The sequence below is a fragment of the Pseudophryne corroboree genome, chromosome 11 (assembly GCF_028390025.1).
Source record: "Pseudophryne corroboree isolate aPseCor3 chromosome 11, aPseCor3.hap2, whole genome shotgun sequence".
Lineage (NCBI taxonomy): Eukaryota > Metazoa > Chordata > Amphibia > Anura > Myobatrachidae > Pseudophryne > Pseudophryne corroboree.
Window position 1 is genome coordinate 108,345,128 of NC_086454.1, and position 256,386 is coordinate 108,601,513.

A 256,386-nucleotide genomic window follows, 5' to 3' on the forward strand; every position below is an offset into this window, starting at 1 on the left:
AATGTCTCTATATGGTTGGCAGAACAACCGGTACTAATAGAGACCTTTCAGATTAAAGGGACAATGGCCCTCATTCCGAGTTGATCGCTCGCTAGCTACTTTTAGCAGCCGTGCAAACGCATAGTCGCCGCCCACGGGGGAGTGTATTTTCGCTTTGCAGAAGTGCAAACGCCTGTGTAGCCGAGCGGCAGCAAACACATTTTGTGCAGAGCAAGACCAGCCCTGTAGTTACTTATTCTGTGCGATGATTGCTGCGACGAATGACACGGTAATGACATCAGATACCTGCCCAGCCACGCCTGCATTTTTCCAAACACTCCCAGAAAACGGTCAGTTGCCACCCAGAAACTCCCATTTCCTGTCAATCTCCCTGCGTTCGCCAGTGCGACTGAAAGCGTTGCTAGAACCTGTGCAAAACCACGATGCTCTTTGTACCCGTACGCCGCACGTGCGTATTGCGGTGCATGCGCAGTTTTGCAGTTTTTTTAAATGATCGCTACACAGCAAAAGGCAGCTAGCGATCAACTCGGAGTGAGGGCCAATGTCCTTCTATACACTGATGCTGGCCATTTGACGGATGCACTGTAGATCCATCCATCCAGTACTCAGATGCTGCACAGGCTAAACATGCAGCCTGCTGGGTTCTGGGTCTGTCAGTACCATACATATTACAATATACTGTATGTTGTTGAATATATTACCAGTTATTTTGTACAATTTTGGAATTTGTGTAGCATTTTGAAATGTCCCCAATTGCTTCCATGTTTGAGGAGTTTTTATTACTTGATTTATTAGAATCTGCAAATGATTGTAGTGCACTAGAAGAAACATGAATTATTATGAAGAAATTGAAACTCCTGCACTTTTAAATACATTTTACCAGGGGAGCATTAAGAGAGAAGGAAGCCCTTGTGTAATCTCCATCCATGCCCCACCCTCTCTAGACGGCAGCTCAGTAGACCCTGAGCACTAGGGTCACCAGGGGACTATAGCGCTGTACACTGTCTAGTACGCATGAACAGGTCTCCAGAGAAATGGTGCAGTGTCCATTTTCTCTGTGATTTTCCTACTGCGCATCGGCGAAATGGCAGTATGGCCCCCCATTTTCCTGTTAATTTGTGCAGCGCCGCTGCTGCCGACATTGGTATTCCAGAAAAGTAAGTGCGATGTGGGCCCCCCTGGATCCAGGGGTCTTTGTGCACCGCACACCTTGCACCCATTACAGATCCGCCACTGTGTGTTACACACCTGCCAGTGCTCAAGGCTCTGTGCCATCAAGAGACTTTAATGGGCTGGTTCTGAGTTGCACATTACAGTGAACACTTCAGCGTCTTTTGGCCTTCCCCTGGTGTACAAATGTGCATCTGATTATGTGTCAGCAACTCACTAGGCACATCTTTAGAGGCAGCCCTATATCACACCATCGAAACTTGCTAGGCACAGATTCTCCGTCCGAGTATGCCCTCCAATGTGATATAGGACCACCAAAAGTGGGAGCATTGGAAGGTATGGAGTGGCATGCATCTTAGTCACATCTCAGTTGCGACTTAGCAGGTGTTACTGGGAATTCTCATGTAGGCTGTGTTCCGTGGGCATGTAGACAGAACTGGGGGCTATTCAGATGTGAGCATATGCAGAGAGCCATCTGTTTTCAGGCCAATCTTTTATTCTACATCCACAAGTGGATGGATAGGGGCTGTGCAGCAGCATAGATGTGTGTAGCTCTGCATATGGGCAAATATCCGCTTCTTTCTGTACGCGTGGCGCAGATGCAATTACAGGCGACTTATGTGCAACTCTGATTCAGCCCCCGGTGCTCAAACACTAAACAAGAATTTGTGTTGCAGGAAATATATTTAAGGGAGTTCCAAGAGATTAGGGAAGCAGTGCTGCTATGGGTGCCTGAAGAACCTCCTCACCTACACAAGATGAACTGATCTTTTCACATGTACCAGTGGAAGGGATTGGCCATTACTTTCTCGTGTATGCCCTTTTCCACCCTGAAAACACATTTATACAGTAGGTGCACAAGCCTATGTGTAATGAAGATATGAAATTGAATAGATAAAACACATGAAATACAGTTCCAGTATCCCATTGCTTTTAGACATACTGAGCATTACTGTAGCATTATAGAGGCCATTCATAGACCGGTCAGTATTCTGTGTAAATGTTTCTAGGCATATCCGGTGCATGTTGCACATTAATAGGCATAACGTATTTTGTAAGCATTTACTGCATGCACATCCCTTGAATATTGGAATCCCAGCATGGTCTTGATAACAACACAGCAGGATTTCATTGCACACTGCATGATTATTTTAGATGCTTCTCTGAATTATACTCAGTCTGGGAACACGTATATAACACGGTAACAATTTTCTTTTCATTAAAAAAAACAAGAAATCTGTTAAAGATGAAAGCTACCTGGTTTGGAATCGATCCCACCCCCTTTAATTCAATGGTTGTATTGTTCATCCTCAACCCTATAGCCAAACGTGAGGAGCATTTTTCCTGTCAGCATCTCTCATGCCACTACCACAGCTCACACCTCAAAGAGGCAAATCGCTTTCCAAGGCGTGTGTGTGGCTAGACTTCTGGTTTTGCAAGCTGTTTGAACTTGGACAATGTGACGGATGACTAGAAATATATTGTGAGTGTAAATATTTGCAATGTGTGTGCATAATGCACATATATATGTATAGAAAGTTACAAAAATAGACTACACGTCACAGCTAGCTCAGCAGCGTGTTCTGGGGATTAACACCGTAATGGAAATAACTCGAGATTTCTACTGGGGCATAGATGTTCCCAAAAATTGTAAAAAATGTGTTTGTGTATGGGGTGGGGGGTTAGTGATCACGTATGAACAGAAACAGGTGCTTTATGAGAGTACGTAATTTCTTTAGATGTTTCACCTTAGTAAGTACAACTGACTTACACAATGTCGCTAGAGCAGGCTTTGGAGATTCTGGTTTCAGTCTGGCAGGGAATGCTGGAACTAGTAGTAGTTCGCAACAGTTGGAGATCCACAGATGCCTACAGCATTGTGAGAAGGGTTTGAAGCTGAAATAAGGTAGGATTGGAATCCTCATGACCTTCCCCGCACAATTGTTATATCTAAGCACATGCCAATCTTCCACTCACTGCAAGTTGTTCCAACCAAAGATACAGATGACTGACAGGAAGTGTGTAGGGAAAACAGACACTGGGATCCCGTGATGCCAAAATAACACCCAATTTAATAGTTGAGTCCATAGGAAACTAATTTTGACACATTTTATAAATATTGAACCAAAATCCAGTCACATCACAACAGAATAGAAAACATTGCGCTAGATAGTTCTGATTTATACATGTTTCGGGTGAGTTATTTTGAGAGTTCAGAGGTGCAGCATAGCCAGTTGCCATCAGGCTGACGGGCGGTGTAAGATACCTGATTGCAGGTGTGTGGACGACCACTCAAAGGGATGTATTTACTAAGTGGCGGTTTGGTGGAGAAAAAACTTTTTTTTGTGGTTTTCCCTTTAGGTTTGCAAACCCCATTTCTCTGACGTCCTAGTGGATGCTGGGAACTCCGTAAGGACCATGGGGAATAGATGGGCTCCGCAGGAGACTGGGCACTCTAAAAGAAAGATTAGGTACTATCTGGTGTGCACTGGCTCCTCCCTCTATGCCCCTCCTCCAGACCTCAGTTAGAATCTGTGCCCGGCTCGAGCTGGTTGCACACTAGGGGCTCTCCTGAGCTCCTAGTAAAGAAAGTATTTATTAGGTTTTTTATTTTCAGTGAGATCTGCTGGCAACAGACTCACTGCTACGAGGAACTTAGGGGAGAGAAGCGAACCTACCTGCTTGCGGCTAGCTTGGGCTTCTAGGCTACTGGACACCATTAGCTCCAGAGGGATCGAACACAGGCCCAGCCTTGGTCGTCCGGTCCCGGAGCCGCGCCGCCGTCCCCCTTGCAGAGCCAGAAGACGGAAGATTCCGAGGAGAAAATCGGCGGCTGAAGACTCCGGTCTTCATTAAGGTAGCGCACAGCACTGCAGCTGTGCGCCATTGCTCCCCATGCACACCACATACTCCGGTCACTGATGGGTGCAGGGCGCCTGGGGGGGGGGGGGGGTGCCCTGGGCTGCAATTAGAGTACCTTAACATGGCAAAAAAAACATAATATAGTCTAATAAACTATATATGTGTAAAAATCCCCTGCCATAATATTAATAAAAGAGCGGGATAAGCCCGCCGAGAAGTGGGCGGGGCTATCTCCCTCAGCACACTGGCGCCATATTCTCTTCACAGTTCCGCTGGAAGACAGCTCCCCAGGCTCTCCCCTGCAGTTTCCAGGCTCAAAGGGTTAAAAAGAGAGGGGGGGCACTAAATTTAGGCGCAAACTATACATGTTAAGCAGCTATAGGGAAAAATCACTTTCTGTAATAGTGTAAATCCCTAATTATATAGCGCTGTGGTGTGTGCTGGCATACTCTCTCTCTGTCTCCCCAAAGGACTTTGTGGGGTCCTGTCCTCAGTCAGAGCATTCCCTGTGTGTGTGCGGTGTGTCGGTACGGCTGTGTCGACATGTTTGATGAGGAGGCTTATGTGGAGGCAGAGCAGGTGCCGATAAATGTGATGTCACCCCCTGCGGGGTCGACACCAGTGTGGATGGATATGTGGAAGGTATTAACCGACAGTGTCAACTCCTTACATAAAAGGTTTGATGACATAACAGCTGTGGGACAGCCGGCTTCTCAGCCTGTGCCTGCCCAGGCGTCTCAAAGGCCATCAGGGGCTCAAAAACGCCCGCTACCTCAGATGGCAGACACAGATGTCGACACGGAGTCTATCTCCAGTGTCGACGACGACGAGACAAATGTACATTCCACTAAGGCTATCCGTTGCATGATTACGGCAATGAAAAATGTGTTGCACATTTCTTACATTAACCCAGGTACCACTAAAAAGGGTATTATGTTTGGGGAGAAAAAGCAACCAGTGGTTTTTCCCCCTTCAGATGAGTTAAATGAAGTGTGTGAAGAAGCGTGGGGTTCCCCAGATAAGAAACTAGTGATTTCTAAAAAGTTACTAATGGCGTACCCTTTCCCGCCAGAGGACAGGGTACGTTGGGAGACATCCCCGAGGGTGGATAAAGCGCTCACACGCTTGTCAAAAAAGGTGGCACTACCGTCTCAGTATACGGCCGCCTTAAAGGAGCCTGCGGATAGAAAGCAAGAGGCTATCCTGAAGTCTGTGTATACACACTCAGGTACTATACTAAGACCTGCTATTGCTTCAGCATGGATGTGCAGTGCTGCAGCAGCGTGGTCTGATTCCCTGTCTGATAATATTGATTCCCTTGACAGGGACACTATATTGCTAACCATAGAGCATATTAAAGACGTAGTCTTATACATGAGAGATGCACAGAGGGATATTTGCCGGCTGGCATCTAGAATAAATGCAATGTCCATTTCTGCCAGGAGAGTATTATGGACTCGGCAGTGGACAGGTGATGCGGATTCTAAAAGGCACATGGAGGTTTTGCCTTACAAGGGTGAGGAATTGTTTGGGGATGGTCTCTCGGACCTCGTTTCCACAGCGACAGCTGGGAAGTCGACAATTTTACCCCAGGTTCCCTCACAGCCAAAGAAAGCACCGTATTATCAGGTACAGTCCTTTCGGCCCCAGAAAGGCAAGCGGGTTAAAGGCGCGTCCTTTCTGCCCAGAGGCAGGGGTAGAGGGAAAAAGCTGCACCATACAGCCAGTTCCCAAGAACAAAAATCCTCCCCTGCTTCCACTAAATCCACCGCATGACGCTGGGGCTCCACTGGTGGAGCCAGGTGCGGTGGGGGCCCGTCTCCGGAACTTCAGCGACCGGTGGGTTCGCTCACGGGTGAATCCCTGGGTTCTACAAGTGGTATCTCAGGGATACAAGCTGGAATTCGAGACGTCTCCCCCTCGCCGTTACCTCAAATCAGCCTTGCTAGCTACTCCCCCGGACAGGGAGGTAGTGCTGGCGGCAATTCACAAGCTGTTCCTCCAGCAGGTGATAATAAAAGTTCCCCTCCTTCAACAGAGACGGGGTTACTATTCCACAATGTTTGTGGTACCAAAACCAGACGGTTCGGTGAGACCCATTCTAAATTTAAAATCCTTGAACACTTATATAAGAAGGTTCAAGTTCAAATGTAATCGCTCAGGGCGGTTATTGCAAGCCTGGAAGAAGGGGATTACATGGTATCACTGGACATCAAGGATGCGTACCTGCATGTCCCCATTTACCCTCCTCACCAGGTGTACCTCCGTTTTGTGGTACAAGACTGCCATTACCAATTCCAGACGTTGCCGTTTGGTCTGTCCACAGCACCGAGGGTATTTACCAAGGTAATGGCCGAAATGAGGATACTCCTTCGAAAGAAGGGAGTTATAATTATCCCATACTTGGACGATCTCCTTATAAAGGCGAGGTCCAGGGAGCAGTTGTTGGTCGGAGTAGCACTATCTCAGGAAGTGCTTCAACAGCACGGCTGGATTCTGAATATTCCAAAGTCGCAGCTGGTTCCTACGACGCGTCTGCTGTTCCTGGGTATGGTTCTGGACACAGAACAGAAGAAGGTGTTTCTCCCGGAGGAGAAGGCCAAGGAGTTGTCATCTCTGGTCAGAGACCTCCTGAAACCAAAACAGGTGTCGGTGCATCACTGCACGCGAGTCCTGGGAAAGATGGTAGCTTCTTACGAGGCAATTCCATTCGGCAGGTTCCATGCAAGGATCTTTCAGTGGGATCTGTTAGACAGGTGGTCCGGATCGCATCTTCAGATGCATCGGCTGATCACCCTGTCCCCGAGGGCCAGGGTGTCTCTGCTGTGGTGGCTGCAGAGTGCTCATCTTCTAGAGGGCCGCAGATTTGGCATACAGGACTGGGTCCTGGTGACCACGGATGCAAGCCTCCGAGGTTGGGGGGCAGTCACTCAGGGAAGAAACTTCCAGGGACAATGGTCGAGTCAGGAGGCTTCCCTACACAAGACCCCTGCTTCAAAACCAGCCGGTGCTGATTCAGTCAGACAACATCACGGCGGTCGCCCATGTAAATCGACAGGGCGGCACAAGAAGCAGGATGGCGATGGCAGAAGCCACAAGGATTCTCCGATGGGCGGAAAATCACGTGATAGCACTGTCAGCAGTGTTCATTCCGGGAGTGGACAACTGGGAAGCAGACTTCCTCAGCAGGCACGACCTCCACCCGGGAGAGTGGGGACTTCATCCAGAAGTCTTCCAACTGATTGTAAACCGTTGGGAAACGCCACAGGTGGACATGATGGCGTCCCGCCTAAACAAAAAGCTAGAAAGATATTGCGCCAGGTCAAGAGACCCTCAGGCGATAGCTGTGGACGCTCTAGTGACACCGTGGGGGTACCAGTCGGTTTATGTGTTCCCTCCTCTTCCTCTCATACCAAAGGTGCTGAGGATAATAAGAAAGAGAGGAGTGAGAACTATACTCATCGTTCCGGATTGGCCAAGAAGGACTTGGTACCCGGAACTGCAAGAAATGATCTCAGGGGATCCTTGGCCTCTGCCTCTCAGACAGGACCTGCTACAGCAGGGGCCCTGTCTGTTCCAAGATTTACCACGGCTGCGTTTGACGGCATGGCGGTTGAACGCCGGATCCTGATGGAAAAGGGCATGCCGGTTGAAGTCATTCCTACGCTGATAAAAGCTAGGAAAGATGTGACAGCAAAGCATTATCACCGCATATGGCGAAAATATGTTGCTTGGTGTGAGGCTATGAAGGCCCCCACAGAAGAATTTCAGCTGGGTCGTTTTCTGCACTTCCTACAGTCAGGAGTGACTATGGGCCTAAAATTGGGTTCCCTTAAAGTCCAGATTTCGGCCCTGTCTATTTTCTTTCAAAAAGAACTGGCTTCACTGCCTGAAGTTCAGACGTTGTTAAGGGAGTGCTGCATTTTCAGCCCCCTTTTGTGCCCCCAGTGGCACCTTGGGATCTCAACGTTGTGTTGGATTTCCTAAATTCATATTGGTTTGAGCCACTTCAGACCGTGGAATTAAAATATCTCACGTGGAAAGTGGTCATGCTTTTGGCCTTGGCTTCGGCTAGGCGGGTGTCAGAATTGGCGGCTTTGTCCTGTAAAAGCCCCTATCTGATCTTCTATATGGACAGAGCAGAATTGAGGACGCGTCCCCAATTCCTCCCTAAGGTGGTATCAGCGTTTCATTTGAACCAACCTATTGTGGTGCCTGCGGCTACTCGGGACTTGGAGGCCTCCAAGTTGCTGGACGTAGTCCGGGCCCTGAAAATCTATGTTTCCAGGACGGCTAGAGTCAGAAAAACTGACTCGCTGTTTATCCTGCTTGCACCCAACAAGCTGGGTGCTCCTGCTTCTAAGCAGACTATTGCTCGCTGGATCTGCTCCACGATTCAACTTGCACATTCTGCGGCTGGACTGCCGCATCCTAAATCAGTAAAGGCCCATTCCACAAGGAAGGGGGCTCTTCTTGGGCGGCTGCCCGCGGGGTCTCTGCTTTACAACTTTGCCGAGCTGCTACTTGGTCGGGATCAAACACGTTTGCAAAATTCTACAAGTTTGATACCCTGGCTAAGGAGGACCTTGAGTTTGCTCATTCGGTGCTGCAGAGTCATCCGCACTCTCCCGCCCGTTTGGGAGCTTTGGTATAATCCCCATGGTCCTTACGGAGTTCCCAGCATCCACTAGGACGTCAGAGAAAATAAGAATTTACTCACCGGTAATTCTATTTCTCGTAGTCCGTAGTGGATGCTGGGCGCCCATCCCAAGTGCGGATTGTCTGCAATACTTGTATATAGTTATTGCCTAACTAAAGGGTTATTGTTATGAGCCATCTGTTCGTGAGGCTCAGTTGTTATTCATACTGTTAACTGGGTATAGTATCACGAGTTGTACGGTGTGATTGGTGTGGCTGGTATGAGTCTTACCCGGGATTCCAAATCCTTTCCTTATTGTGTCAGCTCTTCCGGGCACAGTTTCCCTAACTGAGGTCTGGAGGAGGGGCATAGAGGGAGGAGCCAGTGCACACCAGATAGTACCTAATCTTTCTTTTAGAGTGCCGTGTCTCCTGCGGAGCCCGTCTATTCCCCATGGTCCTTACGGAGTTCCCAGCATCCACTACGGACTACGAGAAATAGAATTACCAGTGAGTAAATTCTTATTTGCTAATGCCCAATCGCTGTGTAAACAGCAGTTTAGACAATGACGCTAAACACTAGAAGATATTTTACAAATCACCAGAAAACCATTCTGTCGCACATAACGAAAAGCTGGCTCGAAGTGCGTTTACATCCAAAAACCTGAGTTTTTACTACATGTGTGAAAGAGAAGTGTAGCCAGGAGGTGGTGTAGGGAAGTGACCGCTTCCCCTGCTGAAAACTTGATACAGGTTGAGTATCCCTTATCCAAAATTCTTGGGACCAGAGGTATTTTGGATATGGGATTTTTCCGTATTTTGGAATAATTGCATACCATAATGAGATATCATGGTGATAGGACCTAAGTCTAAGCACACAATTCATTTATGTTTCATATACACCTTATACACACAGCCTGAAGGTCATTTTAGCCAATATTTTTATAACTTTGTGCATTAAACAAAGTGTGTGTACATTCACACAGTTCATTTATGTTTCATATACACCTTATACACACAGCCTGAAGGTCATTTAATACAATATTTTTAATAACTTTGTGTATTAAACAAAGTTTGTGTACATTGAGCCATAAAAAAACAAAAGTTTCACTATCTCACTCAAAAAAAGTCAGTATTTCGGAATATTACATATTTCAGAATATTTGGATATGGGATACTCAACCAGTATAAGCAGCACCTGTGATGCAATAAGAGGTCCCTTGTAGCACATCCATACTATATATCTGTAGTCCCCATAACACACTTTAATATAAGTTATAGATGTGTTATATTGTATAGTATCTGTTATATTAAATGGGAAATTTTGTTTCAAGGAAAAAATACTACAGAGAAATGGGATGTATTAAAATCACTGCTAGTTAAAAATACTCTCAAATTTATTCCCACGAGCAGCAAAAAAAACAGGAATAAAAATCCCAAACCAATGTGGCTTAACAAAAAGATAAAAGAATTTATGGGCAAGTAAAGGCGAGCATTTAAAAAATACAAATCTGACGGGAATGTGGAGTCATTTCAGCACTATAAGGACTGTAACAAAATATGCAAAAAAGAAATAAGAGCGGCTAAAGTAGAAACTGAAAAACTAGTAGCAAAGGAAAGCAAAGCGAATCCCAAAAAATTCTTTAAATACCTCAACAGCAAGAGATTAAAGAAGGAGCATATAGGCCCTTTAAAAGACAAGTTGGGGGTCTTAATCAAAAATTATAATGACAGTGTGGACAAACTAAATGAGTTTTTTTCTCAACAGTATTTACAAGAGAGGACCAAATTCAGGGACTAACACGCAATCTCAATAATGATAATGTCCCACTGATAAGTGCTTATTTAAGTGAGGAGGTAGTCTGTGACCGATTAAAAAATTGAAAGATTAATAAGTCACCAGGTCCCGATGGAATTCACCCAAGGGTTCTAATGGAGCTTCACTCTGAACTTTCAAGACTGCTATTTTTGATCTTTAAAGATTCAGTTATATCAGGTATGGCTCCCAAAGACTGGTGTACAGCGTAAGTAGTGCCTATATTCAAAAAGGGAAGTAAAGCTGAACCGGGTAATTGTAGACCAGTTAGTCTTACATCTATAGTGGGGAAAGTATTGGAAGGTATTCTAAGGGATAGTATTCAGAAGTTCCTTGAAGCCAATAAGGTAATTTAAAGGAATCAACGTGGATTTGTGAAGGACAGATCATGTCAAACCAACTTGGCTTTTATGAAACCGTAAGTGTGAACCTTGATCAGGGGAAGGAGTTGGATGTAATCTCTTTAGACTTTGCCAAAGTTTTCGACACAGTACCACATATGCGACTTCTCTATAAGCTACAAGAAATAGGGCTAGGGAGCACAATATGCACTTGGGTCAAAAATTGGTTAGATAATAGGAGCAGCACGTTGTGGTTAATGGATCATTTTCAAATTAGACTAAAGTGTTGTGCCACAATGGTCTGTACTAGGACCACTATTGTTCAACATTTTCATTAATGACCTAACAGCAGGTCTAGAGAGCATGGTGTAAATTTTTGCAGACGATATCAAATTGTGTAAGGTTATAAATACGGAGGAGGATGTTGAGTCTCTTTAGAATGACTTAGTCTCTTTAGAATGACTTAGTTAAACTAGAAGCATGGAGAATGCGCTTCAATACAGACAAGTGTAAGGTAATGCACTGTGGTCGCAAGAACAAAAATAAAACCTACATACTAAAGGGGGTAATATTAGGGAATTCTGTGCTGGAAAAGGACTTAGGTGTTCACATAGATAGCAAACTAAGCAGCAGTACCCAAAGTAGGATTGCAGCAAAGAACGCTAATAAGATATTAGCATGCATAAAACGGGGAATTGATAAAAGGGACGAGAGTGTTCTACTCCCATTATACAAATCACTAGTGAGGCCACATCTTGAATACTGTGTACAATTTTGGGCACCATACTCCAAAAAGGATATCCTGGAGCTAGAAAAGGTTCAGAGGTGGGCGACCAAACTAATTAAGGTCATGGAGACACTGGAATACGAGGAAAGGCTTGCAAGGTTAGGTATGTTTACACTGGAAAAGAGAAGACTAAGGGGACATGATCAACATCTACAAATATATAAAGGGACAATACACAGAGCTTGCGCGGGACCTGTTTTTGGCAAGATCAGCACAGATTACACAGATTACTAGCTTAGATTAGAGGAGAGGAGATTCCGCACAATGCGGCGTAAAGGTTTTTTGACACTAAGGACCATACGTTTTTGGAATTCCCTGCCTGAGGGAGTTGTAATGACGGACTCTGTCAACACCTTTAGGAATGGGTTAGTTAAATTCCTAATGGATAAGGATATCCAGGGTTATGGTGCATAGTCACGCACTATAGTTACTATAAAAAGAGGACTAAAACACAACGGCTGACGTCAGCATCAGACAAAATTTAGACCAAAATAATCCTGCATAGGAGACCACAAATAGGTTGAACTCGATGGACAATTTGTCTTTTTTCAACCTTAGAAACTATGTTACTATATTTGGAATATGTTGTCTATTTGGTTATACTGTGTTCAGTGTGTGTGTAATTGTCTTTTATTATGGTTAAAGAATGCTATTGTAATCTTAAACTGGCTACACACTAGAAGATATGTCATCCGATCCTGTGGATCGGACCGACATATCGGTCACATTGTCTAGTGTGATCCTGCTATGTCGCTACGCTAATGTTGCGTGCTCCCGCAGGTTGCCACACAGTTGGATCCATAGCATTGTCCAAAATATCTTTGTATGCTGAAGCATTAAGATTGCCCTTCACTGGAGATAAGGGGCCTAGCCCAAACCCTAAAAAACAGCCCCACACCATTATCCCTCCCCCATCAAACTTCACAGCTGGCATAATGCAGTCCAGCACATAACGTTCTCCCGGCATCCGCCAAACCCAGACTCACCCATCTGACTGCCAAACAGAGAAGCGTGATTCGTCACTCCACAAAACATGTTTCCACTGCTCCAGTACAGTGTCGGTGTGCTTTACACCACTCCATCCGACGCTTGGCATTGGATTTGGTGATGTGACGCTTGCATGCAAGTTCGGAACTCTTTAGCTATGGAATCAGCAGAGTGTCAGCGACTTTTACGCACCATCCACCTAAGCAGTCGTTGACCCCACTCTGTGATTTTACGTGGTCTTCCACTTTGTGGCTGAGTTGCTGTTATTCTTAAACACTTCTTCCTTCTAATAATATCACTTACCGTTGGCTGTGGAATATCCAGCAGAGATGAAATTTCGCAAATAGTCTTATTGCAAAGGTGGCATCTTATCGTAATACCAAAAAGCAGCAGCTCCAATAATCCAAAATGCAGCACAATCTTGGAAAAATCACTTTTTAAACATATAATATTGTTTTTGCTTTCTTAAGACTGTTGTCTACACATAGCACTTAAACAAATTTTTCTCAGGTATTCTCTCACATAATAAAGCACATTGAATAGAAGTGTACAGCCCTTTAAAAATCCATGCAGGGACTTGCAGTCAGTGGCTGTTTATCATGGAGGAAGGGATGCGCAAACGCTTCTGTGCAGTGGGTCACAGCAGGCAAAGAGGTGGTTTTTTTGAAAGGAGTCCTCTTATTTTCCCACCATACAATGTGATGGAAGAAGCCACCAGGGAAATAACATTTGCTTACAACAATTATACAAGCAGCAGGCTTTAATTGCTACCACAGCAGACGAAAACAGTTTTCCTTTGAAGCAGCATCCACAAGAAATAGGACAGAACATGGAATCATCCCACAATCACACTGTACTGTATATGTAATATTTGTATGCTCCTCTCTGGAGTCTGGACGCATCTGCCCATGTAAATTATTGAAAGTGACCATGAAAAAAGTGTTTCTAAAATCTCACATCAAATTGTAATAGGAAGAGAAAATAGAAGTCAATTATACACTGCTCAAAAAAATAAAGGGAACACTAAAATAACACATCCTAGATCTGAATGAATGAAATATTATTATTAAATACTTTGTTCTTTACATAGTTGAATGTGCTGACAACAAAATCACACAAAAATTATCAATGGAAATCAAATTTATTAACCCATGGAGGTCTGGATCTGGAGTCACCCTCAAAATTAAAGTGGAAAAACACACTACAGGCTGATCCAACTTTGATGTAATGTCCTTAAAACAAGTCAAAATGAGGCTCAGTAGTGTGTGTGGCCTCCACGTGCCTGTATGACCTCCCTACAACCCACACAAGTGGCTCAGGTAGTGCAGCTCATCCAGGATGGCACATCAATGCGAGCTGTGGCAAGAAGGTTTGCCGTGTCTGTCAGCGTAGTGTCCAGAGCATGGAGGCGCTACCAGGAGACAGGCCAGTACATCAGGAGACGTGGAGGAGGCCGTAGGAGGGCAACAACCCAGCAGCAGGACCGCTACCTCCGCTTTTGTGCAAGGAGGAACAGGAGGAGCACTGCCAGAGCCCTGCAAAATGACCTCCAGCAAGCCACAAATGTGCATGTGTCTACTCAAACGATCAGAAACAGACTCCATGAGGGTGGTATGAGGGCCCAACACCCACAGGTGGGGGTTTTGCTTACAGCCCAACACCGTGCAGGATGTTTAGCATTTGCCAGAGAACATCAAGATTGACAAATTCGCCACTGGCGCCCTGTGCTCTTCACAGATGAAAGCAGGTTCTCACTGAGCACATGTGACAGAGTCTGGAGACGCCAAGGAGAACGTTCTGCTGCCTGCAACATCCTCCAGCATGACCGGTTTGGCAGTGGGTCAGTAATGGTGTGGGGTGGCATTTCTTTGGGGGGCCGCACAGCCCTCCATGTGCTTGCCAGAGGTAGCCTGACTGCCATTAGGTACCGAGATGAGATCCTCAGACCCCTTGTGAGACCATATGCTGGTGCGGTTGGCCCTGGGTTCCTCCTAATGCAAGACAATGGCTGGAGTGTGTCAGCAGCTCCTGCAAGACGAAGGCATTGATGCTATGGACTGGCCCGCCCGTTCCCCAGACCTGAATCCAATTGAGCACATCTGGGACATCATGTCTCGCTCCATCCACCAATGCCACGTTGCACCACAGACTGTCCAGGAGTTGGCGGATGCTTTAGTCCAGGTCTGGGAGGAGATCCCTCAGGAGACCATCCGCCACCTCATCAGGAGCATGCCCAGGCATTGTAGAGAGGTCATACAGGCACGAGGAGGCCACAGACACTACTGAGCCTCATTTTGACTTGGTTTAAGGACATCACATCAAAGTTGGATCAGCCTGTAGTGTGTTTTTCCACTTTAATTTTGAGGGTGACTCCAAATCCAGACCTCCATGGGTTAATAAATTTGATTTCCATTGATAATTTTTGTGTGATTTTGTTGTCAGCACATTCAACTATGTAAAGAACAAAGTATTTAATAAGAATATTTCATTCAATTAGATCTAGGATGTGTTATATTAGTGTTCCCTTTATTTTTTTGAGCAGTGTATATAGCGCCACCACATTATGTAGCCCTGTACAGAGCATCACACACACTTTTTCTCTCTCTCTCTCTCTCTGTCTCTCTCTTTTTCTCAATCCAGGGTCCATTTTAGTCAGCACCTATTACTTACCAGTATGTTTTTGTTTGTGTGGGAGGATACCAGAACACACTGAGAACATACAAACTCCACACAGATGAGGTAATATATAATTTCTAATTGTTTTACAGATAACTGTTTTTCCAAACATTTCTACATGTTCCTAAGCTTTTACCCACAACCTTCCCTCGCAGCCTAAACCTACCCCCCCGCCCCCCCAACCCTCCCCCACAGCACACGGCATACTTCTCTGGCAGCTCGGCAGTCCCTCAATCGGGATGACAGCAATTGTGATCCTATTTGGGATGCCTGTGCCGGCATTCTGATCCATGTCGAGATTCCGGCATGTGTACAGTATTTGGACAGCCGGGATCCCGGCCGTTGGTATCCTGACCGTATCCCGTTGAAACCTTTTTCTTATTAATTAACTAGTTCAACACAGGTGACTGAAATCATAAATTGAGGGAGAAGTCCAGGATCAGAGCATTTTCTACCTGATGGATGAGATCATGTTGGAGGGTCTGGTATTGATATCAAAAGCAAGAGCGCATCATCTGCACCAATTTTATGGAATGTACTTGTGTCCAATCAGAGGGAGGGGGAGGAGAGCAGAAGCATATTTAGTATCAGGCTGCCCAAAGGCACATAATTATTGGCCACTGCCCCCTATCATGTCACTGTAGGCTCACCCCCTTTATGATGAAGCCAGTCCGTTGACTTCCAGACACACACACACACACACACACACACACACACACACACACACACACACACACACACACACACACACACACACACACACACACACACACACCCTCTCAAATTTCTCAGCACAATTCTCCAACCACGATTCTTGCCAGATGCACGTTAAAAAATTAAAAACATATGGCCAGTATCCTAATGGGGCTCTGTGACGGCGGGAATGGGGGGATCTGCTGTGCCGCCCACAGAAAGTGGCGCCCATAGGCAGGTGCCTCAAATGCTTAGTGGGACATCCACCACTAGGATGGGGGAGCGCTAATGCTCTTTCATGTGCACAAAACGATGGCTTTGTGCCCAATTAGCAAAGGCACTGTGGGCCTGATTCAGAGATGGATGCAGAAGCACGCGCAGCAATGTCTATTGGTGGTCGCCTGTGCGCGGCTTTTGCAAATGGAGCTACAAACGCCTTCCCTTCTGTACATTAGGGATGGCCATTGGTATGTTTTCCATCGATGGTTGCCATAGATGAAAAACTTGGCAAAATCGATCGATGATAACTATTTATACTATAATGTATCATCAAATGGTTCTTACCATCAACGTTTTACGTATGCACAGAAAATACTGCGGCTTATGCACAGCGGCTTACTGACGCTGCTCTGCCAGACTCTGGAGTAGTCAAGACAGAGGACTCCGCTGCTGCTTGTTGGGATCCTGCTCTTGTACGCTCAGATTCATAGCTGCCCAGACCCGTCCACTTCCTGGCAGACCCGACACCATCACACCATCACGCTCCCTCCTCCGAGCTGCACTGGTTTTCTGAGACTGACAATCAAGGTGGCGGCGTGGTCGATTGGCTGGTGGGTGAGTGAGCAGCAGCACAGCAGCCAGCCAGCCAGCCAGTTTTGTGCCTACATTTCTCAGAATCCACGCTCACAGTAGTCTATAGTGGAGGATCAAGGGAAATGTAGTTGGATAAGTGCCAGAGGGCTGTTGGTTGTCGTGGACCTGCCTGCCGCGGTGTGCATCTGTATTACAACTCCACACTGGGTCTACAACCATCAGAGAAGTTCTGTGCAGCAGCACTCAATAAAAGTAAAAAAACAACAACTACAAAAAAAACCATCAGGCCCATATCTACCATCGATGCCAGTAAACCATCTGGTTCTACCCTGTCTATGACAAAAATATTCTACATTGGGCATAGGCCATTGATGATTTCAAATCGTCGATAGTTGATGGCCATTCATACTGTACATCCGTTCTGCCAAGTATGCAAGGACTGCGATGCTCACTTTCAGCATCTGCACACGCAGCTCTATGGCAGATGTAGTTTCTCTGTCTGACTATGGCCTCCTATGTCTGCGTGTGCGTGTCTGTGTACTCAGCCGCTTTCACTAATACCCCTTTCACACCGCACAAATAACCCGGCATATTGCCCGGTCGACACGGGTCGGCGTGCGGTGTGAAAGGGGCATAGCCGAAATCCCGGGTCGCCTGACCCGGCAATTCAACCCGGGTATATAGCAGTGTTATACCCGGGTTGAATACCGGGTCAGTGGCTGCGTAAATGGGCTCCCGGGTCGATGCGACCCGGGACCCGTTTACTAGATAGGGAGAGGCGGCGCGGAGATGATCTCATCACCCAGCGTCGCCGGCGGCTCCAACCCCCCCCCACTGCTATGGCAACCCGCCCGGCATATTGCCGGGTCGGGAAAGCATGCAGCAGCTGCCAATGCCGGATCCCACCCGGGAAGGACCAGTTTCCAATTCCCGGGTGGGATCCGGCATTGGCAGTGTGAAAGGGGTATAATAGGACCACAACACTACCATAATGCCCATTAAACACACCATTATTGTGTGCTTGTCTAGTCACCACCCAGAAACGCCCATCACTTTTCCACAGCATGTTGTATACCATTTATCTCAATAACAACAGCGCCATTGTGTGTACGCTCTGTATAACGTATGCGCTGTAGAAGTGTTTAGGATTTTTAGTTCCAAGCATCGCTCATGTATGGCTCACAGTAAGGCCCTGTATGAGGAGACTACACCAAGGACACTTTATGCTTTCATCTGTAAGTCTCCAACGTAAAGAGGTGAACATATTACCCTCTTTATAACATTACTGAGCTATTAAATGTTGCCGCTGCATATAGCACCACTGAACTCTGTAACTGACCATTGTAAGCCTGAGTGTGTGAGGTTACATGCCTATGTGCAAAGATGTCAGCAACATACAGCAGATGAAAGCTGTTGCATTTAGGGGCCTAATTATTAAGGTACTAGCTGTTTTACCCGTTCTTTGCACGGGAGTTTCTGATTTTCACGGGTTGGTAGATCTATAGAGATGTAAATTTAAGACGTCTTCATGTAAGTATATATTAATCCATGGTTCTTGGTGTTACCCGAGGAGCACCCGCAGCAGATACGGTAAAAAGTGACAGGACCATTTTTGTAGTTTATTACATTCTACACACTGGAGGGGCAATCCAAATTTTGAACCGATCTTGTCTGTTTGGCCATTATCGTTCACGCAACCCAAGCTACGCATCGGTAATGACGTTGTCATGTTGTCAACCCCTTTTCATCCCTGTATGGAAGACTTATTAAAATTCTAATTACGTAATTTTCCTATTTCCCAACTGAAGAATACCTCCGTTACATTTCAGCTTCCTGACACATCGGGAAGTAAGAGAATTAGTGATGAGTCAGTGAGTGAGGGGTTCCGCTTATATAATATATATATATATATATATATATATATATATATAAATACACACATATATATATCGCCCACGTGGAAATCTTAACACAATATGACTATTTTCATTGCGCCCATCTTCAAGTTTAAGTTCACTACCCAACCCCTAAAAGAATTAGCATGGCGATCCATAGCCTATATGTTAACAGACAGTCTAAGGAAAATCTAAATTTTCAACATGTGATCAGCTTAGCGACTCGGAAAACTAGGGATTTTACACTAATGTCGGTCATGTTGGACATTTTGTTTTCACCACTTCCCCCCTCCCCCTCACTGATGGGGGCTGAGTTTGGACCTAAACAGCACCGGGAGTGTCACTATTAATCTCAGCGACCCAGAAAACTATGGAATTTTACATGTGTAATACCCTGAAGCTATTGCACCATGGAGATCCCCTTGTGATTTTTTTTTTTTTGTTTACATTGTGGAACTACAAGTCCCAGAGTAGATTGTGGGCTGAACTTTATGTGACCCTGTCAGCTTGGGACAGGGATTTTGCCGCCAATTCTCTGGTCCTGTCACTTCTTACCCAGCAACATAAAAAGTCTGGGAAACATGTCCCCAGCTGATTGGGTCCCCTGGGTTGTAGGGCAGAGTGACCAGGAGGTAGTCTGTTGCTGGGGCCCCGGGAGCCAGTCATCATAGAGGAGAGGGGAGGTGGAGGAGCACCAGGACCCTTAAAAGAAGCCTCACAGCACAGGAGAGAGAGACCCTGGAGGATGGGAAAGTGTACCTGGGGAAGTGGAGCCATGTAGTATCCGGGAGCCTGAAGTGAGGAGCCTCTGCTCAAGTGAGCCTGTTGCCCAGCTCAGCCGCCACCGGGATTTGACGTGATGACCTGCCTGGGGAAGAAGAGGAGCCGCCTGCCACGCCATGGAGATCGTCGGCGCTGAAGACGACTGGAGACCCTGCTGCAGAGGGGAAGAGCTGGCCGCGTCAGGGCCAGTGGGGATGGAGTGCGGAGAAGAGCCGCCGCTGCTGAGAGACTGGAGCGCTGGGCCGGAGGAACCGCAGCCCGTCCAGCAGAGCAGTGATGACATCCGTCCCCTGGATTCCAAGGAGCGGCAGATGAGAAGCGCGCAGGCACCGCGAAGGACGACCCCGGGAAGAAGACCCCAGCGAGGACCCCTGGCGGCTGGAGTACGGCGAGGACCCGAGAAGACCCCAGCGTAGAGATGACGGCGCGGACCGGAGTCTGCTGCACAAGAGGAGTGAAGACCCGGAGACGGCGCGGCGGCAGCTGAAGAGGAGTAGACCGGACCGGAGACTGAGGAGGGAGACTCCAGACAGCCACGCTGAAGATGCGGAGGATCGGAGGTGGCAGAAGCGCCGCAGCGATGGGTGAGAACTTGCAAACAACCCTTCCGCTGCCAGAAACTCTGCCCCTGTTGTGCCCTCCGCTGCAAAAACTCTGCAAGCCCCACACCCTAAGTTAAATTCAGGGGGAGGCTCCCCTAAGTACCCCTGTGTCCCTTTATTTAACCCCTTCCGCTGCCAGGACTCTGCAATGTGGGAGCAATTTACTGTATTCCAGGGGGAGAGGCTCCCCACTAGTGCTGTGCCCCGCATATTTGTTTTGTAATGTTAATGCATTTGTCCGCTATTAGGGAATGCTGGTACTGTTAGTTCATTTTATGCAAGCTCCGCCCAGCAGTGTGAAAGCTAATGTTAATACATTTATCTGCTATTAAGGAATGCTGGTACTGATAGTTCTTTTTATGCAAGCTCCGCCCAGCAGTATGAAAGCTAATGTTAATGCATTTATTTGCTATTAAGGAATGCTGGTACTGATAGTTCTTTTATTGCAAGCTCCGCCCAGCAGTGTGAAAGCTAATGTTAATGCATTTATCTGCTATTAAGGAATGCTGGTACTGATAGTTCTTTTTATGCAAGCTCCGCCCAGCAGTGTGAAAGCTAATGTTAATGCATTTGTCTGCTATTAAGGAATGCTGGTACTGATAGTTCTTTTTTTATGCAAGCTCCGCCCAGCAGTGTGAAAGCTAATGTAAATGCATTTATCTGCTATTAAGGAATGCTGGTACTGATAGTTCTTTTATTGCAAGTTCCGCCCAGCAGTGTGAAAGCTAATGTTAATGCATTTATCTGCTATTAAGGAATGCTGGTACTGATAGTTCTTTTTATGCAAGCTCCGCCCAGCAGTGTGAAAGCTAATGTTAATGTATTTATCTGCTATTAAGGAATGCTGGTACTGATAGTTCTTTTTTATGCAAGCTCCGCCCAGCAGTGTGAAAGCTAATGTTAATGCATTTATCCGCTACTAAGGAACGCTGGTTACCTGAGACTGTTGTTTACAAGCCATAACCAGCCTGCTTTAATTGTGCACAAGTTACCTGCTTACCTGCTACTTGTATTGATAACGCTGGTTACCTGAGACTGTCGTTTAATAGCCATAACCAGCCTGCTTTAATCGTGCACAAGTTCCTGCTTACCTGCTACCTGCATTGCTGACGCTGGTTACCTGAGACTGTTGTTTAGTAACCATAACCAGCCTGCTTTAATTGTGCACAAGTTACCTGCTTACCTGTTACCTGTATTGCTGACGCTGGTTACCTGAGATTGTCGTTTAATAGCCATAACCAGCCTGCTTTAATCGTGCACAAGTTCCTGCTTACCTGCTACCTGTATTGCTGACGCTGGTTACCTGAGACTGTCGTTTAATAGCCATAACCAGCCTGCTTTAATCGTGCACAAGTTCCTGCTTACCTGCTACCTGTATTGCTGACGCTGGTTACCTGAGACTGTCGTTTAATAGCCATAACCAGCCTGCTTTAATCGTGCACAAGTTCCTGCTTACCTGCTACCTGTATTGCCGACGCTGGTTACCTGAGACCGTCGTTTAATAGCCATAACCAGCCTGCTTGAATCGTGCACAAGTTCCTGCTTACCTGCTACCTGTATTACTGACGCTGGTCACCTGAGACTGTTATCCAGAAGCTATAACCAGTTTGCTTTATTTGTGCACAAGTTACCTGCTTACCTGCTACTTGTATTGCTAACGCTGGTTACCTGAGACTGTCGTTTAATAGCCATAACCAGCCTGCTTTAATCGTGCACAAGTTCCTGCTTACCTGCTACCTGTATTGCTGACGCTGGTTACCTGAGACTGTTATTTAGAAGCCATAACCAGCCTGCTTCAATTGTGCACCAGTTACTTGCTTGCCTGCTACCTGTGTTGCTAGCGCTGGTTACTTGAGACTGTTGTTTAGAAGCCATAACCAGCCTGTTTCAATTGTGCGCCAGTTTCCTGTTTACCTGCCACTTGTAAATTTTGTTAGGATAATAAAATGGAGTTGGATACTATATTATGTTTGTGTTGTCATTGTGTCTGAGAGGTAAAGCAGGTCTGCCGCTCTGATCACCCGAACCTGATTCACACTAGCACCCCACAATTTAGTTCAAGTTTTCGGCACCGTAAATGTCATGTGTTTGTTTGTGGGTGGACATTACACATGTCACCCCCCTTCCCACGCCCACCCCTAGGGGTGCTAAGGGTGTCTTACCCATACTTGCCGATATTTCAAATCTCCTCTCCGGAAGATGCCCGGAGAGGAGAAGCAGGTGGGCGGTGATGAGGGAGGAGCCAAGCTGATTGCATCAGTAGGCCCTGCCTACCCACCGGGGAAAAAAGTCTGTGATTGGGCAAAATTTGTGCAGGGGCGAGGCTAAAATGACGCGATTAGCATATAATTGCATCATTAGGCTCCGCCCCTCCACCAGGTCCGTGATTTTGCCGTGTTATTCTCCCTATTCTGCCCACTTCACTGGGAAGTGGGCAGACACCTAACTGGTAAGTATAGTATCCATAATTCCTTCCGAAAATCGGGTGACCCTCCCAGCCCCCCGGAAGAGCAGGCAAGTCTCCCGATTACAGGGGTCCCCCCCCTGCCCGGCTGCCCACTTAGCGAGTGAAGTGGGCGGTCCGGGCAGGCGATGACGCGATTCTTGTTGAATCGCGTCATGCAAGCCACGCCCCCACTGTATAATGCCGGTAATTGCGGCATTACACAGTGGGGGGCGTGGCTTGCATGATGCGATCCAGCAACCACGCCCCCGCCCCTCCTCTGGCCCGCCTCCGCCCCACCCCCGTGCCGCCTCCGGCCCGCCCCCTCCTCACATCAGCTCACTGCCCGCCCCCCTGCTGAGCCAACTGGCTGCTCTCTCCCGGAGAGAGCAGCCCAAAAGTCGGCAACTATGATGTAAATAATAAGAATTTACTCACCGGTAATTCTATTTCTCGTAGTCCGTAGTGGATGCTGGGTACTCCGTAAGGACCATGGGGTATAGACAGGCCCCGCAGGAGACTGGGCACTCTTAAAAGAAAGATTAGGTACTATATCTGGTGTGCACTGGCTCCTCCCTCTATGCCCCTCCTCCAGACCTCAGTTAGGGAAACTGTGCCCGGAAGAGCTGACATTACTAGGAAAGGATTTGGAATCCAGGGTAAGACTCATACCAGCCACACCAATCACACCGTACAACTCGTGATAACTATACCCAGTTAACAGTATGAACAATAACTGAGCCACTCTCAACAGATGGCTCAAGCAATAACTATATACATGTATTGCAGAGAGTCCGCACTTGGGACGGGCTCCCAGCATCCACTACGGACTACGAGAAATAGAATTACCGGTGAGTAAATTCTTATTTTCTCTGACGTCCTAGTGGATGCTGGGTACTCCGTAAGGACCATGGGGATTATACCAAAGCTCCCAAACGGGCGGGAGAGTGCGGATGACTCTGCAGCACCGAATGAGCAAACTCAAGGTCCTCCTCAGCCAGGGTATCAAACTTGTAGAATTTTGCAAAAGTGTTTAAACCCGACCAAGTAGCAGCTCGGCAAAGTTGTAAAGCCGAGACCCCTCAGGCAGCCGCCCAAGAAGAGCCCACCTTCCTCGCGGAATGGGCTTTTACTAATTTAGGATGCGGCAGTCCAGCCGCAGAATGTGCGAGCTGAATCGTGCTACAGATCCAGCGAGCAATAGTCTGCTTTGAAGCAGGAGCACCCAGCTTGTTGGGTGCATGCAGGATAAATAGCGAGTCAGTTTTTCTGACTCTAGCCGTCCTGGAAACATAAAGTTTCAGGGCCCGGACTACGTCCAGCAACTTGGAATCCTCCAAGTCCCTAGTAGCCGCAGGCACCACAATAGGTTGGTTCAAATGAAACGATACCACCTTAGGGAGAAATTGGGGACGAGTCCTCCATTCTGCCCTTTCCATATGGAAGATCAGATATGGGCTTTTACATGACAAAGCCGCCAATTCTGACACACGCCTAGTCCAAGCTAAGGCCAAAAGCATGACCACTTTCCACGTGAGATATTTTAGCTCCACGGTCTTAAGTGGCTCAAACCAGTGGGATTTTAGGAATCCAACACACGTTAAGATCCCAAGGTGCCACTGGAGGCACAAAAGGGGCTGAATATGCAGCACCCCTGTAACAACGTCCGAACTTCAGGCAGTGAAGCCAGTTCTTTTTGAGAGAAAAAAGGGATAGGGCCGAATTCTTGGCCTTTATGGATCCTAATTTTAGGCCCATAGTCACTCCTGAATGTAGGAAGTGCAGGAATCGACCCCCCTGGAATTCCTCTGTAGGGCCTTCCCGGCCACACACCAAGCAACCTATTTTCGCCATATACAGTGAAAAAGTCTTGCTGTCACGTCTTTCCTAGCCTTTATCAGCGTAGGAATAACTGCATCCGGAATGCCCTTTTCCGCTAGGATCCGGCGTTCAACCGCCATGCCGTCCAACGCAGCCGCGGTAAGTCTTGGATCAGACAGGGTCCCTGTTGCAACATGTCCTGACTGAGAGGCAGAGGCCATGGGTCCTCTGAGAGCATTTCTTGCAGTTCCGGGTACCGAGTCCTTCTTGGCCAATCCGGAGCAAAGAATATTGTTCACACTCCTCCGTTTATTACAATTCTCAGCCCTTGGGTCTGAGAGGAAGGAATATATAGACCGACTGGAACACCCACGGTGTTACTAGTGCGACCACAGCTATCGCCTGAGAGTCCCTTGACCCAGCGTAAAACCTTTTTTATCTTTTTATTGAGGTGGGACGCCATGTAGTCCACCTGAGGCAGTTTCCATCAATTTGCAAAACTGCGTAAAGACTTCCTGATGAAGTCACCACTTTCCCGGGTGGAGGTCGTGTCCACTCCCGGAATGAACACTGCTGACAGTGCGCTTACTTGATTTTCCGCCCAGCGAAGAATTCTGGTGGCTTCTACCCTCGCCACCCTGCTCCTTGTGCCGCCCTGGCGGTTTACATGAGCCCCTGCGGTCTGACTGGATCAGAATTGGTTGGTCGCGAAGCAGGAACTCCGCTTGACTTAGGGCGTTGTATATGGCCCTTAGTTCCAGGATATTGATGTGAAGGCAAGTCTGTTGGCTTGACCACAAACCTTGGAATTTACTTCCCTGTGTAACTGCCCCCCACCCTCGGAGGCTTGCATCCGTGGTCACCAGGACCCAGTCCTGAATGCCGAATCTGCGGCCCTCGAGAAGGTGAGCACTCCGCAGCCACCACAGGAGAGACACCCTGGCCCTGGGGGATAGGGTGATTAACCGATGCATCTGAAGATGTGATCCGGACCTCTTGTCCAGTAAGTTCCATTGTCCTTGCATGGAACCAGCCGAAGGGGATGGCCTCGTATGATGCCATCATCCTTCCCAGGACTCGAGTGCAGTGATGCACTGACACCTGTTTTGGTTTTCAATGGATTCCTGACCAGTGTCATGAGCTCCTGAGCTCTCTCTGTCGGGAAATAAACCCTCTTCTGGTCTGTGTCTAGGATCATGCCTAGGCGAGGCAGATGAGCTGTAGGAACCAACTGCGACTTCGGAATATATAGAATCCAGTCCTGTTGCCGTTTCACTTCCAGAGAAGGTGATACGCTGTCCAGCAACTGCTCTCTTGATCTCGCTTTTATGAGGAGATCATCCAAGTATGTGATAATAGTGACACCTTGATTCCGCAGGAGCACCATCATATCCGCCATTACCTTGGTGAAATTGGTAATGACAATCCCGTACCGCAATTCTGAGGTACGCCTGATGAGGTGGATAAATGGGGACACGAAGGTATGCATCCCTTATGTCCAGATTCATTTCAGGCTTGCAATGACCGCTCTTAGCAATTCCATCTTGAACCTGAACCTTTTCAGGTATATGTTCAGGGATTTTAATACAATATGGGTCTAACCGAACCGTCTGGTTTCGGGATTATAACATGGTCGAATAATAACACCCTCTTGTTGAAGGAGGGGACCCTTGACCACCACCTGTTGAAGATACAATTTACGAATTGCAGTTAACACTGGCTCCCTCTCTTGGGGGGAAGCCCGCCGGGTCCTCGGTGAGGGGGCATCTTCTCACAGTCCAGCCTGTATCCCTGCGATACAATTTCTATTGCCCAGGGATCTAACAGGGAGTGAATCCACTTGTGGCTGAACTTACGAAGGCGTGTCCCCACCGGGCCTAGCTCCGCCGGTGGAGCCCCAGCGACATGCGGTGGATTTTTGTAGAGGCCGGGGAGGACTTCTGTTCCTGGGGACTAGCTGTGTTGTACAGCTTCTTTCCTCTGCCCCCGGCTCTGACAAGAAAGGACGCACCTCAGACTTTCTTGTTTCTTTATTCGAAAAGCTGCATTTAATAATGTCGTGCTTTCCTAGGCTGTGCAGGAATATAAGGCAAAATATCAGAATCACCAGCTATAGCTGTGGAGACCAGGCCCGAGAACCTTTCTCCACACAATCCTCAGCCTTCCATATGCCTTTTAAGTCGGCATCATCTGTCCAATGTATATTCTACAGGACACGTCAAGCAGAAATCGACATAGCTTTTGTCTCTAGGACCCAGTATACTCATGTCCCTTTGGGCATGCTTTATAATTATATATCTATCACTTAAGACAGCATCTTAAAATATTTATATGCATACTAGGGTCTAAATCTCTGCTGATAAGGTACCTGTCCACGCTGCCACAGCGCTATAAACCCATGCCGACACAATCGCCGGTCTGGGTAGTATACTAGAATGTGCACACTATCTGCAGGATCCCTGAGAATAGCTAGTGCAAACAGGACACCCAAGGGGAAGATTCTCAACACATCCTGGCCCTGGTGGGGAAAGGATACAGCCAGAGAATTCTCTTGTGGGAAGCTGCCGTCTCTTGTCTGGAGATTCCCGCTCTTTTTTCCTCATGAGAGGAGGGAAATTTACCTCAGCATTCTTCCCCTTAACATGTGTACTCTCGTGTCAGGGACAGATGAGTCATCAGTGATATGCAAATCATCTTTTATTCCAATAATCATATATTGAATATCTTTTAGCCCTCTTGGCTCTAACTTTGCATTATCGTAGTCGACAGTGGAGTTAAACTCCGTGTCGATACTTTGTTATTTTGGATAGTGAACATAGAGAGACTCTGAAGGACTCTGTGACATAGGGACAGACCAGGGTAGATTTCCTTTCTGTTCCCTAACCTTTTGTGCAATAATTTTACCTCAGCACTTACACATATCCAAACAGGTGTCGGCGTTGTCGACGGAGACACCCTCCCACACACATATCCGCTCTATCACCTCCTTAGAGGAGCCTTTTACCTCAGGCATGTCGACACACGCGTACCGACACACCACACACACAGGGGATGCTCTATTTGAAGACAGTTCCCCCACAAGGCCCTTTGGAGAGACAGAGAGAGAGTATGCCAGCACACACCACAGCGCTATATAATACAGGGATGTACACTATACTGAGTGATTTTTCCCCTATAGCAGCTTATATACACAGTTTTGCGCTTAAATTTATGTGTCCCCCCTCTCTTTTTTACCCTTTGTGTACCAGGATACTGCAGGGGAGAGCCTGGGGAGCTTCCTTCCAGCTGAGCTGTGAAGAGAAAATGGCGCCGGTGTGCTGAGGAAGAAGGCCCGGCCCCCTCAGCGGCGGGCTTCTGTCCTTTTATGTACTTTAATGGCGGGGGTTAATGCACATATACAGTTTATCAGACTGTATTATGTGCTTTTCGCCAAGTAAGGTAATCTAATTGCTGCCCAGGGCGCCCCCCCCCCAGCGCCCTGCACCCATCAGTGACCGGAGTGTGTGGTGTGCTAAGGGAGCAATGGCGCACAGCTGCAGTGCTGTGCGCTACCTTAATGAAGACCGGAGTCTTCAGCCGCCGATTTTTTACTTCTCTTCGTTCTTCTGGCTCTGCAAGGGGGACGGCGGCGCGGCTCCGGGACCGGACGACCGAGGACTGGGCCTGTGTTCAATCCCTCTGGAGCTAATGGTGTCCAGTAGCCTTAGAAGCCCAAGCTAGCTGCAAGCAGGTAGGTTCGCTTCTCTCCCCTCAGTCCCACGTAGCAGTGAGTCTGTTGCCAGCAGATCTCACTGAAAATAAAAAACCTAACAAATACTTTCTTTTCTAGGAAGCTCAGGAGAGCCCCTAGGGTGCATCCAGCTCTGGCCGGGCACAGATACTAACTGAGGTCTGGAGGAGGGGCATAGAGGGAGGAGCCAGTGCACACCAGATATAGTACCTAATCTTTCTTTTAAGAGTGCCCAGTCTCCTGCGGGGCCCGTCTATACCCCATGGTCCTCACGGAGTACCCAGCATCCACTAGGACGTCAGAGAAACATACCTGCACTGTGTATTCAATGTATAATTCTACAAGTGTGTCATACAAGAAGCCTGAGAACTGTAATAGATCAGCATTTGCATTTCCTTACCAAATAACAACTTTATGTTTTACAGCCTTGTCCAGCCATAAAATATGTTAATAAATAGATTGCTGCCGCTTGCCTCCTGGTATCATGAGATAGATAATATCTTTTACTGTAGATGGAAAGTGACAAGCCAATGTATATTGTTTACCGATATATAATCCCTCAGAAATCTGACGTGGAGAAAGATTAACTGTTTTACTGCCAAACCTTTAATCTATCTATATATATTAAAATGGACGTGGGTGTGTGTATGTTCCAGCATAACTCTGGAATGCCTGGAGCAATTTACACCAAACTTGGTACACATATGACTTACAATCTGGAAACAAATACTGTGGGGGTAATACACCGCTAGCACCCCTAAGGGTGGGGGTGGGGGTGGGAAGGGGGTGACATGTAAATAGTCATAGTTTTCGGGGTCGCGGAGATGAATACCGTTTCAGTCCAAGTTCAGCCCCCATCAGCATGGGGGGTGAGAAGGGGTGAAATATAAAATCTCTCTCTCTCTCTCTCTCTCTCTATATATATATTTCAGATATAAGTACTTAACCACCCTATTTCCAGTCAGGAGAGAATAGTGTCTCAATTATCAGAGGTTAACCTGTCACTTGAACTAAACAGTGCTGAACCCATACCTCCCAACTTTCTTTACTTGTGGAGCGGGACACTCGCGCGGCTTCGCCGCGCGTGCCCCCGAAAAGGGGCATGGCCTATGAAAAGGGGGCGTGGCTTTGCGGGAGGACCCGTGATCGCGAGCCACGCCCCCATTTTAGTCACTGAGGGAGCATGCCCAGCGCTCTGTGAGCCGCTGGCATGCCCCCTCTCCCTCTGACTCCACTGAATAGACGCTGTGCGCATGCGCACAGCGTCTATTCACCACTGCTCTGCTAAGCAGGGCAGCGAGAGACAGAGCCTCCCAACTGCCCCCCCCCCACCGCGGGACACTGTGGCCCGCGGGTGGGACAGCGGGACAGTCCCCAAAAACCGGGACTGTCCCGCGAAATCGGGACAGTTGGGAGGTATGGCTGAACCTGTCAGAGAGCAAGAGGAGGAAAGGAGAGATACATATTTTGACTCTTAAATCCATTAAAGGAAAGCTTGATAGTCAGCAACTGCTTGTCTGCTGTGTAAAGTCTACTGACAGATCTCCGGTGACCTTATGTTGTGCACAATCTTTACCTTTTTACCTCAAAGGAGGAGCCCTCAGGTGAGTGAGAAGCTAAGCAAGGAGACCTAGGGCCCTTTGGAATAGAGTCAGCCTATCCCTGCAAACCTTACATATTTATCATGCAGCGGGCGGAGCTTGGCCTGTCGTCACAGCATTTACAGCACTGAGCAGGGCAGCATCAGAGGCGGGACAGGGCAGAGGAGGCGGATTATTCTCCTCAGCGCCAGCCTTTAGACAGCATCAATCTGAGGAAGGCCCGCCCAGAGGTGCGGTCTGACAAAGATTGGCAGCGGCGGGCAGAGCATGTCCTGTTGTAAATCTAATTAGTTTACTAGGAAAAACTCCAGATGAAAGTTATACGCACGGAAATACTTGTTCCGTAGCAAAGCACAGGTATTCAGCTAGTTGTTTCATAAAACTCTGGTTACTGCATTCAGAATTTAAATGAGAAAAACAGAGGGTGGGTAATTTGTCTGATAGCTGGGATTTGGTGAAAGACACACACTTGAGCCTAATTCAGACCTGGACGCTAATGCGGCCACATCGCAATTTGCAAAACATTGACAAACTGCGCATGTGTTGCAGCCGCAGGATGCGTCCGCAACATGATTGATAGCAGCGGGCAGTGGATTGGTGGCGACAAAGCATTTTTGCAGGCGCGGCGTGCTGAACAGGGTTGAGCCGGGAGCGATTTGGGGGCGGCTGCATGACGCAGCCTCTCTGATTAAAAAAAAGAGGCGGCAGGCCACCTGACAGCGCAGCCAGGCTACGCTGGCAGGGATCAACCTTAATTTGATGCGTCCGCAATTAAATTATGGAAGCTTCATGTGGCGGCGCCACACATGCTGGGCAGCCTCATGAGATGGAGGAGATGGACGCAGATCTTTCTGTACAAATAGAATTTTGGTACACACTTACAGTAGCGCTCCGTAAAATAACAATATCATAAATGATATAAATAATAAGTTCTCTTGTAATTCTAGAGAGGTTTCATTTCTCAAGAGGTCTAGTGTTGATGAGGTATTTTCCAGCCGTCTCCGTCAGTTCAAATCGTGGAAGAAAAGAAGGGGGGGACAAGAAAGAAAAAAACCTCAGTTTCTATATCCTACACATTTGGATATGAATGTATAAAAGAATGAATCCTCAATCTTCCTCCTTATGGGTGGTGTATGTTTCTTAAAGTTCTTATGGGGTCACCCTTGTGACAAAACAGTCAATTATGTGCTCACAATGTTCTTACACAGAGCATAGGAGAAAATTCTTATAAAGGTTTCTTTTCCCGTCACAATTAGTCGTACAGAAAATGGGGGAATGCTCACATGTATGCTTACATCAGATTGAATGTGGATAAACACATCAAGGTTTCTTTTATCGATCCTCCCTGATTCCTTCAGATAGTTCCTCGTGATTTCCCCAGTGGGGCCACAGAAAGTAAAGCAGAAGGAAGTGGTTAATAGAAGGATTTCTTAAAAAGGTATTCACCTGTTAAGGGTACCCTTAGTTAGCAGGGTAGTGATGCAAAGGAAAGTATGTATGGGACCACCCGTACAGTGAAGTCGGATAGAAAAGGCAGCTTACATGGAGGCTTACATGTAAACAAATATTGAATCACACATAAAGGTATCTTTTTTTCAAGGGTTCAAATCTCACATGGGATAATCTGAAATGCTCACTTTATCCGCTTACATCAACAGGGATGGTTCAAGCTCATAAAGGTTTCTTTTCCCAGTACCAGATGGGTTCAGATGGTACCATAAAAAATGTACTGGAATCCACGTGATAAAAACAGTTCTTTACATTTATTCCAGAAAATAAAAAGTACAAATACCACAATAAAAATACAATAAAAATACGAAAGACCTCTGGGTTTAGATGCCAGATGGAATCGCTGGCCAAAGGGGAGAAAAAAAGTTCCCGGGTTTCTCACCACTACTGGTCAGCGGGGTATCAGTCCCAAAGGTCAATCCTGGTATCCTATCAGCTCCTCACCAACGCGTTTCGACCTGATGTGTGGTCTTTTTCAAGGTGTATAAAAAAAGACCACACATCAGGTCGAAACGCGTTGGTGAGGAGCTGATAGGATACCAGGATTGACCTTTGGGACTGATACCCCGCTGACCAGTAGTGGTGAGAAACCCAGGAACTTTTTTTCTCCCCTTTGGCCAGCGATTCCATCTGGCATCTAAACCCAGAGGTCTTTCGTATTTTTATTGTATTTTTATTGTGGTATTTGTACTTTTTATTTTCTGGAATAAATGTAAAGAACTGTTTTTATCACGTGGATTCCAGTACATTTTTTATGGTACCATCTGAACCCATCTGGTACTGGGAAAAGAAACCTTTATGAGCTTGAACCATCCCTGTTGATGTAAGCGGATAAAGTGAGCATTTCAGATTATCCCATGTGAGATTTGAACCCTTGAAAAAAAGATACCTTTATGTGTGATTCAATATTTGTTTACATGTAAGCCTCCATGTAAGCTGCCTTTTCTATCCGACTTCACTGTACGGGTGGTCCCATACATACTTTCCTTTGCATCACTACCCTGCTAACTAAGGGTACCCTTAACAGGTGAATACCTTTTTAAGAAATCCTTCTATTAACCACTTCCTTCTGCTTTACTTTCTGTGGCCCCACTGGGGAAATCACGAGGAACTATCTGAAGGAATCAGGGAGGATCGATAAAAGAAACCTTGATGTGTTTATCCACATTCAATCTGATGTAAGCATACATGTGAGCATTCCCCCATTTTCTGTACGACTAATTGTGACGGGAAAAGAAACCTTTATAAGAATTTTCTCCTATGCTCTGTGTAAGAACATTGTGAGCACATAATTGACTGTTTTGTCACAAGGGTGACCCCATAAGAACTTTAAGAAACATACACCACCCATAAGGAGGAAGATTGAGGATTCATTCTTTTATACATTCATATCCAAATGTGTAGGATATAGAAACTGAGGTTTTTTTCTTTCTTGTCCCCCCCTTCTTTTCTTCCACGATTTGAACTGACGGAGACGGCTGGAAAATACCTCATCAACACTAGACCTCTTGAGAAATGAAACCTCTCTAGAATTACAAGAGAACTTATTATTTATATCATTTATGATATTGTTATTTTACGGAGCGCTACTGTAAGTGTGTACCAAAATTCTATTTGTACGTGTAACCTTTGGGGTGTATTTGGTGATATCCTCCTGTCCACACTAACTATAGCTGCACCTAGAGCGCAGGGACTTTCTCTAAACTCCACTTTTTCTAGCAGATCTTTCTGTGTATGCAGCTATTTGCGTCCATCTCTGAATAACCCCCTTTATCTGCCCAGACAGGAAACATTTCTAGTGGAAAATATTTTTGTTACATTTAATATTTTATACAGTATACTTTTATTTATAATCTCTAATAAGGACTGAGGATATGGGGTCTCCACTCCCAAACAGAGGTAGGTAGTATGGCCATCTAAATCCAATACCCATGCAGATTCTGGAATATCCAGTTAGTTTCTGGGAATAGTTTTAGCATATCCCAGCAACAGGAGCACCCCCCCCCCCAAGCCCAGCACAGACTGCATAATTTTGACTTGCCGATTAAAAGGTACTGTTTTATTGATGAGCATACATGAAGACCTGCAGCCCATGCACACAGGACATTTTCCTCAGGCACAAGTCTGAATCAGGCAGCTATGGTTTTGAGAAGCATATATTAATAAAACAGGATTTTTTGATCGCCTGGCTGCTTTCCACCAGGTTTTAAAAGTGAAATGTGCCTATAATAATACATTTATTTCACTCCCCTATGGTTACCAGATGTGCCATATACAGTAACACCATTCTGATGAAAGCGGTGAAGTCTCAGAAGAAAATCTCCTGCAGCTCACCTGCGGCCCCAGTTGGTGCTGTAGTACAATGGGGGTAATTCCAAGTTGATCGCAGCAGGATTTTTGATAGCAACTGGGCAAAACCATGTGCACTGCAGGGGAGGCAGATATAACATGTGCAGAGAGTTAGATTTGGGTGTGGTGTGTTCAATCTGCAATCTAATTTGCAGTGTAAAAATAAAGCAGCCAGTATTTACCCTGCACAGAAACAATATAACCCACCCAAATCTAACTCTCTCTGCACATGTTATATCTGCCTCCCCTGCAGTGCACATGGTTTTGCCCAACTGATAACAAAAATCCTGCTGCGATCAACTCAGAATTAGCCCCCAATGTGCATAAAGTAAAGGTTTTATTAGTAAGTTACATGATCAAATCAGTACAGTCTTCTGGCAGTCACTCTGAGAACTGCAGGTGTTTCCCCTCAACACCGCTTCAGGGCGACCGGATACCTAACAAGCTGTGTGGCAGCCAGTGGTTCTGGAAGTTATTTTAATTAAGCTCTATGGCTACTGCCAGCATGGAATGTTAGTTCTCCATTTCATTCCCAGTCTGCCATTTCAGTAGCAGCCCCCCCCCCAACCAAGTCCTGACGTTCTAGGCTGCAGCCTAATTAGCCTTTTGATTGATCAGACACTGGGGCTGCTATGTTTACATCAGAATTAAGACTAATGGGGCCCATACATCAGAAACTAATTACGGCATTTCCTCATTCTGCCAGTGGTTCTGGGGATCGGCAAAATCCAACATGTTGGACAATCTCGATTTACTTATTCTGACCCAGAAATTATTGGAATCGGCAAGTCTGGGATTTTTAACGTGGTATTTTGACGATCCTCTTAGAAATCAACAAACATCCAAACAATTGGTGAATTGGAGCACTGATCTGATCGGTATTGGAGATCGGAGGTGCATTATACATGCTTTATGAATGTACAGCAAAAGCTCTCACCTACTCTCATGAGAGTTTACAATACCAAATTCTAAAGCAGCGACTCCTATACACAGCAATTATTGCAGATAAAGCTATGAATGAAACACTGCAGATCAACCAGAAAATGTTTACACTGGGTTCTGCAGTAATAGTCATAATTCATTAGATCAGTGGTTCCCAAACTGTGTGCCATGGCACCCTGGGGTGCCTCGAGACACTTGCAGGGGTGCCTCGGGTTAATAGTCCAGGAACAATTCAAATTATTTCTAGTCAATTATTTCTGGTCAGTGTAATAGGCAAAACCAGTGCTGGTGGCAAGGGCGTAGCTACCATAGGTGCAGGCAGTGCAGCTGCTATGGGGCCCAGTGCTGAGAGGGGCCCACCTTCCCTGTCAAAGTACATGTATTATATAAATTTTTTGCCATTGAGCAGTATGTAGGGGTCCTTACAAACTTTTTCCTTGTGGCCTGCAATATTTATAGGTATGCCCCTGGACCTGCTCATTGCAGTGTGGTCAGTGGCGTAACTAGAAATTTTCCTCCCCCAAGCCAAAAAATCCTTCGGCGCACCCCCCCCCCCCCCCCCCCCATACCCCCCATAATTGGCATCAGCAAAGGGATAAATATGTGCGCGCCGTAGGCGCGCGCCGCCAAAAAGGGGGTGTGGCTTTGCGTAAAGGGGCGTGGTATTGCAGGAAAAGACTACCTTATACCCCAGTTTTGCAACCTGCACGCCCATACGTTAGCCACCACATGAAAGAAAAATAATCCTGATTCATGCCCCTTACATTATTTGTCATTTTTCCTCCTTATAGTAATGCCCAGTATACATTATTCCACATACTGCAATGGCCCTTAGACATTATGCCACACACAACAATGCACATGACACAATATGCACACACTGTAATGCCCCAGACACATTTTGCCACACACCGTAATGCCTGTGACACATTATGACAGGAATCGCAATGCCCGTTATACATTATGCTACACACTGCAATGCCCCTGATACATTATAGCACATACAATGTCTGTGACACAGTATGACACACACCACAATGATCCTGAGACATTATACCACATACCACAATGCCCGTGATATAGTATACAACACACCGTAATGCCCGACACATTATGACACACACCGCAATGTCCGTGATACATTATGCCACACACCGTAATGCCCATTACACATTAAGTTCTACAGTAAGGCTTCTAATTACTTTTAAATTACCTGCTCGTTGCCAGGGGTTTCATGCTCTTGGTCCCATGCATGGTGCCAGGGGTTTTCATGCTCAGGGTGTCATGCTCGTTGCCAGGGGTTTCATGCACTGGGTGTCATGCTCGTTGCCAGGGGTTTCATACACTGGGTGTCATGCTCGTTGCTAGGGGGTAGTGCTTGTTGCTAGTGCCGTGCTCCCAGTGCCACATATGCCCCCAGTGCCAGATAGTCCCCCACAGTGCCAGGTATATGCCCCCAGTGCCAGGTACATGCCCCCAGTGCCAAATATACCCCTCCCCCAGTGCCACATATGCCCCCTCAGTGCCTGCTACCCCCAGTGCCAAATATTCCTCCACAGTGCCACATATGCCCCCTCAGTGCCTGCTCCCCCACAGTGCCAGGTATATGCCCCCAGTGCCAGATCTTCCCCCACAGTGCCAGGTATATGCCCCCAGTGCCAGATCTTCCCCCACAGTGCCAGGTATAGGCCCCCAGTGCCAGGTATATGCCCCCAGTGCCAGATCTTCCCCCACAGTGCCAGGTATATGCCCCCAGTGCCAGGTATATGCCCCCAGTGCCAGATCTTCCCCCACAGTGCCACATATGCCCCCTCAGTGCCTGCTCCCCCCAGTGCCAAATATTCCCCCACAGTGCCAGGTATATGCCCCCAGTGCCAGATATTCCCCCACAGTGCCAAGTATATGCCCCCAGTGCCAGGTATATGCCCCCAGTGCCAGGTATATGCCCCCAGTGCCAGATCTTCCCCCACAGTGCCAGGTATATGCCCCCAGTGCCAGGTATATGCCCACAGTGCCAGGTATATGCCCCCAGTGCCAGATCTACCCCCACAGTGCCAGGTATATGCCCCCAGTGCCAGGTATATGCCCCAGTGCCAGATCTTCCCCCACAGTGCCAGGTATATGCCCCCAGTGCCAGGTATATGCCCCCAGTGCCAGATCTCCCCCCCAGTGCCAGGTATATGCCCCCAGTGCCAGGTATATGCCCCCAGTGCCAGATCTACCCCCACAGTGCCAGGTATATGCCCCCAGTGCCAGGTATATGCCCCCAGTGCCAGATCTTCCCCCACAGTGCCAGGTATATGCCCCCAGTGCCAGGTATATGCCCCCAGTGCCAGATCTACCCCCACAGTGCCAGGTATATGCCCCCCAGTGCCAGGTATATGCCCCCAGTGCCAGTTCTTCCCCCACAGTGCCAGGTATATGCCCCCAGTGCCAGGTATATGCCCACAGTGCCAGGTATATGCCCACAGTGCCAGGTATATGCCCCCAGTGCCAGGTATATGCCCCCAGTGCCAGATCTACCCCCACAGTGCCAGGTATATGCCCCCAGTGCCAGATCTTCCCCCACAGTGCCAGGTATATGCCCCCAGTGCCAGGTATATGCCCCCAGTGCCAGGTATATGCCCCCACAGTGCCAGGTATATGCCCCCACAGTGCCAGGTATATGCCCCCAGTGCCAGGTATATGCCCCCAGTGCCAGATCTTCCCCCACAGTGCCAGGTATATGCCCCCAGTGCCAGGTATATGCCCCCAGTGCCAGATCTACCCCCACAGTGCCAGGTATATGCCCCCAGTGCCAGGTATATGCCCCCAGTGCCAGATCTTCCCCCACAGTGCCAGGTACATGCCCCCAGTGCCAGGTATATGCGCCCAGTGCCTGCTCTCCCATCCCCCCCCCCCCCCCCGCACCTTTGTGTTGGAGGGACACTGAGCGCATAGCGCGTCTCTCCTGTGTCCCTCCTGGCTCTCCCCCGGCAAGTCTAATAAAGGAAGTGCCGGTTCGTGAGCCAATCAGAGCTCACGAACGGCACTTAGACCGGCCGGCGGAGAGCCAGGAGGGACATAGGAGAGACGCGCTATGCGCTCCGTGTCCTTCCAAGTCCTTACAGCAGGGAGGGAGACCGCAGATTGACATGCGGACGCTCGTCCGCATGTCAATCTGTGCAAAGTCAGTGGCGCCCCCGCAGCCCCTCGCCCCCAAGCCACCGCGAGGACTGCGGGGGCAGTAGTTACGCCACTGAGTGTGGTATAAAATTAACTGGAGGGCATTTCAATGTTATATAATATGAACCGGGGCACTGTAATGATGCACAAGATGAACAGCGAGCACTATATATAATAATGTAAATTGGGGGTACTGTGTGGCATAATGTGTATTGGCAGCTCTGAAATGTGACATAGGGTGAACTTAAGCACTACTGCGATTCATAAAACTAGTGCACTACTATGCGGCATAACATTAAAAAAGGCTCTACTATGGTTCAGAAAATGAACTAGGGCACTGTTATATGGCATAAAATTAACAACTGCTGCAGAGAAGTATCTCTCTAGAACAGGGACGTGCAGTCAGGGGAGGCAGTGCCTCCCCTGTGATTAATTATTAAAAGAATACATAGAAGACACTTACGACACATATTCTATGTCATAAGTATCTTCCTTATGTAATGCCATATTTTTTGTGTGTGTGAAATTACTTTGGGAGGCACTGTTAGCAGTGCCTCCCATACAGAATAGGAACAGGGAGAGAGCGGGGGGCGGAGCCTAGCACTGGGCTGTAAAAGCCCATTGAAAAACAGTGGCAAAGCGGCACTGAAAAAAGTGCCTCGCTGACAGGGACACCACCCCCATGTCAGCGAGGCAGCTGTGATTGGACTGCGGATCCAGCACTGGATCCGCTGTCCAATCACCAAGACGCGGCGGGAGGCAGAAGTTGGGACGGGAGCAGCAGCAGTGGTGGGTCTGCAGTGACTGCTGCTCTCCCCTGTCATGCTCCGCCGGCTCCGTCCCCTCCTCCCGCACACAAGCACCAGACGTCTCTCCTGTGGGCGGCTGACACCTGCCAGAGTCTGGCGGCTCCGTCCTCCCCTTCCGCTGACTGCCACTTGTCCTCTGTGGCTGTGCGGCTCTCCCAGTCCTTCTCCGGCAGCTCCGTCCCCTCCTCCCGCACACAGGCACCAGACGTCTCTCCTGTGGGCGGCTGACACCTGCCAGTGTCCGGCGGCTCCGTCCTCCCCTCCTGCTGACAGCCACTTATCCTCTGTGCGGCTCTCTCCGGCTGCTCCGTCCGCACACAACAGCAGGCAGGTTTTTTTTTTGTTGGTCGGTCTCTCTCTCTCCCTCCCTCTCTCTCCCTCTTTCTCTCTCTTCCCCCTCTCTCTCTCTCCCTCTTTCTCTCTCCCCCCTCTCTCTCTCTCTCCCCCTCCCTCTCTCTCCCTCCCCTTTCCCCCCCTCCTGTGGATTGAAGCATTTATGTGTAACTTACTTATTTTCCAGGTATTGGATTCTACTGGACAAGTGGACGTGACCGGCGTGGGATGTAGGTAAGTAATCTCTCTCTTTTTTACAGGTCCCCCTATTGGATTCTACTGGACAAGTGGACGTGACCGGCGTGGGATGTAAGTATGTGTGAGTGTGTACGTGTGTCATAATAAAATTTTACTTTCATGGTGTATGTGTTGTGTTTTTATTTGTATATTTTTGTTGTTGTAGAACTACAGGTACCAGCGGACCCATTATTTCCCCGCATGCTGGTACTTGAGGTTCTCCAAGTACCAGCAAGCGGGGGAGGCTTGCTGGCCCTTGTAGTTCCACAACAAAAAACAATATTCTTTTTTTTACACACATGGCTATCAGCCCGGCACCCACCGCCCAGGGGTGCTGGGGACAGCCTCGGGCTTCACCCCTGGCACTTGGGTGTCTGGAGGGGGGGGACCCCTTGATTTAAGGGGTCCCCACTCCAGGGAACCCCGGCTAGGAGTGACTAGTTGGGGGGGTAATGCCACGGCCGCAGGGACCTACATAAATGTGTCCCCCGGCTGTGGCATTATGTCCCTGGCTAGTGGAGCCCGGTGCTGGTTTTAAAAATACAGGGGACCCCTACATCTTTTGTACCCCATATTTTTGGAACCAGGACCGGACTAAGAGCCCGGTGCTGGTTGTCTAAATACGGGGAACCCCTGTCCAATTTTTCCCCCAGTATTTAAACAACCAGGACTGGCTCAAAGAGCTCGAGGCTGGTTATACTTAGGAGGGGGGACATCACGCATTTTTTTTTTTACATCAAGTTACTGGAAGCCCTGGACAACAAAATTGCATTCATGTCCTCCTCCCACTCCCTTCCCAGTCCCAAACACTAATTTTTATATTTTTATGATGAGCAGGCAGGCAGCGGGCATTGGCGGCATCGGACTGAGATGCAAATTAGTGGTGGAGGGCTGGGTCAGTTGATGGTGGCCGAGTTTGTAAGCCATTGGCGGTGGCAGTGGGCAACGGCTCAGAGGCAGTAGCGGGCATTGGCTCGGTAGCAGTAGGGGTCATCGCCAGGATTAGGCGGACATTATGGTAGTGCCTCACCAGCCACTGACCTCACCGCACGCCACTGCTCTAGAAGCATTGGGATGGGGCCCCTTCAAAATGTTGCTATGGGGCCCACAAATTTCTGGCTACACCCCTGGCTGGTGGCTGTCAATCATAACATATGTGGACAAACAGAAGCAAATCTTGTCCCTCACCACACAACAGAACCTAAAGATGACATATAAACACAATTTACCTAAGTTAATATTTAATTTACACATTTCTGAATAAGATACTTTTGGCCTAGGGGTGGCATGAAAAAATTCTGATGCTCTAGGGCACCGTGATTCACAAAAGTTTGAGAATCTATGCATTAGATATATAAAATGTTCTGTGTCACATACACTAATTGGAGTATATACTGAACATTGTCGGTAATTATGTCAACGTGTACTGCAGTATATACTGTACATTTTGGTAATTATGTCGACGTGTACTGTATGTCAACAGAGTACACATCAACATGCACAATTTTGACTTGTAACATAACGACACTGCCATAATGTCAACATATTCACAATGTCAATATAGGTCAACATTTTGGATGTCGATATCATAACATTATTCCATATTGCATACCCTCCAACTGTACCTTTTTAATAGGTACAGTACCTTTTTTTTATGGTCTGTACCGATTTTTGGCTCTCCAAACTTCCATTGAAAGTATAGAAAAAGGGGCGTGGTCACATCCCCTTTACCCGTGACCACGCCCCCTTTTCTAATTTGTACCGATTTTTATGTGTAAAATGTTGGAGGTATGATACTGGTGTTGACATTATGGATGTTGAAATAGTAAATATCAACTTTACGACTGCATCCCCACTACTTACCTTTTTTTTATTATTATTATTATTATTATTATTATTATTATCATCATCATCATTATCAAGACCCATTGTTCAGTACATTGCTTCACTGAGTAAATATACAGTGTGTGCATGTACATAGGGGGGTCATTCCGAGTTGATCGCTAGCTAAAAATCTGCATTTCTGTGCATGCGTATGCACCGCAATGCGCACGCGCAACGTACGGGTACAAAGGCTTTTGTGGTTTTGCACAGGTTCTAGCGACGTTTTCATTTGCACTTGCGGCCGCAGGAAGATTGACAGGAAAGGGGCATTTCTGGGTGTCAACTGACCGTTTTCAGGGAGTGCTTAGAAAAACACAGGCGTGCCAGGGAAAACGCAGGCATGGCTGGGCGAACGCTGTGCGGGTGTGTGACGTCAAAACCCAACCCTCCAAGTTAGAATCAACGCACAGAAAGAGTAAGTACAGGGCTGGTCTTGTTTTGCACAAAATGTTTTTGCAGGTGCTCTGTTGCACAGGCGTTCACACTTCTGCAAAGCAAAAATACACTCCCCGGTGGGCGGCGACAATGCGTTTGCACGGCTGCTAAAAACTGCTAGCGATCGATCAACTCGAATGACCACCATAGTACGTGTGTGTGTGTGTGTATAGATAGATATAGATATCCCTGAATGCAATCACAGAGAGAGATTAAAAATAACCTCTTTTATTTATAGTAACTTTACTTTTTATGTTGGTTAGGGGCAGGCAGTGGGGAGATAATTTTCCGCAGTATCAGAACCCCCATGAGACCCCTTGCACTTGTTACAGTGTTGCTCTGCAGCAGGAAGATAATGTATCAGTGTATGTAGCATGTGTACTGGGAGTGAGAGCTGTACATGCTGTACATGTTTGCTGTATAGGTGTATACACTGCAGCTGGTGACGGGTTACAGGTGAGCTGCTGCTGCTGGGAGGGGACGCCCATTGTTGCACTGTGGATCTGGGAGAGTCCTCCTGTCACCTGCTGATCTGCATCACACAACGCTGCCACCTCCACTCTCTGCCCCAGGCACACTGGGCGGAGGAGAGGCAGGAATCACGGAAGTCAGTTCTCTCACACTCACCTGAGCAGGGAAGCTGGATTCTCACAGGGCTGGGGGGAGATCTCCCACACTCCACATACTGGAGACCACCTGAGTAACTTTTTTAAAAGTTTGATTAGAACCCAGGCTGTGTGCTCAGTTCAGACTCTGCCCATACAAGGTTCTGCCAGCAGTGCCCACACAAGGATCTGCCAACAGTGGGGCTCAACTTTCCCATGGCTAATGAAGGGCAGATGTAATTGTACCAGCACTTGTGAAGGACCCTCCACACCCCAGCCATGCAGGAGGAGGCAGGTAACACAGAGAGGGTGCAGGACTGATACCAAGTTGTGAAAGGGACTTTCCTCAAGAACTGCAGGACATACAGGACACCTGGGGACAGTGACACGGCAAGATGCAGGTAAGAGCTGATACAACATTTATGTTTGTCATGACAACCTGGTGGTGAAACTGGACTTTATACTTTCTAAAAAAGTGAAGCTGCTATTTATTATAATTTATCACTTGATCAATGGCAAAGTCGAATGTTTACTTGAAGGCTGCGTTATCACCTAGTATCTACATTCCTTTACTCGCCTCCTTCATCTCCTCCCCCCCAGCCTTGGGGACTGCTCCATTCGGAAACTTTGTGTTTGCAGAGATTGCAGTTTCCTAATGCCATCCCTTCCCCTCTCACAACCCTCTCCGCAAATACTTGCCAACTTTTCTCTGGCTCCCTCCCGGAGGTCACCGGGTAATAGAGCTATTGTTACACAATTGCGTCTTTGGGTCCCCAGACCAGCCACTTATTTGGGGAATCATGTCAGCCGCAAGGACAGGAGAGCGCCCCAAAATTCCAGGATGGTAATGCTGGGTACCCACTGTGCCAACGGATCCGGCAGACTAGATGGGTCCAGTGGTTTTTATCTGCTGTCAAGTGCTATGTTTCTATGTCGGGCCATTCATCACAACTAGGCGGGCATTTGAATTTGGGTTCCTGCCGCCAGTATATGGGACGGTCGCGGGGCAGCTGTACACACAGCCAGACAATAATAAGATTTTACTCACCGGTAAATCTATTTCTCGTAGTCCGTAGTGGATGCTGGGAACTCCTTAAGGACCATGGGGAATAGACGGGCTCCGCAGGAGACTGGGCACTCTAAAAGAAAGATTAGGTACTATCTGGTGTGCACTGGCTCCTCCCTCTATGCCCCTCCTCCAGACCTCAGTTAGGATACTGTGCCCGGAAGAGCTGACACAATAAGGAAGGATTTTGAATCCCGGGTAAGACTCATACCAGCCACACCAATCACACCGTATAACTCGTGATACTATACCCAGTTAACAGTATGAAATATAACTGAGCCTCTCAACAGATGGCTCAACAATAACCCTTTAGTTAGGCAATAACTATATACAAGTATTGCAGACAATCCGCACTTGGGATGGGCGCCCAGCATCCACTACGGACTACGAGAAATAGATTTACCGGTGAGTAAAATCTTATTTTCTCTGACGTCCTAGTGGATGCTGGGAACTCCGTAAGGACCATGGGGATTATACCAAAGCTCCCAAACGGGCGGGAGAGTGCGGATGACTCTGCAGCACCGAATGAGAGAACTCAAGGTCCTCCTCAGCCAGGGAATCAAATTTGTAGAATTTAGCAAACGTGATTGCCCCTGACCAAGTTGCAGCTCGGCAAAGTTGTAAAGCCGAGACCCCTCGGGCAGCCGCCCAAGATGAGCCCACTTTCCTCGTGGAATGGGCTGTTACTGATTTAGGATGCGGCAATCCAGCCGCAGAATGCTCCAGCTGAATTGTGCTACAAATTCAGCGAGCAATAGTCTGCTTAGAAGCAGGAGCACCTATTTTGTTGGGTGCCTACAGGATAAAAAACGAGTCAGTTTTCCCGACTCCAGCCGTCCTGGAAATATAAATTTTTAAGGCCCTGACTACATCCAGTAACTTGGAATCTTCCAAGTCCCTAGTAGCCGCAGGCACTACAATAGGTTGGTTCAAGTGAAAAGCTGATACCACCTTAGGGAGAAACTGGGGACGAGTCCTCAATTCTGCCCTATCCATATGGAAAATCAGATAAGGGCTTTTACATGACAAAGCCGCCAATTCTGACACACGCCTGGCCGAAGCCAAGGCCAATAACATGACCACTTTCCACGTGAGATATTTCAAATCCACAGTTTTAAGTGGCTCAAACCAATGTGATTTTAAGAAACTCAACACCACGTTAAGATCCCAAGGTGCCACAGAAGGCACAAAAAAAGGGGCTGAATATGTAGCACTCCCTTTACAAATGTCTGAACTCAAGGCAGTGAAGCCAGTTCTTTCTGGAAGAAAATCGACAGAGCCGAAATCTGGACCTTAATGGAACCCAATTTTAGGCCCATAGTCACTCCTGACTGTAGGAAGTGCAGAAAACGACCCAGCTGAAATTCCTCTGTTGGGGCCTTCCTGGCCTCACACCATGCAACATATTTTCGCCAAATACGGTGATAATGGTTTGCGGTTACTTCTTTCCTGGCTTTTATCAGCGTAGGAATGACTTCCTCCGGAATGCCCTTTTGCTTTAGGATCCGGAATTCAACCGCCATGCCGTCCAACGCAGCCGCGGTAAGTCTTGGAACAGACAGGGCCCCTGCTGTAGCAGATCCTGTCTGAGCGGTAGAGGCCATGGGTCCTCTGATATTATTTCTTGAAGTTCTGGGTACCAAGCTCTTCTTGGCCCATCCGGAACCACGAGTATCGTTCTTACTCCTCGTTTTCTTATTATTCTCAGTACCTTTGGTATGAGAGGCAGAGGAGGAAATATATAAACCGACTGGTACACCCACGGTGTCACTAGAGCGTCCACAGCTATTGCCTGAGGGTCCCTTGACCTGGCGCAATATCTAGTTTTTTGTTTAGGTGGGACGCCATCATGTCCACCTGTGGCCTTTCCCAACGGTTTACCAACAGTTGGAAGACTTCTGGATGAAGTCCCCACTCTCCCGGGTGTCGGTCGTGTCTGCTGAGGAAGTCTGCTTCCCAGTTGTCCACTCCCGGAATGAACACTGCTGACAGTGCTAAGACGTGATCTTCCGCCCATCGGAGAATCCTTGTGGCTTCTGCCATCGCCATCCTGCTTCTTGTGCCGCCCTGTCGGTTTACATGGGCGACAGCCGTGATGTTGTCTGATTGGATCAGTACCGGCTGGTTTTGAAGCAGAGGCCTTGCCAGACTTAGGGCATTGTAAACGGCCCTCAGTTCCAGAATATTTATGTGTAGGGACGACTCCTGACTTGACCAAAGTCCTTGGAAATTTCTTCCCTGTGTGACTGCCCCCCAGCCTCGAAGGCTGGCATCCGTGGTTACCAGGACCCAGTCCTGTATGCCGAATCTGCGGCCCTCTTGAAGATGAGCACTCTGCAGCCACCACAGTAGAGATACCCTGGTCCTTGGAGACAGGGTTATCAGCCGATGCATCTGAAGATGCGATTCCGACCACTTGTCCAAGAGGTCCCACTGAAAGGTTCTTGCATGGAACCTGCCGAATGGAATTTTGCTTCGTAAGAAGCTACCATTTTTCCCAGGACTCGTGTGCAGTGATGCACCGATACCTGTTTTGGTTTCAGGAGGTCTCTGACTAGAGATGACAGCTCCTTGGCTTTCTCCTGCGGGAGAAACACTTTTTTTCTGTTCTGTGTCCAGAACCATCCCCAGGAACAGCAGGCGTGTGGTAGGAACCAGCTGTGACTTTGGAATGTATAGAATCCATCTGTTATGAGCCACGGCTGTGGCTCATTCCTGTTTTGCAGTTTTGTTCTGTATTTCATGTTATACTTCTGTTTATGTTCCCCGTGGGTGTCATGGGGTGCTCGGAGCTCACCCTTAAGGAGGGGATACTGTTATGAACCACAGGTAGTGGTTCATTCCTATTTTATGTTTATAAAGTTGTCTTGCATGCCAGGATTTCCTGTTGCTCTGTTTTAGAATACTCTTGTCTGCTGCCGCTGGTGAGTCTGTGTAATTGCAGCTTGTTCCCTTGTGTTCAGCCTCACCTGGCTGCTAATTGCATCTGGTCAGTTTGGAATCATGCAACAAGGCAGCTGCATGGGATTATTAATTAGGCCTCTCTGTTATATGCTGGCTGTTTGCAATTCACAGATGCTGGTGATATTCCTGGGTTTTCAGTCTGCTTGAGTTCTGAGCTTGGTTCCTGCTAGTTCCTGAGCTTCCTGTGTCGATTCCTGTGTCGATTCCTGTGTCAGTCCCTGTGTCGATTCCTATGTCTGATCCCGTGTCCTACCGTGAGGCGTTCCTGTCCTGAGGTCCAGTACCTTTGCCTGTGCAAGTTTCTGGCTTCATGGTGTCCACCGGTCTGTCGTTTGGGATTCTGCCTGTCCTCCAGTTCTGAGAGTCTGTGTCAGCAGCATTGGGAGTTCCTGTCCGTTTGCCAGTATTCGTACCGGTTCCGTGAGTAGCGGCACGGCCGCGTCCGTTGGCTTAGGCCGCTGTATTCCCTTATTATTTCTGTCACTGGTGTTTTGCAGAGGGTTCTGCTTATGCTGTCACCGCCGGTACACAAAAGTATTGTCGGCGTGTGGTCAGCATTTCCTTTGTTGTTCTTTTCCTTTGGCGGCAATCCGCACATACTTTGGCTTTAGGTTTGTTAGTAGCCCCTGGCCTTGTTGTTTAGTCAGAGGGCCCCTTGTTATCACCCTGTCTCGGTTCACTCTTTGTCTCTCATTAAGACCTGAGGGGGCATCGAAGTTGGGCAGACGTAATCCGCCCTTCAAACGCGGCTGCCATGGGCTCAAGCAACCATAGTCTCGCAAGAGTGTACTGACAGCACGGGTGAGACAACGGAGATAGGGCGCCAGGGGCTATTCCCTTTCCATTCCCCTTTCCCAGCATTCTGTCCTGGTGCTCTGGACTCGCTTCATAACATCTCCCTTGTTCTGAGCACCAGGAACCTAACATTATCACCAGCCCTACCACAAAAAAGAAATAAAACTTTTTTTTTTCTTTTTTGGCCCAGTCCAGTGTCTAGTCTAGAATCCAGTCCTGTCTAGATTTCAGTGTGTTAGAATCCAGTCCGGTGTTAGAATCCAGTCCGGTGTTAGAATCCAGTCCGGTGTTAGAATCCAGCCTTGTCTAGAATCCGGTGTTTAGAATCCAGTCCGGTGTTTAGAATCCAGTCCGGTGTTTAGAATCCAGTCCGGTGTTTAAAAAAAAAAGTCTTGTTTTGTTTAGCAAAATTTAGTCTTGCCTTGCCTTGCCTTGCCTTGCCTTGTCTTGTCCTGTCTAGTTTTAAATCCTCCTATGTCTACTATGCAAGCCCTGCAGGCATCTCTCTGTATTCAGTGCTTTGAGACCAGAGCGACTAGAAGTTTTGCAGCAATCCCTAAAGCAACTGCAAAACCTTCTGACTAAAATCTTGCTCATTTTGCCAGAAGTCGTTGAGAGTACATCTATCTCTAAAGAGACTCTTGTTCACAGTATGGTGACAAGAGAATCCTCTGGTTTAATTGAAGAGAAAAGGTTTAAAAGTTTTCTGCGGCCCAGGCTCTCAGAAGAGGAGCGTCTGCGTCGCAGAAACTTAAACTTATGCCTATATTGTGGGGGTTTAGGCCACTATCTGCAGACCTGTGAGTTGCGCAAGCCAAAGTGTGGTGACGAGTCTTGCCCTCTGGCCAAGTTGAGTCAGGATACAAGACCTACTCCTGTCTCTACTGTGGCAGAGGTACTTGTCACACAACCCACACTAAAAAGCTCTCTGTCCTATAATTGGGGTCCTTGGGCAAGGGAGCCCCATTATAGATTCAGGAATCAAAAGAGAATGTTTTTCTCCTCTCTTGAGGTTCCTGTGGAAGCGGAGTTGCAAGCCCCTGGAGTGGTGCCCGTAGCCCAGGGTCCTGGAGTGGTGCCCGTAGCCCAGGGTCCTGGAGTGGTGCCCGTAGCCCAGGGTCCTGGAGTGGTGCCCGTAGCCCAGGGTCCTGGAGTGGTGCCCGTAGCCCAGGTTCTTGGTGCGGTACCCGATGCCCAGGTTCTTGGTGCGGTACCCGATGCCCAGAGTGCTGGAGCGGTACCCGATGCCCAGAGTGCTGGAGCGGTACCCGATGCCCAGAGTGCTGGAGCGGTACCCGATGCCCAGAGTGCTGGAGCGGTACCCGATGCCCAGAGTGCTGGAGCGGTACCCGATGCCCTAGCTTATAGAGGGACATCAAATATTATAGTTCAGGTGTCCATACCGGAAGGGGTCTCAGAAGCTGTCACCCCAGGTAGGGACTTGAAAAGCGCAACCCAAGAAAGGGTCTCTAAAACCATAGTTCTTGAAGGGAACTCGAGAAGCAAAACCCCAGAAGGGATCTTTGAAGTAATATCCCTAAGTGGGGTCTCGAGAGACGCAGCCCCAAAGAAGGGTCTAGAAGTCGCTTCCCCAGGAAAGAACTTAAGAAGCATAGCATTAGTGGAGGATCTGAACGTTATTGCTTCAGCAAAAGTCCCGGAAGTCATAGTCCCGGGAGAACTTTCGATAATTATCGACTCAGAGAGGGAGGCCGATGGCCCGATCCCAGTCAGGGACGCCAACGGCCCGGTCCCAGTAAAAGAATCCGAGGTGCTGGCCCCAGCGGGGTTCCTGGAGGCCACTGCCCCAGCGGGGTTCCCGGAGGCCACTGCCCCAGCGGGGTTCCCGGAGGCCACTGCCCCGGCGGGGTTCCCAGAGGCCACTGCCCCGGCGGGGTTCCCGGAAGTCACTGCCCCGGGTGGGGTTCAGAAAGTCACTGCCCCGGGTGGGGTTCAGAAAGTCACTGCCCCGGGTGGGGTTCAGAAAGTCACTGCCCCGGGTGGGGTTCAGAAAGTCACTGCCCCGGGTGGGGTTCAGAAAGTCTCAGCCCCGGGTGGGGTTCAGAGAGTCTCAGCCTCGAGTAAGGTCAATAGTGACCAGGTCCTAGCAAAGCACTCCAGTCAGTCAGATGAGAAGGAAACAGATCCTGACTCTGATATCTCAACATCCATAACCTTTGATGGGGACTTCGCCCAATTTCTGGCGCTTTTCAAACACTATTACACTATTATGTTGTCTAGACCATTTCTGGGCATCACTTCAGAAAACCTTGGGCTCTATCTGATTTATTCTTTTAGAGGAGAGCCTTCTGAGTGGGCAACCAGCCTAATGAAAGCTGAAGATCCCATTCTTCAGGATCCCCTAGCATTCTGTGATGCAATTGTTAAAAGATACGGTTCCAAAGAAATTGGTTCAGGTTCCTCTAAGTCACCCGTCTTGTCTGCTGAGAGTCCACCAAATACTGTAAACTCTGCACAAGAGTCCCAGCCCGTTGTTTTGACTGCAGGATGTGCTTTTTTGACTTCTTCTTCTAATAATAGTACTTTACCAGAAAGTTCAGCTCCCAAGGGTAAGAGACCTGTCTCTGATTTGAACGCAGCCTTGCTGGGTGGTACCATCAGTTCAGACAATGTTTGGGGAATTACCTTGGTCAGACCTAAAGAGCTTTGTAAAAAGAAGAAGAAGAAAAATAAATAATTTTTGACTCTTGCCTTGATAAAAAAAAAAAAAAAAAGAATTTTTTTTTTCCTTGTCTTGTGTCCAGTGGCCACCATCAAGGGGAGGGCACTGTTACAAGTTGTTGCTACAACTTGTTTTTTGTTTTCTTGTCTGTTAGACCACTGTGTCAGGTTTTTTTTTTTTTTTGTATCCCTTGTTCTGGATAGTCTGAATTTTGGGGTCTTTTGACCCCTCCTCAAGGGGGGGGGGTAATGTTATGAGCCACGGCTGTGGCTCATTCCTGTTTTGCAGTTTTGTTCTGTATTTCATGTTATACTTCTGTTTATGTTCCCCGTGGGTGTCATGGGGTGCTCGGAGCTCACCCTTAAGGAGGGGATACTGTTATGAACCACAGGTAGTGGTTCATTCCTATTTTATGTTTATAAAGTTGTCTTGCATGCCAGGATTTCCTGTTGCTCTGTTTTAGAATACTCTTGTCTGCTGCCGCTGGTGAGTCTGTGTAATTGCAGCTTGTTCCCTTGTGTTCAGCCTCACCTGGCTGCTAATTGCATCTGGTCAGTTTGGAATCATGCAACAAGGCAGCTGCATGGGATTATTAATTAGGCCTCTCTGTTATATGCTGGCTGTTTGCAATTCACAGATGCTGGTGATATTCCTGGGTTTTCAGTCTGCTTGAGTTCTGAGCTTGGTTCCTGCTAGTTCCTGAGCTTCCTGTGTCGATTCCTGTGTCAGTCCCTGTGTCGATTCCTATGTCTGATCCCGTGTCCTACCGTGAGGCGTTCCTGTCCTGAGGTCCAGTACCTTTGCCTGTGCAAGTTTCTGGCTTCATGGTGTCCACCGGTCTGTCGTTTGGGATTCTGCCTGTCCTCCAGTTCTGAGAGTCTGTGTCAGCAGCATTGGGAGTTCCTGTCCGTTTGCCAGTATTCGTACCGGTTCCGTGAGTAGCGGCACGGCCGCGTCCGTTGGCTTAGGCCGCTGTATTCCCTTATTATTTCTGTCACTGGTGTTTTGCAGAGGGTTCTGCTTATGCTGTCACCGCCGGTACACAAAAGTATTGTCGGCGTGTGGTCAGCATTTCCTTTGTTGTTCTTTTCCTTTGGCGGCAATCCGCACATACTTTGGCTTTAGGTTTGTTAGTAGCCTTTGGCCTTGTTGTTTAGTCAGAGGGCCCCTTGTTATCACCCTGTCTCGGTTCACTCTTTGTCTCTCATTAAGACCTGAGGGGGCATCGAAGTTGGGCAGACGTAATCCGCCCTTCAAACGCGGCTGCCATGGGCTCAAGCAACCATAGTCTCGCAAGAGTGTACTGACAGCACGGGTGAGACAACGGAGATAGGGCGCCAGGGGCTATTCCCTTTCCATTCCCCTTTCCCAGCATTCCGTCCTGGTGCTCTGGATTCGCTTCATAACATCTCCCTTGTTCTGAGCACCAGGAACCTAACACCATCCATGCTGTTGTAGCACTTCCCGAGATAGTGCTACTCCGACCAACAACTGCTCCATGGACCTCGCCTTTATAAGGAGATCGTCCAAGTACGGGATGATTAAAAACTCCCTTTTTTCGAAGGAGTATCATCATTTCTGCCATTACCTTGGTAAAGACCCTCAGTGCCGTGGACAGTCCAAACGGCAGTGTTTGGAATTGGTAATGGCAATCCTGTACCACAATCTGAGGTACTCCTGGTGAGGATGGTAAATGGGGACATGTAGGTAAGCATCCTTGATGTCCAGGGATACCATGTAATCCCCCTCCTCCAGGCTTGCAATAACCGCCCTGAGCGATTCCATCTTGAACTTGAATTTTTTTATGTATGTGTTCAAGGACTTCAAATTTAAAATGGGTCTCACCGAACCGTCCGGTTTCGGTACCACAAACAGTGTGGAATAGTAACCCCGTCCTTGTTGAAGTAGGGGCACCTTGACTATCACCTGCTGGGAATACAGCTTGTGAATTGCCTCTAGCATAGCCTCCCTGCCTGAGGGAGTTGTCGGCAAGGCAGATTTGAGGAAACGGCGGGGGGGAGACGCCTCGAATTCCAACCTGTACCCCTGAGATACTACTTGAAGGATCCAGGGATCCACCTGTGAGCGAGCCCACTGATCACTGAAATTTTTGAGGCGGCCCCCCACCGTACCTGGCTACGCCTGTGGAGCCCCCGCGTCATGCGGTGGACTCAGAGGAAGCGGGGGAAGAATTTTGATTCTGGGAACTGGCTGACTGGTGCAGCTTTTTCCCTCTTCCCTCGTCTCTGTGCAGAAAGGAAGCGCCTTTGACCCGCTTGCTTTTCTGAAGCCGAAAGGACTGTACCTGATAATACAGTGCTTTCTTAGGCTGTGAGGAAACCTGAGGTAAAATTTCTTCTTCCCAGCTGTTGCTGTGGATACGAGGTCCCAGAGACCATCCCCAAACAATTCCTCACCCTTATAAGGCTCTATGTGCCTTTTAAAGTCAGCATCACCTGTCCAGTGTCGGGTCTCTAATACCCTCCTGACAGAATGGCCATTGCATTAATTCTGGATGCCAGCCGGCAAAATATCCCTCTGTGCATCCCTCATATATAAGACGACGACTTATGTTCGCAAAAAAGTATCCCTGTTTGACAGGGTTACAGACCATGCTGCAGCAGCACTATCTGCAGGTCTCAGTCTAGTACCTGAGTGTGTAAATACAGACTTCAGGATAGCCTCCTGCTTTTTATCAGCAGGTACCTTCAAAGTGGCCGTATCCTAAGACGGCAGTGCCACCTTTTTTGACAAACGTGTGAGCGCCTTATCCACCCTAGGGGATATCTCCCAGCGTAACTTATCCTCTGGCGGGAAAAGGTACGCCATCAGTAACTTTTTAGAAATTACCAGTTTCTTATCGGGGGAACCCACGCTTTTTCACACTTCATTCACTCATTTGATGGGGGAACAAAACACTGCCTGCTTTTTCTCCCCAAGCATAAAACCCTTTTTTAGTGGTACTTGGGTTAATGTCAGAAATGTGTAACACATTTTTTATTGCCGGGATCATGTAACGGATGTTCCTAGTGGATTGTGTATATGTCTCAAACTCGTCGACACTGGAGTCAAACTCCGTGTCGACATCTGTGTCTGCCATCTGAGGGAGCGGGCGTTTTTGAGCCCCTGATGGCCTTTGAGACGCCTGGGCAGGCGCGGGCTGAGAAGCCGGCTGTCCCATAGCTGTTACGTCATCCAGCCTTTTATGTAAGGAGTTGACACTGTCGGTTAATACCTTCCACCTATCCATCCACTCTGGTGTCGGCCCACAGGGGGCGACATCCCATTTATCGGCATCTGCTCCGCCTCCACATAAGCCTCCTCATCAAACATGTCGACACAGCCGTACCGACACACCGCACACACACAGGGAATGCTCTGACTGAGGACAGGACCCCACACAGCACTTTGGGGAGACAGAGAGAGAGTATGCCAGCACACACCAGAGCGCTATATAATGTAGGGATAAACACTATCACTGAGTGAATTTTCCCCAATAGCTGCTTGTATAAACAATATTGCGCCTAAATTTAGTGCCCCCCCTCTCTTTTTAACCCTTTGAGCCTGAAAACTACAGGGGAGAGCCTGGGGAGCTGTCTTCCAGCTACACTGTGAAGAGAAAATGGCGCCAGTGTGCCGAGGGAGATAGCTCCGCCCCTTTTTCGCAGACTTTTCTCCCGCTTTTTTATGGATTCTAGCAGGGGTAATTATCACATATATAGCCTCTGGGGCTATATATTGTGATTATTTTGCCAGCCAAGGTGTTTTTATTGCTGCTCAGGGCGCCCCCCCCCCCCCCCCCCAGCGCCCTGCACCCTCAGTGACCGGAGTGTGAAGTGTGTATGAGGAGCAATGGCGCACAGCTGCAGTGCTGTGCGCTACCTTGGTGAAGACTGAAGTCTTCTGCCGCCGATTTTCCGGACCATCTTCATGCTTCTGGCTCTGTAAGGGGGACGGCGGCGCGGCTCCGGGAACGAACACCAAGGACGGGTCCTGCGGTCGATCCCTCTGGAGCTAATGGTGTCCAGTAGCCTAAGAAGCCCAAGCTAGCTGCAAGCAGGTAGGTTCGCTTCTTCTCCCCTTAGTCCCTCGTTGCAGTGAGCCTGTTGCCAGCAGGTCTCACTGTAAAATAAAAAACCTAACATATACTTTCTTTCTAGGAGCTCAGGAGAGCCCCTAGTGTGCATCCAGCTCGGCCGGGCACAGAAATCTAACTGAGGTCTGGAGGAGGGGCATAGAGGGAGGAGCCAGTGCACACCAGATAGTACCTAATCTTTCTTTTAGAGTGCCCAGTCTCCTGCGGAGCCCGTCTATTCCCCATGGTCCTTACGGAGTTCCCAGCATCCACTAGGACGTCAGAGAAATACCTGTGCTGCAGTGCCAACCTCCTATGTCTGTGAACGACGCTGTTTACAGACATATCAGGTGTACACACCCACTGATCCACTACAGATATATTGTTCATCGCTTGAACGAAGGATATATCTTTCTAGTGTGTACCCAACTCAAGCAAGTATGCCTACAAAGCCATTTTAACCACAGAATCACCTGCCACCTCCATAATAGTAATAGATCCCAGTGGTAAAGCAACCACCCCCACCTCAAGTGTCAGTGGGCCCACCTGGTGTATTGGCCCCCACATCCCCATGTGTCACTTTAAATACTGGTGTATATTTTTGTTGGGATGTAGTTATGTGACCGACGGTTACATTACCTCCCCCTACATGCCGCCCGTTCACAATTCCGACGGTCAGCATGCCAACCAAAAGGCACTATTCCGAGTCCACGACAGCCATAGCCCACAGCGTAGCAAACCCGCAAGGGGCTTCTTACGCTCGACCCCTTCCCCCGGTATGCTGACTGGCGGTCTCTTGACCGCCGGTCATGCAATAAATACCCTTTTTAACATATCCCCACACTCCTCTGGGCATGGCAAAAACTATTTTTGTGGGCTATAACCCGCCTACCAACCCAGAGCCAAAGATGCTCACATTAACACCCCAACCCATGCCATACTCCCATCCCCTCACCTTATTGCAGAGTGCAGTGGAGCATGCTGCAGCACCACTCGCGGAGATCAGTATATTGGGGACTTTTTCTTTACAACACATGCACCCCAGAGTGCACGGCATTCTGGGGCACAATCTAGGAAGTGATGTTGACGGTCACAGACTGTGACATGTGGGGGATATTCCGTTCTGTACACGTGTATTTTCTTGATAAAAGACGGGAGATGGAGCGTGATGTCATGGACGCCTGGGACCATATCAGCTAAAGCCCAGCTGGCTACGGTCACGTCTCATGAAACCGTGTCAGATAAGTGGCTAATGTGGAGAACTTGGAGCGTTTGTAAGTTCAGTATTACAGAATCAGAGGCATCCAGAAAATAGTTACAAATACCCCTCCACAGCATCACACAGCCACAGTTTTTGGCTAGGGCTGTGAGATGAAGCATGGGACCCTGGGAAATGGACAGCATAGAGCAACCCAGGAAGCTCTAGTCAATGGCATCCAGGGTAAGGAGAGTTTCTAACCCTACCTGGAAGTGCTACTTTAAATTGCAGCGATTACCAATCTGTGTGGCAGAGTGTATTGAGCAATTAAGCAACAAACTAATTAGAGACAATCATTTTTCTACATATATTGGTACAGCTTTATGTAACGTATACTGCACATAATAAACACTCCCATTGGCATCATTCATGTGCATTAAATAATTGCCACGTCTAATGCAGATACAGTGATATAATGTTATCGAGTGACAGCTATCAATAAAAAATTGTACCTTGAGATCTAGTTTACACAAACTCATTGTAAGCTTTTGACAAACTAATACCCCTTTTACACCGACAGCTTTGAACACGGGTTATTTCACATGAGCATGCATAACCCGTGTTGCTGTGCGGTGTAAAAGGGCCCAGTTGGAATAATTCGGGTCGGGTTACCCGGTGTTCCAACTCGGGTAGCTTGTAGGGTTGAACACGGGTTCAACGCGTCTCGCTGTGCTGTGTAAACGGGAAGCCGGGTCAATGCGACCCCGTTTCCCGTTCACTCAGTGTGGATGGGTGGCGCTTAGAGATCATGGGGGTCATTCTGAGTTGATCGCTCGCTAGCAGTTTTTAGCAGCCGTGCAAACGCATAGTTGCCGCCCACTGAGGAGTGTATTTTCGCTTTGCAGAAGTGCGAACGCCTGTGCAGCAGTGCGCCTGCAAACACATTTTGTGCAAAACAAGACTAGCCCTGTAGTTACTTATCCTGTGCGTTGATTGCTGCGACGAGTGACACGGTAATGACGTCAGATACCCGCCCAGCAAACGGCCGGCCACGCCTGCATTTTTCCTACCATTCCCAGAAAATGGTCAGTTGACACCCAGAAACACCCTCTTCTTGTCAATCTCCTTGCAATCGGCTGTGCGACTGAAAGCGCTGCTAGAACCTGTGCAAAACCAGGATGCTCTTTGTACTCGTACGTTGTCCGTGTGCGTTGCGGTGCATATGCATGTGCAGATTAGCCGTTTTTGTTCACTGATCGCTATGCAGCGAACAACAGCAGCTAGCGATCAACTCGAAATGACCCCCCATGTGCAATATGTTGGGTTGGAAACAGCGGTGGCGAGGGGCCTGAGGTGGGTCCTGGCCGGGAAGCACCCATGTCAGGCTCTTGGGTGCAACCAGCCTCATTTGGTATAAAATGCTTATTAATCAAACAGAGCTTAGAAACTACTTTATGGCAAACACTCGGCATGTGCTACTGTCGTATGTCGAGGAAGGACTAAGGGGTCTATTCATGAAGCAGTGAAAAGGGTGGAGAAGTGAACCAGTGGAGAAGTTGGCTATGGCAACCAATCAGCATTGAAGTAACATTTATAATTTGCATACTATATAACTGTACAGAGCTGCTGATTGGTTGCCATGGGTAACTTTTCCACAGGCTCAATTCTCCACTCTTGTCACTGCTTCATGAATAGACCCCTAAGACCCAATAGCTTATTCTTCTATCTTGCAGTATGTTTCATGTCTCCTGTTATCTACAGGCACCAGGATAAACCCTATACCAGTGGTTTCCAAATGTTCTTGAATCACGTCACCCTAGAATATCAGCATCTGCTTCACGGCACCCCTACGATAAAAGGGTTGTTTTTTTTCATATAAATTTGGAAGAAAATATAAAATGAAGTAAAGTGCCTACCTGACATTATATAAATAGGCCATGCAAAGCTTTCTTGTATGAGACACACCCAATTATAAAGCTTTCCAATATGATGTATCTAATGGATTTCTAGATAAATTAAACCATATAATACAAACCATAGGCCTTCCTTACATTGTGACATTGCTTGCTACCATTAGCAGAAAAATAGCCACATATGAATGACTGTAGTGCTCCTCATCTCCATCACCTATTGTTTCCACACTTTTAAATAAGGAGACACTGAATTGATGCCATACCACATGTTTACTCAGTTTGGGCAAGAAATCACATGCAGAAATCCTGGCATGCATAAGTTGCAAAGGTGAGCACAGTTGTAAGTCCAAACAGCCAAATGTAGAAGGGTGTGGTATAGTAGGTCGACAGTTAGACGGTCGACCCCAAAAAGGTCGATATGAAAAAGGTTGACATAGAAATGGTCGACACATGAAAAAGGTCGACATGCACATGCCAAAAATAGAGCGTGGCCACAGAATAGTACCAATTCACATTCCACCGCACAGTAGTGTCTGTCAGTTACATTACACCATGCAGTAGTACCCTTTATACACATTACGCCAGGCAGAGCTCATTATACAACACAGTAAAAATAAAAACACATGAAAAAAAAATCCTGATTCATGCCCTTTACATTTTTTTGTCATTATTCCTCCTTATAGTAATGCCCCTTACACATTATGCCACACACAGTAACGCCCATTACACATTATGGCACACACCTTAATACCCATTACACATTATGCCACACACAGTAACACATACAGTATTACACATTATGCCACACACAATAATGCCCATTACACATTATTCCACACACCTTAATGCCCATTACACATAATGTCACATGCCGTAATGCCCATTACACATTATGTCACACAAATGTGACCAAGAGCCCGTATTTGTGCTTCGTTTTTTTTTTTACTTCAATATGTGCTAACACCCGTCTGCCGGGTTTCTGGTGTGGAGGGCGTTACCCTATAGAAGCATATGGGCTTCTTTCCGCGTCCATGCTGTTGATGCTGTAGATCACTCCCAGCATCCCTCGTGGCTGCTGTGTCACCCTGCGCGTGCACAGAGGGACTCCGGGGCCAAAACCCGGAAGTGCGGCCATTGCAAAGGACAGCTCTTTATCGAGGAGAGCTGTCGTTTGCGATACTAATCACTAAGCCCAGGATTCTTAGGTTCTAACCTATTCTCTAACCCTTACCTATTACACTCAAAATTTCAGTTTCATTTCTGCTGATTAAAGTGATATGCAGCATTCCTATATTCTGTGTGTGATTACGGCTCTATCTGCACCCAAAATGAAACGTTACATTGTTTTCCATAAAAACACTGTAGCATAGCATTTTGTATGTAAATCACACAAAGAATATTGGCATATTGCATTTCATTTTAATCAGCAGAAGCTGTCCGTGCGTAATTTTGCATTACTTTGCGTCTAAGACGCATTTTTGCGGGGGGAAAACGCAAAAAGACGCTCGGCACTACTAAGTCACACGGTACTCACGCATTACATATAATGCAATTTGTAGTGCATGGAGCAGATATGTAAGCTGTATACAGATGTGTCCTGTTTCAGCCTTGCTGCATAGCATATGTAGCATCCACAATCCCTTTGCTTCTATGGGAAATCAGTGGCTGCAAATGGATCACAGCCTCCCGCGTGCATAGCACATCATGGGAGTTAATGCTGCAGGATTATAATAAAGGCACAGTGTTTAAAATGGGTTGGTTACGGGATGTCAGCGGTTAGAATACCAACTCTGGTATCCCGACTTCCATTAAAATTTTTAAAACCTATAAAATCCTAAAGCATGGATTGAAATATATATATATATATATATTTTTTTTTTTTAAATCCTAAAAATCCTGGTCCTACTAATCACATATGTTAGTATACATGCAATTAGTATCAATACGTTAAGTGGTGGGATGTACCACAAAGGTTTGCTTCTATACATCACTTGTCTGATGTGTGCTGTGCTGCTTCTATACATCACTTATCTGGTGTGTGCTGTGCTGCTTCTATACATCACTTATCTGGTGTGTGCTGTGCTGCTTCTATATATCACTTATCTGATGTGCACTGTGCTGCTTCTGTAAATCACTTATCTGATGTGCGCTGTGCTACTTCTATACAGTACATCACTTATCTGATGTGCACTGTGCTTCTTCTATAAATCACTTATCTGATGTGCGCTGTGCTACTTCTATATATCACTTATCTGATGTGCGCTGTGCTGCTTCTATAAATCACTTATCTGATGTGCACTGTGCTGCTTCTGTAAATCACTTATCTGATGTGCGCTGTGCTACTTCTATACAGGTACATCACTTATCTGACATGCGCTGTGCTACCTGTATACATCACTTATCTGATGTGTGCTATGCTGCTTCTATACATCACTTATCTGACATGCGCTGTGCTACCTCTATACATCACTTATCTGATGTGTGCTATGCTACTTCTATACATCACTTATCTGATGTGCACTGTACTGCTTCTATAAATCACTTATCTGATGTGCACTGTGCTACTTCTATACAGGTACATCACTTATCTGATGTGCACTGTGCTACTTCTATACAGTACATCACTTATCTGATGTGCACTGTGCTTCTTCTATAAATCACTTATCTGATGTGTGCTGTGCTACTTCTATACATCACTTATCTGATGTGCGCTGTGCTGCTTCTATAAATTACTTATCTGATGTGCGCTGTGCTACTTCTATACATCAGTTATCTGGTGTGTGCTGTGCTGCTTCTATATATCACTTATCTGATGTGCGCTGTGCTACTTCTATACAGGTACATCACTTATCTGATGTGCACTGTGCTACTTCTATACATTACTTCTCTGATGTGCGCTGTGCTACTTTTATACATTACTTATCTGACATGCGCTGTGCTACCTGTATACATCACTTATCTGATGTGTGCTATGCTACTTCTATACATCACTTATCTGATGTGCACTGTACTGCTTCTATAAATCACTTATCTGATGTGCGCTGTGCTACTTCTATACAGGTACATCACTTATCTGATGTGCACTGTGCTACTTCTATACATCACTTATCTGATGTGCGCTGTGCTACTTCTATACATCACTTCTCTGATGTGCACTGTGCTACTTCTATACATCACTTATCTGACATGCGCTGTGCTACTTCTATACATCACTTATCTGACATGCGCTGTGCTACTTCTCTACAGGTACATCACTTATCTGACATGCACTGTGCTACTTCTATACATCACTTAACTGATGTGCGCTGTGCTACTTCTATACATCACTTATCTGATGTGCGCTGTGCTACATTTATACATCACTTATCTTATGTGCACTGTGCTACTTCTATACATCACTTATCTGATGTGCGCTGTGCTACTTCTATACATCACTTATCTGATGTGCGCTGTGCTTCTATATATCACTTATCTGACATGCGCTGTGCTACTTTTATACATCACTTAACTGATGTGCACTGTGCTACTTCTGTACATCACTTATCTGATGTGTGCTGTGCTACTTCTATACATCACTTATCTGATGTTCATTGTGCTACTTCTATACATCACTTATCTGATGTGCGCTGTGCTACTTCTATACATCACTTATCTGGTGTGTGCTGTGCTACTTCTATACATCACTTATCTGGTGTGTGCTGTGCTACTTCTATATATCACTTATCTGATGTGCACTGTGCTACTTCTATACAGTACATCACTTATCTGATGTGTGCTATGCTGCTTCTATACATCACTTATCTGACATGCGCTGTGCTACCTCTATATATCACTTATCTGATGTGTGCTATGCTACTTCTATACATCACTTATGTGATGTGCACTGTACTGCTTCTACAAATCACTTATCTGATGTGCGCTGTGCTACTTCTATACAGGTACATCACTTATCTGATGTGCACTGTGCTACTTCTATACATCACTTATCTGACATGCGCTGTGCTACTTCTATACATCACTTATCTGACATGCGCTGTGCTACTTCTCTACAGGTACATCATTTATCTGATGTTCATTTTTCTACTTCTATACATCACTTAACTGATGTGCGCTGTGCTACTTCTATACATCACTTATCTGATGTGCACTGTGCTTCTTATATACATCACTTATTTGACGTGCGCTGTGCTACTTCTATACATCACTTATCTTATGTGCGCTGTGCTACTTCTATACATCACTTAACTGATGTGCATTGTGCTACTTCTATACATCACTTAACTGATGTGCGCTGTGCTACTTCTATACATCACTTATCTGATGTGCATTGTGCTTCTATACATCATTTATCTGACGTGCGCTGTGCTACTTCTATACATCACTTATCTGATGTGCGCTGTGCTTCTATATATCACTTATCTGACATGCGCTGTGCTACTTTTATACATCACTTAACTGATGTGCACTGTGCTACTTCTGTACATCACTTATCTGATGTGTGCTGTGCTACTTCTATACATCACTTATCTGATGTTCATTGTGCTACTTCTATACATCACTTATCTGATGTGCGCTGTGCTACTTCTATACATCACTTATCTGGTGTGTGCTGTGCTACTTCTATATATCACTTATCTGATGTGCACTGTGCTACTTCTATACAGTACATCACTTATCTGATGTGCACTGTGCTTCTTCTATAAATCACTTATCTGATGTGCGCTGTGCTACTTCTATACATCACTTATCTGATGTGCACTGTGCTGCTTCTGTAAATCACTTATATGATGTGCGCTGTGCTACTTCTATACATCACTTATCTGATATGCACTGTGCTACTTCTATACAGGTACATCACTTATCTTATGTGCACTGTGCTACTTCTATACAGTACATCACTTATCTGATGTGCACTGTGCTTCTTCTATAAATCACTTATCTGATATGTGCTGTGCTACTTCTATACATCACTTATCTGATGTGCGCTGTGCTGCTTCTATAAATTACTTATCTGATGTGCGCTGTGCTACTTCTATACATCACTTATCTGGTGTGTGCTGTGCTGCTTCTATACATTACTTCTGTGATGTGCGCTGTGCTACTTCTATACATCACTTATCTGACATGCGCTGTGCTACCTGTATACATCACTTATCTGATGTGTGCTATGCTGCTTCTATACATCACTTATCTGACATGCGCTGTGCTACCTCTATATATCACTTATCTGATGTGTGCTATGCTACTTCTATACATCACTTATCTGATGTGCACTGTACTGCTTCTACAAATCACTTATCTGATGTGCGCTGTGCTACTTCTATACAGGTACATCACTTATCTGATGTGCACTGTGCTACTTCTATACATCACTTATCTGACATGCGCTGTGCTACTTCTATACATCACTTATCTGACATGCGCTGTGCTACTTCTCTACAGGTACATCATTTATCTGATGTTCATTTTTCTACTTCTATACATCACTTAACTGATGTGCGCTGTGCTACTTCTATACATCACTTATCTGATGTGCACTGTGCTTCTTATATACATCACTTATTTGACGTGCGCTGTGCTACTTCTATACATCACTTATCTTATGTGCGCTGTGCTACTTCTATACATCACTTAACTGATGTGCATTGTGCTACTTCTATACATCACTTATCTGATGTGCGCTGTGCTACTTCTATATATCACTTACTGTATCTGATGTGCATTGTGCTACTTCTATGTGGTCTACCAACCTGGTGGAAAATTAGAATGAAATAGAGAACATTACACATGAGAGGTCTAGCTGGTAATTTCATAAAAAATGCGGGTCCTTTTTCTGTGTGAAACGGTCAACCCGGGTTGAAATTCACAGGACTTCGACCCTGGAATTTAACAGGGTCGGACACACGGGAATTTCAACCTTGGTTGACCCTTTCACACAGACAAAATAGTCGTGTTGATCCACAAATTACCAGGTCGAAATTCTCAACCCGGTAAATTGCTTTGTTTTCTGTCTGAAAGTTATATTAGTGAACCACACTCTTAGTATAACAGTGTTTAAAGTTTAAAATGTAAGGTAGAAGTGCAGTGTATTAGGCAAGGCCAATGACCATCAGTGGTTGGCAGTGTTTTGTTTTTTCTCCCATCTATGGCACCCCCAATGTCAAGGGAACATCGGCGGCACATGTGCAAACCATCAATGGTTTTCTAACCATAGTTTAAAACCTTCAGTTGTCCATAGTACAGCTGTTGATTGACATCACTAAAGTATACCGTAAAAATTGCCATTTTCATGCTATACTATTTAAAAATAAATAAAAAATAAAATAAAATCATGTTGGATATGTTTTGCATAGATGTTCTGATCTAATTCAGTTATTAAAAAAAAAAATCTGAGTTTTTAAAATAAGAATTTACTCACCGGTGATTCTATTTCTCGTAGTCCGTAGTGGATGCTGGGCACTCCGTAAGGACCATGGGGAATAGACGGGCTCCGCAGGAGACTAAGCACTCTAAAAAGAAAGATTAGGTACTATATCTAGTGTGCACTGGCTCCTCCCTCTATGCCCCTCCTCCAGACCTCAGTTAGGGAAACTGTGCCCGGAAGAGCTGACATTACTAGGAAAGGATTTGGAATCCAGGGTAAGACTCATACCAGCCACACCAATCACACCGTACAACTTGTGATAACTATACCCAGTTAACAGTATGAACAACAACTGAGCCTCATTTAACAGATGGCTCATAACAATAACCCTATAGTTAAGCAATAACTATATACATGTATTGCAGAAAGTCCGCACTTGGGACGGGCTCCCAGCATCCACTACAGACTACGAGAAATAGAATTACCGGTGAGTAAATTCTTATTTTCTCTGACGTCCTAGTGGATGCTGGGTACTCCGTAAGGACCATGGGGATTATACCAAAGCTCCCAAACGGGCGGGAGAGTGCGGATGACTCTGCAGCACCGAATGAGCAAACTCAAGGTCCTCCTCAGCCAGGGTATCAAACTTGTAGAATTTTGCAAAAGTGTTTGATCCCGACCAAGTAGCAGCTCGGCAAAGTTGTAAAGCCGAGACCCCTCGGGCAGCCGCCCAAGAAGAGCCCACCTTCCTCGTGGAATGGGCTTTTACTGATTTAGGATGCGGCAGTCCAGCCGCAGAATGTGCAAGTTGAATCGTGCTACAGATCCAGCGAGCAATAGTCTGCTTTGAAGCAGGAGCACCCAGCTTGTTGGGTGCATGCAGGATAAACAGCGAGTCAGTTTTTCTGACTCTAGCCGTCCTGGAAACATAGTTTTTCAGGGCCCGGACTACGTCCAGCAACTTGGAATCCTCCAAGTCCAGAGTAGCCGCAGGCACCACAATAGGTTGGTTCAAATGAAACGCTGATACCACCTTTGGGAGAAATTGGGGACGAGTCCTCAATTCTGCCCTGTCCATATGGAAAATCAGATATGGGCTTTTACAGGACAAAGCCGCCAATTCTGACACACGCCTAGCTGAGGCCAAGGCCAACAGCATGACTACCTTCCACGTGAGATACTTCAACTCCACAGTCTGAAGTGGCTCAAACCAATGTGATTAGGAAATCCAACACTACGTTGAGATCCCAAGGTGCTACTGGAGGCACAAAAGAGGGCTGAATATGCAGCACTCCCTTAACAAACGTCTGAACTTCAGGCAGTGAAGCCAGTTCTTTTTGAAAGAAAATAGACAGGGCCGAAATCTGGACTTTAATGGATCCCAATTTTAGGCCCATAGTCACTCCTGACTGTAGGAAGTGTAGAAATCGACCCAGCTGAAATTCCTCTGTTGGGGCCTTCCTGGCCTCACACCAAGCAACATATTTTCGCCATATGCGGTGATAATGTTTTGCTGTCACATCCTTCCTAGCTTTTATCAGCGTAGGAATGACTTCAACTGGAATGCCCTTTTCCATTAGGATCCGGCGTTCAACCGCCATGCCGTCAAACGCAGCCGCGGTAAGTCTTGGAACAGACAGGGCCCCTGCTGTAGCAGGTCCTGTCGGAGCGGCAGAGGCCAAGGGTCCTCTGAGATCATTTCTTGTAGTTCCGGGTACCAAGTTCTTCTTGGCCAATCCGGAACGATGAGTATAGTTCTTACTCCTCTCTTTCTTAATATCCTCAGTACCTTTAGTATGAGAGGAAGAGGAGGGAACACATAAACCGACTGGTACACCCACGGTGTCACTAGAGCGTCCACAGCTATCGCCTGAGGGTCCCTTGACCTGGCGCAATATCTTTTTAGCTTTTTGTTGAGGCGGGACGCCATCATGTCCACCTGTGGCCTTTCCCAACGATTTACAATCAGCTGGAAGACTTCTGGATGAAGTCCCCACTCTCCCGGGTGGAGGTCGTGCCTGCTGAGGAAGTCTGCTTCCCAGTTGTCCACTCCCGGAATGAACACCGCTGACAGTGCTAGCACGTGATTCTCCGCCCATCGGAGAATCCTTGTGGCTTCTGCCATCGCCATCCTGCTTCTTGTGCCCCCTGTCGGTTTACATGGGTGACCGCCGTGATGTTGTCTGACTGAATCAGTACCGGTTGGTTTTGAAGCAGGGGTTCTGCTTGACTTAGGGCATTGTAAATGGCCCTTAGTTCCAGAATATTTATGTGTAGGGAAGTCTCCTGACTCGACCACTGTCCTTGGAAGTTTCTTCCCTGTGTGACTGCCCCCCAACCTCGGAGGCTTGCATCCGTGGTCACCAGGACCCAGTCCTGAATGCCGAATCTGCGGCCCTCGAGAGATGAGCACTCTGCAGCCACCACAGCAGAGACACCCTGGCCCTCGGGGACAGGGTGATCAACCGATGCATCTGAAGATGCGATCCGGACCACTTGTCTAACAGATCCCACTGAAAGATCCTTGCATGGAACCTGCCGAAGGGAATTGCTTCGTAAGAAGCTACCATCTTTCCCAGGACTCACGTGCAGTGATGCACCGACACCTGTTTTGGTTTCAGGAGGTCTCTGACCAGAGATGACAATTCCTGGGCCTTCTCCTCCGGGAGAAACACCTTCTGTTCTGTGTCCAGAATCATGCCCAAGAACAGCAGACGCGTCGTAGGAATCAGCTGCGACTTTGGGATATTCAGAATCCAGCCGTGCTGTTGTAGCACTTCCCGAGATAGTGCTACTCCGACTAACAACTGCTCCTTGGACCTTGCCTTTATAAGGAGATCGTCCAAGTACGGGATAATTATAACTCCCTTCTTTCGAAGGAGTATCATCATTTCGGCCATTACCTTGGTAAATACCCTCGGTGTCGTGGACAGACCAAACGGCAACGTCTGGAATTGGTAATGACAGTCCTGTACCACAAACCTGAGGTACTCCTGGTGAGGTGGGTAAATGGGGACATGTAGGTAAGCATCCTTGATGTCCAGTGACACCATAAAATCCCCCTCTTCCAGGCTTGCAATAACCGCCCTGAGCGATTCCATTTTGAACTTGAACTTCCTTATATAAGTGTTCAAGGATTTCAAATTTAGAATGGGTCTCACCGAACCGTCTGGTTTCGGTACCACAAACATTGTGGAATAGTAACCCCGTCCCTGTTGAAGGAGGGGAACTTTGATTATCACCTGCTGAAGGTACAGCTTGTGAATTGCCGCCAGTACTACCTCCCTTTCCTTGGGAGCAGCTGGCAAGGCTGATTTGAGGTAACGGCGAGGGGGAGAAGCCTCGAACTCCAGCTTGTATCCCTGAGATACCACTTGTAGCGAACCCACTGGTCGCTGAAGTTCCGGAGACGCGCCCCCACCGCACCTGGCTCCACCTGTGGAGCCCCAGCGTCATGCGGTGGACTTAGTGGAAGCAGGGGAGGATTTTTGTTCCTGGGAACTGGCTGTCTGGTGCAGCTGTTTCCCTCTACCCCTGCCTCTGGGCAGAAAGGACGCGCCTCTGACCCGCTTGCCTTTCTGAGGCCGAAAGGACTGTACTTGATAATACGGTGCTTTCTTAGGCTGTGAGGGAACCTGAGGTAAAAAAGTCGACTTCCCAGCTGTTGCTGTGGATACGAGGTCCGAGAGACCGTCCCCAAACAATTCCTCACCTTTATAAGGCAAAACCTCCATGTGCCTTTTAGAATCAGCATCACCTGTCCACTGCCGAGTCCATAATACTCTCCTGGCAGAAATGGACATTGCATTAATTCTAGATGCCAGCCGGCAAATGTCCCTCTGTGCATCCCTCATATATAAGACTACGTCTTTAATATGCTCTATGGTTAGCAAAATAGTATCCCTGTCAAGGGAATCAATGTTATCTGACAGGGTATCAGACCAAGCAGCTGCAGCACTACACATCCATGCTGAAGAAATTGCAGGTCTCAGTATAGTACCTGAGTGTGTATACACAGACTTCAGGATAGCCTCCTGCTTTCTATCTGCAGGCTCCTTTAAGGCGGCCGTATCCTGAGACGGCAGTGCCACCTTTTTTGATAAGCGTGTGAGCGCCTTGTCCACCCTAGGGGATGTTTCCCAACGCAACCTGTCAGTTGGCGGGAAAGGGTACGTCATTAGTAACCTCTTAGAAATCACTAATTTCTTATCTGGGGAACACCACGCTTCTTCACACAATTCATTTAACTCATCAGATGGGGGAAAAGTCACTGGCTGCTTTTTCTTCCCAAACATAATACCCTTTTTAGTGGTAACCGGGTTAATGTCAGAAATGTTTCATTGCCGTAATCATGCATCGGATGGCCCTTGTGGACTGTACATTTGTCTCATCCTCGTCTACACTGGAGTCAGACTCCGTGTCGACATCTGTGTCTGCCATCTGAGGTAGCGGGCGTTTTTGAGCCCCTGATGGCCTCTGAGACGCCTGGGCAGGCGCGGGCTGAGATGCCGGCTGTCCCAAAGCTGTTACGTCATCGAACCTTTTATGCACGGAGTTGACACTGTCGGTTAATACCTTCCACATATCCATCCACTCTGGTGTCGGCCCCGCAGGGGGCGACATCACACTTATCGGCTCCTGCTCCGCCTCCACGTAAGCGTCCTCATCAAACATGTCGACACAGCCGTACCGACACACCGCACACACACACAGGGAATGCTCTGACTGAGGACAGGACCCCACAAAGTCCTTTGGGGAGACAGAGAGAGAGTATGCCAGCACACACCAGAGCGCTATATAACAGAGGGATGTACACTAACACAAAGTGAATTTTCCCCCAATAGCTGCTTATATCACCTTTTTGCGCCTAAATTTATGTGCCCTTCCCCCTCTCTTTTTTACCCTTCTCGTAGTGTATACTGCAGGGGAGAGCCTGGGGAGCGTCCTTCCAGCGGAGCTGTGAAGAGAAAATGGCGCCGGTGTGCTGAGGGAGAGAGCCCCGCCCCCTCCGCGGCGGGCTTCTCCCGCTTTTTTAATAATATTAATGGCGGGGGATTAGGCACATATACAGTTTATAACTGTATTATGTGCACATTTGCCAAGAAGGTATACATATTGCAGCCCAGGGCGCCCCCACCAGTGACCGGAGCGTGTGGTGTGCTGTGGGAGCAATGGCGCACAGCTGCAGTGCTGTGCGCTACCTTATTGAAGACCGGAGTCTTCAGCCGACGATTTTCTCCTGGTTCTTCCATCTTCTGGCTCTGCAAGGGGGACGGCGGCGCTGCTCCGGGAACGGACGATCGAGGTCGGGCCCTGTGTTCGATCCCTCTGGAGCTAATGGTGTCCAGTAGCCTTAGAAGCACAAGCTAGCTGCAAGCAGGTAGGTTTGCTTCTCTCCCCTCAGTCCCTCGTAGCAGTGAGTCTGTTGCCAGCAGATCTCACTGAAAATAAAAAACCTAACAAATACTTTCTTTTTTAGTAAGCTCAGGAGAGCCCACTAGGTGCATCCAGCTCTGGCCGGGCACAGATTCTAACTGAGGTCTGGAGGAGGGGCATAGAGGGAGGAGCCAGTGCACACCAGATATAGTACCTAATCTTTCTTTTAAGAGTGCCCAGTCTCCTGCGGAGCCCGTCTATTCCCCATGGTCCTTACGGAGTACCCAGCATCCACTAGGACGTCAGAGAAAACATATTTGCAGTTAAGTGGTTGTATTTAGCGGACAATCTTTTCTATTCCAGAGGCATCTAGTTCTCCAGTGAGTATGTTTACCTTACAGATGAGTGATTGTATAATCACAGGTGTGTTACCTGCGTCCCAGGTGTGATCGATGCATCTGATCAAGCCATAGGTTAAATAGTACTAATGGGGCTGATACAAAGGTGAATGTACTTCTGTTTGTGTGTTTTAGCAAGTTGTGTGCATACCTCCCAACTGATAAAGCTAATTATTTATCTTATAACATTCACTATATATTGGTAAGAGACTCAGTAAGCAATGGGCGTACGGGGTACCGTAATGGTACGCACTTAGCGTAGCAGACGCTAGGCCGTGGTCGAGACGCACGAGCGGCACGTTCGCTCACGGCTTACGCTGGGTATCGAGCACGCTATAGGCGGCCCGAGCACCGTAATGCTACGCTACTAGCGTAGCGGACGCTGTGTCCATGAGAGGAACACGAGCGGCGCAGACGCTCACAGGATGACACACAGTAAACCTTGTATGCAACACAATGAAAGGCTAAGCCTATACTGTAAACCTTGGTCTTGTAATGTTAACACAATGTAACGCTGATTAACCTCTATTATATAAAAGCTGCTTGAGCGATTGAGACGCTCAGAAACCCTCTATACTAGCTAGTGAAACACAGACACCTTGCTGAGGTTTCAACACCTTTACTAACGAGATTTAGCTATGTAAAAAGGGGAAAACAGTTAACAGCTTATACACTACAGCACTAACATAAAACACCTAAACAGAATAACTGAAAATATACAATATACAACAGCGTCTTAATCCTAAACAATAACAGTGAGAGAGAGAGTATGGCAAATACAGACAGAGAATAAGTTGGTTACAGAGAACTTACACACGTGGGGAATGATCGCTAGCGCAGTCCTGGAACCAGCTCTCTAGTTAGTCAATGATGAAAACTTTTGTGGAGAGAAGACTGAGCTGGCCCAGGCTGGCTGTTCTTATATACACTACATACAGTACACTACAAAGGGCCCTACAATCTCATTGTTCATTGGACACAGGAATCTGTCTTCACATTATAACAAAAGGTCATAGGTTGATTCGAACAGGTGGGCTGTGACTATTTCAAACTGCTCAGGTGGGAGGGAATCTGAGGTTTACCGCCGCATGGATAATGAACTGCAAATAATGTCCATAAACTTCTTATAAACATAACTATACGCAGGAGCGATTAATCTCTTTCAAACCAACACCGGAATGTTACTAATAATATACTCTTCCGTTGCATACTAAACACCACTGCTCAAAACCTGTCTGACCCTTCGTATCATGTAAAGAGGGATCTCTCTGTCCATGAACCAGTTACACTAAACAAACTTACTGATATTATTAAGGGGACCATAACCTATAAAATACACTATTTAGATTAACTATGTAACGATAGAGTCGCCCGCCAGACGCACACAAACTCTACCGTAAATGCGCATACCACGCGCCTGAGCGCACGACCGTGGAGGTGCCGTCCCGCAACTGCGAATATGCGCACGCACGCGAGAGAATGTGCACGTGCAGCGGGCAAGCGCATGGGGTTAGTACAAGGCATCATAGGTCGCTATATTTTTCGACTTTGACACAACATAACCCTCTCCAGGAGGGACACAATGCTCTGCTCCTGGACTTCCCTCTTAATTTATGATTGCCATCACCTGTGCTGAAACACCTTTCTTATCCGTTCACCTGTTCAAAACAGGTGCTGGCAATCACAAATTAAGAGAAAAGTCCAGAAGCAGAGTATTTTGTCCCTCCTGGAAAGGGTCATGTTGGGAGGTATGTGTGTGCATCTCACACTTACCTTCCATTCCGGAAGCTAACTTTCTATTTTTAGACTAGTACCCCGCAGTCCTGGAAGGGTATATGGCTCTCCCGCATTCCGTCCGCACCTGCCAGCTTCCTACTGAAGCGGGCAGGATGAGGATAAATGCACAGAACATACAGCGACAGCGCAAAGGGGTGGGGCTAAAGTCCCACCCATACCTGTGGACACGTGAATCGTGGGCGTTTCCCATCTTGAGGGTGGGGCCTGTGACCTGAGAGTCCGGCCCCACCCCCCGAAGTGAGATGCTGTGTCTGCTGTCCGTACTTCTCTCAAAGATGGGGAAAAAAAGTAGGTAAGTATGGAGCATCTTCACATATAAGGCTGAAGATACATAGGGTGGGATGTATTAACTTTGAGATGTATATCCCGCCACACATTGCATCTCGCCAGCGTTACCCTCCACATCGGAGCCCCAACGTCAGGGATTTAGTACATTAGAAAATGCTATAAAAACCCTGGATATTATTTTTTTTTACCGCATTTCTGCTTTAGTACATCTTACCATTAGGATACTATTTATCAAATATTATCTGAAGGATATTCCCCAAAAAACAGCTGCTTTCAGGATATACCCGCAAATATTAAGTATCTCCTTAATATTACTCAAATCTACCTATCCTCCCCTGATTTGTCCCTATCTGTACTGGGCCGTGTCACTGAATGCCTATCTGCCATCTCATCTTGGATGACATCTCGCCACCTCAAACTTAATATTTCAAAGACAGATTTATATCGTGTTCAGACTGACAATGGCGGGGTTGCACCCGGGACTCGTGCACGAGACCTTCCCAGGTGCAACCCACTTGAGACCCCGTTCAGACTGGCGGCCCCGACACGGCAATATGCCGCGTCGATGACGTCACCGGGTCACATGCGGGGGCGGTGCTTGGAGATCAGATGATCTACAAGCACCGCCAGCTCCAATAGTGTTGAAGTGTCCCGGGTCGCATCGACCCGGGAACACTTAACACCGTTCACATTTGCGCCTGACCCGATATTGACCCGGGAATAACCCTTCTTTATTCCCGGGTTGAAATACCGGGTCAGACCACCCGGGAATTAGTCAGGACCCCATTTCACACTGCACATAAACCCGGATTACTGCGGGTTCACGTGCAATAACCCGGATATTTCAAGGCAGTGTGAACGTGGTATAAATTATATTTCCACCGGCCAATAGTAGGTACCAACCTGATATCTCTATCACTGTTGAAAACTCGACAATCTGCCCTACCCCACAAGCTCGCTGCCTAGGTGTCATCCTTGACTCTGATCTGTCCTTTGTTCCCCACATTCAATCTGTCTAAAAATCATGTTACATGCATCTAAAAAACATATCAAAAATACGACCATACCTTACACAAGACACTGCTAAAACTCTAATCCATGCTCTCATTATCTCCCGCATTGATTATTGCAATAGTCTCCTAACTGGTCTTCCCAAAACGAGATTCTCACCACTACAATCTATTCTGAATGCAGCTGTGAGGCTAATCTTCCTCGCTAGACATTCATCGTCTGCAGATCCACTCTGTCAGTCCCTCCATTGGTTACCTGTATTCTACCGTATTCAATATAAAATACTTTTACTCACACACAAGGCCATTAACCAAACTACACCAACGTACATCACTTTGCTTATCTCAAAATATCTCCCAACCCGACCTCTTCGCTCTTCACAAGATCTGCGTCTCTCATCCACACTCATTACTCGCTCCCACTCACGATTGCAGGACTTTCATCGGGCTGCACCCACTCTGTGGAATGCCCTACCATGTACAATAAGACTCTCCTCTAGTCTCCAAACCTTCAAGCGTTCCCTGAAAACTCACCTCTTCAGGCAAGTGTATCAAATTCCAGAACCGCCCACATAACTTTCATAAACCTTCCCATCAAATTGCATCCACTCTGCACAGTCCATACATATCCTTACATCAGTATCGGAACTACCGCCGGTGCAAGCTGTGCCTTGCACTGGGGCCCTCCACTGTCAAGGGGCCCAAAGCAGCGCGGCAAGTAATGAGTCAAACTGACTCTAACATGCCGCTGTGTGCTGCGGGCCACCGCTGCCTGCAGCCACCCGCCGAGGAGATGAGCGCAGCGGCCGGGTGGGCTGGGGGGGCTCTAAGAAGGAGGAGGGAGGGGGACTCCGGGGCCGCAGCAGCGCAATGTAATTGGTGGACGCGCTACTGTAGCTGTCCCTCTCCTTCACCATAGGCTGTTCTCCGCCGCTTCCCTCATCACAGCGGCGGAGAACAGCCTATGGTGAAGGAGAGGGACAGCAGCAGCACCGCCGCCCGCAACACGCAGCCACCCGCCGAGGAGATGAGCGCAGCGGCCGGGAGGGGGGGCGTCAGGAGGAAGAGGGAGGGAGACTCCGGAGCCGCAGCAGCGCAATGTAATTGGTGGAGGCGCTGCTGCAGCTGTCCCTCTCCTTCACCATAGGCTGTTCTCCGCCGCTTTCCTCATCACAGCGGCGGAGAACAGCCTATGGTGAAGGCAATGTCGGACTGGGGCATGAAGGGCCCGCCTGGGGGAATGCAGTGATAGGGGCCATACTTAGGGGTGTGGTCAGCCTACAAAAGGTGTGTGACCAGCCTCCACAGAGGCTTGAAAATAAGATTTTACTCACCGGTAAATCTATTTCTCGTAGTCCATAGTGGATGCTGGGAACTCCGTAAGGACCATGGGGAATAGACGGGCTCCGCAGGAGACTGGGCACTCTAAAAGAAAGATTAGGTACTATCTGGTGTGCACTGGCTCCTCCCTCTATGCCCCTCCTCCAGACCTCAGTTAGGATACTGTGCCCGGAAGAGCTGACACAATAAGGAAGGATTTTGAATCCCGGGTAAGACTCATACCAGCCACACCAATCACACCGTATAACTCGTGATACTATACCCAGTTAACAGTATGAAATATAACTGAGCCTCTCAACAGATGGCTCAACAATAACCCTTTAGTTAGGCAATAACTATATACAAGTATTGCAGACAATCCGCACTTGGGATGGGCGCCCAGCATCCACTACGGACTACGAGAAATAGATTTACCGGTAAGTAAAATCTTATTTTCTCTGACGTCCTAGTGGATGCTGGGAACTCCGTAAGGACCATGGGGATTATACCAAAGCTCCCAAACGGGTGGGAGAGTGCGGATGACTCTGCAGCACCGAATGAGAGAACTCAAGGTCCTCCTCAGCCAGGGTATCAAATTTGTAGAATTTAGCAAACGTGTTTGCCCCTGACCAAGTTGCAGCTCGGCAAAGTTGTAAAGCCGAGACCCCTCGGGCAGCCGCCCAAGATGAGCCCACTTTCCTCGTGGAATGGGCTGTTACTGATTTAGGATGCGGCAATCCAGCCGCAGATTGCTCCAGCTGAATTGTGCTACAAATTCAGCGAGCAATAGTCTGCTTAGAAGCAGGAGCACCTATTTTGTTGGGTGCCTACAGGATAAAAAACGAGTCAGTTTTCCTGACTCCAGCCGTCCTGGAAATATACATTTTTAAGGCCCTGACTACGTCCAGTAACTTGGAATCTTTCAAGTCCCTAGTAGCCGCAGGCACTACAATAGGTTGGTTCAAGTGAAAAGCTGATACCACCTTAGGGAGAAACTGGGGACGAGTCCTCAATTCTGCCCTATCCATATGGAAAATCAGATAAGGGCTTTTACATGACAAAGCCGCCAATTCTGACACACGCCTGGCCGAAGCCAAGGCCAATAACATGACCACTTTCCACGTGAGATATTTCAAATCCACAGTTTTAAGTGGCTTAAACCAATGTGATTTTAAGAAACTCAACACCACGTTGAGATCCCAAGGTGCCACAGAAGGCACAAAAAAAGGGGCTGAATATGTAGCACTCCCTTTACAAATGTCTGAACTCCAGGCAGTGAAGCCAGTTCTTTCTGGTAGAAAATCGACAGAGCCGAAATCTGGACCTTAATGGAACCCAATTTTAGGCCCATAGTCACTCCTGACTGTAGGAAGTGCAGAAAACGACCCAGCTGAAATTCCTCTGTTGGGGCCTTCCTGGCCTCACACCACGCAACATATTTTCGCCAAATACGGTGATAATGGTTTGCGGTTACTTCTTTCCTGGCTTTTATCAGCGTAGGAATGACTTCCTCCGGAATGCCCTTTTGCTTTAGGATCCGGAATTCAACCGCCATGCCGTCCAACGCAGCCGCGGTAAGTCTTGGAACAGACAGGGCCCCTGCTGTAGCAGATCCTGTCTGAGCGGTAGAGGCCATGGGTCCTCTGATATTATTTCTTGAAGTTCTGGGTACCAAGCTCTTCTTGGCCCATCCGGAACCACGAGTATCGTTCTTACTCCTCGTTTTCTTATTATTCTCAGTACCTTTGGTATGAGAGGCAGAGGAGGGAATATATAAACCGACTGGTACACCCACGGTGTCACTAGAGCGTCCACAGCTATTGCCTGAGGGTCCCTTGACCTGGCGCAATATCTAGTTTTTTGTTTAGGCGGGACGCCATCATGTCCACCTGTGGCCTTTCCCAACGGTTTACCAACAGTTGGAAGACTTCTGGATGAAGTCCCCACTCTCCCGGGTGTCGGTCGTGTCTGCTGAGGAAGTCTGCTTCCCAGTTGTCCACTCCCGGAATGAACACTGCTGACAGTGCTAAGACGTGATCTTCCGCCCATCGGAGAATCCTTGTGGCTTCTGCCATCGCCATCCTGCTTCTTGTGCCGCCCTGTCGGTTTACATGGGCGACTGCCGTGATGTTGTCTGATTGGATCAGTACCGGCTGGTTTTGAAGCAGAGGCCTTGCCAGACTTAGGGCATTGTAAATGGCCCTCAGTTCCAGAACATTTATGTGTAGGGACGACTCCTGACTTGACCAAAGTCCTTGGAAATTTCTTCCCTGTGTGACTGCCCCCCAGCCTCGAAGGCTGGCATCCGTGGTTACCAGGACCCAGTCCTGTATGCCGAATCTGCGGCCCTCTTGAAGATGAGCACTCTGCAGCCACCACAGTAGAGATACCCTGGTCCTTGGAGACAGGGTTATCAGCCGATGCATCTGAAGATGCGATTTCGTCCACTTGTCCAAGAGGTCCCACTGAAAGGTTCTTGCATGGAACCTGCCGAATGGAATTTTGCTTCGTAAGAAGCTACCATTTTTCCCAAGACTCGTGTGCAGTGATGCACCGATACCTGTTTTGGTTTCAGGAGGTCTCTGACTAGAGATGACAGCTCCTTGGCTTTCTCCTGCGGGAGAAACACTTTTTTTCTGTTCTGTGTCCAGAACCATCCCCAGGAACAGCAGGCGTGTGGTAGGAACCAGCTGTGACTTTGGAATGTATAGAATCCATCCGTGCTGTTGTAGCACTTCCCGAGATAGTGCTACTCCGACCAACAACTGCTCCATGGACCTCGCCTTTATAAGGAGATCGTCCAAGTACGGGATAATTAAAAACTCCCTTTTTTCGAAGGAGTATCATCATTTCTGCCATTACGTTGGTAAAGACCCTCGGTGCCGTGGACAGTCCAAACGGCAGTGTTTGGAATTGGTAATGGCAATCCTGTACCACAATCTGAGGTACTCCTGGTGAGGATGGTAAATGGGGACATGTAGGTAAGCATCCTTGATGTCCAGGGATACCATGTAATCCCCCTCCTCCAGGCTTGCAATAACCGCCCTGAGCGATTCCATCTTGAACTTGAATTTTTTTATGTATGTGTTCAAGGACTTCAAATTTAAAATGGGTCTCACCGAACCGTCCGGTTTCGGTACCACAAACAGTGTGGAATAGTAACCCCGTCCTTGTTGAAGTAGGGGCACCTTGACTATCACCTGCTGGGAATACAGCTTGTGAATTGCCTCTAGCACAGCCTCCCTGCCTGAGGGAGTTGTCGGCAAGGCAGATTTGAGGAAACGGCGGGGGGAGACGCCTCGAATTCCAACCTGTACCCCTGAGATACTACTTGAAGGATTCAGGGATCCACCTGTGAGCGAGCCCACTGATCGCTGAAATTTTTGAGGCGGCCCCCCACCGTACCTGGCTACGCCTGTGGAGCCCCCGCGTCATGCGGTGGACTCAGAGGAAGCGGGGGAAGAATTTTGATTCTGGGAACTGGCTGACTAGTGCAGCTTTTTCCCTCTTCCCTCGTCTCTGTGCAGAAAGGAAGCGCCTTTGACCCGCTTGCTTTTCTGAAGCCGAAAGGACTGTACCTGATAATACAGTGCTTTCTTAGGCTGTGAGGAAACCTGAGGTAAAATTTCTTCTTCCCAGCTGTTGCTGTGGATACGAGGTCCCAGAGACCATCCCCAAACAATTCCTCACCCTTATAAGGCTCTATGTGCCTTTTAAAGTCAGCATCACCTGTCCAGTGTCGGGTCTCTAATAACCTCCTGACAGAATGGCCATTGCATTAATTCTGGATGCCAGCCGGCAAAATATCCCTCTGTGCATCCCTCATATATAAGACGACGACTTATGTTCGCAAAAAAGTATCCCTGTTTGACAGGGTTACAGACCATGCTGCAGCAGCACTATCTGCAGGTCTCAGTCTAGTACCTGAGTGTGTAAATACAGACTTCAGGATAGCCTCCTGCTTTTTATCAGCAGGTACCTTCAAAGTGGCCGTATCCTAAGACGGCAGTGCCACCTTTTTTGACAAACGTGTGAGCGCCTTATCCACCCTAGGGGATATCTCCCAGCGTAACTTATCCTCTGGCGGGAAAAGGTACGCCATCAGTAACTTTTTAGAAATTACCAGTTTCTTATCGGGGGAACCCACGCTTTTTCACACTTCATTCACTCATTTGATGGGGGAACAAAACACTGCCTGCTTTTTCTCCCCAAACATAAAACCCTTTTTTAGTGGTACTTGGGTTAATGTCAGAAATGTGTAACACATTTTTTATTGCCGGGATCATGTAACGGATGTTCCTAGTGGATTGTGTATATGTCTCAAACTCGTCGACACTGGAGTCAAACTCCGTGTCGACATCTGTGTCTGCCATCTGAGGGAGCGGGCGTTTTTGAGCCCCTGATGGCCTTTGAGACGCCTGGGCAGGCGCGGGCTGAGAAGCCGGCTGTCCCATAGCTGTTACGTCATCCAGCCTTTTATGTAAGGAGTTGACACTGTCGGTTAATACCTTCCACCTATCCATCCACTCTGGTGTCGGCCCACAGGGGGCGACATCCCATTTATCGGCATCTGCTCCGCCTCCACATAAGCCTCCTCATCAAACATGTCGACACAGCCGTACCGACACACCGCACACACACAGGGAATGCTCTGACTGAGGACAGGACCCCACACAGCACTTTGGGGAGACAGAGAGAGAGTATGCCAGCACACACCAGAGCGCTATATAATGTAGGGATAAACACTATCACTGAGTGAATTTTCCCCAATAGCTGCTTGTATAAACAATATTGCGCCTAAATTTAGTGCCCCCCCTCTCTTTTTAACCCTTTGAGCCTGAAAACTACAGGGGAGAGCCTGGGGAGCTGTCTTCCAGCTACACTGTGAAGAGAAAATGGCGCCAGTGTGCCGAGGGAGATAGCTCCGCCCCTTTTTCGCGGACTTTTCTCCCGCTTTTTTATGGATTCTGGCAGGGGTAATTATCACATATATAGCCTCTGGGGCTATATATTGTGATTATTTTGCCAGCCAAGGTGTTCTTATTGCTGCCCAGGGCGCCCCCCCCCCAGCGCCCTGCACCCTCAGTGACCGGAGTGTGAAGTGTGTATGAGGAGCAATGGCGCACAGCTGCAGTGCTGTGCGCTACCTTGGTGAAGACTGAAGTCTTCTGCCGCCGATTTTCCGGACCATCTTCATGCTTCTGGCTCTGTAAGGGGGACGGCGGCGCGGCTCCGGGAACGAACACCAAGGACGGGTCCTGCGGTCGATCCCTCTGGAGCTAATGGTGTCCAGTAGCCTAAGAAGCCCAAGCTAGCTGCAAGCAGGTAGGTTCGCTTCTTCTCCCCTTAGTCCCTCGTTGCAGTGAGCCTGTTGCCAGCAGGTCTCACTGTAAAATAAAAAACCTAACATATACTTTCTTTCTAGGAGCTCAGGAGAGCCCCTAGTGTGCATCCAGCTCGGCCGGGCACAGAAATCTAACTGAGGTCTGGAGGAGGGGCATAGAGGGAGGAGCCAGTGCACACCAGATAGTACCTAATCTTTCTTTTAGAGTGCCCAGTCTCCTGCGGAGCCCGTCTATTCCCCATGGTCCTTACGGAATTCCCAGCATCCACTAGGACGTCAGAGAAATACACAATAGACTTGTGCAGTGTAATGCAAAATATCTGCCATGTATAATACAAGTGCACAGTCTGCAACCTGATCCCTAGAGGAAGGAGTGGGCCCCCAGGCGGTGGGGCCCACCGGTGGTTTCCCGTATACCCCTGTGGGCCAGTCCGACCCTGGGTGAAGGAGAGGGACAGCAGCAGCGGCGCCTACACCAATTACACTGCGCTGCTGCGGCTCCCGAGTCCCCCTCCCTCCTCTTTCTTCTCCCCTGCCTGGGATCATCATCTGCCATCAAGCTGCACCGAGGAGCCTGAGCCAGCGGAGACAGTAAGTATAATATATTCTTTCTTTCTTCTATATATTCTGTCTGTCTGCCGTAATGTGTAAAAAGTAGAGATGAGCGGGTTCGGTTTCTCTGAATCCGAACTTCACGTTTTTTTACACGGGTCCGAGCGACTCGGATCTTCCCGCCTTGCTCGGTTAACCCGAGCGCGCCCGAACGTCATCATCACGCTGTCGGATTCTCGCGAGGCTCGGATTCTATCGCGAGACTCGGATTCTATATAAGGAGCCGCGCGTCGCGGCCATTTTCACACGTGCATTGAGATTGATAGGGAGAGGACGTGGCTGGCGTCCTCTCCGTTTAGAAATTAAAATAGATAGGAGAGTGAGACACTTCATTTACTTACTGGAGCTTAGGAGGAGTTATACTAGTGACTGATGACCAGTGACCTGACCCACCAGTGCAGTTTTATAATTTATTATTATTTAATAATCCGTTCTGTTCTTGTTCTCTGCCTGAAAAAAACGATACACAGTGACTCAGTCACACTCACATACCATATCTGTGCTCAGCCCAGTGTGCTGCATCATCTATGTATAATATCTGACTGTGCTCACACAGCTTAATTGTGGGGGAGACTGGGGAGCAGTTATAGGTTATAGCAGGAGCCAGGAGTACATATTAAACAGTGCACACTTTTGCTGCCAGAGTGCCACTGCCAGTGTGACTGACCACTGACCACTGTGACCAGTGACCTGACCACACTGACCACCAGTATAGTATATTGTGATTGAATGTCTGCCTGAAAAAGTACACTCGTCGTGTGACTTGTGTGGTGTTTTTTTATTCTATAAAAATTAAAAAACTCATTCTGCTGACAGACAGTGTCCACTCCAGCAGGTCCGTCATTATATAATATATACCTGTCCGGCTGCAGTAGTGATATATATATATTTTTTATATCATTATTTATCATCCAGTCTACTAGCAGCAGACACAGTACGGTAGTTCACGGCTGTAGCTACCTCTGTGTCGGCACTCGGCAGTCCATCCATAATTGTATACCACCTGTCAGATTGTGTTTGGGCTGTGTCCCCGGAGGGGGCGCTAGTGGGTCAGTGGAGGTAGATGGGAGAAAACGAGGAGGCTGGATAACGTTCCTGCGCATGAGCGCAATGGTATTTTATTTGGCAGATGATATAATACAGAATGGTAGCAGAAACAATAATAACAGATGAATAAAGTCAATCACTCAGTATGATAACTGAAAGTCTATGGCAATGGATGACAGATGACTTGAGAAAATAATATCCGGTAATATATAAACAGAAGAACAAGTGTTTGTGAAATGGTTCTGGTTTGGAAACCAGTGCAGGTTTTAAAACAGGAAACTTAGGCAGCAAGGTGGAAATGGCAAACCTGAGCAGAGGCAGGAGTCTGACTTCACAGTGCAGGTGATGAGGCACTGGCAGCAGCAAGCTGTATCACAGGTGGAGGAATGAAACACACCTGGAGTCAGTCTTCAACTGCAGGCTGAAGCACACAAGGTGGTGATGAGTGTGAAGCCTTGTTTGCAGGTTGCAGGTATTGCTGGGCCTTGAAGTTCCACGGAGCTGTGCAGAGTAACCAGGAGTACAAGTTCTTAACCAGAGAACCAGGAACACAGGAGGAACAGGAACAGATCCTTTCACATGGGTCGCTGGAGTGACACAAAGTCCAGGATGCCTGCAGACTGATCCTGCAGTCTCTTATGTACCCCATGGTGCACAGGGATTGGGTGAGTGAAGGAAAGTGGGTGCGGCCAAGCACCGGATTGGCCGCAGTATACTGGCTGTTTGCAGACTGTCATGGCGGCGCCCACGCCGCGGCCTAGCGGGGACGCGGCGCGCTACACGCCCGCTGTCTCAGGAGTATTCCCAGGCCCTTGATGATGTCCCATGGCAGGGGCATAGGTGACAGGTGACCGCAGGGAGCCAGGACGGAGTCCGCAGCGGCGGACGGATGTCAGCCTGGTAAGTCGATTCCTGACAGTACCCCCTCCTTTAGGGGTGGACACCGAACACCCACGTGGCTTGGAGGGATGAGTGCTGTGGAAGACACGGACCAACCTAGGAGCATGGACATCGGACGAATTCACCCAACTTCTCTCCTCTGGGCCATAACCGGACCAATCGACCAGGTACTGGAGACGTCCATACCGGCAACGGGAGTCCAGAATTTTGTTGATCTCGAATTCCACGCCCCGCTGAGTTCGAACCTTGGGACCTACTGGAAGAGTATTCTGAAAGCGGTTTAGGACTAGAGGTCTGAGGAGAGAAACATGAAAAGCGTTAGGTATACGAAGGGAAGATGGTAACTTCAATTTGTAGGCCACTGGGTTGATGACTCTTTCGACAGGGTAAGGACCAATGAAGCGTGGTGCAAACTTCATGGATGGGACCCTGAGACGGAGGTTACGGGTTGATAGCCAAACCTTGTCCCCAGGTTTCAAATGAGGAACCGCACGTCTCTTGCGGTCGGCAAAGAACTTGTACCGACTGGAGGCCTTTTTGAGAGAAACGTGAATTTTTCTCCAAATAGATGAAAACTGAGTCAGAGCAGTAGTGGCAGCAGGAACATCCATATGAGGGAGTTCTTGGAAATCAGGTACACGGGGATGTTGCCCATATACTGCAAAGAATGGTGTCGTTTCAGTAGCAGTATGGTATCGAAAGTTGTGGGCAAACTCGGCCCATGGGAGCAGATCGAACCAGTCATCCTGGGAAGATGAAACATATAATCTTAAAAAAGTCTCAAGTTCTTGATTAACCCTCTCTGTCTGCCCATTCGTCTGAGGATGGTATGATGACGAAAACTTCAGTTTGACCTGCATGGCAGAACAGAGGGCCCTCCAAAACCTCGCTACAAACTGTACCCCCCGGTCAGATATTATTTCTGAGGGTAAACCATGTAAGCGGAAAATCTCCCGTAGGAAGATTTGGGCAAGTTTCGGGGCAGAAGGGAGACCCTGGAGAGGAACAAAATGAGCCATCTTGGTGAATCTGTCCACTACAACCCAAATGGTATTATGTCCTTGAGAAGGAGGAAGGTCGGTGATAAAATCCATGGACAGGTGTGACCAGGGACGACTAGGGACAGACAATGGTTGTAACTGACCTGCTGGAGACTGACGAGGAGTCTTGTGCTGCACACATTTAGGACAGGATGCCACGAAATCCTGGATGTCCATTTTCATCTTTGGCCACCAATATGTCGCAGAAAGGAACTTGAAGGTCTTCAGGACACCAGGATGACCAGTGAACTTGGATTGATGGGCCCAAGATAGCAACTTGGGACGGAGTTCTGGGGAAACAAAAGTCTTACCAGGAGGAGGAGCTGGGGAGACTTGAGATGCAGCGAAAACCACGGGACTCAGGATGGAATGTGGCACTGAGTCAGATGTTCCTTCTTCAGATTCCATGGATCGGGATAACGCGTCGGCTTTCACATTCTGCGAACCTGGGCGGAAATGAAGCTTGAAATTAAAACGTGAGAAAAACATAGCCCACCTGGACTGGCGAGGGTTAAGGCACTGAGCTGCCTTTAAATATAGCAGGTTTTTATGATCCGTGTAGATGTTAAACGGATGTTTGGCCCCTTCTAGGAGATATCTCCATTCCTCGAGAGCCAGCTTGATCGCCAGTAGTTCTTGATCTCCCACGGAGTAGTTAGCTTCTGCAGGAAGAAACTTGCGAGAATAAAATCCACAAGGGTGGACTTTCCCATCGGATCCCTTCTGGGAGAGAACAGCTCCAACCCCAACTGTAGAGGCATCTACCTCCAACTCGAACGGTCTGTTGACATCTGGCTGAGACAGCACTGGAGCAGACATAAAGGCTAGCTTGATCTTCTGGAAGGCTGCCAAGGCTTCTTCTGACCAGTTGGAATGGTCTGCCCCTTTCCGAGTCAGGTTGGTAATAGGAGCGATGAGAGTGGAGAATCCTCGAATAAATTTTCTATAGTAGTTGGCGAAACCCAGGAACCGCTGGATAGACTTGAGAGAATTTGGAATGGACCAATTGGCAATAGCTTCCAATTTTGTCGGGTCCATCTGAAGATCCGATCCGGAAATTATATAACCCAGGAAGGGTATAGAGGGAACTTCAAAGGTGCATTTAGATAGTTTCCCGTAGAGCCGGTTCTCACGAAGACGTCGGAGAACTTCACAGACTTGTAGACGATGAGATGGAAGGTCTTGGGAGAAGATAAGGATATCATCTAAGTAAACAACGAGGTACTTATACAGGACATCACGAAAGATTTCGTTCACAAAGTGTTGGAACACTGCTGGAGCATTACTCAACCCAAATGGCATTACCAGGTATTCATAATGGCCATCTCGAGTGTTGAAAGCTGTCTTCCACTCGTCACCACTCCGGATTCTGATGAGATTATAGGCACCGCGGAGATCTAACTTGGTGAAGATGCGGGCTCCTTTAACTCTGTCAAATAATTCGGTAATGAGTGGTAATGGATAACTATTCTTGATGGTAATGTCATTGAGACCCCGATAGTCAATGCATGGACGCAGTCCTCCATCCTTCTTTTTAACAAAGAAGAAACCTGCACCAGCGGGTGATGATGACGGACGGATGAATCCCTTCTGAAGATTCTCTCTGATGTAATCACTCATCGCCTCAGTTTCAGGAACAGACAACGGGTAGGTGCGCCCCCTAGGTGGCTTCTTGCCAGGAAGGAGATCGATGGGACAATCCCATTCCCTATGGGGCGGCAGGATATCAGCAGCCTTTTCACAGAAGACGTCTGAGAAGTCTTGATAAGCTGCTGGGAGACTTGACTGTGTCTTTACTTCGGTAGACTTTATGGGACACACTTGGGCTAAACAGGATTGATGACAATGTGAACCCCATGAGGTAAGCTGCAACGTTGACCAGTCAAACTGTGGATTATGTAGCTGGAGCCAGGGCATGCCCAAGACAATCTCCTGGGTGGCTTGAGGGATGACCAGGAACTTAATCAGTTCAGAATGGAGAAATCCAACTCCCAGAACCACTGGGGCAGTTTGATGAGAAATGTTCCCCTTGGAGATTCGACTACCATCCACAGCAGTAATGTAAACTGGACAAGAAAGTTCACAGGTAGATAGGCAAAATGTATTTACCGCAGCTTGGGTGATAAAGTTTCCTGCAGCACCGCAGTCCACTAATGCTGACGCAGACTGGAGCCCAACTGAAGTCTCTAGCGTCACTGGAAGGATGAGGTCTTGTTGAGAAGGAGCTTGACTGAAAGATCCTAACTTGACTCCTCCCTTACAAGTCAGGATCTGGCGTTTCCCGAACGCACCGTGCAGGAGTTAATCTGATGGCCCGCAGCAGCACAGTATAGGCAGAGTCTCTCACGTATTCTTCTTGCCCGCTCTTCAGGAGTTAGGCGGGACCTATTTATCTGCATAGGCTCGTCAGAAGAGGGAGACTGGAACTGTACAGAAGGTATGAACCTTGATCTGCGTGGCTCACTCCGAGCGCGTTCATTATTGCGTTCGCGGATGCGAGAGTCCAACTTAATGCACAGGGAGATCAAATCAGACAGTTGAACAGGAATGTCACGGGTCGCCAGTTCATCCTTGATCCGATCCGAGAGTCCGTGCCAGAAAGCTGCTACCAGAGCTTGGTTGTTCCACTGAATCTCTGCAGCCAACGTCTGGAACTGGATGACATATTGTCCCATGCTTCGGGTACCTTGACGAAGTTGGATCAGGTCTGCCGAAGCTGATGTTGCACGACCAGGCTCGTCAAAGATCCGTCTGAAGGTTGACACGAAGTCTGTGTAGTTGTTAATCAGAGGGTCAGCACGTTCCCACAGAGGAGACACCCAACTCAGAGCAGATCCAGAGAGTAAGGAGATGATGTAGGCAACCTTGGATCTTGGCGTGGGGAAATTATGTGGCAATAACTCAAACTGTATTTCACATTGGTTGAGAAACCCGCGACATAACTTTGGACTGCCATCATACTTGCTCGGCACGGGCAGGTGCAGACGTGACACTGGAGCTGATGCAGTCGGCATAGAAGAACTCACAGCACTGGCAGGTGCTGGAGTAACAGGAACAGTAGGAGAGAGTACACTAGGCAGGGATTGCTGTAGTGTATCTAATCGGGAGGACATCCCTTGCAGGAATTGAAGCATCTGCTGCTGCGCAACCTCTTGACCATCCAGACGGGAGACCAGATTTTGCAAGGCCTCTGACCCCACACTCCGTCCACCATCCGAGTCCATCGATCCTGGACTTACTGTCAGATTGTGTTTGGGCTGTGTCCCCGGAGGGGGCGCTAGTGGGTCAGTGGAGGTAGATGGGAGAAAACGAGGAGGCTGGATAACGTTCCTGCGCATGAGCGCAATGGTATTTTATTTGGCAGATGATATAATACAGAATGGTAGCAGAAACAATAATAACAGATGAATAAAGTCAATCACTCAGTATGATAACTGAAAGTCTATGGCAATGGATGACAGATGACTTGAGAAAATAATATCCGGTAATATATAAACAGAAGAACAAGTGTTTGTGAAATGGTTCTGGTTTGGAAACCAGTGCAGGTTTTAAAACAGGAAACTTAGGCAGCAAGGTGGAAATGGCAAACCTGAGCAGAGGCAGGAGTCTGACTTCACAGTGCAGGTGATGAGGCACTGGCAGCAGCAAGCTGTATCACAGGTGGAGGAATGAAACACACCTGGAGTCAGTCTTCAACTGCAGGCTGAAGCACACAAGGTGGTGATGAGTGTGAAGCCTTGTTTGCAGGTTGCAGGTATTGCTGGGCCTTGAAGTTCCACGGAGCTGTGCAGAGTAACCAGGAGTACAAGTTCTTAACCAGAGAACCAGGAACACAGGAGGAACAGGAACAGATCCTTTCACATGGGTCGCTGGAGTGACACAAAGTCCAGGATGCCTGCAGACTGATCCTGCAGTCTCTTATGTACCCCATGGTGCACAGGGATTGGGTGAGTGAAGGAAAGTGGGTGCGGCCAAGCACCGGATTGGCCGCAGTATACTGGCTGTTTGCAGACTGTCATGGCGGCGCCCACGCCGCGGCCTAGCGGGGACGCGGCGCGCTACACGCCCGCTGTCTCAGGAGTATTCCCAGGCCCTTGATGATGTCCCATGGCAGGGGCATAGGTGACAGGTGACCGCAGGGAGCCAGGACGGAGTCCGCAGCGGCGGACGGATGTCAGCCTGGTAAGTCGATTCCTGACACCACCTACCCGTGTTTTTTTTTTTCTTTCTTCTTTATACATACTACATCTCATTATCATCCAGTCTATATTAGCAGCAGACACAGTACAGTACGGTAGTCCACGGCTGTAGCTACCTCTGTGTCGGCACTCGGCAGTCCATCCATAATTGTATACCACCTACCCGTGTTTTTTTTTTCTTTCTTCTTTATACATACTACATCTCATTATCAACCAGTCTATATTAGCAGCAGACACAGTACGGTAGTTCACGGCTGTAGCTACCTCTGTGTCGGCACTCGGCAGTCCATCCATAATTGTATACCACCTACCCGTGGTTTTTTTTTTCTTTCTTCTTTATACATACATACTACATCTCATTATCATCCAGTCTATATTAGCAGCAGACACAGTACAGTACGGTAGTCCACGGCTGTAGCTACCTCTGTGTCGGCACTCGGCAGTCCATCCATAATTGTATACCACCTACCCGTGGTTTTTTTTTTCTTTCTTCTTTATACATACTACATCTCATTATCATCCAGTCTATATTAGCAGCAGACACAGTACAGTACGGTAGTCCACGGCTGTAGCTACCTCTGTGTCGGCACTCGGCAGTCCATCCATAATTGTATACCACCTACCCGTGGTTTTTTTTTTTTCTTCTTTATACATACTACATCTCATTATCAACCAGTCTATATTAGCAGCAGACACAGTACAGTACGGTAGTCCACGGCTGTAGCTACCTCTGTGTCGGCACTCGGCAGTCCATCCATAATTGTATACCACCTACCCGTGGTTTTTTTTTTCTTTCTTCAGTTTATACATACTACATCTCATTATCATCCAGTCTATATTAGCAGCAGACACAGTACAGTACGGTAGTCCACGGCTGTAGCTACCTCTGTGTCGGCACTCGGCAGTCCATCCATAATTGTATACCACCTACCCGTGGTTTTTTTTTTCTTTCTTCTTTATACATACTACATCTCATTATCATCCAGTCTATATTAGCAGCAGACACAGTACAGTACGGTAGTCCACGGCTGTAGCTACCTCTGTGTCGGCACTCGGCAGTCCATCCATAATTGTATACCACCTACCCGTGGTTTTGTTTTTCTTTCTTCTTTATACATACTACATCTCATTATCAACCAGTCTATATTAGCAGCAGACACAGTACAGTACGGTAGTCCACGGCTGTAGCTACCTCTGTGTCGGCACTCAGCAGTCCATCCATAATTGTATACCACCTACCCGTGTTTTTTTTTTTCCTTTCTTCTTTATACATACTACATCTCATTATCAACCAGTCTATATTAGCAGCAGACACAGTACGGTAGTTCACGGCTGTAGCTACCTCTGTGTTGGCACTCGGCAGTCCATCCATAATTGTATACCACCTACCCGTGGTTTTTTTTTTCTTTCTTCTTTATACATACATACTACATCTCATTATCATCCAGTCTATATTAGCAGCAGACACAGTACAGTACGGTAGTCCACGGCTGTAGCTACCTCTGTGTCGGCACTCGGCAGTCCATCCATAATTGTATACCACCTACCCGTGGTTTTTTTTTTCTTTCTTCTTTATACATACTACATCTCATTATCATCCAGTCTATATTAGCAGCAGACACAGTACAGTACGGTAGTCCACAGCTGTAGCTACCTCTGTGTCGGCACTCGGCAGTCCATCCATAATTGTATACCACCTACCCGTGGTTTTTTTTTTCTTTCTTCTTTATACATACTACATCTCATTATCAACCAGTCTATATTAGCAGCAGACACAGTACAGTACGGTAGTCCACGGCTGTAGCTACCTCTGTGTCGGCACTCGGCAGTCCATCCATAATTGTATACCACCTACCCGTGGTTTTTTTTTTCTTTCTTCTTTATACATACTACATCTCATTATCAACCAGTCTATATTAGCAGCAGACACAGTACAGTACGGTAGTCCACGGCTGTAGCTACCTCTGTGTCGGCACTCGGCAGTCCATCCATAAGTATACTAGTATCCATCCATCTCCATTGTTTACCTGAGGTGCCTTTTAGTTGTGCCTATTAAAATATGGAGAACAAAAATGTTGAGGTTCCAAAATTAGGGAAAGATCAAGATCCACTTCGACCTCATGCTGAAGCTGCTGCCACTAGTCATGGCCGAGACGATGAAATGCCAGCAACGTCGTCTGCCAAGGCCGATGCCCAATGTCATAGTACAGAGCATGTCAAATCCAAAACACCAAATATCAGTAAAAAAAGGACTCCAAAACCTAAAATAAAATTGTCGGAGGAGAAGCGTAAACTTGCCAATATGCCATTTACCACACGGAGTGGCAAGGAACGGCTGAGGCCCTGGCCTATGTTCATGGCTAGTGGTTCAGCTTCACATGAGGATGGAAGCACTCAGCCTCTCGCTAGAAAACTGAAAAGACTCAAGCTGGCAAAAGCACCGCAAAGAACTGTGCGTTCTTCGAAATCCCAAATCCACAAGGAGAGTCCAATTGTGTCGGTGGCGATGCCTGACCTTCCCAACACTGGACGTGAAGAGCATGCGCCTTCCACCATTTGCACGCCCCCTGCAAGTGCTGGAAGGAGCACCCGCAGTCCAGTTCCTGATAGTCAGATTGAAGATGTCAGTGTTGAAGTACACCAGGATGAGGAGGATATGGGTGTTGCTGGCGCTGGGGAGGAAATTGACCAGGAGGATTCTGATGGTGAGGTGGTTTGTTTAAGTCAGGCACCCGGGGAGACACCTGTTGTCCGTGGGAGGAATATGGCCGTTGACATGCCTGGTGAAAATACCAAAAAAATCAGCTCTTCAGTGTGGAGGTATTTCAACAGAAAAGCGGACAACAGGTGTCAAGCCGTGTGTTGCCTTTGTCAAGCTGTAATAAGTAGGGGTAAGGACGTTAACCACCTCGGAACATCCTCCCTTATACGTCACCTGCAGCGCATTCATAATAAGTCAGTGACAAGTTCAAAAACTTTGGGCGACAGCGGAAGCAGTCCACTGACCAGTAAATCCCTTCCTCTTGTAACCAAGCTCACGCAAACCACCCCACCAACTCCCTCAGTGTCAATTTCCTCCTTCCCCAGGAATGCCAATAATCCTGCAGGCCATGTCACTGGCAATTCTGACGAGTCCTCTCCTGCCTGGGATTCCTCCGATGCATCCTTGCGTGTAACGCCTACTGCTGCTGGGGCTGCTGTTGTTGCTGCTGGGAGTCGATGGTCATCCCAGAGGGGAAGTCGTAAGCCCACTTGTACTACTTCCAGTAAGCAATTGACTGTCCAACAGTCCTTTGCGAGGAAGATGAAATATCACAGCAGTCATCCTGCTGCAAAGCGGATAACTGAGGCCTTGACAACTATGTTGGTGTTAGACGTGCGTCCGGTATCCGCCGTTAGTTCACAGGGAACTAGACAATTTATTGAGGCAGTGTGCCCCCGTTACCAAATACCATCTAGGTTCCACTTCTCTAGGCAGGCGATACCGAGAATGTACACGGACGTCAGAAAAAGACTCACCAGTGTCCTAAAAATGCAGTTGTACCCAATGTCCACTTAACCACGGACATGTGGACAAGTGGAGCAGGGCAGGGTCAGGACTATATGACTGTGACAGCCTACTGGGTAGATGTATGGACTCCCGCCGCAAGAACAGCAGCGGCGGCACCAGTAGCAGCATCTCGCAAACGCCAACTCTTTCCTAGGCAGGCTACGCTTTGTATCACCGCTTTCCAGAATACGCACACAGCTGAAAACCTCTTACGGCAACTGAGGAAGATCATCGCGGAATGGCTTACCCCAATTGGACTCTCCTGTGGATTTGTGGCATCGGACAACGCCAGCAATATTGTGTGTGCATTAAATATGGGCAAATTCCAGCACGTCCCATGTTTTGCACATACCTTGAATTTGGTGGTGCAGAATTTTTTAAAAAACGACAGGGGCGTGCAAGAGATGCTGTCGGTGGCCAGAAGAATTGCGGGACACTTTCGGCGTACAGGCACCACGTACAGAAGACTGGAGCACCACCAAAAACTACTGAACCTGCCCTGCCATCATCTGAAGCAAGAAGTGGTAACGAGGTGGAATTCAACCCTCTATATGCTTCAGAGGTTGGAGGAGCAGCAAAAGGCCATTCAAGCCTATACAATTGAGCACGATATAGGAGGTGGAATGCACCTGTCTCAAGTGCAGTGGAGAATGATTTCAACGTTGTGCAAGGTTCTGATGCCCTTTGAACTTGCCACACGTGAAGTCAGTTCAGACACTGCCAGCCTGAGTCAGGTCATTCCCCTCATCAGGCTTTTGCAGAAGAAGCTGGAGACATTGAAGGAGGAGCTAACACGGAGCGATTCCGCTAGGCATGTGGGACTTGTGGATGGAGCCCTTAATTCGCTTAACAAGGATTCACGGGTGGTCAATCTGTTGAAATCAGAGCACTACATTTTGGCCACCGTGCTCGATCCTAGATTTAAAGCCTACCTTGGATCTCTCTTTCCGGCAGACACAAGTCTGCTGGGGTTGAAAGACCTGCTGGTGAGAAAATTGTCAAGTCAAGCGGAACGCGACCTGTCAACATCTCCTCCTTCACATTCTCCCGCAACTGGGGGTGCGAGGAAAAGGCTCAGAATTCCGAGCCCACCCGCTGGCGGTGATGCAGGGCAGTCTGGAGCGACTGCTGATGCTGACATCTGGTCCGGACTGAAGGACCTGACAACGATTACAGACATGTCGTCTACTGTCACTGCATATGATTCTCTCACCATTGAAAGAATGGTGGAGGATTATATGAGTGACCGCATCCAAGTAGGCACGTCACACAGTCCGTACTTATACTGGCAGGAAAAAGAGGCAATTTGGAGGCCCTTGCACAAACTGGCTTTATTCTACCTAAGTTGCCCTCCCACAAGTGTGTACTCCGAAAGAGTGTTTAGTGCCGCCGCTCACCTTGTCAGCAATCGGCGTACGAGGTTACATCCAGAAAATGTGGAGAAGATGATGTTCATTAAAATGAATTATAATCAATTCCTCCGTGGAGACATTGACCAGCAGCAATTGCCTCCACAAAGTACACAGGGAGCTGAGATGGTGGATTCCAGTGGGGACGAATTGATAATCTGTGAGGAGGGGGATGTACACGGTGATATATCGGAGGATGATGATGAGGTGGACATCTTGCCTCTGTAGAGCCAGTTTGTGCAAGGAGAGATTAATTGCTTCTTTTTTGGTGGGGGTCCAAACCAACCCATCATTTCAGTCACAGTCGTGTGGCAGACCCTGTCACTGAAATGATGGGTTGGTTAAAGTGTGCATGTCCTGTTTATACAACATAAGGGTGGGTGGGAGGGCCCAAGGACAATTCCATCTTGCACCTCTTTTTTCTTTAATTTTTCTTTGCGTCATGTGCTGTTTGGGGAGGGTTTTTTGGAAGGGACATCCTGCGTGACACTGCAGTGCCACTCCTAGATGGGCCCGGTGTTTGTGTCGGCCACTAGGGTCGCTTATCTTACTCACACAGCTACCTCATTGCGCCTCTTTTTTTCTTTGCGTCATGTGCTGTTTGGGGAGGGTTTTTTGGAAGGGACATCCTGCGTGACACTGCAGTGACACTCCTAGATGGGCCCGGTGTTTGTGTCGGCCACGAGGGTCGCTTATCTTACTCACACAGCTACCTCATTGCGCCTCTTTTTTTCTTTGCGTCATGTGCTGTTTGGGGAGGGTTTTTTGGAAGGGACATCCTGCGTGACACTGCAGTGCCACTCCTAGATGGGCCCGGTGTTTGTGTCGGCCACTAGGGTCGCTTATCTTACTCACACAGCTACCTCATTGCGCCTCTTTTTTTCTTTGCGTCATGTGCTGTTTGGGGAGGGTTTTTTGGAAGGGACATCCTGCGTGACACTGCAGTGACACTCCTAGATGGGCCCGGTGTTTGTGTCGGCCACTAGGGTCGCTTATCTTACTCACACAGCTACCTCATTGCGCCTCTTTTTTTCTTTGCGTCATGTGCTGTTTGGGGAGGGTTTTTTGGAAGGGACATCCTGCGTGACACTGCAGTGACACTCCTAGATGGGCCCGGTGTTTGTGTCGGCCACTAGGGTCGCTTATCTTACTCACACAGCTACCTCATTGCGCCTCTTTTTTTCTTTGCATCATGTGCTGTTTGGGGAGGGTTTTTTGGAAGGGACATCCTGCGTGACACTGCAGTGCCACTCCTAGATGGGCCCGGTGTTTGTGTCGGCCACTAGGGTCGCTTAGCTTAGTCATCCAGCGACCTAGGTGCAAATTTTAGGACTAAAAATAATATTGTGAGGTGTGAGGTATTCAGAATAGACTGAAAATGAGTGGAAATTATGGTTTTTGAGGTTAATAATACTTTGGGATCAAAATGACCCCCAAATTCTATGATTTAAGCTGTTTTTTAGTGTTTTTTTAAAAAAACACCCGAATCCAAAACACACCCGAATCCGACAAAAAAAATTCGGTGAGGTTTTGCCAAAACGCGGTCGAACCCAAAACACGGCCGCGGAACCGAACCCAAAACCAAAACACAAAACCCGAAAAATTTCCGGCGCTCATCTCTAGTAAAAAGGGGGATGCTGTCTGCAGTAATGTGTAAAAAGGGGACGCTGTCTGCCGTAATATGTAAAAAAGGGGACGCTGTCTGCCGTAATGTGTAAAAATGGAGACTAGGGAAGCCAATCCCGGGCCATTTTTTCAATCCCGGGTATCGGGATTGAAAAATGGCCAATCCCGGGATACCCGGGATTTGCTTTTACCTAGGTGTCCGCCCCCTCACCCCGCCCCGCACATATAACTCTCCATATACCGGGAGCGGGCGGGAGGGGAACATCCTGTGAACGCTGCTGGCGGCTCCCACCAGTAGCTGACAGCGCAGCGTGACCTCTCACTCAACGCTGATCCCTCAATTGGATTGGAGCTTAAATCCCGGGATCCCGCCGATCCCGATCCCGGGATTGGCCACCATAAGGGGGACGCTGTCTACCGTAATGTGTAAAAAAGGGGACACTGTCTGCCGTAATGTGTAAAAAGGGGACGCTGTCTGCCATAATGTGTAAAAAGGGGGATGCTGTCTGCCGTAATGTGTAAAAAAGGGGACGCTGTCTACCGTAATGTGTAAAAAGGGGGCGCTGTCTGCCGTAATGTGTAAAAGGGGGACGCTGTCTGCCGTAATGTGTAAAAAAGGGGATGCTGTCTGCCGTAATGTGTAAAAAGGGGGACGCTGTCTGCCGTAGTGTGTAAAAAGGGGGACGCTGTCTGCCGTAATGTATAAAAAAGGGGACAATGTCTGCCATAATATGTAAAAAGGGGACACTGTCTGCCGTAATGTGTTAAAGGTGGACGCTGTCTGCCTTAATGTGTAAAAAGGGGAATCTGTCCGCCATAAGGTGTAAAAGGGGCTCTACCTGGTGTAGTGGTGCTACTGTGCGGCGTAATTTGAATAATGGAGACTACTGTGCACCGTTATATGAATTGGTATTATTTTGTGGCCACTCCCCTTCCCCACGATGCCACGCCCCTATATTTTTTGTGCGTGCCATAGGCGCGCACTGTCCCTATTTTACATGGAGGGGGGGGGGGTCTCCGATGCCGTTTCTTGCACACAGTGCTAAAATGTCTAGTCACGGCACTGTTGCTAGGTATCCATTTCCCTGGCCCTGAGCAGGTCCCCCTCACCAGATCCTCTCCAGGGGTGAGGGGGTGGACTTGGATGGGATGAGTGGGGGAAGGGGGACCAAAGCATTTTGTCGCACCTGAGCCCACCGCTCGCTAGTTCCGCCACTGCCTCACACGTCTTCTAATCCTTCATCTCGACCCCGGTTCATCATTGCTGTGTGACCATATCATACAGCCCACCAAGAACCTTTGCAATCTGGTGGACAACTATGCAATAGATAGCACCTATCCTTGTGTATCCATACCTATTTCCCTATAGATTGTAAGCTTGCGTGCAGTGCCTTCCTATCTCTATGACTGTTTGTTATTACCCAGTTTTGCTATATCATTGTTTTGTTATATCATTGTTATTTCCAATTGTAAAGCGCAACGGAATTTGTTGCGCTATATAAGAAACTGTTAATAAATAAATAAATAATCTCCTGAATGTACTACAGAAGGATCGCTGCAGTTACCTCTGACAGCAGCTGCAGCCCTCATAGGTTTCACTTTCTATGGGGGCTGCAAAGCTGTCAGATTTACATTTAGTGATGTGCACCGGACATTTTTCGGGTTTTGTGTTTTGGTTTTGGATTCGGTTCCGCGGCCATGTTTTGGATTCGGACGCGTTTTGGCAAAACCTCCCTGAAAAATTTTTGTCGGATTCGGTTGTGTTTTGGATTCGTTTTTTTTTTTTTACAAGAACCCTTCAAAAACAGCTTAAATCATAGAATTTGGGGGTCATTTTGATCCCATAGTATTATTAACCTCAATAACCATAATTTCCACTCATTTGCAGTCTATTCTGAACACCTCACACCTCACAATATTATTTTTAGTCCTAAAATTTGCACCGAGGTCGCTGGATGACTAAGCTAAGCGACACAAGTGGCCGACACAATCACATGGCCCATCTAGGAGTGGCACTGCAGTGTCAGGCAGGATGGCACTTCAAAAAAATAGTCCCCAAACAGCACATGATGCAAAGAAAAATGAAAGAAAAAAGAGGTGCAAGATGGAATTGTCCTTGGGCCCTCCCACCCACCCTTATGTTGTATAAACAGTACATGCACACTTTAACAAACCCATCATTTCAGCCACAGGGTCTGCCACACGACTGTGACTGAAATGACTGGTTGGTTTGGGCCCCCACCAAAAAAGAAGCAATCAATCTCTCCTTGCACAAACTGGCTCTACAGAGGCAAGATGTCCACCTCCTCCTCATCGTCCGATTCCTCGCCCCTTTCACTGTGTACATCCCCCTCCTCACAGATTATTAATTCGTCCCCACTGGAATCCACCATCTCAGGTCCCCGTGTACTTTCTGGAGGCAATTGCTGGTGAATGTCTCCACGCAGGAATTGATTATAATTCATTTTTATGAACATCATCTTCTCCACATTTTCTGGAAGTAACCTCGTACGCCGATTGCTGACAAGGTGAGCGGCTGCACTAAACACTCTTTCGGAGTACACACTGGAGGGGGGGCAACTTATGTAAAATAAAGCCAGTTTCTGCCAGGGCCTCCAAATTGCCTCTTTTTCGTGCCAGTATACGTATGGACTGTCTGACGTGCCTACTTGGATGCGGTCACTCATATAATCCTCCACCATTCTTTCAATGGTGACAGAATCATATGCAGTGACAGTAGACGACATGTCAGTAATCATTGGCAGGTCCTTCAATCCGGACCAGATGTCAGCACTCGCTCCAGACTGCCCTGCATCACCGCCAGCGGGTGGGCTCGGAATTCTTAGCCTTTTCCTCGCACCCCCAGTTGTGGGAGAATGTGAAGGAGGAGCTGTTGACGGGTCACGTTCCGCTTGACTTGACAATTTTCTCACCAGCAGGTCTTTGAACCTCTGCAGACTTGTGTCTGCCGGAAAGAGAGATACAACGTACGTTTCAAATCTAGGATCGCGCATGGTGGCCAAAATGTAGTGCTCTGATTTCAACAGATTGTCCACCCGTGAATCCTGGTTAAGCGAATTAAGGGCTCCATCCACAAGTCCCACATGCCTAGCGGAATCGCTCTGTTTTAGCTCCTCCTTCAATGTCTCCAGCTTCTTCTGCAAAAGCCTGATGAGGGGAATGACCTGACTCAGGCTGGCAGTGTCTGAACTGACTTCACGTGTGGCAAGTTCAAAGGGTTGCAGAACCTTGCACAACGTTGAAATCATTCTCCACTGCGCTTGAGTCAGGTGCATTCCCCCTCCTTTGCCTATATCGTAGGCAGATGTATAGGCTTGAATGGCCTTTTGCTGCTCCTCCATCCTCTGAAGCATATAGAGGGTTGAATTCCACCTTGTTACCACCTCTTGCTTCAGATGATGGCAGGGCAGGTTCAGGACTGTTTGCTGGTGCTCCAGTCTTCGGCACGCGGTGGCTGAATGCCAAAAGTGGCCCGCAATTCTTCGGGCCACCGACAGCATCTCTTGCACGCCCCTGTAATTTTTTAAATAATTCTGCACCACCAAATTCAATGTATGTGCAAAACATGGGACGTGCTGGAATTTTCCCAGATGTAATGCACGCACAATATTGGTGGCGTTGTCCGATGTCACAAATCCCCAGGAGAGTCCAATTGGGGTAAGCCATTCTGCGATGATGTTCCTCAGTTTCTGTAAGAGGTTGTCAGCTGTGTGCCTCTTCTGGAAAGCGGTGATACAAAGCGTAGCCTGCCTAGGAACGAGTTGGCGTTTGCGAGATGCTGCTACTGGTGCCGCCGCTGCTGTTCTTGCTGCAGGAGGCAATACATCTACCCAGTGGGCTGTCACAGTCATATAGTCCTGAGTCTGCCCTGCTCCACTTGTCCACATGTCCGTGGTTAAGTGGACATTGGGTACAACTGCATTTTTTAGGACACCGGTGACTCTTTTTCTGACGTCTGTGTACATTTTCGGTATCGCCTGCCTAGAGAAATGGAACCTAGATGGTATTTGGTACCGGGGACACAGTACCTCAATCAAGTCTCTAGTTGCCTGTGAATTAACGGTGGATACCGGACACACGTTTCTCACCGCCCAGGCTGCCAAGGCCTGAGTTATCCGCTTTGCAGCAGGATGACTGCTGTGATATTTCATCTTCCTCACAAAGGACTGTTGGACAGTCAATTGCTTACTGGAAGTAGTACAAGTCGTCTTCCGACTTCCCTTCTGGGATGACGATCGACTCCCAGCAGCAACAACAGCAGCGCCAGCAGCAGTAGGCGTTACACTCAAGGATGCATCGGAGGAATCCCAGGCAGGAGAGGACTCGTCAGACTTGCCAGTGACATGGCCTGCAGGACTATTGGCTTTCCTGTGTAAGGTGGAAATTGACACTGAGGGAGTTGGTGGTGTGGTTTGCAGGAGCTTGGTTACAAGAGGAAGGGATTTAGTGGTCAGTGGACTGCTTCCGCTGTCATCCAAAGTTTTTGAACTTGTCACTGACTTCTGATGAATGCGGTCCAGGTGACGTATAAGGGAGGATGTTCCTAGGTGGTTAACGTCCTTACCCCTACTTATTACAGCTTGACAAAGGCGACACACGGCTAGACACCAGTTGTCCGCATTTCTGTTGAAATAATTCCACACCGAAAAGGTGAATTTTTTTGTATTTTGACCAGGCATGTCAATGGCCATATTCGTCCCACGGACAACAGGTGTCTCCCCGGGTGCCTGACTTAAACAAACCACCTCACCATCAGAATCCTCCTTGTCAATTTCCTCCCCAGCGCCAGCAACACCCATATCCTCATCCTGGTGTACTTCAACAGTGACATCTTCAATTTGACTATCAGGAACTGGACTGCGGGTGCTCCTTCCAGCAATTGCAGGGGACGTGCAAATGGTGGAAGGCGCAACCTCTTCCCGTCCAGTGTTGGGAAGGTCAGGCATCGCAACCGACACAATTGGACTCTCCTTGAGGATTTGTGATTTAGAAGAACGCACAGTTCTTTGCTGTGCTTTTGCCATCTTAACTCTTTTAAGTTTTCTAGCAGGAGGATGACTGCTTCCATCCTCAGGTGAAGCTGAACCACTAGCCTTGAACATAGGCCAGGGCCTCAGCCGTTCCTTGCCACTCCATGTCGTAAATTGCACATTGGCAAGTTTACGCTTCTCCTCAGACGATTTTGATTTAGATTTTTGGGTCATTTTACTGAGCTTTATTTTTTTGTATTTTACATGCTCTCTACATTGTGCATCGGCCTTGGTAGACGATGTTGATGGCATTTCATCGTCTCAGCCATGACTAGTGGCAGCAGCTTCAGCACGAGGTGGAAATGGATCTTGATCTTTCCCTATTTTACCCTCCACATTTTTGTTCTCCATTTTTTAATGTGTGGAATTATATGCCAGTAATAGATCAACGTATAATACTGGTTTTCACTGGTCAGCAAAACTCTGCACTGTACTCCTCCTATATAATATACTGGTGGTCCCCAGTCCCCACAATAAAGCAGTGTGAGCACAGATATATGCAGCACACTGAGCACAGATATGGAGCGTTTTTCAGGCAGAGAACGTATAATACTGGTGGTCACTGGTCAGCAAAACTCTGCACTGTACTCCTCCTATATAATATACTGGTGGTCCCCAGTCCCCACAATAAAGCAGTGTGAGCACAGATATATGCAGCACACTGAGCACAGATATGGAGCGTTTTTCAGGCAGAGAACGTATAATACTGGTGGTCACTGGTCAGCAAAACTCTGCACTGTACTCCTCCTATATAATATACTGGTGGTCCCCAGTCCCCACAATAAAGCAGTGTGAGCACAGATATATGCAGCACACTGAGCACAGATATGGAGCGTTTTTCAGGCAGAGAACGTATAATACTGGTGGTCACTGGTCAGCAAAACTCTGCACTGTACTCCTCCTATAATACTGCTGGTCCCCAGAATAAAGATATTTGCAGCCCCCTGAAACAAAGTGAGAGGACGCCAGCCACGTCCTTTCACTATCATTTCCAATGCACAAGTGAAAAATGGCGGCGATGCGCAGCTCCTTATATAGAATCCGAATCTCACGAGAATCCGACAGCGGGATGATGACGTTCGGGCACACTCGGGTTAACCGAGCAAGGCGGGAGGATCCGAGTCGCTCGGACCCGTGGAAAAAAAGGTGAAGTTCGGGCGGGTTCGGATCCCGAGGATTCGAACCCGCTCATCACTAATTTACATACCACTCTGGACTTTTCTCTAAATTAATGATTGCCGGCACCTGTGTTGAACAGGTTAATGGATAAGAAAGGTGTTTCAGCACAGGTGATGGCAATCATAGATTAAGAGCAGTGCCGTTTCTTGCGGCGGGCGAGCCGTGCAACCGCACGGGGCGCCCGCCGTGGCACTTCTTTCTTCAGCACTTTGAATCCCCCCTCCCCTTTTCTCCCGAGTGCCCCGCTCGGGGGGCGGGGTTTTCGCAGAATGACGCGTTTGCGTCGTGACATCACAACGCAATCGCGTCATTCCGCGAAACCCCGTCCCCTGAGCTGGGCACTCGGGAGGAGGGAGAAGGGGGAGCCAAGCCGGCCGGCGCCGCGCAGTAGATGGAGAGGCGCTGAAGAGCGGGAAGAACCGCTTCAAATGTAAGTCAGCCCCTCTCCCTCTCTCTCCCTCCCTCCCCCCTCCCCACCACCTGCCGTACTGTGTAAAATGGGGACACCTGTCTGCCGGAATGTGTAAAATGGGGACACTTGCCTGCCATAATATGTAAAATGGGGACTCTTGCCTGCCAGAATGTGTAAAATGGGGACGCAGTCTGCAGTAATGTGTAAAATGGGGACTCTTGCCTTGCATATTGTGTAAAATGGGCACACCTGTCTGCCGTAATGTGTAAAATGGGGACTCTTGCCTGCTGTAAAGTGTAAAATGGGGACTCTTGCCTGCCGTAATGTGGAAAATGGGGACTCTTGCCTGCCGTAATGTGTAAAATGGGAACACTTGCCTGCCGGAAGTGTAAAATGGGGACACGTGCCTGCCGCAATGTGTAAAATGGGGACACTTGCCTGCAGTACTGTGTAAAATGGGGGCACGTGCCTGCCGCAATGTGTAAAAGGGGGACACTTTCCTGCCGCAATGTGTAAAATGGGGACACTTGCCTGCCGTACTGTGTAAAATGGGGGCAGGTGCCTGCCGCAATGTGTAAAATGGGGACACTTGCCTGTTGTACTGTGTAAAATGGGGACACTTGCCTACCGTGCTGTGTAAAATGGGGACACTTGCCTGCCGTGCTGTGTAAAATGGGGTCGCGTGCCTGCTGTAATGTGTAAAATGAGGACTTTTTTTTTTTTTAATTATCCTGTGGTGGACGTGATGAGGTCAGATGAGGCCACGCCCATCTTAAGAAAACCACGACCATTTTAACGAGGCTACGCCCCCTTTTCCTCTTTATATCTATGGGGGGGGGGGGCATTTTTAAATCACGCACTGGGAGCCAAATTGGCTAGAAACGGCCCTGACTAAGAGGGAAGTCCAGGAGCAGAGCATTCTGTCCCTCCTGGAGAGGGTCATGTTGGGAGGTATGGATTTACCAAGCTCCAGAAAGTGTAATTAGGAGAGATTATCCAGCCTGCCATTAGTTGTTTACCAGTGGCAAACGCAGGATTTTGAAAGGGGGGTTTCCAAATAATTGGATACAGACCAATGAAAAAAGTCTAACCAGATTAAGCACAGGCACCACGACCGGGATCAGTATGAAATACCTACGATCAAGATCCCATCGGTCAAAATACTGACAACATTTGACCGATGGCCATAATACAGACAAGGGCAAAATTCCGACATGGTAAAAATCACGACATTTAAAAGTCGACACAAGTTTTTCATTGTTTTTTTGGTATGTCGCCATAGGTCGACAACACCGTATAAGCGTACCTCGTCCTCTCGCATGGCTTGGCTTCGGGCATGGTGCCTCGCTGTGCTTGGCACACTATTATATTCCCCCTGCAGGTCCACTGGGATGGGAAAGTATGAACAAGTCGGTTTCAATGAAAAAATCATGAAAAACTGACGATTTTTTGACCTGTTGACATTTTAATTGTCGGTATTTTGACTTTGGAAGTATTTTAACCTTGTCTGTATTTTATTTTGACCATAGGTCAATGGTCGTCGGTATTTTGACCATCAGGATTTTGATTGGAGGTAAATTGACTACATCCCCCACGACCTCTCCCCCATATATAAACAGCACACGGGCACCATGATCATCCCCCCTCCCTCGACTGGGAGCACAGGCACTACCACGTATTCAGTATGAGATATCGACGCTTGGGATCCCGGTGGTCAGAAGACCAACGCAGGGATCCTGAAATTTGCAGTACCTACAGGGGTGAGTTGGGGCTGTTGTTCCCTCTCCCCTACCCCCTAACCCTCCCTTCCCAAAGCCTAACCCTAACCTCCCCTCCCCACAGCCTTAACCTAACCCGCCACCCCCCTACCCTCTCCCAGTTGGAACCCTAAGGAAGGCGCTATAGTTACCTAGGTCGGGATTCCGTTGTTGGTATCCTTACCATTTCGGGATTCCTGTGACGGCATTCTGACGGGTGTTGGGATTCCGACAGCAGGTAAATTAACCGCATCCCAATCCCACTATTACCATCCCTTACCCCACACACATAGATAACAGCACAGAGGCACCATGATCATTTCTTGTCGTCGTCCCCCCTCGAGACTGGCAGCACAGGGTTGTGTCTATGTTGCCTTCGTGCTAAGGACCTGGACGTGACAAAACGAGAGGGCAGGAGAGCACTTCCGCCCTTACAGCATCTAAATGTCTCCTTCGTTCTCTGATCGTTTGGGGCAAATTTATTTCTCTATGCAGCATTGGACCCTCGCGGGCTCGCTTTGCTCGCCACGCATCGGGCTCGGTGTCTCGCTTTGCTCGCCACACTTTACTATTCCAAATAGATTGTGACATGGAACCAGGGGGTTATGGGAAAGGTCCTTAGCGCGAAGAGAATCTAGACGCTACCGGCAGCACAGGCACTACGACCATCCCTTCCCCCCACACATAGACAACAGCACACAGGCACTATAATCATTCCGCACCTCCCTGCACTCATGCAATGAGAGCATAATTTATTATTGATCACAAGTGCCTGCTCCGCCACTGCCGCCCCTCACCTGCGTCCCCACACTTATGCTGGTCGGTGAGAGCATAAGATGAGAGCTGCTTGGCGTCCACCCGCCCCCGGCATAGTCACGCACAATTATCACCTCGCTGCTCTGGAGTCGACTGGGTTAGTGCCGTGGGCTGGCGGGAGTGAACACACGGAAGACTGCACCGCTATGTGCCTTACCTCTCAGCCTGGGAGGAGCTGCTCCCCCTGCATGCAGCAGCCAGCCTCGTCTCAGTGCGTATGAGGCAGCTGCTGCAGACGCGCAGTGTCACACTTGCTTCTGAGGCTCAGGCAGAGATGTAATGTATTAAAAAAATAGGTATATATCGGTAAACTGCTGCGCGATATATCGCCTGGCAGGGGGGGGGGTTCTAGGTACTTGGAAACCCCCCTGCGTGTGCGTATGGTTTGCTGACACTATACATTGAAGCTGTTTACTCCGACAGGTCTGCAGTACACACTGGGTCTGATTCATTAAGGATTGCAAATGCTTAGCAATGCAAATGGAGGAGGTGCCTACCACCTCCTGCCTGCATTTGCGATGCGATCGCCTATTAGATGGTCGATGCAAAGCTCCACCATCGGGAAACTGCACATAGGATCGCTTTAGTGAATCCAGACCATTGACAGTACTCTATTGTCCCCAATGGTACTTCGTGAGCTACTGTACATTACAGCTTCTCATAGTTTCTTTGATGTTTTGTATTTTATGTTAAAGGGAGGGGGAAAAAATCCCAAACATTTAGTAAAAAAGCAAAAAACTTTATGACAGAAATACATTATCTATAGCACGGTCTGTTTTGTGCCTTACAGTGCAGGTACCTGTTGTACAGACAGGGGTGCCACAAGGTTTTTAGGTTGGGGGGGGCACAGATGTAATTTAATTTTGGCAACCCTAAATAGCTGAATGTCACCCTTTCGGTGGCAGCTGTACAAACCTGCCACACCACCTACCTGAGACACTGTATATACAGTATATATATATATATATATATGTATTTATTTATTTTTATATACAGTATATACGTGTATATTTATATATATATATATATATACAATACTATATATTATTGATTTATGGAATCATATTTATAAATGATATTAATATTTAATATATGATTATTAATATATTGATATATTTTTTAATTAATATGCATTTATCACATATATCTGCAAATATATTGTCAGGCTTACAATCTAAGTGGCTGATAAATATATGCAGTCGTAATACATATGATTTATGAAATTATGAAGTTCTGATTCCTAAAAGAGTTCAGATTTGAGATTACCGCTCTTATCATCTGATTGTTTATTTACAGGCAAAATCAAATCATACAGAATAAGATATATATAGTGGTGACATATATACTAATACTATTTATGTTTATACTTCCTTAATTTATAGCACATAAAACATGAAACACTTAGACAATTACTTATAGGCCTTACACATTAGTCCAGTGGTTCTCAAACTCGGTCCTCAGGACCCCACACAGTGCATGTTTTGCAGGTAACCGAGTAAGTGCACAGGTGTATTAATTACTCACTGACACATTTTAAAAGGTCCACAGGTGGAGCTAATTATGTTACTTTTGATTCTGTGAGGAGACCTGCAAAACATGCACTGTGTGGGGTCCTGAGGACCGAGTTTGAGAACCTGTGCATTAGTCGATATCACTGAAAGATACGAACGATCTTGTTTATTAATGAACAAGATATTGTTCATATCTTTCAGTGTGTAGGCACCAACGATGAACAATGAGCGGCCCCGCGTTCGTTCATCGTTGGTGCCGGGTTGCTTATACATGCAGGCCAATATGGACAATCTCACCCATATTAGCATGCATTGCTATGGGGTCGGGTGACGGGTGAGTGAAGAAGCTTCACTCCCCCCGCGCGCCGCTGGGTCGCCCGTATCAGCCGTCGGACACCTCGGCGGCATATTGCCTACTGTGTAGGGCCCTTAACATAAAGTTTATACATAGTTACCATCCTAAGATTATTTCTTGTGTGAACATTGCTCATTCCTCCTCCTGCACCAGGCTTCCTTCTAGCCCTCTGTCTTTTAGCTTACTTCATCTTCTGATCTCCCCTCCTCCTGACTTCTTTCTCTCTCTAATACTGACTGAACTCATGTATATACCGTATACCTATAACTTAGCATTTTGCTGGTGTATTCTCATAGTGTTTTCATTGTAATAGCTAATTATAGGTTTGCCATTTACATTCCAAGGTGTCATAAAACAAACATTGAACTAAGCTGGCTTGTCCTGCTCAAGAACACATGGTGTCATAAAACGTGTGGTGCCCACCTTACCTCAAGCATGGAGAGTGTTGTAAAATTCAGACTCTTTTCATCCAAAGTTCTGTTGTGTTGACAAGTTTTGCTTGAAGTGGTTTAGACCATGTTTTATTAATAAATGTGATCTCTTTTTGTAGTAGCTAATGTAATCTACTGTTTATGACCCATGATCTGACCTACTGTATAACTAGACTATTGACCAGCTAGTTTTATAATTGCCAAAGGTTTTGCAAATCTTGATTCTGATCTTAGTGTACACCTGTGGATTCCAGTGCCCATTTAATTGTAAACGCATTCTGCGTTATACTGTGACCTCTCTAGCCTCAGTCATGGCTAGAGCAGTATAAACCTGTTCCCTACACAATGTAGTCTAATGGGCCCTACACACTCGGCGACTGGCCGATGCGGCCGTCGGACGACCCGGCGGCTGGGGGGTAGGGGTGACGGGGGGAGTGAAGTTTCTCCACTCCCTCCCCCCCCCCTCCGTCACCCGGCTCCATAGCCCTGCATGCTAATATGGACAAGATTGAACGAGCCAGCACCAATGATGAACGAGCGCGGGGCAGTGCATCGTTCATCGTTGGTGCCTACACACTGAAAGATATGAACTGTAAAGGCTCATACACACTGGGCAATTTTGAGCTGAAAGCAGCTCACTTTTGGTGTCTTGAGCGGCTTTCAGCTCAAAGCCGCCCAGTGTGTATGCACAAGCGATGAGCGGTGAGCGCTGATGCGCGATCCCACTTCATCGCCGGTGGCCGCCGTTCATCTACTGGTATTACCAGTAGATGAACGGCGGGGTGAGCGGCTTTCCATAGCGTCCTGCTATGGAAAGCCGTTCACCCCTGCTGACATCGCTGGGCAGGGGGGAAAAGCGCTCAGTGTGTATGCGCCTTAACTAGTTCATTAATTAACAAGATCGTTCATATCTTTTAGTGAAATCTTTGAGTGTGTAGGGCCCTTTACAGCAACAAGAGTACACATCTATATGCACACATGTACACATCATTATTTCCTAAATCATCGAAACATTTACCTGATACGTTCAAACCTATTTCGTATGATAAAATATAAACACTATACTATTCACCAAGGTAAAAATCACCTTTTACCATTAATGATATTTTCATCCAGACAATATTTCTTTAATCTCAATATTCCTGAATTATATATTATGTGAACAGTTACCTATCTGGCAACAATATATATATATATATTGTACATACCTCCCAACTGTCCCGATTTTCAAGGGACAGTCCATTTCTTTGGGACTGTCCCGCTGGCCCGCGGTGGGAGGGGACAGTTGGGAGGCTCTGTCTCTGCTCTGCTAAGCACAGTTGTCTATTCACGGAGACAAGTGACAGAGAATGGGGGTGTGGCTCGCGATCGTGGCATTAGCATGAATCCATGCCCCTTATATGAGGCCAGGCCCCCTTTTCCAGGCAGGCATGGCTTAGCCGCGCCCAGTGTCAAACTGGGGCATGAAGGGCCCACCGGGGGAAATGCGGTGGTAGGGGCCATGCTTAGGGGCGTAGCTAACAATTAGAGAGCATGGTCAGGGCCACTTGATAAACATATAAAAATCTCAAAAAAAAATTTTTCACGTTGTCATTATGGGGTATTGTGGGGGTAATTCCAAGTTGATCACAGCAGGATTTTTTTTAGCAGTTGGGCAAAACCATGTGCACTGCAGGGGAAACAGATATAACATGTGCAGAAAGAGTTAGATTTGGGTCGGTTATTTTGTTTCTGTGCAGGGTAAATACTGGCTGCTTTATTTTTACACTGCAAATTAGATTGCAGATTGAACACACCCCACCCAAATCTAACTCTCTCTGCACATGTTAAATCTGCCTCCCCTGCAGTGTACATGGTTTTGCCCAACTGCAAACAAAAATCCTGCTGCGATCAACTTGGAATTACCCCCTGTGTAGAATTTTGAGGGAAAAAATGAATTTATTCCATTTTTAAATAAGGCTGTAACATAAAATGTGGAAAAAGTCCTGTACATTTATAGTAAAGCTGACTGATCTTATAACTGTATATGTTTCAGGAACCGCTGAGGACACCATGGTGGGAAAGTTTGCTACAGTTGGACCCTATGATAAATGCAGCAAGTATGACGGTAATGTTTTAGTTGGTTTATACTTATCATGAAAGGATGTTTTATTTATGTATATATTCACTGGAACAGGTCAGTTATATACCTTTACAGTTTGTGGAAATTTTGTACACTTACATTGATTTATTTTAATAACATTTCATTATTATTTTCTATATATTAATAGCAGAAGGACGACTATTATGCTTGACATATTTCTATGATGCCGTTGTCTGAGTAAAGTACATCATATACCAAATGAAATGTCTTGGTCTATAGATGTGCATAAAATATTGTCATTATAATTGGTTGCTTAGTTTTGGAATTATGTGGCAAAACATCCGTTTGCCATTTACAATGCATCACCACTGTGCTCTGGAAAATGTGACAGTTGGTGAACTCTTCCTGTGCACCTGCTGGGTGACCTGGAACATGTGACCTGCTGAGAGGTCTGGAAACTGTGAGAGGTATTTGCAGCCATCCACTCACTGAGCAGGGATTTTTCGAAAAGGGGTAAAATGTTCCGCCCAGCAAACCTTTGTCAGGTTGAAACCGGTCATACCAGCTAGTTGTTATTATTATTATTATTATTATTATTATTAGTAGTATCCTTTAGTTCTTTGGCACTACACGGCATTTGCAGTGTCTTTACAGACTGCATAGACAGAGACAGTAGTAAGTTGTAACAAATAAATGAAAAAGTCACTTACATTACAAAATATTGCAGGATATGGTTTATAAACATTTCTGCAGTAGCATTATAAACCTCAAATAAGCAGCAGGGTGGCAGAACTCATGAGGGAAGAGGGCCCCGCTCAACAGAGCTTGCAATCTAAAGTATTAAAGAAATCCTAATAAGATAACAGTTGTTACCAGGGGTTAAAGTTAACTAATCTGCAAGAGAGCTTTTTACAGTTACACTTTCTTAGTGGGCAGTTTGTTTGGCATACCTATACATCTGCTTGATAATGCAGCTAACTATGTTGCAGCAGCACAATGGATAGCGGCAGTGGCGTGAGAACGTTTTTAAGTGGGGGAGGCCAAGATATAATTTCAGTTTGGCGCCCCTAAATGTCGCCCCCTCTGTGTTATACCTCATAACAAAAATCGAGAGAGACATGGCGAGAGAGAGAGACATGGGCCAATATGTACTAAGAATTCGAGTTTGTCCGATTTGTTGTTTTTTTTCTAAGTCCCAATCCGGGAATTCACTAAGCACCAATCTCGGCAGTGTTTGGACTATTCGTAATGGTTTGATTTGCAAAGTTCCGAAATACGAATGAATAAACCATCGGTCAAACACGGCTGTTATTTCATACAATACGGGCATTCACTATTCATTCGTATTTGGGTGTTAGTTTCTGAGTGCTCAAGTGCGGGTCTATTTTTTTTCGATTCGTTAAAAAAAGCAGCAAAAAAATAGACCTGCTTTTTCCTGTTGAGTTTGGATAACCATGCACGGATCAGTGAGATCTGTGCATGGTTATCTATGGGAAAGGGTCTGTTTAGTGTAAAAACTGAAAAAAAAAATTGCGTGGGGTCTCCCCTCCTAAGCATAACCAGCCTCTGGCTCTTTGAGCCGGTCCTGGTTGAAAAAATATGGGGGAAAAAATGCGTAGGGGTCCCCCGTATTTTTGAAACCAGCACCGGGCTCCACTAGCCATGTACATAATGCCACAGCCGGGGGACACTTTTATACTGGTCCCTGCGGCCCTGGCATTACATACCCAACTAGTCACCCCTGGCCGGGGTACCCTAGAGGAGTGAGAACCCCTTAAATCAAGGGGTCCCCCCCCTCCAGCCACCCGAGGGCCAGGGGTGAAGCCCGAGGCTGTCCCCCCCCATCCAAGGGCGGCGGATGGGGGGCTGATAGCCTTTTGAAAAAATGTGAATATTGTTTTTAGTAGCAGTACTACAAGTCCCAGCAAGCCTCCCCCGCAAGCTGGTACTTGGAGAACCACAAGTACCAGCATGCGGTGGAAAACCGGGCCCGCTGGTACCTGTAGTACTACTACTAAAAAAATACCCCCAAAAAAACAGGACACACACACCGTGAAAGTATAAGTTTATTACATACATGCACACCTCCATACATACATACTTACCTATGTTCCCACGAGGCTCGGTCCTCTTCTCCATGTAGAATCCTTGGGGTACCTGTGAAAAAAATTATACTCACATAATCCAGTGTAGAATCAGACCTTTGTATAATCCACGTACTTGGCAAAATAATAAAACGGAAACCCGACCACGCACTTTGCGGTCAGCGGTTGACCGAAAGTAACCTCACCGCTGACCGCAAAGTTCCCACCATTGGCAACAATGGAGCGCATAGGCTGAAGGGCTGAAGGGACCCTCTTTGACAGGAGTCAGGGGGGGTCCTGGCAGTCGGGGAAAGGGGTCCCATGTGTAAACATGGGACCCCTTTCAGTGCGTGGTAGGGTTTCCGTTTTATTATTTTGCCAAGTACGTGGATTATACAAAGGTCTGATTCTACACTGGATTATGTGAGTATAATTTTTTTCACAGGTACCCCAAGGATTCTACATGGAGAAGAGGACCGAGCCTCGTGGGAACATAGGTAAGTATGTATGTATGGAGGTGTGCATGTATGTAATAAACTTATACTTTCACAGTGTGTGTGTCCTGTTTTTTGGGGGGTATTTTTTTAGTAGTAGTACTACTACAGGTACCAGCGGGCCCGGTTTTCCACCGCATGCTGGTACTTGTGGTTCTCCAAGTACCAGCTTGCGGGGGAGGCTTGCTGGGACTTGTAGTACTGCTACTAAAAACAATATTCACATTTTTTCAAAAGGCTATCAGCACCCCATCCGCCGCCCTTGGATGGGGGGGACAGCCTCGGGCTTCACCCCTGGCCCTTGGGTGGCTGGAGGGGGGGGACCCCTTGATTTAAGGGGTTCCCACTCCTCCAGGGTACCCCGGCCAGGGGTGACTAGTTGGGTATGTAATGCCAGGGCCGCAGGGACCAGTATAAAAGTGTGCCCCGGCTGTGGCATTATGTACCTGGCTAGTGGAGCCCGGTGCTGGTTTCAAAAATACGGGGGACCCCTACGCTTTTTGTCCCCCGTATTTTTGGAACCAGGCGCAGAGCCCGGTGCTGGTTGATTAAATATGGGGGAACCCCTGTCATTTTTCCCCCCATATTTTTTCAACCAGGACCGGCTCAAAGAGCCCGAGGCTGGTTGTGCTTAGGAGGGGGGACTCCATGCAATTTTTTTCAGATTTTTTAAGACTTTAAACAACGTTTTAAGGTACACAATGAAGCCCTGCACGGATCTCACAGATCCAGCCGGGATTCCTTGTGTTTTGTCAGGCAGTGTTTTACTCATCACTCCCGTAAAACACTGCCTGATATTACGAATCACATCGACATCGGAAAAAACGATTGTGCAAAACTCGGCAGCTTAGTGAATGATCGTATCAGGATTCAAAAAGTTGCAGTAAAATGCACCCGATACCATTCGAGTTCAAACACCCTTCAAAACGGCAAAAACACGAATCTTTGTAAATATACCCCATGGTGAGAGAGAGAGACCTGGAGAGGGACACATGGAGAGAGAGATGGGGAGAGAGAGACCTTGAGAGAGAGAGAGAGAGAGAGAGGTATATCATCATCAGCAGAATGTGTGCCCAGGAGAGCAGTTACCTGGAGGTCTCCGGGAGGAGGTTGCATTGTCTTTCTGGCCAGGCAGCGGTTCTCTGGCGGGTTCCTAGGCCATCACTCACATGTAGGCAGTAGTCTAGCAAAAATTTGGTGGCCGTGGGGGAAAAGGGGGAGGTAGGAGGGAGGAGGGGAGGATAGGCAGTGACAAGGCGGCTGATGCAGGATGGTGTAAGGCAGGGTAATACTAGAACTTTGTGGTTCCTATAGAAAAATTTTGACAGGGCCACCCCTACCCCCCGCCATTGTCACTTCAATGCTCCTTAGGGGAGCAGGAGAGAGTGAGAAAGACAAAGCGGGTATCAGGGGTAGAGAGAAATAGCGAGGGGTGCGAGAAATAGAGGGAGGTCAGGGAGAGAGAGAGAGGGTTTCATGGAAAATGAGGGAATAAGCAAAAGATAGGAGCGAGAGAGAGAGGGTGTAAAGGCGGGTATACACAAGGGGAAATGCCGCCATTGAACGATATAGCGTTCAATGATATAGTGTGTACGCACTGATCGTTGTCGTTCAACGATAAGGATCAGTGACTTCACTGCCGCATTCCAGAACATGCGGCACAGTCCAACATTGACGGGTTCAGCTACCATATAATGCTGTTATCAATAATATTAGCAGCTCTTCTCTCTCCCTGGGCACATTTACCAGCTTCCCTCCTTGGGCACAGTTACCACCTCCCCACCCTCCCTCCCTTCCTGGGCACAGTTACCAGCTTCCATCCCTCCCTCCCTGTGCACAGTTACTAGCTCCCCTCCTTCCATCCCTCTCTCCCTGGGCATAGTTACCAGCTCCCCTCCCTGGGCACAGCTCCTCTCCCTCCCTGGGCACATTTACCAGCTCCCATCCTTCGCTCCCACCCTGGACACAGTTACCAGCTCCCCTCCCGCCCTCCCTGGGCACATTTAGCAGTTCCCATCCCTCGTTCACTGGGCACAGTTACCAGCTCCCTTCCCTGGGCACATTTACCAGCTCTCATCCCTCGCTCCCACCCTGTGCACAGTTACCAGCTCCCCTCCCTCCCTCCCTCCCTCCCAGGGCACATTTACCAGTTCCCCTCCCTGCTTCCCTGGGCACAGTTACCAGCTCCTCTCCCTCCCTGGGCACAGTTACCAGCTCCCCTCATTCCCTCCCTGGGCACAGTTACCAGGTCCCCTCCCTCCTTCCCTGTGCACAGTTACCAGCTCCCCTCTCTCCATGGGCACAGTTACCACCTCCCCTCCCTCCCTACCTGGGCACATTTACCAGCTCCCCTCCCTCTCTCCCTGGGCACATTTACCAGCTCCCCTCCCTCCCTCCCTCCCTGGGCACATTTACCAGCTCCCCTCCCTCCCTTCCTGGGTACAGTTACCACCTCCCCTCCCTCCCTCCCTGGGCACATTTACCAGCTCCCCTCCCATCCACCATCCCTGGGCTCAGCTACCAGCTCCCCTCCCTCCGTCCCTCCCAGGACAGACTTACCAGTTTACCTCCATCCTTCCCTGGGCACAGTTACCAGCTCCCCTCCCTCCCTCCCTCCCTGGGCACAGTTACCAGCTTCCCTCCCTCTCTCATTCCTTCCCTGGGCACAGTTACCAGCTCCCCTCCCTCCCTCCCTGGGCACAGTTACCAGCTCCCGTCCCTCCCTCCTTCCTTCCCTGGGCACAGTTACCAGCTGCCCTCCCTCCCTCCATCCTTCCCTGGGCACAGTTACCAGCTCCCCTCCCTCCCTCCCTGGGCACAGTTACCAGCTTCCCTCCCTCTCTCATTCCTTCCCTGGGCACAGTTACCAGCTCCCCTCCCTCCCTGGGCACAGTTACCAGCTCCCGTCCCTCCCTCCTTCCTTCCTGGGCACAGTTACCAGCTCCCCTCCTTCCTTCCCTGGGCACAGTTACCAGCTCCCGTCCCTCCCTCCTTCCCTTGTCACAGTTACCAGCTCCCCTCCCTCCCTCCCTCCCTCCCTGGGCACAGTTACCAGTTCCCGTCCCTCCCTCCTTCCTTCCCTGGGCACAGGTTCCAGCTCCCCTCCCTCCCTGGGCACAGTTACCAGCTCCCCTCCCTCCCTCCTTCCTTCCCTGGGCACAGTTACCAGCTCCCCTCCCTCCATCCCTGGGCACATTTACCAGCTCCCCTCCCTCCATCCCTTGGCACAGCTACCAGCTCCCTTCCCTCCCTCCTCCCCTGTGCACAGTTACCAGCTCCCGTCCCTCCTTCCATTGGCACACTTTTTAGGGCCTTTTTGGATTCGGAATCCATTCTGGAGTGAGGAGGAAAGGACTAACTAGATGACAAACAGTAAATTGGCAAACGTCAGACCAACATTTTTTTAATACTGGAGCATTGTCAGAGACAGTGAAATAGGTCAGCAATAGGAGCCTTACACTTATGGCAACTATGGTCCTTTGACAAACCAATATAAAAGTGTGTTTTGGGAGACAAATTGTGGAATAGGTTGTAGAACATTTCTGTGTTAGTTATTGCGGAGATAGTACGGGAAGAGTTGGCCAGAGACCGTAGTAACGTGTCAATCGTTATATATGAGGGAAGTGGTCGGGCCACTTCATTATGCCCCCGGATGTTTTAGAATAATCTAATGGGCAATGTAACAAGTTGTAATGTATATTGAGATGGCTTTTCAAGATGGAAGCGGATGTTGCAGCAGTAGGTCCAAAGGGTTAGACAAGTCCACCGGCGTTAACCAGTGGGCAATGCAGCTAGCATAATGTTGAGCCTGTGAAAATGCCAGGTTATGTACATAGAACTGCAAAAGAGAGCGGTGTCGGTGGATCTGTCCAAGACATGAGCAACATTGCGAATCCCCTCTGAATGCCAGACGGTAAAGGGGTGAGCCGTCGCCCCACTCTGAAAGTCCAGATTTAGTAACAGGGGCAAAAATAGAGATGTATAAGGATTCACATTAAATCTTTTATGGCTTATCTGAATTTTAATATATGGCTTACTTGAATTTTAATATATGTTCTGAAAACACTCCCAGCAAGTTAAAGAGCAGCGTCCAATGTCTTTAGAGCCCACAGGCAGATCCAGCAAAGCAGCACAGAATCTAAACGTGTTTCGTTCCAGTGCATATATGTAAGAGGTGAATTACACAGAATAGTAGGTACAGGTAAGTAAAAGCGCTAAAAAGACAGTCTTACTTCCCTTCAATGATGGAAGTTTCCTTGTGGAGATTTGATCACTTCTATGCCAAATAGTTGAAGATTTTTCTCAAGACTCAGATCATGTCAATATGGAAACAGAACAAAAACAAGACATATCATGGTGTAGTATGTCTATATTCAGTCCAAGGTGTAAAGATAAAGGGCCTAATTCAGACCTGATCGCAGCAGGAAATTTATTAGCAGTTGGGCAAAACCATGTGCACTGCAGGGGGGGCAGATATAACATGTGCAGAGAGAGTTAGATTTGGGTGGGGTGTGTTCAAACTGAAATCTAAATTGCAGTGTAAAAATGATGCAGCCAGTATTTACCCTACACAGAAACAATATAACCCACCCAAATCTAAATCTCTCTGCACGTTATATCTGCCCCCCCTGCAGTGCACATGGTTTTGCCCAACTGCTAACAAATTTGGTGCTGCGATCAACTCTGAATTACCCCCAAAGTCCCTGGATGGTGTTTTCTATCTATTCTCTATAGTAGGCTGGTGTGTTGATAGAAGACCCCTCACCATCTCATGTCATAAAATGAGTGATAGCGTACCATACTCACATGATGGCTATAGGGGATATGCGTATAAGTGTTTCTTTGGTATTCTAAACAACAGAGGCGTACCCAAACTCACATTCGATGATGTTAGACACTGTATCAGGGTAAGGTATCTGTAACTATGAATGCAGGATAGGCGTAGCCCACTCACAGCAGGATTGAAACGCGTTGGTAGACAACAGAAAGGAGCATTTCTTTGTAAGCACATCAATATAGAAACTTATTTTGACCACTAAGAAGACTGGTGATTAAGAAGTCCGGACGCCCTGCATCAGGTTTATTACATCGCTGCTGTTGGTGTGTATCCTATGCTCTCTTATATATATTTTTTTATAATTTAGTAATCATTTTTTAATAATCTTTTTACTTTCCCATTTTTTATTCCATGTATTGTTGCATTATTTGGATTTTTAAAAATAAAGTGTACTTACCATTTTTCTGACGAACACTTTCATGAAAAACTTTTTTGGAGCCTGATATCTCCACTAGTTGGGAACAGGCTAAAGATACCTTTATAAGCAATTGACAACACACCTAATTGTGAGTAGGGCACGCCTATCCTGCATTCACAGTACAGATACCTTACCCTGATACGGTTTTGGGAATTAAAGATACCTTGATAGACAGAGTCTAACGTCACAGAGTGTGAGTTGGGGTACGCCTATCTACTTTGGAGTCACTACTCAGATTGAAAGATACCTTTATGTGTACATTTAACCTTTCCACCTTGTGAGCTTGGGACGCCTTTATTGTTTAGAGTACCTATTTAGCCATCATGTGAGTATGGTATGCTATCACTGATTTCATGACGTGAGATGGTGAGGGGTCTTCTGTCAACTCACCAGCCTTCTATAGAGAATAGATAGAAAACACCATCCAGGGACTTTGGGGGTCATTCCGAGTTGATCGCTCACTAGCTACTTTTTGCAACCGTGCAAACGCTGCCCGCAGGGGAGTGTATATTTGCTGTGCAAGTGTGCGATCGCATGTGCAGCCGTGCGGTGCAAAAATAGTTTGTGCAGTTTCTGAGTAGCTCAGAACTTACTCAGCCCTTGCGATCACTTCAGCCTGTCCGGGCCCGGAATTGACACCCGCCCTGAAAACGCCTGGACACGCCTGCGTTTTTCCAAACACTCCCAGAAAACGGTCAGTTGACACCCACAAATGCCTTCTTCCTGTCAATCTCCTTGCGATCTGCTGTGCGAATGGATTCTTCATTAAATCCATCTCACAGCAACGATCCGCTTTGTACCCACACGTCACGCCTGCGCATTGTGGTGTATATGCATGCGCAGTAGTGACCTGATCGCTGCGCTGTGAAAAACGGCAGCGTGCAGTCAGGTCGGAATGACCCCCTTTATCTTTACACCATGGACTGATTATAGACATACTACACCATGATATGTTTTGTTTTTTGTTGTGTTTCCATATTGACGTGATCTGAGCCTTGAGGAACATCTTGAACTATTTGGAGTAGATATGATCAAATCTCCACAAGGAAACTTCCATCATTGAAGGGAGGTAAGACTGTCTTTTCAACGCTTTTACTTACCTGTACCTACTATTCTGTGTTTTGTATATTTCTTGAAGCCCAGTAAAGCTTCTTCCGTGGGTACTGAAGTTTTAGCTGCTTTTAGTCTGATATTCTGTAATTTTTCCATATTATGTAAGAGGTGTATGGAAGTGGTTATAATCCTGTTCTATTCAGGGCCAGGAATTGAAATGGGACTATGTGCTGGTGTGTCAGAGCAGCTCTATTGACAGTAAGGAGGAGGAGACGAGGCGGAAGTATATCTCTGAACTGGAAATGAAGCACTTCAAGATAAAGGTGTGGACTTCACCATGATTTAAAACAGCAGCTACATCACTGTGAAAAGTGTTCTGTTGGGTATATAATGAACTATTTGGCCAATTGTTGAAGGGAAGTAGTACTGTTTGACATCCTCACCCACAGTGAAGATTCAGGCCTTCATTCTCTGATCTCGTGGGTTATACTAGATATCCATCATATACTAGATATCCATCATATAAATACCTTTGATTGTATACGACTATTATGTAATGTAAGCAACGTGTTAGTGCCCTCCAGCCTCCCCATAACCCCAAATGGATGTTCTGTCTCACAGAAAGCTAGAGATGGTAAGAAGATCTTCTATGGAGTCCGGGCACCTCCGGATATTTTCCACAAATATGTCCGACTGCTCAAGAACCCAGATCAAGGCACTTCCGTTCCCACCAATGAACATGTTTCTGAAACAAGCAGGTGACCAATATTTCTTCTTGTAGAGCAGCTATTTCTCTTATGCATGTGTATACTCAGCATTTCACCTCTGCACACATTCTTCTTGAATGTTTTATAGTACATTATTTTATTTTTTTATTATTTTGATGGTAACATAAACGTTAAGCTCCCGATAGATTGTAATAGACTCATTAGTCATACAGTGTCACGGCAGACTATGGAGTGTTCTACCCTTTCTTTAGGGAGTATAAAGTGACCGATGCCATGGTAGAGCACATGTATTTCTGTATGATATGTAATGTCATCACCAGGACTGGCACTGCCAATAGGCAAATTTATAAGTTGCCTGGGGAACTAATGACTTTAATACCCCCACATGGAACAATGACATCCGATCTGAAGGAGAAATGCTACATCGCTCGTCTGTGATAGCTAAGAACACTCCCAGTGAAATCTAAAATGTTCCACACTGCCACTTTGAGTGAATGAGGAGAGAAGGGAGTACTCCACCTCTGACATGGGTTGGGAGTAGGGGTGTTCCACCATATCTGAATGGGGGCCAGGGCAGGTGTGCCCACAGGGCTTGCACTAACTTTGCATATCACTCAAGCAGCTGAAAAGCCATGTATCAAAGTGATATACTGGAGATAATATCAGCATTACCATGATGTTTGGGTCTTCATCAACAAAATCTTCTTGCTTACGGTGAAAAAAGTCAACTATTGAAAACGGTTTATAAATATTTACCTGCATCTCTTTTTTTTCCCTGTGTTTCTACCATATTTCACCAAAATATTTATATTTACTAGAAGAGTTACTATTTTGATTCCTCTTGATCTGCAGCTAAATCTATAGGTGGATTTGGGAAGTGTGTTATGCACACAGGGCCGGATCAAGGCTGGTGGGAGCCCAGGGCAATGGAGATAGTGGGGGCCCCCACTAGTACCACTGCAAAAAACACACACACACACACACACACACACACACACACACACACACAGACACGCACAGCACCCGGTGTCCTGCGGCATCACATTTCAGTGAAGCAGCTCTAAATAAAACTACAGCTGTTGTTTTATTTACAGTGTGTGGAGGCCCAGGGATGGCCGCCCCTTTCGCTCCTCCCTTAATTCGGCTCTGTGTGTACGTCACGATCTGGGCGGGCATTTACATGCCCCTGCTCATATGCGCTGTCAATCACTGCCGGCTTGTTTTTTTGGGTAGCATCTGCATGATTTCCATAGCCATACATTAGTATGGTGACAGTGAAATTGTTAGATGTTTACCAATACTGTGGAGAAAAGTGATTTTCTCTGCGTTACCTGCTTTCATGCATACAGATTTATTTATTTATTTATTTAGTAACAGTTTCTTATATAGCGCAGCATATTCCATTGCGCTTTACAATTAGAACAACACTAATAGAACAAAACTGGGTAAAAACAGACAGACATAGAGGTAGGAAGGCCCTGCTCGCAAGCTTACAATCAATGTAAGTGTGACATAGCGCTGATTCTAGCGTATTTTCACACTTATTACCTGCTACATCTCCCCCAAAGGCCAGTTGTTTGTGTATATGTATAGGGTCTGATTCAGAGATTTACATAAATTCGATATTTCCGAGAATCTGCGCATGTGCAGATCTGTTCCTGTGACATCGGTCGCAGTGCCCCAAAAGATGCAGCATTGTTGACATGTTGCTAGCATTTGGGGTTGTCGACAGGGAGAATACCAGAAAATGGGGGTACCAAAGCCAGTGCTTTACTTGCCCCTGCAGCATGATTTTGCAAAACATCCTGAGTAACCTAAGGGTTACTCAGATGTCTTATAGTCACACAAATGAACCCATGATGTGTCTTCAATTGCAGCAGCGGATCACAGAAGCCGACAGTGGGCGTCTTGAAATTCAAAAGACACATTTTCGTCCATCTCTGAAACAGGCCCATAGTGTATAATGGATTAGTAATGGATTGCCTATGTGGAATGTATTGGTGTGGGATCTTTAACAGCAGTCATTAGTAAAGCTGGGTACACACTAGACAATGTGTCCTCAAAACTGGCAGATCAGACCGACATATCGGGCACATCGTCTAGTGTGTACCCACTGTGTTGCATGCTCCTGCGGGTCATCAGTGACATCCTCCATCAGCCCTACATGACCTAGACCAGTTAGCAACGGTCATGGTGCCGAATGCAGCATGGCCCCGCCATCGCTGCCAGTATCGGCAAGTGTGTCTGCTCTTGCCAATGCTAACACCCTTCTTCAAGTTATGTACTAGGATAGATTAGGTTCTTGAATTTACTATGCTGTAGTGTCTGATCAAAGAATCCATGCACCTATGTTTTATTCACCTGCATGCTAAACCAGTAATACCCCTTTTACACTCGCAGAAAAATCCCGGGATATTGCACGTGAACGCGCATCATCCCGGGATTCTTCTCAGTGTAAATGGGTACAGGGACAATTTCCCGGGACGAGCATCCCGGGATTTCATCCCAGGTCAAAAGCAGGGTTGAACCCGGGACCGTCCCGGGAAGCTGCCAGTGTAAACGGGTATACCGGGTCAAGGCGACCCGGCACCCGTTCTCTTCATAGGAGGAGGCGGTGCTTGGAGAAGATTATCTCCAAGCACCGCCTCTGGGAGACTCGGCGGTGACGTCACTGACCCGGCAATATGCCGGGTCAGCCCGCTAATGTGAAAGGGTCATTCCCGGGAATGTGTCCCGGCAAATATACCGGGACACATTCCCGGGAATGAACTTTCCTGCGAGTGTAAAAGTGGTATTAATGTATTTGCAGCATACTTGCCTACTCTTCCGGGGGTAGCCCCCCGCACCCCCGGAAGGTTAGGCAGGTCTCACGCATCCTGCTCGCACCCTAGTGATGCGGGCAGGATGAAGAGATACACTGCCGTATTCGCGTCATTTTAGCCCCACCCCCTTCATGCGGACCCGCGAATTGCAGTGTTTCCCGGTGTGGGGGCGGGGATTGATGATGTCAGAGCCCGGCCACACCCCCTGAAGTCTCCTGCTGCGTCTCCTCTTTGGGCTTCTCCTGGAGAGGAGCTATTTAAAGTATGCAACCCTGATTTGCAGCCCTTGCACTACGACATGGTTTGTGTACTCCTATTTTATGCTTTGCTCATAACTGAATTAGCCCCTATATGTGCAGGTGTCATTATTTCCTATTATTTCTCTATAGGATTCGCATTGTTCATTTTATTCTGCACAAAACCAACATTAACTCTGGAGGTAAGAGAAATGACATGTCTCACTCAGCCACTATGCTAAAAGTTATTATAGCTTACTGTTCTATAGATATCCATTAAAGCGCATAGAATATCCGGTCCTCCCATAGGAAGAGTGCATTGCTATATAGACTGTCCTGCCTTTGCATAATAAACTATAATTTGCATACAGCAATAGAACAGTGCCATCTAGTGACAGCAAAACAACACTGAAGTAAATATAAAAACCCTTGCTTGTCATTAATAAAAATATATTTCAGGAAACTGATCTAAAAGGAAAGTAGAACACTTAAGATATCCATATATGAGCCCTATATGTGGAAATATTTAAACTGGTACTTTCATGCAGAGTTACAGTAAACCAGTTTGTCATTCTCAGCCTTAGCTAATGGAGAGAAGCCGGGATGATTACTTTAAATGAGCAAAAAGAAAAATGAAATTCTCTGATTGTCTCTGCTTTATAAAACACATGACATCTGGACAGATAACCGGATGAGTGCCCATTGATAAACAATTGCTGACTATTGTTGAGATTACCATGGGAGTCCTACGAGGATTTGATGGTAGCTGGAGTAAAAAGTAATATTTCATGTATAAATTGTCTTTCTGCTATCTGAACATGCATATCCCAATGCTACCTAAATCTCCATATGCCCAACACAGAGCTTATCATCTTCCCTCCTTCCAGACTCACCACCTCATTTCACATTTCAAGGGTCAATAACATTGCAGTTCCCACAGTCTGTCCTGGTGTCACACTTGTCTCTGCCGGCTGGAAAATTCTTTTCCACTGTCATCAACTCCTGCCTTGTTTACTGTAACCTTTTCAGACCTGGAATTCTCCGAGTCCTCACCCGTCTGTCCCAATATCAGTATCTTAAATGCCTCAGCAAAACCTATCTTCCTCTCGCCACTCCTCATCTGCCACACCACTTTGTCCCCACACTGGGGTACATTTACTAACATTCGTAATTTCCGAAAATAGGTCAAAGTTCAATCACGAATGACATCGACAGTGTAAAACTGCAACTTTTTGAATTTATTACGATGGATTTACTAAGCTGTCGTATTCGGGTTTTTCTTTTCTTCCGATGTCGATGTCATTCGTTTTTTTTTACCTAATTTTACGGCAGTGATTAGCAAAACACTGCCGTTTTTTTTTACAATCAATCTCGGCCGGATCTGTGTGATCCGTGCTGGGGTTCTTTTTTTTTTTTTTTTTTAATTAAACAATGTAAAATCCCCAAAAAAAATGCGTGGGGTCCCCCCTCCTAAGCATAACCAGCCTCGGGCTCTTTGAGCCGATCCTGGTTGCAGAAATATGGGAAAAAAAATGACAGGGGTTCCCCCATATTTAAGCAACCAGCATCGGGCTCTGCGCCTGGTCCTGGTCCCAAAAATACGGGGGACAAAAAGAGTAGGGGTCCCCCGTATTTTTAAAACCAGCACCGGGCTCCACTAGCTGGACAGATAATGCCACAGCCGGGGGTCACTTTTATATAGTGCCCTGCGGCCGTGGCATCAAAAATCCAACTAGTCACCCCTGGCCGGGGTACCCTGGGGGAGTGGGAACCCCTTCAATCAAGGGGTCCCCCCCCCCCAGCCACCCAAGGGCCAGGGGTGAAGCCCGAGGCTGTCCCCCCCCATCCAATGGGCTGCGGATGGGAGGGCTGATAGCCTTTGTTGTAAAATAAAAGATATTGTTTTTAGTAGCAGTACTACAAGTCCCAGCAAGCCTCCCCCGCATGCTGGTACTTGGAGAACCACAAGTACCAGCATGCGGCGGAAAAACGGGCCCGCTGGTACCTGTAGTACTACCACTAAAAAAATACCCAAAAAAACACAAGACACACACACCGTGAAAGTATAATTTTATTACATACATACACACATACATACATACTTACCTTATGTTCTCACGCAGGTCGGTCCTCTTCTCCAGTAGAATCCAAGGGCTACCTGTTGAATAAATTCTACTCACCAGATCCATGGGTCCAGGCTCCTCGGCAAATCCAGGGATAATCCACGTACTTGAATAAAACAAAAAAACGGTTGCCCGACCACGAACTGAAAGGTGACCCATGTTTGCACATGGGTCACCTTCCCACGAATGCCAGAAACCCACTTTGCCTTCTGGCTAAGTGGGTTTCTTCAGCCAATCAGGGAGTGCCACGTTGTAGCACCCTCCTGATCAGCTGTGTGCTGCTGTCCTCACTGACAGGCGGCACACGGCAGTGTTACAATGTAGCGCCTATGCGCTACATTGTAACCAATGATGGGAACTTTCTGCTCAGCGGTGACGTCACTTTAGGTCAACCGCAGGGCAGAAAGTTCCCATCATTGGTTACAATGTAGCGCATAGGCGCTACATTGTAACACTGCCGTGTGCCGCCTGTCAGTGAGGACAGGAGCACACAGCTGATCAGGAGAGTGCTACAACGTGGCACTCCCTGATTGGCTGAAGAAACCCACTTAGCCAGAAGGCAAAGTGGGTTTCTGGCATTCGTGGGAAGGTGACCCATGTGCAAACATGGGTCACCTTTCAGTTCGTGGTCGGGCAACCGTTTTTTTGTTTTATTCAAGTACGTGGATTATCCCTGGATTTGCCGAGGAGCCTGGACCACTGGATCTGGTGAGTAGAATTTATTCAACAGGTACCCCTTGGATTCTACTGGAGAAGAGGACCGACCTGCGTGGGAACATAAGGTAAGTATGTATGTATGTATGTGTGTATGTATGTAATAAAATTATACTTTCACGGTGTGTGTGTCTTGTGTTTTTTTGGGTATTTTTTTAGTGGTAGTACTACAGGTACCAGCGGGCCCGTTTTTCCGCCGCATGCTGGTACTTGTGGTTCTCCAAGTACCAGCATGCGGGTGAGGCTTGCTGGGACTTGTAGTACTGCTACTAAAAACAATATCTTTTATTTTACAACAAAGGCTATCAGCCCTCCCATCCGCAGCCCATTGGATGGGGGGGGACAGCCTCGGGCTTCACCCCTGGCCCTTGGGTGGCTGGGGGGGGGGGACCCCTTGATTGAAGGGGTTCCCACTCCCCCAGGGTACCCCGGCCAGGGGTGACTAGTTGGATTTTTGATGCCACGGCCGCAGGGCACTATATAAAAGTGACCCCCGGCTGTGGCATTATCTGTCCAGCTAGTGGAGCCCGGTGCTGGTTTTAAAAATACGGGGGACCCCTACTCTTTTTGTCCCCCGTATTTTTGGGACCAGGACCAGGCGCAGAGCCCGATGCTGGTTGCTTAAATATGGGGGAACCCCTGTCATTTTTTTCACCATATTTCTGCAACCAGGATCGGCTCAAAGAGCCCGAGGCTGGTTATGCTTAGGAGGGGGGACCCCACGCAATTTTTTTTTTAAAAATAAGCACTTTCCCACCCCTTCCCACTGATATACATGCACGGATCTCATGGATCCGTGCATGCCTATCCAAACACGAATAAAAAAAAAAGTTCTGGTTTTTTTTAGCACTTTTTTACGAGTTGTAATTTTTCACGGCAGTGTTTGTTCTTTTTTTGCTTTGCACTTCTTAGTAAATGACCGAGATTCATACTTAAACAGCCGCGTTTTGACCGATGGTGTATTCATTCGTAATTTTTTACCTGAACTAGCAAAAAATTACGAATGCCCTCATCACTGCCGTGATTAGTGTTTAGTAAATGACCGAGATTAACCGAGATGACACTTTGAAGAAAAAACGGCATCTCGGTCAAAATCGGGAGCTTAGTAAATATACCCCACTGTCTCTCTTGACTTCTAGAATACTGTTCAAATTTCCCTTACCTACAAAACCACCAACAAAACCACCCCACAAATTTCATCATTACATTCGGTCTCTCTTGCCCTCTTAGATCAGTTTCTAACCCGACCTTTGCTTGTCTAACCATCCATCTCTACCAGCTACAAAACTTCTCCTATGCCGTTACTCACTTATGGTATTCAATACCGTGCCCAATCAGAGCATTAAAATATGTAAACACTCTGAAAAGCCATCTCTTTATTCAGGATCGGTTTAAGAGACATGTAGGCTCCGTGCGGTCCCACTCTTCCCCAATGATGCAGTAGACTTTGGCTTTGTGAAATCTCTACTACACTTGCGCATATGGCTGGGAAAATGGACGCTGCGGCCATTTTCCCAGTGATCTCTGCAGCTCTGCAGCCAGCGCCGAGCCGATGGAGTTTAATTATGTGGACTCAGGGGTCAGTGTGCACCACACACCCTGCACACATTATAGATATGCCAGTGTCTTTATTAAAGTTTACCCTATACCTACCTACATGACCCACACCAATGCACACTCAAATTTGTCCCAATATCCACTTGGAGGCACAATCACTCTTTTTGTCAGAGCTATGCTCTCTTCCAAATAGATTGTTAGCTCTTGCACGAGCAGAGCCCTCCCTGCCCTTTCTGTTCATGTCTGTATTTGTTTTGTCTACCGTGTACAGTATGTCCTATTTTCCCCAATGTCAGGACACTATGAAGCATGGTGGCACCTTGCAAAGCTACAATAGTGAAAAAGAAATGCCTGGGGACGGGATGTAATCAAGTCTGAGATCAACGGCTGTGTGGGATGCCGGCCGAACTCTGACCTTTTTTTTTTAAAGGGGCAATCATTTACAAGGCATTGTTTAGCATTGTAAATGATTGTCCTTTTAAAAAAATGTCCGAAGTTGGCCGGCATCCCGCACGGCCGCTGAACTTGGACTTCATTACATCCCGTCCCTGGTCTGAAGTGATACAAACAGCCCTAAATGTCTTTTACAGACTGCTTAGTTTATTGTATTGAGTATATTTCCCCTCTGTGTCACTATGAATAGCCCATAATATGACAGATGGATTATCTTTAGATACATGCATTGATTTATCATTTAATATGGCAGAAGCAAAACAAGTTTCATAGATCATCATTTGAGATTAGAAGGAAGGAGGTTCTACCAACTTTATTATTTTTAATGTGAAAAGTCCAAATACATTCCCTCCTATTATGCTTTTTATTGGACTGTTTGCTTTCTGTAGATTAGCAGTAGGGTTATATAGAACTGTATTTTTGGGATCTGGTCTGAAGATGGACACTGTCTAGGTCGACAATGTTTAGGCCGACCACTATAGGTCGACAGTCACTAGGTCGACAGGGTTTGAAGGTCGACAGGGTTTCTAGGTCAAAAGGTCGACATGAGTTTTTCACATTTTTTTTTCTTTTTTTGAACTTTTTCATACTTAACTACGATTGGAACGTAAACTTGCCCCATACAGTGCACTAATTCGGCTTCCCGGTCACTGTACGCAGAAAACGACACCAAAAAACAACAACAACATAATGGCGACCTTTTGACCTGTCGACCTAGCACATGTCGACCTTCCAACCCTGTCAACCTAGTGACTGTCGACCTATAGTGGTCGACCTAAACATTGTCGACCTAGACACTGTCGATTTGATGATCCACATCCGTATTTTTAAGGTCATGTGTATTGTATTTATAAATTGTAATAGCAAATGGCATTTCTGTTCATGGTGTCTATATTTTCTTTTTTCAGAAACTTTAGATGATTTAATAAACAGTGGAATATTTGAGACCGCTTTCCCATTACACGCCGTACGTCTATAATTATATTTGTAATTTATTTATTTATGTATTTATTTAGTCTATTTTTCAAAATATGCTCCACTTATACCATGAAACCCCCCAAAAACCTTAAACATGGTAACAATAGGAAGAAGAGATACACTCACCAAACTACTCTGCCTGTTTCTGGGTCATCAGGATCTCAGTGTTGTCGTTAAGAATTCTGGGGTTCCCAAATTATGGCAGTTTTGGTGATCTATGTCTATAGCACCATCTGCTTAGAGCTCCATATAAAAGCCCCCATGTAGCAATGCACCGTCTTACTGTTGCTAACATCAATGTTAACAAGTTACAGTACATTTTGATTTTTACTCATTCACTCAAAAGAGGGCTACAAAGTGTGCTACCCAGTGGTCATTGCTTAACTTGGTTTTAAATAGCTGGTAGACTAATTGGCAGACCTGGGTCTGAAGTTCCTGTACTGCTTTACTGGACTACCACCACACAATTGGGGTTTAATGTTTGTTTTAAACATATAGTTCAATTCTCTTGTTTTTGTATGGGCTTTTTATTGGAGCATAAAAACTTGTATTCTTTTTCCTGTCCTTTTAAATGCTGGTTGTATAAGATGTACAGAGCAGTTTGGGGAGACCCAACATGCAGCCAGTTAGTGCCGTAGTAAATCCACAGGGCTCATCCACGATGTAATCAAAGTGTTAGACTGTTCTAGATCTAAACTATCCACAAACCAGAACTTTACAATGACCACCCTCTAGACATTTAGTACAGTATAACTTTCACATGGATAGACCACCCCTTACATGTGTGTGTGTGTGTGTGTGTGTGTATATGCACTGCAGACACTGAGGTGTTATGATCACTGTGGACATAGGACATACACAGCTTTATGTACCTCCTGATCACCTGAGACGTGTTTGACCAGTGGTTTTAATAGGAACTATAATTACTCCCATTGTCAGAATAATTACAACTTTGGGAGTGTATAGTTCACAAATCTAACTGGGCCAGTGAAGTTTTTACATCTTGTTCGCCATTATCGGCAATACTATCCTTAGCCTAGGCACTATTATTCGTTGCCCATTATCATTCTCGTTAGGCGGGTGGAATTTATAAGTATCCACCGTATGGTACACTTTTAGATCAAATATACCCCTGAGGAAGTCCTGTCAAAAGGACGAAACGCGTAGGATTTTAAAATAAGAGGGTATCTTGCAGGTGAAATACCTGGCTGAGTACAATCGAGCAGCGGATCTCAAACATTCATTCCAGGCTCAGATTTTAATCAAGTCCAATTAAAATACGGTTGAAAACATTCAGACATCGGAAACCATAAAACTATATGGACTTTTATATGGACAATGGTCATTTGATGTTTTCGCGCCCTCCGGGTTATATCTTTTTGTATATATATATATATATATATATATATATATGCTGAAGGTGTTGATTGGTGCAAGTATTTTACTATGTATTGCAGCTTAACCACTCTTAATATTATTATTTCCCTCCTGTCTCGTAGTTGGATGAACCTCTCGGCAAAGACCTAAAGCATAAGTGGGCAAGATGGCGAGATGTCATTTACACGCAGCCTGTGCAGGAGATCAGGTGACACATTGGTGCTATGTAAATATTTGGGGAATCTGGGTCGCCTCCATGGTTAATGTTGTTACTGCCCATTAACTAGCTCTGCATTGGCAGTTTGGATGTATGTTTAAACGGAAATGGCGTCCTTCCCTGTCATGTTCAGTCGTTACCGCGGTGCTTGTAGGAGGTGACAACACTGTGATCTTCTGTTTTTGCAGAGAGTACTTTGGAGAGAAGGTGGCGCTATACTTTGCATGGCTTGGATGGTACACCATCACCTTGTTTCCTGCTGCCCTGGTTGGGATTGGGGTTTTCTTTTACGGGTTTATGCATTTCAACACCAGCAAAATCAGGTATGTTCTATTCCCTCTAAATCAATTCTGATCTCTTTTCTGTCTTACAAGACCAATGATTTAAGTCTCCAGAATTGACATGTTCAAGACATCTTTTATAGTGGAGTGAGTAAGTGTTGCAGTTGGTTTATTTCAGGCTGTTGTCTAGTCTTTGCTCTGTGTTGAAAGCTCACTGACGTGTTTCACGGACCAGTCATTTTATATTGCTACTCTTCATCATCATCATTAGTACACATGAGCACCAGCCCTACACTATGGGGGTAATTCCAAGTTGATCGCAACAGGATTTTTGTTAGCAATTGGGCAAAACCATGTGCACTGCAGGGGAGGCAGATATAACATGTGCAGAGAGAGTTAGATTTGGGTGTGGTGTGTTCAATCTGCAATCTAATTTGCAGTGTAAAAATAAAGCAGCCAGTATTTACCCTGCACAGAAACAAATTAACGCACCCAAATCTTACTCTCTCTACACATGTTATATATATCTGCCTCCCCTGCAGTGCACATGGTTTTGCCCAATTGCTATCAAAAATCCTGCTGCGATCAACTTGGAATTACCCCCTATGTGCAAAAGATATGTCTGATGATAACATGACTATTTACCCTTTCATCCAACTGTAAATAGCCCACACTACCGATGACACACCATACTGAGAATGCCTCGCATTAAGATGCGACTGAAATGCATATGCCTGTGCATCGCCCTTACTTGTCTACACTTGGTTCCAGAACATACACAGGACATGCTCCGTCACCCCATACTAAATCATGTTTGTATGCAACGTGCGATTATCACGCAATAGAGCGACTTATCGGTATAATGTCCATGTTCTGAGATTGCAGTGCACATGCGAGAAGGTGCCGCTGCGATCTCACTCGCAATTAGGATTGCGTTGCAAAATGATTGGCAAAACAAAGGTATGCCATGGACGTTTTTTTTTTTTTTGGGGGGGGGGGTATCTGCTGTCAGCTACAAGCTCATACATACAAATTAATGGCTCCTGCATCACTACTGCTGTGTTCACTCTGTGTAGCCATAGGACTACCCTTATTCTCAATGGTGGTCATTCCGAGTTGATCGCTCGCTAGCAGTTTGTAGCAGCCGTGCAAACGCTATGCCGCCGCCCACTGGGAGTGTATGCTAGCTTAGCAGAAGTGCAAACAAATGGATCGCACAGCGGCTACAAAGTTTTGTTGTGCAGTTTCAGAGTAGCTCAAAACCTACTCACCGCTTGCGATCACTTCCAACTGTTCAGTTCCTGTTTTGATGTCACAAACCCGCCCAGCCACGCCTGCGTTTTTCCTGGCACGCCTGCGTTTTTCCGAACACTCCCTGAAAACGGTCAGTTGACACCCAGAAACGCCCACCTCATGTCAATCACTCTGCGGCCACCAGTGCGACTGAAATGCTTCCCTAGACCCTGTGCAAAACTACGTAGTTTGTTGTGCCCGTATGACGCGCGTGCGCATTGCGCCGCATATGCATGCGCAGAACTGCCGTTTTTTTAGCCTGATCGCTGCGCTGCGAACAAATGCAGCTAGCGATCAACTCGGAATGACCACCAATGTTCCTTGTTCTTGCGTATAGGCTGCCAATGTGTATGCAATTACAAATGAGTTTGTGATGACTCTGGTGGGTGTCTCTTTTTATTAGCAGTTCCATAGCCTAGAGAATCGGAATTGCACACATGAATTAGGCCCAGACTCCTGACACACTGGTTTGGAATCATTGAATTATTTTATGACTTACATCTTTGTTTAAGACGATTTGCAGGCTACTGCCCTTACACCAACATGCCATCAATATCATTTATCATTCACACTGTAATCCAAGCTAGACCTATTCTCTTTTCTCCGCAGCCAAGAGATCTGCACAGCCAACTCAACGCTGATGTGTCCTCTCTGTGACCAGAACTGCCCGTACTGGCCATTGTCAGACACTTGTACATATGCAAAGGTAAGACCCGCTGAAAGATAAAGTTAGATAAAGCCTTCTACCGCTAGCCTTGGTTTTCTTCAAATTGAGTTTTCTTAATAGGGTGTTTCAACAAGATGGACCCAATTTCAAAGCATAACATTCATCGATGGCAACATAAAAAGTTACAAATGGTTTAATGAGTTAGCAAATTTGACTCTCCATTTTATAAATGCTCTATGTCACCTTGACACATGCCAGAGGGATGAGGGATGGCAAGTTCTCGGCTGGCATTTTCTTCTGAAGTGTGCGGTCACCCTGTCCTTTTCATTTTACATAGGCAGCCTCTTTCCTCAAAGTGTCGGAACCAACAACGAATGTTCTTTGGCATTGGCGGATCAATGCCAAAATCCCATTAAAATACGTGCTGCACCACAATTACGGTTTCAGTCTTGCTGAACTTCAGAACGCAAAACACCTTGTGTTGCGGGTCACCATCTCGCGAACGACCAAGGCTAGGGGCTGTTGCTGCGCCCAGAGAGCCATCTAGCGGTAGTCATTTGAAACCCTATGCCTCGTTCTTTCAAGTGGTAAGAGTTTCATTCATGGGCGGTTCAAGGTGGCAGAGATATAGCGATGTCAAATTGAGTCCATCTTTTTGAAACACCCGGTATATGCAATAAAACCAGTAATCCACACATTTTGTTTTTCAAATCCATAGTTGTGTATTAAATGGATTACATATCCTTTTTATTACCTTCTGGTGGAAATAAAGAACATATTAAAGCTTTAGTAGTAGTATCACCTTTGTTTATTTGTAAGGCGCCACAAGGCGTCTGCAGCGCTGTACAACTGAGGGTAGAACTGAGGGTAGATCAAACTAATACTGTTTACTTCTGCTTGTATAAAGGTGAATTCAGCCTCCTTGTGAGGTTTCATAGCTCATCTCAGTGACTGAATTCAGTAGCAGATTTCAGGGCATCCTCAGCCGCCATAGTTACTGCACATTGTGGAAATAAAATTTAAACAGTTAAACATTCTAGAAGATGATCAACACAAAACAGTTGCAGAGAACCTGATGTTTAACAACAACAACAATAATAATATTAATAATAATAACAACAAGAATAAGAATAATTATAACAACCACAACTGGTAAACCATTTTATTACCATCTGTTAGTAATGAATAATAAAAATCCTTTAGAATGATCTTCCCTTCTTTCTACCGTCATGACACTAAGTCATTGGCTCATTCAGGGGTAAATTTGCTAAAGCTACTAAAACAGAGAATTGGTGATGTTGCCCATAGCAACCAATCAGATGCTGTCTATCATTTCTCTATTGCCTTTTAGAAAATGATAGACAGCATCCGATTGGTCGCTATGGGCAACATCACCAATTGTCAGTTTTAGAAGCTTTAATAAATGTACCCCTCAGATTGTATTCTCCTGAGGTGTAGAAATGGGAAAACATGTGTATATAAATTCTGGAGAAGCATTGCAAGAATCTGTATAAACTTGAATTAGCATATTTCCATTTGTTATCTTCTGAACAGGTTACACATTTATTTGACAATGAGGGCACTGTATTCTTTGCTATGTTCATGGCACTCTGGGGTAAGTATAATGAGTATACAGTGGTGTCTGCAGGAATTATGCAAATCTTCTTTAATATATAATGAAAATACACTGCTGTATTGTTAGGAGTTTATGAGCCAATTCTGAGACGCTCGCCTGCGACTGTATGCAGATGGTTATACAACCGCCTTCCCTTGTGTGCGGCCAAATGTGCACGCTGTAATACCGATTGATGCATCCTTATACACCACCATCAGTCACTATGGCAGGTGCAGTTTCTCCGTCTATTTCCTCCTATACCTGCGGCTGTGGGTCTGTGAGCGTAGCCACTTGCATTGACCTGCCAGCGACACTCCCATAGGATGCCCACTGAATGGACAATGGGCCCGATTCAGACCTGATCGCTGCTGTGCGTTTTCACACAGTGGGCGATTATTGATTGACTGCATATGCACCGCAATGCACACGCGCATCGCCAAACAGCAACAGGCATCGCCAAACAGCGACAAGCTGGTGCGAAAGGTTCCATCGCACAGCCATTTGCTAGCTGATTGACATGAAGAGGCCGTTTGTGGGGTGGTAACTGACCGTTTCCTGGGAGTGTCAGGGAAAATGTAGACATTCCCAAGCGTTTTCAGGGAGGGTGTGTGACAGCTCCGGCCCCGATCAGCCTGTTCTCATCGCACTGTACGAGTAAGTCCTGGGCTGCGCACAGACTGCACACAGTGGAAAAATCATTTGATGGTGAGTGAGGTGCAAACTGTTTTGCAGCTGTCCGCTGACTGATGGACATTTGCGCACGGCACACTCATGTGATCGCACGCTTGCACGAGCGAATTTACACTCCCCTTGGGCGGCGACTATCTGATAGCAGGACAGCAAAATTAGCAGCACAGCGATCAGGTCTGAATTAGGCCCCATATTTACTGCATTACTAGCCATCGCCCAGGAACGTCTATCACTTTTCCACAAAGAAGCGCAACAGTGTCTTTGTCCGTGAACTCTGTGTGACGCAGGCGCCGCAGGAACTTTTAGAACTTTCTGCACAAACTCAGTTACAAACAAATGCTAAACTATGTTAACATTGGCCTTACATAGAAACATAGAATTTGACGGCAGATAAGAACCACTTGGCCCATCTAGTCTGCCCCCTTTTTTTTATCCTTTAGGTAATCTCAGTCCTTTTTGAACCTTATTTCTTTGTAAGGATATTCATATGCCTATCCCAAGCATGTTTAAATTGCTCTACAGTCTTAGCCTCTACCACCTCTGATGGGAGGCTATTCCACTTATCCACTACCCGTTGCATGTGGCCCCGAGTCAGTCTCTATGTATGTTATCTAATATCTTTCAAGGCATACCAAACTTATTTTTAAATCTTTATAATGTGTATAATAGAGTTATCAATGAATAGATTTATATAAATGTAGCAGCACAGTGACAAAGTGGTTAGCCGATTCAAAGTGCTGGCCTCCATCTGCGTGGAGTTTGCTTGTTCACCCAGTGAATGCATTGGTTTCCTCCTTGTGCTGTAGTTCTCTTACACAGTCCAAAAATATACTGGGAGGTTAATTGGCTGTTGTAAAATGGACTATAAAATGAGTGTGCTTGGTGAAGAATTTATGTGTATGTATGAAGCAGTGATAAGGGTGGAGAAGGGTACCCGTGGAGAAGTGTGCCATGGCAACCAATCAGCTGCTTGGACATCCATGCAGTTCTGATAAGCATTCCTGGATGGTGAGTTAACTGGCGTGCTGGGGGTATGCCGGTGTTAGGGACTGTGGGGGTCATTCAGATCTTATCGCTGCTGTGCGTTTTTGCATAGCGGGCGATCAGGTCATAACAGCGCATGCGTATGAACCGCAATGCGCACACACGCGTCTGACAACAATGGGGATCGCGGGTCAGCGACAGGATGGTGCGAAAAATTTGATCGCACAGGCGTTCGCAAGGTGATTGACAGAAAGAGGCCGTTTGTGGGTGGCAATTGACCGTTTACTGGGAGTATTCGGGAAAATTTAGGTGTGCCCAAGCATTTTCAGGGAGGGTGTCTGACGTCGGCTCCGGCCCACGATCAGCCTGCATCTATCACACTGGAAGAGTAAGTCCTGGGCTGCACAGAGACTGCACAAAAAGAATTTTAGCGGTTCGGCGTACACATAGGATCGCACACTTGCACAGCGAAAATACATTCCCCCTGTAGGCGGCGACTATCTGAACGCAGGACAGAAAAAAACGCAGCTCAGCGATCAGATCTGAATGACCTCCTTTGTTGGAAGATGTAGTTCCACAAACACTGGCAGCCAAATACTGTTGAATATTCGAAGCACCCATAAGTCCGATGGTGCAGCTTATGTCTGCTTGATGGTGCACCTTTGTTCACACCACGGTGGAGTAGAGCCGCAGCCGATGGGCGTCTCAATAGACAGCACATCGGCTGCAGCATTAACATAAAGTCACAGCTGCTACTGACCAATGTCCACCTCTGAATTAAGCCCTGTATAAATAATAGTTTGTTTCAGTGTCTGCTAAGCTGCTATACACTTCCACTATAGTGTCCATTTTAGTAGATTCCACCACAAAGTGGACTGGAAAACATATATGGCTAATGCCCTTAGTTGGTTCTGTGTGCACCTCTATAAAAATGTTTAGCCACAGAATTTTAAGAATAACCTTCACACTGTGTGTCTCCCTGCTATAGCATAAGCCCCCTGGCTGGTTCAGCCCTGTGTTGGCTATAGGAAAATCAGGGGATAGGTGGTGTTGTAGGCAGTGGGGAGAGGGTGATGGTATAAGGGAGGGAAGAAAAAGCACATGAGGGAGAGGGTCCTGCTCATGAGAGCTTACAGTCTAAAGTGAAGGGGCAGACAGTCAGGGGTGACACAGAGAGGAGACGGTGAGCCAGGACAGTGAACCAGGGGTAATCCATATACAGATGGAGCCATGCTCATTCAGCGTGGCTGCATCGCAGGCGGGTGCGAGCGGCGTGTCTGCGCCTTGGCGCACCGCTGAATGCACAGAGACACTCCCATTCGCTTTGAATGGGGCGCGTTAGCGTCTACGACACTCGCCCGCCCTGTTCGTTCCTGGTGGACCGTTTCGCCGGGTGCGCACAGGCACAGATGGAGCCACGATTAGCGTGGCTCCATCTATAGCAATGGGTTAGTATGAGAGTTGGAAGGCTTTGGCAAAGAAGCTTTGTAGAGAGGTGGAGAGTCTGATAGGGAGAGGAAGAGAGTTCCAGTTATGGGGAATAGCATGGATATAATCTTGAAGGCGGGAGATGGAGGAAGTAACTGTTGTATTGGATAGGATCTGTCTCCTTAAATAAGCCTAATTCTCCGATCTCTATGGAACTGTTAATATTCACCACATTGCTCTATTATGTGACTTTTGGCCTACCAAATTACACCATATATATTGGCCTAATGACACTTATACTTACTGAAGGAAACAGATTCTATTCAAGCCGAAGGGACCACTAATGGCAGACAGACTCATTATCTCCCAGAGAAATCTATGAATCAGTTATTTTCATGGATGCACAATAATTAAAAGAAAAATTCTGAGGATAGACATTTTTTAGGCCTGAAACCTTCTCTCGTGTTCCTTCAGCTACATTATTCCTGGAGCTGTGGAAGAGGCAGAGAGCGAAAGTTGCCACTTGGTGGAACCTGTTCAGTTGGGATGAGGATGAGGTAACACTGTCTGATACAGAATATAGTAAGTCCTTCCTTTGTGTTAGAGTTTACTGTAGATTTAATGCAATGTGTTTATCACAGGAGGAGCTGGCTCTAGAGCAGATTAATAATCCAGGTTGTGGTTACCAGGCACACCAACATTCTTATCTACGCTCCATTGGGGTTCTCCTGGGAGTTGCTCTTATGGTATGCCCTTCCAATTGCTAAATCCTACAACAGTGCACACTCTGCTTTATTAGTCATTACTTAACCCTTCACTCTTCTCCATCTTCACCTGTCAGATAGCCATTTTAATTGGCATAGCACAAGCTCTAGTCATATACCGAGTGGTAGTGACAGTGTCCTTCATGCGCTCATCTTGGGACTTATTACGTGAACATTCCACCACAGCTGCCGTCATGTCTGGAGCTGTACTGCATTACATCACTATTGTCATCATGACCAAGGTAAGACGTGACTTTGTAATGTGTAAACTCCTCAAGGTCACTGGCCCTCATTCCGAGTTGTTCGCTCGGTATTTTTCATCGCATCGCAGTGAGAATTCTCTTAGTGCGCATGCGTAATGTTCGCACTGCGCATGCGTCAAGTAACTTTACTAAGAAGAAAGTAATTTTACTCACGGCTTTTTCGTCGCTCCGGAGAACGCATTGTGATTGACAGGAAATGGGTGTTACTGGGCGGATGTACGGCGTTTTAGGGGCGTGTGGCAGGAAACGCTACCGTTTCCGGAAAAAACGCAGGCGTGTCTGGAGAAACGGTGGGAGTGCTTGGGCGAACGCTGGGTGTGTTTATGACGTCAGCCGGGACCGAAAAGCACTGAATTGATCGCACAGGCAGAGTAAGTCTGGAGTTACTCAGAAACTGCTAACTCGGTTTTGATCGCAATATTGCGAATACATCGGTCGCACATTTAAGATGTTTAGATTCACTCCCAGTAGGCGGCGGCTTAGCGTGTGTAACTCTGCTATAATCGCCTTGCGAGCGAACAACTCGGAATGAGGGCCACTGTTACTGTGTGTTGGTGAAGCGGAACACATTGTGTTATCTATGTGACTGGTACAAATGTGGAAAAAAGTGTTACAACCCATAACAGCCAGAGTGAGATGTATAAAGGCCCGTAGATAAGGTGGAGAGAGATAAAGTACCAACCAATCAGTCACCAACTGCAGTTTTTTGAACACAGCCTGTAAAATGACAGAGGCTGATTGGCTGGTATTTTATCTCTCTCCACTTTATTTTACACCAAGCTTTGGTACATCTTCTCCAGCAACCCCCCCCCTCCCCCTTCCCCCTTCCCCAATCAGATACCAATTTTCAGATAATTTTTCAGATAAAAGGACATAGTCCAGGTTGTAGCTATGGGTTACAATTACATTTTTTATCCTATATTACATGTGTTACAGTTTTCCTCCTGGCTTTTCTTTGTTCCATTCTTCCAGTATGTTGGTACCAGTGAGCAACTGTTTCATGTAAATTCTTAAGGATACTGATTGAGTGTAAGTTATTAATTGTTACATTCTTTGTTTTGCAGGTGAATCGCAAAGTGTCCACTTATTTATGTAACTTGGGTTAGTCCCTTTTATTTTATTTTTCATATTAACAATGGTTCATACATAGGGGCCCGTAAATTTGAAAACAAAACCTTTGACAAGTTTGCACAACCAGGGGAAAATTCAGACCCGATCGTAGCAGCAAACTTGTTAGCAGTTGGGCAAAACCATGTGCACTGCAGGTGTGGCAGATATAACATTTGCAGAGAGAGTTAAGGGGGTACACACGGAGCGATATTCAGCTAATTTCTAAGCAATCTGACTAGATTGCTTATAAATTAGCTGAACATCGCTCCGTGTGTAGGGGTGCCGGCAACAGCGATGCGTGGTCCCGCGCGTCGCTATCGCCGGTGCTATATTGGCCTGCATGCAGGCACAATCTAGCAGGTCGCTCATTTCACCGCTGGGTGAAATGAGCGGCCCCCCGTGTCTGTCCCACCCTCGCTCAGCACATCGCGCTGTGCTGAGCGGGGGGAGAGATATGTGTCTAGCACAGACTGCTCAGCACACATCTCTGGAGCAAATCTCCCCGTCAGTACAGCCCTTAAATTTGGGTGGGTTATTTTGTTTCTGTGCAGGGTAAATACTGGCTGCCTTATTTCTACACTGCAATTTAGATTTCAGTTTGAACACACCCCACCCAAATATAACTCTCTCTGCACATGTTATATCTACCCCTCCTGCAGTGCACATGGGCCCTCATTCCGAGTTGATCGCTCGCTAGCTACTTTTAGCAGCCGTGCAAACGCATAGTCGCCGCCCACGCGCAAGTGTATTTTCGCTATGCAAGTGTGCGAACGCGTGTGCAGCGGAGCTCTGCAAAAACATTTTGTGCAGTTTCAGAGTAGGTCTGGACTTACTCAGTCCTTGCGATCGCTTCAGTGTTTTTGTTCCCGGAATTGACGTCAGACACCTGCCCTGCAAACGCCTGGACATGCCTGCGTTTTCCCTACCACTCCCAGAAAACGGTCAGTTGACACCCGCAAACACCCTCTTTCTGTCAATCTCCTTGCGACCGGCTGTGCGAACGGAATAGTCGTAGAAGCCATCGCTGGGTACGGAACCATTGTGTACTCGTACGATGCGCCTGCGCATTGTGGTGCATACGCATGCGCAGATTAGCCTTGTTCTGCCATGATCGCTGCGCTGCGAAAATCCGTAGCGAGCGTTTAACTCGGAATGACGCACCCTGGTTTTGCCCAACTGCTAACAAATTTGCTGCTACGATCAGGTCTGAATTACTCCCATAGTTTACTTCCTTCTTGTTAGCAAATAAAGTAATCCCATTATAGGAATTTCCACATCAGGTTTATTTGGGTGCAGTAGTAGCCCGGATTATGAAAAAGTATGCAGCTAAGGTATCAATTCCACCATGAAAGTCTATAATAACACATGGGAGCCTTACTCTTGTAAAGGTGCTTGCATACAATCAGGGCCGGCCATCACCAATTTAATGCACTAGGCAAGATTCTGGCCCCAATCTAGAACCCTTCCCGCACACACCAGAGAAAGGGGAGTGGTCTCACTGAATAGGTGTGGTCTCATGATGGTGTGTGACTGGGGAGGCAGAGGGGGTCAGTGTCTCCAGCCATCAAATCTCTCCATCTTATGTCTCCAGCCGTCAAATCTCTCCTCCTAGTGTCACTAGTCATCAAGTCCCTCCCCCTTGTGTCTCTAGCAATCAAATCTCCACCCCCCCCCCACCCCCTTGTGTGTCTCCAGCCATCAAGTGTCTCTCCATTGTGTTTCTCCAGCAATCGGATCTTTTCCCTTGTGTCTCTCCAGCAATCAGATCTCTCCCCTTGTGTGTCCCCAAAAATCCAATCCTCAGGCTAACGCTCCTAATTTACTTGCTTTGGCTGTCTTCTCTCCTCAGTGGAGTGCTCTCTGCTGCGAATGGTGCTTGAGTGATACTGATGGAGGCTCCAGAAGCTGTTTGATAGGCGCTGGGCTGTACCGATTTTCTGCTGCTGCTCTAATATAACAGGCAGCGGTGCGGCAGTGCTAGAAAGCCTGTATATCCCATTGGAAGACAGCCACTGTCAGTCAGGACTTCTATTATCTGGAGTCGGTTCTATGTCCAGCCTGCCCAGATGTCCACAAGCATTTGCCTGTACAGCCTACACTTGAGGCCGGCTCTGGCAATCCTCTGTGTTGTGCATTGAATAAGTACATGGAGGCTGAACAAAGGGTGGTTCCCGTGCCTGATAACAACTGTTACCAGTAGTATTGGCTGGTATAATATAGGCAGTGGCATTATAAAAGGGTGACACCAGGGACTTATTAGGAGTATAATAAAGCGCTCCCATTTTTCCCCTCAGAGAAACCTCGGACTTTCACAGATCGAGAAAACAGCTTCACAACGAAAGTGTTCACATTTCAGTTCGTCACACACTTCTCATCTCTTTTCTATGTGGCGTTCTTCCTGGGAAGGTAACATGCTGAAAATGAGAACTTTGTTTCCATCTACCATTGTAGAATATTACACCTTACAGTTTTATAATGGTTACAATATATTATACCACTTTTCCTACGTAGATCATAGTGTCGACCTGAATTAGGTCGACAGTCAATAGATCGATCCCAGATGGTCAACATGCAATAGGTCAACAAAGTCAATATTCCGACATGTAAAAAGGTAGACACTTGAGAAGGTCGACGGGTACAAAAGGTCGACACAGTCAAAAGATCACATGTAGATGGTCAACATGGAAAATGTTGACACAGGTTTTTTTGGTTCTTTGGGTGTCATATTCTATGTTAAATTGCATGTGACCCCAATTAGTATACCGCGTCCCCTTGCTGCGCTTGGCACAGGTCCACGTGGATGGTAAATTCTGAAAAAAATTAAAACAAAAACTTGTGTCGATCATTGTCATGTCGACCATCTGAACCTGTCAACCTTTTGTACCTGTCAACATTTAAGTAGTGACAGCCTTTTGTACCTGTCGACCTAATGCATGTCGACCTATCATCTGGAACCCCTTCCTACAATGTATACTGCCACACCACAGCCTTCAATATTGTAATAAAATGAGGGGTTAATTTCACCTTTGGAATCCTGCACCATGTTTCCCATGTGGTATATTGTGGAAAATATGTATATTTGAACTTGTAGGGAATGTTGTGGGTGTTTACAATAGGGATGGCCATTGACCATCAATCATTTAAAATCATTAATGGTCTATGCTTGGTGTTGAACACTTTTACCATTGATGGTACAGAACCACCAGATATATATATATATATATATATATATATATATATATATATATATATATATAATTTATTTATTTTCTACAAGGTGTAGGGACACGGAGCCTAGCTCTGCCCCACTCAACCCCCTCCACCTGCCCCCTCACCACCACCACCACCACCACCGCGCACCCTTTTTAGCCGGCAGCCCAGTTAATAGTAAAGCAGGGATGACCATTGGTAAGGTGATACCATCCATCGTGTTCCCTTTGCAGATTGTTTTACACCATCAAGGTTAACCACCAATGGTGAACATCGGTGGTCAACCCACCGGTGGCCATTCCTAGTTTACATTGTTATGTTGCAAGGTGGCTTATAGATAACTGTTATGAGAGCCCCATTCACATGCTTTGAAAAGACTGCTGTATCCTGTCCCTGTCACTGAGACAGGAAGTCACAATCAACTGCATGCTAAGGCCCCCATTTATCAAGCCTTGGAGAGTGATAAAGTACCAACCAATCAGCTCCTAACTTCCATGCCACAGCCTGTGTTTGAAAAATGATAGTTAGGAGCTGGTTGGCTGGTACTTTATCACCGTGCTAATTATTACTTTCCAAGGCTTGATAAATCTGGGCCTTGATCTCTGGGAAACAGGATGTGAAGAGTAAAACTAATAATTACCTAGGCCTCACCTGGACCCAGCCACTTAGTTAACTTTAGCAAGACCCCATTGTTCTGAGCTGTGACCAACGTGACAGCCTGGAGACATAGCAGTAGGGGGGGTTCGGGGCATATGGTTTTGAGAAGGGACAGCCCAGTAACAGCCCTTTATGACAGGTTCCAATCCCTGAGGGGGGGATGCGGTTAATATACCACATGTCAGGATCCCGGCATACAGGATACTGACGCCGGAATCCCGACAGGTGGGGAAATGCTGGCGTTCGGAATCCCGACCGCAGCCAGAATCCCAACTTCACTCGCCAGCGGACCCGAAGCGCCTATAGATCTCTCTTTATGTGTATGTGGGAAACTGAATTCAAGTATTTTTCTCCTCATAGGATAAACGGTTATCCAGGAAATTATGTGCGTATTGCGGGGCACTGGCGGCTGGAAGAAGTAAGTGTTCGTTAGTGTAATGTCAGGTGGGTAGGAATACTGTAGTCTGATTGTAACGTCAACCTCTCATTACAGTGTCACCCAAGTGGCTGCATCACAGACCTCTTTATACAGATGTGTATCATCATGATTCTTAAACAGACGCTCAGTAACTGTGTGGAATTTCTCTCCCCGTGAGTATGATCAGTGCTCTGTGTACTATAATAACACTTCTTGTATTTGTTAAGATTTTTGCTGTATATGTGAAAATACAGTAGGTCTGTAACACTTTTCTTACACACGGAGTGATGGCTTCTCCCAAACCATCCCAATTTTACCTCATTGGTGCAAAATGTCCAAATAATTCTGTCAGATGAGCCACACTTTCTCTAACGTCCTAAGTGGATGCTGGGGACTCCGTAAGGACCATGGGGAATAGCGGCTCCGCAGGAGACTGGGCACAACTAAAGAAAGCTTTAGGATTACCTGGTGTGCACTGGCTCCTCCCACTATGACCCTCCTCCAGACCTCAGTTAGAATCTTTTGCCCGGCTGAGCTGGATGCACACTAGGGGCTCTCCTGAGCTCCTAGAAAGAAAGTATATTTAGGTTTTTTATTTTACAGTGAGATCTGCTGGCAACAGACTCACTGCAGCGAGGGACTAAGGGGAGAAGAAGCGAACCTACCTAACAGGTGGTAGTTTGGGCTTCTTAGGCTACTGGACACCATTAGCTCCAGAGGGATCGACCGCAGGACCCGACCTTGGTGTTCGTTCCCGGAGCCGCGCCGCCGTCCCCCTTACAGAGCCAGAAGAGTGAAGAGGTCCGGAAAATCGGCGGCAGAAGACTTCGGTCTTCACCAAGGTAGCGCACAGCACTGCAGCTGTGCGCCATTGCTCCTCATGTACACCTCACACTCCGGTCACTGATGGGTGCAGGGCGCTGGGGGGGGGCGCCCTGAGGGCAATATAAGACACCTTGGCTGGCAAATCTACATCATATATAGTCCTAGAGGCTATATAGATGTAAAAATACCCCTGCCAGTATTCCAGAAAAAGCGGGAGAAGTCCGCCGAAAAAGGGGCGGGGCTATCTCCCTCAGCACACTGGCGCCATTTTATCTTCACAGTGCAGCTGGAAGATAGCTCCCCAGGCTCTCCCCTGTAGTTTTCAGGCTCAAAGGGTTAAAAAGAGAGGGGGGGCACTAAATTTAGGCGCAATATATGTATACAAGCAGCTATTGGGGAAAAATCACTCAGTTATAGTGTTAATCCCTGCATTATATAGCGCTCTGGTGTGTGCTGGCATACTCTCTCTCTGTCTCCCCAAAGGACTTTGTGGGGTCCTGTCCTCAGTCAGAGCATTCCCTGTGTGTGTGCGGTGTGTCGGTACGGCTGTCTCGACATGTTGGATGAGGAAGGTTACGTGGAGGCGGAGCAGAGGCCGATAAATGGGATGTCGTCCCCTGTGGGACCGACACCAGAGTGGATGGATAGGTGGAAGGTATTAACCGACAATGTCAACTCCTTACATAAAAGGCTGGATGACGTAACAGCTGTGGGACAGCCGGCTTCTCAGCCCACGCCTGCCCAGGCGTCTTAAAGGCCATCAGGGGCTCAAAAAACGCCCGTTACCTCAGATGGCAGACACAGATGTCGACACGGAGTCTGACTCCAGTGTCGACGAGGTTGAGATATATATACACAATCCACTAGAAACATCCGTTGCATGATCTCGGCAATGATAAATGTGTTACGCATTTCTGACATGAACCCAAGTACCACATAAAAGGGGTTTTATTTTTGGGGAGAAAAAGCAGCCAGTGTTTTGTTCCCCCATCAGATGAGTGAATGAAGTGTGTAAAGAAGCGTGGGTTCCCCCGATAAGAAACTGGTGATTTCTAATAAGTTACTGATGGCGTACCCTTTCCCGCCAGAGGATAGGTCACGTTGGGAGATATCCCCTAGGGTGGATAAGGCGCTCACACGTTTGTCAAAAAAGGTGGCACTGCCGTCTTAGGATACGGCCACCTTGAAGGAGCCTGCTGATAAAAAGCAGGAGGCTATCCTGAAGTCTGTATATGCACACTCAGGTACTATACTGAGACCTAAAATTGCCTCAGCATAAATAGTGCTGCTGCAGCGTGGTCTGATACCCTGTCAGATAATATTAATACCCTAGACAGGGATAATATTTTGCTAACATAGAGCATATTAAAGACGTCGTCTTATATGAAGGATGCACAGAGGGATATTTGCCGGCTGGCATCCAGAATTAATGCAATGTCTATTCTGCCAGGAGGGTATTAGAGACCCGGCAGTGGACAGGTGATGCTGCCTTAAAAGGCACATGGAGATTCTGCCTTATAAGGGTGAGGAATTGTTTGGGGATGGTCTCTGGGACCTCGTATCCACAGCAACAGCTGGGAAGAAAAAATTTTTACCTCAGGTTTCCTCACAGCCTAAGAAAGCACCGTATTTTCAGGTACAGTCCTTTCGGCTTCAGAAAAGCAAGCGGGTCAAAGGCGCTTCCTTTCTGCACAGAGACAAGGGAAGAAGGAAAAAGCTGCACCAGACAGCCAATTCCCAAGATCAAAAATCTTCCCCCGCTTCCTCTGAGTCCACCGCATGACGCTGGGGCTCCACAGGTGGAGACAGGTGCGGTGGGGGCGCGTCTCGGGAACTTCAGGGACCAGTGGGCTTGCCCACAGGTGGATCCCTAGGTTCTGCAAGTAGTATCACAGGGATACAAGCTGGAGTTCGAGGCGACTCCCCCTCGCCGTTACCTCACATCAGCCTTGCCTGCTGCCCTCGGAGAAAGGGAGGTAGTACTGGCGGCAATTCACAAGCTGTGCTTCCAGCAGGTGAAATCAAGGTACCCCTCCTTCAACAAGGCCGGGGTTACTATTCCAAAATGTTTGTGGTACCGAAACCAGACGGTTCGGTGAGACCCATTCTAAAGTTGAAATCCTTGAACACTTATATACGAAGGTTCAAGTTCAAAATGGAATCGCTCAGGGCGATTATTGCAAGCCTGGAGAATTTCATGGTATCACTGGACATCAAGGATGCTTACCTGCATGTCCCTATTTACCCTCTTCACCAGGTGTACCTCAAAATTGTGGTACAGGATTGTCATTACCAATTCCAGACGTTGCCGTTGGTCTGTCCCCGGCACCGAGGGTATTTACCAAGGTAATGGCCGAAGTACTTATCCCGTACTTGGACGATCTCCTTATAAAGGCGAGGTCCAGGGAGCAGTTGTTCGTCGGAGTATCACTATCTCGGGAAGTGCTACAACAGCACGGCTGGATTCTGAATATTCCAAAGTCGCAGCTGGTTCCTACGACGCTTCTACTGTTCCTGGGTATGGTTCTGGACACAGAACAGGATAAAAAGGGTTTCTCCCGGAGGAGAAGTCCAAGGAGTTGGCGTCTCTAGACAGAGACCTCCTAATACAAATACAGGTGTCGGTGCATCAATGCACGCGAGCCTTGGGAAAGATGGTAGCTTCTTACGAAGAAATTCCATTCGCCAGGTCCCATGCAAGGATCTTCCAGTGGGATCTGTTTGACAAGTGGTCCGGGTCGCATCTTCAGATGCATCGGCGGATAACCCTGTCTCCAAGGGCCAGGGTGTCGCTGTGGTGGTGACTGCAGAGGGCTCATCTTCTAGGGGGCCGCAGATTCGGCATACTGGACTGGGTCCTGGTGACCACGGATGCCAGCCTTCAAGGCTGGGGGGCAGTCACACAGGCAAGAAACTTCCAAGGCCTATGGAAAAGTCAGGAGACTTCCCTACACATAAATGTTCTGGAACTATGGGCCATTTACAATGCCCTAAGTCAGGCTAGACCCCTGCTTCAACACCGGCCGGTGCTGATCCAGTCAGACAACATCACGGCGGTCGCTCATGTAAACCGACAGGGCGGCACAAGAAGCAGGATGGCGATGGCAGAAGCCACAAGGATTCTCCGATGGGCGGAAAATCATGTGTTAGCACTGTCAGCAGTGTTCATTCCCGGAGTGGACAACTGAGAAGCAGACTTTCTCAGCAGACACGACCTCCACCCGGGAGAGTGGGGACTTCATCCAGAAGTCTTCCAAATGATTGTACACCGTTGGGAAAGGCCACAGGTGGACATGATGGCGTCCCGCCTCAACAAAAAGCTACAAAGATATTGCGCCAGGTCAAGGCACCCTCAGGCGATAGCTGTGGACGCTCTGGTAACACCGTGGGTGTACCAGTCGGTGTTTGTGTTCCCTTCTCTGCCTCTCATACCCAGGGTAATGAGAATAATAAGAAGGAGAGGAGTAAGAACTATACTCATTGTTCCGGGTTGGCCAAGAAGAGCTTGGTACCCAGAACTCCAAGAAATGATCTCAGAGGACCCATGGCCTCTGCCGCTCAGACAGGACCTGCTGCAGCAGGGGGCCTGTCTGTTCCAAGACGTACCGCGGCTGCGTTTGACGGCATGGCGGTTGAACGCCGGATCCTGAAGGAAAAGGGCATTCCGGAGGAAGTTATCCCTACGCTATTTAAAGCTAGGAAAGAAGTGAACGCAAACCATTATCACCGCATATGGCGGAAATATGTTGCGTGCTGTGAGGCCAGTAAGGCCCCAAAGGAGGAATTTCAGCTAGGTCGATTTCTGCACTTCCTACAGTCAGAGGTGACTATGGGCCTAAAATTGGGTTCCATTAAGGTCCAGATTTCGGCTCTATCGATTTTCTTCCAAAATAGAACTGGCTTCACTGCCTGAAGTTCAGACTTTTGTTAAGGGAGTGCTGCATAGTCAGCCCCCGTTTCTGCCTCCAGTGGCACCGTGGGATCTCAACGTAGTGTTGGATTTCCTGAAGTCGCATTGAGTTGAGCCACTTAAATCCGTGGAGCTACAATACCTCACGTGGAAAGTGGTCATGCTGTGGGCCTGGGCGTCGGCCAGGCGTGTATCAGAATTGGCGGCTTTGTCATGCAAAAGCCCTTATCTGTATTTTATATGGATAAGGCGGAATTGAGGACTCGTTCCCAATTCCTTCCTAAGGTGGTATCAGTTTTTCATGTGAACCAACCTATTGTGGTGCCTGTTACTTGGGACTTGGAGGATTCCAAGTTTCTGGACGTAGTCAGGGCCCTGAAAAGTATATGTTTCCAGGACGGCTGGAGTCAGGAAAACTGACTCGCTATTTATCCTGTATGCACCCAACAAGCTGGGTGCTCCTGCTTCTAAGCAGACTATTGCTCGCTGGATCTGTAGCACGATTCAACTTGCACATTCTGCGGCTGGACTGCCGCACCCTAAATCTGTATAAGCCCATTCCACGAGGAAAGTGGGCTCTTCTTGGGCGGCTGCCCGAGGGGTCTCGGCTTTACAAATTTGCCGAGCTGTTACTTGGTCGGGTTCAAACACTTTTGCAAGAGTCTACAAGTTGGTTACCCTGGCTGAGGAGGACCTAGAGTTTGCTCATTCGGTGCTGCAGAGTCATCCGCACTCTCCCGCCCGTTTGGGAGCTTTGGTATAATCCCCATGGTCCTTACGGAGTCCCCAGCATCCACTTAGGACGTTAGAGAAAATATGATTTTACTCACCTGTAAATCTATTTCTCGTAGTCCGTAGTGGATGCTGGGCGCCCATCCCAAGTGCGGATTGTCTGCAATACTTGTATATAGTTATTGCCTAACTAAAGGGTTATTGTTGAGCCATCTGTTGAGAGGCTCAGTTGTTATCATACTGTTAACTGGGTATTGTATCACGAGTTATACGGTGTGATTGGTGTGGCTGGTATGAGTCTTACCCGGGATTCAAAATCCTTCCTTATTGTGTCAGCTCTTCCGGGCACAGTATCCTAACTGAGGTCTGGAGGAGGGTCATAGTGGGAGGAGCCAGTGCACACCAGGTAGTCCTAAAGCTTTCTTTAGTTGTGCCCAGTCTCCTGCGGAGCCGCTATTCCCCATGGTCCTTACGGAGTCCCCAGCATCCACTACGGACTACGAGAAATAGATTTACCGGTGAGTAAAATCTTATTTTTCCTGACATTGGAGAACACTTTCCGATTCCTGCTATGCTGACAATTTGTGCCTGATACTGAGCCAGGCGCAATGCCGATGTTCATGTAGTTGGGCAATTATTTGCTATTGTGCATGTGCAGAAATTTCAAAGAACCCCTTCTGTGCATCCATTACACAGAGTGTACGCCCAAAGGGGCTATTGCAATTAATATAGACAATAACAGGAAGGTAGAGGAAAAATGATTGGCATTTCTGGGAGGTGACTAGTAGTGCAGGCAAATGTGACGTGCAGTGGGCATATTATGGGGTGTCACCGGCTGCGTTCCCAGACACTCCACCGCTCACATAGGAGACCATAGGGGTGGTGCAAATTTTCCATGGTGCGACCGATGGTGGCATATAGTTATGCACCAATCGTTATTACAGTGTGCATGGGCACTGAAAGTGGGCATCTCAGTGTTTGCACATTTGGCCACACAAATGTGCACAAGGGGGGTCATTCTGACCCGTTCGCTCGCTGCTTTTTAACGCAGCAGAGCAAACGGGCCCCTACTGTGCATGCGCCGGCGCCACAGTGCGCCGGCGCATACCAGACGGCCAAAGGCCGTAGCAGGGATGCGATCGCCTCTGCCTGATTGACAGGCAGAGGCGATCGCTGGGCGGTAGGGGGCGGAACGGCGGCACTTGGCCGCCGTTTCGTGGGTGCGGTCCGGCCAACGCAGGCATGGCCGGACCGAATGGGGGGCGGGCCGTAGCGGCTGCGTGATGTCACACGCAACAGCTGCGGGCAGGGGAGCGATGAGTAGCTTCCGGCCAGCACGCTAAAGCTGCGCTGGCCGGGAGCTACTCTTGAAGTGCAAAGGCATCGCCGCTGTACGATGCCTTTGCACTTCTGCGGGGAAGGGGGGGCGGCACTGATATGCAGGGCGGACTAGCCCTGTGCTGGGCGTCCCCCCGCACGTCAGGGAAGATGATCGTAGCTGTGCTAAATTTAGCACAGCTACGATCAACTCGGAATGACCCCCAAGGGGCGCAATGTGTAGTGACATTTGCATAAACTCGCAGACAGGCGTTTGCAGGGGCGTTTTAATAGAGATGGGGCCAATTGCAGGCTCCTATTGGGCCCCCTCCTCTCCGGTGGTGCAGTATACTCTGACTGTGGCAGAGTCTACTGCACGTGTACAGGTCTTCGGGAACATGGTGTCCATGTTGCGTTTCAGGGGACATCTCTACTGCGAAAGTAAATAACCAGTATAATAGCAGTGGCTGCCATATTCCCGGTGATTTCTGCAGCCAACGCCGGACTGACAGAGCGATAAGTATAATTATATGGGTGCAGGGTGTGTGGGGCCCCATGGACTCAGGGACCCGTGTGCACCACACACCTTGCACCTGTTATAGATACGCCAGTGGGCGGCTGCCAATACACAATAACGCATGCGATTTTGCTTGTGATGTAGAATCAGGACATTTATCTGATCAAATACCTGAAAATCAATCCTGTTTGCAGATACTTATGCCTCAAGGTGCACTACCTGCAGGCTCGGATGAGCAGGGTGCATGTTGAGCAGGGCTCAGAAGATTATGTCATGGAGTCATGGAAAGCCAATTACAGGATGGGCAAAGTGCATATATTCAGTTTGTTTGATGAATTTCTGGAAATGGGTGAGTCTCAGACGTACACTTGATGTTTGCATCAATTAGATTCTATCTTCTCACAATTGATCTGATTGGTCCATTTCTTTCTCATTCTCTCTAGTCATCCAGTACAGTTTCACTACAATCTTCGTGGCTGCCTTCCCCCTGGCCCCACTCCTTGCTTTCCTCAACAATGTGCTGGAAATCCGTCTGGATGCCATCAAAATGACCCGCCTGCAGCGCCGCCTAGTGCCCAGAAAAGCAAATGACATAGGTAGGGTGTTCATGTTCTGTGTATATATATATCACCTAACTGCTAGTTCACATGTTTGCACTGCTTACACGTCAAGACCATACAATGTTTATAATTAATTTATATGGTAATGTTTATTGGTTAATTCTGATAATGCTGCATGTCTTTATTCTTCAGGTATCTGGCTGCAAGTCCTAGAAGCTGTGGGTGTACTTGCTGTCATCACTAATGGCCTAGTCATTGCTATCACGTCTGACTTCATCCCTAGGCTTATATACAAATATGCCTATGGACCCTGCGCACACGGGGAGAAGGACATTGAGTAAGTTATAGAGCTTATAAAAAATAGGAAAGAGCCAAAAAAAAATCTGTTACTGAGCACTGCTGACTGAGGGTACCAGCCCATGGTCACAGGTTTCCTCCCTAATAGAACGGGTGGTCTTCACTTTGCCAGCGGTCTGGCTCCCGACGACCAGCATACCGGCGCCGGAATACCCTACTACACCCAATAGAACTGTGGGCCTGACCCAGAAATGGTAGAAAATCGCTCAGCCATTGTGTGTTTTGCTAAAATATGCAAGCAGAAGGAGGCGTCTTCAATCAAAGGACGTCCGCTTACAGCTTCTGTGATCCCCAGTAACCCTCAGGTTATGCGCGGCTGTCTGGCCAAATCACACTGCTGGCGCAACGTGTCATTCGTGTGGCTTTTGGGGCACTGCGAGCAACATTGCCAACCCTGATCTGCACATGCTCAGTGCGGCTCCTGCGCATGTACAGATCTTACAGCATCACAAATGTTTGTTACCATAGTATACTTCACTAACACAGGCCCTCTGATTACAATATTTTTGTAGGTTATTAGTTCAAGCAGTTGTTTGTCATGATTAGGGAAGGGGATCAGTATGAGTGACCGCCAGACGGGTTGCCGGCAGTCACAATGCCGACACCAGAATCCTGAAGTAAGAAATCCTGACTGGGGCGAGGTAAGTATGTCCCTCCCGCTCCCCCACCCCCTAACAGTAACCTTCACTTCCCACGGCCTAACACTAACCTCCCCCCGGTGGTGCCTAAACCTAAATCCCCCCCCCCCCCCTTTCCCTGCAGCCTAACCCTAATCCTCCTCCCTTAGTGCCTAACCATAACTTCCCCTCCACGCAGCCTAATCCTAACCTCCCCCCGACTCTAACCCTAACCCGCCCGCTATACTTCCGTTCGGGATTCTGGCGTCGGTCTCCTGATCCTGTCGGGATTCCATTGTCAGCATTTTGACGGGGTCGGGATTCCGGCATTGGTATTCTGACTGCCAGGATCTTGACAGCTGGCATCTTAAACAAATCCCTTAGGGAAGGCAATTTTGTCTCATTTTTTCAATCCCAGGATTTAGGTTTGAAAACATCTCAAGCCTAACATACCCGGGATTGAGTTGATCAATGAAAATATTATCTTCCCGCTGCTCCCGATCCCGGGATTGGTTTCCATAGTCGTGATCATGAATAGCTGCTTGGCGTGGATATCTGCTAAATCTGGGAACATATGTGAATATGGCTGATTCATTTCCAGCTGGTACTGTAGCCTACATATCTCTAAAAGGTCCAAAAGCACAACTGTAATTGGCAGCATACAATGACCATCTCCATTACACTACTGACTGATGTATTACTGGGATCAGTTTGAGATCCCGGCAGTCAGGAGATCGATGCCGGGATCCTGGCGGCGAGCGCAGTGTGTCATGGTGTAAAGAAGGTATAAAAGCTAATGTGGCGCCAACTCAGGATACAAGCAGCTACCCCCTTTGCACCAATGGTATTCCCTTATACCGAAGTGTATACGTGAACATGTATGGAGTAGGTACAATAGGGTGCGCTTAATAGGTGGATATCAAATGTGGCAAGTTAAATCCCTTTAACGTGGAAAAAAGAAAACAATGCTTCCCTTAATACTTCATATATGCATAAATTCTTGAACTGGTTCCATATGCAAGGAAACAGATAAAAAGCATATAGTGTAGTATATTTATATAGGGAAAATTTAATACAATAAACATTCAAGTATAGATGAAACAAATGTCACACACATAAAATGCAAGTCTCTTTTCTTTAAATGTTTTCACCCAATTGGAGGGTGATATGGGTGGAGGATTACCAGATAAGAGTGTTTTACGGGCGTTCGGATGTAACCTTAGGGTAACTGGCTCCGGAACCTGGTTCCCTCGTCCACGTTACAATCGTCTGGTCAGCCTTTCCCCTGTCCAAGGTCCAGTAAGTACTCCACTCTCCTGCTGCTCGCTGCGCTTGCCACACTTCGGGCCCGGTGGCGACACAAGATTCTACTCCCCCTTGGGTGGTGGTGTAGACCCCCAAGTGGGGAAACCAGCCGGCGCTCCGGATTCCAACCGTTGGTATTGCAGATGGTGTCTGGATTCCGACATCGGTATATTGACCGCCGGGATCCCGTCTGGCGGTCAATTGACTGCCTCCCCTATTACTGTATTACATTTACTGTTAAGTTGTTTCAAGATCTGGTTGAGCCCATATTCAGATGTTTTTGATGAGCACCCCTTTTTTTTTTTTTAGGATGTGGGGCAAATTTTATATTTGGTTCGGGGTGGGGGAGTAGCGACACATCTTCAAATCTCAGTACACGCGTGCTGAAAATACAAAGACAAGTTTTTTCATTTACATATCATAGCAACATGTATTGACAAGTTACAGAGGTGCACCCTTTAGATGGAATTGCTCCCAACTGCTTATGATCTGTAGTGCTCTGTTTCTATTAATCCTTGGGTTATACCTATAGCATTTCTGAGGAATCGTGCTATAAAATAATAGTTGTTTAAACAAAAATATTACAGTTGCTTCCCATTGGCTGCAAAGAGGACAGTCTGGTTCACACAAATGGAAATTCTGAATGTAAATTAGTATTTCAAACAGCATTTATATTACGGTATACTGTAGTTTAGCAAATTTTAGACAAAATAACGTCAGCTCCGGCCCCGATCAGCCCGTTCTCATAGCACTGTAGGAGTAAGTCCTGGGCTGTACACAGACTGCACACAGTAGAAAAATCAATCAACAGTGAGTGAGGTGTGAACGGATTTGCAGCTGTCCGCTGACTGAGGGATCTTTAGCAGCTTGGCATACACGTGATCGCACACATGCACGGCGAATATACACTCCCCTTGGGCAGCGACTATCTGAACGCAGGACAACAATTTTAGCAGCCCAGCGATCAGGTCTGAATTACCCTCATAGTTTTGCCCATTAGAGAACAATTTTGCTGTTGCGATCAGGTCTGAATTAGGCCCCTAATTGTGTTGATCCCTTTGTGCAACCGTTTGGTGGACTCCCTGTCTATAATCACAGAGCTGTGGCAGAAATGTTCCCTGTTACTTTCTATCTAATCCTTGGCTGTCCGTAAAATACAGTAAAACAGCAAGTACTATACAGTAAAAGCAGGAGGGAAATAGCTCGCAGAGAAGATGGAAAGAAAGGCAGGACTGAATAATCTGCTTTGGAGATAGAAGTGAATTTTAGCGATGCAGATATTTAATAAGGAGGAATTATCATTATAACTATTATCATTATAAATGATTGTAAAGTATCTGTCTTTCTCTCAGCTGTCTCACAGGTTACATTAACCAGAGTCTGTCCATATTCCACACTCGGGACTTTGAGAGGCTGACCCAAGTCTCACAATCAGTATACTCAAATGTCACAGAATGCAGGTAACTTCACCTACATCCATATCTTGCTGCAAGAAGGTATAAGAACAATTTTGGCAACTACACTACTTGTCCTTCTGTATAGACTTTCTCCTATTGTCAGTATTCTAAAGCACATGCTGGAGCCCATGTGGTTATTACTGTTATAACATGTCCTTTTATTGACAGAAATGTTACCAATGGACAGCTGCCTCTGTAGTACCTTCCTCTGACATATATCTACTTAACACTTACCTTCAACCTGTTCATGTCTACCAGCGTACACCCCCTCCAAATTACACACCCACTCCTATCCTCCCTACTCCCTGTGCATACCTAACAACACACACCCCTCTATTTCACACACCCACTCCTATCCTCCCTACTGCCTGTGTATACCTAACTACATACACCCCTCTCTATATCACACACCCACTCATATCCTCCCTACTCCCTGTGCATACCTACCTACATATACCCCTCTATATCACACACCCACTCCTATCCTCCCTACTGCCTGTGCATACCTACCTACATATACCCCTCTCTATATCACACACCCACTCATATCCTCCCTACTCCCTGTGCATACCTACCTACATATACCCCTCTATATCACACACCCACTCCTATCCTCCCTACTGCCTGTGTACACCTAACTACATACACCCCTCTCTATATCACACACCCACTCATATCCTCCCTACTCCCTGTGCATACCTACCTACATATACCCCTCTATATCACACACCCACTCCTATCCTCCCTACTGCCTGTGTACACCTAACTACATACACCCCTCTCTATATCACACACCCACTCATATCCTCCCTACTGCCTGTGCATACCTACCTACATATACCCCTCTCTATATCACACACCCACTCATATCCTCCCTACTCCCTGTGCATACCTACCTACATATACCCCTCTATATCACACACCCACTCCTATCCTCCCTACTGCCTGTGTACACCTAACTACATACACCCCTCTCTATATCACACACCCACTCATATCCTCCCTACTGCCTGTGCATACCTACCTACATATACCCCTATCTATATCACACACCCACTCCTATCCTCCCTACTACCTGTGTATACCTACCTACATACACCCCTCTCTATATCACACACCCACTCCTATCCTCCCTACTGCCTGTGTATACCTACCTACATACACCCCTCTCTATATCACACACCCAATCATATCCTCCCTACTGCCTGTGCATACCTACCTACATACACCCCTCTCTATATCACACACCCACTCCTATCCTCCCTACTGCCTGTGTATACCTACCTACATACACCCCTCTCTATATCACACACCCAATCCTATCCTCCCTACTGCCTCTGCCTGTGCATACCTACCTACATACACCCCTATCTATATCACACACCTACTCATATCCTCCCTACTCCCTGTGTATACCTACCTACATACACCCCACTCTATATCACACACCTACTCATATCCTCCCTACTCCCTGTGCATACCTACCTACATACACCCCTCTCTATCACACACCCACTCCTATCCTCCCTACTGCCTGTGCATACCTACCTACATATACCCCTATCTATATCACACACCTACTCATATCCTCCCTACTGCCTGTGCATACCTACCTACATACACCCCTCTCTATATCACACACCCACTCCTATCCTCCCTACTGCCTGTGTATACCTACCTACCTACACCCCTCTCTATATCACACACCCACTCCTATCCTCCCTACTGCCTGTGTATACCTACCTACATACACCCCTCTCTATATCACACACCCAATCCTATCCTCCCTACTGCCTGTGCATACCTACCTACATACACCCCTCTCTATATCACACACCCACTCCTATCCTCCCTATTGCCTGTGTATACCTACCTACATACACCCCTCTCTATATCACACACCCAATCCTATCCTCCCTACTGCCTGTGCATACCTACCTACATACACCCCTATCTATATCACACACCTACTCATATCCTCCCTACTCCCTGTGTATACCTACCTACATACACCCCACTCTATATCACACACCTACTCATATCCTCCCTACTCCCTGTGCATACCTACCTACATACACCCCACTCTATATCACACACCTACTCCTATCCTCCCTACTGCCTGTGTATACCTACCTAGATACACCCCAATCCATATCACACACACACTCGTATTTTCCCTCCTCCCTGTGTATACCTACCTACATAATACACCCCTCTTTACATCACACACCGACTCATATCCTCCCTACTCCCTCCCTACCTACATACACCCCTCTCTATATAACACACCGACTCATATCCTCCCTACATACACCCATCTCTACATCACACACCCAGTCATATTATCCATCCTCCCTGTGTATGCCTATCAACATACACCCCTCTCTATATAACACACCTACTCATATCCTCTCTACTCCCTATGTATACCTACCTACATACACCCCTCTCTATAACACACTCCCACTCATATCCTCCCTACTTCATGTGTATACCTACCTACATACACCCCTATCTATATCACACACCTACTCATATCCTCCCTACTCCCTGTGCATACTTACATACATACACCCCACTCTATATCACACACCCACTCCTATCCTCCCTACTGCCTGTGTATACCTACCTACATACACCCCTCTCTATATCACACACCCACTCATATCCTCCCTAATCCCTGTGTATACCTACCTACATACTCCCCTATCTATATCACACACCCACTCATATTTTCCCTCCTCCCTGTGTATACCTACCTACATACACCCCTCTCTACATCACACACCCACTCATATCCTCCCTACTCCCTCCCTACCTACATACACCCCTCTCTATATAACACACCGACTCATATCGTCCCTACTGCCTGTACCGACCTGCATACACCCCTCTCTACATCACACACCCAGTTATATCCTCCATCCTCCCTGTGTATGCCTACCAACATACACCCCTCTCTATATAACACACCTACTCATATCCTCTCTACTCCCTATGTATACCTACCTACATACACCCCTCTCTATAACACACTCCCACTCATATCCTCCCTCCTCCCTGTGTATGCCTACCCGCATACAGCCCTCTCTATGTCACACACCCACTCACATCCTCCCTACTCCCTGTGTATACCTACCTACATATACCCATCTCTATATAACACACCTACTCATATCCTCCCTACTCCCTATGTATACCTACCAACAAACACCCCTCTCTACATCACACACCCACTCATATCTTCCCTACTCCCTTCGTATACCTACCTACATACACTCCTCTCTATATCACACACCCACTCATGTCCTCCCTCCTCCCTGTGTATACCTACCAACATACACCCCTCTCTATATCACATACCCACTCATATCCTCCCTACTCCCTGTGTATACCTACCTACATACACCCTTATCTATATCACACACCTACTAATATCCTCCCTCCTCCCTGTGTATACTTACCAACATACACCCCTATCTATATCACACATCCACTAATATCCTCCCCCATCCCTGTGTATACCTACCTACATACACCCTTATCTATATCACACACCTACTAATATCCTCCCCCATCCCTGTGTATACCTACCTACATACACCCCTCTCTATATAACACACCTACTCATATCCTCCCTACTGTTTGTGTATACCTACCAACATACACCCCTCTCTACATCACACACCCACTCATATCCTCCCTACTCCCTATGTATACCTACCAACATACACCCCTCTCTATATAACACACCGACTCATATCTTCCCTACTCCCTATGTATACCTACCAACAAACACCCCTCTCTACATCACACACCCACTCATATCTTCCCTCCTCCCTGTGTATACCTACCTAAATACACCCCTCTCTATATAACACACCTACTCATATCCTCCCTACTGTTTGTGTATACCTACCAACATACACCCCTCTCTACATCACACACCCACTCATATCCTCCCTACTCCCTATGTATACCTACCAACATACACCCCTCTCTATATAACACACCGACTCATATCCTCCCTACTCCCTATGTATACCTACCTACATACACCCTTATCTATATCACACACCTACTAATATCCTCCCCCATCCCTGTGTATACCTACCTACATACACCCCTCTCTATATAACACACCTACTCATATCCTCCCTACTGTTTGTGTATACCTACCAACATACGCCCCTCTCTACATCACACACCCACTCATATCCTCCCTACTCCCTATGTATACCTACCAACATACACCCCTCTCTATATAACACACCGACTCATATCCTCCCTACTCCCTATGTATACCTACCTACATACACCCTTATCTATATCACACACCTACTAATATCCTCCCCCATCCCTGTGTATACCTACCTACATACACCCCTCTCTATATAACACACCTACTCATATCCTCCCTACTGTTTGTGTATACCTACCAACATACACCCCTCTCTACATCACACACCCACTCATATCCTCCCTACTCCCTATGTATACTACCAACATACACCCCTCTCTATATAACACACCGACTCATATCTTCCCTACTCCCTATGTATACCTACCAACAAACACCCCTCTCTACATCACACACCCACTCATATCTTCCCTCCTCCCTGTGTATGCGTACCCGCATACACCCCTCTCTATGTCACAAACCCACTCACATCCTCCCTACTCCCTGTGTATACCTACCTACATACACCCCTCTCTACATCACACACCCACTCCTATCCTCCCTCTTCTCTGTGTATACCTACCTATATACACCCCTCACTATATAACACACCGACTCATATCCTCCCTACTGCCTGTGTATACCTACCTACATACACCCCTCTCTATATCACACACCTACTAATATCCTCCCTACTCCCTGTGTATACCTACCTACATACACCCCTCTCTATATCACATACCCACTCATATCCTCCCTACTCCCTGTGTATACCTACCTACATACACCCTTATCTATATCACACACCTACTAATATTCTCCCCCATCCCTGTGTATACCTACCTACATACACCCCTCTCTATATAACACACCTACTCATATTCTCCCTACTGTTTGTGTATACCTACCAACATACACCCCTCTCTACATCACACACCCACTCATATCCTCCCTACTCCCTATGTATACCTACCAACATACACCCCTCTCTATATAACACACCGACTCATATCCTCCCTACTCCCTATGTATACCTACCAACAAACACCCCTCTCTACATCACACACCCACTCATATCTTCCCTCCTCCCTGTGTATGCGTACCCGCATACACCCCTCTCTATGTCACACACCCACTCACATCCTCTCTACTCCCTGTGTATACCTACCTACATACACCCCTCTCTACATCACACACCCACTCCTATCCTCCCTCTTCTCTGTGTATACCTACCTATATACACCCCTCACTATATAACACACCGACTAATATCCTCCCTACTGCCTGTGTATACCTACCTACATACACCCCTCTCTACATCACACACCCAGTCATATCCTCCATCCGCCCTGTGTATGCCTACCAACATACACCCCTCTCTATATAACACACCTACTCATATCCTCCCTACTCCCTATGTATACCTACCTACATACACCCCTCTCTACATCACACACCCACTCATATCCTCCCTCTTCTCTGTGTATACCTACCTATATACATATACACCCCTCTCTATATAACACATCTACTCATATCCTCCCTACTGCCTGTGTATACCTACCTACATACACTCCTCTCTACATCACACACCCACTCCTATCCTCCCTACTCCCTGTGCATACCTACCAACATACACCCCTCTCTATATCACACACCTACTAATATACTCCCTGTGTATACCTACCTACATACACCCCTATCTATATCACACACCTACTAATATCCTCCCTCCTCCCTGTGTATACTTACCAACATACACCCCTATCTATATCACACATCCACTAATATCCTCCCCCATCCCTGTGTATACCTACCTACATACACCCCTCTCTATATAACACACCTACTCATATCCTCCCTACTGTTTGTGTATACCTACCAACATACACCCCTCTCTACATCACACACCCACTCATATCCTCCCTACTCCCTATGTATACCTACTAATATCCTCCCCCCTCCCTGTGTATACCTACCTACATACACCCCTCTCTATATAACACACCTACTCATATCCTCCCTACTGTTTGTGTATACCTACCAACATACACCCCTCTCTACATCACACACCCACTCATATCCTCCCTACTCCCTATGTATACCTACCAACATACACCCCTCTCTATATAACACACCTACTCATATCCTCCCTACTCCCTATGTATACCTACCCCCCGCATACACCCCTCTCTATGTCACACACCCACTCACATCCTCCCTACTCCATGTGTATACCTACCTACATACACCCCTCTCTACATCACACACCCACTCCTATCCTCCCTCTTCTCTGTGTAAAACTACCTATATACACCCCTCACTATATAACACACCAACTCATATCCTCCCTACTGCCTGTGTATACCTACCTACATACACCCCTCTCTACATCACACACCCAGTCATATCCTCCATCCGCCCTGTGTATGCCTATCAACATACACCCCTCTCTGTATAACACACCTGCTCATATCCTCCCTACTCCCTATGTATACCTACCTACATACACCCCTCTCTACATCACACACCCACTCCTATCCTCCCTTTTCTCTGTGTATACCTACCTATATACACCCCTCTCTATTTCACACACCCTCTCATATCCTCCCTCCTCCCTGTGTATACTTACCTACATACACCCCTCTCTACATCACACACCCACTCATATCCTCCCTCCTCCTTGTGTATACTTACCAACATACACCCCTATCTATATCACACAACCTACTAATATCCTCCCTCCTCCCTGTGTTATAACTACCTACATACACCCCTCTCTACATCACACAGCCACTCATATCCTCCCTACAGTTTGTGTATACCTACCTACATACACCCCTCTCTACATCACACACCCACTCATATCCTCGCTACTCCCTATGTATACCTACCAACATATACCCCTCTCTATATAACACACTTACTCATTTCCTCCCTACTCCCTATGTATACCTACCAACAAACACCCCTCTCTATATCACACACCCACTCATATCTTCCCTACTCCCTTCGTATACCTACCTACATACACCCCTCTCTATATCACACACCCACTTATATCCTCCCTCCTCCCTGTGTATACTTACCTACATACACCCCTCTCTACATCACACACCCACTCATATCTTTCCTCCGCCCTGTGTATACTTACCTACATACAACCCTCTCTACATCACACACCCACTCATATCCTCCCTCCTCCCTGTGTATACTTACCAACATACACCCCTATCTATATCACACAACCTACTAATATCCTCCCTCCTCCCTGTGTTATACCTACCTACATACACCCCTCTCTACATCACACACCCACTCATATCCTCCATACTCCCTATGTATACCTACCAACATACACCCCTCTCTACATTACACACCTACTCATATCTTCCCTACTCCCTGCGTATTCCTACCTACATACACCCCTCTCTATATCACACACCTACTCATATCCTCCCTACTCCCTGTGTATACCTACCTACAAACACCCTAATCCATATCACACACCCACTCATATCCTCCCTCCTCCCTGTGTATACCTACCAACATACATCCCTCTCTACATCACACACCCACTCCTATCTTCCCTCTTCCCTGTGTATACCTACCTAAATACACCCCTCTCTATATAACACACCTACTCATATCCTCCCTACTCCCTGTGTATACCTACCTACATACACCCCTCTCTACATCACACACCTACTAATATCCTCCCTACTCCCTGTGTATACCTACCTACATACACCCCTCTCTACATCACACACCCACTCATATCCTCCCTACTCCCTGCGTATACCTACCCGCATACAGGTGTGGTTCATCAAATCGACAGTGTCTAGGTCGACAATGTTTAGGTCGACCACTATAGGTCGACAGTCACTAGGTCGACATGGATGGAAGGTCGACAGGGTTTCTAGGTCGACATGTGCTAGGTCGACAGGTCTAAAGGTCGACATGAGGATTTTTATTTTTATTTTTTTTGGTGTCGTTTTCTTCGTAGAGTGACCGGGATCCCAAATTAGTGCACCGCGTCCCCTCGCATGACTCGCTTCGCTCGCCATGCTTCGGGCATGGTGCCTTCGCTTCGCTCGGCACACTTTACCGTTCCAATCGTAGTCCACGTGGATCGTTAAGTATGAAAAAATTCAAAAAAAGAAAAAAAATGTGAAAAACTCATGTCGACCTTTAGACCTGTCGACCTAGCACATGTCGACCTAGAAACCCTGTCGAACTTCCATCCATGTCGACCTAGTGACTGTCGACCTATAGTGGTCGACCTAAACATTGTCGACCTAGACACTGTCGATCTTCAGACCGGATCCCCCCGCATACACCCCTCTCTATATCACAAACCTACTCATGCTCCCTCAGCACACAGCTTCCAGCACACTTGGATCTGCCACTTACACTTGTTTCCCCTTTATGCAGATATCGTGACTACCGTACAGCTGATGATTACAGTCACTCTGTGCAGTTCTGGCATATATTTGCTGTAAGACTTGCATTCGTCATTGTATTTGAGGTGAGTGGTACACGCCACAGGATTCACTGCATGAATATTATTAGATAAATGAGTTGTTTAAAGTACATAAGGACTAAAATGTTTAGTTGCATAATACATTTCTATTTGTTGGGGAAGCAATTGTTTTCTTTAGACATATTAATATTACACCATGGACCAACCTCTCTCATTGCAAACGCTCTACACCATGACACCCGACTCCCCTGGTTTTACCTTACCTTACCAATCGCTTATTCTCTGTCTCTACCCTTATTCCACCAATCTGGCTCGCCCCTACCTGTTGGCAACATCCAATCTTCCTCTCCGTCCAAACTCCCTCACTCCTATCCACTCTGGCAACAGCTGCCTTCTTGTATGCCCACTGATTATTACTTCTCACTTCTGATTTCAAGATTTCTCTTATGCTGCTCCTCACCTTTGGAATCCACTCCCACATCTTTTCAACAAAACTTACCAGCCCTCCTCCTAACTCATCTCTACAGCACCCCTCACCTACTGCCCCTTTCCTCTTAGGAGGGCAGACTATATGAGCGCTGTAAATTCTAGCGAAGGGGTGGGGAACCTCAGGCCCGAGGGCCGTATAAGGCCCGCAAAGCCACTTGATCCAGCCCTCCCAGGCTCACCTAACCAAGGGAGATGCCGGGCGCATGCTGAGATTTTGTTACTAGCGGGCGCCCGGCTTGTTCCCCTCCACAGCAGCCAGAGGTAGGAGCTCACTCCTGAGCTCCGGCTTCCGACTCTGGCAGTGTGCGTGTGTGCCTGTGCGGTGTTAAGGGAGAGATGTCCTGACGTCTCTCCCATAGTTCTGAGGAGCGGGCAGCCAGGCAGAGGGCATGGGTCCGGAAGCAGGAGCGGGGCTGGTGAGTATTGTGTTTTTTCTTCCTTTTAATGTGTGTGTGTGTGAAAGCGGCGCTACTAGGGGTCATATCTAATGGGGGCAGGCTAATTTTTAAGTTGATCATTTTTGTATGGCCCCCGAAGGATTTTATACATATCCAAATGGCCCTTGGTAGAAAAAAGGTTCCCCACCCCTGCTCTAGCGAATGTGTAGTTGTCAGGCTAGCAGGAGAAGACTGCAGAGATGAGTGCCTCTGGTGTAGGCTTGTGATGTGAGTGGCCTCATAAGATTCATCAGTCACACTGTAGCTGCTCTGTACGTATTGCTAATGTTCTCTGCTGCTGCCTGTTTGCGAAATTTATTAATTTCAAATATATTTTATAAATATCTAGCACTGACTGGTTGCTTTTAGCAGCTTGTCCACTTTTTCTCTCCACAAGATTTGATAACTCTCCCCCCATATGTTTTGATGCTCCTCTTGCTTACACCCTTAGTATCTGTGGAAAACTTGCAAGTCATCCATGCAATATTAATGGCAAGCTTAATTTTCTTAGACCAAAACTGACACCAACGTTGATCAAGTAGGTCATACTGACAGTAGCGGATCTTGCCACGGGCAAGCAGGACTTTTGCCTGGGGCGCCGGCGCCATCTGGAGGGCGCCGCACCATGGCAAGATCCGCTACTGCTGTGCCGGGTGCCCCCCGCTGCGTCCCGCTATGAAGGGCGTCCCGCCGTGAAGGGAACTAGATGCGTAGCGTCTAGTTTCCCTTCGTGGAGAGGACCTTTACTGTGCGGCGCGTGATGACGTCATTGCGCACCGCACAGCAAAGGTCCTCTCCACGAAGGGAACTAGACGCTACGCGTCTAGTTTCCCTTCGTGCAGAGGACCTTTGCTGTGCGGTGCGCGATGACGTCATCGCGCACCGCACAGCATTTCAGCGGCGCTACTACTGTACAGGGGGCGTAACTGACCACGCCCCCTGTATGAAGCCACGCCCATACTACCCGCCCGGGGCGCAGAAAGGCGTAGAACCGGCCCTGCATACTGATCAGATTGTAAGATTTTCTTATGTGCAGTCTGCCTGTGTGTGTTGTGGTCTGACCAACACACTACCTGGACAAAACAAGTAAATACAGCGCTGGAATGGTCACATAAGCAAAAACAAGTAGTATAGGTAAAATCCTTATTTTAATAAAACATATATTAAAAAGTGGTCTGTAATAGTAGAGTATGTGTATCTAATTTGAACTTTCACATGATTTTCAAATATCAATCATGATAGGTGTTTTTCAAATGTCAATAAAGTCCTTGTAGAAGGTAAATGTTACGAGACCTGTTCCTATGATAGTCCCCTTGCATGTAAGGACCCTTTGTCCTATCCGTGAGTTTATAGTTACCACCGGCGTCCCTTGAGGTAATTAGGCGAAGCTGCGTCCGCAAATTTGCAGTTCCTCAGAGAATGGTAAATGTGGCTCCTCCACGGTACGTGTAGGTTCTTTTAAGGGTCCAAGTTGTTAAAAGGCAATTGCGGGGGCTTGGTCCAGGTCCAGTCCTTCCAAGGTTTAGGCAAACACACTATCAGGCAAGTCCCACCAACGCGTTTCGTTGCTTGCATGCAACTTTTTCAAGGTCCTTGAAAAAGTTGCATGCAAGCAACGAAACGCGTTGGTGGGACTTGCCTGATAGTGTGTTTGCCTAAACCTTGGAAGGACTGGACCTGGACCAAGCCCCCGCAATTGCCTTTTAACAACTTGGACCCTTAAAAGAACCTACACGTACCGTGGAGGAGCCACATTTACCATTCTCTGAGGAACTGCAAATTTGCGGACGCAGCTTCGCCTAATTACCTCAAGGGACGCCGGTGGTAACTATAAACTCACGGATAGGACAAAGGGTCCTTACATGCAAGGGGACTATCATAGGAACAGGTCTCGTAACATTTACCTTCTACAAGGACTTTATTGACATTTGAAAAACACCTATCATGATTGATATTTGAAAATCATGTGAAAGTTCAAATTAGATACACATACTCTACTATTACAGACCACTTTTTAATATATGTTTTATTAAAATAAGGATTTTACCTATACTACTTGTTTTTGCTTATGTGACCATTCCAGCGCTGTATTTACTTGTTTTATCTATTGTTTTAGGGGTCTGACCAACCCTTTCTTATACAGCTGCTGTGGGGAACCACCCATCTAGCGCCTGGGTACAGGGAATACCTTTGGGTATTGCTTTCCTAACACTACCTGGACCTCCTGTGATCTGGCTGATCAGCCTTAGTTCAGTGTTACTGGAACATACTATGGGCCTAATTCAGACCTGATCGCAGCAGCAAATTTGTTCTCTAATGGGCAAAACCATGGGGGTCATTTCGAGTTGTTCGCTCGTTGCCGATTTTCGCTATGCTGCGATTTGTTGGTAATGCGCATGCGCAAGGCACGCAGGGCGCATGCGCTTAGTTATTTAACACAAAACTTAGCAGTTTTGCTGTGGCTTCAGCGACGCTTTTCAGTCTCACTGCTGTTCGGTAAATGATTGACAGGAAAGGGACGTTTCTGGGTGGTAACTCAGCGTTTTCCCGGCGTTTGCAAAAAAACGCAGGCGTGTCAGGGAAAAACACGGGAGTGTCTGGAGAAACGGGGGACTGGCTGGCCAAACGCAGGGCGTGTTTGTGACGTCAAACCAGGAACTAAACGGACTGAGCTGATCGCAATCTGTGAGTAGGTCCGGAGCTACTCAGAAACTGCAAAGAATTATTTAGTAGCAGTTTTGCTACTCTTTCGTTCGCAATTCTGCTAAGCTAAGCTACACTTCCAGAGGGCGGCGGCCTAGCGTGTGCAATGCTGCTAAAAGCAGCTAGCGAGCGAACAACTCGGAATGAGGGCCCATGTGCACTGCAGGTGGGGCAGACATAACGTGCAGAGAAAGTTAGATTTGGGTGGGTTATATTGTTTCTGTGCAGGGTAAATACTGGCTGCTTTATTTTTACACTGCAATTTATATTTCGGTTTGAACACACCCCACCCAAATCTATCTCTCTCTGCACATGTTATATCTGCCCCTCCTGCAGTGCACATGGGTGGTCATTCCGAGTTGTTCGCTCGCTTGCAGTTTTTAGCAGCCGTGCAAACACTATGCCGCCTCCCACTGGGAGTGTATTTTAGCTTAGCAGAAGAGCGAACGAAAGGATCGCAGAGCAGCAGCAATTTTTTTGTGTGCAGTTTTAGAGTAGCTCAATACCTACTCAGCGCTTGCGATGACTTCAGACTGTTCAGTTCCTGTTTTGACGTCACAAACACGCCCTGCCACGCCTGCGTTTTTCCTGGCACGCCTGCGTTTTTTCGAACACTCCCTGAAAATGGTCAGTTGACACCCAGAAACGCCCACTTCATGTCAATCACTCTGCGGCCAGCAGTGCGACTGAAAAGCTTCACTAGACCCTGTGTGAAAATAGTACATCGCACATGCGCATTGCACCACATACGCATGCGCAGAAGTGCCGATTTTGCCTCATCGCTGCACAGCGTACGAATGCAGCTAGCGATCAACTCGGAATGACCACCATGGTTTTGCCCGTTATAGAACAAATTTGCTGCAGCAATCAGATCTGAATTAGGCCCTATACACACTAGACTTTAAACCTGTCAGTGGTCTTTAATTCTGAAATGGCTGAAAGTACCGTGCGCTTGGATGTATATCTGTCATGGACATTATCTAACCATGGGGGTAATTCAGATCATTTTCGCACAGCCGGCGATCAGGTACTAAATGCGCTTGCGTATGTACCGCAATGCGCACACGTGTTGGACAACAACAAAGCTGGTCAGTGGCAGGATGGTGCGAAAAATCGGTTCGCACGGGCGTTCGCAAGGTGATTGACAGGAGGAAGCCGTTTGTGGGTGGTAATTGACTTTTTACTGGGAGTGTTTGGAAAAACGCAGGCATGCCCAAGCGTTTTCAGGGAGGGTGTCTGACGTCAGCTCCGGCCCCGATCAGCCTGTTCTCATCGCACTGTAGGTGTAAGTCCTGGGCTGCACAGAGTCTGCACTCACTGGATTTTAGCAGCTCAGCATACACATAGCATTGCACACTTGCACAGCGAAAATACACTCCCACTGTAGGTGGCGACTATCTGAACGCAGGACAGCAAAAACCGCAGCCCAGCGATTAGATCTGTGCTGCTCCATGATGTGGGAGTGTTTCCCTTTCATTTTAATTTGTCATTGCAGCAGTAATTCAAACACTGAACGTTCTAGCTGGAGAAGCACAGCCTTCATTCAAGTGTGACACCTTGCTTAAGTGAAGTGTCGATGGTTATGAGTGGTAGAGGGTGGATAAAGGGATACAATAATAGATAAGGATTACATTTGTTAGTGTTTTATTAATATTCTTTTATACAACGCTAAGAGGAGATAACAGCCAAGAAATGCAGGAAATGTTTTGGAGCTACACAACAATTTAGTAATATCTATTAAAGGTGTGAGATGTTGGTAGAATTACAGTATTCATACACACTGCTGCTGAGAGGGAGTCGGGTACTAATTACCGGGGCTGATGGGGTGGCTCGGCAGAGGCCCGGGTCTTCCACTGCCCCCCCTACGTTACCTGTCAGCAGCAACAAATGCTGCTGTGTGCTGGATGGTCTGTAGTGTGGCCAGGAAGGCTGCTCAAGCCTAGCAGCAGCAATCACCTCTGGGAGGGGGGGTGAGAGCAATCACACTGAGCGTGCCTCCATCTGACTTTAACCCTGGCTGAAGGACACAATGGTGCCCCCCTGTTTTGCGTGCAGCGGCGCTGAAAATATTTTTTTCTTTTTCATAAAAGGACGTGGCAACACTTCCAGTGATTAGGCCATGCGCCACAAAAGTACCTGGGCCCGGCCCACCTCTCTACAGCCCTGTTCTTACAAACATATTTTCATATGTGTAAACCATTGGTGTATTTAGAATGAGTGCAGGGTGTGTAGTGCATATGGGCCCTGCACTGCACACTCTGCACAGTGGCAAACGCAGGATTTGCATGGGGGGGTTTCCAGAACTGGGTGGAACCAAGCACGGGGGTGGGGATTGAGGTGACCCAGTATATGCTGGGTCCGTAAAACTAGTGTCTATATATATATATATATATATATAATATATATATATCTCTCTCTCTACACACATATATATATATATACCGTATATACACCTATCTATCTATCTATCTATCTATCTATATATATATATACACATACATATACACAGATACTGTACATATACACATAGCATATTAAACATGCATATACATATATATATATATACATACATGCATACATACATACAGTACACGTATATACGCATGTACAGATATCATATGTGTGTCTGTGTGTGTATGCACATGGATATATATGTACTATAATTAAAATAAAGTAAACTTTTATTAAGCACTGACAAGTGCAACCAGGAAGACAGCAGGCTGCAGAGGACGCTAGACAGCCATTAATAATACTCATGCAACAAAAAAAAAAATAAATAAAAATTTTTAGGTGGAGGGGGGTTTCTGGGTGCTCGGAACCCCCCCTGGGTGCGCCACTGCTGTACCTCCACGGTGGCCCCACACTGTGAAAGCAAAGACTCTGGCACTGTTCCAGAGCCTTTGCTCTTTTGTGCACATGTCATCTTCCTGAATATGACAGGTAAGATGGTGCTGCGAATGAGGAAGAACCCGCTTGTCGCACAAAGTATGCCAAACCCCCTCGAGTATTGGTAGATTTACAAGACAACTATTGTATATGTATATGGAGATAGCGGAGTCTGGTCACTAGTTAGTCGTAATCTGGAATTAGTTTTCATAGGGAGAGGCTGAGTTAGAGGATTTCTGGATAATGGGGGTAATTCAGAGTTGATCGCAGCAGCAAATTTGTTAGCAGTTGGGCAAAACCATGTGCACTGCAGGTGGGGCAGATATAACATGTGCAGAGATAGTTAGATTTGGGTAGGGTGTGTTCAAACTGAAATCTAAATTGCAGTGTAAAAATAAAGCGGCCAGTATTTACCCTGCACAGAAACAATATAACCCACCCAAATCTAACTCTTTCTGCAAATGTAATATCTGCCCCCCCCCCCCTGCAGTGCACATGGTTTTGTCCAACTGCTAACAAATAAGCTGCTGCGATCAACTCTGAATTACCCCCAATAGCATCAGAAACAGGCCCAGCACTTATCTGACACCAACTGTTCCAGGAAACCCAGAACAAGTACAAATGATAAAGAATACAATAAAGACTTTGGGAAAATGCTCCAACCAATGAGTTGGAACTAACTAGTAGACACACCTGTGCTTTTTAGAGCACTCAGAAAGCATAATTCATATTAGGCCCTCAGCAAGGATGCGGCTGTGCAGTTCTGTGTAATTAAAAGTTCGAATGCAGCCGCAGGTGCTGTGGGAGATCCAAGTGCATTCGCAATCTTTTTAGGGAACAGTCAGTCTGTGTAAGCTGAAGCTTACCTCAGACTGGCCGTAGGATATGACACCCCGGTCCACAGTTGCAGACCCTGTACCCATTGTGCCTACAAAATGGGGGAGAAGTCCCTGTTTTGAGGAACAGTGCCGGTTACTGCCCCGAACGCTGCAGTATATAAATCATGCTGCATGCGGCTGACAGGGGGCTGCAAGCGATATAGCATTCTGCACTTGCGCAGATCCAAAACCATTAGATTTGTATATAAACCATCAGGTTTACGCGTACAAATCTGAATTAGGCCCAGAGTCCAGACACTGTTCTGCTACTTTGAGGTAGGCATAGGCGTGCGCAGCACATTTTATTAGGGGGTGCACCTTCGGAGGGGTGTGTCTAGCACCGCCTTTTGGGCGTGTATAGCACCATCTATTGACGGTCAACGCAATATAAAATATCCACCCTTGTACCAATCCTAATAATGCAGATACACTGTCAGATGTTGTGGTGTGCACCAAACAAACACCCCTGATGGCACTCACTGGAATTACACTGCTCCTCCTCAGCCTGGTCTGGCTCCCCCTCTCTTTCCCCTGCAAGCTGCAGCAGCTGACTTACAAGTCAGTCACTTAACTGACACTGACAGTCGCAGACTAGTACTGCTGCTGCTGGAAAAACGAGTGACGTGTCAATGCTGCTGCCGACCGCCTGCCAGTATTGAATTTGTCTTCCTAAGAGGAACGCTGGCTGCATTCTGCTCCTCATCAGTGGCTAGTGTTGGCATAGCATAGAAGGAGAGAGGTGGGCATGTGGAGGGTATGGCGGGTGGGCGTGCGAGCAGCATGATGTAATCACATCACGCTGTTTTTGTACACGGAGGAGGAGCCGGGAGTTTGAAAGACGGTGGCAGTGGCACCCTTGATTAACCCAGGCGTCTGGTCAGTAATGCAGTCCTGACAGGGTGCCTGCTCAGCGATCGCTGCATCAGGCTTGTGAGATCAGGGTGCCAGACATTAGGGGGTGCCTGTGCGCACCAGGCACCCCCCCTGCGCACACCTATGGAGGTAGGGGAGTGTGTATGTGTGTGGGGGGGGGGGCGGGGGGGGGGGACTAGCCCTTTCCCAAAGTACATTTTCATTGTTTACATTTATGTATTCTTCAATTGATATAGACTAATTCTATGATTAATGAGTTACTATTATTTCATGGTTTCTGGGCTTTCATAAATCATTGAAGGGTAGTTTGTACAAAATACATCTCTTTATAGCAGATATATTAAGGCTTTAGATAAACATTAATTGGAAAACCATCATTGTAATCTATTCAAAAGAGGCTTCCACATATATAGCTCATGAGTCATTTCCTCATGTAACCAGTCACCCCAAAGATCCATACTATTTTGAACATTTGTAAGATGTATAAAAATGAGGTAACATTGGGGGTCATTCCGAGTTGATCGCTCGCTAGCAGTTTTTAGCAGCCGTGCAAACGCATTGTCGCCGCCCACCAGGGAGTGTATTTTCGCTTTGCAGAAGTGCGAACGCCTGTGCAGCAGAGCGGCTGCAAAATCATTTTGTGCAAAACAAGACCAGCCCTGAACTTACTCTTCGTGTGCGATGATTCTAACGTTGGAGGGTTGGCTTTTGACGTCACACACCCGCCCAGCGTTCGCCCAGCCACGCCTGCGTTTTCCCTGGCACGCCTGCATTTTTCTAAGCACTACCTGAAAACAGTCAGTTGACACTCAGAAACACCCCTTTCCTGTCAATCTTCTTGTGGCCGCCAGTGCGAATGAAAATGTTGCTGGAACCTGTGCAAAACCACAAAAGCCTTTGTACCCGTTCGTCACGCGTGCGCATTGCGGTGCATATGCATGCGCAGAAATGCCGATTTGTAGCCTGATTGCTGTGCTGCGAATAACGTCAGCTAGCGATCAACTCGGAATGACCCCCATTGTCTCAGGTGCAAGTTTTTTTAAAGTCCATTAACTTCCATGTTTTTCTATTGTGTATTATTATTTTCCTATTCTGTTATTGCAATACACTGCTGTTGTGTGTCCTCTCATGCTGTTGTGTTTATTGTCTCATGTTAGCACGTGGCTGTATGCATAAAGTTTGTTGCTGCCTGGTTTGTGCCTGATGTACCTCAGTCTGTACAGAATAAAAGTCTACAGCAGAAGTACGTGCAACTGGTCAATGAGCTCCGGTAAGTATTACCTTATCCCACTCTGGTGCAATACAGCACAAACACACACACACACACACACACACACACACACACACACACACACACACACACACACACACACACACACACACACACACACACACACCATGCCCCAAACTAGAAATACATACATGTCCCAAAACTATACTTGTAATTATCTATGTATTGAGCAAATATTTGGCCCCTGTATTTATTATTAATGGATAAAATAACATTTGGAACAAATAAATTTAATGTACATTGTACAACAACCTTAAGAAGCTTTAACACTCAAGCAGTTTCAGACAGTGATGTTGATCAGCTAACCCACGCCGTACCAATAATAGTAGTCTGTCATCACTTTACCTATAGAAGTCGGGTGATACAGCCCCCTAATGAGTAACCACAGCAGATAGGGAGGGACAGAGTCTGGAAATCACTGAGCTAAAAATACAGAAAGCCGGCAGAACTGTCCTTTAGTTACTAATACCAGCCAGTCCATGACCAGTGACCACTTGGCTGCTGGCAGTGTCCTCGCGGGAATTCTGGGAAAATCCTCGGACAACTTACACACAGCCCCGTGTGCTGAGCTTAATTTAGACCCTGAAATAAAAACTTTAAATATGTATTACCAGCAAAGTGAATCATTAGTCCCATGGGGTTCCAATGTTTAGACGGACAATGTCTAAGTCGACAGTCAATAGGTCGACATGCATTAGGTCGAGACTGGCAAAAGGTCGTCCTGGACAATATGTCGACCTATGAAAGGTTGAAACGGGAAAAAATAGGCAGGTTCAAATAGTCGACATGACAATGGTCAATGGTCAACACATATGGTCGACATGACTTATTATTTTTTTTATTTTTTTTTCCACCTTTTTCATACTTTACAATCCACATGGTCTACGATTGGGAATAGTATCCTGTGCCCACAGCTCGTTCACCATGCAGGGTGACACGGTACACTAATTGGGGTTCCCTGTGTTCTGATGGTGAAAACGACACCAAAAACATAAAAAAAGTGTTGTGACCTTTTTTGTGTTGAGCTTTTCCAGTGTCAACATTTTGTACCTGTTGACCTTTTCATGTGTCGACCTTTTGTTAGTGTCGACCATATGGGGTCAACCTAATGACTGTCAACCTAGACATTATAGATCTTCTATACCACACCCAGTCCCATAGGGTTCCTATTTAAATTATGGAGCCTATATGTTCTAGCCACCATCGTTTAGGCCCCACACTCTTCCCATAGCACAGAAGTCAATGTATTTAGCTGTTATCAGGGGTACTAACTCTCCCCTACTCCATCCCACAGAGAGATGCCAGAGGAAACTGATGAGTTATCCCATGACAGTTCCCCCCACCCTTACAGAAACCTACTAGCGGATCTCAGGTAACCATCTGCCAAAGAGCTGCCCTATCTTACTTAGAACCATTGAAGTCCCTAAACACCTATTTGCCTAAATCACTTCAAGGTATTGACATGACTTCCAGGCTACAGCACTCCCGAGGCATTCAGGTTTTTACTCTTTGTGTTTTTTAGTTTGATAGAGCGATCAACGGAGGTTTAGATTCCACAACAGCGCCTGTGTAATGAAGATGCTGCTTGACCAGGTGGTATATGGACCAAGCACTGACCTGGAGTAACACAATGCAGAACCTTCACCAAATGTCCTGACTTGTAAATATTGTGTTTTTTTTTTTTTAAATAAAATACTTTTCTTTAATTTCATGTCTATTATTAAAGAGAAGACCTTGTTCAGTACACCAGTGTTGTTAGGTATGGAGAAATATATTGTACAGTACATAGAAGGACTAATGCATAATTGAGTGACCACATCTCCCAGCTATTCGGAGAGTACACATCTCAGTTACAACTTCACTTGAGTTTATTTTGAAAGCAACTTTTTACATTTTACACACAAGAAAAAAGAAACTATCGATAGACAACCAGACATCAGCAAAGCATCGCCCATCTGAAATCACAGCATTGTAAATAAAATCAGTTGCAACTTTAAAGCATGACATTATAAACCATAATAGTTACAGGCCACCTACAGCATTGTGTGTAACCTACCTAAAGCAGGAGCATGCAATCAAACTGTGGGAGCCTGGTGGTGGCTAATTTTCTGAGGACCATCAGCATTATCTTGAGCATCATTGTGGATACCTATAGCATAGGGCGCTTTCATACACCTTGTCCAAAAATGGTCAAACTTGTTAGTATTTCTACCGGTATACACAAACTTCTCATGACTTTATTAACCATTTTTCATTAACCAGGGACACCAAGTCGGCAAGGTGAGGGCCCAAAGGCACCATCAAAGCCTACACTACATACATAACTGATGTTAAAGTGTCAACAACACTTGCCTAAAATGTTCTTGTCCAAAATGGCAAGCATACAATACAGACTGGTGGAACAAGAAAGGAGAAAGACACAGCTGAGGGGGTTGAATGTGATTCAGATGTGGTTGCATTTATTTCACTGCTGCTGCTTCCTTGGAATGGGGTGATGCTAACATACAGGTGTGTCCTCATACATCTTTGCTGCACTTGCATCAAACACCTCCTCCTGGCGCACCAGGTTCTGTGAGACTCTGTTAGCATGGGACGTCTTTTTTGTTGAAAATGCATCTAAGTCGCAACGCAATGGGAAGCAGCTAAGACACACCAGAGACTGCGCTGATTAATTTGATATACAGTTTGACACTTGTATATCTGTGTGCGCCTGAGTCTCTGAATCTGCATATGAAATGCTTTTTCAATGCCAAGTTCCACTGTGCTTCATATACAGACTCAGTCACACTCAGATATACACATGTCGCATATCAAATGAATCAGCACAGTCTCCCTGCGCGGCAAAAGAAATGCCCGACACTAGTGGAGTTGCACAGAACCTGTCAGCTCACTCTTATCAGGCATCTCCCGCTGCATGGCATACTGAGGCTAGATTTATGAGGACACATCTGTATGTTAATGCAGCAGGAGACGTCTGGTATAAATAGGCTTACCATACTGTCCCTTTAAACAGGGACACACATGAATTATACAGGTTCTGTGGCTGATTAAAACCAGGTGACACTCAGGATTGAAGTCAGCCAGCCACAGAACCTGTGTAATTCATGAGTGTGATGGTTTGAAGGGATAGTATGGTAAGCCTAGGTATAAGTAGTTGCCTCCTGCATGCATGTGTGGGCCTCTGCTGTGTCTACGGGCATGCATCAGATCACCTGCTACACCATTATCCAGTTGAGTAACCTATGCAGACCAGATGCTGCAGCTGCATCGCTGAGGCCAGGAAATCTCCATCCGAAGATGGAGACCTTGGCCTCAGCACTCCCACTAAACAGGCATCGCTACCCCCTCCCTGCCTCAAACGTCTGCAGTCTGCCAATCAACTAATGTATGCATCCGTTCTATGTCTGACAATGCAGGTCCCGTACTGCACATGCGCCAAGTACCCAACATCAGTAGTTTGCGCTTTTACCACAACAGTGTCAGGACCTGAATTAGGCCCACAGGTAGCTAAGCTCACCATCATGGCATTGGTCCAATAATTACAAAAAGACATAGCCATGGAAGATGCCAGAATGTACACCCTAGAGCCAGACACTTTGGGCAAATAAAATGAGACCTCCCTCAAAATAAAAAAGGCGATTAGATGTGCGATGTGTCCTATGCAAAATAAAAATTTAATTTTCTGGAATGTAACTGGTGGTAGAGTCCTGAGGACTACCCAAGGCAACTGCTCCTATCTTTACCCTGTAGCGGCCCTAAATAATCCTCCCAACTGCTTTTAAGATAAAGCAACAAATTCTTATGAAACTAACACAAAAGGTAAGAGTAAGTAACAGAGACTAGCTCTGAGAGACCCAGAGTTTGTTGATAGGGGAGTCCTGCAATATAGGAAGTCCATCTGTAAATAGGGTATGCAAGACCTAAGATCTAAGCTAAACAAATGGTTTACGGACCCTCCCAAATGCTGCTCCTTGGTGCCTTTGCTCAGTGTCACGTTGGATGGAAACTGGAGACGCTAACATGCAACAGAGCAGGCACAGCTCCCAAAAGAAGACCTTCTGCAGCTGCTGCTTTCTTAAGGAGGAAACTGACTTGGAGACTAGCCAACGATCTACTACGCAGTGCAGGTGGCTTGCTACCCATGAGAGGATGGAAGTATTAGAGCCTGTGAGAACAGGACAGTCAACAGTGTGGAGGGGAGTGGGTGGACATTATAAGGGAGGTGTATGTGTTTACCTGGCACCTATGCATGCACCTTTACTAATATCATAGAAAAATAAGTGCCCCGGGCCATAGGCGTGCACAGCACATTTTATCAGGGGGTGCACCACTGGAGGGGCGTGTCTAGCACCGCCTATTGGGTGTGGTTAACACAATCTATTGGGCATGGTTAGCACCACCTATTGGGCGTGGCTAGCACTATTTTACAATTTGTTCAAGTGGGAAAATATAAGAATGCAAAAATAATGGAGAGCGCTGAATGTGATGCAGGCATTGGCATTGCTATGTGAATAAGGTTAACGTTACATAGAGCATTTTAACTCGATCGCCATTATATCCGCATACAAATATATATAGATTCACATAATATACACTGAAATAGCCAGATCCACATGAAATACATGTAAATAGCCAGATCCACATTAAAAAAAAGATATTTAAATAGCCAGAACGGCGTAATGACAGTACTTCGAAAAATCCAGATCCACATACAGTAAAATAAAGACAAAAAAAAAACATTGAAAACCCAGATCTTGGTGGAGGTAGGAAACACAGCAGAATACAAACACATATTACACATTAGGATGTTTTGTGTCAGTCTTTGCAGTGCGCAATATACTGACAAACTTAAGTGTAACATTTGCAGCATATCACTAAGCAGCTTTACAGTAATTTATAGTTACCAAATGAGTGATGCCACACCATCATCTCGTGCCTGCATCTCTCTGCCACACCATCATCTCCTCCACACGCATCTCTCAGACATACCATCATCTCCCCTCCTCATTTCTCAGCCACATCATCATCTCCTGCCTGTGTCTCTCAGCCACACCATCTCCCGCCTGCATCTCTCACCATCCCCCTCACTTTGTGTCTGTCTCAGCCTCCCCTCTTCACTTTATGCCTGTCTACCTCCCACTCTTCCCTCTTCTCTCATCCTTCCACCCTTCACTCTGTGCCTCTCAGCCTGCACCCTTCACTCTGTGCCTCACAGCCTCCCACCAATCACTCTGTGCCTCTCAGCCTGCTCCCCCTTCACTCTGTGCCTTAGCCTGCTCCCCCTTCACTCCGTGCCTCTCAGCCTGCTCCCCCTTCACTCCGTGCCTCTCAGCCTGCTCCCCCTTCACTCTGTGCCTCTCAGCCTGCTCCCCCTTCACTCTGTGTCTCTCAGCCTGCTCCCTCTTCACTTTGTGCCTCTCAACCTGCTCCCTCTTCACTCTGTGCCTCTCAGCCTGCTCCCCTTTAATCTGTGCCTCTCAGCCTGCTCCCCCTTCACTCTGTGCCTCTCAGCCAGCTCCTCCTTCACTCTGTACCTCATCAGCCTGCTCCCCCTTCACTCTGTGCCTCACAGCCTCCCACCCTTCACTCTGTGCCTCTCAGCCTGCTCCCTCTTCACTCTATGCCTCTCAGCCTGCTTCCTTCACTCTGTGCCTCACAGCCTCCCAGTCTTCACTTTGTGACTCTCAGCCTGCTCCCTCTTCACTCTGTGCCTCTCAGCCTGCTTCCTTCACTCTGTGCCTCACAGCCTCCCACCCTTCACTCTGTGACTCTCAGCCCGCTTCCCCTTCACTCTGTGCCTCTCAGCCTGCTCCCCCTTCACTCTGTGACTCTCAGCCTGCTTCCCCTTCACTCTGTGCCTCTCAGCCTGCTCCCCCTTCACTCTGTGCCTCTCATCATGCTCCCCTTTCACTCTCAGCCTCCCTCATTCACTCTTTCAGCCTGAATTTGCCTTCCCTCTTTCTATGTCTCTCAGTATCCTCCCCTTTCCCCCTGCGTTCACTGGTAGGTTCCCTTACCTGAGCCAGCGGATAGTGAGGCCAGGCACCGCATCGTTGCTCTAGTAGACAGACTGGGCAGTCCAGCAGCCAATCAGGAGCCGCCGCTCTTGCTTGGCAGCCGGTACGAGAGCTCCAATTGGCTGGTGACCGGGAGCTGCATTTTAAATGTACTCCGCTGCCACCCGGGCCCCCTTGTCGTCAGGACCCGGGACAAAAGTCCTGATGTTTTGATGTGCGCGTGGGGGATGCCAGACATTATGGGGTGCCTGGTGCCATGCGCACGCCTATGCCCTGGGCTCATCCAGATTATCTTCGCTCCCTCATGTCAACAGTTGGCAATGCCACTGACTCACAGCCCTACTCATGGTACAGTCACTGAGTCCTGAGATATTGCTAGCCTTATCACACCACAAGACATTGGGCACTGTCTGGTGATGTGATAAGGCTGGGAACATCATTGCTGGCACTCAGTATATTATATCTGGGCTGGATAGGAGCACAGAGGCTACGTAAGTTAGATAAACACTTTGGACACAAATGTGTTAGCTACAGCGTCCCCTGCAAGTTAGTTAACTGTGGGCCTAACAAATGTGTGAGCCTAACCTTACGTTACTTGGGCATACTTATTTAACTAAGGGGGTTTTCTGCAGCGGGGTACACTGGTATTCCACAGGGAATAACATCGGGGTGTAGAGTTAGATCTTGATCCGAGGCACCAACAGGCTAAAGCTTTGACTGTTCCCAGGATGCACTGCACCGCCTCCTCTATAGCCCTGCCTCCAGGCACTGGAGCTCAGTTTGTAAATTGGTGCCTGCAGTGCAGACAGCTAACAGGTGGGGCTGCGCTAGGCAGCCCTAACAAGAGCTTTTTAAGAAGAAAGAAGACTTCAAGGGCATGTCAGGCTGACATTCTGTGCTGCGGCTCCATCACCTCCCCCAGCAGCACTGCATACTCCCGCGCCCTGGTTGCTGGGTACTTGCAGCGGAGGCGCTCCGGTCATCAGACACACATCACCGCTGCTGCTCTCCTGGATCGCGTGGCCACACTTCAGGGAGGAGGTAAGAGGTCCCCCAGGTGGGACCCGCAGAAAATCGCAATCCGGTCGCGGTCCCAGGAGATGGACCGCGCTGCTGGCGTGGACACTGTGGCTGTGCAGGGACCCCACTATATCCACCAGGGCAGGGAGCACAGGTCAGATTTGCTAAAATCCTTATATTATAGGCTCCATAGTACCCGGTGGTGAAGTCCAGCAGAGGGGATAAGGCGCTGACCTGTGTCGAAGTCAAAAATATTACATAAAAAGAACATACAAACTACACACATATGAGTCGCTATACTTGCAAATACGCGCAGCGAGCACAGCAAAATATGGTAACACACGCATTTACACGGACATGCCACAGAGATGGATATAACACCTATTTCATACAGTACATGATTATAGTGATATCAAGCGCCAGACATCATGATGTCTTAAAATTATGTAATGAAGTAATGTCATGTATGTGTATTATTTGAATGAAGCAAGATAGACCTGTCATATATACTATTAAAACAACCAGCTTAATGTGTAGATTAATTTGATACTTGTTATTAAGTTGTAGGACATTGTGACAAATAGTTATGATTATATGTATGAAAGCTAAAAATCACTCTTATTAGGACAGTGGACAGGAAGCTCAGGCCAGCCCCTTTGGATGTCCCCAAGGCTGTACCTGTTCAGCATATACAAAGAGACTAGAGACTCATCATGAATGAGAGAGAGTTCCCTCACCCAAAACTAGATAACACATAAGCTGACCACACAGGAAGGCAGTTCCTGTTTTGGTCTCAGAGGAAGATGGAGTCCCAGCATTACTTTACAGAGAGAGAGAGTGATATGGAAAGACAAATTTATATAACTTAAGGATAATGGTATTGTATGCTGGCATGTAACTGTAACTATATGTAACTGTATGTAACTGTATGTTTTAACTGCTTACTGTGTGAGTCTAACCATGTAACCATAGGTATACTGTACTTTGTAATATATTGAACCCATATCCTTTTAATAACAAATATATACATCAATGAGCTTTGGAACTCAGATAATGTGTGGGTGTATTGTTTTTCTTTTATGGGATGCAGTGTTTTGCGATATATAGTGCACATTCATGGGATATGGTAATAAGAGGTGCAGGCATTTAAAGTATATATTAGAGTGGGCATTTTAAATATTTGTGAGAAAGCAATTTGGCATTCACAGATGGGGGCTCGTCCGGGATATCAGGGTCTTAATGATGCACTGCACATTATAAACATGGCTGTAATCGACCGGCTCCGATGGACGCATCGCGTCGCTGATGAAAATAACATCCACGTTTATTGTTGTGGTATCAGTAAGCCAATTATATGAAATTTCAAGGGACAATGCGTTTCTCATAATATTTAAGATGCTCAAATGTATTTTTATTGTTGCAAAACAAAGTTCAAATAAGTCATATTGTGGTTGATTCAGATTGGATTGTTTATCTGTTAAGTAGGGTTTAAAAGTACATTTAAAAGTTGCTGCATAGCTTTGATACAGTTTTTTTTTTTATAACTCAGGCCTAAAATAACTTCTGGTGCTTGTATGGTGCGTGATTTCTTTGGGACAAAGGAAGCTGCATGGTCTGTCCTCCATTTTGGACTAGCCACATGGCCTGTCCACCATTTTGTGTAACCCTCATGGATGTGGAAGGGGGAGGAGCAGTGCCCATTTTGGGAAGGTCATTTTCTAAATGGCTGATTTTCACTCTGCTCAGAATAATCAGCTTTCCTTGGTCACATCAAACACCATTTATTAGTTACTAATGCATTTATTTAACCCATGCCATAGTCAATTACAAATAGTTTCAATTGGGCCTAGTGAGAGTTAATAGTGAGATGAATACTTGATGTAAGAATTACACACAGATATAAACAAAGTTTTTTTTTTCTTTTTCCTCCAGGATTTAGTTAAATCTGCTTGCTAGTTTAGGATAGCCATTGAAATGTTAATTAACCTGTCCCACTACCCTCTTGAACAGGCATATGAACCTCTGTTGATATGCAAATTAGAGACTTTGAAGGAAATGCATTCATTCAGTATGTGTGTAGTGTGTGGGGGTTCTATGAGAGTCAAGTGGTATATATATAGAAATATATATTATATATAATATTATAATTATGTGTATATTTATATCAGTGTATGTTCTGCAAGATAGCTATCCAATCTGAATCATATCATTTAAATTATTGATTATTGCTAGAGTCATTATAGATCTGTGTGAAATAGGATACATTTGTTGCTATATAGGTACATTTATAGGTAAATTTGAAATAACAGTATTTTAAAGAAGTAAGCGTAAAGACACAAACGCAGGTCTGCATAAAAGTTTATACAGAGCAAGTTGTGTCTAGTGGGCAATAGTAATTAGCATTGTTCACATTTATAGAGCTGAGTGTTATGCACACCAGTGCCTGCAGGAATGTACTGGTCTCAGAACTGTTATGCACTCCAGTGCCTGCAGGAATGTACTGGTGTTTGAACTGTTATGCACACCAGTGCCTGCAGGAATGTACTGGTGTCTGAACGGATAGGTATGCAAAGCAAATGAACTCACAGACAGACACAGAAGGTGATAGGGTAACAAAATACACACAAAGTGAACAGAGAAGCCCAGAGGCTAAGGAACTGGGTGTCTCCCTAGTATTAGTAATGCTCAGATGGGAAAAGCAAGATGTTGTGTTTTAATACGTAGAGAACCCGAAATGCTGTTGCTAAGGGCAACAGCAAAACCCTAAAGGGTTACCAACGGGTGTGGCAGTAAACTCCTTGGTCAGAGATGGAATGATAGACACAAGGAGAGTCTCCACAATCCTAATTCTCACTTGCAGTGCACAGGTTCAGCTTACTGCCACTAAACTGACACCTGACACCTTGCACAGTGAGACAGGATTTAGGCAGGCAAGTCTTAGAATACAGCCGCAAACTTGCTAAGTTCACAGAGTAGTAAAAGAACCCCAGCAAGCTAAATGACTGACTCCAGTCTTACTGCTAGGTCTGGATTGGCAGAGTGTAGTACCAAATCCCCAGGCCTATTTGCAGTAAGCAACAACAAATACAAAGCTACACAGTACTGGCTAACTTTCAGGAACTGACTAACCAACAAAGATTCAGCAGCATCTGCTTAACCTGAGAAGAGGCCTTATAAAGCAGGTGCTGTCCACGCCCCACTCAGACCTCACAGACTGTGGGCACAAAAACCAGCACCGGATCCCCTGCCGTGCACAGAGCCTGTAACCACTGCACAGCAAAAGACCCGAACCGGAGTATCAGCTGCGCTCAGGTTACTCCGCTAGCACTTGTCTCCCGGTTGCCATGACGACGTGGCAGCACAGGGCAGGAGACCCTAACAGTACCCCCCCTCTGACGAGGGGTCAAAGAACCCCTACCACCGGGTTTATCGGGGAACAGCGAGAAGAAAGAGCGTATCAGTCTGGGGGCATGAAGATCACAACTGCGCACCCACGACCGCTCCTCCGGGCCATACCCCTTCCAGTGCACCAAAAATGACAGCCGACCCCGAACCATCTTGGAGTCAAGAATCCTTTCAACAACAAACTCCCTCTGGCCACGTATCAGAAGAGGGGAAGGTCTTCCACTGGAAGAAGGATTACTAATCGCCCATTTTAAAAGGGAACAATGAAATGTTTTATTGATACCCAAAGAACGGGGCAGATCTAACTGAAATGCCACCGGATTGATAACCCTGGTGATCTTATAAGGGCCGATGAACCGGGGGCCTAACTTATGAGATGGCTGTCTCAACTTCAAATTCTTGGTAGACAACCAGACGAAGTCTCCTAATTTGAAGCTGCAGGGTCTTTTCCGCTTATCAAAAACCCTTTTGGTCACTAATGACACAGACACAAGGGCTTTCTTCACTTTCCGCCAAATACCTCTAAGGACCGAAACCACAGAGGAACCACCAGGCGTGGAGTCCAGGGGGTCAAAAGAATTGGCCTTAGGATGATGCCCATACACACAAAGGAAGGGAGAGATCCCTGTAGCAGAGTGAGCCGCGTTGTTATAGGCAAACTCCGCCATGGACAGATGAGCAACCCAGTCAGTCTGACACTTGGAGACATAACACCTGAGGAACTGCTCCAAGGACTGGTTCACCCTTTCAGTCTGCCCATTAGACTGCGGATGGTAGCCTGACGACAAGCTGACAGAAATCTGGAGATCGGAACAAAATGCCCTCCAGAATTTGGCCACAAACTGGGATCCGCGGTCAGAGACCACATCAAGTGGCAACCCGTGGAGACGCACAACATGCAGCATAAATAATTCAGACAGGCGTCTGGCCGATGGCAGCCCAACCAGTGGAACGAAGTGCGCCATCTTCGAAAACCTGTCAACGACAACCCAGATGGCTGTCATCCCCGAGGATTTGGCCAAGTCCACCACAAAATCCATTGAAATGTGGGTCCATGGCTTAGATGGGATAGAGAGTGGATGTAATGGGCCAACAGGAACCCCTCTAGGAGTCTTATTTCGGGCACAGATGTCACATGCCCAAACCCACTGATCCACATCCTTAGCCACCGAGGGCCACCACACCGCCCTAGATAGCAACTCCCGAGTTCTGGCAATACCCGGGTGACCTGCCGACTTCTTGGCATGGAATTCCAGGAACACTCGCTGTCTTAACCTAGGAGGCACAAACAAAAGACCTACCGGAAGGTCTGGAGGAGCCTGCTCCTGTGCTCTAAGGACTAATGATAAGAGGTCCTGGGTAATGCCCACTTTAATACATGATGGGGACACAATGGGCAACGGCTCCTCGGTGGTCTCCTGGATTGGAGCAAAACTCAGCGAGAGCGCATCAGCCTTGATGTTTTTTGACCCAGGGCGATATGTTATCAAAAAATTAAAGCGAGCAAAAAACAAAGCCCATCGTGCCTGCCTGGCATTGAGACGCTTCGCTGACTCTAAATATGCCAGATTCTTATGGTCGGTGAGAATTGAGACCACAAACTTAGCCCCCTCAAGCCAGTGTCTCCACTCCTCGAGTGCATCCTTAATAGCCAACAATTCCCGGTTACCCACGTCATAATTCATCTCGGCAGGCGAAAATTTACGGGAAAAGTAAGCACAGGGATGAAGGCGATTATCAGACACTCCCATCTGAGAAAGCACTGCCCCAATACCCATCTCAGAGGCATCCACCTCCACCACAAAAGGACGCTCTGGATATGGGTGTCGCAGCACCTTGGCCGATACAAATGCCCTTTTGAGACGGGCAAAAGCCGCTTTAGCCTCACAAGACCAGTGAGCAACATCCGCCCCTTTCTTAGTGAGTGCCACCAAAGGCGCCACTATAGACGAAAATCCAGCGATAAATCGTCTATAAAAATTTGCAAAGCCCAGGAAACGCTGAAGCGCCTTCAAACTAGTGGGCTGCACCCAATCCAGGACTGCCTGTACCTTGGAACCCTCCATTTGGAAACCTTCTGGGGAGATAATATATCCTAGAAATGCGATTTGCTGAACTTCAAATTCGCACTTCTCCAGCTTCGCCCCAAGCCGGTGGTCTCTGAGTTTCTGGAGGACTAAGCGTACATGCTTCCGATGTTCCTCCAGGGAATGGGAGAAGATTAGGATGTCATCTAAGTATACAACTAAGAATCTATCCAAATATTCCCTGAGCACATCATTCATGAAATCCTGGAAGACTGCCGGGGCATTACAGAGCCCAAAAGGCATCACCAAATATTCATAATGCCCTGAGTGGGTATTAAAGGCAGTCTTCCATTCATCCCCCTCTCTTATTCGGATTAGATTGTACGCACCGCGTAGGTCAATCTTAGAAAAAATGGTGGCAGTACGAAGCTGGTCAAACAAGACCGAAATGAGAGGCAGTGGGTATGAGTTTTTAATCGTGATACGGTTCAATTCCCTGAAGTCGATGCAGGGTCGCAACGAACCGTCCTTTTTACCCACGAAGAAGAACCCCGACCCAACTGGAGACTGTGAAGGTCTGATAAATCCCTTAGCTAAGTTCTCCTGAATGTACTCTGCCATAGCCTGAGTCTCAGGACGTGACAGGGAGTACAACCTGCTCTTGGGAAGCTTAGCATTTGGCAACAAATCAATGGCACAGTCATAGGGGCGATGGGGAGGTAGTACCTCTGCAACTTTTTTGGAGAACACGTCCGCAAAATCTGCATAACACCCTGGCAATCCTGGCAAACTTAGCTGCGAGAGCCTGACTGGAAGGCTCAAGCAACTCCTGAAACAATCAGTACCCCAACTAAGAATCTCCCCAGAGACCCAGTCAAATTGAGGATTGTGGGCCCTTAACCAGGGTAACCCCAACACCAATGGGGCAAAAGTACAGACAGTCACATAAAAGGACAATTTTTCAGAGTGTGTGGCTCCAATAAACAAAGAAATCTGGCTAGTGCAAGAGGTAATTTTACCTTGGGATAATGGTTCCCCGTTTAACCCACAAATCTCAATTTCCGATGCCAAGGGTACTAAGGGAACAGAGTGTTTCAGGGCGAATTGGCGGTCCATAAAAACCCCGTCGGCCCCACTGTCCACAAAGGCCTCAGTCTTGACAGTTTGACCGAGGATCTTCAAGGTCACCGGAATGATAAAAGTCTTCTTGGGAAATTCTGACTTCTGGCCTGACAGGATATTTCCCATCACCCTCAGGCCCTGAAGTTTTCCGGCTTTTCTGGGCATGATACTACCACATGACCTTTATTCCCACAGTACAAACACAACCCCTGCTGTCTCCTCCGCGTCTTCTCACGCGAGGAGAGGCGGGTAGCCCCAATCTGCATAGGCTCCTCGGAAAATTCCTCAGAGTCTGAGGTTCCCTTGGGAAAGAAGGAAACTGTCAGGTTCGGTCTGGTTTGTGTCCCCGGAGGGGGCGCTAGTGGGTCAGTGGAGGTAGGATGGAAGAAGTGAGGATACTGGATTGGATTCCTGCGCATGTGCGCAATGTTGTTTATTAAGCAGAAAGATAAAACAATATGGCAGCAGGAATACTTGGAGAAATAAACAATAATAAATGCAATGGGTATGATGCAGCGTGGAAGCTGAGAGTCTATGGCAAAACAGTGAGAGTCTATGGCAATGCAGTGAGAGTCTATGGCAATACAGTGAGAGTCTATGGCAATATGCTGGTATGGGAACCAGAGATGATAAACACGTGGAGCCAGCAGAGGTGATGATAATGGTAGCAAACCTGGTAGCAGATGCAGAAGACTTGATGCAGGGTTCACAGTGCTATTGGAAAGCACAGGCAGCTTGCAAGCTGATTCACAGGTGAGGTGATGAGCTGCACCTGGAGATGGAGTCTCTACAGCTGAGGCTGAAGCACACTGTGTTGGAGATTGGTGTGAAGCCTGTAAATGAATGCAGGAATTGCTGATGCTTGTAGTTCCACGGAGATGCAGGAGGATAACCAGGAACACAGGGGATCTGGAGACTGGAACACAGGGAACCACTGGATGCAGCAGGAGAGCTGGAGTGGTTGCTGGAACTTGTAGTTCCACAGAGATGCAGGAGGATAACCAGGAACACAGGGGATCTGGAGACTGGAACACAGGGAACCACTGGATGCAGTAGGAGAGCTGGAGTGGTTGCTGGAACTTGTAGTTCCACAGGAACACAGGAACTTGCACACTGAATGTCGCAGGAGAGCTGGAGGGGTTGCTGGAACTTGTAGTTCCACAGGAACACAGGAACTTGCACACGGAATGTCGCAGGAGAGCTGGAGGGGTTTCTGGAACTTGTAGTTCCACGGGAACACAGGAACAACTGGGAACTGGAACAGCTGGGACCTGTTGTTCCACAGGTCTAATACACAAGGAAATCTCTGTAGACAGAGGATTGCAAACAGGAGCGGTCTGTTCACGGGATGTGACGTGTTGTCCAAGGCGATGTGAGAGAGCCACAAACTGGAAGTTATACCACCTGCCCAGCAGTGATTGGACACAAACTGCAGGCGGAGATACTAGCTGGATTGGGTGTCCAGATCAGCTGTGAGTTAGTTGAAGCACTATGTACTCCAGGCTGCAGAGGACTGAAAACGAGAACTGGAACAGAACTGAACTGCTGGAACCTGTAGTTCCACAGCAGTGATGTGATGGAAAATGCAGATTCCTGACAGTACCCCCCCTTTTATGGGTGGGCACCGAACACCCACGCTGGAACTTGGAGGAACCTTGAAAAAGAACTTAGAAATACACAAAAGCAGAGGTCCTCAAAAGTCTTCCCAACTTTCATCTTCAGAAGACAGAATTTCCCCGTCAGAACAAGTAGACCATTCATGGTCATTTGAGACAGAATTTACTTCCTGGGAAAAGGCATAGCTAGGAAGGATAGAACCTCCCATAATGTAACTTGAGTCTTTATCAACAAACTCACTTTCAGAGTCAAAGTCCAGGTCTAGTGTGGTCATGGGAGCCTTTTGTTTAGGAATAACATTATCTGAGACAACCTGTGGACCAGTGAATTTGAAGCTATATGAGACACCAGGACTAGGGGTAACGGCAGCATAGCCAACACTTACATCAACAGATGGTAGACTTTGAGCTGGTTTTTGAGCTCTCCAATTCTTGTAATTCTTGAAATCTCTGATACATTGATGCAACAGAACCTGTTCATGTTTGGAAGGAGTTGAGTCGAAAAACTGAGAACTGGAAGACTGATCAGATGTTGAATCCGGGGAGTCAATACTTTCAGAAGTGTTGCTGTAGGATGGAGACACGGGAGTATATGCAACTTTCAAATCTGAAGTCTGAGAACCTTGTCTTGACTTTACAGCTTGGAAATCTTTAATAGCTTGGTCTAATGTATCCTGATCTTGCACAGACAGAGATGTTGGAGAGGATTTAGCAGTAGACAAACTGTTGACAAATTGGCCAGAATGCCCAGATGACTCTGAATGCATAAACTTTGGAGCAAACTCCTGTTTTACGGCTTCGCAGAAAGCGGGAAGATCACTCAGTAGCGGATCTTTAGATTCAATGAGAGGATTCGCCCAGTCCAGTGCTCTACCTTTGAAGAACAGGAGGAAGTATTTGATTGCATTGGCTGGAGAAATAGTCACTGAAGGTTCCGACTCAGTAAAAGCGAGGTATTGGCTCGCCACTGCACGAAACTGAGCATAGTCACCATCAAAGTAGACTGGAGCTTTTGTATCTGGTGGACACTTGGAAGGCTGAATGTCAGTTGAAGTCTCGGAAGACCATGTCGGACACTTGAGAGTAGAGGACTGGAATAAGCATTCAGAAGCAGGAGTAGAATCAACTTGAAATGCTCGAGGGTGGAGAGAGGACGTCATCTCCTGGATTGACTGACGGGAATTCTTTGCTGAGGTTGACAGAATGCTAGAAGCTTCATCTTGGGGTGAGATGCGTAGAGCCTCCATCTGGGTTGAGGCAACTGCAATATCTGCAAGAACTGTAGACTCTGGACATAGCGACAGGAGTTGCTTACTTAAAACACTGGAGAGAACCACACCGGGTTCAGAGGAACTGGAATCGGCAGGAACTGACGACAACTTTGGACAAACGGATGGAACAGGGATTTGTCCAGGACTACTTGAATTGACTTGAGCTGTAAGAGGCTGATCTGGACAGACGGATGGGACCGGATTGGGTCCAGATAAGCTTGAACCGGCTGGAACCGCAGGAGTCTTCGGACTGACGGATAGGACCGGATTTGATACAAAGAGACTGGAATCGGCTGGAACCGAAGGAGTCCTCGGACTGACGGATAGGACCGGATTTGATCCGAGGATGCTGGAATCGGCTGGAACCGAAGGAGGTAGCTCAGCATTGGAAACAGAGCTACTCGGGCTGGCTGGAACCAGAGGAGGCTGATCCGGACAGACGGATGGGACCGGATTGGGTCCGGAAGAGCTTGAATCGGCAGGAACCGGTGGAGTCCTCGGACTGACGGATAGGACCGGATTTGATCCGAGGATTCTGGAATCGGCTGGAACCGAAGGAGGTAGCCCATCATTGGAGCCACTCAGGCTGGCTGGAACCAGTGGAGACTTTGGACCGACGGCTGGAACCGGGCTAGGTCCATTGACACTTGACTCTGTATAGACAGAATCCGGATGTTCTGATGATCCCTTTTGGAGTGGTACTGAGCTGGTAGCACTCTCTGAAGTTGGCAAACAAAAGTTCATGTCTGTATCTGTGACTTTAAGAATTCCTCCTGGGATCTTGGCCCTGGATTCCTCACTTGAGGCTGAAACTCTAAAGACCCCTCCTGGGGTTAATAGATCAGACACACTTCTTTGAGTTGCATGCCCGGATGCCACTTCTGGAACCTGAACATCAGATACCCCTACTGGGGTCACAACATCAGATGCCCCACCTGGGGCTGTAGACACGGATGCCCCTTCTCGGGCTGTAGACATGGATGCCCCTTCTCGGGCTGTAGGCACGGACGCCCCTTCTCGGGCTGTAGGCACGGACGCCCCTTCTCGGGCTGTAGGCACGGACGCCCCTTCTCGGGCTGTAGGCACGGACGCCCCTTCTCGGGCTGTAGGCACGGACGCCCCTTCTCGGGCTGTAGGCACAGACGCCCCTTCTCGGGCTGTAGGCACAGATGCCCCTTCTCGGGCTGTAGGCACAGATGCCCCTTCTCGGGCTGTAGGCACAGATGCCCCTTCTCGGGCTGTAGGCACAGATGCCCCTTCTCGGGCTGTAGGCACAGATGCCCCTTCTCGGGCTGTAGGCACAGAAACTACTTTAGTTATGGGTAACATAGATAGTCTCTGTTGATTTCTGAACTTGGGATTGGGTCTATTTGTCACAGGACCCCAATCGTATACTTTTTGGACTCTCCTGTCCGAGGAAAAGGAACTTGAAACTGCAGAGGATACATTGGAAGGTTTGCAGGTGAAAACACTGTGATGCTGGGACCGGTCACCAACTTTTGAGTTGCGGAAGGAACAGTCCTTAATAAGATGACTAGAACTCCCACAGTAAAAGCAGAGGTGAAGCTGCTTGCGATGCCGGCGTTCAGCTTCCGTTAGTTTGGAGCGCGGGTAGCTCTGGAATCTGCCCTCTCTCTGCATAGGAGAAGAGACTTTAGCTTGAAGAAAAGTTGACACGGAGGTCGCACTAGTCTCAATACTTTGAGCGGTACTCTTGACTGCGTTTAAAGCACCACCTAGGATTTCTGGCATTATTGGAATGATTTTTGTTAGGAGACTTTGAAGTTGTTCCAATAGATGATAAAGAGTGCTTATTGGTTCAGAGTTCACAGCAGACAACAAAGGAGTCTTGAAGCTTTCAAAGGAGGAAGTCGCTCTCTCAGGAGAATTAGCTGTGAAGGGACTGCCATAGGACTGACTTGAGCAAGATCCATCCACAGGAACGGATTGTGCAGGGAAAGTTGAAATGACTGGAGCAGGAGTGACTTGAACAGGAACTGGAGAAACAACAGAACTTGGAAGGGATTGCTGCAAGGTATCCAAACGGATAGACATTCCCTGTAGGAACTGGAACATCTGCTGCTGCGCAGCCTCTTGACCATCCAAACGGGAGACCAGATTTTGTAAGGCCCCTGACCCCACATTCTGACCACCATCCGAGTCCATGGGCCTTGGACAAACTGTCAGGTTCGGTCTGGTTTGTGTCCCCGGAGGGGGCGCTAGTGGGTCAGTGGAGGTAGGATGGAAGAAGTGAGGATACTGGATTGGATTCCTGCGCATGTGCGCAATGTTGTTTATTAAGCAGAAAGATAAAACAATATGGCAGCAGGAATACTTGGAGAAATAAACAATAATAAATGCAATGGGTATGATGCAGCGTGGAAGCTGAGAGTCTATGGCAAAACAGTGAGAGTCTATGGCAATGCAGTGAGAGTCTATGGCAATACAGTGAGAGTCTATGGCAATATGCTGGTATGGGAACCAGAGATGATAAACACGTGGAGCCAGCAGAGGTGATGATAATGGTAGCAAACCTGGTAGCAGATGCAGAAGACTTGATGCAGGGTTCACAGTGCTATTGGAAAGCACAGGCAGCTTGCAAGCTGATTCACAGGTGAGGTGATGAGCTGCACCTGGAGATGGAGTCTCTACAGCTGAGGCTGAAGCACACTGTGTTGGAGATTGGTGTGAAGCCTGTAAATGAATGCAGGAATTGCTGATGCTTGTAGTTCCACGGAGATGCAGGAGGATAACCAGGAACACAGGGGATCTGGAGACTGGAACACAGGGAACCACTGGATGCAGCAGGAGAGCTGGAGTGGTTGCTGGAACTTGTAGTTCCACAGAGATGCAGGAGGATAACCAGGAACACAGGGGATCTGGAGACTGGAACACAGGGAACCACTGGATGCAGTAGGAGAGCTGGAGTGGTTGCTGGAACTTGTAGTTCCACAGGAACACAGGAACTTGCACACTGAATGTCGCAGGAGAGCTGGAGGGGTTGCTGGAACTTGTAGTTCCACAGGAACACAGGAACTTGCACACGGAATGTCGCAGGAGAGCTGGAGGGGTTTCTGGAACTTGTAGTTCCACGGGAACACAGGAACAACTGGGAACTGGAACAGCTGGGACCTGTTGTTCCACAGGTCTAATACACAAGGAAATCTCTGTAGACAGAGGATTGCAAACAGGAGCGGTCTGTTCACGGGATGTGACGTGTTGTCCAAGGCGATGTGAGAGAGCCACAAACTGGAAGTTATACCACCTGCCCAGCAGTGATTGGACACAAACTGCAGGCGGAGATACTAGCTGGATTGGGTGTCCAGATCAGCTGTGAGTTAGTTGAAGCACTATGTACTCCAGGCTGCAGAGGACTGAAAACGAGAACTGGAACAGAACTGAACTGCTGGAACCTGTAGTTCCACAGCAGTGATGTGATGGAAAATGCAGATTCCTGACAGAAACCTCAGTCTCCCTTTCAAGCCTATGCTCTCTCAGCCGTCTATCCACCCGGATGGATAACTGCATGAGCTGATCCAAGCTATCAGGCAAGGGATATTGTACCAGTTGGTCCTTTATCTGGTTAGAAAGACCTCTTCGGTACTGGTGTCTCAGGGCTGGGTCATTCCACTGGGTATCATGGGCCAACCTCCGAAACTCCGTACAGTAAACCTCAACTGGCCTTCGCCCTTGCTTAAGGATCGAAATCTGAGCCTCGGCTGAGGCCGTCTTGTCAGGGTCATCATACAACATGCCCAGTGCCGTAAAAAAAGCATCAACACTTTTAAGCGACGGACAGTCAGGCTGCAACCCATATGCCCAGACCTGTGGGTCTCCTTGTAGCAAGGAAATCACTATGCCCACCCGCTGAATCTCCGACCCAGAAGACTGAGGCCTAAGCCGGAAGTATAGCTTTCAGCTCTCCTTGAAACAAAAGAACTGCGAGCGATCTCCAGAAAAACGATCCGGGAGATTTACTTTCGGCTCCTTAACCCCTGAAGGTGCTGCTGCTGCGGGAGCTCCGCCAGCGGCCTGGGAGGTGTGCATTTTAATGGACAAATCATTAAATTGTCGAGTCAGGACCTGCACCTGATCGACCACCTGTTGCAACGTATTTTGAGGGGTATGCTCCATATTCCCACAAAATTTCAACAGGAGTATTAGGCTGCTGAATATGTTATGCACACCAGTGCCTGCAGGAATGTACTGGTGTCAGAACTGTTATGCACTCCAGTGCCTGCAGGAATGTACTGGTGTTTGAACTGTTATGCACACCAGTGCCTGCAGGAATGTACTGGTGTCTGAACGGATAGGTATGCAAAGCAAATGAACTCACAGACAGACACAGAAGGTGATAGGGTAACAAAATACACACAAAGTGAACAGAGAAGCCCAGAGGCTAAGGAACTGGGTGTATCCCTAGTATTAGTAATGCTCAGATGGGAAAAGCAAGATGTTGTGTTTTAATACGTAGAGAACCCGAAATGCTGTTGCTAAGGGCAACAGCAAAACCCTAAAGGGTTACCAACGGGTGTGGCAGTAAACTCCTTGGTCAGAGATGGAATAATAGACACAAGGAGAGTCTCCACAATCCTAGTCCTCACTTGCAGTGCACTGGTTCAGCTTACTGCCACTAAACTGACACCTGACACCTTGCACAGTGAGACAGGATTTAGGCAGGCAAGTCTTAGAATACAGCCGCAAACTTGCTAAGTTCACAGAGTAGTAAAAGAACCCCAGCAAGCTAAACGACTGACTCCAGTCTTACTGCTAGGTCTGGATTGGCAGAGTGTAGTACCAAATCCCCAGGCCTATTTGCAGTAAGCAACAACAAATACAAAGCTACACAGTACTGGCTAACTTTCAGGAACTGACTAACCAACAAAGATTCAGCAGCATCTGCTTAACCTGAGAAGAGGCCTTATAAAGCAGGTGCTGTCCACGCCCCACTCAGACCTCACAGACTGTGGGCACAAAAACCAGCACCGGATCCCCTGCCGTGCACAGAGCCTGTAACCACTGCACAGCAAAAGACCCGAACCGGAGTATCAGCTGCGCTCAGGTTACTCCGCTAGCACTTGTCTCCCGGTTGCCATGACGACGTGGCAGCACAGGGCAGGAGACCCTAACACTGAGTCATTTGTTTTATTGCAGACGCAGGGTTTTGTACACGTGTCTCGGACAAAGTAAAGGACTGCGCACGCAGCGTAAGAGACACGCACGGTCGCGTGTTTACGCAAAGTGCGTAAGAATGCGGGCGCTGAGTACAAAATTATACAATAGTGTCGTTTAGTTCAAAGGTGGGTTAGTAGACATTTAATACAATAGCACATAACTATCAGATTTCAAAAGCAGGTTACTCTAAATTTAGTTTAAAAAACTGTATTGCCTCTGGGGTAAAGCTGCCTATCTGAATGAATTTAAATTTTCTGTACAGAAAAACCAAAGTGTATTTGAGTGAGCGAACGTAGGAGAGAGTGGATTTGAACTCCGAAATCGGGTCCCGTGGTACACCAAGTAGGAGGAGGCTTGGTGGCGTGAGGCGGCTGACTCACGTTAATATAGATTGAAATACGCAAATCGTGAGGAGATTTTCAGAGGAGCGTAATAGGGAATTGTGCATTGTGTAGTATTGAAGTAAAAAGGTTTTTTGTTACGCTCCGAGCTGTGGGTCGCAGTTTGTACATCGACCCGTGGTCGTACGGCAGATAGGTAACAAGTACCTATACGCTGTGCGATTGGACCGCACGTTTGTGGGTGCGATACATAGCGCAACTTGATATCCCTTATATGAGCTTTTGCGTAAAATCGCGGTATCATTAGTGCTGAGTAGAGCATACGCAAGCGTGATTTGTGTATAAGAATAGGGAGTTTTCGCTGGTCTCTCTCAGGAAAATCTCCAACGGCGGAAATTTACTGGAAAGGGTAAGTCACTCCCAACACTTCCAGTAAATAGAAACTAGATAGGGCCTCACTGGGTACGCGGTAGTCATTATTGGAGTGAGTCGTGGTATTTAGCGGAGATGGAGCGAGTGAAAGCGCTAGGTGTCTTTCACCGTCTATCTGCGGTGTGCATTGGGGATTGCGTTTATTGGCAAAAAGTCCGCGATGGGATCCAATTGCACAAGCAGTGGGCGTTTGGTAGCTAGAGTTCAGGCTGAAGAGGTGCGACCAAGAGAGTCAGCAAGGTTTATTAGGTGTGAACAATATGGTTCACACACGGAGGCTTTTTGCACTGAATGGGTACGTATGACTGACAAAGATATGGTACTATTCCCTAAGGTGAGCAGCTTTGAACCAGAGGTATTGCAGAACTTAAGGATAAGGATATGTCTGATAAAATAAAAAAAACAAAGGGTCAGACATACAAATTGTTTAAACCTGTGGCAGCAAGAGGGGTTGGTGAGTTTGATCCTAAGGTATTGCAGGTGGTATGTCTAACCAAAGTCATATAAGACAAAAATGAAAATATAAGAACTGTTTGAATTTGTAGCAACAATAAACAAGTAGGAAGAAAAAAAAAGAGAATGCAAGTACACCGCCATATGTAGATGTGGAAGCAGTTACGGCCAGCATACAAACTATAGAAAATAATCAAAATATGAAAAAATAAGATTCTACTTACCGGTAAATCTATTTCTCGTAGTCCGTGGTGGATGCTGGGGACTCCGTAAGGACCATGGGGAATAGACGGGCTCCGCAGGAGACATGGGCACTTTAAGAAAGAATTTAGATTCTGGTGTGCTCTGGCTCCTCCCTCTATGTCCCTCCTCCAGACCTCAGTTAGAGAAACTGTGCCCGGAAGAGCTGACAGTACAAGGAAAGGATTTTGGAAATCCAGGGCAAGACTCATACCAGCCACACCAATCACACCGTATAACTTGTGATAAACTTACCCAGTCAACAGTATGAACAACAACAGAGCATCAGTTCAACCCTGATGCAACAATAACATAGCCCTTATTGCAGCAATAACTATATACAAGTATTGCAGAAAAAGTCCGCACTTGGGACGGGCGCCCAGCATCCACTACGGACTACGAGAAATAGATTTACCGGTAAGTAAAATCTTATTTTCTCTAACGTCCTAGTGGATGCTGGGAACTCCGTAAGGACCATGGGGATTATACCAAAGCTCCCAAACGGGCGGGAGAGTGCGGATGACTCTGCAGCACCGATTGAGCAAACAATAGGTCCTCCTCAGCCAGAGTATCAAACTTGTAGAACTTTGCAAAAGTGTTTGAACCTGACCAAGTAGCAGCTCGGCATAGTTGTAATGCCGAGACCCCTCGGGCAGCCGCCCAAGAAGAGCCCACCTTCCTAGTGGAATGGGCTTTAAATGATTTTGGCAGCGGCAATCCAGCCGCAGAATGAGCCTGCTGAATCGTGTTACAGATCCAGCGAGCAATAGTTTGCTTTGAAGCAGGAGCACCCAGCTTGTTGGATGCATACAGGATAAACAGTGACTCAGTTTTCCTGACTCTAGCCGTTCTGGCTACATAAACCTTCAAAGCCCTGACCACATCCAGTAACTCGGAATCCTCCAAGTCACGAGTAGCCACAGGCACCACAATAGGTTGGTTCATATGAAAAGAAGACACCACTTTTGACAGAAATTGTGGACGGGTCCGCAATTCTGCTCTGTCCATACGGAAAACCAGATAGGGGCTTTTATGTGACAAAGCCGCTAATTCTGACACACGCCTAGCCGAAGCCAAGGCTAATAGCATGACCACTTTCCACGTGAGATATTTTAACTCCACCGTTTTAAGTGGTTCAAACCAGTGTGACTTCAGGAAACTTAACACCAGTGGCGTAACTAGAAATTTTTCTCCCCCAAGCCAAAAAATCCTTCGGCGCCCCCCCCCCCCATACCCCCCGTAATTGGCACTAGCAAAGGTAGAAAAATGCGGCGCGCGCCGACAAAAAGGGTGTGTGGCTTTGTCGAAATGGGCGTGGCTTTGCGTGGAGGGCGTGGCATTGCAGGAAAAGACTACCTTATACCCCAGTTTTGCAACCTGCACGCCCAGACGTTAGCCACCACAGGAAAGAAAAATAATCCTGATTCATGCCCCTTACATTATTTGTCATTTTTCCTCCTTATAGTAATGCCCAGTATACATTATTCCACATACTGCAATGGCCCTTAGACATTATTCCACACACAATAATGCACATGACACAATATGCACACACTGTAATGCCCCAGACACATTTTGCCACACACCGTAATGCCTGTGACACATTATGACAGGAATCGCAATGCCCGTTATACATTATGCTACACACTGCAATGCCCCTGATACATTATAGCACATACAATGTCTGTGACACAGTATGACACACACCACAATGATCCTGAGACATTATACCACATACCACAATGCCCGTGATATAGTATGCAACACACCGTAATGCCTGATACATTATGACACACACCGTAATGCCCATTACACATTAAGTTCTACAGTAAGGCTTCTAATTACTTTTAAATTACCTGCTCGTTGCCAGGGGTTTCATGCTCTTGGTTCCATGCACGGTGCCAGGGGTTTTCATGCTCAGGGTGTCATGCTCGTTGCCAGGGGTTTCATGCACTGGGTGTCATGCTCGTTGCTAGGGGGTAGTGCTTGTTGCTAGGGCCATGCTCCTAGTGCCACATATGCCCCCAGTGCCAGATATTCCCCCACAGTGCCAGGTATATGCCCCTAGTGCCAGATATTCCCCCACAGTGCCAGGTACATGCCCCCAGTGCCACATATACCACCCCCCAGTGCCACATATGCCCCCTCAGTGCCTGCTCCCCCCAGTGCCAAATATTCCCCCACAGTGCCACATATGCCCCCTCAGTGCCTGCTCCCCCCAGTGCCAAATATTCCCCCACAGTGCCAGGTATATGCCCCCAGTGCCAGATATTCCCCCCCACAGTGCCAGGTATATGCCTCCAGTGCCAGATCTTCCCCCCACAGTGCCAGGTATATGCCCCCAGTGCCAGATCTGCCCCCACAGTGCCAGGTATATGCCCCCAGTGCCAGATCTGCCCCCACATTGCCAGGTATATGCCCCCAGTACCAGATCTGCCCCCACAGTGCCAGGTATATGCCCCCAGTGCCAGATCTGCCCCCACAGTGCCAGGTATATGCCCCCAGTGCCAGATCTTCCCCCCACAGTGCCAGGTATATGCCCCCAGTGCCAGATCTTCCCCCCCACAGTGCCAGGTATATGCCCCCAGTGCCAGATCTGCCCCCCACAGTGCCAGGTATATGCCCCCAGTGCCCGATCTGCCCCCCACAGTGCCAGGTATATGTCCCAAGTGCCAGATCTTCCCCCCACAGTGCCAGGTATATGCCCCCAGTGCCAGATCTTCCCCCCCACAGTGCCAGGTATATGCCCCCAGTGCCAGATCTGCCCCCCACAGTGCCAGGTATATGCCCCCAGTGCCAGATCTGCCCCCCACAGTGCCAGGTATATGCCCCCAGTGCCAGATATTCCCCCACAGTGCCAGGTATATGCCCCTAGTGCCAGATATTCCCCCACAGTGCCAGGTACATGCCCCCAGTGCCACATATACCACCCCCCAGTGCCACATATGCCCCCTCAGTGCCTGCTCCCCCCAGTGCCAAATATTCCCCCACAGTGCCACATATGCCCCCTCAGTGCCTGCTCCCCCCAGTGCCAAATATTCCCCCACAGTGCCAGGTATATGCCCCCAGTGCCAGATATTCCCCCCCACAGTGCCAGGTATATGCCTCCAGTGCCAGATCTTCCCCCCACAGTGCCAGGTATATGCCCCCAGTGCCAGATCTGCCCCCACAGTGCCAGGTATATGCCCCCAGTGCCAGATCTGCCCCCACAGTGCCAGGTATATGCCCCCAGTGCCAGATCTGCCCCACAGTGCCAGGTATATGCCTCCAGTGCCAGATCTTCCCCCCACATTGCCAGGTATATGCCCCCAGTACCAGATCTGCCCCCACAGTGCCAGGTATATGCCCCCAGTGCCAGATCTGCCCCCACAGTGCCAGGTATATGCCCCCAGTGCCAGATCTTCCCCCCACAGTGCCAGGTATATGCCCCCAGTGCCAGATCTTCCCCCCCCCACAGTGCCAGGTATATGCCCCCAGTGCCAGATCTGCCCCCCACAGTGCCAGGTATATGCCCCCAGTGCCAGATCTGCCCCCCACAGTGCCAGGTATATGTCCCAAGTGCCAGATCTTCCCCCCACAGTGCCAGGTATATGCCCCCAGTGCCAGATCTCCCCCCCCACAGTGCCAGGTATATGCCCCCAGTGCCAGATCTGCCCCCCACAGTGCCAGGTATATGCCCCCAGTGCCAGATCTGCCCCCCACAGTGCCAGGTATATGCCCCAAGTGCCAGATCTTCCCCCCACAGTGCCAGGTATATGCCCCCAGTGCCAGATCTGCCCCCCACAGTGCCAGGTATATGCCCCCAGTGCCAGATCTTCCCCCCACAGTGCCAGGTATATGCCCACAGTGCCAGGTATATGCCCCAAGTGCCTGCTCCCTGCTCCCCCCCCCCCCCCCCGTGTTGGAGGGACACGGAGCGCATCGCGCGTCTCTCCTGCGTCCCTCCTGGCTTTCCCCCCGGCTGGTCTAATAAAAGAAGTGCCGGTTCGTGAGCCAATCAGAGCTCACGAACGGCACTTCCTTAGACCGGCCGGGGGAGAGCCAGGGAGGGACACAGGAGAGACGCGCGATGTGCGTTCCGTGTCCCTCCAACACAGCAGGGAGGGAGAGGAGACCGCAGATTGACATGCGGACGCTCGTCCGCATGTCAATCTGTTCTAAGTCAGTGGCGCCCCCGCAGCCCCTCGCCCCCAAGCCACCGCGAGGACTGCGGGGGCAGTAGTTACGCCACTGCTTAACACCATGTGAAGATCCCAAGGTGCCACTGCAGGCACAAAAGGAGGATGAATATGCAGCACTCCCTTACAAACGTCTGAACTTCTGGTAGAGAAGCCAACTCTTTTCAAAAGAAAATGGATAGGGCCGAAATATGGACCTTAATGGAACCCAATTTTAGGCCCAAATTCACTCCTGACTGTAGGAAGTGAAGGAAACGGCCCAGCTGGAATTCCTCTGTAGGAGCATTCCTGGCCTCACACCAAGAAACATATTTTCGCCATATACGGTGATAATGTTTAGCTGTCACGTCCTTCCTAGCCTTTATCCGCGTAGGAATGACCTCGTCCGGAAAGCCCTTTTCTGCTAGGATCCGGCGTTCAACCGCCATGCCGTCAAACGCAGGCGCGGTAAGTCTTGGAACAGACAGGGCCCCTGTTGCAACAGGTCCTGTCTTAGAGGAAGAGGCCACGGGTCCTCTGTGAGCATTTCTTGCAGATCTGGATACCAGGTCCTTCGTGGCCAATCTGGAACAATGAGGATTGTTCTCACTCCTCTTTTTCTTATTATCCTCAGCACCTTGGGTATGAGAGGAAGAGGAGGAAATAAATAGACCGACTGGAACACCCACGGTGTCACCAGTGCGTCCACAGCTATCGCCTGAAGGGTCTCATGACCTGGCGCAATACCGCTGTAGCTTTTTGTTGAGGCGGGATGCCATCATATCCACCTGTGGCAGTTCCCACGGACTTGCAATCTGCCTGAAGACTTCTTGATGAAGTCCCCACTCTCCCGGGTGGAGGTTGTGCCTGCTGAGGATGTCTGCTTACCAGTTGTCCACTCCCGGGATGAACACTGCTGACAGTGCACTTACGTGATTCTCAGCCCAGCGAAGAATTCTGGTGGCTTCTGACTGAATCAGAACCGGTTGGTCGCGAAGCAGGGTCTCCGCTTGACATAGGGCGTTGTATACGGCCCTTAGTTCCAGGATGTTGATGTGAAGGCAAGTCTCCTGACTTGCCCACAGAGCTTGGAACTTTTTTCCCTGTGTGACTGCTCCCCACCGTCGGAGGCTTGCATCCGTGGTCACCAGGATCCAGTCCTGAATGCCGAATCTGCGGCCCTCGAGAAGATGAGCACTCTGCAGCCACCACAGGAGAGACACCCTGGCCCTGGGGGATAGGGTGATTAACCGATGCATCTGAAGATGTGATCCGGACCACTTGTCCAGTAAGTCCCATTGAAAGGTCCTCGCATGGAACCTGCCGAAGGGAATGGCCTCGTATGATGCCACCATCCTTCCCAGGACTCGAGTGCAGTGATGCACTGACACCTGTTTTGGTTTTAATAGGTTCCTGACCAGTGTCATGAGCTTCTGAGCTCTCTCTATCGGGAGATAAACCCTTTTGTCTAGAATCATGCCTGGGAAAGGCAGATGAGCCGTAGGAACCAACTGCGACTTTGGAATATTTAGAATCCAGCCGTGTTGCCGTTACACTTCCAGAGAAAGTGATACGCTGTTCAGCAACTGCTCTCTTGATCTCGCTTTTATGAGGAGATCGTCCCAGTACGGGATAATTGTGACACCTTGCTTCCGCAGAGCACCATCATTTCCGCCATTACCTGGGTGAAGATTCTCGGGGCCGTGGAGAGACCAAACGGCAACGTCTGAAATTGGTAATAACAATCCTGTACCGCAAATCTGAGGTACGCCTGATGAGGTGGATAAACGGGGACATGAAGGTATGCATCCTTTATGTCCAGGGACACCATAAAATCTCCCCCTTTCAGGCTTGCTATGACCGCTCTTAGCGATTCCATCTTGAACTTGAACCCTTTCAGGTATATGTTCAGGGATTTTAAATTCAATATGGGTTTGACCGAACCGTCCGGTTTCGGGACTACAACATGGTCGAATAATAACCCCCTCCTTCTTGAAGGAGGGGAACCTTGACCACCACCTGTTGAAGATACAATTTGTGAATTGCAGTTAACACTATTACCCTCTCATGGGGGAAAGCTGGCAGGCCCGTGGGTGAGGGGGCATCTCCTCAAAGTCCAGCTCATATCCCTGAGACACAATATTTATTGCCCAGGGATCCAACAGGGAGTGAACCCACTTGTGGCTGAAATTACGAAGACCCACCGGGCCTAGATCCGCCTGTGGAGCCCCAGCGACATGCGGTGGATTTTGTAGAGGCCGGTGTGGACTTCTGTTCCTGGGAACTAGCTGTGTTGTGCAGCTTCTTTCCTCTGCCCCTGCCTCTGGCAAGAAAGGACGTACCTCGGACTTTCTTGTTTCTTTGTGATCGAAAGGCTGCATTTGATAATGTCGTGCTTTCCTAGGCTGTGCAGGAATATAAGGCAAAAGATCAGAATTACCAGCCATAGCTGTGGAGATCAGGTCCGAGATCCCTTCTCCACACAATCCTCAGCCTTCCATATGCCTCTTAAGTTGGCATCACCTGTCCATTGCATATCTACAGGACACGTCAAGCAGAAATCGACATAGCGTTGACTCTAGAACCCAGTAGACTAATGCCTTTTTGGGCATGTTTTATATATATATCTTAAGACAGCATCTTTAATATATATCATCATAAATCATCTTTTATTACAATAATCATATATTGAATACTTTCCTGCCATTTTGGCTGTAACTTTGCATTATCGTAGTCGACACTGGAGTCAGACTCCGTGTCGATATCAGTGTCTATTATTTTGGATAGTGAGCATTGAGAGACTCTGAAGGTCTCTGCGACATAGGGACAGACATGGGTAGATTCCGTGTCTGTTCTCTAATCTTTTGTGCAATAAATTCACCTTAGCACTTAATTACACATATCCAAACAGGTGTCGGCGTTGTCGACGGAGACACCCCTTACACACATATTTGCTCCATCTCCTCCTTATGGGAGCCTTTTACCTCAGACATGTCGACACACACGTACCGACACACCACACACTCAGGGAATGCTCATCTGAAGACAATTCCCCCACAAGGCCCTTTGGAGAGACAGAGAGAGAGTATGCCAGCACACACCCCAGCGCTATTAACCCAGGAATAACACAGTAACTTAATGTTAACCCAGTAGCTGCTGTATATAATGATTTTTGCGCCTAATTATGTGCCCCCCCCTCTCTTTTTTTACCCTCTTCTACCGTCTATCTGCAGGGGAGAGGCCGGGGAGCTTCCTCTCAGCGGTGCTGTGGAGAAAAACATGGCGCTGGTGAGTGCTGAGGAAGAAGCCCCGCCCCCTCGACGGCGGGCTTTTGTCCCGCTTAAATATACATTTTTTTGGTGGGGGCTCATACATATATACAGTGCCCAACTGTATATATGCTAAACTTTTGCCAAAGAGGTCCCAATTGCTGCTCAGGGCGCCCCCCCCCTGCGCCCTGCACCCTTACAGTGACCGGAGTATGTGAGGTGTGTGTGGGAGCAATGGCGCACAGCTGCAGTGCTGTGCGCTACCTCATATGAAGACTGGAGTCTTCTGCCGCCGATTTCGAAGTCTTCTTGCTTCTTATGCTCACCCGGCTTCTGTCTTCCGGCTCTGCGAGGGGGACGGCGGCGCGGCTCTGGGATCGGACGACGAGGGTGAGATCCTGTGTACGATCCCTCTGGAGCTAATGGTGTCCAGTAGCCTAAGAAGCAGGACCTATCTTCAGAGAGTAGGGCTGCTTCTCTCCCCTCTGTCCCACGATGCAGGGAGTCTGTTGCCAGCAGAGCTCCCTGAAAATAAAAAACCTAACAAAATACTTTCTTACAGCAAGCTCAGGAGAGCTCACTAAACAGCACCCAGCTCGTCCGGGCACAGATTCAAACTGAGGTCTGGAGGAGGGACATAGAGGGAGGAGCCAGAGCACACCAGAATCTAAATTCTTTCTTAAAGTGCCCATGTCTCCTGCGGAGCCCGTCTGTTCCCCATGGTCCTTACGGAGTCCCCAGCATCCACTAGGACGTTAGAGAAATATGACTGTAACCTATATATGTACTAATGAATGTTGAAGTTTTATTTAGGAGGAGAAGGTGACCTGATTGTTTTCAGCCATTTCTCATGTACCCAGAAGAGTATCCAACCGGTAAAAGAAGAGCAGTAGCCTGTGGGGGAAGTGGCTGAGACCAGTGGAACAGGTAAATATGGTATCATTTGTGTACATATATAGTAAAACCCAAAAATAAAACAAAAAAAATCAAGAAAGTAACGTCAGAAATGAAGAAAAAACCTGTCCGCACATTAGTATTTGCCAGTAGGAAAGCGGACAGAGACAAGGTAACCCCCGGGTATTTCTTTCAGTTACCATATAAGAAGTATTCATTCCTAGTAATGCCCCTAGTAAAGATGTGCTTGGAAATGTTTGTTGAACCATGGCCCTCATTCCGAGTCGTTCGCTCGGTATTTTTCATCGCATCGCAGTGAAATTCCGCATAGTGCGCATGCGCAATATTCGCACTGCGACTGCGCCAAGTATCTTTGCTATGAAGATAGTATTTTTACTCACGGCTTTTTCCTCGCTCCGGCGATCGTAATGTGATTGACAGGAAATGGGTGTTACTGGGCGGAAACACGGCGTTTTATGGGCGTGTGGCTGAAAACGCTACCGTTTCCGGAAAAAACGCAGGAGTGGCCGGAGAAACGGGGGAGTGGTTGGGCGAACGCTGGGTGTGTTTGTGACGTCAAACCAGGAACGACAAGCACTGAACTGATCGCACAGGCAGAGTAAGTGTGGAGCTACTCTAAAACTGCTAAGTAGTTTGTGATCGCAATATTGCGAATACATCGGTCGCAATTTTAAGATGCTAAGATACACTCCCAGTAGGCGGCGGCTTAGCGTGTGTAACTCTACTAAATTCGCCTTGCGACCGATCAACTCGGAATGAGGGCCCATGTACAGACCCTTAATACGGGATGAGAAGGATTGAATTAAATACTTCGCATGACCTAGAAGCTTGTTAAACTTTTTTTTTTTTTTTGTCTCTTGCAGTAATAGAAAACTCTCCATCTGGATAAGACCACTGGTAAACACTAATTCGGCAAATGGGAGGTGGCTGTCTCTGTGCAAATCTTAGATAGTGTGCTATTGAACATCACAAGAATAGTGCTAGGCACAGAGAACAACAGGTGGAGAGGTTGAGGACGGTAAGTATACTGGCACATACAGGAAAGACGCATCAGTCCAAACCCCAGATCCCTAATGGTCAATAATATGCTACACTTGTAGGAAGGAAGGGCATTTTGCCAGAGATTGTAGGAGTAGTAGGACACACAGTCAATATAGATCCCCTAGACAGAAAACACAAGCCACATTATTAAACACATAGACGGGACCAAGGGACATATAGTAAGGAATCATAAGCCATATAGAAAACACAGATTCGGCTAATGGGAAGAACAAAATAAATGCAACATTACCCTTTGACAAAACTTGAAGACTAATGTCGCATTCTGCTGTTCTAGATGCATGTCCATCACAGGTAGAGGAAATTATCTCACAGATACCGGGTTCCCTATGAACTTAGGATGGGCAGGACACTGGATTGATGGCTGGGATAGTCCCAGTAGAGATAAGACACACAGAATTTTTTTAAGGGGTATAGACCAAGTAGAGAATCACTTCCCCGTAGTGCCCAATCCAGTTGTCAATTTTTTTATAAAATCTTCTTCACCTCTACAAACTCATCTGTCACCAACCTCTATTCTGTTTCTCTACAGTTTCCTCTTCATCTTTTGCATTCACACAGGGTAGTACAATACATGGACCCAAGTACAGTTCAAACTCCACATGTCTAGATCCTTCAGAGTTCTGCCCGAACCCAGTATATCTCAACAGCACGATGACACCAGTATTACTGCAGTGTGTCTTGTCATGCACAAAGGGTGGAGAATGGGAATACTGGTGAAGGGAAATTTTGTATAGACACTGATATGCCTGTTGGTGAATGGCAAACCTGACATTTTCTTTTTCATTTTCTTCTTCTTTCTCTCCTCTAGAGATGTTTCTTTTTTCTTTTTCTTTTTGGAGTTATGCTCATGGTACTCTACATTGCAAACACACGATAGTTAAATTAAGATACAAAAAAAAATTGTGTTCCCTACAGGAAAAGGCAGTCTGGAGGACAAAGGGATATGGCCAGGAGTCCTCATGACTGTGGGCAGGTGGACACGGTAAGCTAGTAACCCCCAGAGCATACCTTCCAAGTCTAGCTGAGGTGGCACACGGTCTGACTCATCTAGGCAAAGAGGGTAGGTGCAGGTTGATGAGAGCCTACTGGTGTGCGCCAGGATTCTATTCTCATGCAGGTAAGAGAGCAATGACCTGTCTTACTTGCTTGAGGAAGAATATTGGTAAAGCAATACCAACAGAGCCATCCCATATCCCTCCTGCAGACGGATCTTTTCAGGAAATACAAATCGACTTCGTACAGTTAACACCCTTTAGGAATTATTGTTATGTATTGGTGTGCACTGATGTTTTCTCAAACTGGGTAGAGGCATTTCCTGCCGCCACAGATACTGCTGTGTTTACCGCAAAGGAAAACTGCGCAGAAATTTGTGTGTAGATAATGGTACCCCTAGAAGTAGGAGCAAAGTTTGAAATTGTACTATTGTGATCATAGATACTGCCACTAGTATTATGTAGCTTCGGAACGACTCCCAGATCTTCACTCAACGAATCACCCTCTTCGAAATTTGTTTTTGTTAGTGATGAGCGGGTTCGGTTTCTCGGAAACCGAACCCCCCCGAACTTCACCCTTTTTACACGGGTCCGAGGCATACTCAGATTCTCCCGTATGGCTCGGGTAACCCGAGCGCGCCCGAACGTCATCATCCCGCTGTCGGATTCTCGCGAGATTCGGATTCTATATAAGCAGCCGCGCGTCGCCGCCATTTTCACTCGTGCATTGGAAATGTTAGGGAGAGGACGTGGCTGGCGTCCTCTCCGTTATTGTTGAACTTGATTGTGCTGTGCACTATTGCTTAATTGTGGGGAGGGCTGGGGAGCAGCTGTATATAGGAGGAGTACAGTGCAGAGTTTTGCTGATTAGTGACCACCAGTTATCCGTTCTCTGCCTGAAAAAAACGCTCCATATCTGTGCTCACAGTGTGCTGCATATATCTGTGCTCACACTGCTTAATTGTGGGGACTGGGGAGCAGCTGTATTATATAGCAGGAGTACAGTGCAGAGTTTTGCTGACAGTGACCACCAGTATACGTTGTCTACCTGAAAAACACTCCATATCTGTGCTCAGTGTGCTGCTTTATTGTGGGGACTGGGGACCACCAGTATAATATTATATAGGAGGAGTACAGTGCAGAGTTTTGCTGACCAGTGACCACCAGTATATAATATATAGCATTACGGTACAGTAGGTCACTGCTGTACCTACCTCTGTGTCGTCATTAAGTATACTATCCATCTACATTCTTTACCTGTGGTGCATTTTAGTTTTGCAGTTTGCTGACACAGTGACCACCAGTATACTATATATAGCAGTACGGAAGGCCACTGCTGTACCTACCTCTGTGTCGTCATTCATTAAGTATACTATCCATCTACATTCTATACCTGTGGTGCATTTTAGTTTTGCAGTTTGCTGACACAGTGACCACCAGTATACTATAGCAGTACGGAAGGCCACTGCTGTACCTACCTCTGTGTCGTCATTCATTAAGTATACTATCCATCTACATTCTATACCTGTGGTGCATTTTAGTTTTGCAGTTTGCTGACACAGTGACCACCAGTATACTATATATAGCAGTACGGTACGGAAGGCCACTGCTGTACCTACCTCTGTGTCGTCATTCATTAAGTATACTATCCATCTACATTCTATACCTGTGGTGCATTTTAGTTTTGCAGTTTGCTGACACAGTGACCACCAGTATACTATATATAGCAGTACGGAAGGCCACTGCTGTACCTACCTCTGTGTCATCATTAAGTATACTATCCATCTACATTCTATACCTGTGGTGCATTTTAGTTTTGCAGTTTGCTGACACAGTGACCACCAGTATACTATATATAGCAGTACGGAAGGCCACTGCTGTACCTACCTCTGTGTCGTCATTCATTAAGTATACTATCCATCAACATTCTATACCTGTGGTGCATTTTAGTTTTGCAGTTTGCTGACACAGTGACCACCAGTATACTATAGCTGTACGGAAGGCCACTGCTGTACCTACCTCTGTGTCGTCATTCATTAAGTATACTATCCATCTACATTCTATACCTGTGGTGCATTTTAGTTTTGCAGTTTGCTGACACAGTGACCACCAGTATACTATATATAGCAGTACGGTACGGAAGGCCACTGCTGTACCTACCTCTGTGTCGTCATTCATTAAGTATACTATCCATCTACATTCTATACCTGTGGTGCATTTTAGTTTTGCAGTTTGCTGACACAGTGACCACCAGTATACTATATATATAGCAGTACGGAAGGCCACTGCTGTACCTACCTCTGTGTCGTCATTAAGTATACTATCCATCTACATTCTATACCTGTGGTGCATTTTAGTTTTGCAGTTTGCTGACACAGTGACCACCAGTATACTATATATAGCCGTACGGAAGGCCACTGCTGTACCTACCTCTGTGTCGTCATTCATTAAGTATACTATCCATCTACATTCTATACCTGTGGTGCATTTTAGTTTTGCAGTTTGCTGACACAGTGACCACCAGTATACTATATATAGCAGTACGGAAGGCCACTGCTGTACCTACCTCTGTGTCATCATTAAGTATACTATCCATCTACATTCTATACCTGTGGTGCATTTTAGTTTTGCAGTTTGCTGACACAGTGACCACCAGTATACTATATATAGCAGTACGGAAGGCCACTGCTGTACCTACCTCTGTGTCGTCATTCATTAAGTATACTATCCATCTACATTCTATACCTGTGGTGCATTTTAGTTTTGCAGTTTGCTGACACAGTGACCACCAGTATACTATATATAGCAGTACGGAAGGCCACTGCTGTACCTACCTCTGTGTCGTCATTCATTAAGTATACTATCCATCTACATTCTATACCTGTGGTGCATTTTAGTTTTGCAGCTTGCTGACACAGTGACCACCAGTATACTATAGCAGTACGGAAGGCCACTGCTGTACCTACCTCTGTGTCGTCATTCATTAAGTATACTATCCATCTACATTCTATACCTGTGGTGCATTTTAGTTTTGCAGTTTGCTGACACAGTGACCACCAGTATACTATATATAGCAGTACGGTACGGAAGGCCACTGCTGTACCTACCTCTGTGTCGTCATTCATTAAGTATACTATCCATCTACATTCTATACCTGTGGTGCATTTTAGTTTTGCAGTTTGCTGACACAGTGACCACCAGTATACTATATATAGCAGTACGGAAGGCCACTGCTGTACCTACCTCTGTGTCGTCATTAAGTATACTATCCATCTACATTCTATACCTGTGGTGCATTTTAGTTTTGCAGTTTGCTGACACAGTGACCACCAGTATACTATATATAGCAGTACGGAAGGCCACTGCTGTACCTACCTCTGTGTCGTCATTCATTAAGTATACTATCCATCTACATTCTATACCTGTGGTGCATTTTAGTTTTGCCGTTTGCTGACACAGTGACCACCAGTATACTATAGCAGTACGGAAGGCCACTGCTGTACCTACCTCTGTGTCGTCATTCATTAAGTATACTATCCATCTACATTCTATACCTGTGGTGCATTTTAGTTTTGCAGTTTGCTGACACAGTGACCACCAGTATACTATAGAGGTACGGAAGGCCACTGCTGTACCTACCTCTGTGTCGTCATTCATTAAGTATACTATCCATCTCTTTTATCCGCCTCTTTTTTTCTTTGCATCATGTGCTGTTTGGGGACTATTTTTTTGAAGTGCCATCCTGCCTGACACTGCAGTGCCACTCCTAGATGGGCCAGGTGTTTGTGTCGGCCACTTGGGTCGCTTAGCTTAGCCATCCAGCGACCTTGGTGCACCTCTTTTTTTCTTTGCATCATGTGCTGTTTGGGGACTATTTTTTTGAAGTGCCATCCTGCCTGACACTGCAGTGCCACTCCTAGATGGGCCAGGTGTTTGTGTCGGCCACTTGGGTCGCTTAGCTTAGCCATCCAGCGACCTTGGTGCACCTCTTTTTTTCTTTGCATCATGTGCTGTTTGGGGACTATTTTTTTGAAGTGCCATCCTGCCTGACACTGCAGTGCCACTCCTAGATGGGCCAGGTGTTTGTGTCGGCCACTTGTGTCGCTTAGCTTAGTCTCACAGCGACCTTGGTGCGCCTCTTTTTTTCTTTGCATCATGTGCTGTTTGGGGACAATTTTTTTGAAGTGCCATCCTGCCTGACACTGCAGTGCCACTCCTAGATGGGCCAGGTGTTTGTGTCGGCCACTTGTGTCGCTTAGCTTAGTCTCACAGCGACCTTGATGCGCCTCTTTTTTTCTTTGCATCATGTGCTGTTTGGGGACTATTTTTTTGAAGTGCCATCCTGTCTGACACTGCAGTGCCACTCCTAGATGGGCCAGGTGTTTGTGTCGGCCACTTGGGTCGCTTAGCTTAGCCATCCAGCGACCTTGGTGCACCTCTTTTTTTCTTTGCATCATGTGCTGTTTGGGGACTATTTTTTTGAAGTGCCATCCTGTCTGACACTGCAGTGCCACTCCTAGATGGGCCAGGTGTTTGTGTCGGCCACTTGTGTCGCTTAGCTTAGCCATCCAGCGACCTCGGTGCAAATTTTAGGACTAAAAATAATATTGTGAGGTGTGAGGTGTTCAGAATAGACTGGAAATGAGTGGAAATTATGGTTATTGAGGTTAATAAAACTATGGGATCAAAATGACCCCCAAATTCTATGATTTAAGCTGTTTTTTAGGGTTTTTTGTAAAAAACACCCGAATCCAAAACACACCCGAATCCGACAAAAAATTTTCGGTGAGGTTTTGCCAAAACGTGTCCGAATCCAAAACACGGCCGCGGAACCGAATCCAAAACCAAAACACAAAACCCGAAAAATGTCCGGTGCACATCACTAGTTTTTGTTTGGTTTTGGTATTTGTGTCTTTTTGGTTGTTTTTGGAAGGCATCCTCATGTCATGACTGATCCGCACAATGATCAGAGATGCATCAATGAGGTGACAGTACAGTACCTTATTGAGATGAGCCAGCATTTGAGAACTTGACAAAAGACCTTGAAACTGTTGATTACTGGTATGCCAAATACTAACTGTCTTGATTGTGAACCAAGAGACTGTGTGATTGCTCTTACGCGCAGGTTGCCTAATAGACAGGTGGGAAGGACCATACCAAGTTTTGGTGACAGCACTATCCCAGTGAAAGCAGCCGAGAGAGAGACTTGGGTCCACGATTCCCATTGCAGGAAAGTCGGTAGTCCGGAAGGAACTCGTAAATGGAGTGAGATCGCAAAAGTATCACCAGAGACTCTGTTCCGTGAAGACTGAGAGGCGGCACTGTTGAACACTACCTGAGCGTACTAAAGGACTGCAGAAAGACCAGTCAATGTAATTGATTTGTTATGAACAAGAGTTGTTTTGTTCTATTTCTCTTTTCTCTCTTTCCCGCTGACAAACATTTTCTTTCAGGATATTCTATTTTTGCGAGGTTTTTTTTATGAGGAGTCGAGTGTGGGACTGGAACTGGTTCTGGAGGAAGGAGTGATCTCCTTATAGGATCCCAGGATTAGCCGATCAGTTTGTTAAAATCAGAGAAAAATCAAAGTTCTAGTAGTTATGGAGTTCAGAGGTAATCAGGAACAACGTCTAGGGATCATCAAAGAACATATCGATTGCAATACAACAGCAATCATTTACAATCTTCAATGTCCCTGCAATTTAAGCTACATAGGAAAAACAAAAAGGCCCCTTAAACAGAGGATACTAGAACATCTAGGTAGCATCAGAAATGCAGAGAAAGATCACCGCAATTTCAGACCCCTTACTCCTATAGCGAGACATTTTCTCAGGTACCATGATAACAATCCCAACCTCCTCACAGCATATGGAATGAAAAGAGTCAATCTAAACATCAGGGGGGGAGACATAGATGGAGAATTACTTAGACAAGAAACAAAACTGATTTTCCTCATGAATACATTAACACCTTACGGTCTTAATGAGGAAAATAGTTACATACCTTTCCTTAGATGAGACCGAATATCTCCTCTCCTACTATTAGGCTGCTCCAGTATCATCTGCCTCTTCTTATATAAACCCATTCCAAACAATATAAAACTCATAGATTCACTTTCGATATACAGACACCTTTATACTTTACTCCGCTTCATTTTAGTTTGACACCACTATGTGAACACTAATATGTATTCTCTCACATTTAGATTTAACTTGATTCTTTCTCCTCCCTCTCCCTCCCCTTCCCCTTCACTGTTTTATCACTTTTTGTGTTACTTTGATTTGGGCATTCACAATCACGTACACTGTTTTGTTTTAGTGTGGATCACAATCACATACACCAATCAAGCTTCCCAAAGAACACACCTTTATGGTCAATGTGACATTCACAATTAATAATTTATGATTAATATCCTGTAAAGTTCATATAAATACATTTATAAGCGTTTCACAATTTTCCCAATACACTCACTCTTTATCACTTATCCCTTCACTAATTTATTATTAAGATCAACTTCACCATTCTCCTTTAGTATAAACTTTTTTGCAATGGAACAGTCACAATATATCCACACACTCATTTATTAATTTACATATTTTCACTCTGTCTAATGAATTCGATACGAATATGAATAGGATTATTATAATCAAGTGGTGATTATACAGCAAAAGGACAACATAATGATGTCCATGGGAGTAAAAAGTCAAAAATAAAACTTTTGAATTATGCCCATCATTAGTGTATTTCTCATAACTTTCTTGAGCCATAACGAATCATCTTAGCAAGTAGATAGGTGATCCTCAAAAATGTCTGAGATAATCATACATATAGAATGGGAGTTGTGGTCATGTGACCCAAAGCTCGAACTTTAGATCCGTACTCTCACCCATTTAAACCAAAGATTAAGGGGATATATTAAAGGAAGGGACCTCTGGAGCGAGTATGTGTAAGAAAAATTCCACTATACAGTAGAATATTGCCCGAATAGCTGACTTTATGCGCCGTATATCGGCATTTGATCACTTTGGTCTAGCAATAAGAGACTCAGTGACGCGCACCACCCTTTCTGCCCATGCGCCAGTGAGCCCCTAGCCCTGTGAAACTCCTGTCAATCAAGGGAGTGAGGCGGGATAAACGTGATGCGGCAGTAGGCGATAGGTCGTCCCGCATGAGCAGGGATTCTGACTGGCCGCTGAGTTATCCCAGTGGGTTTAAAAAGCGGACCCGGAAGGCAATCGGCTTGCCTCTGACGAAGCTAAATAGCGAAACGCCGCGTTAGGTTGCTGTAGCTTATGTGAAAATGATGGACTCTATATTTACCTTAACTTTTATTTCAATCATGTTGTAATATTGTTAACATCAATTATATGTGAATGCACCTAGAGTGACCCACGCTTTAGATATTCCTAGTGCTTGACTGCCCCACAGTGGTAGTAAAAGATAGTGTTGAAGAGACACTGTAAAAATTATACATGCATTTCCCAGAATCCTCAATACTTGGAGTATAGAGATAGTGAGATTATATATGTCACCACACTCCAAGATTTTGCTATCCAATATCAAGATATAAGGGGGTTTGCATAGCACACTCCTTTGAGATAGGGAAACCTTATCCATAAGGAGTATTTATACAGTTATTATATCCCAACACTTCTCTCCCTCAGTGTATTAGTCTAACCTGAGATTTGGGAGCCACTTATCATTCCCCATCTCAGTGGTACAAAGATAGATATAACATCACGCTGAATGGGATTTTTTTTCCATTCACACCACCACTTATGTGAGATAGGAGGGATTTTTGTAGCCTTAAGTGGATTGGTCCATAATAGATATATTTAAACAAATCACCATATATATATTTGGACATGTTCACAAGAGGCTTGGCAGTGGGCGCTAGCACCTATTAATATATTTCTTATACAGAATATATAAGTCTAACTAACAAGTCTAACTGTGAGGCCTAGAGCTCGAGGTGCATGACACTTTCTGAGGACATTGGGAATCCCACCCATTAGGGCATAATTTAAGAAACAAGAATATATGTAAAATAAACCCATAAAGTCCCACAGATTTAATACTGATTGATATTTTTACTGGAGATCATACTGTACCCAAGATTGGATGTCATATTATGTTACATTAATACATTGGGCACAGATTTTCTGCTCTCCCTTTATTTTGTGAATTTCTTCGGAAAAAAGAAAAAATATTTCATAGAGTCCTTTCACATATAGCGTTTTTTTTTAATACACATTTTCATTCTTTTTGACACCTCTACACTTTCCCTTTTAAATAAATTCTTCGCTTTTTATGCATATCTTTTACTTGGAATACTAATAAAAGTTATATTTTAGCTACTGTATATTTTTTGTGCACCACATTTTGGACATTTTCCTTTCTTCTTTGAATCATGTAATCAGGAACAATCAGACAATGGCTATTCACACATTGCAGATAAAGAGCTCATTAATATATGTGGAAGAAAGGTTTATGAGTGGCTCTCCCCGAACTCCGAAGGTTTATGTTATTTAGGATGGACACTACTTATAACCCTTGTTCAATTATTAAACAGACCTAGCATACGTTCCAGAAATGGAAACAATGTTCAGAAAATGATAGGAATATGTAGATCATGAAAATTTTATATGTCACTTTCACGATTTGTTTGTGTCTTCTTCATCTACCCAGCAGAACCTCAATCGAATCCAAACATCAGTGTACAAAGACGTAGGTACATGTATGTGTGAAATGTTCGTCGCAAATCAGACATTATAGGCCAAAACACTGTCCCAGCATACTCTATAGGTTGAATGTTGTCCCACACCCAACCAGTGGTCCCGTGACCACCAAGTGCATATAGAGGATGTCTCGTCCTCCTCCCTGTCTTCCCCAAATATAGTCAAGTGTCTGATTTGCGAAATGCATACATACTTGTGTCTAGGTCACCGATTATGGTATGAAATATTTTTTCTTATGTTAATAATTGATGGCAGTTATTGTTTACTGCCAAAGGGTGGACTGTCGAATTCAAAAATATTACATAAAAAGAACATACAAACTAACCACACATATGAGTCGCTATACTTGCAAATACGCGCAGCGAGCACAGCAAAATATGGTAACATACGCATTTACACGGACATGCCACAGCGATGGATTCGACACCTATTTCATACAGTACATGATTATAGTGATATCAAGCGCCAGATATCATGATGTGTTAAAATTATGTAATGAAGTAATGTCATGTATGTGTATTATTTGAACGAAGCAAGATAGACCTGTCATGTTTACTATTAAAACAACCAGCTTTATGTGTAGATTAATTTGATACTTGTTATTAAGTTGTAGGACATTGTGACAAATAGTTATGATTATATGTATGAAAGCTAAAAATCACTCTTATTAGAACAGTGGACAGGAAGCTCAGGCCAGCCCCTTTGGACGTCCCCAAGGCTGAACCTGTTCAGCATATACATAGAGACTAGAGACTCATCATGAATGAGAGAGAGTTCCCTCCCCCAAAACTAGATAACACATAAGCTGACCACACAGGAAGGCAGTTCCTGTTTTGGTCTCAGAGGAAGATGGAGTCCCAGCATTACTTTACAGAGAGAGAGAGTGATATGGAAAGACGAATTTATATAACTTAAGGATAATGGTATTGTATGCTGGCATGTAACTGTAACTATATGTAACTGTATGTAACTGTATGTTTTAACTGCTTACTGTTAGGCGCCGGGGTCCGCAATGTCCGCGCGGCCCGGCGCCTAGCAACTAGGGACACCGTGCGCGTTCAGCCGCCGGCTTCCTAGCAACGCTAGACGCCGGGCACGCTGAGCCGCACGGACCCTAGCAACGGGGACGCCACGGGCGGACCGCGTTCCCCGTTGCAGGGTCTAGTTACACACGCACACACACTTGTCTTCTGGCCGTGCAGCAAGGCAGCTGCACGGCATTAATACTAATCAGGCTCTGAACAGCTGATTGGAGGACTCCCTGCTAAATACCTTCTCAGTGCTTCTCACAGACGCCGGTAATAGCTTCCTGCATGCTGCTTTGGTTTGCTGAGAGTCTGTTCCAGTCCTGCTGTATCCGGTCATTCCTGTCCTCAGAAGTCCTGTATCCGGGAGTTGTCATCTCATCCCAGGAAGTCGTTGGGTCCCCAGTAGTCCTGACTGATCACCTTTGAATATCGAGTGGTGTTTCGGGAGTTGCGGCTCTGCCGTGTGTTGCGGCTCAGCCGCTTTATCTTTACATATTTTGTCTTTGGAGCATTTGCGGAGGGTTCCGCTTCCACAAGTCCTATCTGGAACTCGGCGGTGCCGGGTAGGAGAAGTGGACAAGTGGATATTTTGGTTGTCCTTTTCCCTGGCGGTTTTTCCGCACATATTCTAGTTTTTATTAGCTTGTAGCCCCTGGCCTGGTTGTTTAGTCAGAGGGCCCCTTGTTATCACCCTGTCTCGGATTTCCCTTTGTTTCTCATTAAGACCTGGGGGGGCATCGGAGTTGGGCAGACGTAATCCGCCCTTCAAACGCGGCTGCCATGGGCTCAAGCAACCATAGTCTCGCAGGGGATTTCTGACAGCACGGGTGAGACAACGGAGTTAGGGCGCAAGGGGCTATTTTCCATTCCCGCTCCCTTCCCCAGCATTACATTCCAGTGCTCCGGTCCTCGCAATAAAATCTCCTCAGACCAGAGTGCTGGAATCATAACATTATTACCGGCCATACCAAACATTAAAATTAAACAGGGCTTTAATTTTTTCCTCTCATTCAGTTTTTGTTAAAATTTTTTGGCCTCATGAATCCGACAGGTTTAGGGCCAAACCCTGGCCAGCTCTTAGTCAATCAGATTCAAGAACTTACTCAGATGGTTCAGGATCTTTCTCTTCGGGTGAAGTCGCAGGAAGATCTTTTGCGAGCCTCCCCAAGGGGAGTCCCTGAACCAAAAATGCATTTGCCTGACCGTTTTTCTGGTGATAGAAAAGAATTTTTTAATTTTAAAGAATCCTGTAAACTGTATTTTCGTTTAAGACCTACTTCCTCTGGTACTGAATCTCAGCGGGTTGGGATTATTATTTCTTTACTCCAGGGGGATCCTCAGACCTGGGCATTCGGTTTAAGAGCAGAGGATCCTGCGTTGTTGTCAGTAGACGCTTTCTTTAAATCTTTAGGGCTTTTGTATGATGACCCAGATAGAGAGGCGTCCGCTGAAAGTCAGCTGCGCGCTCTCAAACAAGGTAGAAATCCTGCAGAGGTTTTTTGTACTGAGTTTCGCCATTGGTCGAACGACTGTGGCTGGAATGACCCAGCCCTGCGCAGTCAGTTTCGCCTCGGCTTATCAGAGTCTATTAAAGACAGTCTCCTCCAGTACCCCGCTCCTGAGACTCTCGATAAACTCATGGAGCTTTCTATTAAGATTGATCGTCGTCTCAGAGAGCGGAGAGCTGAAAGAGGAACATCTGTAAGGTCAAGTCCTTGTGTTTATTCCATTCCAGAAGACGTCGAGGAGCCCATGCAGATGGGTCTCTCCCGGCTGTCTCCTGAGGAAAGGACCAGAAGGCAAAATTCCGGTCTTTGTTTGTACTGTGGTGGTAAGGGACATTTTGCTCGTAACTGTCCGAACAAGTCGGGAAACGCTTTGACCAGGTGAATTGTGAGGGGGTTCACCTAGGTCTGCAGCTTATCTCCTCGAATAACTCTCTTTTAGTCCCAGTTAAGGTTTCCTTTGACAGCCTCATTTCTTTGGTGTCGGCTTTTGTTGACAGTGGAGCTGCAGGAAACTTTATGGATTTAACTTGGGCTAAGGCCTTAGGCATTCCACAGTTACCATTGGATAGGTGTGTCACCATGCATGGCTTAGATGGGAGTCCGCTTTCCAATGGGGTTATTACCCATCGTACACCTCCCGTAGTACTTACAGTAGGAGCCTTACATTCCGAAAATATCGAATTCTATCTAACACATTGCCCAGCAGTTCCAGTTGTTCTGGGTCACCCTTGGCTGGCCTTTCATAATCCCACCATTGATTGGCGGTCCGGGGAGATTTCCCAATGGGGTACATTTTGTGCTAAGGAGTGTATTTCGTTTCCAGTAAGAGTCGCAGCTATCTTTTCAGAACTCATTCCTGGGGAATACCAGGAGTTTGCCGATGTATTCTCCAAAGGCAATGCGGACATTCTGCCTCCCCATCGGCCTTATGATTGTGCTATTGAGCTAGTTCCTGGTGCCGCATTGCCAAAGGGGAGATTATATGCATTGTCCGGGCCAGAAACTTTGGCTATGAATGACTATGTTCAGGAGAGCTTACAGAAAGGATTTATTAGACCATCAAAATCCCCTTTAAGTGCTGGTTTTTTCTTTGTGGAGAAGAAGGATGGCTCGCTTAGACCATGCATAGATTTTAGAGCCCTGAATAAGATCTCAGTTAAAAACACCTATCCTTTGCCGTTGATTTCTGTACTCTTTGATCAGTTACGTTCTGCTGTGATTTTTTCTAAAATTGACCTGAGAGGAGCTTACAACCTCATCCGAATTAAATCTGGAGATGAGTGGAAGACGGCTTTCAGTACTCAGTCGGGTCACTACGAATACCTGGTGATGCCGTTCGGCCTGTCTAATGCTCCAGCAGTTTTTCAAGACCTCATAAATGATGTGCTCCGTGACTTCTTAGGGAAATTCGTGGTCGTTTATTTAGACGACATCTTGATTTATTCTGAATCGATGGAACAACATATCACCCAGGTGCGTCTGGTTCTTCAAAAGTTACGTGAGAATCATTTATATGCCAAGCTGGAGAAATGTGAATTTCACGTCACGGAAGTATCTTTTTTAGGGTACATAATTTCCCCTCAGGGATTTTCGATGGAACCTAAGAAGCTCCAGGCCATCCTTAATTGGGCGCAACCCACCAATTTAAAAGCAATTCAGCGCTTTTTAGGGTTTGCGAATTATTATAGGAGGTTCATTCATTCTTTTTCTGACCTGGTTGCTCCCATTGTAGCTCTGACAAAGAAAGGAGCGGATCCTACCAACTGGTCGCATGAAGCTGAGTTATCCTTCCGGGCCCTGAAACAAGCCTTTGTCTCAGCTCCAGTCCTAAGACATCCTAATCCGGAATTGCCCTTTGTTGTGGAGGTTGATGCCTCAGAAGTTGGAGTGGGGGCCGTCCTTTCTCAAAAGGATCCGGAGTCTCTGGAGTTACATCCTTGTGCCTTTATGTCCAGAAAATTCTCCTCCGCTGAATCCAATTATGACGTTGGTAATCGGGAGTTACTGGCGGTAAAGTGGGCTTTTGAGGAGTGGAGGCATTGGCTGGAAGGAGCAAAGCATACTATTTCGGTATTGACTGACCATAAGAACCTGCAATACATTGAATAAGCTAAACGGCTTAATGCCCGGCAGGCACGTTGGGCATTATTTTTTACTCGTTTCAAATTTATAATCACTTTCAGGCCTGGTTCCAAGAATACTAAAGCTGATGCCCTGTCACATAGCTTTCTTCCGGTTCACAATAACAATCCTGTTGTTACCCCAATACTTCCATCTTCGGTCATCCGGGCAGGCCTCACACAGGATTTATTTACCCAGTTAAACCAGCTTCAACATCAAGCTCCTAGATTTACTCCTGCTGGTCCTCTTTACGTTCCTGAATTTTTGAGAGCTACTGTTTTAACTGAATTCCATGACAACAAAGTTTCAGGGCATCCGGGAATCACTAAAACATTGGAGTTAGTCTCTCGCTCAGTATGGTGGCCTAGTATTTCTAAAGACGTTAGGGAATTTGTTTATTCATGTCAGGTTTGTGCACAGCATAAGGTTCCCCGTTCCTTGCCTATAGGGCAACTTATGCCCTTAAGTGTCCCTCTCAGGCCATGGTCTCATATTTCCATGGATTTTGTGGTTGACCTTCCCCTTTCAGCTGGATTCCGAGTCATATGGGTGGTAGTGGACCGTTTTAGTAAAATGGCTCATTTTATTGCTCTTCCCCGATTGCCTTCTGCTCAAGGGTTGGCAGTTTTGTTCCTCCGCCATGTGTTCAGGCTTCATGGGTTGCCCACTGATATTGTTTCTGATCGGGGTCCACAATTCGTCGCACAATTCTGGAAATGTTTTTGTGCTTCATTAAAGATGAAACTGTCGTTAACATCCGGTTACCACCCACAATCCAACGGGCAAACCGAACGAGTTAACCAGTCATTGAAACAATATCTGCGCTTGTATTCAGCCAAACTCCAGAATGATTGGTCCGAGTTTCTTCCTTTGGCTGAATTTGCTTACAATAATTCTTGTCATTCCTCCACTAAAGAGTCTCCTTTCTTTTCAGTTTTTGGTTTTCACCCCAGAGCTAATTCTTTTTTTCATCATTCTCCAGTCTCCTCGCTGGCATTGACCTCCCATCTCAGAGCAATTTGGAAAAAAGTGCACCTTGCTCTCAGAAAAGCGGCCTTTCGAGAGAAGAAATTTTCTGACAGGCTCCGACGTCCTTGCACTTTTAAGGTGGGAGACAGGGGCATCAGAACGTTTTTAAGTTGGGGGGGGGCAAGATATAATCTGAGTTTGGCGCCCCTAGATTCCCAGAACAGTGTGACAGTGGGTGACATGAAAGGCATATGTGTCGGTGCATCATTATGATTATTAGCATTACCAGCAACATGGTAAACATGGGATCTGGTTTGGATCCCGGCATTTGAAATACCTACGTCGGAATCCCGACACTGCTCGGAATGCTGGCGTTGGCATCCCGACGCCGGATCCTAGATGTCTGGGTGATGTGCAACCGGAGAAGTAAGCCGTGGAGGGTGGAAGTGGGGGGAGTTAGGTTTAGGCTGCGGGAAGTGGGTGTTAGGGTTAGGCTGCGGGGAGGGGGGGAGGTTAGGTTTAGGCCGTGGGAAGGGGGGGATTAGGGTTATGCACCCCCGGGGAGGGTTAGTCTGCGGGGTGGGGAGGGTTAGGCTCTAAGGGGGAGGGTTAGGCTGAGGGGAGGGAAGGTTAGGCACTAAGGGGGAGGGTTAAGCACTAAAGAGGGGCGGGGGGTTAGGGTTCGACTGCGGTGAGGGAGGGTTAGGCTGTGGGGATTGGAGGGTTAGGGTGAGGCTGCAGGTAGGGAGGGTTAGAGGGGGTAGAGGGGGAGGGTTAGGACACATAACTCCCAGGTGTCGGATTCTGTGCATGGGGAAGCAGCGTTAGGTGTTCTGACAGTGTGCAGGCAGTTGAATAATATATACTGTACCCTGGCTGGTCTCTGTGTCAGCTTGACAGTTCAGCCCCACATACAGTACATAAGTTAATATCTCATAGTGCTTGGTAAGCACTGGCTGCTTTCTGGTATATTGCCAAACTTGCAAAAGCGGGTACCTTGCAGTGGGTGTCCTCTCCTCAATTTTCTGCACTGGGGACGTCATGAGATCAGATGTCACAGTCAGACCTCAGCCAGAAGCAGCACTGTGTCAGCACCAGCGGAGGAGGTCAGAGGAGAGAGGAGGGGATGGAAGGAAACAGAAGCCCCCGGACCGCCTCCTTCCTCTTTGTCATGTCCTGCAGCCGGCTGCGTACTTGGAGTACTATAATGAGTCAGTTTGACTCATTATTAGTACTGTTCATACTACTGCTGTGGGCCCCGATGTTGCTTTGGGCCCCGGTGCAGTAGTTCCGCTGCTGCACGGCAGGTATCCAACCGCAGCGCTCCCAGTGCCGGCGTGAGCAGGGGCAGAGGCGCTGCTGGTATACAGGAGCACCATCAGCGGGAGGCAGATGCCAGGCAGAGAGAGAGGAGGGGAGGCAGATGTTGGGCAGAGAGAGGGGGGACAGATGCTGCGGATAGGGGGGCAGATGATGGGCAGGGAGAGGGGGGACAGATGCTGCGGAGAGAAGGACAGATGATGGGCAGAGAGAGGGGGGACAAATGCTGCGGAGAGGGTGGCAGATGCTGGGCAGAGAGAAGGGGGACAGATGATGTGGAGAGGGGGGGCAGATGATGGGCAGAAAGAGGAGAGCAGATGCTGGGCAGAGAAAAGGGGGGACAAATGTTGCGGAGAGGAGGAGCAGATGCTGGGCAGAGAGAAGGGGGGACAAATGCTGCGGAGAGGGGGACAGATGATGGACAGAGGGAGGGGGACAGATGCTGCGGAGAGGGGGGCAGATGATGGGCAGAGAGAGCGGAGGCAGATGCTGGTCAGAGGGAGGGGGGACAGATGCTGGGCAGAGAGAAGGGGGGACAGATGCTGCGGAGAGGGGGGCAGATGATGTGCAGAAAGAGGGGGAGCAGATACTGGGCACAGAGAAGGGGGGACAGATGCTGCGGAGAGGGGAACAGATGATGGGCAGATAGAGTGGGGACAGATGCTGTGGAGAGGGGGGCAGATGCTGGGCAGAGAGAGGGGGAGCAGATGCTGGGCAGAGAGAGGGGGGACAGATGCTGCGGAGAGGGGGGCAGATGATGGGCAGAAAGAGGGGGAGTGGATGCTGGGCAGAGAGAGGGGGGACAGATGCTGCGGAGAGGGGGCAGATGCTGGGCAGAGAGAGGGGGGACAGATGCTGCGGAGAGGGGGGCAGATGATGGGCAGAAAGAGGGGGAGTGGATGCTGGGCAGAGAGAGGGGGGACAGATGCTGTGGAGAGGGGTGGCAGATGATGGGCAGAAAGAGGGGAAGCAGATGCTGGACAGAGAGAAGGGGGGGACAAATGCTGCAGAGAGGGTGACAGATGATGGGCAGAGAGGGGGGGGGGAACAGATGCAGCGGAGAGGGGGGCAGATAATGGGCAGAGAGAGGGGGGACAGATGCTATGGAGAGGGGGGGCAGATGATGGGCAGAAAGAGGGGGAGTGGATGCTGGGCAGAGAGAGGGGGGAACAGATGCAGCGGAGAGGGGGGCAGATAATGGGCAGAGAGAGGGGGGACAGATGCTATGGAGAGGGGGGGCAGATGATGGGCAGAAAGAGGGGGAGAAGATGCTGCGGAGAGGGGGGCAGATGATGGGCAGAAAGAGGGGGACAGATGATGGACAGAGAGAGAGGGGGGGGACAGATGCTGCGGAGAGGAGGATAGATGATGGGCAGAAAGAGGGGTGGACAGATGCTGCGGAGAGGGGGGCAGATGATGGGCAGAGAGAGCGGAGGCAGATGCTGGTCAGAGGGAGGGGGGACAGATGCTGCGGAGAGGGGGGAAGATGATGGGCAGAAAGAGGGGGAGCAGATGCTGGGCAGAGAGAGGGGGGACAGATGCTGCAAAGAGGGGGGCAGATGCTGGGCAGAGAGAGGGGGGACAGATGCTGTGGAGAGAGGGCAGATGCTGGGCAGAGAGAGGGGGGACAGATGCTGCGGAGAGGGGGGCAGATGCTGGGCAGAGAGGGGAGGCAGATGCTGCGGAGAGGGGGGGCAGATGATGGGCAGAAAGAGGGGGAGCAGATGCTGCGCAGAGAGAAGGGGGGACAAATGCTGCAGAGAGGGGGACAGATGACGGGCAGAGAGAGGGGAGGCAGATGCTGGTCAGAGAGAGTGGGGACAGATGCTGCGGAGAGGGGGGCAGATGATTGGCAGAGAGAGGGGGAACAGATGCTGCGGAGAGGGGGGACAGATGCTGCGGAGAGGGGGGCAGAAAGAGGGGGAGCAGATGCTGGGCAGAGAGAAGGGGGCACAGATGTTATGGAGAGGTCAGATGATGGGCAGAGAGAGGGGGGACAGATGCTGCGGAGAGATGGGCAGATGATGGGCAGAAAGAGGGGGAGCAGATGCTGGGCAGAGAGAAGGGGGGACAGATGCTGCAGAGAGGGGGGCAGATGATGGTCAGAAAGAGGGGGAGTAGATGCTGGGCAGAGAGAAGGGGGGACAGATACTGAAGAGAGGGGAACAGATGATGGGCAGAGAGAGGGGGGGACAGATGCTGTGGAGAGGGGTGGCAGATGCTGGGCAGAGAGACAGGAGGGGAGGCAGATGTTTGACAGAGAGAAAACCATGTAGCAGTCAGAGAGAGAGACAGCAGCTGCATAGAGAGGGTGGCAGAGACAGGCAGGAGCTATGGAGACAGAGGAGTCAGGTTGAATACATTACTCACATTTAGACAAGGGCCATGCTGTGTGACATCCTCCGTGTTCCAGGGGTCAGAGGAGCATGTGACAGCTCCTCCAATCAGGGGCTCTTCTAATCAGCATGTGCCGAGCTCCTCCAATCACTGCTCGGCACATGTTCTTCTGACCTTATTGCTGATACCAGGGAGGGGAGTAGACGAGGCACCGCAGTGAGTGCAGGGACTTCCCCTGCTGCTGCTCTCAGTGAGTACAAGCAAACCCCTCCTCCCATCCCTGTGCTGCCAGCGCTTCTGCCTGTCATGCAGTGTGACAGGCACAGCGGCAATCGGCAGCTGCAGAGTAGCAAAGCAGGGAGAGCGCCTCCCTGCTTTGCAGAGGCGCCTCTCTCATGTTTGGGGGGAGCAAGCTGCCCCCTTGCCCCCCCTATTCCGACGCCCCTGGTGGGAGATAAGGTGTGGTTGTCAACTCGCAACATCAGGCTTCGACAATCCTCGGCTAGACTGGGACCCAAATTTATTGGACCATTTCTTATTATTAAAAGAGTCAACCCAGTTGCCTTTCGGCTACGTTTACCAAGATCTCTCAAGATTGGAAATACGTTTCACTGTTCCCTGTTGAAACAATACGTTTCTTCCAGTAGATTTCCTTGGAGGATCTCTCAGGGTAGATCTCCAGTGGACGTACAGGGACAACAGGAGTTCTTGGTAGAGAAAGTTCTTGATTCCAAATTGTCCCGGGGTCGGCTTTATTTTTTAGTTCACTGGAAAGGCTATGGTCCGGAGGAAAGGTCTTGGGTCCTAGATAAGGATCTTCATGCCCCTAGGCTCAAGAGGGCATTTTTTCGGGAATTTCCTCAGAAACCTGGCTTTAGGGGTTCCTTGACCCCTCCTCAAGGGGGGGGTACTGTTAGGCGCCGGGGTCCGCAATGTCCGCGCGGCCCGGCGCCTAGCAACTAGGGACGCCGTGAGCGTTCAGCCGCCGGCTTCCTAGCAACGCTAGACGCCGGGCACGCTGAGCCGCACGGACCCTAGCAACAGGGACGCCATGGGCGGACCGCGTTCCCTGTTGCAGGGTCTAGTTACACACGCACACACACTTGTCTTCTGGCCGTGCAGCAAGGCAGCTGCACGGCATTAATACCAATCAGGCTCTGAACAGCTGATTGGAGGACTCCCTGATAAATACCTTCTCAGTGCTTCTCACAGACGCCGGTAATAGCTTCCTGCATGCTGCTTTGGTTTGCTGAGAGTCTGTTCCAGTCCTGCTGTATCCGGTCATTCCTGTCCTCAGAAGTCCTGTATCCGGGAGTTGTCATCTCATCCCAGGAAGTCGTTGGGTCCCCAGTAGTCCTGACTGATCACCTTTGAATATCGAGTGGTGTTTCGTGAGTTGCGGCTCTGCCGTGTGTTGCGGCTCAGCCGCTTTATCTTTAAATATTTTGTCTTTGGAGCATTTGCGGAGGGTTCCGCTTCCACAAGTCCTCTCTGGAACTCGGCGGTGCCGGGTAGAAGTGGACAAGTGGATATTTTGATTGTCCTTTTCCCTGGCGGTTTTTCCGCACATATTCTAGTTTTTATTAGCTTGTAGCCCCTGGCCTGGTTGTTTAGTCAGAGGGCCCCTTGTTATCACCCTGTCTCGGATTTCCCTTTGTTTCTCATTAAGACCTGGGGGGGCATCGGAGTTGGGCAGACGTAATCCGCCCTTCAAACGCGGCTGCCATGGGCTCAAGCAACCATAGTCTCGCAGGGGATTTCTGACAGCACGGGTGAGACAACGGAGTTAGGGCGCAAGGGGCTATTTTCCATTCCCGCTCCCTTCCCCAGCATTACGTTCCAGTGCCCCGGTCCTCGCAATAAAATCTCCTCAGACCAGAGTGCTGGAATCATAACACTTACTGTGTGAGTCTAACCATGTAACTATAGGTATACTGTACTTTGTAATATATTGAACCCATATCCTTTTAATAACAAATATATACATCAATGAGCTTTGGAACTCAGATAATGTGTGGGTGTATTGTTTTTCTCTTATGGGATGCAGTGTTTTGCGATATATATCGCACATTCATGGGATATGGTAATAAGAGGTGCAGGCATTTAAAGTATATATTAGAGTGGGCATTTTAAATATTTGTGAGAAAGCAATTTGGCATTCACACCTGTAACCCCTGCCCCAGGCGCCATCTACAGCAGGTGTTTCCACCCTGGAGCTGCATTTCTCTCTCTCCCTCACTGCCTGTCAGCATTTGGGCGCCATTTCACAGAGCTACGCTGATCCTGGGACTGCTGGGCACTGTCTTCTAGGTAAAGCTGCCTGCCTCATCAGCACTGTGCATTTACAGGACACTTAAGTATTCTACATGTCTAGACAGCGTTAGTTAAGAACAAGTGCACTACTATATGAATATTTAGTACAAGTATTCTGTGATATACATCCCGTGTTTACTGTGCATCTCTATGTAGTATTACTAGTCCAGTGCAGTCTTATTGTTTATATGTAATAATTTCTGCATTGTACCTGTGACTATGTGTGCCTATAGCTTCTGTGTGGATTCTATTCTGTGTATCACACATATTGCTATCACTATGGGGGTCATTCCGAGTTGATCACTCGCTGCTGTTTTTCGCAGCGCAGCGATCAGGTCTCTACTGCGCATGCGTATGCACTGCAACGCGCGTGTGCGTCGTACGGGTACACAGCGGATCGTTGCAAAGCTATGGATTTAACAAAGAATCGATGCATGAGCGATCGCAAGGAAATTGACAGGAAGAGGGCGTTTGTGGGTGGCAACTGACCGTTTTCTGGGAGTGTTTGGAAAAACGCAGGCATGTCCATGCGTTTGCAGGGCGGGTGTCTGACGTCAATTCCGGCACCAAAAAGACTGAAGTGATCGCAAGGGCTGAGTAAGTCCAGACCTACTCAGAAACTGCACGAAATGTTTTTGCAGAGCTCGGCTGCACAGGCATTCGCACACTTGCAAAGTGAAAACACAGTCCCCCGTGGGCGGTGACTATGCGTTTGCATGGCTGCTAAAAGTTGCTAGCGAGCGATCAACTCGGAATGAGGGCCCTTATTCTGTACCCTGGAAAATTAAGTGCGTCAGGGTCTCATATACCATATAGTGTTCCACAGGATATACTGTTTTGTATTTTTCACTGTGTGTTTCAGTCACCTCATGCCACTTAAATCCTCTGTTTGTGCCCTGCAATTGCAGTCACATATCTTAGGGGTTTTCTGTCGGTATCCGTTTGGATGGTCGACAATGTTATGGTTGACAGTCATTAGGGTGTCCTCTATTGGTCGACATTGACATGGTCGACATGGACACATGGTCGACACATGAAAATGGTCAACGCATGACAGGTCGACATATGAAAAGGTGGACATGGCTTTTTTTTTTTTAAATAGATATTTTAATTTTTCATACTTTACCAACCACGTGGACTATGATTGGGAATGGTAACCTGTACCGAGCACAGCATGGCGAGCGAAGCGAGCCATGCAAGGGAACGCGGTACACTAATTGGGGTTCCTGGTCATGTTATGGAAAAAATAACACCAAAAACAGTTCAAAAATCCATGTCGACCTTTTCATGTGTCGACCATTGTCATGTGTCGACCATGTCTCCATGTCGACCAATAGTGCTCAACCTAATGACTGTTGACCATAACATGGTCGAGCATTCATACCGGAACCGTTTTTGTCAGGTATTGTGTTTGTCTGGCTATATTGTACTGTATATTATTATATACTATTATTATATTATTATATATATATTAATATTATTATTATATATATTATTATATTATATTGTATATTGTACCCTAAGGCTACATTCCCAATAATGTCTGCTGCACAGGGCAGGAAATCCGCAGACGCTCCTGCATCATGCAGTGCTGGCGACACGGATTTACCTGAGAAATTATTTCTGCTGAGGGTCCAGGTACTGGGTGTTCTATACCCCCTAGTCAGCCCGCAGCACCTGTGGCAGATCCACCTTGGACTGCATTTTCTAATATGCTGACTATGCTTGTAACAAGACTTACGCCCCCTGTGGGACCTCCTGTGCCATTACAGCCACATATTGTCCTTGTAGTTAATCCACCATGCGCGGATACTCTGTCAACCCAGTTACAGCAATTAAATCAGTCCTTGGTTAAACAAAAACCAAAACCTCGCCCCAATGGGACCAAAGGGTCATCTAAGCGGGCCATTTCTTCCTCACAATCCACTAATATTTCGGATGATTCTTCCGATTCGGATGGGCAATATACTGATCCATCAGATGCTGATACCGCTGCTTCTGATAAAGATTCTACAACACAGGTTGATGTTCCTGACCTAGTGGAGGCTATCAAGCTGATTCTTCAGATTGATGATGACATTGACCCTCCCGATACGTCTAAGAAATCTGATAAGTTCAAACGTCAGAAGGTTACTAAATTAGTCTTACCAAATTCTGACCATTTAATTGACATACGTCAGGAATCCTGGTCTTCTCCAGAAAATAAATTTTCCCTGTCTAAAAAGATGCTAGCTCGTAATTCTATCTCTGCGGAGTTGAGTAACAAGTGGGAATCCCCACCACCAGTGGACTCACATGTAGCCCGTCTTGTGGTGTCATCTACTCTGCCTGTCACCACCGTCACCTCTTTGTAGGAACCGACGGATAAGCTGGTGGAGGGTTGTTTGAAGTCTGTTTACACTGTTACAGGTGCTGTACATAGACCCACTATGGCAGCCTCTTGGGCTGCAAAAGGCATTGAAGCATGAGTTCAAGCAATTGAGGAAGAGCTACCTCTGAATTTTTCTGACACTGCCAGACAATATCTGACCTATATTACCATGGACTCCCACTATAATCAGGAGACGGCTTCTGATGCAGGCGTTATGTCGGCCAAGGCATCTACTACGTCTATCCTGGCTCACCGGATTCTGTGGTTACGGTTGACCTGGGCTCTCCAGGGTGGGAGGCCGACTTCTGCAGTTCACCCAGGTATGTTTAAAGACCACTTCAGATGCCTGGGTGCAGGAAGTGGTCTCTCACGGGTTTTGCTCAATGGTTATCCCTTCGGATACGTTAAAAGCACAAACTCTACGTTTGGTTGTCCAATCCCTCCTGCATACAGGAGTGATAGTGCCGGTGCCTCTGTCTCAGAGAGGCAGGGGATACTACGCGACGCTGTTTCTAGTTCCGAAGCCGAATGGATCCTCCCGACCTATACTCAACCTCAAATCTTTGAACAAATTTGTGAGGGTGTCCAAATTCCGTATGGAAACTCTGCGCACTATTGTACTGGCTATGGAACCCAAGGACTATATGGTATTCCTGGATATACATGATGGTTATCTACACATACCTATTGCCATGTCGCATCAGCAATATCTTCGGTTTGCTATTGGCAACCTTCATTATCAGTTCCAAACCTTGCCTTTTGGACTGACCACGGCTCCTCGGATCTTCACCAAGGTCATGGTGGTCATGACAGACCTTCTCCGCCGTCAGGGTATCAGGATCCTGCCATATCTGGATGATTTTTTGATCCTGGTGAACTCCCCAGAGGTTCTCCTCCGTCATCTGGAACTGATGGTCCAATTTCTGCAAGCTCACGGGTGGCTCATCACCTGGAAGAAATCCTCACTGGTCCCTGCTCAGAGCATGGTACACTTGGGGGCATTACTGGACACAGACAACCGTTTGTTCTTGTCTCCAGAGAAGGTCCTGAAACTTCAAGACAGAATCAGATACTTCCTCTCTTGCCAAAGAGTGTCAATATACTCGGCGATGCAAGTACTAGGCCTCATGGTGTCGGCTTTCAACATGGTAAAGTACGCTCAATTTCACTCCCGCCCTCTGCAGAGGTTAATCCTTTCCAAGTGGGACGGCCTGCCTCACCGGATCAGGTCTCAAATAATCTCCTTGACTCTGTAGGTTCGTCTGTCACTGAGTTGGTGGCAACAGGATCAACAATAGAGCAAGGGTCATCCCTTCTGGATCTCCAACTGGGTCCTCTTAACGACGGATGCCAGTCTGCGGGGTTGGGCCGTGGTGTTGGAGCAACACTCTCTCCAGGGAGGAATCTCTCCTCCCGATAAACATTCTGGAATTGCGGGCAGTGTTCAATGCCTGTTCAAGTACAACAAAAAAATATATATTTTGTGCACTCACAGGTACCAGGGGAAACACTGGAATTTTTCTGATGTTCCCACGTACAGTATACCAGTGAGTGAAAAAAAATCCAGGCGCAGCAGTTAATAGTTAGATCACCAATTCATCAATAAATAGCTTAGAATTATACTAATCACCAGGCAATTATACAAGCTGCTCCCACTTAATAGCCTAGGGTTAAACTATACTAAATTTACAAATATAAAGTACTTAATAGAGAGCGCTCTCTATTAAGTACTTTCTGTTCAAGTCCAATCAGACAACACCACCGCGGTGGCGTGCATAAATCATCAAGGCGGCACTCAAAGCTGCATGGCAATGATGGACGTGTCAAAAATTCTTTGATGTGCAGAACGCCATCTGCCAGCAATATCAGCAGTGTTCATTCCAGGGGTCCTCAACTGGGAAGCGGACTTCCTTAGTCATCAGGATGTACACGCCGGGGAGTGGAGTCTTTATCCGGAGGTCTTCCAACTCATTGTGGACAAGTGGGGTCTACCAGATGTAGACCTGATGGCGTCTCAACACAATCACAAGGTTCCGGTTATCGAAGCAAGGACAAGGGATCCTCAAGCAACGTTCGTGGACGCACTGGCGATTCCATGGAACTTTTGGCTGCCATACGTGTTCCCTCCAGTGTCACTCCTGCCCAGGGTACTACGGAAGTTCAAGCAGGAAGGAGGAATACTGCTTCTAGTCACTCCAGCGTGGCCCAGACGGCATTGGTTCTCAGACCTGCAGGGTCTCTCGATCGAGCGTCCTCTTCTACTTCCTCAATGCCCAGGCCTCCTCATTCAGGGCCCTTGTGTTTACCAGGACCTGGCAAGACTGGCTTTGACGGCGTGGCTCTTGAAGCTTCACTCCTGAGGCCAAAGGATTTTCTGAGGTGGTTATTCAAACTATGTTGAAGGCCCGCAAACCGGCTTCTGCACGGATTTATTATAGGGTCTGGAATTCTTACTTCACCTGGTGTGCTGCTAAGAATTATGATGCAACAAGTTTAGTACTTCCAGACTTTTGGCTTTTTTTTGCAACAAGGCCTGGATTTAGGACTTCGCCTGGCCTCCCTCAAGGTTCACATTTCTGCCTTGTTGGTGTGGTTTCAGTGAAAAATTGTATCTATTCCTGACGTTCATACATTCACTCAGGGCGTACTACGGATTCAGCCTCCCTATGTCCCCCCGGTGGCTCCATGGGATCTGTCTGTTGTTCTTAATGCCCTTCAAGAGTCTCCGTTTGAACCTCTTGAGTCTGTGGACCTTAAATGCCTTTGTAAATACCAAATTCCTTTCAAACAAATATTTAAAATGCCGCTCTAATATATATTGTAAATGCCTGCACATTTTATTACCATGTGCCATGAATGTGCGCTATACATCGCAAAACACTGCATCCCATAAGAGAAAACAATACACCCACACATTATCTGAGTTCCAAAGCTCATTGATGTATATATTTGTTATTAAAAGGATATGTATTCAATATATCACAATGGGGGTAATTCTGAGTTGATCGCAGCAGGAATTTTGTTAGCAGTTGGGCAAAACCATGTGCACTGCAGTGGAGGCAGATATAACATGTGCAGAGAGAGTTAGATTTGGGTGGGTTATTTTGTTTCTGTGCAGGGTAAATACTGGATGCTTTATTTTTACATTGCAATTTAGATTGCAGATTGAACACACCACACCCAAATCTAACTCTCTCTGCACATGTTATATCTGCCTCCCCTGCAGTGCACATGGTTTTGCCCAACTGCTAACAAAATTGCTGCTGCGATCAACTCAGAATTACCCCCAATGTACGGTATACATATAGTTACACGGTTACAATTTATACAGTAAGCAGTTAATACAAAATACATGCAGTTACAGTTACAGGCCAGCATACCATACCATTCCCTCAATGCATCTTCCTCTTAATATATCTCTCTCTCTCTCTCAGCAAATAAATACAGGAACCGGACTAGAAGCACCTCCATCATCGTCTGGGACAAAACAGCAACTGGCAACTGTGTGTCTCTGTAATGTGTTATCTAGTTTTGGGGGAGGGAACTTTCTCATTCATGATGAGTCACTAGTCTGTGCGTATGCTAAACAGGTTCAGCCTTGAAGACATCAAAAGGGGCTGGCCTGAGTTTCCTGTCCACAACCTGTTTGGAAATGTCTATTGTCCTAGTAAAAATGAATTTAGCTTTCATACATTTATTTATAACTATTTGTTGCAATGTCCTACAACTTAATAACAAGTATCAAATTAATCTACACATTAATCTGCTTGCTTTAATACCAAATATGACAGATGTATCTGGCTACGTTCCAATAATACACATACATGACATTACTCCATTATATAATTTTAAATCATTATGATGTCTGGCGCTTAATATTATTCTAATTATGTACTGTATGAAATAAGTGTCGAATCCATCTCTGTGGCATGTCCGTGTAAATGCGTGTGTTACCATATTTTGCTGTGCTCGCTGCGCGTATTTGCAAGTATAGCAACTTATATGTGTGGAGTCTGTATGTTCTTTCTATGTAATATTTTTGACTTCGACAGTCCACCCTTTGGCAGTAAACAATAGCTGCCATCAATTATTAACATAAGAAAAAATATTTCAGACAATAATCGGTGACCTAGACACAAGTATGTATTCATTTCGCAAATCAGACACTTGACTATATTTGGGGAAGACAGGGAGGAGGACGAGACATCCTCTATATGCACTCGGTGGTCACGGGACCACTGGTTGGGTGTGGGACAACATTCAACCTATAGAGTATGCTGGGACAGTGCTTTGGCCTATAATGTCTGATTTGCGACAAACATTTCACACATACATGTACCTAAGTCTTTGTACACTGATGTTTGGATTCGCTTGAGGTTCTGCTGGGTAGATGAAGAAGACACAAACAAATTGTGAAAGTGACATATAAAATTTTCACGATCTACATATTTCTATCATTTTCTGAACATTGTTTCCATTTCTGGAACGTATGCTAGGTCTGTTTAATAATTGAACAAGGGTTATAAGTAGTGCCCTTCCTAAATAACATAAACCTTCGGAGTTCGGGGAGAGCCACTCATAAACCTTTCTTCCACATATATTAATGAGCTCTTTATCTGCAATGTGTGAATAGCCATTGTCTGATTGTTCCTGATTACCTCCGAACTCCATAACTACTAGACCTTTGATTTTTCTCTGGCTTTAACAAACTGATCGGCTAATCCTGGGATCCTATAAGGAAATCACTCCTTCCTCCAGAACCAGTTCCAGTCCCACACTCGACTCCTCATAAAAAAAACCTCACAAAAATAGAATGTCCTGAAAAAAAAAATGTTTGTCAGCGGGAAAGAGGGAAAAGAGAAATAGAACAAAACAACTCTTGTTCATAACAAATCAATTACAATGACTGGTCTTTCTGCCATCCTTTAGTACGCTCAGGTAGTGTTCAACAGTGCCGCCTCTCAGTCTTCACGGAACAGAGTCTCTGGTGATACTTTTGCGATCTCACTCCATTTACGAGTTCCTTCCGGACTACCGACTTTCCTGCAATGGGAATCGTGGACCCAAGTCTCTCTCTCGGCTACTTTCACTGGGATAGTGCTGTCACCAAAACTTGGTAGGGTCCTTCCCACCTGTCTATTAGGCAACCTGAGCATAAGAACAATCACACAGTCTCTTGGTTCACAATCAAGACAGTTAGTATTTGGCATACCAGCAATCAACAGTTTCAAGTTCTTTTGTCAAGTTCTCAAATGCTGGCTCATCTCAATAAGGTACTGTACTGTCACCTCATTGGTGCATCTCTGATCATTGTGTGGATCAATCATGACATGAGGTTGTCTTCCAAAAACAACCCAAAAAGACACAAATACCAAAACAAAAACAAATTTAGAAGAGGGTGATTCGTTAAGTGAAGATCTGGGAGTGGTTCCGATGCTACATAATACTAGTGGCAGTATCTATGATCACAATAGTACAATTTCAAGCTTTGCTCCTACTTCTAGGGGTACCATTATCTACACACAAATTTCTGCGCAATTTTTCTTTGCGGTAAACACAGCAGCATCCGTGGCGGCAGGAAATGCCTCTACCCAGTTTGAGAAAACATCAGTGCAGTGCACACCAATACATAACAATAATTCCTAAAGGGTGTTAACTGTACGAAGTCATTGTGCGTTTGCAATGTAGAGTACCATGAGCATAACGCAAAAAAAAAAGACAAAAAAACATCTCTAGAGGAGAGAAAGAAGAAGAAAATTAAAAAGAAAATGTCAGGTTTGCCATTCAACAGGCATATCAGTGTCTATCCAAAATTTCCCTTCACCCGTATTCCCATTCTCCACCCTTTGTGCATGACAAGGCACACTGCAGTAATACTGGTGTTATCGTGCTGTTGAGATATTCTGGGTTTGGGCAGAACTCTGAAGGACCTAGGCATGTGGAGTTTGAACTGTACTTGGGTCCATGTATTGTACCACCCTGTGTGAACGCAAAAGATGAAGAGGAAACTGTAGAGAAACAGAATAGAGTTTGGTGACAGATGAGTTTGTAGAGGTGGAGAAGATTTTATAAAAATTTGACAACTGGATTGGGCACTGCGGGGAAGTGATTCTTTACTTGGTCTACTCCCCTTAAAAAAAAAATTGTGTTTATCATATCGCTATTGGGACTATCCCAGCCATCAATCCAGTGTCCTGTCAATCCTAAATTGATAGGGAACCCGGTATCTGTGAGATAATTTCTCTACCTGTGATGGACATGCATCTAGAACAGTTGAATGCGACATTAGCCTTTGAGGGGTGTCTAGTATATCTTGTACTTCTTGAGCCTGGTTCTCAGGTATATCCATGAAGACACCCTCAGGAGTACAATATATGACACACCGCATTTTACACAATAAGTCTCTGCCGAGTAGATTAGTCAGAGCCGATGCAGCCAGCAGAAAAGAATGTTTGGTTTGCAAGGGCCCTATCGTAATCTCTGCAGGTCTACTCAAAGGGTATTGTTTCACTGTTCCTGTTACTACCATTGCACGAATCTGTGTTTTCTATATGGCTTGTGATTCCTTACTATATGTCCCTTGGTCCCGTCTATGTGTTTAATAATGTGGCTTGTTTTCTCTGTCTAGGGGTCTATATTGACTATGTGTCCTACTACTCCTACAATCTCTGGCAAAATGCCCTTCCTTCCTACAAGTGTAACATATTATTGACCATTAGGGATCTGGGGTTTGGACTGATGGGTCTTTCCTGTATGTGCCAGTATACTAACCGTCCTCAACCTCTCCACCTGTTGTTCTCTGCGCCTAGCACTATTCTTGTGATGTTCAATAGCACACTTTCTAAGATTAGCTACTGTGACCCCTTTCCAATTTTGCAAAGAAGTCTGCACCCTGACCCTCAATGCCTTATTGAGCCAGTCCATTAGCACAGAGACAGCCACCTCCCATTTGCCGAATTAGTGTTTACCAGTGATCTTATCCAGAAGGAGAGTTTTCTATTACTGCAAAAGACAAAAAAAAAAAAAAAGTTTAACAAGCTTCTAGGTCATGCGAAGTATTCATTCAATCCTTCTCCTCCCGTATTAAGGGTCTGTACATGGTCCAACAAACATTTCCGAGCTCATCTTGACTAGGGGCATCACTAGGAATGAATACTTCTTATATGGTAACTAAAAGAAATACCCGGGGGTTACCTTGTCTCTGTCCGCTTTCCTACTGGCAAATACTAATGTGCGGACAGGTTTTTCTCCATTTCTGACGTTACTTTCTAGATTTTTGTTTTATTTTTGGGTTTTACTATATATGTACACAAATGATACCATACTTACCTGTTCCACTGGTCTCAGCCACTTCCCCCGCAGGCTACTGCTCTTCTTTTACCGGTTGGATACTCTTCTGGGTGCATGAGAAATGTCTGAAAACAATCAGGTCACCTTCTCCTCCTAAATAAAACTTCAACATTCATTAGTACATGTATAGGTTACAGTCATATTTTTCAGATTTTTATTATTTTCTATAGTTTGTATGCTGGCCGTAACTGCTTCCACATCTACATATGGCGGTGTACTTGCATTCTCTTTTTTTCCTACTTGTTTATTGTTGCTACAAGTTCAAACAGTTCTTATATTTCCATTCTTGTCTTATATGACTTTGGTTAGACATACCACCTGCAATACCTTAGGATCAAACTCACCAACCCCTCTTGCTGCCACAGGTTTAAACACTTTGTATGTCTGACCCTTTGCTTTCTGGATTTTATCAGACATTTCCTTATCCTTAAGTTCTGCAATACCTCTGGTTCAAAGCTGCTCACCTTAGGGAATGGTACCCTATCTTTGTCAGTCATACGTAACCATTCATTGCAAAAAGCCTCCATGTGTGAACCATACTTTTCACACATAATAAACCTCGCTGACCCTCTCGGCCGCGGCTCTTCAACCTGAACCCTGGCTACCAAAGTCCCTTAGTTGAGCAACTGGCTCCCATAATTGTGGGCCTTTTCCCACAAACACCAAAAGACTCAATATAAGGCGACTATGAAAGTTCTCAGAGCGCTTCCACCCACTCTCGCCCACGTTGGCCGGTACTGCCATACACTGTCGATAGCGAAGGCGATGTACCCAACTTAGGGCCCCTATTGACCTATATTTACTGGAAGTTTTTAGGAATAACTTACCCTTTCCAGTAAAATATCTGTCGTTGGAGATTTTCCTGAGAGAGACCAGCGAAAACTCCCTATGCACTTTTTATACACAAATCACGCTTGCGTATGCTCTACACGGCGCTAGTGATACCACAATTTTACGCAAAAGCTCATAAAAAGGTATCAAGTTGCGCCATATATCGCACCCACAAACGCACGGTCCAATCGCACAGCGTATAAGTACTTGTTACCTATCTGCCGTACGACCACTGGAATCGAATCACAAGCTGCGAAACCTTTTGTGGTATCAAAAAAAACTATATGGGTCACAATTCACAATTCCCTACCATGCTCCTGTGTAAGTCACCTTACGACTTACGTATTTCAATCTATACTAACGTGAGTCAGCCGCCTCATGCCACCAAGCCTCCACTCACTTGGTGTACCACACGACGGGATCCCGAATATCCGGGGTTCAACCCACTCACTCCTACGTTTGCTCACTCAAATACACTTTGTTTTTTTCTGTACAGAAAATTTTCACTCGTTCTGATTGGCAGCTTTACCCCCAGAGGCAATACAGTTTAAACAAAAGTTTTATACTAATCTGATTTAGAAACCGGGTAGTTTTGTGCTATTGTAGCATGGCTACTATCCACCTTAATTGAACAAATATTGTGTGGTTTTATTATGCGCACACAACCCTACGCAAGCTTGCGTAATTACGCAACCGTGCGTACCTCTATGCCACGTGTGTGGCCTTGCGCCACGTGCACGTTTTTGTACGCTGTCCTCGCGTTCCGTACCACATGTACCAATGTGCGTACGCAATAAAACAAATCACACAACTCTATAAATGTGAGCAATACTAACTATAATCGCTCACTTAACACAACACCCAGTTTTTTCTTAACAACCAGGTCAGAACTGCGTTTCATGTCTATAATTACTCCCTTAAATACATTTATTTCACATTTACCTATATAGCAACAAATGTATCCGATTTCACACAGATCTATAATGACTGCAATAATCTATAATTTAAATGATATGATTCAGATTGGAAAGCTATCTTGCAGAACATACACTGATATAAATATACACATAATTATAATAATATTATATATATGTATCATTCACTAGCCTTCTATGTGACACCTTGCCTCTTATTTGTATATCAAAGCTATGTGCTTTTCACTGCTAAAAAAAAACAGTTACACAGGTTAATTTGCATTTCAATGGCTATCCTCCCTAGTAAGCAGATTCTACAAGTCTTGGAAGGAAAAAGAATTAAAAAAAAATACTTTCTTTTCTTTTTCTGTCTGTGTGCAATTTCTTACACCAAGCCAAGCATTTATCTCACCATTAACTCTCACTAGGCCCAATTGAAACTATTTGTAATTGACTATGGCATGGGTTAAATAAATGCATTGGTAACTCATAAATGGTGCTATGAATGTGACAAAGGAAATTGATTGCTCTGAGCAGACTGAAAATCAGCTATTTAGAAAATGACCTTCCTAAAATAGCCACTGCTCCTCCCCCTTCCACATCCATGAGGTTTACACAAGATGGTGGACAGGCCATGTGGTTAGTCCAAAATGGAGGACAGACCATGCGGCTTTCTTTGTCACAAAGAAATCACATATTATACAAGCACCAGAAGTTATTTTAGGCCTGAGTTTTAAAAAAAAAACTATATCAAGGCTATGCAGCAACTTTTAAATGTACTTTTAAATCTACTTAACAGATAAACAATCCAATCTGAATCAAACACAATATGACTTATTTGAACTTTGTTTTGCAACAATAAAAATACGCTTTAGCATCTTAAATATTATGAGAAACACATTGTCCCTTGAATTTTCATATCATTGGCTTACAGGTAACACAACAATACACGTGGATGTTATTCATCAGCGTTGCGATGCGTCCATCGGAGCCGGTCGATCACAGCCGCGTTTGTAATGTAAAGTGCATCATTAAGACCATGATATCGCGGACGAGCCCTCATCTGTAAATACCAAATTGCTTTCTAACAAATATTTAAAATGCCCGCTCTAATATATATTGTAAACGCCTGCACATCTTATTACCATGTGCCATGAATGTGCGCTATACATTGCAAAACACTGCATCCCATAAGAGAAAACAATACACCCACACATTATCTGAGTTACAAAGCTCACTGATGTAAATATTTGTTATTAAAAGGATATGTATTCAATATATCACAATGTACGGTATACATATAGTTACATGGTTACAATTTATACAGTAAGCAGTTAATACAAAATACATACAGTTACAGGCCAGCATACCATACTATTCCCTCAATGCATCTTCCTCTTAATATATCTCTCTCTCTCAGCAAATAAATACAGGAACCGGACTAGAAGCACCTGCATCATCGTCTGGGACAAAACAGCAACTGGCAACTGTGTGTCTCTGTAATGTGTTATCTAGTTTTGGGGGAGGGAACTTTCTCATTCATAATGAGTCACTAGTCTGTTCGTATGCTAAACAGGTTCAGCCTTGAAGACATCAAAAGGGGCTGGCCTGAGTTTCCTGTCCACAACCTGTTTGGAAATGTCTATTGTCCTAATAAAAATGACTTTAGCTTTCATACATTTAGTCATAACTATTTGTTGCAATGTCCTACAACTTAATAACAAGTATCAAATTAATCTACACATTAATCTGCTTGCTATAATACCAAATATGACAGGTGTATCTTGCTTTGTTCCAATAATACACATACATGACATTACTCCATTATATAATTTTAAATCATTATGATGTCTGGCGCTTGATATTATTATAATTATGTACTGTATGAAATAAGTGTCGAATCCATCTCTGTGGCATGTCCATGTAAATGTGTGTGTTACCATATATCGCTGTGCTCGCTGCGCGTATTTGCAAGTATAGCGACTTATATGTGTGGAGTCTGTATGTTCTTTATATGTAATATTTTTGACTTCGACACCTTACGCTTAAGGTAAATTTTCTGTTGGCTATTGCCTCTGCTAGAAGGGTGTCAGACTTAGGCGCTTTGTCCTGTCGTCCACCCTTTCTGATTTTTCTCCGTGACCAGGCAATTCTTAGAACTCGCCCTGGTTATCTACCTAAGGTGGTGTCATCTTTCCACCTTAACCAAGAGAGTGTGGTTCCGGCCTTTATCTCTCCTGGTTTGTCCTCCAAAGAGCGGTCTTTGGATGTGGTACAGGCTCTCTGTATATATGTAGAAAGGACTTCCTCTATCAGGAGGTCAGATTCTCTTTTTGTACTTTTTTGGTTTTCACATACGTAGCTGGCCTGCGAATAAGCAGACCTTGGCCAGATGGATTAGAATGGTGATTACACAAGCTTATGCACAGGCTGGACTCCCAGCTCCTGCTGCTATCAAGGCCCATTCTACTTGGTCTGTTGGACCTTCTTGGGCGGCCCGCCATGGCGCATTCGCTGAACAATTGTACAGGGCGGCCACGTGGTCCTCAGTGAACACGTTCATCAGGTTCTATGCCTTTGATACTTCCGCCTCCCAAGATGCTTCCTTTGGACGCCGGGTTCTTGTGCCCGCTACAGTGTGTCCCCTCCCATGAGGAACTGCTTTAGGACATCCCCAATGTTATTCCCCGTGGAATACCAGTGTACCCCACTGCAGAAAACGTGATTTATGGTAAGACTTACCATTGTTAAATCTCTTTCTGCAAGGTACACTGGTTTCCACAGGGTGGCCACCCTGACGCACTTAGCTTCTTTGGGTTTGTATGGCATTAGCCGCTAGTCCCTTTTCCTGTCGTGAGAATGTGGGTCTATGTGACTAACATCTACCGTCTCTCTTACCTGCTACTGCATTGAACTGGTTAACAAAACTGAGCTCCAGTGCCTGGAGGCGGGGCTATAGAGGAGGCGGTGCAGTGCATCCTGGGAACAGTCAAAGCTTTAGCCTGTTGGTGCCTCGGATCAAGATCCAACTCTACACCCCAATGTTATTCCCTGTGGAAACCAATGTACCTCGCAGAAAGAGATTTAACAATGGTAAGTCTTACCATAATTCTCCTTATTTAGATAGAATGACCATATTATCCCTTTCTCATACGTCCTAGAGGATGCTGTGGTCCACTTCAGTACCATGGGGTATAGACGGTTCTGCAGGAGCCATGGGCAATTTAAGACTTTTCAAGGGTGTGAACTGGCTCCTCCCTCTATGCCCCTCCTCCAGACCTCAGTTTTAGAAATGTGCCCAGGCAGACTGGATGCACTCCAGAGGAGCTCTACTGAGTTTCTCTGAAAAGACTTATGTTAGGTTTTTTATTTTCAGGGAGATCTGCTGGCAACAGTCTCCCTGCTTCGTGGGACTGAGGGGGCAGAAATAGGAACCAACTTCCTAAAGAGTTTCATGGCTCTGCTTCTGGCTGACAGGACACCATTAGCTCCTGAAGGGAACTGAACACTAGCCGTGCCTAGATGCTCACTCCCACAGCACGCCGTCACCCCCCTCACAGAGCCAGAAGTCAGAAGACAGGTGAGTGTTAGAAGACAGATCTTCAATCAAGAAAGTGACGGCTAAAGGTACTGCGCGGCTGGCGAGAGCGCAGCGCGCCATGTTGCCCACACATACACATGCACTGCAGGGCGCGGTGGCGCCCTGGGCAGCATGAAACCTATGGAAACTGGCATAAATAAGAGGCATAAGTTGCTGAGGCACAGTCCTACCCCTGCCAGTATAAAAAATTACCTCATAAAAGCTGAGGAGAAACACACTATTGAAGAGTGGAGCTTCCTCCTCAGTCAGCCAGCACACTGCTCAGCGCCATTTTCTCTCTCTCCTCAGGCTACAGAGACAATGCTGGTCCTCCTCCACTACTGAACAAGTATCAGGGTGCAATACAGGGGGGCCACAGTGAATTTGGTGCTATATAATTGTGTGATTAACATTAAAAAAGCGCTGAATGTCAGTGGGCATTTTGTGTTCACAGACATTGTGTTACTGGCGCTAGGTTGTGAGCTGGCAAATCCTATCTGTGTCCCCCTGACAGATTTTACTGTGGGTCTGTCCCCTATAAATCCCGGAATGTCTGTGGTGTGGTTGTGCACGTGTGTGACATGTCTGTGGCAGGGAACTATGTGGAGACATGTTAGGGACACAGAGGTGTAATATGACACCAAGAGTCTGACTGGGTGAAAGGTTACATGATAGTGTGAATCATATCAGTAAGAGGTTGGACTGAATCTCATACAGAAAATGAAAATAATCTGTTGAAGATGTGATTTTTAATAGTTCTGCCTTTCATCCACAGGGACCTTTCTGGGTCACATACAAATTTGCACAAGTAGTACAAACTGATACCGACACGGACTCTGATTCCTGTGTCGACACTAGTAATTCCAGGGGAATAGGTCCTAAGTTAGCAAAAAAGCATTCAAAACATGTTTTAGCTATAAAGGAGGTGTTAGAAGTTACGAAGCCCCCTATTTTACCACAAGGAGAGGGTTTACTTTAGTAAAGAAGTAATGTAATTTTCCCTCCACCTCAGGTCTGATTTAACCTGAAAAGAAATTTCAGATTCCCAAAAGGAATTCAGGCAGCTTACTTTTTCCCAAAAAGTTGTGAGTCACCCCACATTTTAGACAGGGCCCTGTCATAAAAGAGAAAAAGGTGTTTCTCCCTGCGCCTGGAATGGCTTCACTTAAGGAGCCGACAGACCGCAAGTGAGTGAGGTGATCCATTGATGTGGCCAATGGGACACTACTCAGGCCTACCATTGTCTGTGAGTGGGTGAGTAGTGCTATTGAAAAGTGGTCAGAAAACTTGTCATTAGACATTGACACAATAGATGGAGACGAGATACTCCTAACGTTAGGTCATATCAAAGACGCTGCTGCGTACGTACTAGAAACCATGAAATATATTGGTTTCTTGGGATCAAGAACCGCTACCATGGCAGTATCGGCTCGGAGGGCGTTGTGGATTCGCCAGTGGAATGCTGATGCAGATTCCAAAAGAAATATGGAGGCTCTCCCGTATAAAGGTGAGGCCTTGTTTGGTGATGGCTGGATGCGTTAGTCTCGGCGGCTACCGCAGGTAAGTCGACATTCTTGCCTTATGCTCCTACACCGGCGAAAAAGACACATCACTCTCACATACAGTCCTTTCGGCCCAACAAATACAAAAAGGCCAAAGGTCTCCCCTTTTTTGCAGGTAGGGGAAGGGCAAAAGGAAAGAAATCCGCAGCGTCTCCCGGATCGCAGGAGCAGAAGTCCACCCCTGCTTCTGCCAAATCTGCTGCATAACACTGGGGCTACCTTGCGGGAGTCCGCTCGGGTGGGAGCACGTCTGAAACTTTTCAGCCAAATCTGGATTCAATCTGGCCTGGACCAATTGGTCTTACAAATAGTGTCCCATGGGTACAAACTAGAGTTTCAAGATGTCCCCCATGCCGATTTTTCAAATCGACCTTGCCAGCTTCTCTTCCGGGAAGAGAGGCAGTAACAACGGCAATTCAAAAATTATGTCAGGATCAGGTCATTGTCCTGGTACCCTTAGCACAGTAAGGAGAAGGTTTTTTATTCAAGCCTCTTCGTAGTTCCGAAGCCGGACGGCTCGGTCAGACCGATTTTAAACCTGAAAAATCTGAATCTCTACCTGAAAAGGTTCAAGTTCAAGATGGAATCCCTGAGGGTAGTGATTTCCAGTCTGGAAGAGGGGGACTTCATGGTGTCAGTAGACATAAAAGATGCTTACTTGCATGTTCCCGTTTATCCTCCTCACCAAGCTTATCTGAGATTCGCAGTACAGGATTTCCATTACTAGTTTCAGACGTTGCCGTTCGGACTCTCCACGGCACCGAGGGTATTCACCAAGGTGATGGCGGAGATGATGGTCCTCCTTCATTAAAATGGAGTCAATCTAATTCCTTATCTGGACGATCTCCTGATAAAAGCGAGATCCAGGGAACAGTTGGTGCAGAACATCGCACTCTCCCTGTCAATACTCCAACAACACGGTTGGATCATGAATTTTCCAAAGTCGCAGTTGGAACCGACGACAAGATTGTCCTTTTCAGGGATGATTCTGGACACAGAAGTACGGGGAGTATTTTTTTCCAGTGGAAAAGGCTCTGGAAATCCAGAAAATGGTCAAACAAATATTGAAACCAACAAGCGTGTCGATCCATCAATGCATTCGGTTGTTGGGGAAAATGGTAGCGGCCTACGAGGCCAAACAGTTTGTCCGATTTCATGCCAGAGTATTCCAGTGGGACCTGTTGGACAAGTGGTCCAGATCCCACCTACACATGCACCGGAAAATAATCCTGTCCCCTAAAGCCAGGATTTCGCTCCTGTGGTGGCTACACAGTTCTCACCTACTAGAGGGACGCAGGTTTGGGATTCACGACTGGGTCCTAATAACCACGGATGCAAGTCTCCGAGGCTGGAGAGCTGTCACATAGGGGGAAAGCCTGCCTTCACATAAACGTTCTGGAATTGAGAGCCATTTACAATGGCCTTCTACAAGCGGTACATCTTCTTCAAGATCCCGTGCAGATCCAGTCGGACAATGTAACAGCAGTCGCGTACATAAACAGGCAAGGTAGAACGAAAAGCAGAGCGGCAATGGCAGAGGTGACAAGGATTCTCCTCTGGGCAGAAAGACATGTTAGAGCTCTGTCAGCAATTTTCATTCCGGGAGTGGACAACTGGGAAGCAGACTTCCTCAGCAGACACGATCTCCATCCAGGAGAGTGGGGCCTCCACCAAGAAGTCTTCGCAGAGGTGACAAGTCTTTGGGGAGTTCCTCAAGTAGACATGATGGCATCTCGTCTAAACAAGCTTTAGAGATACTGTTCCAGGTTGAGAGACCCTCAAGCAATAGCAGTGGATGCACTGGTGACCCAGTGGGTGTTTCGGTCGGTATATGTTTTCCCTCCACTTCCACTGATTCCAAAAGTTCTCAAAATAATAATAAGAACAAGAGTTTGAGCAATCTTCATTGCCCCAGACTGGCCAAGGAGGGCTTGGTATCCAGATCTTCAGGAGTTGCTCATAGAAGATCCTCTGCCTCTTCCTCCTCGAGAGGACCTACTACAGCAGGGGCCGTGTGTGTATCAAGACTTACCGCGGCTACGTTTGACGGCATGGCTGTTGAGCGGCGGACCCTAGCCCGAAAGGGTATTCCCAAGGAAGTCATCCCCACTCTTATTCAGGCCAGGAAAGGAGTAACGTCTAAACATTACCACCGTATTTGGAGAATCCAAGAAGTCTCCTACGGAAGAGTTTGAGTTGGGACGTTTTCTCCATTTTCTGCAGGCTGGTGTGGATGCGGGCCTTAGATTGGGGTCAATCAAGGTCCAGATTTCGGCCTTATCAGTTTTCTTTCAAAAACAATTGGCCTCCTTTCCAGAAGTTCAGACGTTCGTGAAAGGGGTTCTGCACATCCAGCCTCCATTTGTGCCTCCAGTGGCACCATGGGACCTTAATGTGGTGTTGCAGTTCCTTCAATCAGATTGGTTTGAACCTTTGCAGGAGATAGAATTGAAGTTTCTCACTTGGAAAGTGGTGATGCTTTTGGCCTTGGCATCCGCAAGGCAGGTGTCGGAGTTGGGGGCCCTTGTCTCACAAGAGCCCTTACCTGATCTCCCATGAAGATAGGGCAGAGTTAAGAACTCGTCAACAATTTCTTCCAAAGGTGGTTTCGTCCTTCCACATAAAGCAACCTATTGTGGAGCCAGTAGCTACTGACACTTTCACTGAGTCCAGTGTCAAGATGTGGTTAGAGCTTTGAAGATTTATGTCGCAAGAACAGCTCGATTACGGAAAACAGAGGCTCTGTTTGTCCTGTATGCTCCCAGCAAGATTGGGTGTCCTGCTTCTAAGCAGACTATTGCACGCTGGATCAGAGGGACAATTCAGTACGCTCATTCTACGGCAGGCTTGTCGGTACCGAAGTCGGTGAAAGCCCATTCTACTAGGAAAGTGGGCTCATCCTGGGTGGCTGCCCGGGGCGTCTCAGCTTTACAACTTTGCCGAGCAGCTACTTGGTCAGGGTCAAACACATTTGCTAAATTTTATAAGTTTGACACCTTGGCCGATGAGTCAATCGGTACTGCAGGGTCATCCGCACTCTCCCGCCCGTACTGGAGCTTTGGTATAACCCCATGGTACTGAAGTGGACCACAGCATCCTCTAGGACGTATGAGAAAATAGGATTTTAATACCTACCGGTAAATCCTTTTCTCCTAGTCCGTAGAAGATGCTGGGCACCCAACCCAGTGCGTACTTTACCTGCAGTTTGTTCTTTATAGTTACACAAGTTGTGTTTCATTTGTTTTCAGCATGTTGCTGTAAATGGTTCATGCATGTTGGCGTGTGTCATGTTGAATGCCATGTTGTGTGGCATGGTTGAGGTGTGAGCTGGTATAAATCTCACCTTTAGTAAAAAAGTAAATCCTTTCCTCGAAATGTCCGTCTCCCTGGGCACAGTTCCTATAACTGAGGTCTGGAGGAGGGGCATAGAGGGAGGAGCCAGTTCACACCCTTGAAAAGTCTTAAAGTGCCCATGGCTCCTGCTGAACCGTCTATACCTTATGGTACTGAAGTTGACCCCAGCATCCCCTATGGACTAGGAGAAAAGGATTTACCGGTAGGTATTAAAATCCTATTCTTGACTGGGATGCTCATGGATTACACAGGTTCTGTGGCTGGCTGACTTCAAGCCTACATTTCAGCTGGTTTTAATCAGCCACAGAACCTGTGTAATCCATGAGCGTCCCAGGTAAAAGGGATAAAAAGGGGGCATGACCTCGCTAAATGAAGGTGGTCTCACTAAAATGGGTGTGGCCTCGCAGGAGAAGACTACCTTACACCCCTTAAGGGGTGCAAATATAAATATTTTCTTAGTGATACTGAGTGCTGAAAAGTGGGCATGGTCAAGTGTTGTGAGAGGCGTGACCACATGCTGCTAATGGGAGTGGCTACATGACACTAGTGGCGTGGCCACACGACAGCCCCTTTTTTGGGGGGGAATGTGGAGGCAAGGCTAAAAATATATAATAATGCCTCCAGTATAATAGAAATATATAGTGATATCTCCAGTATAATAGAAATATATAGTAATGCCCCCAATTTAATAGCAATATATAGTAATGCCTCCATTATAACAGGAAAATACAGCCACTGTCGCACTCCCAGTAACCCTGACAAAGTGGGAGGAGCTGTCATGCTGCCAAGCGCCATGGTCTTGTTGCTTTGTGGCAAATTATAATTGTGGTAATGGCACATAGTGCGGCAGGTGGTACTGCGTACCTGTTGCCAAATTCTTAAGGGTACTCAGAGCGTACCCGCATACTTGCACTGCTGCACCCCTTTGACACTGCACCAACAGACCTCGGCCACCACGGTGGAAAAAATAATTCCACCATATTAAGCCCTACACAGTAATGCCCCTTGCACCATATTATGCTACACACCACAATGACGTTATACATTAAGCCCTATAGTAAATCTTCTAATTACTTTAAAATTACCTGCTCGTTGCCAAGGATTTCACATGCTGGGTGTCATGATCGTTGCCAGGTGTTTCATGGGCTGGGTGTCTTGCTCGTTGCCAGGGGTTTCATGCTCTGGGATCCATGCTCATTGCCAGGGGTTTCATGCTCAGGGACGGGTGTCATGCTTGTTGCCAGGGGTAATGCTCATTGCCAGGGGTGTGCAATGCTAGTTGCCAGGGGTGTGTAATGCTAATTGCCAGGGGTAATGCTCATTTCCAGGGGTGTGTAAAGCAAGTTGCAAGGGGTGTGTAATGCTAGTTGCCAGGGGTAATGCTAGTTGCCAGGGGTCTGTAATGCTAGTTGCCAGGGGTAATGCTAGTTGCCAGGGGTGTGTAATGTTAGTTGCTAGGGGTGTGTAATGCTATTTGCTAGGGGTAATGCTCGTTGTCAGGGGTGTGTACAGCCAGCCACAGTCAGCCAGCCTGCCCGCCCGCTCGCTCCATCTCATCCCTGTCATGTCGTGGGTGCTCATCATTTTCCATGGGTGCTCGGGCCCGGGAGCACCCTCGGAATCGGCGCCTATGCTTCCGCCAATAAGTGAATGTTTGAGGAAACCCTTCTGAGTCAGAATCCACGCTGACGTTGCGGGGGAAGGTAGCATATGATTGCAGTTACCTTTTATTTTTTTCCAACGAGATATTCACTCTGACCTATTTTTGTGATGGCTGATTCACACAAATCATTTGATGTGAGAGGGACTGTGCACTCAGAATTTGGACCCCAGGGTCAAACTGTCAACCAAAGTTTTTATTTGGAAGTTTTGAAAAGGTTGCGTCACGATATGAGGAAAAAGGTCCCAATTTGTGGCAAAGACAACGCACCTGCCCACACAGCGCTGAGTGTTAAGCAATTTTTAACCAAAAATTACATGACACCTTTGCCTCACCCACCGTCTTCACCTGATCTCGCCCCGTGCAACTTTTTTTTATTTCCTTGAATGAAAAGAGACCTTTGGGTCTATTCGTGAAACAGTAAAAAAAGTGAGGAGAAGTGAGCCAGTGGAGAAATTGCTGATGGCAACCAATCAGCATTGAAGTATCATTTATAATTTGAAAAGTACTACAAGACATCAACAAAGATGTGTTTAAAAATTTTTTTGGAGCAATAGAAAAAAACGTTTTGGCAAATGTATCAAGTGGAGAATACTTTGAGAGTGACTGAAGTTTCAAAATGTACAAACAAATACTGAATTAATAAATCATTAATTCCTGTTTCTTTTGGGTGGCCCTTCATATATTGTCCTTGTACCCACTCTTATAGGCCCTACACACTGGCCGACATGACTGCACGATATGAACGATCTCGTTCATTAATGGACGAGATAACGTTCATATCATGCAGTGTAGAGGCACCAGCAATGAACGATGCGCGGCCCCGCGCTCGTTTATCACTGATGCCCCGTCGGCTGTGCATACAGGCCAATATGGACGATCTCGTCCATAGTTGCCTGCAGTTCTATGGAGCCGTGTGACGGGGGGAGTGAAGTAACTTCCCTCCCCCCGTCACTGCCCCCCCGCCGCCGGGTCGCCCGCCGGCCGTATCCACCATCGGGCAGCTCGGCGGCGGATCGGCCAACGTGTTGGACCCATTACTCAGATGACTGACGATCACACAGATTGGTCCGATGTTGCGTCTTTGGACACAGTAGCAGATCACAGCAGGAGAATGTCGATTTACACAAGTCACCTCCTTCAGCATCAGCTACTTTGGACCTTATTCAGCTTGGATCGCTATTGAGACAGAAATTGTGATTTTCTCAATCTTGCTTCAGCTAAAAATCGCATGTGACGAGCCACCTAGAAAGAAAAAAAAAAGTCGCCCAACGATGCAATTGCGAAAATTGTGAAGCATATGTAGAAATCGAGTACCAGTGACAGTTGCAGATGACCCTGGGTTGTTACTCAGAAAAATGAGAATGCGGTCGCACCGCGCGCCATGGTTTCAATCGCGGGAATCGTAGCTGACGTCAGATGTACACCCTGAAAAAGTCCATGACATGCCTGCATTTCCTCTACCACTCCCCGCAAACACCATGTGTATGCCCCCGAACACCTGCTGCCTGTCAATCAAGGCAGTGGGGCCCACCAGGGGTTTCCCCTGTGCCCTTGTTGGCCGGTCCAACCCTGTACATGCCAATATAAATAAACAATTTAAACTCAAAATGCCGGCTTCTAGCAGTAGTATGGCGCTTGGTGTCAATGCTCTAAAAGTTGGATATAGGACCTTATCGCTCCATATGCAGCCAGATCTGCGTCCATCTCCTCACCAGCACATGGCAAGGCTGCCCAGCATGTGTGATGGGCCGCCACCCAGTGCGTCCGCAATTCTATTGCTGCGCTGTCAAGCGGTCGGCCCAAAAACAGCCATGGCACGCCCCCATTCGGCCCACTCCGCTCCCCCAAGGCCGCGTCACCGCGCCGTTAACACCGGCCACTGTCAATCATCTTGCGGCCGCAACCATCCTGGATGCGGCCGCAAAGATGCGTGGCTGCGTCCATCTCTGAATCATCCTCTTAGTCTAATATTATGGTATGCAGGGCGGGATAGTCACTGTATTGTGGATGGTGGTGTCCCGCTACTCTGCTAAGGCAGAGTTGCAGAAGGATGGGGGCTGGGCTCTAGGAGTGTTAACAGGGGCTCTGGACTGACCGCTCCCACTGGGAGATCGGCAACCAGTGGTGCATACTTGTGCATACGTCCCCTGGGCCTAGGTCTCACAGTCGGTTGGTTGCAGCCTGGGGAGGGGATGTAATGGTTTGGGCTCAAGTAAACCAGTCTCCCAGTGCGGGTGGTCAGCCCAGAGCCCCTGTGAACACTCCTAGAGCCCAGCTCCCATCCTTCCGCCTGCAGTAGATAATCCGGTCAACACCATATATTGGGGGTAACCAGTGCCGTAACTACACATTTTAACGCTGTGTGCAAGAAACAGCAACGGCGCCCCCCCTGCATATACAAAACAGGGCCAGTGCGCACTGTGGGCGTGCATCAAAACATATGGTGGCTTCATGTGGAAGGGGCTTGGTCACAAAATGATACAAATTTATATTACGCTGTACAGTAGTCTCAATTATTCAAATGATGCCGCAGAGTAGCGCCACTTACACACATTACACCAGGTAGAGCCCCATCACACATTACGGCAGGTAGAGTCCCCGTTTTTACACATCAGACTGGCACAGTCCCCTTTTTACACATCACGCTGGCAGAGTCCCCTTTTTACACATCACGCTGGCACAATCCCTTTTTACACATAACACTGGCACAGTCCCCTTTTCACACATCACGCTGGCACAATCCCTTTTTACACATCATGCTGGCAGAGTCCCTTTTTTTTTTTACACATCACGCTGGCACAGTCCCCTTTTTACACATCACGCTGGCACAATCCCCTTATTACACATCACGCTGGCAGAGTCCCCTTTTTACACATCACGCTGGCACAGTCCCCTTTTTTACACATCACGCTGGCACAATCCCCTTTTTATACATCACGTTGGCAGAGTCCCCTTTTCACACATCACGCTGGCACAATCCCTTTTTACACATCACGCTGGCAGAGTCCCTTTTTTTACACATCATGCTGGCACAATCCCTTTTTGCACATCACGCTGGCACAATCCCTTTTTTTACACATCACGCTGGCACAATCCCCTTTTTACACATCACACTGGCAGAGTCCCCATTTCACACATTACGCTGGCAGAGTCCCTATTTCACACATTACGCTGGCAGAGACCCCATTTCACACACCATGCTGGCAGAGTCCCCATTTCACACATTACGCTGGCAGAGTCCCCATTTCACACATTACGCTGGCAGAGTCCCCGTTTCACACATTACGCTGGCAGAGTCCCCATTTCACACACCACGCTGGCAGAGTCCCCATTTCACACATTACGCTGGCAGAGTCCCCATTTCACACATTACGCTGACGCAATCCCATTTTCTCTATCGTCCTAGTGGATGCTGGGGTTCCTGAAAGGACCATGGGGAATAGCGGCTCCGCAGGAGACAGGGCACAAAAAAGTAAAGCTTTAGGATCAGGTGGTGTGCACTGGCTCCTCCCCCTATGACCCTCCTCCAAGCCTGTTAGATTTTTGTGCCCGGCCGAGAAGGGTGCAATCTAGGTGGCTCTCCTAAAGAGCTGCTTAGGAAAGTTTAGCTTAGGTTTTTTATTTTACAGTGAGTCCTGCTGGCAACAGGATCACTGCAACGAGGGACTTAGGGGAGAAGAAGTGAACTCACCTGCGTGCAGGATGGATTGGCTTCTTGGCTACTGGACATCAGCTCCAGAGGGACGATCACAGGTACAGCCTGGATGGTCACCGGAGCCTTGCCGCCGGCCCCCTTGCAGATGCTGAAGTAAGAAGAGGTCCAGAATCGGCGGCAGAAGACTCCTCAGTCTTCTAAAGGTAGCGCACAGCACTGCAGCTGTGCGCCATTTTCCTCTCAGCACACTTCACACGGCAGTCACTGAGGGTGCAGGGCGCTGGGAGGGGGGCGCCCTGGGAGGCAAATGAATACCTATTTTGGCTAAAAATACCTCACATATAGCCTCCGGAGGCTATATGGAGATATTTAACCCCTGCCAGAATCCGTTAAGAGCGGGAGACGAGGCCGCCGAAAAAGGGGCGGGGCCTATCTCCTCAGCACACAGCGCCATTTTCCCTCACAGAAAGGCTGGAGGGAAGGCTCCCAGGCTCTCCCCTGCACTGCACTACAGAAACAGGGTTAAAACAGAGAGGGGGGGCACTAATTTGGCGATATGCTTATATATATATTAAGATGCTATAAGGGAAAACACTTATATAAGGTTGTCCCTATATAATTATAGCGTTTTTGGTGTGTGCTGGCAAACTCTCCCTCTGTCTCTCCAAAGGGCTAGTGGGTCCTGTCCTCTATCAGAGCATTCCCTGTGTGTGTGCTGTGTGTCGGTACGTGTGTGTCGACAGGTAGGAGGACGATGTTGGTGAGGAGGCGGAGCAATTGCCTGTAACGGTGATGTCACTCTCTAGGGAGTCGACACCGGAATGGATGGCTTATTTAGGAAATTACGTGATAATGTCAACACGCTGCAAGGTCGGTTGACGACATGAGACGGCCGACAAACAATTAGTACGGTCCAGACGTCTCAAAAACACCGTCAAGGGTTTTAAAACGCCCGTTTACTTTAGTCGGTCGACACAGACACAGACAGGGACACTGAATCCAGTGTCGACGGTGAATAAACAAACGTATTCCTTATTAGGGCCACACGTTAAAGGCAATGAAGGAGGTGTTACGTATTTCTGATACTACAAGTACCACAAAAGAGGGTATTATGTGGGATGTGAAAAAACTACCATAGTTTTTCCTGAATCAGATAAATTAAATAAAGTGTGTGATGATGCGTGGGTTCCCCCCGATAGAAAATTATGGGCGGTATACCCTTTCCCGCCAGAAGTTAGGGCGCGTTGGGAAACACCCCTTAAGGTGGATAAGGCGCTCACACGCTTATCAAAACAAGTGGCGGTACCGTCTATAGATAGGGCCGTCCTCAAGGACCAGCTGACAAGGCTGGAAAATATAATAAAAAGTATATACACACATACTGGTGTTATACTGCGGCCAGCGATCGCCTCAGCCTGGATGTGCAGAGCTAGGGTGGCTTGGTCGGATTCCCTGACTAAAAATATTGATACCCTTGACAGGGACAGTATTTTATTGACTATAGAGCATTTCTATATATGCGAGATGCACAGAGGGATATTTGCACTCTGGCATCATGAATAAACGCGATGTCCATAACTGCCAGAAGATGTTATGGACACGACAGTGGTCAGGTGATGCAGATTCCAAACGGCACAGTATGGCCGTATAAAGGAAGAGGACTTGTTTGGGGTCGGTCCTTCGGACCTGGTGGTCACGGCAACTGCTGGAAAATCCACCGTTTTTTACCCTAAGTCACATCTCTGCAGAAAAAGACACCGTCTTTTCAGCCTCAGTCCTCTCGTCCCTATAAGATCATATCTGCCCAGGGATAGAGGAAAGGGAAGAAGACTGCAGCAGGCAGCCTATTCCCAGGAACAGAAGCGTTTCACCGCGTCTGACAAGTTCTCAGCATGGCGCTGAGACCGTACAGGACCCCTGGATCCTACAAGTAGTATCCCGGGGGTACAGATGGGAATGTCGAGACGTTTCCCCTTCGCAGGCTCCTGAAGTCTGCTTTACCAAGTCTCCCTCCGACAAGGAGGTAGTATGGGAAAAAATTCACAAGCTGTATTCCCAGCAGGTGACAATTAAATTACCCCTCCTACTACAGAAAAGGGGTATTATTCCACACTATATTGTGGTACTGAAGCCAGAAGGCTAGGTGAGACTTATTCTAAAAATTTTTTTTTGAACACTTACAAAGGTTCAAATTAAGATGAAGTCACTCAGAGCAGTGATAACGAACCAGGAAGAAGGGGACTATATAGTGTCCTGGGACATCAGGGATGCTTACCTCTATGTCCCAAATTTGCCCTTCTCACTAAGGGTACCTCAGGTTCGTGGTGCAGAACTGTCACTATCAGTTTCAGACGCTGCCGTTTGGATTGTCCACGGCACCCCGGGGTCTTTACCAAGGTAATGGCCGAATTGATGATTCTTCTTCGAAGAAAAGGCGTCTAAATTATCCCTTACTTGGACGATCTCCTGATAGGGGCATAGTCCAGGGAACAGTTGGAGGTCGGAGTAGCACTATCTCGGATACTGCTACAATCAGCACGGGTGGATTCTAAATATTCCAAAATCGCAGCTGATCCCGACGACACGTCTGCTGTGCCTAGGGATGATTCTGGACACAGTCCAGAAAAAGGTGTTTCTCCCGGAAGAGAAAGCCAGGGAGTTATCCGAGCAAGTCAGGAACCTCCTATAAAAAAAAAAAAAAAAAAAACAGTGCATCATTGCACAAGGGTCCTGGTAAAAATGGTGGCTTCCTACGAAGCAATTCCATTCGGCAGATTTCACGTAAGAACTTTTCAGTGGGATCTGCTGGACAAATGGTCCGGATCGCATCTTCAGATGCATCAGCGGATAACCCAATATCCAAGGACAAGGGTGTCTCTCCTGTGGTGGTTATAGAGTGCTCATCTTCTAGAGGGCCGCAGATTCGGCATTCAGGATTGGATGCTGGTAACCACGGAGCCCAGCCTGAGAGGCTGGGGAGCAGTCACACAAGGGAAAAATTTCCAGGGAGTGTGATCAAGTATGGAGACTTTTCTCCACATAAATATACTGGAGCTAAGGGTAAATTTATAATGCTCTAAGCTTAGCAAGACCTCTGCTTCAAGGTCAGCCGGTATTGATCCAGTGGGAAAAACATCATGGCAGTCGCCCACGTAAACAGACAGGGCGACACAAGAAGCAGGAGGGCAATGGCAGAAACTGCAAGGACTTTTCGCTGGGCGGAAAATCATGTGATAACACTGTCAGCAGTTTTTCATCCCGGGAATGGAAACTGGGAAGCAGACTTCCTCAGCACGACCTCCACCCGGGAGAGTGGAAACTTCATTGAGAAGTTTTTTCCACATGATTGTAAACCGTTGGGAAATACCAAAGGTGGACATGATGGCGTCCCGGCTGAACAAAAAACGGGACAGGTATTGCGCCAGGTCAAGAGACCCTCAGGCAATAGATGTGGACGTTCTGGTAACACCGTGGGTGTACCAGTCGGTGTATGTGTTCCCTCCTCTGCTTCTCATACCTAAGGTGCTGAGAATTATAAGACGTAGAGGAGTAAGAACTATACTCATGGCTCCGGATTGGCCAAGGAGGACTTGGTACCCGGAACTTCAAGAGATGCTTACAGAGGTCTTATGGCCTCTGCCGCTAAGAAGGGACTTGCTTCAGCAAGTACCATGTCTGTTCCAAGACTTACCGCAGCTGCGTTTGTCGGCATGGAGATGGAAAGCCGGATCCTAAGGGAAAAAAGGCATTCCGGAAGAGGTCATTCCTACCCTGGTCAAAGCCAGAAAGGAGGTGACCGCACAACATTATCACCACGTGTGGCGAAAATATGTTGCGTGGTGTGAGGCCAGGAAGGCCCCACAAAGAAATTTCAACTCGGTCGTTTCCTGCATTTCCTGCAAACAGGAGTGTCTATGGGTCTCAAATTGGGGTCCATTAAGGTTCAAATTCGGCCCTGTAAATTTTCTTCCAGAAAGAATTGGCTTCAGTTCCTGAAGTCCAGAAGTTTGTCAAGGGAGTATTGCATATACAAAACCCTTTTTTGTGCCTCTAGTGGCACTGTGGGATCTCAACGTAGTTCTGGGATTCCTCAAATCACATTGGTTTAAAACCAGTCAAATATGTGGATTTGAAGCATCTCACATAAAAAGTGACCATGCTCTTGGCCCTGGCCTGGACCAGGCGAGTGTCAAATTGGTGGTTTTTTCTCAAAAAAGCCCATATCTGTTTGTCCATTCGGACAGGGCAGAGCTGCGGACTCGTCCCCAGTTCTCTCCCTAAGGTGGTGTCAGTGTTTCACCTGAACCAGCTTATTGTGGTGCCTTGCACCTACTAGGGACTTGGAGGACTCCAAGTTGCTAGAAGTTGTCAGGGCCCTGAAAATATGTTCCAGGACAGCTGGAGTCAGAAAATCTGACTCGCTGTTTATACTGTATGCACCCAACAAGTTGGGTGCGCCTGCTTCTAAGCAGTCGATTGCTCGTTGGATTTGTAACACAATTCAACTTGCACATTCTGAGGCAGGCCTGCCACAGTCTAAATCGGTTAAGGCCCATTCCACAAGGAAGGTGGGCTCATCTTGGGCGGCTGCCCGAGAGGTCTCGGCATTACAACTCTGCCGAGCAGCTACGTGGTCAGGGGAGAACACGTTTGTAAATTTCTACAAATTTGATATCCTGGCAAAAGAGGACCTGGAGTTCTCTCATTCGGTGCTGCAGAGTCATCCGCACTCTCCCGCCCGTTTGGGAGCTTTGGTATAATCCCCATGGTCCTTTCAGGAACCCCAGCATCCACTAGGACGATAGAGAAAATAAGAATTTACTTACCGATAATTCTATTTCTCGGAGTCCGTAGTGGATGCTGGGCGCCCATCCCAAGTGCGGATTATCTGCAATACTTGTACATAGTTACAAAAATCGGGTTATTATTGTTGTGAGCCATCTTTTCAGAGGCTCCGCTGTTATCATACTGTTAACTGGGTTTAGATCACAAGTTGTACGGTGTGATTGGTGTGGCTGGTATGAGTCTTACCCGGGATTCAAAATTCCTCCCTTATTGTGTACGCTCGTCCGGGCACAGTACCTAACTGGCTTGGAGGAGGGTCATAGGGGGAGGAGCCAGTGCACACCACCTGATCCTAAAGCTTTACTTTTTTGTGCCCTGTCTCCTGCGGAGCCGCTATTCCCCATGGTCCTTTCAGGAACCCCAGCATCCACTACGGACTCCGAGAAATAGAATTATCGGTAAGTAAATTCTTATTTTTACACATCCGCACTCACCGGGAGGGGGATGTCAGCACTCTCCCTCCAGTGCTGAGGGTTAACGAGTGCTGTGCTGCTAAACTGCGTCCCGGACTGCGTGGGTGGCAGGCGGCAGTACTCCTCCTCACTGCCGGGGGCTCAGGCGGGCAGCATACCTAGGTCAGGCTGATGCCGGAGGGCGGGTAGACGGGCGGCTGCGTGTAGAACACCACGCGGCACGCGCCGTCACTCCCACCACCGGCTCCGGTCCCAGAATGCCGTGCAATGCATTATGACCTAGCGCCCGCACCGGCAGGCTAGGAAGGGGAGGGGGGCCGGATGACAAATCGAGCAGCCGATCGGTAAATTTATATGCTTACCTGGATCGGCCGCTGGGTCAGCGTGATGGCGGTCTGCTAACATGTCATCCTACTTTGTACCAAAGCTGCACAGTGTTAGCATTTTATGCCAATTTCCCTTGGACTGGGAGGCGGGGCTGCACGGGCAGGCAAGGGGACAGCTCCGGAGCTGCAGGAAGCCATTCAGTGTCATGGTTCCCGGCTGACCCTGCAGCAGAGAAAATCTTCATCACCAGTGATGCGCTCCCTCCACGAGTGCGCTGTGTGCAAGGCACACTGCGCACATACCTGGTTACGGCACTGGGGGGTAATTCGGAGTTGATCGCAGCAGCAAATTTGTTAGCAATTGGGCAAAACTATGGGGGTCATTCCGAGTTGTTCGCTCGTTATTTTTTTCTCGCAACGGAGCGATTAGTCGCTAATGCGCATGCGCAATGTCCGCAGTGCGACTGTGCCAAGTAAATTTGCTATGCAGTTAGGAATTTTACTCACGGCATTACAAGGTTTTTTCTTCGTTCTGGTGATCGTAATGTGATTGACAGGAAGTGGGTGTTTCTGGGCGGAAACTGGCCGTTTTATGGGAGTGTGTGAAAAAACGCTACCGTTTCTGGGAAAAACGCGGGAGTGTCTGAAGAAACGGAGGAGTGTCTGGGCGAACGCTGGGTGTGTTTGTGACGTCAAACCAGGAACGACAAGCACTGAACTGATCGCACTGGAAGAGTAAGTCTCGAGCTACTCAGAAACTGCAAAGAAATTTCTATTCGCAATATTGCAAATCTTTTGTTCGCAATTTTGATAAGCTAAGATTCACTCCCAGTAGGCGGCGGCTTAGCGTGTGCAAAGCTGCTAAAAGCAGCTTGCGAGCGAACAACTCGGAATGAGGGCCCATGTGCACTGCAGGTGTGGCAGATATAACATCAGACCCTCCAACATGACCCGCCCCACTAGGTACAAAATGCTCTGTTTCTGGACTTCCCTCTTAATTTATGATTTCCATCACCTGTGTTGAACTAGTTAGATGATAAGAAAGCTGTTTCTTCACAGGTGATGGCAATAATAAATTAAGAGGGAAGTCCAGAAACAGAGCATTTTGAGAGGGTATGTAACATTTGCAGAGAGAGTTTGAGTTGGGTGGTTTATTTTGTTTCTGTGCAGGGTAAATACTGGCTGCTTTATTTTTACACTGCAATTTAGACTTCAGTTTGAACACACCCCACCCAAATCTAACTCTCTCTGCACATGTTATATCTGCCCCCCTGCACTGCACATTGGGGGTAATTCCAAGTTGATCGCAGCAGGAATTTTGTTAGCAGTTGGGCAAAACCATGTGCACTGCAGGGGAGGCAGATATAACATGTGCAGAGAGAGATAGATTTGGGTGGGGTGTGTTCAATCTGCAATCTAATTTGCAGTGTAAAAATAAAGCAGCCAGTATTTACCCTGCACAGAAACAAAATAACCCACCCAAATCTAACTCTCTCTGCACGTTATATCTGTCTACCCTGCAGTGCACATGGTTTTGCCCAACTGCTAACAAAATTCCTGCTGCGATCAACTCTGAATTAGGCCCATAGGGGGTCATTCCGAGTTGATCACTCGCTAGCTAGTTTTAGCAGCTGTGCAAACGCTATACCGCCGCCCACTGGGGAGTGTATTTTAGCTTAGCAGAAGTGCGAACGCTTGCGCAGCCGAGCTCTGCAAAAAAAGTTTGTGCAGTTCCAGAGTAGTTCTGAACCTACTCAGCGCTTGAGATCACTTCAGCCTATTCGTGTCTGGATTTTACGTCATACACCCACCCAGCGGACGCCCAGCCACGCCTGCGTTTTTTCAGACACGCCTGCGTTTTTGCAAACACTCCCTAAAAACGGTCAGTTGA

At 47.1% G+C, this 256,386-nt stretch overlaps 1 protein-coding gene across 3 annotated transcripts; it reads left to right on the top strand.

The window, feature by feature from the left end:
* Positions 1 to 41,885: 41,885 nt before the first annotated feature.
* Positions 41,886 to 171,482, top strand: ANO9 (anoctamin 9). 3 transcript variants are annotated; one of them, XM_063944727.1, is made up of 25 exons: positions 41,887 to 42,327; positions 106,448 to 106,519; positions 115,585 to 115,704; positions 116,003 to 116,139; positions 119,321 to 119,370; positions 124,923 to 124,981; positions 126,492 to 126,577; positions 126,775 to 126,909; positions 128,770 to 128,866; positions 130,382 to 130,442; positions 134,019 to 134,101; positions 134,186 to 134,290; positions 134,386 to 134,550; positions 135,636 to 135,672; positions 137,976 to 138,087; positions 139,909 to 139,966; positions 140,042 to 140,139; positions 147,462 to 147,616; positions 147,711 to 147,863; positions 148,020 to 148,164; positions 151,459 to 151,566; positions 160,178 to 160,271; positions 169,650 to 169,762; positions 171,078 to 171,155; positions 171,306 to 171,482. In XM_063944727.1, the coding sequence occupies exons 1-25, from the start codon at positions 42,322 to 42,324 to the stop codon at positions 171,331 to 171,333; spliced, it is 2,355 nt and encodes a 784-aa protein (XP_063800797.1). In that variant the 5' UTR covers positions 41,887 to 42,321; the 3' UTR covers positions 171,334 to 171,482. The 3 variants fall into 3 exon arrangements, with proteins under 3 accessions (XP_063800798.1, XP_063800797.1, XP_063800799.1); XM_063944728.1 differs by lacking the exon at positions 171,078 to 171,155 and having other exon boundaries at positions 41,886 to 42,327; XM_063944729.1 differs by lacking the exons at positions 41,887 to 42,327; positions 106,448 to 106,519 and adding an exon at positions 115,322 to 115,397.
* The last annotated feature ends 84,904 nt before the right edge of the window (positions 171,483 to 256,386 follow it).

Excerpts from the sequence above, each read along its gene's own strand:
- ANO9 (XM_063944727.1), top strand. Across the intron at positions 106,520-115,584 it reads TAAATGCAGCAAGTATGACG|GGCCAGGAATTGAAATGGGA; the intron begins GTAATGTTTTAG and ends TGTTCTATTCAG. Across the intron at positions 135,673-137,975 it reads CACTTATTTATGTAACTTGG|AGAAACCTCGGACTTTCACA; the intron begins GTTAGTCCCTTT and ends TTTTCCCCTCAG.